Source organism: Lepisosteus platostomus, chromosome 14, assembly GCF_059453375.1.
Source record: "Lepisosteus platostomus isolate fLepPlt1 chromosome 14, fLepPlt1.hap1, whole genome shotgun sequence".
NCBI lineage: Eukaryota > Metazoa > Chordata > Actinopteri > Semionotiformes > Lepisosteidae > Lepisosteus > Lepisosteus platostomus.
The window spans coordinates 15,417,726-15,631,760 of record NC_142624.1 but is presented as its reverse complement, the minus strand read 5'-3'; the positions used below and the strand labels follow the sequence as shown (position 1 = coordinate 15,631,760).

The 214,035-nt window shown below is 39.5% G+C and overlaps 2 protein-coding genes and 1 long non-coding RNA gene across 12 annotated transcripts; all 3 read right to left on the bottom strand.

The window, feature by feature from the left end:
• Positions 1-4,572: 4,572 nt before the first annotated feature.
• On the bottom strand, positions 4,573-66,176 carry LOC148648882 (fibronectin-like). 3 transcript variants are annotated; one of them, XM_088607211.1, is made up of 47 exons: positions 65,851-66,176; positions 65,224-65,349; positions 64,908-65,045; positions 63,357-63,488; positions 62,869-63,006; positions 55,675-55,833; positions 55,392-55,589; positions 53,991-54,173; positions 53,440-53,616; positions 51,906-52,061; positions 51,613-51,741; positions 49,079-49,222; positions 46,868-46,977; positions 45,240-45,408; positions 44,449-44,625; positions 43,779-43,907; positions 43,607-43,696; positions 43,165-43,359; positions 39,836-40,114; positions 38,759-39,022; positions 38,256-38,350; positions 34,583-34,751; positions 34,108-34,194; positions 33,115-33,306; positions 30,246-30,518; positions 29,217-29,399; positions 28,809-28,898; positions 28,408-28,674; positions 27,601-27,717; positions 26,356-26,520; positions 24,954-25,109; positions 24,283-24,396; positions 23,133-23,402; positions 18,916-19,103; positions 18,532-18,619; positions 18,106-18,282; positions 16,318-16,407; positions 15,745-15,933; positions 14,358-14,447; positions 13,425-13,619; positions 13,179-13,303; positions 11,630-11,768; positions 10,954-11,106; positions 6,912-7,037; positions 6,347-6,453; positions 5,651-5,761; positions 4,573-5,346 (listed from the first exon to the last, which is right to left on the bottom strand). In XM_088607211.1, the coding sequence occupies exons 1-47, from the start codon at positions 65,987-65,989 to the stop codon at positions 5,278-5,280; spliced, it is 7,257 nt and encodes a 2,418-aa protein (XP_088463337.1). In that variant the 5' UTR covers positions 65,990-66,176; the 3' UTR covers positions 4,573-5,277. The 3 variants fall into 3 exon arrangements, with proteins under 3 accessions (XP_088463337.1, XP_088463338.1, XP_088463339.1); XM_088607212.1 differs by lacking the exon at positions 13,425-13,619; XM_088607213.1 differs by lacking the exon at positions 30,246-30,518.
• Positions 66,177-78,567: 12,391 nt separating this feature from the next.
• LOC148648881 (uncharacterized) lies at positions 78,568-185,548 on the bottom strand. 2 transcript variants are annotated; one of them, XR_015926559.1, is made up of 6 exons: positions 185,435-185,548; positions 184,365-184,469; positions 183,627-183,703; positions 182,708-182,777; positions 157,242-157,311; positions 78,568-79,066 (listed from the first exon to the last, which is right to left on the bottom strand). It is a non-coding gene; the product is annotated as an uncharacterized LOC148648881 (long non-coding RNA). The 2 variants fall into 2 exon arrangements; XR_015926558.1 differs by lacking the exon at positions 185,435-185,548 and adding an exon at positions 184,887-185,415.
• Positions 185,549-194,545: 8,997 nt separating this feature from the next.
• On the bottom strand, positions 194,546-199,559 carry LOC148648880 (ubiquitin carboxyl-terminal hydrolase 37-like). Of its 7 annotated transcripts, XR_015926557.1 has the most exons (10): positions 199,471-199,559; positions 199,084-199,207; positions 198,392-198,592; positions 198,193-198,292; positions 197,588-197,635; positions 197,138-197,302; positions 196,515-196,633; positions 195,906-195,970; positions 195,585-195,654; positions 194,546-194,653 (listed from the first exon to the last, which is right to left on the bottom strand). XR_015926557.1 is itself a non-coding variant. In XM_088607210.1 (9 exons), exons 1-5 carry the CDS (start codon positions 199,491-199,493, stop codon positions 197,295-197,297), a joined length of 303 nt encoding a protein of 100 aa, XP_088463336.1. In that variant the 5' UTR covers positions 199,494-199,559; the 3' UTR covers positions 194,546-194,653; positions 195,585-195,654; positions 195,906-195,970; positions 196,515-196,633; positions 197,138-197,294. The 7 variants fall into 7 exon arrangements, 6 of the variants coding, with proteins under 6 accessions (XP_088463336.1, XP_088463330.1, XP_088463335.1 ...); XM_088607210.1 differs by lacking the exon at positions 198,392-198,592; XM_088607204.1 differs by lacking the exon at positions 199,471-199,559 and having other exon boundaries at positions 198,382-198,592; positions 199,084-199,436.
• Between the last annotated feature and the right edge of the window lie 14,476 nt (positions 199,560-214,035).

The following is a 214,035-nucleotide window of genomic DNA, read 5'->3' as shown; positions in this document are numbered from 1 at the left end:
TCCCCAAGTACTAAAGGCTGTGGAGCTAGTATTGTTCTAATTTATAGTGTTTATAGACTTAATTTGTAGTATTGTTCTACTAGTTCCACTGAATTTCCCCCAATGTAGGTTAGGGTGAGGTTTTTTCCCGAAGCCAATTATCATGTCTTTGCCAACTGGTGTGAACAAAGCTTCCTCAAGCTAAATGTGTCCAAAACCAGCGATGAGTCTGTGGCTCTAATCCTTTGATTGCAGGAGTAACGATGACAGCCGTCTGCAAATTTGATTGTGTCTTGAGTTGTGATAGCTCTTGCAGTCATTTGTGTATAGGACAAAGAGTAAGGGAGACAATACTCATCCCTGGAGGGACCCAGTAGAAAAGTGATGTTTATTAGATAAAACATTAAGTCTCACCTTCTGAGTTCTGTCTGTTAGGAAATCAGTAACCCAGTTGAAGAGATTGAGATTGAGATCAAGTTTGACAATAGTTTAGTTGCCAGTAGGTGAGATTGAATACAATTCACCAATAGCACTCTAGCATGGATCTCGTTTCCCTTAAGGTTGTTGGAGGATGAGATTGAGAAGGCATTCTGTAGCATCTTCCACCCCCATACCTGCCCTGTAAGAAAACTGGAATGGATCTAGCTGATCCTGTACTTAAGCCACAATCTCATTTTTCACAATCTGTTCAAAACTTTTCATAACCAAAGAGGTGAGGGCTACTGGTCTGTAATCATTGAGTGAACTGGGAGATTTGACTTTTGCCACTGGGACAACAACTGATTCTTTCCACACCTAAGGAACCTTTTCTTGGGTTAATGACAACTGAAAAATAAAAGATGCCACACAGCTGTCTAGCACACCTTTTCAGTACACTGCCCCAAACAGAATCGGGACCCGGACTCTTCCTCTCCTTAATCTGACTGAACCGTTTGCTCTCCATGAGACACACAGACAGGGAAAGAAGGTTGGGGTCAGAGCGCAGGGTCACCCATTTATATGGCGCTCCTGGAGAAGTTGGAGTTAAGGGCCTTGCTCAGGGGCCCAACGAAGTAGGATTCCTCTACCAGCTTTGGGATAAGAACTGGCAACTTTCCAGCCACAGGTGGAAACCGGCCCTAAGGTAAAAAAATGGTCATTTTCACTGAATTAATTCTACCCAAACTGAGAATGGTGGAACATTGGATGAGATATTGTTTTGTGCATTCTATAAAGTGGATATAGAGTGGCAGCCTTTAATGGGAGAATATAATTAATGTGATTAAGTTCACTCATCAAAATTTAATTTATACTCAGAAATGTGACTGGATTTAAAAGGCATTGTCTATTTTATTGTGGAATAAAGCCAGTAGGATCAGAAATATGAAGTAATTAATCTGTATACTATGATTATATAGGAAATAGATAGTATATAAGAAAACTTTTATGTTCTTGTTCTACACACTTCAAATGAATTCAATAAACAGTGATGAAAGTGGATATCCCTACCTTGTTCCATGACAAGGCATACAGTGTAAAGTATTGTCCTGAGTTAAACTAGATGCTAAAGGCAATGTATTGACCTAGGTGATGAAAACGACCAAAGCCAAATTGAATGGTAGTATTAAATAAGTATCTCTACTCATTTCACTACTCAACAAGAGAAAACAAGGACTTCAAGGAGTGTCCATGTTGATGGAGTGTAAATAATATTTCAAACTAGAACAGAAATTATCCATAAATCTTTTGTGATTTGTTAAGGGAGGGCAGACTGGATGCTAGATTTTTGGCAAGGATTCTAGTCAACATACTAGGACTTGACTAGATCTGGCAAGGATCTTAACCAGTTAAGGTCAGAAATAAGAGATGCAAAAATGGGGGGGGGTTATCTTTCTTCAGCAACAACAGTGTAGTATCTTGAGAAGGGGTAAAACATGTTAGTGTTAAGTACAAGCAGAAGTTGCTGAGCGAACCGTTTGAAAAACTGTAGAAAAACTGGAGATTTGCCACTTTGCTTGAACTGATTGCCATTGGGGGTGGTAATAGGGGAACTCTTCACTCTTTTGGGGAATATTCAAATAGTTTTAAAAAAAATTGACTGAGTGATTCAGAGTTGTTCAGAACAGAAGCAGTGGCCAGGCAGAAGTGATAAGCAATTACTTTGGTTCCATAGTCATAAGAAATGTGTGTTTTATACAGCAAGTGCTATGCATACCGTGTTGCAAAAATATTAAATTCACTTTAAAGGGGTAGGAGCTTTTTATAAATGTAAGGAGTTTTCAGCACTTGCCTGGTCTGTTTATAAACTATAAGTGGTCAATTCAGCATCTGCAAGTTCTTGGTCTTATGGGCAATAAAGTTATTTGTCCTTAAAGATACTATAAGCCTTAAGTGTTTCCCATTATGCACCAGAGGAAATGTCTATAGTGGTATTTGTCTCTCGAAAAAATGGGAATTAATAAAATAAAATGCGAGTCAGAGAGCAGCAGTGGATTTTCAACTTATCCACATTAAGAGGGGATGTTTAGAAATTACTATCTTCTCATAGTTGCAGTTATTATATATATATATTATGTATGGTACACATTTGAAAAGTACTGTAAGGCTCTTGAAAAGGATGTAAGAAAACACCGTCAGAGACAGCATAAGAATTAAGGATGTAATGGCTGATGCAGTCTTACATAGAGGAAGAATAGTCTAAAGGAGGGATTCCCAAACTTTTTCATGCCTCCCTTGACCTGTGAAATTTTCCACGTCACCCGTGTCCAAAATAAGGCAGTGTGATATTTTGCATATGAAAAGGAAATGATAGGTCAAAATAAAAACATTGATTCAATTTTAATTATATTATAATATTTTTAATCATTTTCAAAACCAAAATACTTGTAAAAGCTCAATCAAAATGGTTAAAATACTTGAAAAACATTTTATTGAAATTGTTTGAATGTGAAAACAATTTGAAAAAAAGTCAACATCTTTGTAATATGAAAATAAATCCTGCTTTACTAGGCTCCAAAATTCCAAACACCAAAACTTACCAATTTCTGTGAACAGTTTCCAAATGACATTTCAATTTACTGGGTAGCATGCTCTCAGCAGCCAACGCTTTTAGGCAGACGACACACTGAGGAAGTTGTCCAGTTATGCATGTGAAACAAAAATCCAAGTAACTCTCGTCATATTTCCTGTATTTGCATTTGTTTCTCTTTAGAACAAGGCTCCGTGTTCTTCACTTCACATTTTTTACTCATGTTTAAAAACCACTCCATTGCGATCGTGTAACAAAAAACACACAAAATAACCACTCCTAGAAACATTGTGAAACACCAAAGCCGTACAGGGAGCTACGGTCAACTTGTATGCTGCTTACCAACTGCCGACTCTTGTGCCCAGTGTCATGCGACAACGTTGTACAGTACCTTAAAATCGGCTAGGTTGCATGCGACTCATACATTCTCTGTACACGAACAGCAGGTTTTGTTTGTAATAGAAAAAAAATCTTCGATTGGCGATACCTGCAACACCCCTGACGGATAATGACGCTTTGCTAAGGTGGAACGACGCACAGTTTGGGGTGTGACATCACTCCACCCCCTACAACAGCACAAAAGAACCAAACCAGTCTCATTCATTAGTGCTATGTTTGTACCCATAATCCCAGTGTAAAGAGCAAAGGGGGGGAAACTTTGCCTAATGTTGCCAAGTATACAGTAGCTCTTCAAGGAAGTTGGCATCATACAGGAACTTAGGTCTTCAAAACAGTCTATGCAGTCATCTGCTTGGGTGGGAGACACTTGGGTTCATCCCAGCTATAACTTTTTACTGATCATGCTGGAATATTCAATATCTCAACAAAGTCTTGTTTAATTGCATTGATGAAGCAAAAAATAATTGGTTCACAAAACACATCGGAAGAAATCTTGGGCAGAATTGTTTATGAACTCTCTCAGCCTGTCATATTGGGATAAAAAGTCCTGATTTAGACTGCTTGCAGTCCCATAGTTGGGAATGTCAGTGCCAGGTTAGTTGAAGAGAAATTGAGTTAAACAAAATTAATACTACTTTTATAAAGTCAGAAAGCACAGATGCATTGTGCAGATAACTCATTGGCTGATCATCCTGTGAGTGAAGGACAGTGACCTCTGACCCACTGCATTGGGCTGAAGGTGACACAGGGGAGACGGACTGCACCACATTTAATTAATGTGCTTCATAATGAACACAGCTTTATGATGTCCTGGTCTGTGTTCCAGACCCAGACGATGTTTATCATCAGATGGGACCCTTCTACCTGCATCCCTATGCTTACACAGAGGCCCAAGCAACTTTCTCAAAGCTACAGAAAAATCTTTAAGAACACTTAATTCTAAGCAAGGCATATTATTAAACTGTTACACTTGACTGTAGCGATGGTCCTGACAGAATGATGTTGTTAAGAGTGATAATTGTTGTTCGACAATGAACCCAAGAACAACTATGCAGTACTCAGTATTCCCTGACTTGAGGGTGTGATGTTTTTTATCTTTATTGCTTGCACATCCAAGATAGTGCCAGGACTGGATTCTAATAAAATACTCAATTGTACATGGTAGTCAAAGAGATGAAGACCAACACTGAGGTTCTTGTAAAACTTTACTAATAAGGGGTTTCTGTCCACAGAAGTAATGGCTTTGGCAACTACAATATAAAAATAATAAAAAAAATCTTGTTTACATCTTGGTGTGCACTTGTATCCCTCTTTTATCCAAGCAAAGTAAGATTACAGGATGAAAAAAAACACTTAAGAGAACTGTTAACTACTACATTAAAAACAGTCCTGCACCAGTAAAATGAAGAAACAGGTGCTGAAGGAGAAAAAGAACAAATTAAAACGAGTAATGACCCATTAAGATGCTTTGCATTTTATAAAATGGAACACTACAAACAGAATGTAAGGAAGTAAATGGGGTCCAGCATTTTAGAATTGTAACGGTAGATTTAACTACAGTCTTGGATGACACTGTTGGGGAGTTTTGTGTCCCTATCAGGAGGTTTTGGGAGTAGTGTGTATTTAAAAATCTAAAAGACCATAGGGCTATCGTGCTTTAGAGAATACTATATTGGTTTACAAATGCTATGCAGGGAATGCTTTTAAAGTGTCTTAAAAAGGAAAAAAAAATACTTTTCAAGTATTGAACACTTCATGATACTCTGAAAAGCTGTGATTTGGAATGGTAGCAGTGTTATGTTTAAATAAGGCACAGAGGTGTTATTACAGTTTTCAGATAAGAACTCAATGGCACCACTGGCTTTGGATGTAGTTCAAGAAGGCTTCTCTTCTTATTTTCCAGGAACATGTGCATCCGCAAGCAGCTCTGGCCTTGTGCACTCAATGGGACACTTGATGTGCTGCCGGGAAAAAAAAAACATTACTAAACTTTTGGAAAAAATGCAGAAAACTAAAACTTCAATCAAACGTTACATTTAGATTATTGGGGAAAAATGTCAATACAAACATGGAAAGCATTAGATTTTCAAAATGCTGAGTTCAAATCTTTGATGGGAGAAATGGCTTCCAGAGATTCTCAGAAAACAAGGGTTTAAATGGTTATTTCCAATTTAAAAATGAAAATAAAACATCTTGCGCTGTAGATCTTTAGTGATTTGTTAGCACTGGTGGGATACATGATATAGAAATAATAATTACACTTACAACTTTCCTCAGAGTGTTGTCCCTGTATCTGTCAGAAAAGTGCGTCTGTGTGGATGGTAGGGAGACATCTACTTCAGCAGAGGGCCTGCGACAGTTTTCACAACGCCATCCCTACAGGAAAAAAAATAGCACTTACTGTAAAACCCTATACGCAGTATTGACAAATTGTGCAAGGCACTGTAAATGGCTGTATACGTGCTTGGTGAAGTTTTGCTATTTCAGACCTGATCTGATGGTATTGCATTACATACAAAATTAAAAATGTGTGCATTTAACTTCTCTGAATACCTGAAGAATATTTACATTAAATATCTGCAAAAAGAAAAAACTACATAAGCATTCGGATTCATAAAGAAAAACCTTGCAAGAGAAGCCACTGCATTACCTCCAACTATATATCCGGGAGCACGTATATAAAGCATTACCAAAAGTATTCATATCCTTTTTATGTTAGCCCATTTTGTGAAATTAGAAAATGATACATAAATATTTCTAAAACCTTAATTTTATTACCAATTTGAATGAATAAACAAAAGCCTTAAGGGTAAGCTATTACAGTAAATATGAAATATGTTGTTTGCATAAGTATGTGGACTTGTGAACTCAAATTATTGGTACAAGCAAATGATTGAAAAACCTAATAAACAATGCCCAAATACCAGTTTCACTATACTAAGTGCAGAGGAACAAATTTACCTGCTGTCCACCAAAGCATGTGCAGGTGCAGATAGCTCCAAGATATTCCTTCTGCCACTGCTGTCCAACCTGGTACATTTTACCTTCATCATAGCAGGTGGCTTCATCTTTGCAAATATATAAAATTCAAAACACATACAACATTAGAGGGAGGAAACTTTAGAAAATCTAAAATTTTTGCCCCGGTGACTTTGTCTACTTGTCTAAATGTATTAAAAATCCATAAAAAACAAGTAAAAATTGAACATTAACTTAACCCCCCTACCAAGTCTATAGGGTCTCCTACTAGAATTTCTCCTTGAAACAGTTCAGAAAAAAGGTGCATAAAACAGGCTTTGAAAACCACCCTGTTGGTGCCATTAAGCAAAAAGTACAATTTACAGGCATCTAACAACCAAAACATAATACATTTGTTGAATTGGACAGTTTTTTAAAATGCTTACCTAGTAACGTTGAGATTTTAACTTTAAAACTAACAGCAAAGAAGCTAGATTTCCCAATCAAATAGGACACAAAATATAATGCCAAGTTAAGGTTACATTTTTAGTAATTACATAACACTTACGAGGCTCACACTTGAACTCTCCTTTGCCATTACCCAAGCATGTACAGCTCATCATATGACCATTCTCTGTCTGGCGGTTCCATTTCTCACCAATTCGATAGTTGTTCCCATTGTCATGGCACCACTCTAAAAAAATAAAAAAATAGCACATTCCAATACCTACTTCAGATTTCTATGCATACTTAGTATTGAAGAGATAAGGGAGACACCTGGGTATTGAGATATTTTTTTGTTTTTGTATTTCTGCAAACTATGAAGTCTAGTGGTTTGAAGTTTGCTTTGTGCAAAGATACTGCCTGTCCTTGGTCAGTAAGATAATGGGCATGTATTTGGTAAGCTGGGTATATGCCCAGAACATGAAAAGAACATGAAAAGTCTGCAACTTAGATATAATTAATAATATTGGCATGTATTGCTATCTTATCTGTTTAGAATGTGTCGTAGTAACTTGGTTGCTCAGTATAAAAGAGCATCTTTAGCTACTTTTTTTTTTTTTTAAGTCTGGTGGTTGCAAGCCGGACTTTCATACAGTATGCACTTCAAAGGAAAATACATTTTCACTGTCAGATTCTAGCCAACATCTATCATACACCTTAATTCTGTAATTGAATTACAATATGCAAAGATTTCTACACAAAGATTTCTACCAGGACATCTAAACTGATATTCAAAAGAAAATCAGAACTATGCATGTACAGTTTTGGAAAACGTTAGTGGAATTTTTATAAACTGACTACCACAGTCGTCTTGAATGACGCAAGTTGCTGGAAAATTGCATAAGCATTAAATCATTAATTCTCTAAGACTTTGTACAATACAAGATTTTGTCTTGGTGTTTGTGGTATGGAATAACTTTATTTGCAAATTCAACTTGTTTAACTGTAAGAGAATCCAAGTCATTGACATAGATCAGGAAGTCCAAAAGGTCAAAAGCAGACCCCTGCAGTACACCACCGCTCACATGACTATTAGGGATGATGTTCCTTTATATGATACATTGTTTTCCCTTTTCCAGTCCACATGCATACATACCTAGAAGAACCCTGGGATTTAATTTTAGAATAAGTTTAAATCGAAAGCTTTCAGGAATATAAATATTGTGGATATACAGTGCAATCCATAAGTATTTGGACAGTGACAATTTTTGCTGTTTTCGCTCTGTAGTCCAGCACATTGGATTTGAAATTAAACAATGGTTACAACGTTAACACGAGGGTATTTACATCTATATTGGGAGGACCACATAGGAATCGCGGCCCTTTTTATACATAGTCCTCCCATTTTAGGGGACCAAAAGTAATTAGACAATTGGCTGCTCAGTTGTTTCTTGGCCAGCTGTATGTTGTTGCATCATTAGTTCATGCACAAGAGAGCTAACAAAAGGTCTAGAGTCGATTCTAGAAGTGGTATTTGCATCTGGAGTCTGTTGCTGTTGTCTCTCAACATGAGGACCAAAGAAGTATTAATGCCATTAAAGCGGGCCACCATAAGGCTGAAAAATCAGAATAAATCAGAGAAATAGCCAAAACATTAGGTGTGTCAACATCAACTGTTTAGTACATTAAGAAGCCAGAACACACAGGTGAGCTTAGCAATTGCAAACGACCTGGTATACCATGGAAGACCACAGTAGTGGATGACCGAAGAATACTTTCAATCGTGAAGCAAAACCCCTTTTCAACTATTGAACAGATCATGAACGCTCTCCAGGGTGTAGGCATAGATGTGTCAAAGACTACCATAAAGAGAAGATTAAACCAGCATAATCTCAGAGGGTTCACCACAAGATGCAAACCACTAATAAAATGGCCAGGTTACAGTTTGCTAAAAAGTACATAAAAAAGCAGAGTTCTGGGACAAAGGCTTATGGACAGATGAGACAAAGATTAACCTGTACCAGAGTGATGGAACAAGAAGAGTATGGAGAAAAAAAATGGAACTGCTAATGATCCAAAGCATACCACCTCATCTGTGAAACACGGCAAAGGAAGAGTGTCATGGCTTGGGCATGTATGGCTGCCAGTGGAACTGGCTCACTTGTCTTTATTGATGATGTGACTGCAGATGGCAGCAGCAGGATGAATTCTGAAGTTTACAGAAGCATATCTGCTCTGATCCAAATGCTTCATTGGATGGCAATTCACCCTGTAGCAGGACAATGACCCTAAGCATACTGCTAAAGCAACGATGGGAATTTTTCTGGGGCAAAAAGTGGAATGTTTTTAACTGGCCAAGTCAATCACCCACCCTGAATTCCATTGAGCATGCATTTCACTTACTGAAGACAAGACTGAAAGCAAAAGCCCCCCAAAACAAGCATGAACTGAAAATAGCTGAATTACAGACCTGGCAGAGCATCACCAGGAAAGATACCAAACATCTGGTGATGCAATGGGTTGCAGACTTCAGGCAGTCATCAATTGCAAAGGATTTGCAAACATGCCACATTTTATTTAAGATTATGTTAATGTCTCCAGTTACTTTTGGTCCCATGGGGGGACTATTTAGAAAAAGGGCTGTGATTCCTAAATGGTTCACCCAGTACAGAATAAAATACCCTCAAATTAAAGCTGACATTCTGCACTTTAACCTCATAGTCATTGTTTTATTTCAAATCCAATGTGCTGAAGTACAGAGCCAAAACAGCAAAAATTGTGTCACTGTCCAAATACTTACAGACTGCACTGTAGTTATATCTCATTACACACATTTCTAATTTTTAGGGCGAGACCATATGCACTCTCAAAAGCAAGAGCTAGTAAAATTGGAGCCCTATAGCTGCCCCCTTATTTTATCAGTTGAGACAGCCACAACGGCCATGGTCCAAATAGCCAGATTCAGAAATCCTCAGAAATGACAGCACTAGAAGGATCCATGGAAGGCTGAATTCTTAGGATGTCAGCAACCCAACCCATTTTTAAAGTGGCAGAGGAAAGGAGGTATAGTATAAAGATGATTTCACATCCTCTGATGAAGAAATGGCACTTTGAATGAGTTCCCACCTTTCATAGGCCAGACTGGAGTTTCTTAGATGAATAAAAAAAAAACAGCTGGTAATTTGAGCTCTGTACAAGACCAATCTTAATATTCAATGCCAGAAGAACCCCAAATGACCCACAAAACAAACCCCCCTTGTGGTTAAAATATTTGTGCATACATCTTACAATTGATTTTTTTTTGTTTCCTTGGGATTTAATATGGCACCAGTCAAATTCTGGTATTCTGTCCATTCTTTTAAACTAGATAATAAAATCAATTTTAACCTGCTGTTATAGCATTGTCTAAATTAAAACAAATTGAGATTCCCTATAAAACATGTAGGGCCATGACTATAGGGCCATCCTCACACCAGATGTGAGGATGAAGTCCATACTTCAGAAATCAGGAAACCTGCTCAGAATTGCATCCTAAAGCAAATTGTAGAAACCCTTAGGTTTTGTCACTTGATAAAGAAAAAGTGAGCAAACTAGGCATGATGCAGTGATGTAATTCCAGAAATGATTCTAAAAGTATAATGGGTTTCCTCATCTACTAAATTTACTTAAAACTGATCAAATTTACCACTTTTCAGTCTTCAAAATGCTACTCTAACTCAAGTGTAAATAGCAAAACGTCTAATATAATAGAAGGTTGGGGAAAAATTTTCAGAACACTGAATTTTGACACACCTGCTATATGACATAAATGCATATCAATTCTTAAATTAGACAAAATGCATGAAAAACCTGAAGTTAGGTAAAACTTGTCCATGACCGGTAAAAGAAATCAAGAAGACTGAATTTGCATAAAATACTCAAAACCTTTTCACAGCACACTGCTTTAATAATTAGGGCATATTTTCCTGCTTCCTAAAAACCATGAATACACTCAACTACACTCAAATTTAAAAATTGTGATCTATTATGTGGTTTGCTTTCCACCGGAACTCAGTTTCATACTCTTTACAATTACAATCGGAAATTAAACCTATAACCTTAGCACAGTTGTGTTCACTTAACATAAGTTACCAGCATATCAAGGGAAAAAAGGGATGATTACTCACTGGATGAGTCACACCTGAAATGGCCACTGCCAAAGCCTAAGCAAGTACACCACAGCTTAAAACCAGTTTCAGACATGCGCTCCCACTCAGCTCCAACTTCATGGTATGTTGCGGTGAAAGTATCATAGCACATATCTTTTGTAGGAACCCCTTCTGAAATTGCAAGAGAAGAAAATTTGTTAAACACTAAGGTGCTTTAATTGCATGAACTGACTTCAATGAAAAGCGTGGCATTATGTGGGGCTGTGTTCAGTGTGGAGGCTGAGCCTCCAAGGGGAGAATCATTCCAGCGTCAGAATTGTGATGTGAGCGTAAGGCTGTCTGCTAACCTCACACCTTAGACGGGGCGTTAACTTTACGGGACTCACCAGAGCTCCTCCCACTCCCGCATTATTACATAAGACGTCAATCAAATTTTGCGTTACATCAACCTAAAACATAACACTGAGTTTCTCCCAACTTGCATTAACTTCATCTTGCAAAAGTTGTCCCCTTCCACTATTAGAAAAAATACCATTTAAAAATGTTTTGCCAATTAGAAAAACAATGTACAATATCACTCATTCTTCAGTAAACCCTGCAATGTAAGCATCTCCAAATATACCTTTTTTAAGTAGGAAATAGGAACTCAATCCACTTCTGCATTGAAGATTATCGACAAGAAACTAATCCTTACCAGCATTTCCTACTGTAATGATTTCCTCCAAAACCTTATGCTTCAGCCCTCCTTTCAGGGCCTCAACAATGACGTTATATGAAGCTCCAGATGTGAGGCCATTAAGGGTTGCACTAGTGGAAGTTCCTGGCACACGAAACTATTAACAAAAAAAATAACCATTTGATTTTAAAATGCTGAAATCTCTTAAGATGGTATTTCTCTGTAAAGCATAAAATTGATTAAAACTGCACAAAGAAGGATAGTTTTGTTCAGTTTTAGTGTTAACATTTCCCTTCTCTTTACAGTAAGCCCCATCTGGTTCCTGCAGAGGGGCAGGCTTCTTACAAGCTCAGTTGAGAAATCTGAACGGCTTCCCAGTGACTCCCAGTCAGTTGGCAAGATTTCAGGACATGCTGTAATTTCCTGTCTCTTCCGGCTAAAGGTCAGCAAGCCAAATACATTCTCATGGAAATCAGAACAAACCTCAAACATGATACAACTAACATTCTTACTGGCACAGTACCTAAAATAAGAATGATCCAAGTTGTCTAAATGACGCATATGGACTGAAAAGGGAGGTAAGGGTTGTAATTGTAATTCTGGAGATCTACAGATTTTTATTTACTTTTATTTTATAATGTAATTTATTTTTATTGATCAGATTAGTGCAACTCTACCAGAATTTTAAATTGATAACTAATGCACCACATCTGAAGGATCTCCAAGCCACCTTTCTGTGAAACCTACTTTGGAAAAACAATTCAGCATTACAATGCAAGCATACTTGTAACCAAAGGTTCCAAAAGTTCTATGACAAATTTATATTCCTGTTCAGATTAAAGATATCTAACATCTGCAGTCCTCTCTATAAAAACCAGAGACATGGTTAAAGTGATAGTGAGAAACCAAATGAGCCAGAGCAAACCCACAGAGGAAAGCAGCTTAAGAGAGCTGACAAGAGGAGATCAGAAGGAACAAAAGTCTAAGGAAGCCTTCTGCTGAAGCAGAAGAACTGAAACCAAGGGTTTTCTCTAGTTTTGGTGTCAGTGATGAAAAAACTGCCATGCTAATTCTTGCTTAAGGATGTACTCTTGGCATTGCTTTTCTATTCAGCCAGCAAACAAAACAAAAACATTCTGATGCCCCTCATTCCCATAAGTCTCCATAACCAAAAGAGTTTCTTCTGCTTTCATGCCATCACTTACTAGCATGCATTTAACCTGATTGATCAATATCACAGTAATGTTCTAGCTAAAACAGATAAACATTGGCTACCAAAATACATTTAGAATTACCTATTACATCAGTGGACACATATGGCCACTGATGTAATATGTAATATGTAATATGGCTGGGCTGTAGCAATCAATGCTGTCAAGCCACAGCAGCCAGGAAGTGGTAAGAGCATTTGCTCTTACCCACTGATGTTGCTAAATCAGTCACACTGTAATATTAATTCCCATCTTCAAGTCTGTTTCAAAGACATTTAAGTAGTACAGGTCTTCTTTTATAGCCAAATGTAGTTTGTGTGACAGTCTCAAACTTTAAATGGTTTCATGAACCTTACCTGGAACACCTGCTCATTGGGGGCCAAAGGGTGGCAAGAAATTAGGTATTCAGAGGTTTGCTGCAGAGGATTCCAAGAAATAGTAGTCTGTGACTGGGCCTCCTGGGTGGTATCCGTCTCATTGTCTAGAATATGAAATGGAGAGCCATGTACAGGAGGTTCATTTAACACAGGGCGACTGAATACCTATCCCCTATTTGCCCTGTGAAGGAAAATATTGTATGGGCCCAGTGCTATGGGACCCACCTTGATCATGATGCCCAGAGTTTCCCAGACTCTGGTTCTCAATGTATACGTGCTGGCCCTGCTGTCCTAGCCCATGCCCATTGGTACCCACAAGCTGGATGCCATTGTCGTCATCAAACCTGATGGGAATCACCTCTGGAACATCCAGGATATCAGGCACTGGTCGCTGGGGATTTGGCAGCTGAGGTTCATGTTCTAGCAGAGAGATGGGTGTTAGAAGCAAGCATGTCGGGATCTATGGTTAGCTGCTACAGCAAGTATGTTGGAAATAAACAGTATATTATTGCCATATTTATAGCATATGCATTGCATTGCATATAGCATTGTTTATGCAAGCAAAAGAGCAATTATATAGCTACAGCAAAAGCCTTCTTATCTCTTTTGCCATCCAACTAATTACTTGAAAATAATTTAAATTAAACCACCAACTTAGGCAGTTATCCAAAAATATCCTGTGGTTCTCACTTCATGAATCAATGTAACACAAAATAGCAGCCTGGGAAACCCCGTAGTGTATGATTTAACAAAGGAAGAATTCATCCTTCTTCCCATGAACTAGCAATATTTGATATTTTTATATGGTCTACCACTCAACTCCATGCATAAGCAGTCATAGTAAAGCAGTAAAGATTTCAGCTGCATCTTCTGTAAACTTTCTTTCTGAAGAACCTGTAGTAAAAAAACCTCTTGCATCGAACAGTTCTACTTAAAGGTATCTTCAATTTCTATGTATTTCATGGCTCTAGTTATCACTGAAAACCCCAACTTATATATTTAACCATGAAACTATACATTCAGCAGGTTCTTTCTTTTGGTATTTATAGAACAAACAATGGAATCTGAAAAATTCCAAACAAGCTTTATACTATAAAATGGTTCATGAAAACTAACACCAGAAGAGTTTGTGGAATTATTTATATTATTTCTACTCACGTGTTCGGGCAATCCCAACAAGTGGAGCACTTCTCAAAGCATTCTGTAAAGCAATGATCTTGATGATGTACTCTGTGCCTGGTCTCAGACCTAATGAAAGCAGAAAAAAAATTAAGAACATCTAGGAACAAAAAATATTCCATGTTTGAGGGTTAGCTAAAATGTTTGTACTTCCCACCTAAGTTTTCCTATTCTGTATTTTCAATTCAATGGGTATTGTCTTAAGTGTTTAAGTAGCCATCATAAATCCTCGAGATGGTCAGAACTGTCAAACATCCAAAGGAGTAAAATCAAAAGAGTGCTACCTAAATGCTGACTTTGACTAAGTATTTTTATACTATAACTGACTTAATTCAACATGTAACAGGACAATTTCTAGTCTTTAAGCCAGCTTTTATGGAGATGAGAAATACATTACAGTTGTACAGTTGTCAACAGTAAGCATAAACTCTTTCATCAGACTGCATAATTCTTCCATAATAAATGACAATTTTTTTTTTTATCCAACGAACACTGGAAGAGAACTGTATCTTTCATGAAAGGGTGCATAATCTTATTTGTGGAAATTTTGACTTCTTATATTGTGGAATTCACAGGCTGCAATCTCTCCTTAATGGTTTATGATGCATTGTTTAGAACAGGTAAATCACTTCATATTTGTTTATTAACCTCTGTTTTAAGAGTATGTAGTCCTTGGAAGAATCCTTTTGTTTATCAAGACATTAGCACATCAGCACAAACTCTGGAAATAATTCTGATTTTTTTCTATCTCTGTAGAAGTGACGACTGATAAGCCTGACTTATCTGATCTTACCTTTTTCTATTTTATCTGTAAATGCTTTTATATAGCTTTATCTGTCGAGTGTATTGGTGTTCCTTGTAATACATCTCTTGTTAAGCCTGCTGTTTGGTCATTACTCGAGGCACCAAGCTGTGCTCAAGAACAAATTACATGCAGCAATATACTTGGATTTTCTTAATTTGGGAGGTAAAATGATCAATAATTTTGTATCACTTGTTTGCACAACAATCCAATTTCAAGACAGTTCTTTATTTTTTATATACATCATACTTGAAATTGAAGGTCCCCATTTTTATAACTGTAGTCTTTTTGAGCACTCCTAGTTTGAAATATCACATTGATAAAAGCACTATCCAATCAATCCCAAAGGTTTTTATATTTTAATGTAAACAAATCTCCATCATAGTTTTAAATATTTGGGATTCTACCCCCTGCCTCACTGGTAAATACCCTAAAGAAAGGTTTCTTCCAGAGTATACCACTGTAGTTTGCAGAAGAAATAGTTCAGTACTAGAAGAGTTACCCATATGGATGAGCAACAGTAGCGAACATGTAAACAGAAGATTCCAAATTCTGCCTAAGTACCAGATATTGTAGCTTGACTGATGCCAGCATGGGGCTGTGGAGTGATTTCCTTGCGGCTTCCACCAGCCTCTTCATAGGTGATGAAGTAGCCAGTCACCCTGGCACGTGGGGGCTCCCAAGTGAAGGAAATGGAGCTTGGAGTGATGGAGATGAACCTGATATTTGATGGAGACTCAACTGCTGGCTTATCTAAAAAAAGAAAAGAAAACTTTTACAATCCTATTAATGTAATAAACTCTTGCTCTCCAGAAAATATCCCTGACTTCTGGATTAACTATATGTAACTTTTAAAAATCTGAATTATGCCTAGTATTCAGTCCAAATGGCATACTTTTTGGATGCTAGCTTTTATATATTTCTCTTTAAAGAATAAACTTAATAGCATACAAACAAATACAAAACGTATAAAAAACAAAAACACAAAACTATTTTCTTGCTCTTCCAAGAGACATTATGTTTTGAAGCAATGTGACAACAGACTATTAACAAAAAAGATGTTTCAATGGTAAATAAAAGTCCCTTTGAATTGCATAATATTAAACAATCTTTGTCCTTTGTTAGAAGAATACTTACTTGTGGTGGCAGTCAAAGTGAATGGAGCACTGCGAGCTTCACCGTTCATGGCATAAATGTGAATGGTGTACATAGTGCCTGGCTGGAGGCCTGAAAATTTTAAAGATGCATCTTAATCTCTCATGTCCAAACATTCATATTGTAGTTTGTCTACTTTGTGTCCTTTCCTATAAAAATAATCTTTCATAAATAATGGTGCTGCTGTCTTCTTGGGTGAAAAAGCATTTAGGGACCATCAAGCTCTCAAGAGTAGTCGTTTTCCCAATTAAACAAAAAGATAAGTTTCCCATCTTGTTGAACACATTCAATTGCTTACTTTCTCTCCAGAAGATGTTATGCTGAAAACCAAATATGATTTTGATCTGGTGTGAAAGACTTTCTACTGTTTAGGTGTCTGGGGAGCATGGATACAAATTATTTAAAAAAAAAACTTGATGTTGGAATGTATGTGGTGCTTAAGTGTTTGCATTTGCAAATGGGTGTAGTAGAACATTAGTGTGCATATGGTTATGATTTAGAATCATCTTTAAATAAGTTGAAGGAGGCTCCTGGCAAGAGGCACACAGTTAAGGTATTTTAAATGTAAGATCTGGTAAGACTTGCCTCCTAGCACAGCTTCTTTTATAGGGGAAAGGTTTTTAGTTATGTTTTGCTAGGGCAACAGGTGTGTGTGGGAAGAAGCACAGTGGCTGTACTGGAAGTATCTAGCCATGACCCAGCAGGCACTTTCTAAAAAAACATGGTTTTGGAAGGGAAGACCAGGAGGGGTGGCCCACTGTCAATTTTCCCCAGAGGTTTACTATGAAGTTAAAATTGAGATGGAGCTCTCAGGTAGAAATGGTGTCTGTTGTCAAAGGTTAAGCAGAGGAATTCACTTTAAATATAAGTGGACTAGAGCAATGAAGACAGTCAGGACCTTAGTTGTACATCTCATCTGAAGGAAAGCACTTTTTGTTTTACAGTATAGTGTCCCCATCACTATGCTGGGGCATTAGGACCCACAAAGACCACAGGGCGATTCCCCCTGCTGGTCCCACTTATACCTCTTCCAATAGCAACCTTAGCTTTCCCAGGAGGTCTCCCATCCAGGTACTGGCTAGGCTTAGTCGGTTGCCAGTTGTGAGTTGCAGGGCGACATACCTGGTGCAATCTATAATTAAGTACAAGGGACTAAAGGCAGTTATCCATATACTGTTCAACTAACACTGGAGAGAGTCTGGATATCAGGGCTCCTAGAACCCTTGGATGGCCATAAAAGGGAGAATGCAGCTGTGTGCTCTGCTTATTGTAATAAAGTCAGCTGTAAGGCATTCTTGTAATTTCCTAGTTAAAAGAGAAGCAGCACATGAGGAACCCTGCAGTGTAAGTCCTCAGGTTAATAGTGGCCCAAAAATACTCCTGGAAATCACTTGCCTAGAGAAAAGAAGTTACTGAGTTTTCCCTGGGAGAGGAAAATATGGTTATCTATTCTGGAGAAGATTAAACTGATAACCTGTGTTCTTTTTACTTGGCTATCATGACAGAGAAAACTTCCACAAGGACCAGCTGAAGCTCATAGTATCAGCTAAGGATGCATGTCTAGTCCTGGAGTTAGTGAGGCTTTGGTCGAGTCTATTTTAGGTTACAGTCTAATGAACCAGTGAAACCCCTGGACCATAAAAGAAAAACCCTGCAGCAGATCAACTAAAACACAACACTTAAAAGGGAAACTGCAAGCTGCAGGCTGTAAGGGACAGGTCGAAGATTAATATGGTGCTCATGCTGACAAGTGAAGACCCTGTGGCCTACCTGTAATGGTGTAGGTCCTGGCATCTGGGCGGACAGAGTTCTGAATAGGGGTCTGGCTTCCAGCTGGAGTAGCTTCAATATAGAAACCACTAATGGTTTCTGTTTTAGAACGCCAAGTGAGAGTGATGGAGGAATCTGACAAATCTGAAATCCTAACACGCCGAGGTGGACTTATATCTGTATAAACAAAAGGTCAGAATTATAGACTTCTTAGCCACACAAGTCTGAACTGTCACTTTAAACACACTAATATAAGACATGAACAGAGGTGAATAGTATTGTGTTTGAAGTTATTGTATAGACACTGGAAACATCACTTATTTTAATTCACAGGCTTAAAATTTACAATCTCAAATTAATTATATTTATATTAACTCGATTAAATTATATTTTAATTGCTGAAACTATTTTAGGAACACTGCTCACTGTCCAGTGTGATAACTTCTCCACGAGCAGGTCGGCTTGTCAGAGAGCTCTTCAGGGCATAGACATTTACTTCATATTTAGTAGCAACCTGGAAAACATTCAAAAATGGAATTCAGAATCCCAAACAAACACTTTGGGTTAAGTATGAACTTGATATACTGTTAATCTAAATGTTTCACATTTCCACTATTCTTCCATTTAATGTTACAAAAGTGTTTTACATTATGTGTTGTACATGAACCATTGTACTGTACTAATATAATATGCTTATTATAATATAGTATACTAAAAATAAGGCCTGCATAGTAGAAAATAACTGGGAATTTTACAAACAGTCACATGTCTGGTTTATTAAAATACCCCAGTAATGAAAAACACTTTTACCATTAATCCTGAGACAAAAACAGAGGTTGTATCAGGTGCCAGGTTGATCTCTTTGGTTGGACCAGTCTTATCCTTGGGATTGACCACCACACGGTAACCAGTGAGTCTGGCTTTAGGTGCTTGCCATGATATCGTCAGGCTGGATGGGGCAACTTGCGAGAACTTTAAATCAGTGGGAGCAGGTATTGCTAGAATGGGAAGACATGGAAAATAATCAATCATGAATATTTTATCAATATCAAGCAATGCAACAGAAGACAGGATTCTGTATAGCTCAACCTACACACAAATCCATGCATAATTTCCTGCATCTGCAGCTGAGAAGCACCCATGCAATATGTATGTGGAGCACGTCATTACATTTCACAACAGGCATGCAAATTAACAGTCCAATTGATGACTTTGGCAAAAAAAAAAAATCTTTCCACTGTTTGCATTACCTACCTCCTTTATTGTAGTATCATTAACAAATCTGACTAGTTAAACAACTATACTAGAAACTAGATTGATACAGATCAGGAAGAGCAATGGGTTTAATATTGATATATGTAGCACACCACTATTCACATATGCTTACATAGTGGTTATTCCCTTCCTTTTCTAAACCCATGTTAGCAGCCTCCTAAAATATCAAAGCATTCCAATTGATTAGAATTATTTCAATAACTATCTAAAATCAGTAAGAGATGCAAGACTGATTTCTCTGTAGTTTTCATGTTCATGTCTGTCCCCATTTTTTTTGGTTTTAGATTTGAGATTTTTTAAAATCTATGGGTAATGAGTTGAAATATTCCAGATACTGCTCTGTGAATAACATCCCTCATTTCCTCATGACTTGTTTTTAACTTGTCTTCTAATCTTGTATCTCCTGTCGAACTGGTATCAAGAAGCTCAGTATCAGTTATACTGAAATTACTCAATACTGCTGGAGCTTGATCCATAACAGGCGTCTCCAACCTATGGCCCGAGAACAGAGGACAGCACCACTGCACTGCACTTTGCTTATGGAAGCTCGCCGTTCTTATGGATTTGACTGCACATAAGTGAACTGAATGTGAAACCTCATTTCAGATTTGTTTTCACATAAAATCCTTCAGACAAAAATTTATGATTTTTGAAAAACAGGTGGCAGCTAACAATTTTGTTCATTTTGCAACTTGTGAAAAGTACAGAAATTAATGTACCAAAACTCTTCTGATTTCACATTCGAAATAGCAATTTTAGGACCGTTTTCAAGATTCTGACAGTATCTCAGAGAACATAAGATTGTTCCAGAACCCTTTTGCAAGTGATACTGGAAGATCTTCAGCCCGAGTTGCAGTTTGAAGAAATTGACATTGCTGTGAATGACTTGCATAGGAATCTATATAAGGAAAAGGATTCGTTAAACTTCTATAAATTACTGCCAGAAGAAAGTTAAGAACATTAGAAAATTTGCTTGTGGAAGGTTTTCTGTCTTTGTCTCCACATATATGTGTGAACAAACTTTTAAAGATGAAATATGTAAAATCTAAATATCAAACATCACTCTGATGAGCACCCCAAGCAGATTTTGATTTGGGGGGGGACTACAGAATGTCCTCAAATTCTGGTTCAAACTTTGTCACAGAAGGAATTCCAAATATCACATTAAATTTGTACACATGTACATGGATTTTTCTTTTAGTCCCATTTGTTCATTTGAACATTACAATATATACATTTATTAAGTGTAAATTGTGTTGTTTATTACATATTCCTCCATCATAAAATCTCCCTGTCTACCTACCCTCCCACTCTCTGGCCCTCCAGCCTTTCTGCTGAAGCAAATGTGGCCCTGAAGGAAAAAAGGTTGGAGACCCCTGATCTGGAATATGGGGAATATTATCAATGCTTTCTATTGCAGACATTTCAGTGAAAAAATAACATTTTTATTGAACTCTAATGTTGTACTACTAGAAAGGGTGCTTTGAAATATTTTCTGAACCATTACAATATTCTTTTTGGCCTTCCCATAGGCAATTTTACCATAGTTTTTCAGCTGTGCCAGTAGTTCTATATATTCTTTTGAACTCAGGATCATGGACCCTTTTATGTAGTCTGGGTCCATGCAGCCTGTTAAGTGTTCTTTTCTTCCTTTTTTTTTCTTAATATCACCACTAAACCATTTAGGCCATTTTTCCCTGAAATTAAACTAATTTTGGAATAAATTCACTTTGAGCCTTTAACTGTTTCAACTATCATGGTTTCCCCTACAGCTGTATACAGATGGCAAGCTACCAGGCAAAAAATCAGTAATAACACCGCAAGATCATTTGCCAGCTAGCAGCCGCAATAGTACATAACTACATAGCTAAAAAACGTATAACGTATTAAAGTATCAGGACAATTTATGGTCTCATGTCTTGGTCTGAAAATCTCATATATTTGCATCAAGACTATGTTGACATAAAAAAAATGAAGAATGTAAAACTCCGAATTTGTTACAGAGACTCACAATTCAGTTAACCAATTAAAAGAATCAGTGTTTTTTGCACTGTCCGTTTGTCACTTGCCTTAAATTTAAATAATAAACAGCACCTCAACAGCAATTAAAAGAATCAGTGTTTTTTGCACTGTCCGTTTGTCACTTGCCTTAAATTTAAATAATAAACAGCACCTCAACAGCAAAACACAACAATGGCTTGATTCATACATTAAATAGCAAATAGCGAAGCGTTTTAAGCACAAAGCTCTTTCTTGGGAAGCATCATGAACAGCCTACATTTTTGATGGATCCTAATTTATAATTATTTATAACTAGTTGCGGTAAAAAAACTGCTTGTTCAGAATTATATTAATTTATAAGACAGTTAGTTTGCTAGTACATTAATCTATCCATTTGATAGCTAGAAGCAAAGAGCACAGAAAGGTTATCACCTAGCCTAAACTTTTTCCTGCAGGGAAACCCTTTCTATCTTCCTGGTCCATTTCACAGGCCATAAGCTCTGCTCATTCCTTCATAGTTTACAAAAATTATAGACCCTAATTTTAGATTAAAATTTTCTTAAACTATACACCAAAAGTTGCCATATTATGAGCACAATTTCCCAGTGGCAATATCATGTCTTTCCTTAATTATATGGTGGTTATTAAAGTCAATAAGCACATCTTGCCATTTCTCTACAAAACGTAACTTAAGCCATTTCAGCCATTAATCCCCTAACAATAGTCACCTTTGCTACATACCTTCTTGATCCGATCATATAGTAAGCTACTTGTACAAATATCTTTATCAGGTGGTCTATATCATACACCCCCTGATAAGCCTTTTGAATTTCTATTTTCCAGTTTAACTCACATCTTACATATTCTAAGCTAAGATAAGACTATTGGCCATATACAATTTCTTGTATTCGGAATTTGTCTTTTCGCATACCCCAACTAGCTCTCCACGAGAAACAGACAGGGAGAGAGGCTTGGGGTCAGAGCACAGGGTCAGCCATTTATATGGTGCCCCTGGTGCAGTTGGGGTTAATGGCTTTGCTCAGGGGCCCAATGGAGTAGGATTCCTCTGCTGGCCGCGGGATACTAACAGGCAACCTTCCAGCCACAGGTGCAGATCCTTAGTCACAGAGCCATCGCAACGCCCCAAGCTGTAGCCTACAGTCACATAATTCTTTCTCAATTGTGCCGATTCCTCTAATGATTGATCTCCCCCAATATGGGATGTAAACTAATTCCTGTAATATTAAATGCAACCTGCAGTGTAGTTCCACAGATCATGTACCCAATATGCAGCAGAGGCCTCATGTTGATGCTGCTTTTTGCCTTGATACTAAATACAAAAATTAATAAATGTTTGTTATATAACTTGTAATTATATCAAACTACACCTGAATACCCGCTTCCCACAAAAACTGTTGCTCCTAAGGAGGCAAAACAAGCCTGGAAGAAAATTTCCAAAAAACACTTAGGTAAAAAGTACTCCATTGCCTAAGGGCAACCAGAAACATTGCAGGAGCAACAGCAAAATTATTTTTCCCTAAAATTGAGAAATTGCAAAACTGAACAAAGAAAAAGACAAACTAAGAATAAGCTATAATGCTTTTGCCAGATACTTCCTGTTCCTTGCATCTGTGCTATAGCATTGTGCATCCCAGCTACAACAGAATGAAGACTCATCCCAGCAGTCATTATGAATACATACATCGTCCCTGATATTTAAAACAAAATGTTATCCAGAAAAAATGCATTACCCGTAGCCTGAGTTCCAACAAGAGGCTGACTTTCCAAGTCATTGTGCAGAGCAATGATTTTAATAGTGTATTCAGTGCCTGGCCTCAGCCCATGCAGCTCTGCAGTATCATCCTCCCCATGGGGGGCTGGCCTCAGCTCACGTTCCCCATCTTCTGGGCTGGAATATGTCACTCTGTATGAAGTCACCTGGCCCTCAGGGCTCTCCCAGGCTATTTTGATGGAGGTTGTGTCAATGTCCGTAAAAGTAAGGGCTTTGGGACGGTCAACACCTGCAAGTGGAGAATGTTAAGTCAAACTGTAGTGCACAGTATTGAGTTTCAGAACCCAATGAATGGAACTGGAGGACTTTTGTAAAAAAAAAAAGTTAGCAACTGTTTAAAATGTCCTGAACAACAAAAGCCCAGGAAATAAAATAAAATATGACCTTGACAGATCTACTTAAAGGGGAACTGCAGTCCCAATTTTAGACTGGTTATTAAATCTTGGTAACAAATAAATTGATTGACTTCACAATAAAAAGTTAAAAATTAAGCACAAAATCACGAACTTTGTGAAAGTACATCCCCATGAACTGCAACATGATACAGCCCTTCCTCCTTATTAGTCTCCATAATGGCTAATGTAATGTGCGAGCAAATAAAAACAGGATTTGCAGCAGAAATGTAATCACTGCAGAAATATTTCATGATATGCATGCAGAGCAAACAAGTCAGTAGTATTTGCTGGCAAATACGTATTGAAATAAAAAAACATTTCTACTGGATTTAAAAGAGACTTATTCACAAGCCTGTTTTGTCTACAATGTCTTGGGCTCACACATCACCAGAAGTTTCGTTGCTTAGTTCTGAATCGCAGAACATGGCACTGTACATACCTGGAAATTTAGCTTATTCTGTGGTGGAAATTGGAGGTTTACAAGTTTATATATATATAGTTTACTTTTATTGCGGTTAGAAATGCTGATTCTTTATAACCCTGAAATATGAAAACTGTATTGCTGTTCCCCTTGAATAGCATAATTAAAATTTTCCAATACGAGTACAATTTACATTTTGTCAAGACAAAAACTATAAAACAAATTACAAGAGATGCTATGAAGGATATTAATTTGGAACGACTGCATTTATACCGTGAAAAAAATACACTTACCTGTTACAGCGCTTTCTATAAGAGGGGCACTCTCTCCATTCTGCCCTTGGGCATACACACTAAGCACATACTCCACTGTTGGCATCAGACCCGAAAAGGTCATTTCTGTTTGGTCTGCAGTACAATAATCAACATTACCATTTTGGGGTATCAACTTTTATCCTACAGTGGCATGGTAAGTAGCAATATGCTAAAAGCACTTCTATTCACAGTTACAATAGCTTAGAGCTTCACGTAGTCTTAAGATCGGTGTGTGCTTGCCACCTGTTCATGCTACTAGTGTTTTTGATCCTCACTATCCAGTTGTTTGACTATAACTTATGGAGCATGCACTTTTTTATAGGCAGAAACCCAATCTCCCAAACTTCTTAATTTAAATATCAAGCAAAGGTTTGGAAGCACTTAGAAGCAGAAGGAAAGAAAAGAAGGTGTTAGGGAATGAAGCATCTGTTCTGTAATAATAATAATAATAATAATAATAATAAATAGTAATACTCATTACAATTTTGGTGTCCCAAAAGGAAGGGAAAAATCACTTGCTGTACTTATGACTAGCTACTGTACTTTATCACTTATTTGTTCTTATGACTATTGTAACTATTACAATGTACTCTTTATGAACTATTCTTTTTTGTTTGTCTTTCCTTAAAAGTGGGGGGAAAAAGTCTTACCAGGAGAAACAACCTCAGAGAATGAAGGCCCCATGCCATTTTTGGGAATGCCTGTAACTCTGTACCCAGTAACTGATCCAGATGAAGGGGTCCACCTCACTGTAATGGCATTGTCTTTTACATCTCTCACTTCCATTCCAGAAGGAGACTCAATCTCTAAAAAATATTAGGAAGGTTTTACACTCTTAAAATCTTTTTAAAAATAATCCGCATCCTTTAAATTTAAAAAAATGCCTACCGAGAAAATAGTAGTAAATAGTAAAAAGTAGTACTATATAGTATGCAAAACTTGGGAATGTTTTGTAATCTTTTATATGTAAAGAAAGAGGCATTTTCATTATATTAAATTTCATATTGCAGTTTCACCAGAAACATTACCTTGGAAAACTAGACAAGGGTATTAATCAACAGGCAAACTGCAGTACTGAAACAATTAAAGGGACTCTGCAAGTAAACAGCAACACTGGCAAAAACGTCCTTGAGTGCTGATACTTTGCCAATTACAAAACAAGGCAAACTGCTTTTAACTTATAGATACAGAGTTTTAGCTAAACAATTGACAAAAGCAAGCTTAAAGTGGCAAACACTGAAAAGTAGAACACTGCAAGGTAGCAGCGATATAAAAACAACAATAAATGTATACCATTATTCCTATTGCCCTTTGACAAAAGCTACTTGAACAAATCAACATCTTTCCATTACGTCTATGAAAAAAGTCTCCACTTCATTAAGTATGTGGCTTAAGATAATTACAAAGCCCTTATTACTATATATAAAATATCCTTGAGATCATAATTTTAGTGAGATCAACAAAGGTTCAGGCTCTATGTATGTTTTTCCTCCACTAATTTTGTGAAAAGACAACTGTCAATCTAGAGATGTAACGTTAAATGGGGACAATGCAACTGGATTAAGGTAGAGAACTAGAGACCACTATGCGTACGAGACTAAAAGTAACAAAAATCACCAGATCTGTGTAGTCTGTTAAGGTTTTTTGGACCACAGACAAAGAATGATCTTGGTGGTCTGGATATGGACCACTAGCCATGTTTGTCACCTCTACTCTAGTACTTCACACATGAAAGCAGATAGTGATATCAGGAAACTGTTTTTGTAGGTTTACACTGCAAAACAAAGCTAATTTAAAATATATAAGCTTTATAGTATTTATAGATAGTATATAATAAAAACAAATCACCTAAATACCACATTTAAATTTTCAAATTGGAGAGGACTTTTAGTCTGTCAAGAATCAGTACTAATTTAAATTGGGTTTTGCTCCAAAAACATTGCTCATCCTTTATTTACAGCTTGCAAACCAAGATGACTTAATATTTCAATAAACTTAAATCCCAGTTCCCTACCACAAAAAGAACTACTTGGTTCTGGGCTTTCCCTGTACCTGTTTTGTGAGTGACCGCGATTGGAGTGCTGGAAGCTGGGCTGTCGCCTCGCCCAGTGACAGCATACACAGTCACAGTATAATCGGTGCCAGGCTGCAGGTTTCCAATGGTGGCAGTTGACTGGGACCCAGGGACAGTGAAATCTTTAACAGGGCTGCGACCTCCTGCAGGCAGCCAGAAAAGGACTTTGAGGAAAAGAAAATGTCTCTCCAGAAATTCATAAATATGGGGGAATAATTTTGTCAATATTTTTATTTCTGACTTACAGTAGTACTTACAGCAACTAATAAACAAGTTACAAATCAGCTTCATTATGATTCTCAATTTAACAGTACCTATTTTTAAACTATTCAAAAATAAAAAGGGAAAGAGCTATTTAAATCAATTTTGGAAGTAAACCCCTGTATGGGTAAATCTAGGTTTCTCAAAGAACACATTTTAGCTGCATCTCTTCATGAAATAATTCTGAAAAACAGAGATTTTAAACTCCACAGAATAAATATTAGCTGTTGTAAGCAACATCAATTAAAGACCATAACTGAAAACCAATTTTAATTTGAGAATCATTTAATAAAAGGGGCCTGAGGCTCAGGTTTCCTTTTACTGTGTTTTGATTTAAGGACACATGCAAAAAAAGTAACTTTCTTTACAGGCAGTTTTACCTCTCACCCAAAGAACAGCACCTCTTTTTACAGTAGAGTTCCCATCACTACACTGGGGAATTAGGACTCGCATACTTCCTGCTCTCTACTTGTCCCACTAACAGCTCTTCCAGCTTTTCATATTTCTCCACCGGTAAAACACATCCGATAATTCAAATTCTTTAAGCAAAAGGGGGGATGTTCAGGTCACCATCAAATCCCATTAAGTTCTAGGAATTATATAATATGTATAGCTGAAGCCATCAGCAGCCAGTGGTATTTCTATACATATTAGTTAGGATACTTCATTCACAACCATGAAAGTATGCCACAATTCAAATTTAAATTTACCATTACTCAGGAGTGACTAAGATTACTTTTTAAAACGAATACCTTGGGAGTTTCCTTTAAAATGAACGGATCAATGTTGTGTTTGTATTGTTTCCATTAACTCCTTGAAGGACTTTTTAAAGTAAGCTCTTATAATGAACTTATAACCATATCAAGCACTCCATCTTGAAAGTATTGAGGAATAGATGTGGAGAAGGGAGGTCCATTTCATTCAAAAAACATTTTACAGGTTACCGCAAAGACTCCACCTACCCGTCTCTCCATACGTGATTCTGTAGTACCTCACAGTGACAGGAGGAGCCTCCCAGCTGATGGTTATACTTGTGGGAGAGGAAGAATCCACTTTCAAATCAGTTGGAGCATCAGAAACTTGAGTAAAAAAAACAAAATCACTGAGTGTCACTGAAAACAAAATCACTTCATTATGTATAAAAATGTTCTTTGGACAATTCCAAACATCAAATGTTTAGCATCCAAAATTTGCATTGCCCTTAAACCTGATCAATAATTCTAATTACCTTAAATGTTAAAAATAATTCACAAAAGACATTTAGATAAACAGCTATGTGATTTTTTTCCTGGCAATATCTAGCTTAGGTTCTGTAGTGCAGCGCACATCTTTCTGATATTTTCTAACTCATTCCACTAACTTGAGACCATGTGTTGAGAACTTAATGCAAGCCTAAGACTTTATACATTTGGCATTAAGCAGCCTTACTACAATAGCATTCTCTAGTGTCACTCTCCATAGCTTATAGACAACGCAAAAGGATAATTAAAAAGAAAGTAAACAAATCCATAACAAAGACAAGAGAAAGACTGAGGTGCCTCTACAGAACTCTATTTCCTTTTGTACATGTCAAGAGAGCTTGTTCACTTAAAATGGTGTAAAACCTATTGTTTTAAAACAAACAATGCAAACAGAACATTTTCCATTAATGTTACCCCCTTCAGAATTGCCTAAGGACCTCAAAAGTGAAATTGCCAAAATACTAATGTAGTTAGTTTTCCTTTAGGAATGAACTTTTATATAAATACAGAAGATTAACAAAACCTTACTTGTTGATTGACGGCCAGTCAAAGGCAGGCTCTCATCCGTACCACTGATTGCAAAGATGTGGATGATGTACTCAGTCTGTGGGACCAGGCCAGTAAGGGTGAAATGATTGCGTGAAGGGGGCAGTCTTTCATCCTTGGAACGCCCACCACTTGCCATCTGGTACCGGATCCTGTAACCGGTAATGACTGCACGGGGTGCCAACCAGTGCACAGTGAAGGAATTTGGGTAAACCTCTGAGAAGTCAATGCCAGTGGGAGAGTCTAGGGCTAGAGAATTGCAAAAAACAAACAAACAGCTAAATTAGAAGTATTTACAAATTGCTAACGGGAGAAAAAAATAAGTAATTTTTTAGACAAGTATGTAACAGGTGACCCCATCAAACAGATTCCTTTTAACAAACCTGTTTTCTGAGTCCCAGTGACCGGCGTACTCTCTTGTTCTTCATAAACACAGACCACACTGACCAAATACTCTGTATGAGGCAGAAGACCTGTGTCACAGAGCAGAGAGACCGTCAAGACTGATGGAACATATGGAAAAAGACACATCACTTTACAACAGAACAGCAAAGGATTTGCTTCTTTACCCCCACCTTCACTTTCTGAAATTCTAGTTCTTCTGCCCATTTTAATGTGCATTCCCCACATTTTTAATCTGCCTACATTATTGCTCAATTCTTACAGCCTTTTTTAAATTTCCCAAGAAACAGTCAAAATAAGATAAACAAATCAAACACTAAAAAAGAAGCAGCTGTTCCGTGCTAACATCCGACTGTAAAACATTCATTGTGATTTACTTTGCGACTGACCTCGGAGCACAATATTGTTGCTTGTGCCAGGAACATTACGTTCATTGATGTCATACTCATTCTTCACAGGAGAGTAACGCACCATGAACCTGGAAATTTTAACAGATGTGGGTGCAGTCCAGGTCACTTTCATGCTATCCGGACCAATGTCAAAGAACTGAAGGTTGGTTGGTGTTGGAACAGCTGAGGAGAGAAATTTTAATCTTTAAAATAATTATGAAGTAAATAAGACATCACATCTCACTAATCCAGAAAGAAAGTTTAAACATTATTAATGGGAATCCAATGTTTCATAAAATCCTTTTAATCATAAATGAATACCATTAAATAAGTGGAAAGTCTACACAGGAATTCCATGTATTCAGGCTTTTGGAGAACAAACAAGGAATAGCTCCAGCTAGATACACAATTACATTTATCTGAACACTGAGCCAATTAGGTTTTTACAAAATAAAACCACATAGCTTTCCAAGACTACAGACTAGCTCAAGTGAATTGAGCTCATACTATTCAATTAACATGGGAGGATAATTTTATTCAAAGTTCATCCAACTGCTGTTGGAAGCTTACATATAAGCATCGATAATGAATAATACTGAGCTTATTACTTGAAAAATCCCTCCCAAAAAAATACAGGACAAATGTTTAAAAATGTAACAATAACTCTGGTCCTGGACTGTAACTGAACAGAAGTTGTACAAATTAAGCAAACTGATTCATTCAGATTTCTTCTACAATTAAAAACCAATGTATTCAGCTCACCAAGGTTTGATGATTCACACTCAACAAGCACTAGTTTTTTTTTATCAATATACTCTTACAATATCAAAAGCAGAATTGGTGTGGTTCAAAAGTTGATGTTAAGGGACAATTTTAATGTTTTCACATTCAAGTACAACTGAACTAAGCCATAAAATAGAAAAGTTAAGAGCTCATCAAAAAGGAAAGTTGGTGCTTGAATAATATCATTGAGTCCCTCCCAGACTGGCAGAACTAAGAAAAATCATGCAACAAGAATGTGAAATTCACCAGTTTGCTGTGTCAAGGTTGTGGGCTGACTCTCGCCGCCCTCAGTGAGAGTGATCACGCTGATGTCATAGTCAATTCCAGGTTCCAGGCCCATTACAGTGTAATATCCTGTTGTGGGCTCCACAAAGTCTTCAAAAATAGGGACGCTTTCTCCAGCGGCAACCACCGTAATGCGGTAGCCAGTAATAGCAGTATAGTTATGCGGGGTCCACCTCAGTCCGATAGTCGTATCGGTGACATCGACAAAACTGAGGTCAGTAAGCTTAGGGACATCTAGCAATTTAAAATAGCACAGAAAGGCAAAAAGAAATAAGGCCATGATGAATTAAAAAGCAAGACATTAAACATGCTTTAAGCTTTTTAAAAGTGATATGAAGTATTTTTACCATACCACATTATAATAAACAGTTTAGTAATTCTTTATATACTATACATGTCCTACATACTGATGTTATAACAAGGTTTAATCACAGCTGCTTAAACTATAAACTGAGAAATTAGACAATTGCATTTTACTACATCCTCAGATAAAAAACCTACACTACTGAAAAGTTTTAAATACACTCATCCGTTGCCATATGAAAGCATAATACAAATGCAGCCATTCAAAACGAGTGGGGTACGCTGCGGTAAAACACAGTGGGCATGTCGCATCACGTATCATATCGCGTCATACCGTATAATACTGCAGTTATGATAATAGTATCTGGAATCACTGCCAAGTGGAGCTAATAAAGCTTAAAGTCTCAAATACAGCATTTGAGCTGTTGCCAGAAAACGCATGGTTTTAAATCCCAGTCACTGCTGAAGGACAATCTTTTTCCAATTAAGAATTTAAGTTGTATACTCTCTAGACTTTTAATAATTTTAAACTGTATTACAGATTGTTCATCATTAAACATTAAAAAGCCGGTATATTTTATAAAAGCAAGATTGCTCAGTTGGACAAGAGTACACAACCTACCACCTTTATCATAAATATTTTAATTATGCATCAAAGTCTTTACGGAAGATATTACTAATGGTATTAATAATGAATTACCTTGGACAGGCTGTAAGCTCAAAGTATTACCGTGGTCCACTTTCTTTGTAACCGTCTTTGTAAACTAAAATACTTTTTTCTGCGAATACGCTCGTTATTGGAGTAAACAAAAGCATACTTTTAGAACTCGATTAATAGGGAATATAATATGGAATCGCGCATCTAAAAAATTAATAACGATAATTATATTCATGTACTGTAGCTCAAATAGTAGTATAATACACTTTCTATGGATATGTGTGCATGATTCCATCTGTGGCATGAAGGCTTAAGTGTGTGCCTTATAAGCCTGAGGTCTGCAGTTCAAGCCCTGCTGTCGCCATCAGTTTTCTTTTTAACAAACATTATTTTGTAAAACTAAAATAACAAATATTTTGGACACTATATTGACATTTGTTATATTTCTAAATATCACATGTTCAAAGCGAAGTCATTTATTAATAACAACGAATAATTTCAAACTGCTACAGATATTATTACTGACAATAAATATTATTGACACTATATTGTCATTACAAAATAGCCCCACTGTCACCAATTACTCTGTGAACTACTATTACCCACTCAGTCAACGTTTTCCAGGAGCACAATCTTTTGTTTCAAACTCATCTTAAGAGAAGTACATTTCAGGTCAGGTGAATGGTGAACCAGCTGGCAGCCATATCACTCTGCAACTCACAATAGGCAACCCACTGAAGCTAAGCAGGTGTGAGCATGGTCAGTACCTGGATGGGAGACCTCCTGGGAAAAACTAAGGTTGCTGCTAACCCTGTGGTCCATGTGGGTCCTAATGCCCCAGTATACTGACAGGGATACTATACTGTAAAAATGTGCCGTCCTTTGGATGAGACAAAACTGAGGTCCTGACTCTGTTGTCATGAAAAATTCCAGGGCATTTCTCAAAAAGAGTAGGGGAGTAACCTCAGCATCCTGGCTAATTTTCCCCGTTGCCCCTTACCAATAATGGCCACCTAATAATCCCCATCTATGAATTGGTTTCATTACCGTGTTCTCCTCCCCACTAATAGCTGATGTGTGGTGAGGGTTCTAGAGCACTATGGCTGCCGCCTATTCATGGGGCAGCACACTGGTGGTGGAGGGGAGTCCCCATTACCTGTAAAGCGCTTTGAGTGGAGTGTCCAGAAAAGCGCTATATAAGCGTGAGCAATTATTATTATAAACCTGGTTCTGGAGAGCACCAAATCAAATTAGAGTTTAGAAACTAAAGACTATACATTGAGGAAGTTAAGAAGTATAATAGGTAAATATTTGCATTAAGTAATGATAACATTATGAAACTATTAGTGTATTGATTAGAACTGGTGTAATAGTTGTATACATTTGATTTTTATAGTAGGTTTGCATGGCAACTTCATATCACTTTTGTAATAGCACAGAGTTTAAAATTTTAGTAAATGAGAAAATGTTAGTAAGGTGGTGAGCAATTGCTGCAAACCGAAAACCTACAAATACATTACATTGCTAAGGGTACAGCATATAACATTGGACTTGCAGACTGTTCCAAAAGCAAAGCAGCTACTTAGTTATTCAAATATCAAAATTAACAAAAGTTCTGTGTTGAAAGCCTCACTGATGTAATAAGTAATAAGTATACATGTAATTGAATCAGAGAAGATTCAAAGGGTTTAAAATAAGGATTTTGTTCGACTGATACAAATTGAAGATTTTCCAGCACTATACAATACAAAGATATTATTTTGTTGTTGTCAATAATGGAAATATTGGTAACTAGCTCTTAAAGATCTGCTTCTTTATCCCCAAGTATCCCAAAGTGTCTCTGCTAGAGTACTTATTTTAGTTTTTTACCTTGAGTGACAATCTTGGAGACTGGTTCACTCTCCATGTTGTCTTTGACAGTGTACACACTGACATTGTATTCAACACCTGGACTCAGGTTGTCCAATGTGCAGGAGTTCTGCCCGGCCCTGACAAATTCTTCCAGGGAGTTGCCTCGCTGACCTCCATTTGGAGTGCAGGTAACTCTGTACCCAGTGATATCTAATTGAGAGTGTAAAGAAATAATTAATCGTTAAGGCCTGAAAAATAGATAAAAATTAAAAGTAAGGTCACATTTCTTATGAGTCAAATCACCAGCTGATACATAGTTGAATGCACAAGGATAAGCAAGGAAAAAATAGACTACTATGAAAAGGAAAAAAATAGTTAACATTTGTCCAAACTGAAGCAGGAGTTTGCTTAAACATTTATTGGTTTTGTTTGAGGAACAGACATTAAGAGAAATGTGTAAATAAAGTTTATACTATATTTTGATGGATTGTAAAGTTGTTACTAAAACAGCACATATACAAAATAAGAAAAGTATTAGAGCTTCGATGGCACAGTAGTGGAAACTGTCAGTTGGTCAGGTTCCCTGGTCTGCAGATCTACACCAACTTGGGTGGATCTAAACACGGTCTTTTTCAGACAGACTACAAGAGCACCTGCACTTTCTGTGGGGCTTAAAGAAATGCAGTATGGTAGAACAGCCCCTCGAACTTTTACCATAGCACTTTTACCAGTGTCCTCACTAGTGTTAGAGCAATAATATCATACATGACATGGATGCACTACAAAGGGTTGTGGCAACAGCAGAGGATTAAAGGATGCAATTGTCTGTTGTACCCTCAGATCATGTCCCAAGACATCAGTATGAATAAGAATTCCAATGTACATATGACAACAAACCTCTCTACTACTACCGATTACCTTTTAATAGAAGAAGTCCCAATCAGGATGTGACAAAATGTTTTAAGCTATTAAAAACATTTGAGCCTGTGGTATAAGAGCATTCATATTTACCAGCTGTTTTGGTACCCTCCCACGAAACTATGAGCTCTCCAGTGTGAGGATTTGAATCCAGTTTCAGGTCAGTAGGTGGAGAGAGTGCTGACAGAGAGAAAGAACTGGATGAGTATACAGCCATGAAAGAAGTTTTAAGAAAAAAAAACAGACCCAAATAAAATAACTGATTACCAGTGAAGCAACCACTCAGAAAAACAGCATGAATTGCATCAAAGCAATCAAATCTAATTTGGAAACAATTCACTACAATATAAAAAAAAAAACAAGAACTGCAATTCTAGTTTTGTAAATATTCTTCAAAGCAACAGAAATAATTTTTGCACCCATTCAAAATTAAAACATTAAATATCATAAATAAGATAACCAATTAAGCTTTCTTTATCCAAATTTCAAAATTATAAAGTAAACGATTTTGTTCTCATCCTCGGGCAGCTGTAATCAGCTCATCACCATAAATGATAGAATTTCTTACGCGTGATGACTTTTTTGGTGATGGGGGTACCATGCTCCTGCTCATCAACCAGGGGCTGGATACTGTAGGTATATTCTACTCCAGGAGTCAATCCAGAGATGACGATGCTGCCCGAGCCAGAGGTCACCTCCCTGGGAGCCTCACCACCCTGGCTTGGCCTAACTGTCAACTAATTCAAAGCAGAAATAAAACAGGAAATACTTTAAGCTCAGCATGTTACACTGTATTTACAATTCTTAAATGGACTTTCCAATCAGCTGAAAAAGCTCCATCATATATTAAAAAACATCAATAATTTCACAACTACAAGTACAGCAGATTGCCATTTTCCTGATTAATTGTCACTTTCTGTAGATGTACAGTGGTGTGAAAAAGTGATTGCCCCCTTCCTGATTTCTTATTTTTTTGCATGTTTGTCACACTGAAATGTTTCAGATCATCAAACAAATTGAAATATTAGACAAAGATAACACAAGTAAACACAAAATGCAGTTTTTAAATGAAGGTTTTTATTATTAAGGGGAAAAAAAATCCAAACCTACATGGCCCTGTGTGAAAAAGTGATTACCCCCCGTGTTAAAACATAAATCAACTGTGGTTTATCACATCTTTGGAAAGCTGAGTTCAATTTCTCTAGCCACACCCAGGCCTGATTACTGCCACACCTGTTCTCAATCAAGAAATCACTTAAATAGGACATGCCTGACAAAGTGAAGTAGACCAAAAGATCCTGGAAAGCTAGACATCATGCTGTGATCCAAAGAAATTCAGGAACAAATGAGAAACAGAGTAATTGAGATTTATCAGTCTGGAAAAGGTTATAAAGCCATTTCTAAAGTTTTGGGACTCCAGTGAACCACACTGAGAGCCATTATCCACAAATGGCAAAAACATGGAACGGTGGTGAACCTTCCCAGGAGTGGCTGGCTGACCAAAATTACCCCAAGAGCGCAGCGACGACTCATCCAAGAGGTCACAAAAAAACCCACAACAATATCCAAAGAACTGCAGGCTTCACTTGCCTCAGTTAAGGTCAGTGTTCATGACTCCACCATAAGAAAGAGACTGGGCAAAAATGGCCTGCATGGCAGAGTTCCAAGATGAAAACCACTGCTAAGCAAAAAGAACATAAAGGCTCGTCTCAGTTTTGCCAGAAAACATCTTGATGATCCCCAAGACTTTTGGGAAAATACTCTGTGGACTGACGAGACAAAAGTTGAACTTTTTGGAAGGTGTGTGTCCCATTACATCTGGTGTAAAAGTAACACAGCATTTCAGAAAAGGAACATCATACCAACAGTAAAATATGGTGGTGGTAGTGTGATGGTCTGGAGCTGTTTTGCTGCTTCAGGACCTGGAAGACTTGCTGTGGTAAATGGAACCATGAATTCTGCTGTCTACCAAAAAAACCTGAAGGAGAATGTCCGGCCATCTGTTCGTGACCTCAAGCTGAAGCACACTTGGGTTCTGCAGCAGGACAATGATCCAAAACACATCAGCAAGTCCACCTCTGAATAGCTTAAGAAAAACAAAATGAAGACTTTGGAGTGGCCTAGTCAAAGTCCTGACCTGAATCCGACTGAGATGTTGTGGCATGACCTTAAAAAAGCGGTTAAGGCTCAAAAACCCTCCAATGTGGCTGAATTGCAACAATCCTGCAAAGATTGATTGGCCAAAATTCCTCCACAGCGCTGTAAAAGACTCATTGCCAGTTATCGCAAACGCTTGATTGCAGTTGTTGCTGCTAAGGTTGGCCCAACCAGCTATTAGGTTTAGGGGGCAATCACTTTTTCACACAGGGCCATGTAGGTTTGGATTTTTTTTCCCTTAATAAAAACCTTCATTTAAAAACTAGTTTGTGTTGACTTGTTATCTTTGTCTAATATTTCAATTTGTTTGATGATCTGAAACATTTCAGTGTGACAAACATGCAAAAAAATAAGAAATCAGGAAGGGGGCAAACACTTTTTCACACCACTGTATATGGACATTTTAATGGGTATATCAACTGGAAGTCAACTGAGAAAGGCACCATCCTTCTGATGCTACATAAAACGGAGGTCCAAACACTGGTTGTTACAAATCCCTATGCGTTTCTCGAAAAGAGTAGAGTTGTTACCCTGGTGTCCTTGCCAAATGCCCCATTGGCCTTTACCAATCATGGCCTCCTAAAAATCCTATCTATGAATTAGTTTCATTACTCTGTTTTCCTTCTCACTGATAGCTGATGTGTGGTGAGTATTATGGCTGCTGTTCCATCATTCAGATGGATGCCACACAATTTGTGGTGGTGGAGGGGAGTCCCCATTACCTGTAAACTGCTTTGAGTGGAGTGCTCAGAAAAGCGTTTAAAAAAGTGTATGAAATTATTAAGTAACAAGCCATTGCTGAAAGCTGTACAATTAACATGTCTCACACCAGGATGAAAATACAATCTTGTAGGATTTTGTCCCATTCTACCCTGACCCTCTATAATATCTCAGATCACCCCCATCTCAACCCATAAATGTTAAGCAATGCTCGAGTTTGGCACATATACCATGAATTCTCCAACACATTCTCTTGTAAGAAAAGCGTTATGACCAGGATGACTTATCTTGAAAATCCTGCAGTTAAGTCAATAAAAGAAGTCTAAGGATCATCATTCATCAAAAAAACTTGAACTAAAAATGCCAATGCATTTACAACACACAGACAATTCCAGCCTGTAAGCTTCTTATGTTATGATGTCCCCACCATATTGTCATATTGGCTGAAAGCTGAAAATGTGAAAAATACTCATACATATTTAATATCAAATATCAAACCAACAAAACAAACCTAATGCAATGCCTTCCTGAGAAAGTGAATGCAAGACACTGAATATGGCCTTGATCACATTTTGCTTCTACTCATCTAGCTAATATCTAGCTAATTCTAGATCCAGTAACTGCACCATGATACCATGTGGCTAAGGATCTGCGCCTGTGGCTGGAAGGCTGCTGGTTTGTATTCCATGGCTGGCCGAGGAATCCCACTCAGTTGGGCCCCTGAGCAAGGCCCTTAACCCCAACTGCTCCAGGGGTGCCTTATAAATGGCTGACCCAGCGCTCTGACCCCAAGCTTCTCTCCCCATCTGTGTGTTTCATGGAGAGCAAGTTGAGGTATGCAAAATTCAATTCCTAATACAAGAAATTGTATATGGCCAATAAAGTGATCTTATATAATACAAAGATATGTCCAGCAGCTGTACTATGAGTCTAACAATAGGCATATTAGCATAAATCACCATCACTGCTAAACAAGGCCATTATTTTTGTACATGAAGCAGTGTTAGCCTCCAGAGACTTTAGCCTCTTCTCCAAATTTCTCGGCATCCACTTTTTACCTTTATCTGGGAATCATACAGAAATGGTAATGTTTGCAACTTCACTTCAAATCACTGCACATGGAGTTCTGTACTGACTACAGACTTCTGTACACTTCGGTATTGTATCATGGCTTTTCTGAGGGTAATTCTTTCGTGATTTAATGACCCCCCCCCATAAAGAAGAGGATCATGCCACAAACAGAAAATATTAAATGTTTAAATTAATTTAAATAATAATTAAAAATATTAAATACATTGTCAGGCATTTAAACAACTAATATTTTTCAGGATTATTCAAGATTTTAAATCCTTTTAAGATAATACCTTGTATCCAATTCTTGGTGCAGGGGTCCAAGCGATGATAATTGAAGTATCTGTTACATCTGTGCTGAAACGTGGAGCACTTCCCATAGACTCCACTGAAAAAATAGATTTTAGTCTCAATACAAAAATCAAAACTGTACTTGTTTTTAATTCAATGATCCCCATTATTTTACTTACAAATTAACAAGTCTAACATTTCAAAACCCCTCCTAGCAGCTAGATCTTAAACATCTCCAAGCATTTTCTTCATTTTCCAAAGTGACTAACATTCCTTATGCTGCCAAACATTATGCAAAAATTCTACGATTTTACAGTTTCTTTTGTTAGCACCTTTAAACATATAAAAATACATTCTGAATTACTTTTGTACTACATGAGTACGTTGTGCAGTGAAATTTTCATTACAACTATTATAAGTGCTTCACTACCTAGCCCGGGGGAATCACAGGAGCGCTTGTAATTTTAAACCATATCTGGTAAAGTAGAAGAATGTGAAAACTTACAAGTAGTAAGCAATCTGGTGATAGCCTCACTTAGCACGCCGTCCTTCTCTGCATAAAGAGTAACCGTATATTTGGTGTTGGGTCGAAGGTTTATGAGAGAATACTGAGTCAGCCTTGGTGGTATCTTCTTCTGTTCAGGGCGCTCCCCACTAATGCTCAACAACAGACGGTACCCTGAAATTTTGGACATTGGTGCACTCCAAACAACAACAGCACCGTCCTCTGTCACATTTGTGAACTGAAGATTAGTAGGAGCATCAATTTCTAGAAAAACAAAATTTTAGAATATTCACTTTAAAGTTTGAAGTAAATTTTAACATTTATTTTTTATAGTAATGTGTTTCTCTAACTCCAAACACACACTACTCCGGCATAGTTAATGAAACTGAAAATTGACTTTACAGTGTCTAAATAATAGTTTATCACAAAAAATAGGCAACCTGAAGGGTAATACTGCCCTAAAGGACTTGCAAATTACAGAGTCTCTGCAATATAGAAAATGCAGCACTACTACATTTGTTTTCTCTATTCGTTTTCAAGATGCTAGATTACATACATATAGGAGTGTTATGTCCTTGAAAAAGCCAGATATTGCTTACACATGCTAGCTCACCAGGTCTTCTATGACATCCATAATGTTGCAGTATATGAATAACTTTGCAACACAACTGCTCCCATGAAAACAACATCATGGAAGCAAGTACAGTTATGTATTTAAGCATTAACCATTATTTGAACAACTAAAAAAATGTTAATTGTACTGTTATTAGATCGTAACAATGTTCATATTCAAATGAGAATAAAGTTTGTTTTGTATTTGGCAGTAACAATGAGAAACTAGAAACGAACATGAGCTTGCAGGAAAATCCAAGAAGGACTCAAGCTGAAATAATGACTCTCAGTAATCGAGAATAAAAATTCAGTAGAGATATTGGTAACCCTGTAAAATATAACATGTAATTCAGGGTCAGTAGGGAGACTTTTGACAAGTGGTGTTTTCTAGAAAGTAAAACAAAAAACTATGGTACAACATTACTGATAAAACAGCATTAAGCTTCACTTTGATTATACACTTACTGGTGCTCTGTTCTCCCACTAATGGCTCACTCTGCACACCTCCATGGACAGCATAGATGTAAAAGCGGTAGGTGGTGCCTGGTTGGAGTGAAGTTATTTCAGCATAGGTGTTCCTAGTCATTGGCAACTGACGCCCCTCATTGTCACTGCCTGGAAGACCAACTGGTGTGACTGTTACACGATACCCAGACACTTCGCTTGAAGGAGGTGTCCATGTAAGGGTGATCTTCACATCAGTAACTTCCATAAACTGCAACTTTGTGGGTGATGGGACTTGTGCTGTGAAAAGAAAGGTTTACCTTTAGAAAGGCAATTTAGAATACAAATACAGACAAAAGCCTTAATTTAAAACTCATTCACCTTATTAAATCATATTATCCAACTTAAGTATTTGCAGCATGAAACATCACAGACTACTATAATTGTTAGAATGCTTATTGAAATCCATTGTAAAGTAACAATCTCTCTTCATATTTATTCTGGCTGCAAGCCTCCACTCCTCCAGCTCTAGCAAACATCTTTCAATGCAACAGTTTAGGTCAAAGTACTGGCAGGCCCAGGGGATCGATGGTAAAACCCGCAAAATTTCCTTTCTCATTTTGGTTTAAGTCTTTCTGTAAGCTTAGGGCAATACTAGCGAACTCTTCAGCAACAAATGTAGGGTGGAGGACTCTGTATTGGGAGCCTGTGGCATGCCTTCAGAGCTGGTGTCTACCACGAGGCAGAACAGTACTCCCCATGCTTTATTCCCCCCCTCAAGGCCCTTGAGTTTGTCTCTCAGTTTACATTTTTTATAACTTTACTTATTTAATTTCTTTTAATCAATCAATGAATGGTAAAAATTGATTTCTAGTTATCTAAATATGATTCTGCTCAATCTACTGTATGCACCTTAAGCACATGGCGTGGAGTACAATGTGGTTGTTGTCCACTGCAGTGAAGCTTCATATCAGTTTGTATTAGCAGTGATTGCTTTTTCTTTTTTATTATGCGATGTATGAACGGTTGTTTTATCTGATGTAATCTGCGTATTGAAGCAGTTAATTTAGTTGGTGATGGAAATGATTTCCATGTGTGGTTCTAAGGAGAAATCCCTGTGCGTTTTCCAAGAACCACCAGTGACTTGTAGAACTATTGACTGTTGGACTGCTTAAAAAATAGTATAAATTAATTCACCCGCAATGAATTAGAATAACTGTTAGCTAACCCGCAAAAGGCTAGTGTCAGAACTTTGAAAGAACAGTCATCATAAAATACACAACACAACAAAAACTGTGAAATGGTGTTCTGTATGATTTAAAATAAAAAATGGTAAACTGTGTAGAGAAAAGCAGTGGTTATGTATACATTTTGTTTTCAATCCAGTTTTGTATTTTGTCCATGTCATTATTTTTTTTTAATCAGTCGGTTAGACTGGCTCGTATACACATTCGAAACATCTGCTGTGTCACATTACCCTAAACAGAACACCAAGCACAGATGTCAACATACGGTGCTGGGAAAGTTTTAAAATCTCCAAAGACAAATATGGAAAGTTCTTAGGTTTTACCATGACGGCCTACTTAAATCAAAACAATACATTTATGTACATATCCAATAAGGTTTATAGTATCATATTAGTTTATAACATAGGGTTAAAATAATTTTCTCTCTTGAAAAAATGTTACAGGGGATGTGAAACAGTAAGTGAATAATAACAATCAAGTATTTATGTGGCCCCACCCTATATAAGAATCAGAAACCTTTTTATTTCCACACACCTGTATGTTGAAGACAAGGTATACTAAAATTTAAGAATTTTTGAGACCCCTGGAAAAAGTATTATTGATGCTTATCAGTCTGGAAAGGATTAACAAACCTAGTACTAAGGATTTAGGTCTCAAGACCACAGTTATGCGACCCAGGAGTGGTCATCCTACTAAGATCTCTCCAAGAACTGGAAAAAAAAAAAAATCAAGGAAACTACAATGAATCCCAGAGTAATGTCCAAGTGACTGTAAGCCACTCTTGCCTTGGCTAATTAGACCACCCATAATACAACTGTCAGAAAACAACTAAACAAGAATGGTATAAAACCACTGGTCTCCAAAAGGAACACTGCTGCCAACCCAAAAGTCTACCAAAGAGCACATAAATAATCCACAAGGATTCAGTGAACAATTCAAGTAGGTAGCTGTATCAGCATGTGTAGGCTGCAAAGGAACAAGTACATGTTTCCTTTGCAGCCTACACATGCTGATACAGCTACCTACTTGAAACACTATGTTTCAATGCTCTTTGGACAAGCAAGTCAATAGTAGAACTCAATGAGAAATGCTTGGAGAAAACCAAAAACTGCTGTCAAACAGAAGAACATCATTCCAATCATCACACATCATGGTGGAAGTTTGGAACTGCTTGCCATCTGTGACAACTGTGAATTCTGCATTGTATCACAAGATCTTAGAGAATGGCATTGATCAGAAGTGAAAGTGGGACTTGCAGCAAGACAATGTTCTTAAACGCACAAAAGAATGGCAGCAGAAGAAGAAATGTTGTGTTTTACAATGCCCTGGTCAAAGACTGAACCAAAACCCCACTGCAATGTTATGGCTGTACTTGAAACAAGCTGTCCATGAGAGGCAGCCCTGAAATGTCACAGATGTGAATGAGTTATACAAGGCAGAATGAGCCAAATCCACAAAACCCAATGTGAGACTGATCAACAGTTACAGAAAATGTTTAATTGCATTTTAATTTGAAAATTCAGCTTATTCTATCATTTGGATAAAGCTTTCTATTATTACCTCTTAGATTAAGATCCAACAACATTTTAGGTTTTAAATATGCAAAGATCAAGTGTTTGCAAACTTTCCCAGCACTGTATACCGACACAAGATCGTTTGGTATTTTCCAAAATACAGTTTTCATTCTAAATTATTAAAAATTTAAGTTCCTTTGTGTGCTGAATTGCAATGTTTATTACAGATGTTTTTCAAAACAGCATACATCAAGATGTTATATGAAACATTTCTGAAAATGTAGCACCACTATTAGTGCAATGTTAAATATCTAAGCTGTTTTGAGGCCAATATTAAAAAAAATAAACTTTTATAGCCTTTAAACATGGCTTCTCAAAGCACATAAAAATGGTAGAGATGTCTGTACAAGTTTACCCCCACCACCACCTCAGTATGAAATCATAAAAATTATGACAAGCTTCTGATAAGTTTCCACATACAATAAGTTGAATAAAAGGCACACAACTTCAGTCTATAGCAAAATCAACATCATGCTCCAGGGAAAGAGTAAATTTTCTGTAGAAAAATTTCCTTTTTCTGCAATGTTACCTGGCAATGGATCCCCCGCAGTGTTAACCTGAATAAAGACCGGCTCACTCTCTAGGTTCTCTTCAACTGCATAGATGCTGATGTTATAGAGCAGACCAGGACGCAGGTCACTCAAGGTTACTGAGGTGGCTGTTTCAGGTAGTGTAAGCTCAGTACTGCTCCCTTCGATTGAAGGGGTGTAGACCACACGATATCCTTAAAAAATAAAGACAATCTTTTAAGATCTGAACAATAGATTGAAGTGCTTATCACAGTCCAAATTATGTTTCTTAGAGGCTTAAAGGTTAATTACAACTTATTAGAATTTGTTTTGTAATATTTTAGCACAAGATGTACATGGATACATAGTATTGACTTCTCTGCAGTGTATAATGCCAATATGCTATTTTTTAAACTTACACCTAAATGCAGACAGTGCAACAAAAGCCAATAACTCTGGTACCTGTGATAGGAGCCAGGGGCTTGGACCATCTGATGACAATCGAGGTTTCTCCCACATCATCGATAAGGTGTTCAGATGGTGCATCAGGAGCTGAAGAAAAAAAACTACATCTTCACACTCAATCTAAAAGGCATGTAATTTAATTATTAAGGAATCTCAAAATTCTGCTTACCCGTTGTCTGGGTGGTAGAAAGAATGAGATTGGGTTCCCCTTCCTCTGTGACTTCAAACACATTCACAATGTACTTACGACCAGGCAGCAGGTCATTAATGTTGACAGAAGTAGCAGTATGAGGCAGGTCTGAGAGAAAAGTTAAATTGGTTATTTAACAAGTTAATCAATAAGTCAATAATCGATAAGTTAATCAACAGAATAAAATGGACTAAAAGGGATAATGTCAGTTCTATTGAACTGATATGATTTGACATTATCATGTTAACTGAACAAAAACATTCAAATGGAATAAACCAATTAATTCACAAAACTACCCGTTTTCCCAAAAAGTAACCTTGTTTTCCAGATCTCTGAGTGCCACTTTTAAACTGAATAAGTTGTAATTTAAATAGCATTTATAAGCGTTTCTGGATGCAAAACTCATTTTAAAAAGCCAAATGATCTTTTGTCACTTAAATAGTTAAGGAGGTTATCTCAAGTGAATAACAGAATATTTCTATTTGAAAATTAAATAAAAAATAATAAATAATAGCTTGGTATGTATAATGTGACAGTAAACACACTGGTTTGCAAACATGAAAGAGCAGACAAAATCCCACTGGAGCTCAAACATTAACAAGACCTATTCCCATTTCTGAAGTAGTAATGCAAATTTAAAATTTCTTACCAAGGATTTTCGGCTGAGCCCCTTCTTCACTGAGCTCATATTCCACCCTGAAACCTGACACAGTGTCTGAAGCAGACACCCAGGACACCACAAAACTGCTTGAAGTGATCTCAGTCACAGACTCTGAAGTATCTACCACGGGGGGGGGAGGTGTAGTCTCACCCTCCGATGTGGACACTACAGAGGAATGTAAAACAAAAACATGAAATATTAAATCATAAAAACAAATAGAATCAGTAGCAGAAAATCTGATACAAATAAATGACCCATTTTTAGTTTAAAAAAAACATAAAGGGTCCCCTTACCTACAGTACAGCTTTCTTTTCAAATTGCAGCTAAAGCAGCAAAATATGTATATTCAGTATGATAGGTATATTTAATAGCACAAATGTTAAAATGAACAATTTTCACTCAGTTGCTTTTCATTTACTTGTATTTCATGATTTTCTTCCTTTTGGTATAAACAGTCCAATATTGCTTTGCTTTTAAAAAAAAAAACACACCCAAACAATACTGCCCATAGCATAAGCGCAAGCAAAATAAGTAGACATTCCAAATGGACATATGGCATGGCACTGAAGATAGTCAAATTAAATTTGAATGATTTATTGCCACATACACTTTAAGTTAAATCTGTAAATCAGTTGGAGTTTGCTTAAAATGAAATCCAAACTTTATCATGGTAACATTTTAGAAAGCATTTTTAATGTCCAATCCAACAAATATCTTAAATCTTATTCTCTCTTCTGTAAATCAGCAGAAGTTTATAGATTGTATCGGCATCAACGTACAAGATCCATATGTTGTGGTGAAGTCAAATCGTGTGACCTCTCTCCGTCCATAACGCAGGATACTGATCAGCTGACCCTCGTAAGTGATGCCAGGCTTTAGGCCTTCAATGGTGTAGGAGGTGAGGTGTCCAGGAATAACCACCTCCTTCCACAGAACACGTCCATTTTTCTGTTTTTAGGAGATATCGTGAACTTTAAAAATGATTCAGAGTTCTTTTGTGAATTTAAAGCAAAAAAACTGTAAAGCCATTTCTTCTGACTCTTTGAGGATTGAAGTGTTTTACTATTCAGTAATGCAGCACAAATGACTTGGGAGCCAGACAGTTTTGAAACAGTCCTGTGTTGCAGTAGTACAGTACATGTTCTTACAAAAAAGGTGATGACCGATGTTGTTGCACAAAATTGCCTACATCAAAAGTTCTGACTGCTTAACCACACACACACACACAACATGAACAAACAGTAATACTTTCCAAAATATACGGAGGTCAATGTTTTGTAAAAAATGAGAATATTTTTCATTGCCTTCTCTGTTCTACACTGAAGATATTTACTTCCCTTAATCCATTCATACACACTAGTCTTTTGAGATCAGCAATCATATTTTGTTACTCTTCTCACTATGGCTTCTCCATAGTGTCTTGAAGACATCAAGACAGTGTAACATCCTGCAGCTTATAAATGAAACCTCTTATGATAACAGCAGTTTCCTATTTGTTGACCAGTTCCTTGATCCATTTAAATATATTACCTTGGATTACTATGACACTTAACCTTTCATGAGGGGCACCTTCATAAACACTTTTTAGAAATATAAATGCATATGCTTTAATTTTATGTAATCTCCTGGTTGCTTTCTTGGAGAATTATAGTTCCCTTTCTAAACTAATGTTCGCTATTTTTTAAATTCTCCTTGTTTTCTATGTATTCATCTAATTTAGCTCTAATATTTTCATAAATTTACCAGAAACGGAAATGAGACTGGTCAGTTGCTTCCTGTTTCAGTTTTGCCACCATTTCTGTATAATGGGTACCACTCCCATTGAGAGAACGGAAATTTCTTAACTAGGAGTCTACTGAATATTACTCTTACTAGAAAAATGCCATCAAGCCTCTGTGATTTGTTTTTAAGGTTCTTAGCCCTTCTAGAACCTCCTATAAGTTATACTAAAATCACCCAGTACTGCTGGAGCTTGCTTTACAGCATGAAACATTTTATTCTTACATGAATATTAATATTCATTTAGTGTTAAGTATATGTTTCTCATTCATTAAATTCCTATTAGCTCAAACAATTCATTGACATTTTCACTAGCAGTAAAATAACTTTAGATGCTAATATTTAGATGCTAATTCAAGTAAAAAAAAGTGGTTTGTGTTTTTATTTACTTTTAATAAATAAAATGTTCCAGCAACTGTCTGGGCTTTTGGTGTAAGGTTTAACTTTTCACAAAAGAGCCATCTTTTGGTTATTAAATCAAAATCAGAGATTTAAAACGCTTACAAAAACTAAAAATTATATGATCGTTTTTAATCCTTGAAGTTCTGAAGTTGAAATATAAACGGAAAAGAAAGATTAACAAGGCAATAGGCAATGCAGGCTTATTTTTAAATTTTGCATTCTGTACCGGTCTCCACTTAAGGATGTACTGGACGATGTGAGCAGACTGCGGCGAGTTCCACTGGAGAGGACGTGTATTGGGATTACCAGCTTCAGCAATGGAAATCACAGAGGTGCCTAAACGAAAGAAAAAAAAATAGACTCAAGTGATGAATCTTGTCTTAAATATTTAAAGTGAAATGTTTACAATCCATAAACTATTCTCCATGTGTTAACTGAATTAAGTATATACGAATAGCTTTCAAAGGGCAACATTACCTTAACATTAAGATGGGAATGCCTCTACTTGAATACAAACATTCATGAGGTAAACTAGTTTTAAATATTTTCACAAAGCTTTATCAAGTTTCCTTAAGCCAAGAAATAGCAACAGTAAGAAACTTTCACAATTTTCTTTCAACACAACTGGAATGCAGTAAAGGTATATTGCTACTTTGCCATTCCACTACACATTAAATACCTCTACATTAACAGTAATCTCTTCGCTCATATTGAGCATATTTGATCCCCATCTGCATGTACTGAACCACTGAATGTGTTATTCAAATACACATCTAGGAAGCATAAAGGTGAAATTAACTGCAATCTTTTGTTTGTAGATGTACAACAATGATCTTACACAATATTAAACATTCTAGAATTCAAGATACCTTTGCCTATGAAATAGATGGAGCCCAATTATTCATATTTTCCTAATACTCTCAAAAGGATGAATGGTTGTTCACCCCCCCCACCAAGCTACCTACAACGTATCACAATCACAAGCTTTTCTTTTCAACTGGTACCTCTTTTAAACTTCTGGGATCAACATATGACCGAAATGAAGATTTGTTAATGGGGCCAGCAGGGGACGCTCACCCTGCAGTCTATGTGGGTCCTAATGCCCCCGTAAAGTGATGGGGATACTATACTGTAAAAAAGCGCCGTCCTTCGGCTGAGATGTAAATCCAAGGTCCTGACTCTCTGTGGTCATTAAAAATCCCAGGGCGTTTCTCGAAAAGAGTGAGGATGTAACCCAAGCATCCTGGCCAAATTGCCCATTGGTCCTTACCAATCATGGCATCCTAATAATCCCCATCTATAAATTGGCTACATTACTCCTCCCCACTAATAGCTGATGTGTGGTGAGCGTTCTGCCAATGCATAATCCAGGTGGATGCTGCACATATTGTGGTGGTGGAGGGGAATCCCCATTACCTGTAAAGTGCTTAGAGTGGAGTGTCCAGAAAAGGGCTATATAAGTGTAAGAGATTATTATAATAACCAACCACTTTAACAGAAATGATCAGTTTTAACATCTGATTAAAAGTTTATGGAAATATTTATTTTGTCAAGGACATATGAATTGCATTAAACCTAAAGGTGGTTCACCGTCCCTGAATTACAAGTTAAATGAAGGTTTTCTTCTGTACCTTAGTGGAATCTGGACTCAATTTATCCTAATTACATAGGTTGCAACCTATAGGCCAAATTCGCTGTATGCAGTATTTAAATATCACTTAGAAGTGCATAACATTCCACTATTAACCACCACTTAGTTGGAACTAATTTTCAGTAATTTACCAGCACTAGTAATTTTGGAAATGTATCCACTTTTTGTTTATCCTCAGCAATATGACATGATCAAAGACATGTAAATAGGCTTCATGAATGTTTAAAATTTTAGCTTAAAACGTTTGATTGTAAATCAGGATCAGAATTCATTGTGAAAACTATTGTTCTTAAGAAAAGCAAATGTTTAAGATATAAGCACAATCCAGGGAGAAAGAAGTCAACATGGGTAATAAAGTAACTCCCTGCTGTGACCTCCTATTATGGCAATCAGACTAATGGCAACATCTGAGATCCCTAGGGGTAAACAAATAAAAGGAAGGAGGGTGGAGCAAACAAAGCCCTTCCTCCAATATAACACTTTAAAGTAATACAGCTCTCAACTGATCATTTGAGAATAGTAATAAAAGTATTCTAGTGGATTTTATTCAGTATTTGAAATAAAGTGACTAAATACTGTTGGATGTTACTGAAAATCTTGTAATGTTACTGTAAAAATTAATCATAAATCTCCTCCCTGGTAGGCACTTGTTTTTATACTTGGAAAGTTCCATGTTTAAAAAAATATTTGTATTTGGTGAAGGCTTGATGGTAACAAAAGTAAAACCAAACACTTATTTTTAAGTTTTCCCAAAAGGTGACATAGAAGGTATAGGAGCTTCCTTACCACTGTGAGGCTGAGAAGGTAGGCAGCTAAGCTCTCCAATTCCATTCCCATAGCAGTAACACTTATATTGGATGCCATGGATAACCTTATCCCAGGATTCGCCAACTTGGTAAAATACTCGAGTCTCTGGTTCTTGGCACTGGTCTACAATGATAAATAAAAAGCTGTTTATATACATGTATAACTTTTTTTTATAGTCTACTATCCTGAAATAAATTTGATGGCTGTACCAGCAGCTACCCATTTTACCGCTCTCCTCAGTAAATCCTAGGTGATGAAATTTGTTCCCAGACCAAAGAAACTCTAATGGTATTCACACTACAATGTTTTGCTTTCCTGCTGTTCTGTGCAAACGAGATCTCCCATTTCATTTCAACTGCAAAGAGATACTATCTGCCCCAGAAATTGCCATTTGAGCAGTGTAATTGAAACCCTATAATTGAAATATTGCAAACTTGTTCCAATGGTTGTAATTAACATGTTCAGTAGCAAAACATCTTATTTCAATGAAAACCTTCACAAGTCCCAGAGATTGAGTTCCTGTATTTGGTTAAACTTAAAAAAAATGAAACTGTTTCAATTAAGGAATAAATACAGGTTTTACTGCCAGTTTACAAAGTATAGTTCTAGAAAACATATCCATGATGTTGTTGATTTCCACAATGTGCAGGAGCAGCTGTGGAACACATACCAATAATCTGGCTGCATAAAAAATTCTCCCATTGCAAGATTTTTCCTGTTTTTATACAAGTAAAACGAATTTTAAGGCTACTATTATCAATATGAGCTAGTTTTAAGTATATGCTGGATATAGTGTACTAAAAATATAGTATAACAGAAGTTTATAGTGCTTTTAAAAGTAAATTCTCAAAGCGCTTTAAGTAGTTAACTTTTGTCAGTACAGTCCCTACATCCCTACAACACAAATTTGTGATTCAGTCTGACAAATGCGGTCTCACATGGAAGAAGTGTGGGATGAAACCCACCAAAGGCCATGCAACTGTCTAGGACTGCGGGATAAATCTAGCAAGTGAGTGAGCCTATCCGTGCCCAAGTACCCATTACTTTTCAATGTTTTTGTGTTGTAACAAATGTTCCTGGTTCTGTTCCTGGTTCTGTTCTGGTGAACGATTGGCTGGAGATGACTTTATAGACTCATTGTCAGTTTTACGGCCTTTTAAATTACAGTGGGGTGTGCTAATCATGAATCAGAATAATAGCTGTAAGCAGAGAGATACTGGAAGCAACCACCCATCAGAAAGGCTGATGTTTGTTTACTGTTATTTTAATCAATGTTTTTATTAACAAAGCTAAAGCTAATCACTATAGGGAGGGTTACCTGAGTCTTTTAACCATACAGTATATCATATGTAGTACATTTGACACAGAAAGGGTGAACATGGTTATATGCAAGTTTGGCTGTTATAGACCCTACTGTGTAAAGAAGGATGTATTTCAAGAGGTTTCTAAAATGTATAGTTCTATAACATTTAAATAAACTAATTTTGTAAAAATTTAAGGATTATACAAACTGCTTGCTATTGGTCATTTATCATTTTAAAAAGGTGGTTAACTGTGAATTAAATGTAGGTCTACCTGGGATACCTTTTCATTTTGGGAATATTCACAGAAAAAAAAAGAGCTTTGGGGCAGCCCAGGGGTCATCTTAAAACATAATAGGGATCTGAATGCTGACAATTACTTTTGAGATGCATTTGCAACAATGTATAGTGTTACCATAATGAAAACATAAAAGCATATGTTAAATTAGAAGCCAGATTGGATCAATACCTTTAAGGTCAACCAAGCAAAAAGGGGATTCCTTGTTTCAGCAGCATTGCTGTTCTTAAATATTGAATTTTATGAATTGACATCTTCTAAAATTAGTTCAAATAGGTAGCTGCATCAGCATGCATAAGGCTGCAAAGGAACAAGTAAAGGTTTATTTGAAGTTGAAAAGAGAAGAACCACAATGTTTCGGCTGTCACCCGAAGAACGCTCCACAGCTGAAAAGTTGTGGTTCTTTTTTCCCCCTCTTTCCAGAATAAACCTTTACTTATCTTCTAAAATTAACCTTAAATTTTGGTATAAAATGAATCTGGAAATGGCATTCCCAGCATACTTAATAGGCGTTACTGGAAAATGTATTTCAATTGCAGTGCTTGCTCGAATCCTGTTTGATCTTTGATGTACAAAAAATACTTCCCAGTCCTCTGTACCTGGGGAAAATGCAGGCAGCCATTAAGTTAACACACCTCAACCAGTGACTGTACACCTCAGCTATGACTGCACATGGTCAATACAAATGAGGTATTAAATTTAATTTCTAGTGCTTATCCTTTTTGATTTGGGACAAGTTGTTTTTCCACTATTTTTTGTGCTGTAGCACTACAAATCCTCACAGACATGGGACAAACAAAATTGTTGACAGTGACCAAGACTTTACAAGGATCATGAAGTGGTTTATCAGATAAAAGCCTTAAAATGTATCCAAATGGAAAAAAAAAATAATCTTACACATAAAAATAACCTACCAATAGCATCACATTTCCATCTGCCACGGCCTTGTCCATAACATGTACAGTTCATCATATAGCCTTCATCGTGACGTTTAGTAAAGGTCTGGTTCACCTCATATGTCAGGCCATCAACAATGCACTGATCTATTTAAAGCACAGAAAAAATAGAGAAATATTCTGATAGGTATAATTTAAATAGGATTAAAACAACCTTATAACCTAATAATGCATCAGATAATGAAAACAGATTTATTGCCTTTTACATTACATCTTTGTTTAAAAAAAAGTAATCCAATCTTAAGACAGACCTCTCAGCTGTGAATACGCAATGCAGCTCCATTCACCACGTCCATTTCCAACACATGTACACCTCATCATGTGTCCTAGGACATCATGTCGCTTGTCCCATTGGTCACCAACACGGTACATAACTCCCTCACTAGTGGTACACACCTCCTCATGAGCTGCAAATAAATGAAACTCAGCATTCAATAAATCTGACATGCCACTTAAGAACTGCAGAAATGTTCATCTTTCATACAAATGAAAACAAATGTATGTAATGGTGGTCCATGCAGTTTAGAATTGTATTATAAAATGCATACTGAAATTAGTAAAAGCAGAAAACACTGGTCTACTGAATACAACTTAACTATTCCAATCAGAACATTTGAACAAACAATACAGAAGAAGTAAATTGTTTCAGGATATTTGGACATGACTGTTAAAGGACAGGATGTTCCAAGAAGGGTGGTAGGGAAAGCAAGGATGTGACTCAGAAGCCCTAGGGGGAGCAGTGGGGAATCAAGTATGTCAAAGAGTAAAGTGAAATCTGGACACTGTTATTCATGGACAAAAGCCAGATTGTGAACATGCCAGGCAGACTTCAGCTTTGGAGAAATCAGTTTAGTAATGTCGGTTTAGTAACCTCTTGCTAGACTCTTACAAAGCCATACAGTAATGGTTTTATAAAAACTCCTAATGGGCAAGCACCACTAAGAAATTTCTTGTTATATACACAATTACCAGTGTTTCACATTACAATTAGGACTATTTGTCATAACTATGTGAAAGCTGTACTTTAGTTTTTGCCAAAACATTCAATTTTACTGTGAATCTTCTACATGTTGCAGCACAAACATTTCTATAAACAGCAGAATGTAGTCTAATACCATCATTAATTACATCAATAAGGATGAGTCAGGCAGTTACAGAGATGGCCATGCATGCCCAGGAAAACATTACCTTCACTATGCTTCAGAACTTTTTTTTAAGGGGTGTGCTTAAGAACACCACCTCATTTGTCAAGCATGAGCTCCAATGTTTTTACTGACATTTTAACTCATGATACCAATAGAATAATAAATTCTGGTATTAACAGAAAAGGCTACATGCAAGAAAATGCCTCAAAGTACTGGGTAGCGATTCATTATGCAGCAAGAAAATAACCCAAAACAAACAGCCAACACAACCAAGGAGTTCATCAGGAGAACAAAAAAATCAGACCACCACAAAAACACTAGCTACAGCAAAACACCATTACAAATACAAACTGCTTGAACACACTGAAAAAACAGTGTTGATTTTACTGACCTACTACATTGAGGGCTATGTATATAACTCTGAAAATATTCATAATGAATTACCCTCCCACCCCCCACCCTCTTAGTGAACATTGTCATGAAAATCAATAAAGTGTGGGAACACAAAGGTTTTGTCTTAAAAGTATGTGGTTTCAATTGGTATCCTACTAGTGTCTCAAAAGTAAACATTTACATTTCAAAAAGAGCTCCACACCTCTTTTAAAAGACTATTTTAACAGTCTCCTGCTAGCTGCTTTACCTGCCATTGGGCAGAACCCAAACTTCTGGTCACCATCATAATTGCTGGTGGTGCCACACCATTTCATCCCATCCCTTCTTCCGTCCGCAGTGCAGTCTGTGTAATTGCGGCCATTGTACAAGAAAGGGAAGTGACACAAAGCTCCATTGGAGTTGCCGCCTCTTGTTGTTACCAACACTGTCATGAAAATTAGAAAAAAAAGTCATTCTCCAGGAAATCTAAATTTTATTAAAGATTAAACTTACTTTCTAGTTCTTATAGCTTCTGATCTCTAATTTATGTTTAAGAAGGTTTATTTTATCCACTGTGGTCAGCCTTAAGTCTACCTCGACTGGGATAGTGGAGCAAGAGCAGGAAAACAAAAGGATTCATTATATTCTGTGAAAATAAATATACCATATATAAACCAAAGATGATCTTCTTTCCATATATCATTTTAAAATTCCAATAAAAAGTATGCTTCGTAAATAAGTCTCCTTCTGGACATTAACCCTCACTCTAATGCAGAGGAAAAATACCACACCATTGTAATAGTGTCTTTTGACACTCACCATTCTTCTGTGTGCAGAAGGAGTACATACGGTCCTGTTCATAGTTGGAGGAGGTGCTGCACCACAGCTGTCCATCACTGCGTCCCTCAGAAGTACAGGAGTAGTAGGACTTACCCATAAATACAAATGGGAAAACACAAGGCTGCCCATCTGAGTTGCCACCATAAACCTGTGACTGACCATCTAAAACAAAAAAAATAATCTTTAAAATAATCTGTGGATACAAGAACATCAGTGTGCATGAGAGGACAATTTGGCCCATCTTGCTTGGTACTCTAGCAGCCAAGTAAATCCATAATTTTGTCTTGCTGTTTCATTGGTGACCACAGTTTGTGTCTCAACCAGCTAGCCAAGAAGCCTTTTCCAACTATTCTCTGAGTTTCCTATTCTGTCATAAAATTAATTTCCCTGAAGTTTCCAATTGTGAACCAACGTCCTTATTTCACTAACAAGTGAAAAACAGTACACTAGGTTGAATCTGGCGATACCCCTTGGGATTTTCTTTACTTCTGATCTAATTTACTCTATATCATCTCTCTTCTAAAGACATTAAGAAGCTCCCCCAACCTGTTCATATAAAATAGTATTTTTTTCTATAGTATGGTGATCATAACTGTACAAATATTCTCTATATGTTGTTGTAATAGTGAATTGTAGAACTTAAGCAGAAAAATAATTTACTTACAACAATCCCATACTTTTTGCTGCTATGCATCCAAAAAAAGGTGGCTTTTTATTGTTTCTCCACATTGCCATCATGAGAATATAGAAAAAGCAAAACACCCAGATCTCTTCCTGAAGCTCAGAGGCACCATTTCAAGAGGAAAATATCAAACTAAACCCTTTTAAAGAACTATAGATCCTTAACCTGAAAGCCAAAGGTTTACTTTTCTATTACAGGCCAGTCAAATAAGTTTGCAACTGTAGAGTGGTATTTCTCAATCTTTTCCATCCCACAGCACACTTACATAAATTACGAAATAACTGTGGCATAGCTCCCCCACTCCCCCCTCACATTATTTTCAAGTGTAATCCAAATGTGCTTTGAAGTACATATATTCCTTATCCTGGCAGGAACTTATGACTGTGAAACAGAGCTCTTGCTTATATATCCATCAAACCTAAGAAAATGTCACCACGTATAAGCCCCATGTAAACATCCTTCTGTCTCCCACGTTTTGTGGTATATACAAAACGTTTGGTTTGGTTATTGCATAAAGGCTAAGTATGAACAATATTTATTCACCTTTTTCCTTATATGCAGCTCTTCCAAACTTTTTGGCAAACTAACATCTGAAGATGCATCTATGTGCCACAATACACAGGCTGACAAACACTGCCCTTCAGCAAACACTGTTCTGAATCTATGGCAAATTAACACCGATTATGCTTGCAACTCACCCCATTCCACACAGCTCACTCCATTACCCAAGCATGTACAAAGCATTTGTTTGCTTCCTTGTGTCTTTATCCATTGCATCCCCTCGAAATAAGAAACACCTGAATCAGTCAGACAGGTTCCCTCTGTCGGAGGCTCTGGCTGGGGCAGGGGCTGATGTACAGTGGTCTGAACACTAGTAACCACTTGAGAACCCGTGCCTTATAAAAACATTAACAATTTAAATTAGTTTAAAAAAATTTCACAAATGTATTACTTTAAAAATTGAATGTGAAACTAGTTTACCAAGGCTTGAAGTGTGCAGTGAAGCATGTCTTTCACATTTCCATTCCCCTCGACCATTTCCTGTACAGATGCATTGAAGAATGTGGCCTCTAGCGTCTGTCTTGGTCCAGGTGTCTCCAATTCTGTAAGAAGTCCTAGTATCCTGGTCATTGCATCTGTCTATCAAAAAGATAAAAATATGCCTTTTGAAATAGTATGCTCATTTGAGATTTAATTTATATTAAAAAAAATGTTAGTCTGCAGCAAGCATTATTCTTTTGTCATAAGTAGAGAATGAGTTAAGTTTATACAATATACATTCCAATTACTTATGCTGGTTAAATATTCATATTTATAAACTTTGCAAAAGATGTATTGTGAGCAGAGCAAAAACAAACCCCAGTAGCATTCATATTAACAATAATCCATGTGAAAATGGATAAACCTGTACAAATGAACACCTGAAAACCTAACAAATTCTATATCACGCTGCTTCTCAAATAGTTTATTTTTAACATGCCATTTTGCTCTATGTCTTAAGTATACTGCATAAAAATGTATCGCAAAGATGAGTTACTCCAAATAGATTAATTAGACCGATGTTCCTGACAATTTAAATAAGATTGCCCTTTTAATTTGAAATAATAATCATTGCTTACACTTATATAGTGCTTTTCTGGATACTCCACTCAAATTGCTTTACAGGTAATGGGGACTACCCTCCACCACCACTAATGTGCAGCCCCACCTGGATGATGCGACGGCAGCCATAGTGCGCCAGAACGCTCACTACACACCAGCTATCAGTGGGGAGGAGAGCAGAGTAATGAAGCCAATTCATAGATGGGGATTATTAGGAGGCCATAATTGGTAAAGGCCAATGGGAAATTTGGCCAGGACGCCGGGGTTACACCCCTACTCTTTTCAAGAAAGGCCCTGGGATTTTTAATGACCACAGAGTCAGGACCTCGGTTTTACATCTCATCCAAAGGATGGCGCCCGTTTACATGAGTGTCCCCATCATTATACTGGGGCATTAGGACCCACATGGGTCCGCAGGGTGAGCGCCCCCTGCTGGCCACACTAACACCTCTTCCAGCAGCAACCTTAGTTTTTCCAGGTCTCTCCTTCAGGTACTGACCAGGCTCACACCTGCTTAGCTTCAGTGAAATGGCACTGGTGTGTCTTATCTCAAAACCACTTAATTCAAAGTAAGTTTCAACCTTTTACATTTTTACATAATCTTAAAGGTTTGAAGGAAACTATCCAAAGTTGACTAACCTGTTAAACGCAGAGTGGTTCAACAGAGAAATAAGAGACCTGAATGTCTTAAAAGCATATCCCTCTTTGAAATATGGTCAACATCTGTTTTTGGATCAGCCCTAGGTAATTTTTATTGGATTGTCACATGAAATACGTTTATTAACTCTATGTAATTCAGATTTATAATGGGTACTAATCCTCAAATAAGACCTTAAAATGATGAAAAAGCACTCACATTTATTACAAGTACAGATACATTTCAGCATTCAGTATTCTTCAGCGTGCAAATGTAACAAGCTTACAAACTTGCATGCCCACATACAATTGTACAAAACACTTGACCCAAAAAAAAACAACCATGCAAATTAAAGTTTAAACAGGATAACCATATAAATCATTAAATCCTTGAAATAACACAAATTAAATATTAATGATTGCAATAAAGATATTAAAATGACTTAAATTCTATCCCTGGCATAATTTTCAATATTTCATGTAGCAGGCTATAACCTAAAGCTGGTTATTGCTCAATGGAGACGCATGCATTAGTTGTGTTTATAGCAAGCCTTATTGGGTTTTAACTTGGTAACTAGTAGTTTACATACCACACAAAAAAACAGTTTTTAGACTTGTCCAAAATGGACAGTGAGTATAATTTAATTAAGGAAAATACGTTTATGTTCATTGGAAATGAACTTGCAACAGAGGCATACAGAAAGTGTTATTTTTACTGAGCATAAAGCTTTATCATTAAAGAGACGGAGAGAATTCTTGGGTCAGTAAGCTAAAAAAAATTAGGATGTGCTGAATGGCTTCCTCTAGATTTCCTTAGTCTTTTTAGAACTTCTATCATTTCCTACCCCACACAGCTTTAAACACAAAGTAATATAGAGTTACAATATGAAAGATTACTAATATAGTAGAGGATAATTCCAGACTCCCCACCAGGTTTTAAAGTGCACAGAGCAGACAGGTCAGTCAACAAAAATCAAAAGGTGGAGGCACTTGTTTTATGATAAATAAGCAATGGTGTAACATCTCTTCAGTATTACAGCAGTTTTGCTCCCAGGATCTTGATTTTATTTCCATTAATGCAGACCATTTTAATTACCTAGAGAATTTGCAACAATCGTGCTAATTGGCATTTAAATTCCACCTCAAGCGAACGCTAGCAGAGCTGTATTTGAACTAGCAACATATTGCTACTGTGGAAAGGTCCAATCCAGGCTGCACAGTTATTGTACTGGGTGACTTTAACCACACTAACCTGACGCAGGAACTGCCACATTACAAACAGCAAGTTAACTGCCCTAGCAGAGCTAACAGAATACTAGATCACTGCTACTGCATGTTGGACCCCGCCTATCGTGCCTATTTTAAAGCACCGCTTGGAAGCTAGGATCACACAATAATTCTGCTTATCCCGATTTATAAGCAACAATTTTAAAAAATACCAAATCAAAAGTTAAATCAGTCAAGGTCTGGTCCACAAGAAGCTACAGAAAGCCTGAGAGGGTGTTTTGAATGTACAAATTGGAATGTATTTAGCTCTGCTTGTGCCTTCTTGGATGAATACACTGACACTGTTACATCCTATATAAGTTTCTGTGAAGAGGTATGCACTCCTATAAAAACTTTCAAGACATATGGTAACAAGAAGCCATGGGTCTCAAAAGAACCGCAAGACCTACGCCGCAGGAAGAAGGCGGCTTTTATTAAGGGTGACCAGACTGAATATATCTCTGCCAAATATGAACTGCGCTCTGCAGTGAGGAAAGCTAAGAGCAGCTACAGCAAACAACTAGAGGAACAATTCAGGCAATTACCAACAGTGACCCCAGTCTCCCAGATAAGCTCAACCAGTTTTATGCTCCCTTTGAAAAACCTGATGTGAAGGCCTCCTCATTACCTTAATTTTCACCTACCCCTTTTTCATCCTCCTTTCTCCATCCATACCAAGGAAGTAAGAGCAATCTTCAAAAAACAAAATAAAAGAAATGCCACAGGCCCAGACAATTTGTCAGCTGCAGCCCTGAGCTATTGTGCTGATCAACTGACTCCTGTGTTTACCAACATTTATAATACTTCACTTCATCAGCAGAAAGTCCCTCACAATTTAAAATATCCACTATATTACCTTTTTTCTAAATCTTCAAAAATATCCTGCCTCAACGAATACAGACCAGGTGCTCTGACTTCGGTGGCCATGGAAGCCTTTGACCGTCTAGTGTTTAAGCACCTCAAGCACTGTACGTCTTTCCTGCTGGATCCTCACCAGTTTGCCTACAGGGCCAAAAGGTCTGTTGAAGATGCCGTCAGCCATTGTATACTCAGGAATTGGGCTTCTCCAAATGCTGATGCCCACATCCTTTTTTTGGATTTCAGATCAGCATTCAATACCACTAATCCACAAATTATTCAGCAAACTGAGGGACTTGAACATCAACCCTGCTATGTGTCGTTGGATTATGGATGTTTTAACATATCGTCAACAGACTGTCAGGGTGAATAACAGGAAATCTTGCCCTCCGACTCTCAGTGCAGGTGCTCCCAAAGCTCTGTCCTATCTCCATGGCACTTTTCCCTTTTCACAAACAACCTCACATCTCAGGATGACCCTGTCAAGATTTTCAAATATGCAGATGACACTACCAGTGTTGGCTTCATCTCAAATGATGAGACTTATCGAAAGCAGATTAACTTGGGAACAATGACCTTCTACTCCATGCTTCTAAAACCAGCAAAAACTGACTTCCAACGCACCCAGAACACAAAACGTCCAATCTTTATTAATGATCTTCCTATAAAGACTACAAACCCCTTAAAATGTCTGGGTACATTTATAAACAGTGATCTTAAATGGAATACTAACACTGACCACATATTCAAGAAAGCACAGGAGCAGCAGAGGATGTTTTTTCTTGGTCAACTCAAAAAACAGGAGTGAACCAGCAACTCCTCCTTCAATTCGACAGCCAGAATCCAAAGTGTTCTGACAACCTCTATTAGAGTCTGGTATGGGAGCTCGGATAACTACTCAAAAGGCAAACTGGAAATTAGAAGTATTAATAGGCAGCAGAGCACTTTTAGTAACAGACTGCTCCAGCTACGGTGTTCAAGGGAATGTTTCCGCTGGTCCTTCCTCCAGCGGCTGTCAGGGTGTATAACACTGCCCTAGGCTAGAACTGTTAGCCCTTCACCTGCTCATCTATGGACAGCATGTTGCACTATTGTACTTTTTGGACACTGCATTAATATATCATTTATACTGTGGTACTTTCAATCTGTTATATCTTTGTGCATTTTGCACATTTTATTGTTTTACAGTGACTCTTGGCATATTTTGCAAATACCTAACTATTATATTTTGTATTGCTGTACTTTTTTAATTTTTAGTCTATTCTGATGTCTGTTTTTGCTTGTCTTGGGCTGGGCTGCTGTAACACCTCAATTTCCCTTTTGGGGATCAATAAAGTCTTATCTAAAGGATTGTGTCCAAAGCTGCAAAAATTGTTGGCTGTGAACTCTCTTCTATCTCATCTCTCTACTTAAGATCCACCTCCAATCGTGCCAAGAAAATAATCTCAGACCCCTCTCACCCAGCTCATAATCTCCTCCCTTCTGGAATACATTTCAAATCTTCCTCTCAAGGACTGCCCGCTTCAACCCCAGCTCCTTTCCCACCTCCACACAAACTCTGAATTCACATTGAACTCTGAATTCTATTGTATAATTCATGCTGCCACATGGAAAGTTGTTTATAAATGTATGTAACAATGTTTGTCTGTCTTCTGTCTCATTTAAATTTGTACCGCATATATTGTATGTCTCATCTGTGTTCTTGCTGTACCGATAGCAAATTCCACCAACTAGTGTTGTGTGGCAATAAAGAATAAATCTAAATAACAGTTTTCTAAATAAAACATTTTAAATATTCAAAACCATTCACCTCATTGTGTACATTTACTGAAATGTATTGAAGATGGTATTTCATCTGTATTCATTGAGTGCTTATTTTGACATTTAACAAAAAATATGCAATATAAACTTCAGATAAAACTTAAGCTTATTTTAAAAAATCCACTGAAAAAGGCATATAGTTACAACAATCCAGAAATCATTAGGATTCTGTTTTTGGGTTTCAGAAGAACTAAAACCCACCAATTATGTGGAGCTCTATCATAAGTGACAAATGAGGAGTCCACGCAACCTAGTCTTTTTGGCAGTAGCTCATTGATCCAAGGATCTCATCTTTTTCTGGCTTCCTTTAAATGCGGCTAGTATCTTTCTAGACTCGCACAACCATTTGCACCAACAATCAAAATAGCACAAAGGAATACACCAAAATTCTCAAAGACAAAAAGGCCTGAAAACTCAATATTTTTCTATATAGAAACCATTTATCATTCTCAGAAACAGATGTCACCACCTCTGCTGTTTGTGCAATAGTGTGACAAACATAACCCACTCTAAAGGTGAAAAAAAATAAAGACATGGTGTTCGATTCCAAAGTTGTTGGTGAAAATTCATATGTAGCAATTCACAACAGACTTATCACCCAGGTTAATTTAAGTAATTAGGATAACACAGACAATAACCTGATGCTGGACTACTCATGTTGAGAGTGTTTGCTACAGAGTTCACCACAATCTATATTTTTTTAAGAGTGTTTGAAGTTGGAGAGAAAATAATGCTTCACTTTTAACATTTTATAATTGAAAGCATTATTAGATATGCTATAACAGTGGTTTGGCATTTTATCTGTTTAAGTTAAAAAATCACCCGTCTTATCCAAACAGCAATGAAGGTGTTGGGACTAAAACAGCACTCATCCTTGCAGAAATTAATAATAATAATAATTGCTTACACTTATATAGCGCTTTTCTGGACACTCCACTCAAAGCGCTTTACAGGTAATGGGGACTCCCCTCCACCACCACCACTGTGCAGCACCCACCTGGATGATGCGACGGCAGCCATAGTGCGCCAGAACGCTCACCACACATCAGCTATCAGGGGAGGAGAGCAGAGTAATGTAGCCAATTCATATCATAGATGGGGATTATTAGGAGGCCATGAATGGTAAGGGCCAATGGGAAATTTGGCCAGGATGCCGGGGTTACACCCCTACTCTTTTCGAGAAACGCCCTGGGATTTTTAATGACCACAGAGAGTCAGGACCTCGGTTTTACGTCTCATCCGAAGGACGGCGCCTGTTTACAGTATAGTGTCCCCGTCACTATACTGGGGCATTAGGACCCACATGGACCGCAGGGTGAGCGCCCCCTGCTGGCCCCACTAACACCTCTTCCAGCAGCAACCTTAGTTTTTCCCAGGAGGTCTCCCATCCAGGTACTGACCAGGCTCACACCTGCTTAGCTTCAGTGGGTTACCAGTTGTGAGTTGCAGAGTGATTTGAAAAATCCATTAAAATTAGACACGCTACTATCAGCAGACCCAATATATATTTTGAATTCTGAATACCAACTTCTTCCCCTTGGTAAATATTTAAGGGTTCCTTAACATAGATCAAACATACAAATATTTATTTTGTTCTAGTTCAGGTGGGTAGCTGCGTCAGCATGCATAGGCTGCAAAGGAACAAGTAATAGGTTTATTCCATGCTGAAAAAAAGAAGAAAGAAAACAATGTTTCGGTCGTGGAGCCTTCTTCCTGTTGTTTTCTTTCTTCTTTTTTTCAGCATGGAATAAACCTATTACTTGTTCCTTTATTTTGTTCTATATTACTACAAATAAATAGCAAGGTTAATGCAATTCTCAGCATAAACCAAATACGTGATGACTATGTTGTAAGGTTTTATGCATGTGTAATGATACGCGTTATGTTTTTGCGATATATTTAGATGTATCAAAGTGGTGTGTGTCCAAAAGAAATCCCCTAAAAGAAAGACGTAAGAAATGAGCATTTATTCAAATTGCTCTAACTGCTTACTTCTAGAAGTGCAGGTGATATGTCCATTTCCTTCTCCCAAACAGGTGCAGTCTACCATCATCCAGCCTTGGTAGGGTTTCTCCCATATCTCACCAACCACATAAGATGTGCCAGCAGTGTTGTCATAGCATCCCTCAGCTAAAGAAGTAAGGACAAATAAACTGGACAACGGCCGAAAGAACGAGCTTTGAGGAATAACCATACTGAGAAAAACAGGACAAACTGACTAAAATACTGTACCTGACACTTGAAGAATCCTTAGGTATTTCTGTTCATGTCTCCCCCCCTACCATTTTAATGTTAAATTAGATTAAGTACCTAACTGAGTAATATCCACAACTTCTGAACAGTCTCTAGTGGATACTATGAGTAACTTAATACTAGTTAATAAAAGACTAAACATGACTGGATTGGAAACTTCAGATATCTACATCTACATTATAATTATGTTACAAACCACCAGAAATGTTTATTTTCCTGCTGCTTACCAACAGGTTTGCAGGTCCATTCTCCCTTTCCATTTCCCAGACAAACACACTCCAGCATGTAGCCGCCTGTCTCATGTGGCCTCCTCCAGGTATCTCCAATCTTGTAAGATTGTCCTCCCTCATGACACCGGTCTGTCAGAAACAAGACATTTGCCATAGGCTCCTCTTTTGCTATGTACAGTATATATGTACACACTGAAGCATTAAAAGCACAAAAAATGAGCATCAGAACTAATGCTTCTCAGTAAATATACACATAAAGGTTAGAGAGGGAAGCTCTCAGACGTATGTTCTGTAAACATACATGTATAAAGAAAACTAATGTAAAACATCTATATATGGTGACAAAACTGAACCAACTTAAGACCATAAAACATGCTCCTATTACAAGTAAAGCTTTAGACACCATCATTGCAACAAAGGATTATTTTCAATTATTAAATTGCTGTTGGGAGGCACTCAAGTTAATGCATGTTGCTGGGCAGAAAACAGTACAGGAAAGGGGTGAATTATTGCTCAAATTACAGTGGTATAATTAGTGGAGTACTAGAGGGGTCTGTAGTCAGATTATAGCTATAGTAAAAAACCAAAATCCAGATTAAAAATAGGAGAGTTAGTTACTGTGTAAGCTACAGAAGAAATTAATGAGGAATGAGAAATCAGGTGACATGACATTTAAAGCAGATGTGCAATTTCACATCCACAACAAAATATAATCTAAGACATTAAACACTGACATTTAAGATACTTATGAAACTGTAAAAGTACACACACATATCTAAATATAGGGAAGCAGTAAGTGAAGCCAAGAGTGTAAGAGAGCTAAATGTTCGAGTTGAATTCATCAGCTGTTATAAGCTTACTTAATTTTAAGACTTCATTTAAGATAGTATTACAGTTTTCTAAAGCTAATCAGTCCAGAACTGCATGTTTTCAGTCTTAAACATAAAAGACCACCAAAGCACACATTCAACCCAATGCACTTTGGGTTCACAATCAGTAGTAAATCATGAAACATGGGAAAACAGAAACAACAACAAAGAAAAAAACACATTTCAAATTGAAAAGGGGAACCACTTTTTTTCTTTATACAAAGGCTTGTTGGAGTCTGATTAAAGTAACCCATCCATGATGTCGAACCCAAGTCTTTTTTACAAGAAATTACTGAGAAATTCTGAATTTTGCTACTAACAGCAAGCTAGGTGGGCCAAACAGCTTCATCTAGTAATATTTATGTTTTCAAAGACATTACAGATGTGGTTCTAGTGTGTAGTACAAAGTATCTTTGTTTTTTTAATACATTCAACTTCACAATGACTAGCAAGACTAAACACCTTGATACAGAAATAAAATTATTACAGGGTATAAAAGGGACAAATACAGTTAAGGTTTGTAATCTAATGTCTATTATAAAGTATATTTTACTACAAATTTAATAATTTAATTTAAAATCAAGCCCTTAAGGAGTAGTCCATGTTATTTCAGTTAAACGTTTTAGAGTCAACAACATGCCCAAAAAACCTTTAACACCGTGGTCCACATGAAACTCACTAGCAATTGTGCAGCTAATCTTTCCTCTGCCAGAACCAATGCAAGTACAGTCCCAGATCATGCCATCCTTTGGACGCTCATATGTTTCTCCCACGCGATAGGTCCGTCCATTGATTTTATCATAGCAAGTTTCTTCAGCTACAGGAAAGCAAGCATTGAACAGTTAGGAGTTTAGTTACAATGCACCATCTGATGATATTTATTCTTTCCTTGTATCCGTGTGTTGATGTACGCAAAAAATATCCTATTCTAATTCCAGTTTTACAGAAGTGTACTGTAATTATATTATGGAAAAAGTTACTTCCTGCAAACTCACCTTCTGGTTTAGTTTTGCATTTAATTCCTCTACTTCCATGACAAGTGCAAACCAATGTACTGCCCAGGTACGGACGCTCCCATTGTTCGTTAATTCTAAAAAAACGTTCGCCCTCAAGGCAGCCGTCTAAGAAGATAAAGAAAAATCAATTTCACAATGCGTTAAAATATCCCCCTCATCAATTATACCATAAAGATAGGCGCAGTGTTCCTTTCATATTATTGTTAAATAACACCCTCGAGCTCAGTCGACCTATGGGCAAGATTCTGGAAACAGGGCAATACGTAGTTTTGAGGTACTTCAACTTGTACGCCTACTTTTCTGAAAAAAAACAGAAAAGTAAAAGTAACACCGTAAAATTAACACTAACAAGCTTTCTTACTGTAAAGTTGTACGTTACTAGAAAAGAGATGCTATTACTTTATAAACTGCTCTTCGAATAGAAAAACTGCAAAAACAGCAACTGCCCAATTACACAGCAATTGCAACGCATTAAACATAAATCGTCATATAAAACTCAGGTCAATCACCTCTCCTTTAAATTTTAAACTGCGAACTAAATGGTATACAATAATAAAAAGCGAGAACCCAAATTCCAGTTTTGGTAGAGATAAACGGTATGCTTACCCTGAGAAAGCGATGCTTCGTCGAAAGGGATTACTTGCTGAGCCTGCCTTTTGCTTTTAGTTGCATGTTTGGGCATACAATGGACAACACTGCTGAAACATAACGCAACTATTAAGCCTATCATAGGGCTACAAGTCATTCTATAGTTTTGAAACCTTTTGCACGAACACGAATACTGTTATTTGTAGGGCTATCACTAGCAAAAGTAACCTCAAAAAGATCAGCACTCTGCCAATCTAATTCCTAAGGTTAAACTTCCAAGACAAATGGCCTGAACCCTTTCCCTTGCAATCACCAAACCCCAGCTCTTCGGAATGGGAGAAGGGCTGCTCCAGGGAGGGTTTTTATTTAACGGGAATCTGTTTTCCAGAAGAGGAGGGTCTTAGGTTCTTCAGACCACTTCGGACACTTACGTCATCGAAAAGAGTAACCATTTTCTTTCCAAACAACTTTAAGTGGGATAATGTTATTTTTTGTATGTTATCCATAAATTAGTATATATTATTTCGGGAAAAGACTGGAAATTTATAGTTAGATTTATTTTCGTTGGTTTTACTGTAAAACGTGATCTACAATGATTTCGAATCATTGCAAAGCGAGGTTTTTACAACACTAGATTTGATTAGATATGAACATTTTCTTCACGTCTTCGCATCGTAAGTCGTCCATGTATTAGCGTGATTTTTATTTTCGTTTTTATGTGGGTCGGTGCCTTAATAAAATTGTCTACATTACTGCTTTGTTCTTAGTTTCTGTACTGGTTAACCGTGTTTTTTTTACATCATTTTATTGTAACACGCATAAAGGTATTTAGGGATATTTTAACGCCAGCCAACTACGTTATAAAAAACGTAGTCACGTCCCAATCTGTTGAGATTTACAAAAAAAATGAAGTACCCGTATTTTAAAAATATTTCAAGCCTTAGACACAAAGGGGCATACGACTGTGAAGTAACTGGTTAATTCTATGGAATACATTTTAAATTTAATTTAATTTATTTAAAATAATGAACCACGCTCATATAAGATCAAATCCTGAAATGACCGTTACAAGATAATGGGAATAATTGAAACCACCGGGAAAATTGTAACTCGGTTTCGAGAAAAAAACTTTCCAGAAACATAAATTAAATTCCTCCATTTAAACAATACTGGAAATTGCCTCCACCTTTTAGTATAAGCAGTGCCAATCAAGTAAGCGCACTATGTAAGGCTATCACTGTATAAGGGTGTATCTACTGAGAACATTTGAAAATCCACACAAATTTGCACTTAACCAAACGCAACAACAATTACATATTTTTCGCGTTTATGGTTATACTGTTACAAAAGCAGGAGCAATACCTATGCGGGAAAAGAGGCTAAATATTTGTGTTTTAAGACGATTAACTGGCGAAAATTGTTATTAATGAATTAGGTTATCAATTGAAGGGTTATTTTTAATCAAAACTCCTGTTGTCTTAGTAATTAATTTGTAACATTTATAAATATTGTTTACAGAATTAAACAAACTGAAACTACAAACGCTATTTTCTTCAGTTCAGGCCATGACAAAATATTCATATGTAAGAACGAAACAAGGCCCTGCTTTGCCTTAACATGTGTTATCAATTACACTGAATTACATTATACTCCAGTGGTGCTTCTGTGGAGGAGTGCACAAATCCTTTAGGAAACCAAATGACTTCTGGCATAAGTATTGAATATTCCCATTAAATATCAGCGGGAAACGCTTCAGTTTCATTTCATAGTTAAGCATTGACACAACATAAATAATTTAGCCTAAATATAATCTCTTGATTATATTTTATATTAGCAGAAAGAAGCAATAAGGAACACACTTAACATCAGTATCTTTGGCCAGAGTAAATCAATGCATGTGTGTTCTACTGATAACCTTCTTTAAAGAGGTTAAAGTGTTTGTAAACGTATTTCTGTCATTTAAACCTGAAACAGAGTTTTAGAGATTCTTTCATTTAACACCATTATGTTAGTATTTCATTTTAAATGTAATTATATTGCAACATTTAATAAATATTTTTTAAAGACTTGAATCAGACAAATTGGAATTACAAATGCTAATTTCTTCAGTACAGGCCATGACAAAATATTAATAACGAAGGGCTACAACATACAGTAGCTACTCATTCCACAGGCCTGAAAACAGAACAAAACAAGGCCCTGCTTGCATGAACACATACATAAAAATATAAGTCTTAAAACAGAAGGCATATATCTGGTGTCCTTTATTGTTATCTGTTTGGTGATCCTTTCTGACGAATTATTGTTCACATAAATATTTTTTTTGTGTAAATAGATGGTTGTGAAACATGCTTGTGCAAATGTGTTGAAATCAAATAATCTTAACCAAACATATGTCTGGCATCAATTTAATGTTGATCTATAGAAAATCTGCTGTTTTAAGTAATGCACATTTCTAATATGTTTTTGTATTTTAAAACATTTGCTTATTTTTTCACATTCTTATGTTTTCGTCTTATGGTAGATTTATTTCAGCCTTTAAAATCTTTTTATTTCATTTAGTTTAATATACTATTCACTACATTTAATTAATTACTTATTCTAAAAAGTTTATGGTTAAGAGTGGTTTGGAACTGTCCAGTCTGTGCTAATTCATGAAGAGAAAAAATACCTTGGAATTTTACATCCTTGATTTGTATTTGATTGTTTATTTGCTTAGGCATCTATGTCTACATGTGAATACAGTAGAATAATATAAACACCCTGTTCGTAAGGTTTCCATGCAATTTCCAAATTACATTGAGAGTCTGGGTAAAACATTAGTACCACTAATGTTAAAGGTTTTATTTGAGAACTGAGAGATCACAGGTTCTGCCTAAACAGTTGTGTCTTGACAAGCCACAAAGGTGGTCAGAAACTGAGCAATTCTGATTTCAGGGGGCAATTTGTTAAACCACGGGGGTGTGAGGGTGTATAAGTCTGGTTGAAGAGTAGGAACAGCAGAGAGGGTGAGGGGTGTGCAGGGAACGTTAAACGAAAGATAATCAGTAGCAAAGTAATTGAGAATACAAAGCAAGAACTGGAACCTTGAATTAGATACATGTAGAAATTATGAGCCATTGTAGAGACTGGAATAATGAAGCAGCATGAGGAAAATGAGAAAGAGAGAAGTCAAAGTAAACATCTTAAATTCTGAAAGATTGGAATAGGTAAATAGCAATGGCAGTTACAATTTTCTAGGCAGGAGCCAAAGAGAGAAGAAAAAAGGGAAAAGGGTCAGCTTTTAAAAAGCTGAGTTTAAGGTGAAGGGAATGCATACAAGCAGTATTTATAATCCTACAAGTATTTATGGGTACACCTGGATGATAAGCTGGAATGGACTGTTAACGCTGACACCCTGTACAAGAAAGGTCAGAGCCGACTCTATTTACTTAGGAGGCTCAGGTCCTTTGGTGTGTGTGGAACACTGCTACACATTTTTTATGAATCAGTGGTGGCAGTGGCCATCTTCTACGCTGTTGTGTGCTGGGGCAGCAGCATCGTGGCAAGAGATGTAAATAGACTCAATACACTCATCAAGAAGGCTGGCTCTGTGTTGGGGCTGAGCCTTGACCCCCTGGAGGTGGTGGCTGAGAGGAGATTGCTGACCAAGCTCACAGCCATCATGAACAACTCCTCTCATCCACTACATGGGACTGTTATTAGGCAGTGGAGCACTTTTAGCAACAGACTGCTCCAGCTACGGTGTTCAAGGGAACGTTTCTGCAGGTCCTTCCTCCTGTCAGCTGTCAGGGTGTATAACACTGCCTTAGGCTAGGACTGTTAGCCCTTCATCTGCTCATCTATAGACAGCATGTTGCACTATTGTACTTTTTGTACACTGCATTAATATACTATTTATAGTGTGGTACTTTCAATGTGTATATACCTATTCGCATTTTGCACATACTTTATTGTTTTACAGTGAATATGAGCATATTTTGCAAACACCTAACTCTCTCTATTTTATTTCATATTGCTGTATTTATTTAATTTTAATTTTTATTCTACTCTGATGTCTGTTTTTGCTTGTCTTCGGCTGGGCCACTGTAACACCTCAATTTCCTTTCAGAATCAATAAAGTCTTATCTATCTATACAAAATCCAAGCAGATAGCACCCTGAAACTTGAACCTGTGTGCTATGAAGCATCAATGCAAACCACTATGCCACCATTCTGCCCATAATATTTTATAATCCATGAAAATACATAATGTGATTCAGTATTAATAAAGATAATTCACTTTTAGTATATCTACAGGATTATTTTTCTGCAAATCATTGAAGCCTATGTAGCAATCAAATGTAGCAATCAAATGAGCAAGAAAGGCCAAGTGGTCTATGTACATTGTAATCTTTCTTCTATTTTTATTTGTGACAATATGTTTTCCCATGCTCTCCCATTCGTGACTCTTCCAAGAATATATTTGTGATAATTTAGTATGCATAAGCAGAAAAAACAGAGAACCATGAAGCCTATATATTGTAGAATGTGCAACTTGAAAATAGGTGGGGAATGGCAAAACATTACTCCATTACTTTTTGCTTTCATATTAACACACTTATTGTGTTGTATTGAAGACTTTCCTTCCTTTATGTCTAAAGGGAAAGGTAATGATTCAAGTATACAGTAGGCCAGCCAGCAAGAGAGCAAGAGAGCCACACAGTTTAAGCCTCAACTACTTGGCTGGGAAGCTCACAACTTGTTATTTAAAAGTGTTTTCTATTCTTCTTCACATAATAAATCCACTTTTAGTTTCTGGCTATAACTATGTGTCCTTGTTTCACTACTAAGTGTGAAGAAGCCCCTTGGGTTAATCCTATTTATAAAATCTGTGGGTATGTACCCCTTAGAATCCTGTATACTTCAGTCTGCTCTTCTTTTCAAATCTAGACTGAGAAGATTTAGTTCTGTTTGTCTGTGTATATTCTGAGACCTTGAATATTTCTTGTTTCTGTTTCTTACATTTTTTTATAAACTATAAGATTCTTTTTATGGTATTGTAAAAATCTGACTGTGGCCTGGTCATTACACTTAACGTGGCTTAAGTGCATTTTAAATAAACAACAACTGTTGTATGTGACATCTCAGGAATAGCTGAAGGAAGGGATAATGTTATCAGGAATAGCCACTGTGCCATAAGTGGAACCATTTTCTATGAGTCCAATATAATTGGTAATGGTTACTCATAAACTTCATAAACACCAACTCATAGTAATAATATAGGGTGACCATAGCTGGACTTAGAATGTGTAACACTGCTGGAATTTGGGACACTCTGGGGGAAGCATCTTGTGTGTGTCTTCTTTCAGTGTTCTCTGGAAATAGATGTTTATTTTACAAATTAAACTCATCTCAACTCACACTGAACAGCTCTGTAACTCCTTGCATCCCTATAATATGGTGATCAAAATGGAACACAATATTATAGGTGAACCCATGTCTGCAATCTGAACCTCATGTCCCAAATATTGTGAATGTGTATTATTCATATTTACTGAAGCTAAGATGTTAATGCATGCCTTGTCTTTTCCAGATGGCCATTACAACGAAGCTTGGAGTTTAGTTGTCAAATAGTTGGTGACTCATTGTAGTGTACAAACAGTTGCTTCTTGGGACTTTGAAGACTATTTTGGTATATGACAACTGCCATATTTCAAGTCATTTGGTCTAGCAGTTCCTAAGACAGTAGTAGAAAAATAGCTTCCTCCATGTTTAAACTGTAGGTGGAAACTGGAGCACCCAGCAAAAGCCCACATATACATAGGGCCAACATACAAACACCACACAGAGAGCAGCCCAGAAATTGAACCAAGGGCCCCAACACCAGGAAGCAGCAATGCTAACCATTATGCTACCTGATTGTTCCACTCTATAGTCTTGAAATAAAAAAAAATATTTTGTATTTGTGATGACATTTTTGTGATAAACATGACAAAAAAGTGTAAATGGTAAATTCACACAAATTAGTCCTACCGATTCTGGCAGTAGGCTAATGACTACAGTTACCTTTTAATTTGCCAATTTTAACAAATTTCAGTGTCAGTCCAGTGTAATTTTGATGTGCAAAATATTAAGTTCTGGCACCCATTACTTGCTGGGAAATATCTTGCTGTCAGAACTTATCAAAAAGATCTTGAGGTCCCCAAACACATTGAAATCATTCTAATGTTCAAGTATAATTTTTACAAAGACCCCCTCTCTCCCCTACCTCTAGATTTGCTTTGATCTACATTTTTTATTTCCTTGCATGCACATAATGTGTATACAGCATGGTTTTTTTGGCAAAGACAACATGCAAATGTAAATATTTACTCTGCTAATGCTTACATTTACAGTACGATGATAAATAAAAATGCTCAAACATTCTAACAGACAAGGACTTCTTGCTTTCTGTAACAAATCCTGAGACTAAATATTAAAAAGGATTATTCAATGGAATTATTAAATAAACATTTAGATTAAGTTAAATTATTAAAAATACAAATGACCAGACTCTTCCCCATTTTCTGAGGGGTGAATGTTTTGCTTGTATTTAAAAAAAAACCACAAGACACATTTAAGCACATGGCTATAAAAAAGAAATCTATTAAATGTGAAATTGAGATTCTTACAGTATACCATAACTTAATTTATTGGTTAATTTCTTGGTAGAAAAGAGCTGACTTCAAATATGAGCTGTATTAAGGAAACCACACAATTTTTACCTTCTGCATCCTGTAAACTTCAGATCAGTAGAATAATTACACTTTAACAGTACTCTAAGGAAATAAATTACATTCATGTTTTTTTTATATTTTAAAATTATTTTAATTTCTCTAATATTTTCACTCATCCAGTTAGAGTTGCCTATAACAAACAGGCTTGTATCTGAGAATTTGCACTAGACAGAAATGACTTACAGTATACACATATAAAGATCCTTAGATGATAAAAAGAGCAAGATTTCCCTTACAGGATGTTAACATTTTACTCTCCTTGACATCAAGAATGGGTGGGCCTGATGTTATCTATTCAGTTAACCTTTGATGCTCAAATTAAGACTATTTTTTTCATTCTTTTCTTCTTTCACATGTTCCCTTCTTGTTGCAGCTATGCAATCAGTGCCACGCTACTTTTGTGGGTTTGACTTGGGTATCCTGAGGTACATTTCAATTTGATAGACAAAATATAATTGTAAGTAGAAAAAAACATAAACCATGAAAGTGCAAATATAGCTATGTTTTCAAGTAGTGAAGTTGTTTCTAATCAAAGCAGAAAGCATTTTTGTTATATTGCGATGCAAATGATATATTTGATTAAAAAATGCTACACAACAACTGTTTTTAGAATTTTATTTAAATCAAATCCTCTGGCTCTAGAACTTAAAGGTAACATCTTATAAATGTTAATTTGTTCTTATACATAACACATTGTATTCTAAATGTATTTAAATTAATCATCTTAATAATGTTTTTTCCTTTTTTAAAATGACAGAGGAAGTAGACCCCTCATTTAAGCACATGGCAGATTGCTTTCCTGCCCTTGAGATTTTTTTTTGTGTGAAATCTTTCTGTTTTTTGTTCTTCTCTCCAGGACATTTGGCTGGAGAATTGCTAGTGATGTAATGCAAGACTCCCAAACTACCCAAGGAGTCCTCTGTGGGAGGCCAGTGAGTGGGTTGTTATACAGTTCAGTCAGCAAAGTCTGTACCTTTTCCACAATATCCATACATGGTAAACATAGGGATCCAATGAGGAAGAAGGAAGAAGTTCCTGGTAGACAAAGTGCAGTCTTGCATTTTTTCACTCTGAGTTACTTTGTGGAGGGGACTCACTTCATCTGCCTCTGACCTGTCTAACAAACAAGCCTGTTTTTTTGAAGTACACAGAAGATAAGGCAGTGAATTGAGTAATTGTTTAGTCATTTAAACCAAAGGGAGGAGTGGGGTTCAGAAATGAATCACACAGTCCCAATGCTGAATTAAATTCAATTAATAGAAGGACTAGGGTTTGTATATCTACTTTTTAAAATCTAGCTGTGTCTTCAAGTCATGAAGACTTTGGTTTATTGTATCATCCACAAAATTGAAACTACAATTTCCACCAATATAGCGGATGCATTTTTCAAATATACAACTATGAAACTCTTTTTTAATCAAAAAATGAGATGACCTAACTATTGGAAAAAATGTTGGAATTTTACTAAGGATGTATTACTACCTATAACATATATTATCTGGTACAAATATGCTGTACAAAAAAGTACAGCTTTTAGGAAACAACAAACTGGAAAACTGAAATGATTTGATTACAGTTGCTTTATAGAACTGAATAACTTGCTGCAGTGCCATTGGATGAACAGATACCATATTTGGATTATTTAGGATCTAAGGGATATTTTAAATTTATTGAGGTCTGGTTATGACGAACTGAAGTTCATCCATTCAGTTATTCATAGTTTTCAAAAAAAGTTTTAAAGTGTATTAACATACAGTATCTAATGTTTATGAATATCATAAATAATAAGATTGCAGATATTTAAACTGTAAAAACAAAGGGTGGCATAGTGATGCAGTGGTTAGCATTGCTGTTTTGCAGTGTGGGAACCTTGGGTTCAATCTCTGTGGAGTTTATATAGGCTTTTGCTGGATGCTTCAGTTAAGATAAATGTATAGATTCTTTATATCTTTGTGGAGCATATAGTTCTTAATGCATACCACTAAGAAACTTGTGGTCTATATAGGGACAACGTTTGTTCTGAAGCATGAAGCAAAACTGTTGCAGAAATTGTGAGATTTATATGTTTTGATTTGAGAATCTTCAAAATTATAAAGTTGCATTGGAATCCGAGTGTAGAACCAGTTAATTGACAATAGCATTACTTGCTACAAACCAGTAACATTTCCGTTTTCCATTTCCATTTTTTTAGACTTCACGTTTGCTGGTGTAAGTGTTTTTTGTGGACCAGCAGATGTCATTCTTCCCTATGGACAAGAATTCCATACCAAATAGGAGCAGTGTTATCTAATGGAGGGAACATCATAGTGCTGTGTGTAGTTTTGCATCAAAAGAGCAGTAGACAGTCATGCGCAGTTTCAGTCTTTATTGAGCTCATGTACATTTGGCAACACAGCATGGTTCCCAACTCTTATACAGTATAGATACAGTACATCTGATAATGTGAGGTTAATTTAACACCATAGGTGTTTTTGTACTGTTTTTTTAAATGTGACTGAGGTTTGTTTCACACTTCAGGTCTTTGTCATGTTCTTTGAGGTTTATGACTTCTACTCTTAACACTTTGTAGGAGGAAATTAGTTGCTGCAGGTGTTAATACAAATAAGCTTTCTTTAACATACCTTTTATAGTACTGACTTTACAAGGCTATGTTAACAGATTCCGGCAATTATTCTAATACCTTCTGTAGTGTAATTATACTGTTTACATTGTAACCTTGAAATGTAAGATGTATATATGCCCCATTTCAATACCAAAAATTATCCCTTTAAACAACTTATCACAGTGGGAGTTTGTAACTGTATTTGCCAGAAAGATTGGGCTTAGTTGTGAACTAATGAGTCACTGGGACAAATGCATTTCAAATAATTTAAACAAAGCACCCATTTTTCAGCAACCAGTTGTGCCTTTGCAAGTCAGTGCTAAACCACAGAAGTGGAATGCAGCTGACCACTCATAAGAACATAAAAGCATAAGAATGGTCACAAATAAGAGGCCATTTGGCCTTTTCTAGCTTATTTGGCTTTTTGTTTCTGATTGAACCAAACTAGTCATTCCTTAAAAGAAGCCAGAATATCAGTTTAGAGAATCTGAGAATGCCCCCCAGCTTTTTATGCACTCTTCCTAAACATTGCTCAAGATGAGGCAGTTACCCCACCCTGTGTGATCCAGTTACAGCTGTGCTGCCTACACTTGTGGTTTTCCTTATAAACTACCCTAAACATACCTTGACTCATGCCCACAAGTAATACATTGCTGTAATAACTGAAATAAAAAATGCAGTTTCATTCTGAGAATTTAAAATCATGAAAACTAAGTTTGTTCTCAGAATCAAAACCTCCCATCAGTAACAAATTACGATATTTTATATGTTAACTTTTTTATTTCAGCATTATTTTACATCAATCAACAGTTTTCCAGTTTTTAAGTTTAATTTATAAACGATATGTACATATTTGTTTATATTTGATTTGTTTATAAATGTCTATCAATATGCATTCACTAGTAGAGTATGTGAATCACAACATTACATTATTTTAATTAATCAAAATAGTGTAAAAACCAGGTAGAATAATTATATTTTAAGATAATAAAATTTATTCTGTTGGAAACTTTTTTAAATCAAAATTATGAAACAAGGGTCATGTGTGGGGTATTTTAGTTATGACAAAAAATGGCCAGGAGAATTATCACCATAGACTATTATATAGATTCATCTAAAATGCATTACACACACAATACTTATTTTACCCAGCTTCATGTAATATATGAATCTGCTTAAGTCTGATGTTGACCTTTTTTAAAAAAGAAAACAACATACAGCAAACATACAGATACAGCTCAGAGATAAAACTATACAAGTATCCCCAAATTTATCCAAAAGCATTGCCCTCATTGGGATCCTTGGTAAAGATAAGCAAGAAAGGCTATGAAAAAATGTATTTGTTGTTTATCAGCTTGATATTACACATAAAATATTAGAGAAATCTCACCTTTCAGTGAGGTAAAATTACTCAAAGAAAAACAAAATCCTTATAAAAAATAAACATTTTTCTCAAAAACACGTGTCACAATTATTGACACCCCTAGAAAGTGTATTTGGCCCCCATACACAGTGAGGAGGATGGTTTAAGATGGTTTAAAACTTTCTCTGAGGATCAAAGTTGGACAATTGCAGTTGGTTGCATCCTGGGGTCACCAAAACTACGATTAGACACAACCTCCATGCCAACAAACTATTTGGAAGGCTTGCCAGAAGAAAGCCTCTGTTGTCGTTAAACCACAAATGTAAGTGCCTGGTGTTCACTAAACATCACTGGAACTTTGATTGGAACTGGGTTCTATGGTCAGATGAGACAAAAATAGAGCTTTTTTGCAACAAACAGCAGAGGTGGGTTTGGCATAAAAAGAGTCAAGGTCAAGCAGAAAATAACCTAATCCCCACTGTGAAGAATTGTGGCGAATCTGTTGTAGGGCTGTTTTTCTTCCAAAGCCCTGGGGAATCTTGTTAGGATACTGTACATGGCATTATGGACTCCATCAAAATACCAGGAGATTCTAGATCAAGATCTGGCTGCCTCTGCCAGGAAGCGAAGACTGGGTCTTGGTTGGATCTCCCAGCAGGACAATGATCCAAATCATACCTCCAGATGCACACAAAAATGGTTCAGTGACCACATAATCAAGCTTTTGCATTGGCTATCCCAGTTCACTGACCTAAACCTCATTGAATACCTGTGGGTTAAGCTGAAGAGGAGAGTCCACAAATGAGGACCAAGGACTCTGAAAGATCTGGAGAGATTATTTATGGAGGACTGTTCTCAGATCCCTTTATATGTGTTCTCCCACCTCATACAGCATTATAAGAGAAGACTCAGTGCTGTTATCTTGGTCAATAAATGTGAATGGTTTGGAGCTGACAATGCCGTTGTCAATGGATCAGCTCCATACCTCAGATGCAATAGATAATGTGTCATTTTGAAAGTGTGCGTTTCTGGTCATTCTCAAATAAAAGTGCAAACATCTTAATTTCTGAAGAATAGCTCTGCCCCACTGTTTCATAAAACAAATTAATTTAATTTGTGCAGGTAACTTAATTAATTGGACACAATGTCTTGGTATAAGCCTTAGATGCCATAAATTGAACAAAAATATAGAACAAATGTATTCCTTCAATAGCTCAGATAATCTCAAAATAATCTAATTACAGCTAAACACATTGTGGACAATTTAACCTAATCAAGTCAGGGCACCTTTCTGTGTAATCAAGATACTTTTAAGACATAATGTTACCAAATTCTATAACATTTGCAATTCACATCTTATTGCACTACTCAAAGCCTAAACAGACAATCTGAGAACAATGAATAAAATCTGAAATGTTTGCCTAGCTGCAGACAGCTAGGCAAGCCAAAAGCAGATAAAACAAATGATCAAAGGTTTTTTTTTGGGGTTATTTACTCTGGTTAATTAACTTTTTGGTATGTTATTCTTCATCATTATGTCCTAAAATACAACACAAAGCACAAAGACAGAATAAAGGACAGAAAGTAATCAGAAGGAAGCTTGTAACATATGAGAGGACTAGGTTCTGATTAGTCTTGGAGACAAGATTCTGGCTAAGAAATCTGAATTTAGTTTTAGAAAGTTTGCTGTCTTATTTATTTTAGGAAATTATTATTTCCTTTATTGTGGAATCCCACTAAAAATGACCTCTCTTAATTTGTTAATACATTTGTCTAAGTTTTATTACTATTTCACAAGAGCCAAAGCAAGCAATCAGCCAGCAATGTTCCAGAGAATATAAAGAACTGGTGCCATTTCTCACATGCTTTAAATTGTTACCCACTGCGTGGGTACATTTTAACATTTTAGTTTCCCATTCCCCCTATTTTGTAACAATATACTAGTTTTCTGTATGATAGAAAATGTAATGGCTCTCAAGGATCTTAGATATAATGTAACATACCTCCTTGAGTATATTTCATCCATATGTACAAAAAGATAGGCAGTGAAGCTTCATATGTGGAACGCAGACAAAAGAAAAAACAGATAAAAATTATTGGCTGGGTTTCTAGTGTTAAAAATAAAAAGCAAACTGTGAAGGAATTCAGTTTGAGAATTGCATACTAAAGTGCTAACATTTGTCACTTGAAAATCAACCCTCAGTGAGAGACATTTTTTTTTATAGTGGCAAATGAACAGCCATGGAAAAACAGGAATAGTATCACTGGACCAGAGACGCCAAGTACAAAAACAAAATCCATATCAATAGGCTAGTGTGGTGACAAGGGTAACTGCTCTCTAGGAGTTCTGACTCACAGAGAAGATATCCACAATTGAAGTATTGTACACAGTGTTTGCACAAATGATCAAATCAAGATTAAATCAAAGCAAACAATCAACCAGCAATTTCACATTTTAAACCTTTACTAACCTATTACTTGAAGGTTTCCCTTTGCGTAGATGCAAAAAACCTGTAGAAAACAGTTGTATTTTTATTAATGTTTCTCTTGATCTAAGCTCCTGTATCAAATTATTTTAATATTTGGGGTAGTGCCAAATCTAATGTTAAATATAAAATGGGTCTTTCCTATATTTTTTTCTGAAGTAATTAAAATACTTTTTTTCAGTAAGATCCTAGCAAACAAACAAGCAAGATGGACCCTATGATCTACTAGATATGGAACCAGTCAGGAAACAGAAGTTGATTAATTCTGCTTGATGTTTAATTAAGTTCTAGCCTACACTGCTTTTCATGTTCATGTTTTCTAACCACTACCTATGAAAATTTGATATTTGCATTAACACAATAACTAGTTTTAGTTTATTAATTATTATAAGTTTAGTTTAATAATTATTGATACATTTTCTGTTCATTTAAGAGGTTCACAAGATGCATGTCCCAATATTCAAAACCTTTGTATGTCTTTTGTTTTTTTCTTTACATCAACCTTCTTTCCCATACCACTGTACAATGATGAAATGTCCTGGTTTACGATTTTGCTACTCCTTTACTGCCCTCTAGAATGGTTTTCCAGAGAAAGAAATATAAATAAATTGAAAAAACAGAAAATTACTCTAGTCTTGGAGAGGGAAGAAATCAAATAAGAAATTAAGCAGTTCTCACATGACATTGCAGTTACTGAAAATCCACGGTGAAGTAGTCACATCAGTGGTAGTGAGGTAAAACCAACTACCAAACAAGCTACAAGAATTAAGTAGTCTCCTTCATCTGTATCTCTTCTTATACTCTTAAAAATGGGACAGGGTTGACCCTGCCATCTCAGATTAGGACCATCCCAACAGACCCCTTGGGTTAATGTGGCTAGGTTCCCCTGGAACTAATCTGATACAAGGTATTGGTGTCATGTTGGTGACCATAGCTGTCCATAGCTGTCCATAGACACTTGTCCATAGCTGATGACTGCATTCCTTATTGTTAGAACTTGCTTTACAATTTTTTTTCTCGACTGAAGCCATTCCTTGGTGCTTGTTTAATTAACTAGCCATTTGTTTTTTTTATTTTTGCATATAAGATACTGTATATACTGTACATATCTCACTGTGAATGTGAAACAGCCAAACAAACTGATCCCAGACTTTAAAAGTTATGATATTTAAAACACATATTAATTTACAAGAATTGGACAAATGGAGTTAATATATAACAGACCAATTTTTAAATTGTACATGGTTAAATAGAGGACCTCCACTTGTTATTGAATACATAGTGAGATCACATGCCTTCTTTAATTTTCTGTGAGCAATCTGGTGGTTGAGAAATAATTGAACAAGCATTTAATACACATGGATTTGTTAAATACACACAAGGCACAAACTTTTATTTAATGTAACATATTAGTATCCACAAGTACCATTGGAGTGAGCTACAGAGCCCATAAGAACAATGTTCAACTTATACTCACTGAATTAGTGACACTAATAAAACCCTAATGTACTCATAGACTTAAATCTTTATAAAGGAAAAACATGTTTATTTTGAATTCAGTAATGCTTTCGTACTGCTGCTGGATATTTTGAACTACACGCCAAACATTGAACCCCATACAAAATTCATGTTAATACATAAAAGTGGCATACTTTGATAGGATACTTTGTCAGGAATGGCATTAAATAACTTGACATATATGAAAAGTACTCCTTTTCTAAATTTATTATGAGCACATTTGGAGGAAGCTATCTGTAAGCCCTAAGTCCAATTTCTTTACCTCCTGCTCCTTATTTCTTCTAAACTGCCTATCCTTTGGGTCTCTTTTTATGTAAACTACTGGGTACATGAGCTGGCTGGTCTGCACTGGATAATTCCAGTTCCCAAGGATATGGAGTCATCTAGTCTCCTCTCAGCTGGGACTGCTATCTGATAAGATTACTGTTGTTGTGCAAACACACATCAACCAATATCTTCCCACTCCCAGCTAGCAATTCTGATTACTCCTAAATGCCAGAGCAGCTCAATCAAAGAATCAACCAATCAATTTGGTACAGTGCCCTTTGCAAAACTTTGCTACAGAGCACTTTATAAATTTACAGCAACTGCAAGGCAATAAAATAATCAATGAAGATCCAATATTAGGAGCAAATGACCTGTACATCCAATATCTTTATACCTAGAGCATAGCAGTAGTAAAATGATAATAAAGTAATATATTTAATACACCTGTCCTAGAAAGCCTGTATTTACTATAATACCCTGTATTTGAATAGCAGTTTTCATTGCGTGGCCTCACAAAGTACTCTGTTAACCTACTTTATCAACTTGTGAGGGGCACCACCCATTTTACATCAGCAGCCCCTTAGAAAGCAGACCAAACCATAATAAAAGTTACAAATAAAATGAACTTATTCCACCCATGAGTATCTCTCGCCAGTAGCAAACTCATCCAAGGATTTCTTCCAATCATTGCAAATGCTTAGAAAAATATGGTAATTTAACTTGTTCCTGACTCCCACAACACATACAATGTGCTGCATTGTTTCAGAAATAATGGGGGCAAAAATAGTAGTTTTCATTTCCATTATTTCTGTTTTTCATTCTACCTTCTGAAAATAAAAGGTGTTCCTACACCATTCTACAGGAAAGTGTACAGTGGTAACAGATTAATGTAGCACTAATGGCAAATGTGTCTTTTTGCCCAAAGTTGAAGTGTAATTCTGAAATATCTAACTCTATAACTTCATATCATTCAGTTTGCTAGAATCATCAGGATACCAAAATCTCAGCAGAATCATAAGACAAAATACACAATGGTATAAGGCACAAATAAAGGTTACAGAATTCTAAAGCAGATGTTCTAAGATGGATGAATATATTAGTTTATTTTTACACTCCTGTATTCTCCGGAGCCAGTTGCACAGCATTGCAGATATCTTGAGGTACATTAAATCTGTTTGGGTTAGTATTTCCATTCTTACATATAGTGCCTTTGGGTTTAATAATCACAAGCAAACGTAGTTAGGACACCAGTTCTGTGCCTCATGTGAACAACTGCACCCACTACAGCACAGTGCCCTCTGTGACCATGCTGGGGTTTTGGTTTGTAATTTCTAATCTGGTGGGAATTGTGCCACATACTGGTTCACTGACAATACTTCAAACAGTTACCTTATTTTCCTTAAATCACTTTCACAAACAAGAAATACAATGATACAGTGCTCTCCTAAATCAGGGTTGTGTGCTGTCTGTATTTGTGACCATTTGAATAGTTCATATCCATCCATCCATTTTCTAACCACTTTATCACTATAGTGTCAAGGGGGAGCCTATCCTGGCAAGCAACAGAAGCAAGTCAGGATACACACTGGACGGGATGTCCAATGCACAGCACACACAGACAAAAACACACATACTCACACTATGGCCAATGTTCCCAGAAGCCAATTAACCGATGAGTTTGAGCCTACCATATGGCCCATCTCAGGCTCTCTATTGTGTATTTTTATGAATGACAATTTTTATTTGATTCATTTAACATATTTGCAGGTTTTAACAATTTGTAGCATCTAATGAAGGAATTATTGAATGTTGTAGCAAGTGTCATAGTCTGACACACAGGCAACATTAATTTCCAGAAACAGTCATTAAACCTCCTGCAGCAAGGAACATACTTGGTATAGTTGGTTTGGTATTTCTTGCCAACAAAGATGGGGAGCTCAGAGGATGCATCTAAATGTGTGTATATCATACTACATAACTAAACCTGTGCTCATATACTTTATTTTCTCTTTCACAAAAAATGATATTTAAAAAAAATATTTTTATAATCACAGTTTTTTTAATATTTATGTTGCTATTCCTATTCCAGCATACACACAAATATGTTTTTCTTCAGCAAGAAGGACAACAAGCCATACAGTTTTGATAATTTATTCTTTAGTTCATTTTATTCTCCCAACATCTGCAGTTTGTCATACACCACTAGAACTTGGCTTTTTCCTGGAAAAAGCATTTTCCAGATGTTGAAAAACTCAAACCACGAGGAGCATTTGTGGGAAGCTGCCTTATAATTCCATTAAGAACTATAGGGATGAATTGAAATAAAAATGCTTTTAATTTTTACCTCTGTAATGTGTCAATAAATAGTTGAAATAATTAAATAAATTACATAAAACAAATAAAATGTCCAATAACCTTATATAGCTGACCTCCATATGCATCAAAGAATGAAGTGATACAACTATTTTTTAATTTCAGTTATAAAATTGCTCTTTATTGATTAAGGATTTTAGTTGATTAATAGGTTATATACACAAATTACTATACACATTCAAACCAAATAAACAAAAACAAAGCAGTAAATAGATTATTACTAAAAGAAATGTAAAAGTCCGTCAGTCAGGTAGTGAATTTCAAACCATATTAAAAAACTAGACCAATAAACTTTCAAAACGACTCAGGAATAAAGCTGTATAAATGCAAAGATCCGGAGAAAGGTGTAGGGTGGTGATTTGTCAGAATCCAAGTGCAAGAGCCCTGAGAGTGAAAAGTGAAAGGTGAGAATGAAATAATTGATTACTGAGCAGCAGGGCTAATCAGGCCAAGCTGGTCAGTAATGGGGAGGACAATCCCAGGAGAAGATAACTGCATCCCTGGTGAAAAAACGCTGCTAAAACACAGCCTGTTGTAAAAAGCAAGACTCCTAAAAAAGAAACAGAAAGGGATAAAAGGTCAGCCCTCAGAAGTGTGGGATGTAGAACATTAGAGTCGACGAGGTGGCCAGTGAAAAGAGAATGCGTAAAATAAAGTTCTGGCTAGAATCTAAGACTGCTGTGTCAGGCGATGCGCAGTGCGCCGTCCAAGCCGTGCCTCGGCTTTATATAGAAAAGTGGAAATTGAATAATAAGCTAATAAACGAAAAGATGATCCGGTCAGAGCAGCAAACCTTGGAAAACCATGAGCCCTTATGAGAATTTGATGGTTTCCCATGTCATAAAATAAAAAAATAAATAAAGATCCATTATATATCTTTAAGCATGGTAAAGCTGATTGTTAAAAAGTGCCCAAAAACTGAGTGGCCAGGTAAGGAGGAAACTGTTTAGGGAAGCCACTGTGAGGCCAGCATTGATTTTGAAAGAATTTCAGAGTTCAATTGCTTAGATGGGAGAAAATGAACCTGGTTCAACAATATCTTGGTCACTCCACAATGGAAGCTTGTATAGAACTGTAATGAAACATCTCAAATTCTGCATGAGTTTTGCAAAAAAGCATTTGATTGATACTAAAAATGTGCCAAAAAGTTTATGTTCTAAATGGAAAAAAGGAAAAATGTGTGGTCTAAATGGAAAATGTTACACCTGTTTTATATCCCATGTAGTGCCTAACCCAATCCAAATAAAAGAATGTAACAGATATGAAAGAACACAAGATACTGATAGGTAGGTGGATGCTGCACACTGGTGGTAGTGGAGGTGATCCCCATTACCTATAAAAAAGCTTTGAGTGGAGTGTTCAGAAAAGCGCTTTATAAGTGAAAGCAATTATTAATTATTATTAGTAGAAGTATTATTATTATGATGATTATACACCATCCCTACTGTCAAACATCGTATTGTCCTTCAGGAAAATTTACAGTTGCAGATTGTCTTGCATTTGCAGTAGCTCACCTGCCATTATGTTTAAAGGCTAAATTGGCACTGAGAACACAAATCATTTTCATCCATTTATCAAACATTTATGCAGATCATCATGTGCCAATGTGATGACCTTTGGCCTTCCAGTACATGGCCTATTCCTCACAGAGGCAGTTTCCTGGTTTCTCTGGTCTGCTGATTGTTGAAGCAGAGCATCACAGCTTCTCTCACACATAGGCTGCCACACTTAAAGAAAGCAACCACGTGATCTTCATTGTTTCATTGCTCAGGTAAAGTATAGTTATACTTTTTAAATTATTACTTAATGTTCATGCTTTATTTATGGCTATTTATTCAAATGGTTAACTAATTAATTTACATCAATCAAATTCCAGGCACCTGGTGTTTTAATGAGAATGCATCACAAGCGTGGTATTTTGTTATTTCAAATAACAATACTTGGAACACTTCTAATCATAAATCAACACCTGTACATTAATATTAAAATAAAGCTAACATAACATTATGTATGTGCCCATGGATTTTTTTATTGTAAATATAGATAGTTGCACTTTCATTGTTTAGTACATATTTTCTACATTTTGTTTGAATGAAAAATTCAAACTTGCTCTACTAAAATGATCATTTTATCTCTCGCACACACTTTATAACATTTATTATTTTATTCTTATTATGTTCTTGTATAACTAAATATAACATTTGTGTGTACTGGATGTTTGTACTTATTGCACTTTAAAGGAATTGAGACAGCAGCTTTTTCACTGGGGTAAAGTCTGTCCTCATAATCATTGTTCTCACATGGAATAAATGCTGGAGGCTGTGAAATTAATTACAGGAATTTTTTAATATGTTCATGCATAGTAGATTTGGCAGTAAAAGAGAGTCACAAATGGCAATTACTAATCTAAAAATATTTTCTTGGTGAAACATTTTTAAAGTCTTCTTGTAAAGTCTGATGTATGGCAGGATTACTCATTTATTCCTGTCTAGACTGTCTGTAATTATGTAATGTTCATGTTTGGCTGTGCAGAGGTAAGAAGGACACATTTTGTTTCTCCTCTCTGTTTGAATATCCTATTGCAGCTGGTGGTAATTTTAATCATTGGCGTAATGTTGAGTTTCAGTTTGTTGTGAAAGAGAAATAAATACAACAAGGGTTCTTTGATTAAAAAGCAAAGCATTTCATTAACCTCACCACAAAGGTGAATTTGAATGGTGTCTGAAAGTTTTTCTGAGGTTTTGGAAAACAAATCTTCATATTAAGAAAAAAGAAAATAAAAGTCTCAGTAGGAAAATAAATGTCAGAATTATTGTAACTGTTTGCTAAGAAGTCTACCTAAGCAGGTTTGTTTATACAGCAGGTCTTTTTTTGAGACTTCCAGAACTTTCAAGTTAATTGAATCAAGAGAGTTTTCGGTTATTTAAAATACAGTTCTGCTTTCATTGGTAAGAAAAGGTACAGTTACCACTTTGAGGAATTAAATTAGAATATACATTGACCACTTATCCTTTTCTAAACTGGCATTGCTTCTGAATATCATAATGCTAATTTTCAATATTTTTAAAAGAGATTTAAAAATTCTTGACAATTTTGTCATTATTATTTATATGTTAATTGTATTTGATTATTTTTTCATTACCCAAATTATTAACTATTCATATTATTATTTATTAAAAGAGGAAACACAAAGGACAAAAGAAGGTAGGACACCCTGACACCTGGTCACCTACAGTATATACAATCAGTTCAATGGGTATCAGCAACTTATTTATATCTACCCTTCCTCTGTGAGTAACTGGACATTCCCAACCCTTATTCAAGTCATGGAGTTCTGGGCACAGGGAGGCATGAGCAAAGAGTAAAAAATAATATAATAAAAAGGGTGAGCTTAGGAGTGGAACACTTGGATGTTATCTTCTTCCTCCCTATCCTGTATTTGTTTCATAAAGCAGGGTAGGGGAAGTGTAATGGAAAATATTATTTGGGACTGTCTGTGCTAAAAAGCAATACTCCCCATGTTCACATAAGTTTCCTGCCACAGTCTATAGACATACTGGTAGTTTAACCTGCTCTGGAAAAATTGACCCTGGTGTCAGTGTGCATGTGTTTTTTGTGTGTGTGCAAAGTAGCATCCCATCCAGGGGGTATCCTGACTTGTGGATAAAACAGAATATGAATGGAGGGATTTCTTTTGCACGTTCCTTGTGGATCACTTTGTTTTTTCTTTTATGTTTTGATAAATAATTGTGGTGGCTCCAGGGCCACTGCTAGCCCATATGGCGTCTTTCTGCAAATTAGAAAAAGGCGCCCCTTCCTCAAGTATTTTTTTTTAGTTAGTATATTATTTATTTCTCAATAATAACAATTATAACAAACATAAAGCCATTCTGTATAAATTATACAAATCAAATTATCAGAATAATTAGGAACTCAAAGTCACTAGGATATAATAATTTGTTATAAAATACACATCTTGCTTTGACGGAAATGAAATGCTTTATGACGGTTTAAATGCTTACTTGCTCCAATATCTCATTTCTATAGAAACGGGCACTAGATTTGACAGTCTTTCATATGATCTTGAGTCGTTTTTTATACATTTTAATTTGGAGAAGCTACGTTCTCCACTGGCGACTGATATTTGCAAAGTTAAATATATTCTGAGATCTACAAAAGTATTCGGAAATGTGTCTGGTAAGTTACTGCTGCATACTGTATATTGCAATACTTCAACAGGAGTCATGCTAGATTTTAAAAAACAACTAAAGGTTTTTAGTTCCTCGTACTTCGATGTTCCATCAATATCACATTCCTTACAATGATCATCAGTGAATTTCATATGTAAATTTTTACATCGCTGCAGTAGTTCATATTCATTATAATTCTTCAAATTACATATGTCACCCAGAACACTGAAAAGGCCATGATATTCTTTCAGTATGGTAAACCTTTCTTTTAAAGATGACATTGTTGTATACAATACGGAAAAAAAGAAATTGCTTTTAAAATTTAGTTTTAATAATATAAACTTTATTTTATATAGCGCCTTTAAAGGTGGCTTCTCAAAGCACAATACAGAATGACAACAACAATAAATAAACATAATACACAAGATAAAACACAATTACAATATACAGAGGAGACCGTGGATGGTGGTACTAAGAAAAGCAGGGGGGTGAAGAATAAAACCAGTTAAGTAAAGGCTTTTCTAAAGAAGAAGGTTTTGAGTGTGGATTTGAAGGAGTTTAGAGAAGGTGACTCTCTGATATCCTTGGGCAGAGAGTTCCAGAGCTTGGGGGCATAACAGGAGAAGACCCCGTCACCCATACAATGTAGACGGGCTTGGGGGGACAGTAAGGAGACCAGAATTAGAAGAGTGAAGGTTGCGAGGTGGGGAGTAGGGTGATAATAGTTCACAGGTACTGAGGTGCCAGACCATGCAGAGCCTTATAGGTGAGCATGAGGATTTTAAAGTCCACACGGAATTTGAAAGGAAGCCAGTGCAAGGACACGAGGATAGGAGTAATGTGATCACTTGCACTAGACCTGGTCAGGATTCTGGCTGCTGAATTTTGGACATACTGCAGTTTGTTCAAAGTAGATTTAGATACCCCCAGCGAGTAGAGCATTACAGTAACAAGTAATAGGTTTATTCCATGCTGAAAAAAAGAAGAAAGAGAAGACAACGTTTTGGCCGTGGAGCCTTCTTCAGGTGTATTCTCTTTCTTCTTTTTTTCAGCATGGAATAAACCTATTACTTGTTCCTTTGCAGCCTACGCATGCTGACACAGCTACCCACCTGAGCATTACAGTAGTCAATTTGAGAGAACACATGTGTGTTGATCAGCTTTTCAGCCTCAGTTAGTGATAGCATAGGGCTATCATAACATAGGGTAGTCTAGCAATATTTCTGAGGTGAAAAAAAGATGTTTTGACAATATGCTGCACATGTGGGTCGAATGTTAAGCCAGAATCGAATATAACCCCAAGGTTTTTCAATTTAGACTGAAGCTCAAGTACAGAACCATCTACAGATAGGCTTTGATTGGCTTGGATTGGCGTTACGAAGTTGATGGGAGGTGCCAATAAGCATGAATTCAGTCTTGTCACAGTTAAGATGAAGGAAATTTTGAGTCATCCAAATTTTTGTGTCAGAGATGCAATTAGATAGAATAGAGACAGCCACATCAGTGTCAGGTTTGGTATGGATGTATATTTGAGTATCATCAGCGTAGAAATTATAGCTGAGGCCATGTGATCTTAAAAGCTGACCAAGTGGAAACATGTAAATGCTGAAGAGCAAGGGGCCCCGTATTGAACCCTGAGGAACACCAGACTTAACAAGACCAATTTCAGACCTATACCCATTAAGAGAGACAAAGTGACAGCGATCAGTGAGCTAAGACTTGAACCATTTGAGAGCAGTGTCAGACACTCCAAACCCAGTCTCAAGATGAGAAAGTAAGATGTTATGGTCAACAGTGTCAAAAGCAGCACTGAGATCAAGAAGGATGAGTATAGAAAGAGAACCAGAATCAGAACCTATTGTATAAGTTGGAGATGGGGCGAAAATTGTTAAGATTGTCAAGAGCCATGTTAGGCTTTTTTGGCACAAACCAGAAAAGTTGGATAAGGAGGAAGGAGGTATGGAAATAATATGCGTAGTGGAGAGAATGTGATGCTGGATATTGTTGATCTTGGAGCTAAAAAAATCTAACAATGTGTTGCAAAGTTCCGATGAGGCAGGTAATGTGGTGGGGCAGTTTGGCTTTAGCAAGCTGTTGATTCTGAAGAAAAGATGTCCGGAGTTGTTATGGTGCTTTTCAATGATGTGAGAGAAGTAAGTGGATCTAGCAGACTCTTGTAACCTTATATTCAGAGAAGTAATCTCTCCAAGCCCGATAATGTACATTTAGGCCAGAAAGATGCCACCTACACTCAAGAGGCTGCCTTAATAGATTGCAGATGGTCGTTGTACCAGGGGGCAGGTCGATGGAGATAGTTCAAGTTTTTAAAGGAGCAAAGGTGTCAAGGGTAGATAAAATTGCACTGTCAAGTAACTTTATTTTGTCCTCTAGAGGGTCAGAGGAAGAGAAACAAGATAAGGAGGACAGAACAGAATTTGCAAACCTTGGGTGATCAATTGATCGCCAGTTGCAGAAATGTACAGAGCATGAGTGGGAAGTGTTAGAAACATGTAATTCATAGATGGTTTTGGTTCATAGATGGGCTGATTGTGGGATTTGTAGTTGAAATGAGTCTTCTTCCTCCCTTTTCGAGTATTTTCTACATTGGAGAAGTTGGTGTCAATGTCAAGAGACTCTGCAATTTGTTTAGCATCAATAATATATTTTTTGTAAACATCATCTCTTTGTTTTTCTTCAAAGAATTTCTTAATCACTTCGATGCTTTCAAGGGCATTATGTACATTGAATTTTGGTTCCTGCATCATTTTGCTTACAACAATAATTTTACTAAAAAAACCATGCTAAATTAGTGCAGAGCAAATAAATTTAAAAGTGGATATTTTCGAAAGTATACCAATTGGCTTGCGTTTTTCTAGAATCTATATCTTTATTAATTTCACCAACAATTTATAAAAGAGCATTGCATACTGCCTCTAATTGAGTTTTTAGTGGAATGATGGCATAAACTCAACTTTCTCATCACTTATTCGACAATAGTTTCAAATTTATGTTTGGTAAATGTGTTTTCAATATATAGATGTTGTTAAATCAGCAAGGTCTTTTGATTATCGAACTTGTTCCTTCCGCGTAAGTCTAAGGGGAATGATATATATCGGCCCTGTTAGTGTCACAGATGTCGGAAAGGACAAACCGTGGAGAGGCAGGAGAGCGAAAAAGACCCTATGCGAGGTGGCGGAACGGGGAGTTAGCCCGGGCTCGGTAGTGCAAAGAGTTCTGGAGTGCCGTATAGAAACCTATGCCCTCAGGTAGCGGACGTGGGGCGACCTGGTGCTAGGCGGGTCTCAGGACATCCGAACGTCAATGCCGAGCCAGGCAGAATAAGTGACCTGGAAATATATAGCCCAAGGAAAGAGGAAAACCGGCAGGACAGCAAAGCAGGAAACTAGGGACAGGACAGAGTAGGAGCGCCCTCTGGCTGCAGAGGGCGTGACAGTTAGAACAAGACACTTTAATTCTATCTGTTGGAAAAATGTCATAATATACTGATTTTGTTAGAACAAGACACTTTACTGCCATCTGCCCGAAAATTGTCATAATAAATAAATATACAAATCGCCCATCTTTGGAGTCAACAAAGGAAAATAGGAAAATGTTCTAAATAATAAAGACATCTATGATATGAATGGCATCCCCTTGGATGTGGTGCCCTTGTGCAGTGCACAACCTGAACCGGCCTTGGGTGGCTCAATGGAATAAATACTGTAATTATGTACCATACCTATTTTGTACTGCTCGGTGTCTTAGTGGATCTGAAGGATCAAATGAATCTGTAAGGGGAGTAGAGTCCTGGCGACTTGTCATATTGTTATATGGCATAGCTGGCTATAGAACATGCATATGGTTGTTACTGCTATTACACTATGACAGTTGTAAACCCAATCTCAGCTTATTCTTCATTATTGTGTGTACAGTCTTTCACAATGATACATAATAACAAAAAATAACCCTAAAATAGGATCCTTGTGAAAGTTCAGGACTAACAGCAAGAGTTACAAAATGTTCCATTAAAAAATATTTTAATCCCAAACTACAAAATGTCCCCTGCTGACGTTTATCCCTATCTGAATTTTGTTGTGGGGGAGGATACATCATCGATGGGAGGCCAGTGTACATATAATACAGAATTGTTACATTTAAACAGGCTTGCCAGGGGTATGTATGATTGGATACTTTAATAAACCTGGATAGATTATAGGTCTTCCTCAAAATTATTCCGTTTTACTCTGTTAAAGAATGCCTGTGTTGAATACATTAGCTGTATTTTCAGTACTTCTTTCCTGATCCAGTCTTCATTGATTAAAGGGTAAAGTATGAACATTACGGCAACCTCGGATATGGCATTCTGTAGTTGGTGCATATATCAAATTAAAACTGAAAATAACTTTTAATTTTGACCTGCACAGGTGGAGTCATAGTGTCTATTTGGGTGTGGATGTTATCTGCTGAATTTGAATTTGCTGGTGTGGGGGATGGAAAGAAGAAACCACTGAGTAACGTTGGACACCTAGGGGCAAGGAGATGAGAGAAGTAGGGGTTGAAGGGGAAGAGCACTAGGGCCGAAGGTGCCAAAAGTGATTATTTTTTATGTATAGGGGGACAGAGGTTAAAAAAGAGTGGAAATAAGATGAACATTTAGAAAAGAATAAACCTGACATCTGAGGCTAGTGGATTGAGGTTTGGAAAGGTAGTCACCAGAGGGCAAAAGAGTCTGGTTATAGTTGAAAACATTTTGTTTTAGATGATAAGGAAAAACAGACAAGCATAAGGCAATGGAAATAGATGGTCAAGACATTAGGAGGTCCAGCAGGTGGAGGCATGGGCACTCCAGTGGACTCCATGCCCACACAGTTCACAGTCTATGCAGAAGATGAATGTGAAGTACAAAATGGGGCTAACATATATTTTTTTTAAATATAGGAAATGATGTCTGGGATCACAACAACTGGGGAGAATTGAACTTACAACTTTCATTGTAAACTCCATAAGTACCATAATTTCAGCATTTCTCTCCCTCCTCCCTTTGGTCATTGGGCCAAAATTGAATCTTTAATTAGGAGGTTTTTGTGAGCAGTTTCACATCAGGTTTAACTCTCTATGTACAAAAAATCTATGGTTTCTATACCAAAATTAAATTGCGACCTGTCAGAGTCTGGCTAAACCAGTGTCTTTTGCATCATGAGAACATAATGAAGAAAACAATCACAACACCGCAAGGGGCTTCAGACAGCTGCTGGGAAATAAAGGCTGAATCCATAGCTTAAGGCTGTAGCATGGCTGTGTGCTTAAGGCAGCTGTGCGGAGGGTTAGTGGCCAGAATCCAAGCTTGTGAGCATGTGTGTCTTCAGGCATTTTCAGTGAATTAAAGGGGAGGCTAAGCCAGAACTTCAGATTGATAGTCACCCGGCCCGAGTTTTCCACTTCATGGGTGAGCAGTTATGTCTCATGGGAATGTTGCAGTCTCCTGGGGCAACCAAGGGCTGTGAGCCACCACCTGCCCAGGAGTAACACTGTGACTGAGGGAAGTTTTATTTACAGACCTCGAAAACATGTTCTGAGCTCCTCATTATAACTATCAATGCATATCAAGTAGAAAACTGCAGGATATTGGAAAAACGCATCATGCATGGCATGAAATTCTATTGCAACAAAACATAGCAATTTGGTAATAATGCTCTATGGCTAAGTATTTGTCGTCTAACAAAGGCATTAACAGTCTTAAAGATGTTTACTGTAGATTAAGGATGGGTTTATTAATTTCAAAGAGTTTATGTCACATTTGAATGGACCAGGATCTATATATCTTACATTCTGTTGTGCCTTATGTGGTAATTTGAGTCCTTATGAAGCAGTCTAATTGATTAGAATGCATTCTAGTGTTATATATTTAAGTAGGTTGCTGTGTCAGCATGTTCAGGCTGCAAAGGAACAAGTAAAGGTTTATTCCATGCTGAAAAGAGAAGAAAAGAAGAACATGTTTCAGCTGTGGAGCCTCCTTCTGGAGCACAACTGTCAAACATAGAGAATATAAGATTCCTTCTCGTACTTATTCCTTACCTTACCTACATACTATTCCCACTGAAATACAATCACACTTTTACCTATAACCACCCCAATTGCAAATCCCCATATTTCAGTCACTTTCAAAATTTATTTCAGACATTTTATCAGACATTTTCACAACATTCAAACACATAATTTACCACAGATATATACTTTTTCCTTGTGAGATTATAACTGTAAATGTTTTGTTTGTACATGAAACAAGACAGCTGTAATGCAGTACATTCGTAGCACATAGCTCATCCATTTCATCTGCATATATATGCATGTACAGTATAACCCATTTTGTATTTTATGTTCAACTGGGGAGAATCAAGGATATTATTTTCACTTTCTTTGTAATGTTTCTGTTTTAGCTAGATTTAAATGTTTAAAGTACAATTGTCAGTGTAATAAATGCTCAGTATTTATTATACTGACAAATACTGACATTATGTAATGTTATTCTCACTTGAAAATATCAGGAACTTTGATGTTCTGCTAACACCCAAATAACAGTCACAGTCATTCGCAAGACCTTGTGGTGCAACGGTAGCATGTTTGACTCCAGATCGGAAGGTTGTGTGTTCAAATCATGGTGGGGTCAGCCTCCTTTGGGCAGAGTGGTGGCTTTGCGGCTGCAGGTTCAAATCCAGCAGCTGGCAGAGGAGTCCTATTCTGTTGGTCTCCTGAGTAAGGCCCTTAACCCCAGCTGCTCCAGGGGTGCCATACAATGGCAGACCCTGTGCTCTGACCCCAGGCTCTCTCCCTGTCTGTGTGTCTCATGGAGAGCAAGCTGGGGTATGTGAAAAAACATTTCCTAATGCAAGAAATTTTAAAGGGTTAATAAAGTGATGTTATTATTTCACAAAATCTTCAGTATATAATTGCTTTTAAAAACAACTTTAATAGTGTAAGTTTACATAAGTGTCCAATTTACTTGTTTGATATTCCCACTTTTGACTTTGCATTTCCTCCTGTTTCTGATTGAGGCAACAAACTACATTTGTTATGTACTGAATAATTCATGTGTTTACCACTGTTATATGGAAGCCTCCATCAGTAGAATTTCCAGAATGTAGATCATACATTCATAAGTTCAAAACCAAATGTAACTATATATAATTGTGAAGCTTAAAAATTCTAAATTTTAAAAGAAATTAAATGAGAAAGTTCTACATTATGAGCATACTGTTTTTTATATATGCTTGTATGCTATTTTCCTATGGTGCTACTGATCACTTTTGTTCACTCAATATTTGTTTGCTTTCCTTCCCTGTACTGTTTACAGGGAAGACATTGATAGTCTTTAGAGATTCCAAGTGTGCACTAGTTTTGAATTCACTGAAGATATTATCAAGTGACTTTTAGTCTGTCAATGATACACAGTCTGCTGTTATTTTAACCATTTCTCAGTGCAGTGTTTAGAGCATTCATTAAATGTTAAGTATAGAGAAATATTTAATATTTAGTTAAAGTATAAGGTCATAAATCAACTGTCTTCAAATTATTTTTTTCTTCACTTCCCTTATAGTGAATTGTGGATCTCAAACAATTAATTATTAATGCCTTTTGGAAGACTCAGTGCATTTATCTTACAAAGGGTGGTTTTTCTGAAGAGAGAAGAGAACTGTACAAAAAATCAATGTATTACCTGGAGAAAGCTATCAAACTGGCAAAACAGGAATACAAAGAAAAACAACTCAAAGCAAATGTGGCAAGGCTTGCAGGCTGTCAAGAACTATAAAGCTATAGTTATTGACTAGCTATATATAAGCTATATATTATATATATGATAGTGGAATTTCCTGTCGATGTATCACTACCAGATGAACTGAACACCTTCTACACTCACTATGAAGCTCAGAGCACTGAGCCCGCTGTCAAGGCTCTCAGTGAACCAGGAGTGTTTGTGCTACAGCTTTCAAAATAGGAGGTGTGGAGAGCCTTTATGAGAGTGAAAACCCACAAAGCAGCCAGCCCAGATGATGTTTCACCTCATGTCCTTAAGGCTTGTCCAGGTCAGTTATCTCCTGTATACTTGTACAGTATATAGATAGACATTATTTCTATAATATAATATTATTTCTATAATAATGTATATAGACATTTTTACCTCTCTCTGTCCCTGTCAGTTGTACCAAAGTGCTTTAAGATAATCACAACTGTTCCACTGCCCAAGAAGATCAAGTGAACGTGTTTGAATGATTACCACCCAGTGGCAGTCACTTCTATGGTTATGACAAGTTTTATTATATATAAATTGCAGTATCCCACACTCCTTCGACCCACTTCATTTTAATGCTCAAATAGGTCAGATGATGATGCTATATCTCTAGCAGTATGTACAGCCTTTAAATATCTAGACAGGCAGGGCAGCTCTGTTAGAATGCTATTTATAGCTTACAGCTTGGCCTTCAACACAATTGTTTAGACCAAGCTGGTTTCCAAAACTCTGGAATATGGGCTTATACAACTCCATCTTCATCTGGACACTGGATTTCCTGACAGGCAGACCTCAGGTGGTTAAAATTGGCAACAGTACAGTACAATACAGAAGTGTTTCTATAAATCTAGGTACAATTGACTTGTATCAACATTTGTTGTGTCAACTTTTCCAACTTCAAAGCAAAGGGATGTTTGGCTGAGATGCAGGGTGTCCAAACTGAGTTCAGTTTATTGTCATATGCACAAGTGAAGTGAAGTTCACATTGCCATGTATGCTCAAATACAAAGACATTAAAGGAATCACCAAAAACATAAACAGTATAGAGCAGCAACAAGTTAAATAACATACAAGTTAAAAAACTTGGACAAGCAATTTGAGAAAAAAAACATCAATGTGTTCCCTTGGTAGGGGTAGAGTTCAGTAATGTTAAGAAAAGTGAGAAACCAGGATGACTACATTAAACAATTAGTGATGAAGGTACCCAGGAGCTTGAAGCTGCTAACCATCTCTACAGCCACCCCATTGATATGAATAGGGAATAGTGGTCCCCACCCTGCTTTCTAAAAGTGTTTACCAGCTCTTTAGTTTTTGCTGACATTAAGGGAGAGATTCAGTGATCAAAGCAATTGTAAACTTTACCCTGGGTTACCTTAGTTGACACAGTTCAGGGTAAATGATTAAGTGTCAATCGACAGTCCAGAAAACACCATATAAAAGGATGGTGAAGCAGAGGAAAGGGGGAAAAAGGAAGAAGAGACAGAAAGACAAAAAGCGAGAGGGCCTTGTTCCAGATCACCTGGAAAGACCAGATTGGAGCTAAGTATTTGAACCTTAAGAGAACTTGCTATTCTGTGTTTTTAGGGAACTCTTATTTCCTGTGTAAAGAATCCTTGGTTAAAAAAGGCTATATTCTATTTAGTTTAGAAGGCAGTTTATGTCTTCTTTTGGTCTTATTAAGGCATTATTTAAGAGTTGAAAACTTGGTAGCAGTTTTTCTTGGTGGTTGGGATGTTAGGCTTCCGGGAAGCCATATTTGTAAATTTGTACTTAAAGTAACCTGTGTGTTTGTGTGCATGGAATTGACTGTGTGTATTGTCATTAATAAATATTGGTTTAATGCATGCCCGAAATATTACTCTTTTCACCAAAGCTGTGCAGAGACCAAAGAATCCAGGTACCTCTAATTATACCACCAGTTTGGGTATATTCTTTTCAAAATCATTTACAAGTTGGAGGTTATAATTATTAAATTTACATGTTGATTAATCCACTCAGTCATTCATTTTCTGATTTTCTCCATTTTTGTAACCCCCAAATTTGTAACAATATCACCTGTACAGTGATCCTAGATACTGGAGATCCCCAAGGCTGCTGTCTCAGTCCAAGGCTGTCCCAGTCCTTGTTCACCTATGACTTTACAGCATTTACACAGCAACCACATTATTAAGCTCACTGATGACACCACAGTTATTTTGTTGATAAGCAACAAGGATGTGTGTACATACTGTATAGGAGTAAGGTGGAGCATCTGAAAAGGTGGTGCCATGACAACAACCTGGCCATGAACGCCAACAAGACAAAAAAAGTCATTGTCTTCTCCCTGTTGTATATACTTCCCAGAAGGAGTCATGCCCCAATCTGTATCGAAGGCACAACAGAAAACTGTCAGCTGCTTCAGATTCTGCCAACTTGGCTTGGTCTCAAAACATGTAAAGCAGTCTGAAAAAGGAACAATAGCACCTCCACTCTCTGCAGTGGAACATTCCTAAAGAAATGTGGTATGGGAAAGCAGCTTTGAAGCAGCATGAACTTTTACAGAAGTACCATAGAAAGTGTCTTAACCAGTGGTATAACTGTATGGTATGGTATCCTACCATACAGATGCAGCCATTCAAAACGAGCGAGGTACACTGCGGTAAAACATGGTGTGCATGTCGTTCACTATGTTTCATATCACGTCATACCGTATCATACCGCGGTTATGATAATGGTATCCGGAATCGGCACCAGGTGGAGCTAATAAAGCTTAACTTCTCATGTACAGCATTTGGGCTGTCGCCAGAAAACGCCCGGTTTCGAATGCCGATCACTGCAGAGGGACAATCTTTTTCCAATTAAGAATTTAAGCTGTATACTCTTTAGACTTAATAATTTTAAACTGTGTATTACAGCATGTTAATCATTAAACATTAAAAAGTCGGTATATTTAATAAAAGCAAGATTGCTCAGCTGGACAAAAGTACACAACCTTCCACCTTCATCATAAATAATCGAATTACTCATTAATATTTTAAGTCAAATTAAGTGATGGTACTGTGATTAAGGATTTCTTCGTGAAACAAAGGAGTTATTTTTACAATTGCCACTCCGAGATTCTGACTTATTTAATTCCTCTCATTTAGCTGAAACGGTTAAAGAAATCATGCAGTAGTTATATTTTTTGGAAGGAGTTTGTTTTATTAACAGACACTCCGACTCACACCTGTGTTGTACAATGATATAGACATGGGTAATGTGATCCCCATTAAACAATGTGCTTATCACACAAATCCTGCTAAACTAGAAATTAGACACTGCGGCTTCAGCAGAATTTCACTGTAAACTGACAAGTTATAGAGGAGACACATTGTGTATCGCCTCATTTTAAACTTGTAAGAACATTACAATTGTAACACAACCAGGGCTCAGGCAGGCACCCTTGCCACATTAGGTCAGCCCCCCACCATAAGGGGCTCGAACCCAGGACTCCCATGTCACTCTGCAGTGACCCAGCCCAGTGAGCCAAAGAGAGATCTCGCTACAGCCCCCTAGCTGTAGTCCTGCTATCACAGGGAAGGGCGGTGACATCACCTGCTCTGGTACGCCGGCTCTTACACAGTGCCTGTTGGCCGTAAGCGGGCTCCCTTGCCGTATTAGGTCGGCCCCGCACCGTCGGGGGCTCAAACCCGGGACTCCTGCGTCCCTCAGCAGAGACCCAGCCCGGTGAGCCAAAGAGAGATCTCTCTTTGGCTCACCAGGCTGGGTCCCTGCTGAGCAATGTGGGAGTCCCAGGTTTGAGCCCCCAATGATGGGGGGCCGACCTAATGCGGCAAGGGCGCCCGCCTGAGCCCCTGTTGTGTTACACAATGTTAATGCAACATGGAACATATTATTAATAAGCTTTAAAATCTGACGCTGTTAACCCTACTTCACACCTGTATGTCAAGATCATGGTTTCAAAACAAAAAAACATCAAACCTTTGATTGGATGAGAACATCACGATTGTTTCGTAAGGATGTGAAATGTGACAATTTGTTAGTTAACATCAGGAGAAAAAAAGTGTTTTTTTATTTATTTGTGGCTACTGCAGTGGCTTGCATTGGCTGGATAGTTAACACTCACCAATTCTCTAAAAGTTCTCTAAAGCTTTCTCAGTCAAGTACGAGAATTCACCTAGGGCAGTGGTTCTCAAACTTTTTGGACCAAGTACCACCCCTGATCAAACCAAAGCATCCAAGTACCACCTACAAATCATTTTCTCATAGGAACCCCAAAAATTCTCAATGACCAACATGAGCGCGTGCACACACACACTCACATACACATATAATAAATATTATAATAATAAACTTTATTTGATATAGTGCCTTTAAAGGTGGCTTCTCAAAGCGTTTTACAGAAAAAAAAAACAGGAACAACAACAAATAAAAACAAACAATAAAAAAGCACCATTTCAGTGAGAGGGGTTTACCTGTTTAGTCGAGCAAAGCAGATGTGAATTCATTTTTCGAGCCTTGATACAATTCACAACAGAGTCTAACAGATTTTAAATCATCAGGCATTTTCTTGACGGCAAAGCTCTCGCCGTGGATGTTGCAACCTCTCTAATTCGTGCAACTACACCGCTGTGTCGGCTTGTCATTGCTCTAGCACCATCTGTACAAACTCCGACGCATTTTATTCAGTCGATGCCATTCTCTTCGATAAATTCATTCTGAAGCTGAAATATGTGCTCTCCTGTAGCTCCTGTTGGTAGCAGCTTACAGAACAGAAAGTCCTCGTGGGATGTACCCTCAAACTTGTATCTAACGTAAATGAGCAAACTGGCCAAATCGACTACAGACTCATCTAATTGCAGTGAAAAGCATCTGCTCATCTTAACGCGCTCTATCAGTGTACTTTTGATATCATCCGCCATTTTAATAATTCTATGAGTGACTGTGTCTTTCAGAGGGGGGTAGCAGGTCGAGCTGTTTAGCAGCTTTTTCTCCACACATAATACGTGTCAGCTCCTTTGCCAACGGTAAATAAGGTTCTTCAAAAATAGTGTGGGGCTTACCTGGTTTAGCAATCCTCAAGCTTGCATTTTTCCCCGTTTCCCTTTCAGGAGTCTGTTTCAGAAGTTAAAATAAGTTTTTATTTTATGTGCATGGGAGCGAAACACAGGGATGCTTGGTGTATTTTTCTGAAATTAACCTAAAACAGTTCTTAAATATTTTTTCTGTTATCTATCACAATATTACCAGCGTTCGTAGCACGCATTTCTATGCATTCCTGTGTTTACAACATTGGCATTGTTCCTAAATCACGCACATTCTCCTACCTCTCTATTTTTTGGAGATACGTTTTTTAAATACAATTGGTCACTTACAGCACACATTCCTATAGAGTGGTATAGAATTACATTGTAGCTCTGTGTCCACTCAAGTATTAGCACGCGCTGTATCCTAGTAAGTAAGCTGCGTATTCGACACGTATTAAAATAGAAAATATGAAAACCAGTCCCGATTTTTCAGGGCACACAACAAAGTTCCAGGGTCATATGGCGCACCAGTTGGCGGCGTACCACAGTTTGAGAACCACTGACCTAGGGAACTGTGTAAGCATGCTTAGGCAGCAAAAGATCAGCTAAAGAGGGAAGAAAACGCTTTCAGAGAAAACAATGTTTCAGGTGTGAAGAATACAGATTCCCAGTTCAATTGCACCCTAAACCTTTCCCCACACACGCTGCCCCCACTGCGATTAGAATATACACAAACAGGCACTGTGTAAGATCCGGCTTACCAGAGCAGTGACGTCACCCTGTAATAGCAGGACCATAGCCACTGGGCTAGGGAGAGATCTCTTTAGCTCACCAGGCTGGATCCCTGTTGAGTGATGCCGGAGGCCTGGGTTTGCATCCCTGATGGTGTAGGGCTGACCTGTGTAGGCAGCAGGCAAGGATGCCCACGTGAACCCTGTTGCGTAACATTGGTTTCAGAAGTGGGATGGGATAGCCCTTCGCCAAGGATGGCAAGTTAAGCGGGGGAGAGTGTAACGCATATGGCCGACAGGCACTGTGTAAGAGCTGGCTTACCAGAGTGGTGATGTCACCGCCCTTCCATGTAATAGTTGGACCATAGCCGCTGGGCTGGGGAAAGATCTCTCTTTAGCTCACCAGGCTGGGTCCCTGTTGAGTGATACCGGACTCCTGGGTTCGAGCCCCCGACAGTGGGGGGCCGACCTGATGCGGCAAGGGCGCCCACCTGAACCCTGTTGCGTTACAGTATGTAATTCTGGCTATATGAACTCACACCTGGGATCTGATTAATTTAAAATAAGTTTTTTTTAAACTGCAACAAGTACTAGATCTTGTTTATATTGAAGTTATATCATTGGGCAGTGGTGGACGGTGCACTATTTTGTCGGCAACCTGCTAATCTGCTTAACACAATTTTATTTCTATACAGAACATGTGTTGCATTTACAAAAGTGTTTCAAATATTTAAGAAGTAAAAAGAACTTACAGCTTACCCAACCTACAGTATGGAAAAACAAATGTTAAGAAAAACAGGACATTTTATTGCTGTTTGCCTTATATTTATTCTAAAAAATGAAATAAAAAATAAGATACAATGACCAGTTCCTGTTTAACTCAAACATTGTGTGACTTTAAAATCTGTAAAAAATGGTTTAGATAGCAGAAAGTCACCTTGCTCTTACAAGCAGCTCTGTTAAGCACGGTTAGTGTTAACACAACACAACTTTGTCTGTCAAGTGAAAAAAAATACTGTGGGCACTTTTCCTTCCCTCCATATTCTTATGTGAAAGTAAAATAGGCGAATCTTTCAATGAAACATGTTCCTTACTCCCAAGACTGGTAGAAAACAGTCGAAACTCGCCACACCCAGACTGATAACTCGATCAACCTTTTTTAATAGCCTTGCAAATACGTTCACACTGTAGGATATACACTCAACCTGCCACATTTACTGTACATGTCAGTAAAGCAAAGCTTATGAAAACTAAAAAAAATTACTGAAAAAGATACAAGAAGATTGACATTATTCTTATTAAATTAATACTGTTAATAATGACCAGACACATTATTATAGTTTCAGTGATATTTTTAATACCGCTTTGTTATTCTCGATTCTAATTACAATAAATACGATTTCATTTTAAGGCTTGACGGGTCTGTTAAATTGCCCCACTGAATAAAGTGTTTTGAATTAAACCGGTTGAGCAGTTGACAGTATTTACGTTAGCTTATTCACGTTTTTATTTCATTATTAATATAACTTAACATTGAATATGTTATACTATATATACAAAAAACATGTTCATATAGTGTACATAATACTTCATCATGCGTGAATGAGTCAAATTAAAAATAAAACGTGTTTACAAAGTGGATTACAGTAATACTAATAGCTATATAAGTACATATATTTAGATCCTTAAATTAATATTGTTATTAATTTCTTTAGATACGCAATTCCACATTATATTCCCTATTAATCAAATTCTAAAAAGTATGAGTTTTTTACTGCGATAACGAGCGCAAATATTCATATATTCAACTTTTACAACTTTTAAAAAATAAGCACAGATGGAACCGAATGAAAGACTTTGATGCTTAAAATGTTTAGGAAGAAAGTGGAATACTGGTGTGTATTTTTCTATGTAAACTACCAATACCAGGCATATACAGTTTACTGTAAACACGTAAAACTCCTAATAATCCCCGTCTATGAATTGGCTTCATTTCTCTGCTCTCCTCCCCACTGATAGCTGATGTGTGGTGAGCGTTCTGGCGCACTATGGCTGCCGTCGCATCATCCAGGTAGATGCTGCACATTGTTGGTGGCTGAGGGGATCCCCATTACCTGTAAAGCGCTTTGAGTGGAGTGTCCAGAAAAGCGCTATATAAGTGTAAGCAATTATTATTATTACATAATATGTTTATGTTCTAAATTAATACTGTTTATGATCTTCAGACAAGTTATGCTCCTCTTCTTTTTATGCTCAGCTACTAAAATTTTCCTTTAGTTGTAAAATTCCATATAAATATTCAATATTAAGCAGATTGAAACATGCACAGTAAAGAAATTAAATGATTAAATCGTTTCACTAACAACCAATGCACCACTAGTGCCCCTTTCGGTCATTTTGGCCAGCCAATCACGTATTGCGGTACAACGCGGTGAACTATAATTTTGCGTGATACGGGGTAGTACCGTGCATTTTGAGTGGCTGTATCTGTGGATGTGTGCTGAATCCGAAAATGTGTTGCAATTGACCCGTAGTGACCAGGCTTGGTCTTACTAAACTGCCTGGATATATTGAAATCAAGCTACACGTGTTATGCTTGTGCAGGGACTGACTCATGTCCTATAGTCGTGTCCTGTTAATCAGTCCCATGTTTTTCCAATCAAACAGCCAATCTATCTCTCAGTCAGTTTAACAAGCTGCCTGTCTAAGGCAGCTAGCTCCGCTGTGTCAATGCTCTGTTGTTGAGCTTTACAGCATTCAATCACTCAAACGCGTTGCCCTATTTTCCTTTTTCTAATGTTTTTTTATTATTAAACAAATTATCTCTGTTTTTTTCATCAGAACAGTGTCAAAGTGGAAAATCTTTTAGCCAGTGCAATTACAATTCACTGCTAGCTGTGATCTTTTTGCCTAGTGGCAATTTCAGCTTTCAAACTGTCTTTTCAATTTCTAGCTAAGAGTCTGTATCATTTTTACTTCAAAATTTCTTAATTAATTTAATTCTTCCCTTCAGCTCCCTTACTGTATCCCTGGCAGTTATTTCTAGAACTCATCCTTCTCATTTTCAGCTGCCTGCACCCTCTCTCTCCATAACTGAATAAGCTCCCTGAATCTGCACTTGGGCTCCAACCTTTCTCCACACTGAATCTTCATTTAAACTTCAGCCACAGCATAACAATATGTTGGTAAAGTTGCTGCTAAGGAATTAGGACTAGCTTTGATTTGTGCTGAGGATTTACTCATAAAAGCTTTCTTTCAAGATTTAATCAATAGTACACCACCCTCATCAGGCGTGGATGGGGTACTGAGTGGACAAGCAATGGGGCTGGTGATGTCAGCCTCAGGAGTGCATGATGGGATAGATGAGAACCTGTCTGGTATAGTGGGGAGATATCAGGGGCATTAACTCCTGGGACTTGAGGGGGAAGGACAGAGGTTTCTGTTCATCCCTCACACCTGAAGAAGCCCCATGGCCAAAACGTTGTTTTCTTTCTTCTCTTTTTTTCAGCATGGAATAAACATATTATGTTCATGTCGTGCTTGTGTGACTGTTCTATTTTTCCCCATCCTGATTTGTGATCTCAGGTTCCTACCCTGACCTGCCTGGCCTGTATTAGTGAGGACTCTGCACCTTAACGCCATATTGCAGTCATTTTATTCTTATTGGCTAGGGAGAGCAGTCCTTTTAAAGATATTTGTTTTATGCTTTTTTGATTAATCAAAGAGTATAGGTGTGTTCCTATTAAACCTTGCAAAAACAAACAATAAAAATAACAGGCCTTTTGGGGAACAATAGGGTTGGGGCACACCACTCAAAACCTAACCAAAGCTTTACCAAATTTAATAATTTCCGAATATAAATGTTAGCACGGTTTAAAAACCTCTCCATTTGAATCATATAATGAAAAACTCACAAAATAACCACACATAGCAAGATGAAACACAGAAGCCGTGGTCAACTGGCACACTGCTTGCAGACTCTCTTGCCTAGTGTCATCTGACACAATCTAGATAGGTATCGCGCAACTCATACATGCTGTGTGCATGAACAGCTGGTTTTGCTTGTAATAAATTGACTAATAATAATAATAATAATAATAATAATAATAAAAACAACAACAACAACAACAATAATAATAATTTGGCTGGCAATACCTGTGACACCCCTGACTGACAATGGCACCTCCCCAAGGCAGCGTGATGCACAGTTTGGAACCACTGTGGTAAAATGGTTGTGCGCCATGTAATGGCAAGAATAATGAAATGTTAGAAAAAATAGCACCAAACAAGTGCAATATGGCAAATATTGACTCATTTATATTTTATCTGAAGGGCCGGTTAAAACTGGCAACCAATATCGAATGCCTGTATGAGCTGCATACCCGAGTTTTCCCACTTCAGTCCAAAAAGCCAGCCTTGTTACAGCAGGCCTTGGACATTGAAATGGAGGCCCTGCTTATGGAGGTGGGCATGGACAGGCAGAAGTGCATGCCCAGGGAAGGGTTGATAGCCAAGGAAACACTGAAATGGAGACATACCAGTAGCAGAGGTGGAGAAGGAATTGTGAGCATATTCCGCCCAGGGGAGTAGGGAAACTCAGTTGTCCTGCATGGTAGAGATGTAATCTCTTAGAAAAGTCTGAAGTTCTTGATTGGTACGTTCTGTTTGCCCATTAGCTTGTGGGTGGTATGTGGAGGTCAAGGAAACTAAGGCTCCAAGAGATTTACAGAAAGCATGCCAGAACGGAAACAAACTGAGGACCCCGATCCGAGACTATGTCCTCGGGAATTCCATGGAGTCTGAATACATGCTGAATGAAAAGGCTTGCCAGTTCCTGGGTGGTGGGCAAAGATGGCAGGGGAACAAAATTAGCAGATTTCAAGAACCGGTCGATGATGACTAGGATGGTGGTGCAACCCTGGCTGATGGGGAGGTCATTGACAAAGTCCACCGAGAGGTGGTTCCAGGGGTGCTCCGGATTGGGTATAGGCTAAAGCAATCCAGGGGTCTTAGTGCGAGGAGTCTTGATTCGGGCACAGATAGTGCATGCATGGACGTAGCCACCAATGTCCTTCTGAATTGTAGACCACCAGAAGTCTCTAGAAACCACCTCAAGAGTGCGTTTGATGTTGGGGTGTCCCGCAAAGCAGGAGTCATGTGCCCATTGAAGGACTGCGGACCTGACTGAGTTGACCACATAAAGTTTGTCCAGGGGACACTGCTTGGGGTACAGTGTGGCTCTCCAGGGCGCGTCTTACTGTCTGTTCAATACCCCATCTATAAGGGATAAGAGTGTTGTGCCCCCATTGTGCCTCCAACCAGTGTCTCCATTGTTCAAGTGCCAACTTGATGGCTAGGAGTTCACGATCTCTGACATCGTAGTTCATCTCAGCCGCGGTCAACTTTTTAGAGAAAAAAGCACAAGGGTGTAGGATGCCTTTGTCCCCGTGGTGCTGAGAGAGAACGGCCCCGACACCATGGCCCAAGGCGTCAACTTCAACAACAAAAGGAAGGGTGGGATCTGGGTATTTCAGAAGAGGGGCAGAGGTAAAAAGGTCCTTTAAGCATCCGAAGGCGTCATCGGCTTGAGGGGTCCATTTACCCTGTTACGGGCCCTTCCGTGTGAGCGCCGTAACGGAACTAAAGTTACGAATAAACCTCCTATAAAAGCTTGTGAAACCCAGAAAACGTTGTACCTGTCTTAGGGTTTTTGGAGTTGGCCAATCTGTAATTGCAGCAATCTTGCTTTGGTCCATCGTGACCCCTTGTGGTGACAGGATATAGCCCAGGAATTGGATTTTGGATACATGAAAAATGCATTTTTCCTTCTTAACATAGAGCTTGTGATGAATCAAGATACACAAGGAGGCATTTCTGAATGAGATCTCGAAAAATATTGTTCATAAAAGACTGGAAGATCGCAAGTGCATTCACAAAACCAAAAGGCGTGACGGGATACTCATAATGTCCATGAGTTGTTAGAAAGGCAATCTTCCAATCATCCCCCTCCATTATTCTAATTAGATTGTATGCCCCTGTAAAACCAGCTTGGTAAAAATTGTAGCACCCCGAACAGATTCTAAAGCTGAAGGAATGACGGGGAGGGGATAGCGGTTCTTGACTGTGATGGCATTAAGGCATCGATAATCAATGCAGGGACGGAGGAGTTAAACACTGAGGACCCGTAGCTAGCAACTCACCCCCACGAAAACTGAGGTTTGTGTTTTTGTAACCATGGGAACCCCAAGACCAGAGGGAGGTGTGGTGTTTCCAGGAGGTCAAATTGTATAAGTTCCTGATGAAGGGCACCGACCTGAAAAGACAATGATGAGGTCTGTTAACTAATGACACCCAGGGAAACAGGGGATCCATCGAGGGTCTGCACACGAAGAGGGGGTCGAATGGGGATAAAGGGAATATTCCAGGAACGAGCCAAGGAGACATCTAGGAAATTTCCGGTGGCCTCTGAATCGATAAAAGCTAGAAGGTCAAGTTTAGATGAGCCCCAAGGGAGGGAAGTGGGAACAGACAAGGCATTAAAAGACGTAGGGAAATGTTGACTGCGTCCCACCTGTGAACTGGGATCAAGACCTCATCATCCCAGGACAGCTCCGCCGCAATGACCCAGAATTCTAGTGCATAGTCCGCCACCGACCTCTTGCCCTGCCTCAAAGCCATCAGTCTGGAAGGTGCATCCTGAGACGGGGAGGGGTGGTGAAATACAGTTCTCAAGGTCTCTTGAAAAAGATTAAAATCTGAAATTTCAGGAGCTTGTCGCTCTAAGAGCACAGTTGCCCATTCCAGAGCTCTTCCAGAACAAAGGGAGACAATAAAAGCTACCTTAGCCAAGGGAGAAAAAAATTCTTCTGGATGTAAGCGAAAAACCATGAAGCACTGAGCTAAAAAGCCCCTACACTTGCTAGGATTTCTGTCAGACTTTTCCGTGGTGATAAACGGTACTACTCAAGAAGAATGGGAAGCTGCAGGGGGGGGTGGGAATGTCCTTCGGTAGCACTAGTGGGACTGCTGCTGCTTCTGCCTCTGCAGGGGCAGGTGCCGCTGCTGCGGCTGGCTGTGTTGACATATTAGGCAGGTGAGCAGTAACGCCGTGAATCTCAACACTTTCTGTGGGGTCCATATTAAGGGCTCAGTATTCTGTTAAGAATTAGTAGTGAGGACCCTATGCAAAAAACCAGGGTGATCTCCAGAGGCGTAGTCAATAGAACAATCCGAGGTCCTAATGCCGAAGATAGACAAGCCGGTGCAAAAGTACAAACCAGAAGCAAAGCCGTAAACCATGAGGAAGCTGAGAGTCGGAACCAGAAAGAGAATCAAAATACCAAAACCAAAAAACCAAGAGACGTAGTCAAAAAACAAGCCGGGATCAGGAAGCCAAAAACCATGTAGTAAATAATTGCGAGAATCGAGGTAACTCTAGCCAGGAAGAACCCTAATACTGAGCACAGTGGAGAGTGTGAGGCAGCATTAAATAGGCAGGGGTAAATGGGCTAATTGGGAACAGTGCTGGAATGAGAGGTGGCGTGGCGTAACAACTGGCCTACCATTTGTCATTTGGGGAGCATCACTGTGTGTCCCAAGGATGATTCCCTCCTCCAGAGTCTGCTTGGCAGCTGGTCAGTCACCGGAAGAAGCGCCATCAGGGGTGCAGTGCTCACGCCCCCAGAATCAACCAACAGCCTGCCAGATCGGCAGCACTGGGAGCGATGTCAGGGGGCCCAGCAGCAAAGACAGCACCATCCCCAACCCTCACTGGTTTCTGCAGGGTTCCCTGGGGACATGAGCAGCCCACATTGGAAGGCTCTCTATACCCCAGCTCTTGGGGAAACCCCCAGTGGAGCCTCTATAGAAAAGGGGGCAGGGCTGGGGCTTTCAGCAGACAAGATAGGCAGTGCAGGAGCTTTTTCAATGCAGCTGTCTGGGACTGAATAAGCTACAACAGCAGCAGCTGCAGGAGTTGTTGGCTGAAAATGTGGACTTGTTTGCAGCAAGGGATGAGGACTGCACTCAAATGGGCCTGGTGCCTTCATGACTTCTACACTGGGGAAGCCCATCCGTATTCTACACCAAGCCTATCCGTATTCCCCCCCGTCGCATGCCCTTTGCAAAGAGAGCTGTAGCAGATCAAAGAGATGGCAACTGCTGTGGTTATTGGACCATCAAACAGCCCATGGTTCTTCCCAGTTGTCCTCATCAAGAAGAAGGATGGGACGTGACGGTTTTGTGTGAATTACAAGAAGCTGAACAGCATCACCCGGAAGGACCCCTACCCTCTTCCCTGGATCAATGACACCCTGGATTGCCTTGCATCTCCGTAGCAGTTATTGGCAGGTGGAGCTCACTTTGGAAGCTCGTGCCAGGACTGCTTTCTCACTGGACAGGGACTGTGGCAGTTCACAGTAATGCCCTTTGAATTGTACAATGCCCCTGCCAACATCTAGTGCCTGCTGGAGATGCTAGCATCTGTTCCCCTGTCCCTTATAATATTTAAATATTGTTAAGAGTTGATGTAGTCATACTTTTTACTAAAGTAGTTCTAGATGTTAACTTTTGCTTTTACTTAATTACAGTTTTTTCATAGTACAGTATTTTGACTAACATAACACATTTGAATACTTTACACACTCTGTCTTCTACAACAGAGTTTATAACAGATGCATAGGGACAGAAGCCTCATGATTAAATCCCAGCAGGAGCAGGGCATCATATTACTAACATGGCTAACAAACATATTTTCATTCCTGTTACACTGGCACATTGTAGTTTTGGAGCCAAATAAACAGGTAACAAATTAGAAGAAACAAACATATATTCCATCCCTCCATCCCTCCCCTCCAGGGAGCCTAGCCATTTGTCTTGTATATGACTGCGCCATTTGTATTGCTAGATGGCATAGTCATATACAAGGCAGTAAATAATTCTTGTTTGAGGGGTCACCTCACTGTGACAGGTATTCTCTTTAATCTTTTCAGAAGAATGTGTGTGAAGTGAACATGCTGTGTCAGACCTGAAACACAGGCATATTGGCACAATGCTGGCAGGATTACTTACTTAGAAATTAGTGCTTAGACTACATTTAGTCTATGGTGATTTTTGACTGAAATGATATGTCAAACCTCACTGTGACAGTTATATTGTATAAGAAAAAAATAATTATCATGTAAAAGTAATAATTCAATGACATGATCGTAGAATGTGTCTGTAAAACCTAATGTTTAACAGAACGACTGAATTTAACCTGAGAAGTACCACTATCTTTTTAGAAGCACTGAAAAGAGCTATAAAAAGACAATGAAAGTTTGAAAATTTACAGACTTCCAACAGGTTTTCTTTTCACTTCAAGAGCAACGTTCTTTTAAGAACATTGCTTTTGAACTGAAAAGACTGTCATACAATTTCACCCTACAGTGCAGTAAGAAATACCAGTCATTATGTTGTGTAACATAAATTCAACTGATTTCAGAATGTTTGTGTAATTGTGCACTTCTCACCAAAAAATCTTTATCCTGCGAAGTAAATCTCTTTTTAGAGCCATTGCTTCAACCTGAGAAGAATTTCTGTTGCACAATAACACCCAAATCAGTGTTTTATGAAAAAAGGTAATTATATTTTGTAAGCAACTACAAGAAAGTGATATCATTGTGGAAGATGTATAAGTGCATAACTGAAGCAGAAAAATTGCTTTTATCCTGTTGAGAAGGTCTTTACGAACTTTGTACATACTTTTTCTGCTGACCCTGCAGTATTTTATAAGGTAGACATGAAAACCTGTTTTGAACTGGAATGGAGGAATGTTGGAAAAAAAGGGCTACTATGTAATTCTATACTGTGTTGTATAGGGATGCATTCTACAAAAGTAACCAATCGTACTAAAAGACTCTTTGGCAAATACGGAAGGGAAAGATGAGCATGATTCTGGAATGCTGCCAATCTGAAAAGCACAGGGAAGCATGATAAATAACAGAAAAAATACTTAAGAACTGTTTTAGTTTAATTGCATTGAGAAAAATACATCTCTGTGTGTTTCACTCCAATACGCATTAAATAAATAATTATTTTAAGTTCTGAGATGGACTCCTAACTGTCTTTTAAGGGGAAGAAGAAAAAATTATCCAACAATTTGCATCACAAACTGGATTCTTAATTAGGGTAAGTACCTTGGATTTATTAGTCGTCTTTGTTTCATCCCATTACAGGAGAAATCTTTTAAGAGATGAAAAAAGTGCTCCAGGCAGTATAAGGAAACCAAGGTTTCTGGCCGAGGCCAGATTGTTTGGGTCTGAGGGGGGACCAGATCAGTTCTCAAAGGTAGTGGCTCAAGACACCGCCAGGTTTTCTGGTAGTAGGATTTTTTTGAAAGGGCACTATGTACTAAGTTGACCCAGGTAGTTCATAACATAGCTGCAAAGCAATTTTGGAAACTCTACCATCTCACACGTGCAGACCGCAGAAATATTGGAAAAACACAATGGGATACTAAAAAAATCCTGTTTCTTTTCGCATTTACGAATTTGCTTTGCATAAAAAAGAAAAATAATGGTCTTACAATTATTGGTCAACACAATTTTTAAATTAATATTTCTAACCTTTTTAAATACGTGGCTTGAAAGACAGGTTGAATCTTTAAATGTCCCTTGATTTGCATATTTATTTAAGAAGGATGCAATGAGAAACTGATTACTTCTTCAGATTTAAAAAAGGACACAGCTACAAAATATTAAGATGTGTTTATTAAAGCCTTTTTAAGAACATGCAATTGTTTTCTAATGTTCGCTTTTTTAGGCTAAACCCGCAACTCTTCTGTTTAATGTATAACATTGGAGACAAATTAAATTGTCCTGTTCACACAAACACACAGAGGACAATGGTATTAACTGCAAAATCAATTTCGGAGTGCCAAATGTTAAAATAACCCTTCTTCCCTCCTTTGTTTAACTTAAAGAATTTAGCAAATAATTAATCAGAAAACCATCACTTAATTTATCCAGATACACAAATTCACACTAGAGCAAACAGCAGGCTATAATAGTGGACTATTTTTATGTATTCCCTATATAAGAAACAAACGAAAAAGTAATACTCTGATCATGCTTTGAATCATTGGGTGCAGTGCTTTGTCCATTACCACTACAAGGACAATACGTTTTTTAAAAGAAACGGATGTCAAAATGTTTCCGAAATATCCACCTGTGATATTTTAGCTGCTTAGTTATGTCACCGCTCAGAATCGGTGTGGGCCTTAATTGCGCCCGGGATTCTAGAGCAAGTGGTGCATTAAATGCACGTAGTTCAGGACTGGTGTGGGCCTTAATTGCGCCCGGAGTTCTGTGGCTCGGGATCGGTGTGGGCCTTAATTGCGCCCGGGGTTCTGGAGCTGAGTGGTGCATTAAATGCACGTATAATCCAGGATTGGTGTGGGCCTTAATTGCGCCCGGGGTCCTGAGATTAGCTACGCCTTGATCGTGCACAGATTGGCGTGGCGTGGTTTTTTTTGTTTTAAAGGAAACAGGAGTAGAAGAGATATATGTATGTATGTTTTTGGTGTTTTCCTTGTTTGTGAAATACATATACACACGCACGACACTAACATAAACACACCTCATAATAAAAGAGCAAAGCATTAAGTAGCAGGATTTAAAGGACGTTGAGACCCGAGAATCGCCCTGATTGAGCACAGTGCGTAAGTCCACCCCGGGGCAAAAGCAGCGATGCTGGCGTTCTGGGGATGGTGAATTACTGATCAAGAAAGGGGGTTTTCGAGGTCTCGTTTCTTACCTGTGAACAGTGCGGTGTAAGTCCTCTCTAAAGTCTCGGAGAGGCATTTAGATCTGGAGGTAACAGACGCCCTTAGCTGAATGAGTGCAGTAATGCACAGGTTTTTCCAAGTGAAAACATCCCCCTACTGAATGAGCTGTTACCTCACACACGACAAAAGTAAATCTTAAAGAAACCAAACATGTGTGCTAATTGGGTGTTTGAGAAAGTGGTGGAAGTATCTGATTACATATCGGAAAAGTGTAAATTGACTGAAAGGGAAGAGAAATATAGGAAGAAGCTGAGTCTGTCAGAAGGAGTTTGGGGCAAAGATGCCTGTAAAAAAGCGTATGAACATTGGTACAAAAACAAAGATTTAGCTGCAGCCCTGGTGATCGGCCGACACCTGAGGGGGCAGATTAGCATGAAGGAGAAATCAGAATGGGATAAAAAAGAGAAGGAGTTCACAGAAAAAATAAAAGCGTTAAATGAGAGGAAAGATAATTTATTCGCGGCAAAAGAGGTACTAGAAGAAAAGCTAAAAGAGGCAGTACAGGAGAATGAGAAACTAAAGAAGGGATTAACTCCTGGTCACGCTGCACTGGTTAATGTGCTACAGCCGGCGACTAAGTTATATCCTGCTCTCCCACAGGGGAACAAACAGGCAGGAAACGAAAATAATTGGGATAAATTCCCACAGTGGCCATATGGAGATGGGGGGTCTGATTGGGATAACACTTGGTATGAGTGTGATAAAGACGGATCAGGGTCTCCCCTATTAGAGGGAGGGCGCCCGCAGGTCTGTACTCTCACTCGAAGTGGGAAAGGACTTGATGTAGCAGGGGCTGGCGCCGTTGATGACAGCGCCACTCTAACTCGGTCTCGCACCCCGCCGAGGGGGTCCGTTCTCGCACCTACCTTCCCTGAACCCCCAATACGATCAAATCCAAAACCGGAGGATATTGACCGGTGGGCTAGAGAAGTACCACACCCAAAATTAGGGATGCAGCGAACCTGGAGTGCGCTTCAGGAATTAAAAGATACTTATGGTATCTCCCCCCTGACTGCCGCTATGATCCTCAGAAGGACAGGGGAAAAGCGTGTCGGAGAACTTAAACAATTGTGTGAGGATAACGGCAGGGGAGGGCGATGGGAATGGGTTTGGCGATGGCTTAAACAAAATTATCCACCAAAGACAGATTGGAAAAAGATATCTGCGTGTCAGCAAAAAGAAAGCGAGGATGTGGCTGACTTCACTGACCGCTTCGTCACACTCTGGCTGGAATGCTCAGGACTAAGTGATGAAGATGATGTGAATAGCGACGCCTCTGCTGTAATTAAACAAATTTATTTGGGCGGTCTTAAGCCTGATATAGCCAAAGCCCTTCAGTTAAAAGAGCCGAGATAGGGCAAGATACGACCAAACAATTTGAGGAAATAGTTAAAATGGCACGGCAAATCGAGAGAAATATGTATGCCAAGGTGCGGGCAATACAAACAGGGTGGACACCCCCCATACTGAAGGGTGGAGCTGGCCCTGACACCCGACTAAATCCAAAAGGCGAAATTACAACTTGGTGCCATTATTGTAATATTTCGGACATTGGCAAAAGAATTGCAAAAAGCGATTAGCCAGTGAGGGCAGGATTGGAAGATACCGAGATCCCCCTTTCAATCCCTCGAATCGAGAGGGGCAAAAAAACCTGTTGTCACAATTACAGGATTTGAGCGAAGCAGACAAACGCGCTATCAGGGAGCTTTTAAACTAGGACTCCCCCTAGTGGCCTCCCTACGCCTATCTCAGGAACTGAGTGAAAAAGAGCTCAAATTACAATGCACGATTAATGGGATTCAAATGTCACTTTTATGGGACACTGGGGCTCAATTATCGTGTTTATCTGAACAGTCAGCCAAACGGTGTGGTGTCATGTTCACAGGGAGGGAGCTGGAGGCCACTGGTGTAGGGGGTAATCGAATAACACTCAGAGAAACTCAAAAACTCAAGATTAGACTAGGAGATGGGGAGGTAACATTTAATGCTGTCATGTGGGTAGGATCTACCCCAGATCTGTTGGGATGGGATGCTCTGAAATACCTACAAGGGGTTACATTAACCGTACATGAGGAGAGGGTGGAGGTAAACATCTGGTCCCTCCAAAAAGACGAACTAAAAGGGCATTCAATTTGGACTATGGATAAGGATGAATGCGGGCTTCTGGATATGGAACCCGCCACATTTACTGGGAAATCCCCGCCATACACAAAGCCATATAAAATCAACAAAGAGGCGGAGGAAGGGGTTCGACCAGTAATACAAAAACTATTGACTCAAGGCATTGTACGAAAAACACATAGTACAAGCAACAGTCCAATATGGCCTGTAAAGAAAGCCAGCGGAGCATGGCGATTCACAGTTGATTACTCAAAAGCTAATCAACACATCAACCGTCTCACCCCCTTAGTAGCAGACCCCTCTGCTATTTTTCAACTACTGACCCCTGAGCACCAGGTGTTTTCAGTAATTGACATGGCTAATGGGTTCTGGTCTGTTCCTCTACACCCAGAGGTACAAGATTGGTTCGCTTTTGTTGTAGATGGAGAACAATATACTTGGACCAGGTTACCACAGGGGTTTCATAACAGCCCCACCGTGTATCACATGGCACTTCGGAGGCATCTCCGGGACCTGCCTCAAGTGTCCTCCGTCGTTATCCAATATGTGGATGATATTTTAATCGCGTCTCCTGACGAGGAAACCCACAAGAAGGACCTCCAAATTATTCTCAACCATTTGGTTAAAAAAGGACACAAGGCTAGTTATAGCAAAGCACAGTTATGCCTAGACACCGTAAGTTACTTGGGACAAAAGATTAGTCAGGGAAAAAGGGAATTGACAGAAGATCGGGCCCAGGCAATCCGAACACACCCTAGTCCCAATACGGTGAGAGAGCTCCGATCATTTCTGGGTCTGTGCAATTTCAATAGAAATTGGGTTGATGCTTTTTCTGAAAGGGCCAAACCACTTACAGACCTATTAAAGGGGGGAGGGAGGTCCCTTGATCCTATTGCTTGGAGTCCTGAAGCTGAACATGCTTTTAATGATTTAAAACAAGCTCTGTTACAGGCTCCTGCATTGGGGTTTCCTCAGACAGATCAACCATTCTACCTCTACGTAAGTGAAAAGAATGGATTTTGGACAGCTGTACTAACACAGGAACATGGGGGTAGGTACCGCCCGGTAGGGTATTACTCTGGATCCTTGGACGAGGTAGCCAGGGGCTGGGGACCATGTCTACGAGCCGTTCAGGCCGTCTGTCTAGCAGTACAGGCAGTCAATAACATAGTGCTAGATCAACAACTGATTGTTCGATGCCCACATGCGGTACACACCCTCATGTCCCTGAATCGGGTCAGTCAGGTTAATGCGATACGATGGAGCAAGTGGCAGGTCTTGTTAGAGGCTCCAAATATTACCATTGAACGTGAAGGAGCTCTAAATCCAGCCACATTGTTACCTGACCCATCAGAAGCCTACATGTTAGAACACAGCTGTGATGTTTGGGCAATGGGAGAAGATGAGGGCATCAAAATAGCCGAGCAACCACTAAGGAATGAAGACCTCATCCTCTTCACTGATGGAACTTCATTCATAAATTCTAGTGGGGAGAGGAAAGCGGGTTGGGCTGTGACTACAGAACATGATATCCAATGTGGGGGAAGATTTGAGGTACCCACGTCAGCACAGCGAGCTGAACTGAAAGCTTTGGTGGAAGCCTGTAAATTAGCAAAAGGCAATACCACCACAATATACACAGACTCACGATACGCATTTCATGAAGGCAGCCTCTCGCAAACTTGAGCGTAGGTGGCGTCTTTCCGGCCTAAATGTACATTATCAGGCCTGGAGAGATTACTTATCTGATTATAAGGTTACTATAGAGTCTGCTAGATCCACCTACTTCTCTCACATCATTGAAAATCACCAAAACAATCCCAGACATCTTTTCTCCACCATCAACAGACTGCTCAAGCCAAACTGCCCCACCACATTACCTGCCTCATCACAACTTTGCAACACATTCTTAGATTTCTTTAGTTCTAAGATTGACAACATCCGGCATCACATTCTCTCCACTACGGATATAATTTCCACACCTCCTCCCTCCTCATCCAACTTCTCTGGTTCCCGTCTCTCCAGCTTCTCTCTTCTTGACTCAGCATCCCTAAACAAACTCGTTACGCGCATGAAACCCACCACATCTATTTTAGATCCCATTCCCACCACTTTATTCCAGTCCTGTTTCTCTTCTCTCTGTCCCATTGTCCTCAATATACTACAGGAATCCTTGAGAACCGGCATTGTACCAACGGTCCTCAAAACTGCTGCTATTACCCCAGTGCCAAAGAAGCCTAACATGGCTCTCGACAATCTTAACAACTTTCGCCCCATCTCCAACTTACCCTTTCTCTCTAAAATTCTAGAACGTGCTGTCACACTTCAGTTACATGACCACCTCATGACAAACAACCTTTTCGAACCCCTCCAATCTGGCTTCCGTCAACTTCACAGCACAGAAACCGCCCTAGTCAAAGTCACCAACGATCTCCTAATAGCTTCTGATTCTGGTTCTCTTTCCATACTCATCCTTCTTGATCTCAGTGCTGCCTTTGACACTGTTGACCATAACATCTTGCTTTCTCGTCTCGAGACTGTGTTTGGAGTCTCTGACACTGCCCTCAAATGGTTTAAGTCTTACCTCACTGATCGCTGTCACTTTGTCTCTCTCAATGGGTACAGGTCTGAAATTGGTCTTGTCAAGTCTGGTGTCCCCCAGGGCTCAATACTGGGCCCCTTGCTCTTCAGCATTTACATGTTCCCACTTGGTCAGCTTTTAAGATCACATGGCCTCAGCTTTCATTTTTACGCTGACGATACTCAAATATACATCCATACCAAACATGACACTGATGTGGCTGTCTCTATTCTATCTAATTGCATATCTGACATAAAAATTTGGATGACTCAAAACTTCCTTCATCTTAACTGTGACAAGACTGAAGTCATGCTTATTGGTACCTCCCATCAACTTCGTAAAGCCAGTCCTGTAACCCTGTCTGTAGATGGCTCTGTACTTGAGCTTCAATCAAAATTGAAAAACCTTGGGGTTATATTCGATTCTGGCTTAACATTCGACCCACATGTACAGCATACTGTCAAAACATCTTTTTTTCACCTTAGAAATATCGCAAGACTACGCCCTATGCTATCATTAACTGTGGCTGAAAAGCTGATCAACATATTTGTATTCTCTCGAATTGACTACTGCAATGCTCTGCTCCCTGGGGTATCTAAATCTACTCTGAACAAGCTGCAGTATGTCCAAAATTCAGCAGCCAGAATCCTGACCAGGTCTAGTGCAAGTGTTCACATTACTCCTATCCTGGAGTCCTTGCACTGGCTTCCTGTCAAATTCCGCATAGACTTTAAAATCCTCATGCTCACCTACAAGGCTTTACATGGCTTGGCACCTCAATACCTGTCTGAACTTTTATCGCCCTACTCCCCACCTCGCAACCTCCGCTCTTCAAATTCTGCCCTCCTTACTGTCCCCCAAGCCCGTCTACATTGTATGGGCGACAGGGCCTTCTCCTGCTATGCCCCCAAGCTCTGGAACTCTTTGCCCAAGGATATTAGAGAGTCACCTTCTCTAAACTCCTTCAAATCCAGACTCAAAACCTTCTTCTTCAGAAAAGCCTTTACTTAACTGGTTCCATTCTTCACCCCTCTGCTCTTCTTAATACCATCTTCCACGGTCTCCTCTATTGTTATTGTTGTATTGTTGTAACTGTAATTGTGTCCTGTCTTGTGAAATTTTCTTATTTATTGTTGTAGTCTTCTTATTTATTGTTATTGTCATCCTGTAAAGCGCTTTGAGAAGCCACCTTTAAAGGCGCTATATAAAATAAAGTTTATTATTATTATTATTTGGAGTATGCCATGACTTTGGAAGGTTCTGGAGTAATAGGGATTTTTTAACCTCTGCTGGCACTCCGGTAAAGAATGCAGATCTGGTGTCTGAGCTGCTTGCGGCTCTCCAACTCCCAAAGCAGGTAGCTGTAGTCAAATGTAAGGGCCACAGCAGAGAGGACACTCCCGAGGCCAGGGGCAATAAGCTGGCAGACTGGACAGCACGTCAAGCTGCCCTGGGGCAATGGGAGGAGTGGGCTATAGAAAAACCTCTTCAGATTATTTCAGTTTGCACAGTGAACATACAGGCACTCCGGACGGAACAGCTCAGCGAGCTCCAGGCCCAGGCTCCAAGGATTGAGAAATGGACCTGGATGGAACGCAATGTGGGGCTGCAGAAGGATGGGACCTGGAGGTGCCAGCGTACAGGCAGACCCGCCTGTCCCAAGCAACTAATGCCCTACCTGGCACAGCAAATACACTCCACAGGGCACCCAGGTGTTAGCCAAATGACTCGACGCTTTGCTCAGAGCTGGGTGGGCACAGGCTTCACACCCTTCGCAGCTGATGTGGTACAACGCTGTGGAGAGTGCCAAAAAGCCTCTGGAGCACCGCCGGTTCGGGCTCCTAATCTTCGACGTCCTGCACCCGAGGGGCCCTTTAGACACTGGCAAATAGACTATTGTTCACTGCCACCCTGTAAAGGGAAAACAGGCCTCCTAGTGATGGTGGACCAGTTTTCTAGATGGGTGGAGGCTGTCCCTGTCAAACGAGAGACTGCGCAGACAACTGCCAAATATCTCGTGACAGAAGTAATTCCCTGATGGGGACTCCCGTGTCGCATAGACTCAGACCAGGGCACACATTTTACTGGAAAAGTGTGTCAGGTGGTGGCAGACCTACTAGGGATCAAATGGGACCTGCATTGCCCTCATCACCCGCAGTCCTCCGGCATGGTGGAACGGGTGAACCGGACTTTGAAAGCTAAATTGACAAAGTACCACCTGGGAGGGATCCCCTGGGTGGATGCATTGCCCGCCGTACTGTGCAGCATCCGGGCTGGGACAAATCGAATAGTGGGGCTGAGCCCGTTTGAGGTGATCACGGGGCGTCCCATGAGACTGAATGACTCTCCAGGACATGACAGAGTAGGCTTGAGTATGCTAACTGATTCTCTGTTACAGTATTGCAAGTTGCTGACAGAGGCCACCCAAGGAGCCCGCGAGCAGGTCCTGGAGGCGTGGGGACCACCACCTGAAGGAGGGCACGACCTCATCCCAGGAGAGTGGGTGTGGATCAGGAAATTTCCTTCACAGGTTCTCCAGCCCAGGTGGGACGGACCCTACCAGATCCTGTTGACAACCGAGTCTGCGGTTCGAGTGGAAGGAAAAGATCGCTGGATCCACGCGTCACACTGCCGACGAGCCTCATCCCCAGATCCAGAATGAAATCATTTCTGTCAATAATGATAATTGCTACTGTAGGACTATGTTCCGCAGGGATTAATGATCATCTCTCCCACAAAGGAGAACATGGAATTAATTCCTTTTTAGGCCTCTCCTATCTGACAGCTAAGAAAACCAACCAAAGTGCCTGCTGGGTGTGTGCCGCATTACCCAAATATGTACAGGGAGGACTTCCTATGGGGGCCATTCCTTGGCGTCTCGAGGAAGTCATAGGCATGATCATTTGGAGGGATAATTTAGGAGATTTTAATATGACAAACTATGGGGGTTGCCATAACACGACTTTAACCTGCACAACATTACAATATCTACAGGAGCGAGGCTTAGAGCCCACGAGTTTCACAGGCTCTTACGCTCCTAAATATAACAGAAGCCATACACCACCATACCTGACTCTAAATAAGGAACGTGAGGGAAACATATGTTTTCAGCACACTTATGGTCTGCACTTGGTTGGATGGAGTCGTTGCAACCTTACCATCGCTGCAAATATATCCACCTCTACCTTCCAAATTCCAGGATGGGATCGGCACACCCCACAATTCGGTATAAGTTTATTTTCAGAGGCATGGGGAGCGCCAAACGGAACATATTTCATTTGTGGAAAACGAGCCTACCCATGGTTGCCAGCCCAGTGGTCTGGCTCATGTTATTTAGGATATGTGGTTCCTCATATCCGTGTTCAAACCCACAGCCCCTTCGGACCTAACCACAGACCACAAAGAAAATTGGCTGATTGGGAATATTATTTAGGTATAATATTTCCACAAGCCGGCATGAACTTTCTGAGTCGAGAGTTAATTCAAATGGCCTCGACTTTAGAAGAATTAGCAAATTCTACCTCATCTAGTCTGAAGGCTGTTAATGATGAGATGGTAGCCCTCAGAACAGTGGCCATGCAGAACCGACTAGCTTTAGATTATGTACTGGCGGCCCAAGGAGAAACTTGTGCAGTAATTGGCACTGAATGCTGCACATATATCCCTGATAATTCTGAGCACATCTCAGATCTGGCCCAACACATTTACAATGAGGGACAGAAATATCAGGACTATTATACTGAAAATTGGGGAATTGGATCTTGGGTAAAGTCTGTGTTTGGGGCCTGGGGCGGAACTTTTTTACAGTGTTTATTTGTAGGAATAGTATTGTTTATATGTATAATTGTAATCATCACGTGCACAAAAACATGTATCACATCTTGCTATAACCGTGGAACGTACAATGTCATGGCAATACATACCTGTTCGCCAAGAAAGGAAAGATCTGCCCTGACATTGTATGTATAAAAATAGGCTACACTGACGTATGCCATATTTTATAAGGGGGGAATGAAGAAAGATGTGAAGACGGGGGTTTGAATTTAATCTTTTCTGTAGGGGGTTTAGACTTCTAAGTCACAAGCTGGGGTTTATGGCAGGAAAGGGGGTTAACTGATAAGGATTGCAGATGCAAGCTAGGAACCCCCCTGGGTCTAATGTTAAACTGACCATTTGCCCAGAACATCGTAAACTGGCCAAATACCATGAACCCCTTCTTTACCATCAGACCGAGTGACGTCAGAAACAGAGAAGAAAACAGTATATAACCCAAAAGTTTGTAACAGTACGGGGAACAATACTTCGGTTTTGTTGTTTCTTGCGGGAAACAAGACTTCGGCTTTATTGTTCCTTGCATGCAATAAACTCATCTGTTTTACTTCATCTCGGGATCAAGAACCTTATTTCTTCTGTTACAACATGGCGACAGCTCAAATGCTGTATATGAGACGTTAAGCTTTATTAGCTCCACCTGGCGGTTTTACAAGGTGATTCAGGATATTAACACGTGGTTATGACGCAGCATACTTCATGCATTTTGAATGGCTGGATCTGTACAATTGTAATTAGAAAGTTTAATTATCACTCAAATAAAAAAAATCACAAATCTGATAACATTCTATTAACAAGCATCAGTCTTAATTGCATAATCTAATGTATATTGACAACCAGAGAGGTCAAAAATCAAATATAAGAAATGATTGTGCAATAAAGGGTAAATAATAAATTATCTTATACAGAGACAACTTATCAGGGTAACACTTTATAATAACTTTCATTAATAAGTCATTAGAAAACATTATAAAATGCTTAATAGATCATTAGTTCATGTACATTCATATAGTTATAAATTTCATTAAATGATCATTCATATATCATGTGTTTTTAAACATTTACAAATGATTTAACAAATGGCTAATACATTTTTTTTTCAGTTACACATTATTCACGTTGACAAATCATTTTGTTAATGTCTAGCTGATTAGTAATGTTTTTAAAGACCAATTACACCTGTTTTATTTATCATATACAAGTTTGTTGTTCATGAGTTGTACAGTCTGTAAAACTAGCTATTTCATGTTTCTGCCTACTTTGTAACATGAAAGAATTTATGCAGGCTTTTGCACTTTACATCATAACATGCCATTTATTCATTAGTTGTAGATCTTTTCTGCAGTACCCGATCTAAAGTTTAAACTATTCATCCATTGTAAAGGTTTGTAAAGGTTTTCTATCAAGTACATTTATAGGCACTGGGCTTTGAGCTGACAAACTTTGTGCCTTGGTGAAGACAGCAATGTGTCCTAAGAAGTCGTTGGTTAATAAGTTTAGTTGTATGCTTGCAACAGACATTAATGACAAAAATAACCCATATTAAACAAAAAACATCAGGTTTATTGCCTCAATGACAGATTTATGATAAAACATGACTGTACTGTGTGTTACCAACAAAGCATAGTTTTTTTAGCAAAAATATTTTACAGCTTTTCCTTGATCTTAAATAATTTTATCAACATATCACAATTGCAAGGAACACCAAAATATATATCTGTAAAATGTATTTTTCCCTAAAAATATTTAACAGAATATATGCTGACACACATACAGACACTCAAAACACAAAATAAATATTATGAATTAATAATGAACAGTCTTTATCAGCTGATGTTAGATGTAGTGAACCTAATCAAACTTTCCTAGTGTATGCAACAATATTATTTTGGTGAAATTAGACTAAATTAGTTTAGTGCAGGTAAATGTGTGTGTTTAAGAATTAATAAACTAGACCAGTGGTTTTAAACCTGTGGGCCGCGTTCTCCCAGTGGGGGGTGTGACTGACATGACTGTCATTTAGCACAATTATAGTCCAAAGTAAAATAGAAGCCACAATAAAGAAACTGGAAATGTGGGTCAAACTTATAGACCAGTAAAACCTACGACTCGTTTGAAAATTCTGTCAGATTTTCTAACAAACGAACAAATGCAACTACCAGCGTCTGTCACGAAGTTAATTACAGAGCACATGCAAAGATTGAGGACCCAACTACGTGACTACTTCCCGGCTTCAGATGTTCGGTTAAGCTAGATTGAAAATCCTTTTGTAAACCTATGCGAAGATCCTCTCTTAAGTTTGAGCACACAGGAGCAGATAGCCCTGTGGACCTATCCTGTGACAGTGCTTTAAAATTGTTTTGTTTTTTTCACATAAATTCTTAACAAATTTTTGGCTTTATGTTACTTTGGAGTAACCTGATTTTTCGGCCAAAACAGTGAGATATTTGATGACGTTTCCGACAACATATCCTTGTAAAAACGGGATTTTCTGCGCTGGTGGCACTAAAGACCAAATACAGGAGTAAGCTTAATGTTGAGCCAGACCTCTGCTGCAGCTTTCCTCTCTGCAGCCCGACATTCAGCATTTGGTATCTGTCGTCAACAGCATGGTGCGCGTGTTTACTGCCAGGTTAGATGTAGGCTATTGAGCCTGAATGTGTGTCCCTCTTGGTTTGTAACTCTTCGTGATTAATATATACCTTTTTTATTCTGCTAACCCTCACGATAAGATCTGTTATGTTTATATGCACATTTTATGTATTAATAAATATATTGTTGTGTATTAGTGTCCGTGTGTGTGCCTTGCTGAGTATCCCACTGGGTTGGTCTTCTAATAGCCATCAAAAAATCATTTTGGGACCTACTACAACAATTAATAATTGTCCCAGTAAATGCACAAAACCCCTACATTTATTGGTGCCTCGTGAAAGGATGCCTACAACATCCATCTGTAACAGGTGTTACCAGAACTGCATATAAAGTCAGCTATTATCAGCAAAGTTCAAAATGCTACAAAACGTAATTTTCAGCTCAAATAAACGCTTCTCTTCACCATTTTTCATCCATATGTAACTAATGTTACCAGAACTGTATACAGAGTCAGCTATTACCAACAATGTTCAGAATGCTCCAAAACGTCAATTTCAGCTCAAATAAATACTTTTCTGCACCCTTTTACATCTACCTGTAACAGGTGTAACCAGAACTGCATATAGAGTAAGTTATTAACAACAATGCAGAGAATACTACAAAAGGTCATTTTCAGCTTAAATAAACGCTTTTCTGCACCAGTAACAGGTGTTACCACAACTCCATACAGATTCAGCTATTATCATTAATGTTCATAATGCTACAAAACATCATTTTCGGCTCAAATAAACACTTTTCTGCACCCGTTTACATCTACCTCTAACATGAGTTACCACAACTCCATAGAGTCAGTCATTATCAACTATGTTCATATTGCTACAAAACGTCATTTTCAGCTAAAATAAACGCTTCTCTGCACCGTTTTATATCCCAATGTAACAGGTGTTAACAGAACTGTATACAGAGTCAGCTATTACCAACAATGTTCAGAATGCTACAAATGGTCATTTTCAGCTCAAATTAACACTTTTCTGCACCATTTTTCATCCATATGTAACTAGTGTTTCCAGAACTGTATACAGAGTCAGCTATTACCAACAATGTTCAGAATGCTAGAAAACGTCATTTTCAGCTCAAAGAAACGCTTTTCTGCACCGTTTTATATCCAAATGTAACTATCATTACCAGAACTGCATACAGAGTCAGCTATTATCAACTATGTTCATAATGCTACAAAACGTCATTTTGAGTTCAAATAAACGCTTTTCTGCACCGTTTTATATCCCAATGTAACCAGTGTTTCCAGAACTGTATACAGAGTCAGCTATTATCAACAATGTTCATAATGCTTAAAAACGTCATTTTCAGCTTAAATAAACAATTTTCTGCACAGTTTTACATCTGCCTGTAACAGGAGTTACCAGAACTGCATATACTGTAGAGTCAGCTATTATCAACAATGTTCAGAATGCTACAAAACGTAAGTTTCAGCTCAAATAAACGCTTTCCTGCACCGTTTTATATCCAAATTTAACTAGTGTTACAGGAACTGTATACAGAGTCAGCTATTATCAACAATGTTCAAAATGGTACAAAACGTCATTTTAAGATCAAATAAACGCTTTTCTGCACCGTTTTACATCCCAATGTAACAGGAGTTAACAGAACTGTATACAGAGTTAGCTATTACCAACGATGTTCAGAATGCTACAAAATGTCATTTTCAGGAAAAAAAAACGCTTTTCTGCACCTTTTTACATCCACCTGTAAGATGTGTTACCAGAACTGCATACAGAGTCAGCTATTATCAACAATCTTCACAATGGTACAAAACGTCATCTACAGCTGAAAAAAACGCTTTTCTGCACCATTTTACATCCACCTCCAACATGTGTTTCCAGAACTGTATACAGAGACAGCTATTATCAACAATGTTCAGAATGGTACAAAACGTCATTTTCAGCTCAAATAAAGACTTTTCGGCACCGTTTTATATCCCAATGTAACTAGTGTTTCCAGAACTGTATACAGAGATAGCTATTATCAACAATGTTCACAATGGTACAAAATGTCATTTTCAGTTCAAATAAACGCTTTTCTGCACCGGTTTACATCTACCTCTAACATGAGTTACTACAACTCCATACAGAGTCAGCTATTATCAACAATGGATATAATTCTCCAAAATGTCATTTTCAGCTCAAATAAATGCTTTTCTGCACCATTTTACTTCTTCCTGTAACATTTGTTACCACAACTCCATACAGATTCAGCTATTAACAACAATGTTCAGAATGGTCCAAAACGTCATTTTGAGCTCAAATAAACACTTTTCTGCACCGGTTTACATCCACCAGTAACAGGTGTTACCAGAACTGCATACAGAGTCAGTTATTATCAACAATGTTCAGAATGCTACAAAATGTCACTTTCAGCTCAAATAAATGCTTTTCTGCACCGTTGTACATCCACCAGTAACAGGTGTTACCAGAACTGCATACAGAGTCAGCTATTATCAACAATGTTCCGAATGATATAAAACATTATTTTCAGCTCAAATAAATGCTTCTCTGCACCATTTTTCCTCTATACAGATGGAGCTATTCAAAGTACACGGCACAGACACGTACCGTGGGTAACTAGCTACGGCCTCGCGCATTGTGACGCGCGATGGCGCAAAATACCGCGGTACGTGATTGGTTGACCAACAGGGGCAGTCGTAAAATGATTTAAATGTCTTTACTGTGCCCGTTTTAGTATTGAATATATATATGGAATTTTACCACTGAAGGGAAATCTTAGTAGCTGAGCATAAAAAGAATAGGAGCATACTGCAACGCGTGTGAAGGCCATAAACGATATTAATTTTGGAACATAAACATACAGTATACTGTATAGCTGGTCTCGGTACTTTAAAGAACAAATACACACCAGTATTCCATTTCTCCCTAAACATTTTAAGCATCGAAGTCTTTAACTAATATGTGAAATAGCGTGTAAGAAAGTGGTAGTTTTAAGCTTTTCTGCTAGTATAATATGGAATCGTGTATCTAAGGAAATTAATAACGATATAATTATATTCATATACTGCAACACAGTAGTACACGCTGTACAATGTCTGTTGATACTGTTTGTGTAGGGCTTTTTCACAGGTCCTCATGTGACCTTGTGTGTAGCACTATGGTCTAGGTGCTGCACTTGCAAACCAGAGATTGTGTGTTCAAATACAGCCAGCACCATGACTTTTCTTTTAACAAACAATTCTTTGAAAAAATAAAATAGCAATATTATGGATAATTAATTAACTTTTTATATTTCTAAATATCACATGTTCGAATCCAAGTCATTTTTAATAACAATGGGTAAAATGGGTAAACTATCACAAAGTTTTAGAGAACTTAACAATAGCAATATTATGGACAATCAATTGACAATAAATATAGAAAAGCACATATTAAATTTGGGAAATAGTTTTAATATGTAAATAGTTCCCTGGTTCTGCACCCCTGGGTGTTTCTCTCTCTGGTCAGGGTGCGCGAGAGCTTGCTGGCAAGTGATGACGGAGAGGAAAAATAAAGGCAGCTTTTAACTCCGCAAGTCTGAGTTTTTGGTTCCGTCCTATCCGAACCCGAAATTGTTACACTATCATTCTGTCCATCGAAAACCCGTTTATATGTGTTCTGAAAGGTCACCTATCTGTTTTCTTCCTAGCACAATTTATGAGCACTCTGTGATTAAATTAATTCTCATTACATTATCATTCTCACTGTGCATAACAAGGAAGATTAATAAACATAAGGTTGTTTAATGACAATATAATGTTTACAATATAAACATTTACTGTCAAACTTTAAATCAACAATTGATTTAAAGACAATCTGTCAAAGTGCAATGAAATACAATATTGTTGTTGTTGTTCTTATTGTTGTTTTTATCCTGTAAAGCGTTTTGAGAAGCCACTTTATAAAGGCACTATATAAAGGTATTGATTCTTATGGAATGTGTTTTCTTTCTTCTTTTTTTCAGCATGGAATAAATCTATTACAGTAGTTGATTCTTATGGATGCCCGCTTCCGCCAGGGATTAAAAAAAAAACATGGAATCGCGTATCCAAGGAAATAGCAGTATAACTATATTCATGCACAAACAGTAGCATGTTACATTATTAATTTGGGTCTCTCCTCTTGCCAGAAAGCTCTAAATTGCATTCCGAGTGCGGTTTTTGTCTTTTTTTAAATTACAACCCAAAAGTCTTAATTCCGTCTTAATTAAACATTTAAAATACACGTTTTGAATAGAAATAATCCTCTTCCTGGTATGTAGAACAGATCAGCAGGTCTTTTTTCCCCAATCAGAGGGGTTTCAGATGGTGCCAGCCAATCACCATTCTGAAGCCTACCATAATCTCTGGTATAGGGACAACCCAGAATGCTGGTCTTGGTACCGTGTTTCACAGAAAAAATACACACCAGTATTCCATTTCTCCCGTGTCATTTCTCTCCTGTCACAGTGCAGTAGGAAGTGCACCTCTGTCTCTATTTCTCCCTGCTTGCTGGCAGTGGGAGCACAGCCTGTCCTCTCTTGGTAACCAGGTATTTCACGCATGAAAGGTGGTTATTAACAATCGAAAACTTTCATTTATTTTATTTTTATTTTGATTAAGAGTTCCCGTCACCCCCATATCCCCCGGGAGGGGGATCAGAATACCTCCTGGGTATCCCTCCCTGTCGTAAGAGGCGACTAAAAGGGTTGTGTCAGGAAGGGCATCCGACGTAAAACCATCTTGCCAAAACCATGGTTGCAAAGAACACAAAGCACATACCGGATCAGCCGGGGCCCGGGTTAACAACGTCCGCCATTAGTGCTGTGTCCCAACAGGGTACTAATGGAAATTATGCTACTGTGGGGAAAACTGTAGAGTGGGGGCTACAGAAAAGAAACAAGGTGAAGGGGCCTGGAAGGAATGTTAAGTCAATGAGAGTGGGGAGTTGGAATGTTGGTACCATGACAGGGAGAGGGAGAGAATTGGTTGAAACTATGGCAAGGAGAAAAGTGGAGATCTTGTGTGTGCAAGAAACCAAGTGGAAAGGAAACAGCTCGACACCTAGGAGAGGGATACAAGATTCTATACGCTGGAAAGAGTACAAAAATGAATGGAGTGGGTGTGATAGTGTGCAAAGACCTAGCAGACAAGATAGTGAGGGTGGTTAGACACTCAGACAGGATTATCAATGTACAGGTGGCTTTTGAGAGTGGGTTATGGAATATCATCTTTGTATATGCACCACAGGTAGGAAGACCACAGGAGGAAAAGGATAGCTTTTTGGAAGATCTCGAAGAAGTGGTTAGCAGAATCCCAGGAAATGAAATGGTGGTAATTGGAGGAGACTTCAATGCACATTTAGGAGAGAAATGCCCAGATTATCCAGATGAACATGGTCAGAGAGGGCTAGGAGAGAGAAATGAAGAAGGAGGAAGGCTACTAGAAACACTCCAGGCTCTTGAATTGTTTGCAGTGAACACAGGGTTCACGAAGAATTATGAGCAAAAGGTGACATACAGGAGTGGAGGCCAAGATACCCAAATAGATTACATATTAGTGAGAAGAATTGATAGAGCGAAAGTCCAAGATGCTAAAGTCCTGCCCTATGAGGCTGTTACCAGACAACACAGGCTACTGGTGATGGACATCACAATATTGAAGGAGCGAAGAATAAGGCAGGGGAAACACCCAGCACGAACAAAAGTGTGGAAACTGAGAGAAAACAAAGTAGATTTCAACAGGCTGGTGAAAGAAATGAAAAACAACACAGAGGAAACAGAGGAGCCTTCAGTTGAAGAAGAGTGGACTGAGATGAGCCACATCCTAGAAGAGGCTGCTACCAGGGTTTGTGAAAGACAAGAGGAGGCAGACCGAGGGAAAATGAAGAGCGGTGGTGGGATATGGAAGTTCAGGAAACACTGAAGGAAAAGAAAAAAGCATACAAGGCACTGAAAGATGGCACTGGAGAATTACAAGAATATAAGAGACTAAAGAAGGTAGCAAAAAGAAGTGTAGCACGAGCAAAGGAAAGAGCCTGGAAAGAATGGTATGAGAAACTTGAAACAAAGGAAGGAGAGGACCAAATCTACAAGATTGCTAAACATAGAACGAGATGGAAAAAAAGATATTATCCGGGTGGCAGTACTCAAGGATGGAGAAGGCAGAGTCTTGATTAAAGAAGAACAGATCAAGCAAAGATGGCTGGAGTACTTCAAAAATCTGTTAAATGTAGAAAATGAGAGGGAGAACCTAGTGGAGGCAGACGTAGTGTGTGGACCAATCCAAGAAATTTCAGTAAAGGAAGTGACAGAAGCTATCAAAGAGATGAAAGTGGGCAAAGCAACTGGACCATCAGAAATAGCAGCAGAACACTTTAAGAACCTCGATGAAGAGGGGATTCAGTGGCTGACGAGATTGCTAAACAATATTGCAAAGGAAGAGAGAATTCCAGAACAATGGACAAAAAGCAGTATGGTTACCATCTACAAGGAGAAAGGAGACCCAATGGAGTGTAAAAACTATAGAGGAATAAAACTTCTGGAACATGGATTGAAAATCCTGGAAAAAATTCTGGACAAGAGACTCAGGAAGATAATCAGGATCCACAACTCACAATTTGGATTCTCAGCGGGGAAAAGCACAACAGATGCCATTTTTGTGATGAGACAGTTACAGGAGAAGACACTAGAGAAAGGGAAAAAGCTGTATGTGGCCTTTCTGGACTTGGAGAAGGCAAATGACCGTGTGCCCAGAGAGGTGGTGTATTGGTGCTTGAGGAAGAAAGGAGTACCAGAAAGCATGGTGAAGTTAGTTCAAGCAACCTATAGAGATGCAACTACGAAGATGATAACACAACAGGGAGAGACAAAAGAGTTTGAAATCACAGTTGGAGTACACCAAGGATCAGCACTAAGTCCTTTCCTTTTCATAAACATTATTGACACACTGACAGAGGAGGTAAGAACAGAAGTGCCTTGGGAACTCTTTGCTGATGATGTGGCACTGATGGCAGATTCAGAAGTAGAACTACAGGAGAAAATGTTCAAATGGCAGAGGAGTCTGGAAAAAGGTGGACTGAAAATGAATGCAGAAAAATCTGAAATAATGGTAATGGAGAGAAAAGGAGATACTATGACCAATGTTGAGGAGACAAATGGAGGAAAACTGAAACAAGTTGATGACTTTAAATACCTTGAATCAAAACTGGTAAAGGGAGGAGAAACACTGGAGGCAGTAAAACAAAGAGTGAAAGCTGGATGGAACAAGTGGAGAGAAATAACTGGAATAATCTGTGACAGGAATATTCCCAGAAAGTTAAAGTGCAAAATGTACAAGACTGTGATTAGACCTGTACTACTATATGGAGCTGAATGCTTGGCAGTTGGAAAGAGGGAAGAGAACTTGATGAGAAGAACTGAAATGAGGATGTTGAGATGGATTCTGCAGATTTCAATGAAGGATAAGATCAGAAATGAAGAAATCCGTAGACGATGTAGGGTGGTGGATGTGGTTGAGAAGATGCGAGAGGCGAGGTTACGGTGGTATGGACATATCATGAGGAGGGACGTAGAGGAAGTAACACAGAGGGTAATGGAATTTGAGGTGGAAGGTAACAGAGGAAGAGGCAGGCCTAGAAAGAGATGGATAGATTGTGTGAGAAAAGATATGGAGGTATGTGAAGTGAGTGAGGAAGATGTGCTCAACAGAGACAAATGGAGAAGAGCAACCAAAGCAGCTGACCCCAGGACAGTCTGGGACTAAGGCTGTGAAAAAGAAGAAGAAGAAGTTCCCGTCACCCCCATTTCCATTTAAATCGCAAACCCGTGTTTAATTAAATGTCTTTATTGATTCACAATCTGGCAAGACAACGTTGTCGCTGTTGTGAATGTCTGTAGAGTGTATCTTATTTTTAGTTTTGGAGCCAAAGCAGATCATAATATCAAGGAACGAAGCAATTACCATTCTTTTTCAATGAAAGACGGGTTCCTTTCGCCGTAGTCGGGAGACATTAGAAGCTTGCCACACCCGGACTGTTACACCAACGCATTAGCATGTTAAAGCGATTCCATTGAGGAGCCGGGCACAATAATAAAAGCCATTTGGCTGCAGCGAATGTGAATTCTGTCTGGCATTGCGAAAAAAAAAAAGTATTTAAATCCAGATGGGGGGTAAGGGAGTCATCTCTATGACACTCTCCCTTACAAAATTAACGTGAAACAAAACTAAAACTAAAAATAAGATACAATCTACAGACATTCACATCGTAGACATATCTTAAAACATTTACATATATTGTTAAATTATTACTTTAAATATATACTTTAAGTTATGGAACACATCATTATATCTCATTTTTTATTTCTTTTTTTGCCCAGCATAACGGTATTGTTGTTATTGTTGTTTTTATCCTGTACAGCGCATTGAGAAGCCACTTTTAAAGGTGCTATATAAAATAAAGTTTATTATTAATTTGCTGGACAGAGAGGTGAACATTATTATGCAGAAGACAAAGATAAGGATTTACGTTGCCTTTACAGATTGTGAATCAATAAAGACATTTAATTAAACACGGGTTTGCGATTTAAATGGAAATGGGGGTGACGGGAACTCTTAATCTAAATAAAAATAAAATAAATAAAACAGGTTTCGATTGTTAATAACCACTTTTTAGGCGCGAAACACCTGGCTGCCCAGAGAGGACAGGCTGTGCTCCCACTGCCAGCAGGGAGAAATAGAGACAGAGGTGCACTTCCTACTGCACTGTGACAAGACACAGGAGAAAATGAATACTGGTGTGTATTTTTTCTTTAAAATACAGTGCCAAGACCAGCCATACACGCCTTTATATAGAGCCTTTAAAGCTGTCCCACCGTGAAACGGACGTACATTCTGGGGAGATTGCCCATTTTCCATGTAAATAGTTCCCTGGCTCCGCACCCCTCTCCCTCTCCAGACACAGCTGTATGAGTTCCACCAGTCAGGACAGGAGGCTCTACTGTACACAGGAGGAGGGGCAGGAGGGGGGAACAAGCTGTCCAGCCATGTGGAATGCTACAGAACCCCAAACAGACAATACAGAGGGGGGAGGGCAAGCGAGAGAGAGAGATGGTGGACGAGCGAGAGAGAGAGAGTTTTTTGCCCTCTGTCAAAAAACCCCAAATCACTCGGGGCAGAGACTCTGGGGGGATCATTGTGTGGTACAGAGCGCAGCTCAGTCACTCCATACAATTAGTAAAGAGAGAACAGTCACGAGTTTGGCTTAAAATCAAAAGAAATATAATCTGTACAGAAAATGAGGTTTTCCTGTGTGCTGTCTACATCCCACCCTCAGAATCCAGAATACAGTGAGGGACTTCTCCCCAGTCTCCACACTGGAGATCGGTCACTTCCAGGGCCAGGGAAACGTGCTGCTCTGTGGTGACCTCAATGCACGAACAGACACAGGCAGACTACACCAGCACACAGGGAAACACTCCCGTATTTGTCTACATCATGCCTACAGTATATGTACAGTGGTGTGAAAAAGTGTTTGCCCCCTTCCTGATTTCTAGTCTTTCACACTGAAAATGTTTCAGATCATCAAACAAATTGAAATATTAGACAAAGATAACACAAGTAAACACAAAATGCAGTTTTTAAATGAAGGTTTTTATTATTAAGGGAAAAAAAATCCAAACCTACATGGCCCTGTGTGAAAAAGTGATTGCCCCCCCTGTTAAAACATAAATCAACTGTGGTTTATCACATCTTTGGAAAGCTGAGCTCAATTTCTCTAGCCACACCCAGGCCTGATTACTGCCACACCTGTTCTCAATCAAGAAATCACTTAAATAGGACCTGCCTGACAAAGTGAAGTAGACCAAAAGATCCTGAAAAGCTAGACATCATGCTGCGATCCAAAGAAATTCAGGAACAAATGAGAAACAGAGTAATTGATATTTATCAGTCTGGAAAAGGTTATAAAGCCATTTCTAAAGCTTTGGGACTCCAGCGAACCACAGTGAGAGCCATTATCCACAAATGGCGAAAACATGGAAGTGGTGAACCTTCCCAGGAGTGGCCGGGTCGACCAAAATTACCCCAAGAGCGCAGTGACGACTCATCCAAGAGGTCACGAAAAACCCCACAACAACATCCAAAGAACTGCAGGCTTCACTTGCCTCAGTTAAGGTCAGTGTTCATGACTCCACCATAAGAAAGAGACTGGGCAAAAATGGCCTGCATGGCACAGTTCCAAGACAAAAACCACTGCTAAGCAAAAATAACATAAAGGCTCGTCTCAGTTTTGCCAGAAAACATCTTGATGATCCCCAAGGCTTTTGGGAAAATACTCTGTGGACTGACGAGACAAAAGTTGAACTTTTTGGAAGGTGTGTGTCCCATTACATCTGGTGTAAAAGTAACACAGCATTTCAGAAAAGGAACATCATACCAACAGTAAAATATGGTGGTGGTAGTGTGATGGTCTGGGGCTGTTTTGCTGCTTCAGGACCTGGAAGACTTGCTGTGGTAAATAGAACCATGAATTCTGCTATCTACCAAAAAATCCTGAAGGAGAATGTCCGGCCATCTGTTCGTGAGCTCAAGCTGAAGCGCACTTGGGTTCTGCAGCAGGACAATGATCCAAAACACACTAGCAAGTCCACCTCTGAATGGCTTAAGAAAAACAAAATTAAGACTTTGGAGTGGCCTAGTCAAAGTCCAACCAGTTATTAGGTTTAGGGGGCAATCACTTTTTCACACAGGGCCATGTAGGTTTGGATTTTTTTCCCCCTTAATAATAAAAACCTTCATTTAAAAACTGCATTTTGTGTTTACTTGTGTTATCTTTGTCTAATATTTCAATTTGTTTGATGATCTGAAACATTTCAGTGTGACAAACATGCAAAAAAAAAAGAAGTCAGGAAGGGGGCAAACACTTTTTCACACCACTGTAAATATCACAACAGGTCCCAATCCTACTGGGAGAGGGAAGAGGGAACTCGGTGGAACTGGCAGCCCAGTATGTGATCTCCCTTCACAGCCTAAAGGAACAGTGAGCCTGTCTCCCAATAATGCTCCTTCTGTCTATAGTATATGTCAATATTTTATAATATGTCTCTGTTGTAAATATCTGTAATAGGTCTGTAGATTTTATTTTACTTTTATTTTGTGTTTTGTTCCATGATTATTTTATTATTTTATTTGCTTTGGCAACACTGATTGTACCCATCTGTCATGCTAATAAAGCACCTTGAATTGAATTGAACTGGGGAGGGGGAGCGAGAGACAACAGACAATAGATTAGCATACTGTAGAGGAAAACAGTATAGGCATCGTTGATATAAGGACTTTTGAAACCAAATTTCCCAAATATAATATGTGCTTTTCTATATTTATTTTCAATTTATTGTCCATAATATTGCTATTCTACGCAAGAAGGAGCGCTTCACCCTGCCTTCTGTGGGAAGAGTTGGCTTATTCTTTCCCTGCCTCACCAAGGGCAGACCCTGCCAGGCCCTCGTCGACACCGGTTCAACCGTCACCCTGCTAGGCCTGGTGTCCTGCCGGGCACCGAGGCAGCCAGACCCCCAGGGTGCTCACCGTGCACTTTGGAGCTGCGAGGATGAAACACCCCTTCTACCTTGCCCCAGTCTATGAGGACTGTATCCTGGGGTTGGACTGGTTGCAGCAGGTGGGTGGTTGCCTTGACTTGGGCGTGAGGGACGGGGTGCTGCGCTGGGGGTGGCAGGTGCCCTCTAGCGGCGAGGTCAGGTGGCAGTTTGTGGTGGGGTAGTTCTCCAAGGGGTGCACGGCCAGCCGGAGGCCGCTAAGCAGTGACCTCGCCGCTGGAGGGCACCTGCCACCCCCGGCGCAGCACCCCGTCCCTCACCTCCAAGGCCTCCCACAGTGCACAGAGTGTCTTACAGACTTCGGGTAGGGGCAAGCGTATCTCACCATACTATATTTTTATATTATATTCCCTATTACTCAAACTCTAAGAGTATGTATCGGCTTGTCCCCCCCTCCCGCCCCTCTCTGTGTACAGTAGAGCCTCCTGTCCTGGATGGTGGAGCCCATACAGCTATGTCTGGAGAGAATCCAGGGTATCAGCTTCAACCACACAGCTGTGCAGCTTGTACAGGAGGCTCTACTGTACACAGAGAGGGGCGGGAGGGGGGAACAAGCTGTCCAGCTGTGTGGAATGCTACAGAACCCTAAACAGACAATACACACTAGCCGAATATTTGACCGAGATATCCAGACACAGCTGGATGAGCTCCACCAGCCATGACAGGCCAATAAGATACACTCCACAGACATTCACAACAGCGACATATCATATAACTTTTGCACATATTGTTAACTTATTACTTGTTTTTCAGGAAGTTAAAAAAACACTTGAATTACTTATCCAGTCTCTCGAAATAAAATTATTTTTCAAGCAATGCAATGTGTTTTTTTTAATCCAACATTGACATTCACATCTTAAATCTTGTCAGTCAGCTTTTTTCTCTATTTGAATTGTGGCGATTCAAACAACTTGGGATAACAAGTGGTCTCAAAGTCACTGAGCTCACAGAGCTTCAACAACAGATGACAACTTCCTTAGTCATTCCTTAGTCTTCCTGAAATTGTCAGATTATGAGTGAATAAAAGCAATTTATTAAAAACACGTTTGCGTTTGTTTGGGAGCTATATTATGTATTTTTCATATGTAAGATATAATGATGTGTTCCTGCTTACACATCGCACGACTAGAAAAGGCTAGAAAAGCTAGAAGAAGCTAGAAAAACAGGTTTCGATTCGTGTCTTTTTCACATTATCTGGCGAGCCTTGTTTTGTCAAAGGACAGCACATACTTTGAAAAGACCGCAAATCTATTAGCAAGGGTTAATTGCACTATGGACCGCACAAAGAAATTTAAAATAGGCTTCTTTAGGTGTGAGGGCAGGAGTGGATCGCAGCAGGCATAATCAACAAATAACTAGAAAATAAAGAACAGGGCATGTGAGACGAGTATCCAGAGAGCGAGTGATAAGAAAAAGGAAACAATTGTTATGCCCAGGTTTTCGACGCAATTTTTTAAAACTTGCTAATGCATCAGACACATTTCCTGGCGTATTGTGTTTTAAATAAAATAGGAGTGTCTTTCCCTGGTATTAGCTCATCGGTACGGTGTAAGTTTTATCTGTACCATACTGTATACAGGTACAGACTTCAAGCTGCACCACTGTATCGCTTTGGTAAGGAGACGGACTATGGCCAAAATCACGAAGACTCTCTCACACCAAATAATGAAGATGAAAAGAAACGGGAAGTCAACACGAGACATTGTACAGCATTTGGCTTCGATGGACATCTTCGTTTGTGAAAGCACAGTGAGACGACATTATAAAGGGGAGAGGATGCAAAGAGAATCTAAACCGAGGATGATTCAAAGGTAAATAACTTTCTAAAAATACTTTTCTTGCATGTAAATACAACTACGCACATTATTTTTAAAACTGTTGATCTCTTTTTTTTCAAGTCCTATTGTGCGAGCCATCGACAGACTGTCGGATGAAAATGATGAGCTACCGGCGATGCAAGTCCAAAGACGGCTATGGGCTGACCTCGGTGTGATCTTAGTCTGACATCAATAAGAAGTGTGTGCAGAAGGTTTGGATGGATATACAGAAAAACCAACACATGCCCCATGATAAGGGTAAAAAACAAAGAGGAAAGACTCAAACAAGAGCTCCAATAGATTGAACAGGGGGAGGCATTTCATTATTTACTTTTCACCGACGAAACAACAGTGGCTCTGGAACAGTTTTCAACAATGTCATTTTGTAAAAAGGGGAGATATGTGGACAAGCCAAAGCCCAAACCTCCACTGAAGGTTCACGTCTGGGGGGGTATATCTAGAAGAGGCCCGGGACCACTTCTTATTTTCGAAGGAATTACGGATCGTGAATTCTTCGAGGAAGTCGTGGTGAAACAGCATGCCGCCCCATATATCAGGGAGCACTTTGGATCAAGGCACAGTCTCTTTCAAGACAACGAACCGAAACACACAGCAGCAAGGGCGAGGCTTGTAGCAGAAGGAATGAACTGCGTGAAAACTCCAGCCGAATCCCCAGATCTAAATCCGATAGAGATGGTTTGGCATTCGCTGAAAGACTATGGTTGGAAAACTGCTAAACCTGTCACAAAGCAGGAACTGATCGATCCTATCTATAAATTCTGGGAGGAAGAACTGACCGAACAAAATTGCAACAATTTTAATAACAGGCTGTTTCGTGTTCTTCCTAGGATTGTTGACCGGGGCGGGGGACATTCAGGAATGTGAGTCTGATAAAGACAGTCTCACGTTTGTGGACAGTCTGTCCACAAACAAAACATTCCTGTTAGACAAGAGGAATGTAAAAAAAAAAACAATAACTTTTTGCCAATGAAAACCGGTGTGTGTCTCTCTCTCTCTCTCTCTCTCTCTCTCTCTCTCTCTCTTGTTTGCGTTTGTCTGGGTATTTACTTTATAATCTGTGATCCATTTAACTGTTTTTACATCTACTGTATTGCTTTGAGATGCCACTTTTAAAGGTGATATATAAAATAAAGTTTTTTATTATTGTTATAGAGAACCATGATCAGATTTTCCCTGGTTCAGAAAAAAAGATCTAAAGTATACTAGTTTGTCACTCTTCTCATTCCCTCTTTGCTAAATGGCTTTTAATACTAATCTGATCAATCTAACTGCCTGTTTCCTGTGCTTTCTCTATCCTTTAAAATAAACTATTATTTCACAATGCAGGGTATTACATAGCCAGTATCACAGGCCAGTCCACAGGTTTGCATGCATAATTTAATTTTGAAAGCCACTGAGGCATCAGGTACTACTGTTTATTTGGTTTTGTATTTAACTTATTATATGATAGTCAGATTTAATGTATATTTGAACAATGAAAATATTTTTTTACAAGATGTGGGGGAAAGTGCAACAACTTATTACAGTGCTAAATTCAATATTATTGATTACTAATAGTTTATGCTAACACCTAACTTTCTTAATTAGATGTATTCAAAACAGTGAACTACTGTAAGTGTAACAACATTCAGAAATACAATCGAGAATAGTTTTGTGGTGTTTGTATAGTTTAAATGTTTCTAAAATGTATAACATAACAAAATTAAAGATGATTAAAATCTGTAATCTTTCCACTTGTATGTCATCAGAAAATACAACAAGTTTCTGCTTTGTCTAAGGATGGTATCAAAAATTAGTCTAAGTGGTGAGAAAGCTGTGCTTAATGATAATTAAGGGACTTAAAAGTAAAAAGAGATGCTTTATATTGCTTGACTAATTTTAAAAACTAAGTTATAAATGCAGACGCTCTCTCGGTGCCGTGCGGGTCTAAATATCTAAACATATTGCAGCGTATTCGCCCCGGGCAGAGTCCGAAGGGCGCCCGGCTGGGGAGCGCGGGGAAGAGCAGGACAGGAGGTGGCAGGTGGTGATGGAGAAGAAAAATAAAGGCTTTAACTTGCTTTAACTCCGCAAGTCTGAGTTCTTGTGTCCGTCCTATCCGAACCTGAAAGTATTACAATATGTATCTATATAGCAGGTGGTATGCAGCTTTTTAGTATAGATTACACTTTTCTAAAATGTATTTAAAAAATAAAAACCATTACAATCTAATCTTTCCACGTTTGATCCCAAAATCCCAAGAACAATAAATCTAAACGGGGAGAAAGCTATGCTGAAAGTTTATTGAGATACTTAGAAGACAAAGATAACAATTTATGTTGCATTTGTCTGATTGTAAATCGAAAAATACATATAATTAAACACTTTGTGATTTAAATCAATATAAATGTTTATATTGTAACGCATACTGTACAGCCTCTATAAAAATTTAAAAGATCGTTTGCGCAGCCTTAGAGGGGGGGGGGGGGGGTCTACTCTCAGTGACAGCTGACAATCCTCCATTCACCCAAGTGAAAAATTAATAATGCCAATGTAAATGTCGTATTTACAATTTGTTGATAATAGAAATGTTAAGTTCTCTAAAGCTTTGTGATAGTTTACCCAGGCAGCAAAAGATCAGCTACACTGGTAAGATGCGACACCGAACATATGATTAACAACCTTTTAAACCTGAAGGGAGATCTAAAGGGATCCCCCCCACACACACACACGATAGAAGCAGGAAGCAGAAGCAGGGACAGTTGTCAGAAGGAAAGAAGGTGACTATTCATTGTTATTAAAAATGACTTAAATTCGATCATGTTGTGATATTTAGAAATATAAAGTCAATTAATTGTCCATAATATTGCTATTCTATTTTTTCAAAGAAATGTTTGTTAAAAGAAAAGTCAAGGCCTTTAGCTGGATTTGAACACATAACCTGTGAGTTAATAGTGCGGCATGTAAACCAGCACGCTACTGGTGAAGTCGCACGAAGTGAGGCGAAACAGCCCTACACAGCCCTGTCGCAGTACACGAATATAATTACATCGTTATTAATTTCTTTAGATATGCAATTCCATATTATATTAGCAGAAAAGCTTAAAACTACCACTTTTTTACACGCTATTTCACATGTTAGTTAAAGACTTCGATGCTTAAAATGTTTAGGGGGAAATGGAATACTGGTGTGTATTTTTTCTTTAAAGTACCGATTCCTGGAATCTGACTGGCTGACACCCTTCTGAAGTGGTACCATAATATCTGGTATGCGGAAAAGAAAGCGTAGATAAAAAAGCTTGGATTCTCATGTATCTGATACAAGTATCTTTTAATACAGTCTTTGTTGTGCTCTTGAGGATCCTTGTGATATTTTGAGCTCTGATAAGTGATAAGTGTCGCAGTTTAAATACTTTTCGTAGTTAGAAATTATGAATCGCTCTGTTAAAAGCAAGGGAGTTTTTATGTTCGTTACAGTAAAGGAAAATGCCTGACAAAGTAGGGCTTGGACAGATTCCAAGTGCTTGTACAAATGTACTTAAGAAATTAGCAAAAAAAGTCATTCCTTTATCGTATTGGCTAGCTAATGTCCTGTCCTCGTTAGTTAGATCAACGAAATGCTGCGGTGTTTGTCAAAGAAAAAAATAAAAGTATTTTCATTTAAAATGATGGTTAGAAAGAATGTGGACCAGTGTAATACTTTGAGTTTACAGCTTGTCCAAAGTCATTCATTATTAATACTATTAGTAATATCTTCGGTAAAGGGTTTGATGCATAAAATATTTCTGCATAATTAAAATATTTATGATAAAGGTAGGTTGTGTACTTTGGTCCAACTGATTTTATGAATCTTGCTTTCATAAAATATACCAACTTTTTAATGACTGATGATTACCAACAGTAATTACCAACAGTATTCAGAATGCTACAAAACGTCATTTTCGGCTTAAATAAACGCTTTTTTGCATCGTTTCACATCCACCAGTAACTAGTGTTAACTGAACTGCATACAGAGTCAGCTATTACCAACAATGTTCAGAATGCTACAAAACGTCACTTTCAGCTCAAATAAACGCTTTTCTGCACCGTTGTACATCCACCAGTAACAGGTGTTACCAGAACTGCATACAGAGTCAGCTATTATCAACAAATTTCATAATACTACAAAAACTCATTTTCAGCTCAAATAAACGCTATTCTGCTCTGTTTTAAATCCCAGTGTAACTAGTTTTTCCAGAACGGTATACAGAGACAGCTATTATCAACAATGGATATAATGCTCTAAAACGTCATTTTCAGCTCAAATAAATGCTTTTCTTCACCATTTTACTTCTATCTGTAACATTTGTTACCACAACTCCATACAGATTCAGCTATTATCATTAATGTTCATAATGCTACAAAACGTCACTTTCAGCTCAAATAAACGCTTTTCTGCACTGTTTAATGTACCAATGTAACGTGTGTAAACAGAACTGCATACAGAGTCAGCTATTATCAACAATGTTCAAAATGCTACAATACGTCATTTTCAGCTCAAATAAACACTATTCTGCACCATTTTCATCCATATGTAACTGTTACTAGAACTGTATACAGAGTCAGACATTACCAACAATATTCAGAATGCGACAAAACGTCATTTTCAGCTTTAATAAATGCTTTATTGCACCGTTTCATACCACCAGTAACTAGTGTTACCAGAACTGCATACAGAGTCAGCTATTACCAACTATGTTCATAATGGTACAAAACGTCATTTTCAGTTCAAATAAACACTTTTCTGCACTGTTTTATATCCCAATTTAACTATTGTAACCAGAACTGTATACAGAGTCAGCTATTATCAACAATGTACAGAATGCTTAAAAACGTCATTTTCAGCTTAAATAAATGCTTTTCTGCACCATTTTACATCTGCCTGTAACAGGAGTTACCAGAGCTGCATATAGTGTCAGCTATTATCAACAATGTTCAGAATGCTACAAAACGTCATTTTCAGCTCAAATAAAGGCTATGACCCAATGTAACTAGTGTTTCCAGAACTGTATACAGAGTCAGCTATTATCAACAATGTTCAGAATGCTAGAAAACGTCATTTTCAGCTCAAAGAAATGCTTTTCTGCAACGTTTTACATCCACTTGTGACAGGTGTTAACAAAAGTGCATAATGAGTCAGCTATGATCAACAATGTTCAGAAAGCTACAAAACGTCTTTTTCAGCTCAAATTAACGTTTTTCAGCACTGTATTATATCCGAATGTAACCGCTGGGGTCAGAAGAGCACACTTTTCAAAACGTGTTTTTCAGCCGAGATAAGCGCGTTTTTGCAAAGTTTGGCATCCCAATGTAATGGTTGGGCTCAGAAGAGCACACTGAGTCAGCTCTTAGCCCCACTGTGCAGAAGTTGTCAAAACGTGTTTTTCAGCCGAGATAAACGTGTTCTTGCAAATTTAGGCATCCCAATATATCTGCTGGGGCCTGAAGAGCACACTGAGTCAGCTCTTAGCCCCACTGTGTAGAAGTTGTCAAAATGTGTTTTTATGCCAAGATAAATGCGTTTTTGCAAACATTGGCACCCCAATGTAACCGCTGGGGCCAGAAGAGCACACTTTTCAAAACGTGTTTTTCAGCCAAGATAAACGTGTTTTTGCAAACTTTGGCATCCCAATGTAACTGCTTGGGCCAGAAGAGCACACTGAGTCAGCTCTAAGCCCCACTGTGCAGAAGTTGTCAAAACGTGTTTTTCAGCCGAGATAAACACGTTTTTGCAAACTTTGGCATCCCAATGTAACTGCTTGGGCCAGAAGAGCACACTGAATCAGCTCTAAGCCCCACTGTGCAGAAGTTGTCAAAACGTGTTTTTCAGCCGAGATAAACACGTTTTTGCAAACTTGGGCATCCCAATGTAACTGCTGGGGCCAGAAGAGCACACTGAGTCAGCTCTAAGCCCCACTGTTCAGAAGTTGTCAAAATGTGTCATATTCTTTCTATCACTGGTCATAACACTCATGTGCGACCAGGGCACAGTGAACCAAGCATTATTACCTACCCAATCTGAATGTGTATCAGCTCAAACCCACTCCCAACTTATACGACACTCACAAGCCCAATTGTAAAATTTAAGATTAGGTAGAGACAAACCACCATTAGAATAAGCCAACTGTAACCTAGACAATCTAACCCTTGGCCACTGTTTTGCAAATAAAACCTGATATATTATTGTCAAAATCTTTGATCATTTGATAAATAAAGCGGGATCATTTGCAATATACAGATGCAGCCATTCAAAATGCGCGGTACAAACCCACGGTACGGTAATCTACCCACAAGCCATTGGCTGGCCAAAATGACCAACAGGGGCACTCGTGGTGCATTGGTTGGTAGTGAAAAGATTTAATAATTTAATGTCTTTACTGTGCACATTTTAATCCACTTAGTTTTGAATATTTATATGGAATTTTACCACTAAAGGGAAATTTTAGTAGCTGAGCATAAAAAGAAGAGGAGCATAACACATCTGAAGGTCATAAACGATATTACTTTAGGAACATAAACATTACTGTATGTACATAAACTGTACTGTGTATGGCTGGTCTTGGTAGTTTAAAGAAAAAATACACACCAGTCTTCCATTTCTCCCAAAACATTTTAAGCATGAAAGTTTTATGAAACGGTACCCAAATATGCGATTGCTGTGTAGTGTGCTCTCTGAAGGCACCAGTTCTGTAGGGTTTGGGCATTTACTGGGACAATTATTAATTGTAGCAGTAAATCACAAAATGATTCTTTTGATGGCCTTAGAATCCAACCATGCGATATAACTCAAACAACGCACACACACAGGTACTAATACACGAGGATACATGTATTAATACATAGAATATGCATGTAAACCTAACAGATCTTATCGAGAGGGTTATCAGAATACAAAAGGTATATATTCAGTCAGTTACAAAGAGTTACACATATCAAGAGGACATACGTTCAGTATATCATTCATTTAGACTGTTTCGTAAATGCACTTGGTTATAACTTCTACATTAGATACTCAAAACAAGTACATAACTCTTAGGAATTAAATTGATATCAACTGGTTGGGATAACAATTGAATTCTCGAGCTGTAATGCATTGAAGTTGAATACTCATCCAATCTCTGGGGATTCAGATCTCCTGCGGGCACAAAGAAACAGTTGCAGGCTGTTGCTGTCCAATCCACGCTCTCTGGCTGCGTGCCAGGCTGTGCTGTGCGGCTTGCGACGGTGCGCTGCTGATGCTCACTGACCGGCTAGTTAGTGTTGGCTTTAACTAGCAAAGTTTGTGCACAGGAGAAAAGATGACTGTGGGTCCCAGCAAGTCAGGAAGAGGACCGGTTCATTCCTGATGAAGAGCTAGTTCTGAATAGTGATTCAGCCGTCCACAGTTCCCACCTGTTCACGAGGCTTGCTGCTGGTGCTAACCTTGGGTGGATCCTCTGGTTACTCTCTGGCAACCTCCGCTCTCGACTCTTAGAACAAAGGAAAGTTCTGGCACTCGGACACACTGGCCATTCCGTGGTTGTCCGGGCTGAGTCTCAGGATGGTCAGGAGGCGCGCTGCGAGAATGTCCTGCCCTTGGGAGCCTTCTGCTCCTGGGCCGTCCTGCCGTGGAATTCTCCTTTGAATTCCCTTTAGAAAAGTCCACAGAATAATTTCCAGAATTCACAGAATTCTCTCAGGCCCTCTGTGTTGCATGTTTTTACCTGGAGGAACTTCAGCTCATTCACTGGCTGAAAGTTCCATGGGCATCAGAGTCCCACGTGGGTTACTCGGCCCTACCAGTCCCTGATTGGTTGATCAAGGTGAGATATGAGTCACTTACTTCTGACACTTAGGAATGCAGTCCAGATGTCCATCTGGCACTCCCTAGACAGATAGGCGCCAATGGATGACCATTGATCATGATAGCCAGGCTTAGCTAAATGCATCCCCCTTTGGGAGCTGTCCCTTATCAAAAGAAAACATCTTTAAATCAGCCTCCATGAATAGTTTCTCTGTGGCTGCACCACAGAGATGAACAGAGAGATGAGGCCTCATTTGGGAAAGCACCGCAACACTTAATTCTGTCTTATTAACAAGCATTGCCGCTACAGCTGTATAGAATTAATTTTAATTTAAAAAAATTATTTAACCCGAAAATTAAGCTGTTTACATCTTCCGCCTGAGAACAGTCACCCGTTGCTACCCAACGCAGAAACACAGCCACTAGCAAAGAGAGGACATTAGCTAGCCAATATGATAAAGAAATTAATGATTATTTTGTTTATTTCTTTTGCACATTTATTTGAACATTTCCATCGATTGTACAAGCACTTGGAACAAGCCTAGTTCATCAGGCATTTTCTTTTACGCTGCGGGCATTCTCCCGGTCTGGCGCCGGTCTGTGTCTTCTAGGATATAATGCCAGTGAACTCTTGTTTTTATGTCCACTATAACAGACAATCTCCTTTGCTTTTAACCGAGCGTCTAACCCCTCTGATTGGAGAAAAAAGACGTGCTGGTTTGCTATACATACTGTACCAGGAAGATCATTTCTTTCTATTCGAAACGTGTATTTTAAAAGTTTAAGAAGTAAAAACCTTACAGCGTACACAGATTTCTAAAGTGATCAGGATCGCTATCTTTGTCTTATCCATAATAATGTTCACCGCTCTGTCCAGCAAATTAATAATAAACTTGATTTTATATAGCGTTTTAAACAAATAAGTAATTAGATTGCTCATAAACCTAATCACTTTTTCTACATAAACACAGCGTAATTGCTCTCTGAAAATGCTTTTTCTTTTTATTTAGGCTCAGATTTCAACTATAGATCGTATTATTATAAACTTTATTGGAAAAATGTATTTTATGTAAACCATGTTTGCTATTCATTCATTTAGGGCTAGAATCTGTTCATTGTCTTCCAATCGAGTTGAGTTGACATTAGAAGCCACGCCCGGAATGTTACACCAACGCATTAGCATGTTAAAGCGATTTCATTGAGGAACCTAGCTTTCTTAACTAGTAAGTACTGTACTTCCTTGTTTTTGGAGGGGGGAGGTGTCTTTTGCTGGAAATATCGCCCCCTTCTACTTTGAAAATATCTGTGAAACCGGTTTAATTCACCACAGCCAGCACTCCCGCAGAGAGGGGGGTTGTACTCGTTAATGTCTTAGCCGGAACACAGCATTATATCTCATTTTATATTTCTATAAAAAAATCGTTTGCCCAGCTTAACACTATTGTTGTTATTGTTTTTATCCTGTAAAGCGCTTTGAGGAGCACAGCTTTCTCACCACTTAGATTACTTTTTGATACCATCCTTACACAAAGCAGAAAATTCTTGTATTTTCTGATGACATACAAGTAGAAAGATTACAGATTTTAATAATCTTTTTTCTGAACCAGGGAAAATCTGATCATGTTTCTCTATAACAATAATAAAAAACTTTATTTTACATATCACCTTTAAAAGTGGCATCTCAAAGCAATACAGTAGATCTAAACCACAGATTACAAAGTAAATACCCAGACAAACGCAAACGTGTTTTTAATAAAATGCTTTTATTCATTCAGCAGAGAGAAAGCGTAAAACCTGGGCGTAACAGCTGTTCCTTTTTCTGATCACTCGCTCTCTGGATAAACATCTCACCTGTCCTGTTCTTTGTTTTCCTAATTTGCTGATTATGCGTTCTGCGATCCACTCCTGCCCTCACACCTAAAGAAGACTATTTTTTCTTTGCGCGGTCCATTGTGCAATTAACCCTTGTATGTGGTGTCCTTAAGGTGATATCACATAAAGGTAATATGTAAAGTAATGTTTTTTATTATTGTTATAGAGAAACATAATCAGATTTTCCCCGGTTCAGAAAAAAAGATCTAAAGTATACTAGTTTATCACTCTTCTCATCCCCTCTTTGCTAAATGGCTTTTGAATACAGTCACATGAAGAGAAAGGTGAAACAGCATTACACAGCCCTGTCGCAGTACACAAATATAATTATGTCTTATTAATTTCTTTAGATACGCGATTATTTTAATACAGTCTTTGCTGCGCTCTTGGGGATCCTTGTGATATTTCGAGCTCTGGTTGAATGATAAGTGTCGCAGTTTAAATAATTTTCGTAGTTAGAAATTATGGAACGCTCTGTTAAAAGCAAGGGAGTTTTTTATGTCCGTTGCAGTTTTTTTGCAACATGAATATAATTATATCGTTATTAATTTCTTTAGATACGCGATTCCATATTACATTTCCTTTTAAACAAATCTAAAAGACTTCAATGCTTTAAATGTTTAGGGAGAAATGGAATACTGGTGTTTATGTTTTCTTTAAAGTACCGAGACCAACCATATACTGTATGTTTATGTTCCAAAATTAATATTGTTTATGGCCTTCACACGCGTTACAGTATGCTCCTATTCTTTTTATGCTCAGGTACTTAGATTTCCCTTCAGTGGTAAAATTCCATATAAATATTCAATACTTAAACGGGCACAGTTAAGACATTAAATATACATATACATACTGTTTACAGTACAGTTTGCATACAGTAATATGTTTATGTTCCTAAATCAATCTCTTTTATGGGCATGTGAAAGGCATGGTGAATCGATTCTCAAAAATTACTGTACTTTGCATGATTGGAAACAAATGCGTGATTGCGAAATGCTGTGGTGTTACTTTTACAAAGACGGTCAATGAAAAAAATAATGTGGACCAGGCCAATACTTTGAGTTTACAGCTTGTCCAAGGTCATTCATTATTAATACTATTAGTAATATCTTTGTTAAAGACTTTGATGGCGACAGCTCAAACATGAGAGGTTGAGCTTTATTAGCTCCACCTTGCGGAAATTCCGGATACTATTATTTTGCTTGCGGTATTATAGGAGAATTTACGGTAACTCGCGGTAGACTGGGTAAAGCGCACCGCAAAATAATGCGGTATCGCCCGCACATTTTGAATGGCTGCATCTGTATACAAAAGCATAGGAAGTATATTGATTTAAATAAGATTTATCTGCCCCTATCAAAAAAACGCAAATGACAGCCATTTTCCATGTCTCACTGATAAAATTCAAGCTAAATAAATAATGTAACCTAGAATAAACATCGATATATATCCCTAGATAAGAGAATTTATCTGTTACTCTTAATGGAGAATAATCAATATTTCCACACTTACCCAGAAGCACTGCTTCTGATTTACTGTAATTAATTTTACAATGTGGGAAAGTGCCAAATTTATTTATCAAACCTATAACAGGAATTCAACTTTCTGGGTTAGAGACAAAAACCAGAATGTCATCTGCATAAAGGGAAATAAAATGATCCACATTACCAATTCTGTTTTCAGGTTTTGACTTTAGAAATATGCATCACATGTACAGTATGATTCATTTTTTTACTTTTTTTTCTATCAAATATTGCAGTCTTGTTAAACCGGTTAATGTAAGTTATAGAAATTAAACAGAAGTGAACAAAGTGAATTTTAAAATGTCTGACAGAAAAATAGATCTAAAAGACACTGCCCCAATACTTTATCAATGCATTGATGCATTAATTAAATAGAAAAGTAAGTGAATAGTACTGTGTTTACAGCAACTGTCTATATCATAAAACAGATTAATGTGCACTATTCCCTTTCAACAGGATCCATGTGTGTAACATAATAGCATTTGATTAAACCAAAAGCTTTGCGCTATAACCGGTGCACAAATCTACAGTATTTGTGCCAAACAGTGGATGTACACATCTGCCAGGCTGGGTCATGAAGGTACCTGACAGTAGGATCCTGATCAAGCCTCTTAGACCTCTATACTTGTATACAGAAACACTATAGATCAAATAGGTAGAAATTGCACATTCTCACTTGTGTGAGAAGACCTTGCTACAGTAAAGACTCCTTTACTGTACATCTTAAGATCATTGTGAATTTTTAATATGTCTAGGCTTGTTAGGTTGGGGCCTGTCACAACTGTCTCTCTCCCCCAGATGTCTCGGTACTAACTCCTGTGGTCTTAATCGAGAGAACTATATTAAAGTTGATTGCTGCGTCAGCATGCGTAGGCTGCAAAGGAACAAGTAAAGGTTTATTCCATGCTGAAAAGAGAAGAAAGGAAAAACAACATTTCGGCTGTGGAGCCTTCTTTGGGTGTGAGAAAGACAGGGAAATCGGCGGAGATTATATACCATACGAGGACAAAAGCCGTGGGTGTGGAGGAGGTGGGAGCAGGGGGGAGGCAGAGTGGGCACTCTGGTGGTGCAAAATCGAGAGAGGTGAAGAGAGGTGTGAAGTTGAAACCTGCAAATGAATAGAGAGGATTAGAAGAAAACGAGTCTGTCGTTGAGAGAAGGGGGAAGGTGTGAACCAATCTCAGGATAATTTTGGTTTCGGGTGTCTTTCTGCTATAGGAGTTAAGAAATCCTTCTTTGAGAACAGAGACGGAGAGATCAGTGTGATCATAGCCATCAGAGGTTGAATGAGAACTCTGGGCTTGGAGAATAACAGCCCTAACATTCTCTCTGAAGTGGTCTCCAAGTCTCCCCACACCCAAAGAAGGCTCCACAGCTGAAACATTGTGTTTCCTTTCTTCCCTTTTCAGCATGAACTATATTAAATGCTCACACGTCTGCTCAGCTGTTCGTCCCAGAACCACGCCAAGAGTCCTGAGCTCAGCTCAGGCACACCCTTATTCTCCACAAGAGAGGATAAATCTTTCAGAGAGTCTTCTCTCAACCTTAAACTTGGATAACACAATAACCTACAAGGAGCGCTCTATATCCTTCGGATGTAACGCCAGCGAACAGCGCAGCCCAGTAACCAACGCACTGTTGCAATATCTATGGATCAATTCGCTATTAGAACTAATCAAGGGAAATGGGCTGATTGAAAACCTTTCTTCTGGTTTTTTGAGAAATTTTCCCGTTGTCAATCGCTGAGTGTTAAAGGTCTGAAGACGCAGCTCAAGGTTTACATCCAGAAGAGCTCGCTGTGCATGGCTGTGCAGACTTGCCTGGTGGTGGATGAGGCAGACCAGCCTCCTGTAATAGCCGATGGGCTGGCTGGGCTGGAATCGGAGGTGGTGGGCGAGCGAGCTCTCTCCAGGGAGAACACCCCAGGGTCTGTCAATGCCGAAGATGCTGTGGCTGCTGTTGATGCAGAAATGGTAGTGCGCGGGCACATCTGAGGTGTTGGTCATTTCCAGAGTTTGGACTGCAGATCCTCCTAGCTCCATACAGCCAAAATTCACCACTGAATTCGTTAATGACACCAGAGGACCTGGAGGAAGACAAAACAAAGGACAGCGGCATCTTCAGGAGAAAGTATAACTGATTTTCTACCATTAGAAAGTGTTTTACCTTTCCTATATTAAAAATCTACACTGCAAATCCATAATGCTGTATATTAAAAATAGAATTACAACATGGGGAACTGACACCAGATTTATCCATAGTAACAAGGTCATTGTAACATAACAGATTAAAATCGCTTACTGCGTTAAGCAATTTGACTCATTTTTAGCTCTGTTTGGTCTCCAAATTTGGTTTGGTGTCATACAGTAAGTAGGGAAAAAATAAAAGGTATTCTTCAAGCCTAGGGAGCAAAAATTAGCGGGTGATTTTAAAACCCCAAAAGTTCCATTTAAAATAGAAAGAAAGCTAGAAGTTATACAAGCTATCCTATTGGAGGTACTCAATGTGAGGACCCCAGGCCTTGTGCTGTTCTTTACCTTTACAGCTTCCAGTCACCTTCAGAAGGGCCTTGCTGATGTAGCGGCAATGCTTTCTAATAAGACAGAATTAAGTGCTGTGCTTTCCCAAATGAGGCCTCATCTCTCTGTTCATCTCTGTGGTGCAGCCACAGAGAAACTATTCATGCAGGCTGATTTAAAGATGTTTTCTTTTGATAAGGGACAGCTCCCAAATGGGGATGCACTTAGCTAAGCCTGGCTATCATGATCAGTGGTCATCTATTGGCTAGGGAGTGCCAGATGGACATTTGGACTGCATTCCTAGGTGTCAGGAGTAAGTGACTCACATCTCACCTTGATCAACCAATCAGGGACTGGTAAGGCCGAGTAACCTACGTGGGACTCTGATGCCCATGGAACTTTCAGCCAATGAATGAGCTGAAGTTCCTCCAGGTAAAAACATGCAACACAGAGGGCCTGAGAGAATTCTGTGAATTCTGGAGACTATTCTGTGGACTTTTCTAAAGGGAATTCAAAGGAGAATTCCACGGCAGGACGGCCCAGGAGCAGAAGGCTCCCAAGGGCAGGACATTCTCGCAGCGCGCCTCCTGACCATCCTGAGACTCAGCCCAGACAACCACGGAACGGCCAGTGTGTCCGAGTGCCAGAACTTTCCTTTGTTCTAAGAGTCGAGAGCGGAGGTTGCCAGAGAGTAACCAGAGTATCCACCCAAGGTTAGCACTAGCAGCAAGCCTCGTGAACAGGTGGGAACTGTGGACAGCTGAATCACTATTCAGAACTAGCTCTTCATTAGGAATGAACTGGTCCTCTTCCTGACTTGCTGGGACCCACAGTCATCTTTTCTCCTGTGCACAAACTTTGCTAGTTAAAGCCAATACTAACTAGCCGGTCAGTGAGCATCAGCAGCGCACCGTCGCAAGCCGCACAGCACAGCCTGGCACACAGCCAGAGAGCGTGGATTGGACAGCAATAGCCTGCAACTGTTTCTTTGTGCCCGCAGGAGATCTGAATCCCCAGAGATTGGATGAGTATTCAACTTCAATGCATTACAGCTCGAGAATTCAATTGTTAGAAGTTATAACCAAGTGCATTTACGAAACGGTCTAAATGAATGATATACTGAACGTATGTCCTCTTGATATGTGTAACTCTTTGTAACTGACTGAATATATACCTTTTGTATTCTGATAACCCTCTCGATAAGATCTGTTAGGTTTACATGCATATTCTATGTATTAATACATGTATCCTCGTGTATTAGTACCTGTGTGTGTGCGTTGTTTGAGTTATATCGCATGGTTGGATTCTAAGGCCATCAAAAGAATCATTTTGTGATTTACTGCTACAATTAATAATTGTCCCAGTAAATGCCCAAACCCTACAGAACTGGTGCCTTCAGAGAGCACACTACACTGACATCGCCGGCGGTGGTGATGTAGAAGTAGTCCACACTGGAGCTGCCTACTGTCTGAGGACTGAACCGCAGTGGTATCCTCAGTGGGCTGCCTGATGGCACACAGCCCTGCCTGGTCTCACAGGAAAACACATCCTCTAGCAGTGCAGGACGGGAAGCCTTGGTAACTCTGAATGAAGCTTTCACCTGCCAACCGTCACAAATGCAGACCGACAGTGAATGAATATTAAAGTACCGTACATGTGTGTTTTATGAAAAAGAGAGAACATTCAATAAATTGTCTTTGACGTGTTGAGTAGCATGTTCCAGACTCCCATAACCCTTTGTGTAAAGAAGTGCCCCCTTTTCTCCTTTTAAAATGCACTTCCCCTATGCTTTCATTTGTGTCCTTTGGTTTATAATAAATAATAAAAATAATAAACTTAATTTTATATAGCACCTTTCAAGGCGGCTTCTCAAAGTGCTTTAAATAATGACAACAACAATAAATAAAAGGAATACACAAGATGAAACACAATTATAATTACAGAGGAGACTGTGGATGGTGGTACTAAGAAAAGTAGAAGCAGAGGGGTAAAGAATGATATCTCTGATATCCTTGGGCAGAGAGTTCCAGAGCTTGGGGGCATAACAGGAGAAGGCCCTGTCACCCATACAATGTAGATGGGCTTGGGGGACAGTTAGGAGACTAGAATTAGAAGAGCGAAGGCTGCAAGTTGGGGAGTAGGGCAATAATAGTTTATACAGGTACTGAGGTGCCAAGCAATGCAGAGGCTTATAGGTGAGCATGAGGATTTTAAAGTCCACACGGAATTTGACAGGAAGCCAGTGCAAGGACTCCAGGATAGGAGTAATGTGATCACTTGCACTAGACCTGGTCAGGATTCTGGCTGCCGAATTTTGGACATACTGCAGTTTGTTCAAAGCAGATTTAGATACCCCAGCAAGTCGAGAAAAGGTTTATGTTTCATTGTTGATTCTGAAGTCCAGAGGGTGAACTTTGTCAGTGCATTTGAGCATTCTGAATACTTCAATGATTCACCCAATGTGAAAAGGTCCCTCTCACCCCTTCATCAATTATCAAATTAATTAAATTATTAATTAATGCACCACAAGTGAAACTATTACAAACAATAGTGGCCTCAATTAATTCTAGTGGTACAGTAGGTCATCTGAAATCACTATTTTCATTACTGCTGGCCTGCCACAACCCCCTTGTAGTCTGTTCAAAACTTAAAAGATTCAGTTCTGTACAGGACATTCCTTTGAACTTAAGGACGTACTGGTTGCTCCCTTCTGGTCTGATTCCAAAGCAGCGATACCTATTTTTGTATCGCGGTGACCACAGATGTATACAATGTTCTAAATGAGAGCATCGTAAAATTTTAACATGGCATCCCTGGAATGAAATACAGTACTTTTACTACATATCTTCATATTTGCTTTGCATATTTTATTTTTAAAATGATGTCTCTACTTTAAAACTTGTCTTTCATTCAAGCTCAGTGCTACACAATTTGTATTTGTAGCTGTATGTTGTATTGAATGGGAAAGGTATATTACACTAAAATGAAGGATATGAATGCATAAGGATACACTAGGTGAAGGAAATTATTGCTGTATTTGAACTAAGCATATGAGGGCATTTTTAAAAATCGTTTGTCGTCTTGATTTGCACGTCTTACCACAGACAAGTTGTGAACCTCAAAATGCTTCTCCACGGTGCTCCCCACAGCCACACTACCAAAGCCCAGAATGCTCTGGGTGTCTTCCTGCCCTGACGTCTGAGAGAAATGCCCTGGCACGCTCACCAGGAGCTGGGAATATTTTGCTGTGTAGACACAGACAATGGTGCGTAGCACAGTACAGCCAGTGATAACTATTTCAACGATAATATCTTACTTCACCAATTCAGAAGGTTGTGGCTTATAAGTTCATCCGTACTACAATGGATACCATGCATCATTCTTTACACCAACGTCACTCAGTGAAGACTTAATTGTATTTTTTCAGCCGATTTCAAATCATTTAGCTTTCAGACTAAATTCATTTTAGAATGTGGCTTTCGCAGGAAAACAATACAAGCAGATTTTACAAAAGAGAATCATGCAAAACATACAATGTAGGGCAGACAAAAATCATTTCTGAAAGAAAATACTACCTGCAAAAAGTAGTAATCTCTGTTATTATAAACTTTTGTCACAACAGGATGTTCCAAAGCCAGTTAGGCAGTTGTTTTGTTTGTTGGTTAAGGAATATGTTACGACCCCAAGTGTCTAGGGGTAAAGGGGTGTAACAGTTAGGATAATTCTTTTGGAAGCAGGTGGGTTCTGGTGAGGGACTAGGAAGCGTGATAACAAGGGTAAGGAACTAGAGTGGTGCCAAAGAAAAGAAAATAACAAACAAAATGGAGCTGGCTAGGACAGTGAGGGAAAGCTAATCTGACTACAAAAGAAAGCCCAAAACACACAGTCTTTGGCGTCTTCAACACCCTAACTAACCTCCCCTGACTACCCAAACCATACAAGACAAACGGCACTCACCCGTACTAGACTAGTGTTACTAATACAAAGTCAGCTAAGTGTGTACCCAACAAGCTAAACTAACCTTATACACAAAAGTTCACACAAAAACGCAAGTGAACCAGGAATACAAATAAGGGAAAACGAGAGTAAGCAACAGGAACAGAGTACAAAAGAACACAAAGGTTGAACATGTAACACGTTAGGGCAAGGTAATGGAAACAAGGATAAACACACAAACAAACGAAAGTACAAAGAAACTAACAGAAAACCAACAAAACAACAAAGCAGAAGCAATAACCAAAAGCGAAGCGATAACCAAAACCAAACAGGACCGAAGTCAAACGAAAGGCCTCTTCTTCCTGAAAACCTCCATGTTATGTGCTGAATAAGATGCACTCTGATTAACTGATAAGCTAATTGATCATGATGTCATACAGAAAGTGTGGTGTAATAGTGGGCCAATGGGGAAGGGAGAACAATCAAGGGTCAGCAGTGTGGAACATAAAAAAAAACACACAGAGATCACAGACTGGGACGTAACATAACAATTATGGCTGCAAGCAGCCATAATCACTCTGTATCTCACAACTGGCAACCCACTTAAGCTCAGCAGGTGTGAGTCTGGTCAGTACCTTGATGGGAGACCTCCTGGGAAAAACTAAGGTTGCTGCTGGAAGAGGTGTTAGTGGGCCCAGCAGGGGGTGCTCACCATGTTGTCCCTATTACCCCAGTATAGTGACCAGGACACTATACTGTAAACAGGCGCTGTCCTTTGGATGAGACGTAAAACCGAGGTCCTGACTCTCTGTGGTCATTAAAAATCCCAGGGCGTTTCTTGAAAAGAGTAGAGGTGTAGCCCCAGTGTCCTGCCCAAATTTCCCATTGGCCCTTACCAATCATGGCCTCATAATAATCCCCATATATGAATTGGCTTTATTTCTCTGCTCTCCTCCCCACTGATAGCTGATGTGTGGTGAGTGTTCTGGCACACTATGGCTGCCGTCGCATCATCCAGGTGGGGGCTGCACATTGGGGGTGGAGGTGGAAGAGAGTCCCCATTACTTGTAAAATGCTTTGAGTGGAGTGTCCAGAAAAGCGCCATATAAGTGTAAGAAATTAATTATTATTACAGCAAGTGGTGTTCTTGCTACCTATTCTTCCTAAAGGATAACATTTTATAATTTTTAATGAAGTACAGAATATAAGCTTAATAATGTTAGAACAAGCACATTAAAACCAGAACCCAATGTAAGTTACCAAGACTTTTAAAAAAGATTTATGCATAATTAAATTATTTATGATGAAGGTGGAAGCTTGTGTACTTTTGTCCAACAGAACAATCTTGCTTTTATAAAATATACCACCTTTTAAATGTTTAATGATAAACATGCTGTAATACACAGTTAAAAATTACTAAAAGACTAAAAACTAAACTACTTAAATTCTTAATTGAAAAAAGATTGTCCTTCAGCAGTGACTGGGATTCGAACCCGAGCATTTTCTGGCGACAGCTCAAATGCTGTACATGGGACGGTTTTACAAGGTGCTCTGGATACTATTATCCTTTTCCAGAAAAACATGCAGTATGATGCAGTATATTGTGCCAGGCACACCGTGTTATAACACAGCATACCTCGTTCATTTTGAATGGCTGGATCTGTACCTCATGCTATGTTTCCTAATTGACTTTCACTCTTCTAGGACAAACAATTCTCTCTGTTAAGTTCTTTATAATATACTAAGCAAATTATAAATTACTTTCTTACGTATACCCATATGTTATGAACGTTATGAACATACATTTCACCAATACCCCTCAACAGGTTTTTGGACTCTACAGTGAATTAGTAATATCACAACCTTACAATAAGTGAAATGATAGAGTAAGAACAATCACTGAACCTCATGAACGTTACAACAATACTTTTTTAATGAGTTAGAAATTTCATAGATGTGCTCTAGAGAATGTTCCTTCCTTAAAACATATTACTAATCAACCTGAATTTAAAACAGAAAACACACAAGGTGTAAAACTCTCAGCATTTTCCCTCATTCAATGTTCATGAAGTGGTTAGAAAATAAAGGGAGTTCATCCTTTACAATCCCTTGGATCCTACATGCTGACAACAGTTGAGTCTGAAAGGAAACAAACTTGCAAACAAACTAAAACAACTCAATTTAATAATCTGAATGGACTCAGACATCATACATCATGATGAAGCTGCTGGCTTACCCGTCCAAGAACAAACTGCCTGAAGACTGACGCTCTCGGGCTGGGTGAAAAGCAGAAGAGTTTGCGCCCCCTGTAGGGAGAAAAATAAATCAGCCACTTTACTGAGAAAAAGGTTCAGCAGATTCCTGGAAACAGAACACTTTTTGAAATATAAATGCATTCTGGATGTGTGTGGCACACTGACATTAGAGAAGAGCAGAGAGAAAACAGTAGGGAGCCCAGGACAGAGGCCTAAGGGACTCCAGTGGAGAGAGAGTAAGGAGATGTCTTTCCAGGAGACCTGGTGTGTGTATGAAGTGAGGGAAGAGGAGAACTGGGCGAGAGCAGTACCACAAATACTAAGATCTAAAGTACTGTATATAAATTACAAAAAGTCACCAAAGGCATATTTATGTATATCTGGTGGTGGTATATTGATGGTAGTGGAGGGGAGTCCCCATTACCTGTGAAGCTCTTTGAGTGGAATGTCCAGAAAAGCGCTATATAAGTGTAAGCAATTATTATTATTATTATTATTATTATTATTATTATTATTATTATTATTATAATTATATCTATTATGTAATTTACAACAAACTTTCAGATCAAAGGCTTCCTATTAACAGTCGGAATTACAGCACTGTCAGATTTATTGCTAAATAATAGCTCCATCTCCACAATACCAAACTACTGGACAAAATATAATACCACAACTAAAGAAACATACACATATTCTAAAATGCACAGAAATGTGTTTACATTAAGGAAAAGGGGGAAAAACTAAAATAAGGCATAAGGGAAAGTTTAACAAAATCATTACAATCTCTCCATTAAATGTTTCATCAAGATTTCTAAGCGTGTGACATCATAAAAGACCCCGTAGAAGACCGTGTTACCATGGTGCCGATGATGTCACTCAAAGAGTCTTGAAGACGACAGATGTATTTATCTGCTTCTCAGTCTGAACATGGAGCTGCAATGGGAAACACACTGAGCTGTCTGCAGTGTTCCCCTTCTCAATGTACAACATGGGACTGTCAGAGAAAAACAAACAAGAAGGCTGATCTGCTAGATGACATCAGACAGAGGAGCAAGCTTGAGAGGAGGAGGAGAGAAAGAGAAGAAAGGAGAGGAAGGGCGAAAGCCACCAAAAGCCTGAAACAGAACAGAAACAAAAGGGCAGGAGGAGCCTGGGTCAAGAGGACTCCTGAAACAACACAGGGAGACAAAGGAGACTCTGCTGCCAACAGCCCAGCTTGGCTGAGTCACTGCCGAGCCTCAGAAATTAAGCCTGCCTGTGGTGGAGTGTATAACACAAATAAGATCCAGCAACAGGAGAAAGACAAAAACAATGACCAAGAACTTTCACCAATTAAGGAACAGGAACAAGAGATGCCAAACCTCACTGTGCCAGCAAAGGAGAACTCAGACCCTCCAGAATCTCTGACGGAACTAACGCCTGATAATGCAGCACAGCAGGAGTCCGGCTAAAACACGGTTGTGATGAACTTTTCCTCCTTCCCCTGAGCCCATTAAGCACCGTAGGAGGAAAAGAATCAGGGGCAGAAAGAAAAAGAAAAATATGGAGGCAGAAGGGGATGAACCTCCCCCAGCAGAGACAACGCAAAATAACTCCAAGGAGATGCAGTTCGATTACCGTGCCAAGACAGAGGGAGAAAGGAAAAGACAGACAACCCAGACTGTCAATGAGGAGAAAGTGTCACCTGAGCCCCTCATACAGACAACTGGCGTCCACACTGGGGCCCGACAGGTCCAGCCTCAGATCTCACAGTCAGGTCCGCAGCCTGGCATGAGGAACAGGTGTAACACAGAGCACATGTCTTCCTCCTCAGAAAGCCACTCCAATGGATCAGCTCATGAGGGAATATCAATGAACAGGAACACAATCACATTCAGAAACAAGAGAGAGTTCACATCTAGTACCAGGCAGGGGTGTGGACCTCCACAACCATTCTCAACTCGGGGGCAGACGCAAAGTTCAGACACAAAGTTGGGCCCCCATGGTTTCTATTGGACTTTAGTTTTCTGGAACAGTCAGATGAAGGACAGACAAGTGAAGAGATGGTCCACCTGCCCTGAAAGGATTACACCCTGCCCCCAGACACGCTCCTCCACCCACACAGACAGTGAACAAACAAAAAGACAGTCAGACACTGACAGTGCACCACAGAAACTCAGACGAGGTGAACGGAGCTCTAGTGCAGCATTTGCACGCACACAAGGAGGAAAATGTAGAGCTAAAAACATACAGAAACAGACAAGCGGACCCAACACCTGTCAAGTCTTTAAACACAAGAGGACCGAAGCCCACCTGGCCTACTCTGAGGTAGTGAGAAGACAGTCTGGGCCTGGTGGGAAGAGCAATCCCGAGTCAAACCCCCCCACAGATTATAATGGGGGGAATCACTGAGGACCTGGACAACAGCCTGTGACCAAGAACACTGACTAAGCACCTAAAAAACTCTCAACTTCATTTCTTTAAAAAGAAATTTACAATATGCAATAATAGCTGTGTTTCTCTTCTTTCTACACTAAAAACCTAAGTGCATTTTGTTTCAGAAATGTAGTAGATTCCAGCACAGTTAGGAATGATGGAGAGACATGTCCAGTCTGGTGTGACACATGAATTTTGTGTCTGTAAATAAATAAAGAAAGACTTTATTTATTCAATGCTTCAACAAGCTTTTGAAATAACTTATTTGTAATATATTAAGAAACTATAAAGAACATTATTGGAATTACTTTCCTACGTATAACCATACGTTATGGTTTGGTTTCACCAATACCCCTCAACAGCTTTTTGGACTCTAATTTACAGTCTATCAGTAATATTACAGCCCTACAATAAGTGAAATGATACAATAAGAACAATCACTGAACCTGATGAACGTCACATCAATACTTTTTTAATGTGATAGAAATGTCATAGATGTGCTCTAGAGAATGTTCGTTCCTTAAAACACATTACTAATCAACTAATCTTTACTGAGAAAAAGATTCAAAATGTTCAACAGATTCCTGGAAACTGAATGCTTTTTGAAATAAAAATTGACTTTGGATGTGTGTGGCACACCAACATACAGTGAATACATTTTGTCCTCAAATCCACCACCACTTGTATGAATCATAGCCCTGCCAAATGATGCAAATTCTGCTGCAATGGTTGTGTGCAGGAATTATTCAGCATGGCATCTCCACGTTCAAGTAGACACTGCTCTGTGTGCAAATGCAAATGTATTTAAAAAAGTTTTTTATTTAAAAACGCCACCTTTAAAGGCGCTATATAAAATAAAGTTTATTATTATTAATAATATTGATGATATTCTTCTTCCCAGGACTTGTAAGATTGTTGTTGTTGTTGTTATCCTGTAAAGCGCTGTGAGAAGCATGCTGTGCAGCATATTGTATTTCATTGCACTTTGATAGATCGTTTTATAATCACTTGTTGTTAGAATATCCCCCAAGAGGATATCCCCCAAGAGGTATCCAGGTAACAGTGAAACGGGCGTACAGTCTGGGGAGATCGCCTGTTTTCCATGTAACTAGTTTCCTGGTTCCACACCCCTCGGTCTCGGTCTCGGTCTTTCGGGCCCGCGCTCTTGGAGGGCTTGTCTTGTGACTCTCTCTCGTCTGGGCGTGGGAGTGTCTGCTGGCGGGTGGTGACGGAGAAGGAATGAAGCGCAGTTTTTAACTCCACAAGTTTGAGTTTCTGTGTTCGTCCTCAACGAACCAAAATTCATTACATTAGTGTCAGAAGCGGGAGGATGGACAGTGAACGGCCGATAATGTCGGTCTCAGAGAAGCGCCGGTTTCCCCAGCAGCCGAGTGACCCCCTAAAGCGCCTTCTGAAGGCGAGCAGCAGCCGCCAGGCGCCGGGACGACCCCTCAGCACCGACAGTGGCCACAGCCCTTATCAGGGCTACCCCACGGTGACCTACTCAGCGGAAGGGGGCCCTTTCCCGGGTCGCCTCAGGCCGTGTGGCAGGAAGGAGACGCCAGACCAGCGGAGTCCAGCCAGCCACCCCTGCATCAGCCTGCACCAGTGAGGCCGAGCCGTTATAATGGGGAGGTCCCACGGCAGATGTTTGAGGCCCAGTTCCAGATGGTGGCCTGGCCAAACGGCTGGTCTCAGGTGGAGATGGCAGGCCACCTCGCCGCGGTCCTGGAGGGGAAGGCCTGCTAGGCATTGCTGGATGTACCCGGGGACCAGCAGTACAACTACGTGGCGTTGGCGTTGGTCGTTCGCTGCTGCCTAGCGGGAGGGCCACTGGGTCCGGTTGCCACAGATGTGGCTTACTTAGCCCACCAGGGTTACCCTACTCTCCCGGAGGAGGCCCACCGGGAGATAACGCTCTAGGCATTCCTCTGGGCCCTGGCGCCAACTGAGGTCCAGCGCCACGTGATGCTGGTGGCGCCGGTCCTCTTGGAGCAGGCCCTGGCTCTGGCTGAGCAGGCTGATGCTGTATTCGAGGAGACCGGTGGGCACCAACGGAGGGGCACATAGGGAATCAGATGGGGAGGAGGAGATGGCCAGAGCGGAGATGCTGGGGGAGCGACGACGGCGGGTCATCTGCAACCGCTGTGGGGGGAGGGGACACATCACCCAGGATAGCCGGGTGCTGGAGCCCCGGGGACTCCGGAGACCGTTGGGAAATGGGAGCGGGGCGGCCTAAAGGGGGGAAGGCTGTCCTTGAGTGACGCTACCCACGCTCCGGAAAGCCAGGGTTGGCCACAGTTGGTGCTTATTTCTTCCCTGCCTCATCGCGGGCAAACCCTGCCAGGCCCTCGTCGACACCGGTTTGACCATCACCCTGCTGCCGTCTGGTGTCCTGCCGGGCACCAAGGCAACCGGACCTCCAGGGCGCTCACCGTGCAGTTTGGGGCTGCGAGGGTGAAACACCCCTTCTACCTTGCCCCAGTCCGCGAGGACTGTATCCTGGGGTTGGACTGGTAGAGTGTTTCACCCTCACAGCCCCAAAGTGCACGGTGAGTGCCCTGGGGGTCCAGCTGCCTCGGTGCCAGGCAGATCACCAGGCTACAGAAGGGTAATGGTCGAACCGGTGTCAACGAGGGCCTGGCAGGGTTTGCCCTCGGTGAGGCAAGGAAGGAATAAGCCCCGGCTGTGGCCAACCCTTCCCACGGCAGCAGGTGGGGTGAAGCTCCTTCTGGCTTTCCGGAGCAGGGGTAGCGTCAATCAAGGGCGGCCTTCCCCCCTTTAGGCCATCCTGCTCCTGTTTCCCGACGGGCTCTAGAGTCCTCGGGGCTGGGGGAACCGGTGGTTCTCTGAGTCCGACATCATCGGCCGTTCACCGTCCATCCTCCCGCTTCTGACACCAATGTAATGAATTTGGGTTGCTGAGGACGAACACAGAGACTCAAACTTGTGGAGCTAAAAACTGTGCTTTATTTCTTCTCCGTCACCACCTGCCAGCAGCACTCCCGCGCCCAGACGAGAGAGAGACACAAGACAAGCCCTCCAAGAGCGCGGGACCGAAAGAGAGAGAGAGAGAGAGAGAGAGAGAGAGAGAGAGAGAGAGAGAGAGAGAGAGAGAGAGAGAGAGAGAGAGAGAGAGAGAGAGAGAGAGAGACCAAGGGGTGCAGAACCAAGGAACTATTTACATGGAAAACGGGCGATCTCCCCAGACTGTATGCCCGTTTCACTGTTACCTGGATACCTCTTGGGGAATATCCTCTATATCCTCTTGGGGGGGATAACCTCTTGGGGGATATTCTACCCTACCAACAAGTGATTATAAGACGATCTGTCAAAGTGCAATGGAATACAATATGCTGGACAGTATGCTTCTCAAAGCGCTTTACAGGATAACAACAATAACAACAACAATTTTACAGTCCTGGGAGGAAGAATATCATCAATATTAATAATAATAATAAACATTATTTTATATAGCACCTTTAAAGGTGGCAATTACTGTAAATAGCAAAATAGCAATATACTGGACACACAATTGACTTAAAAAAAAAAACTTTTTTTTGACAACTGGTTTTTGTTGACAGCTTGACAGAAGTTTATCAGTGAAAAGACCACGGGCATTCTTCCTCCCCCCTACATTCTCAGAGTAGAATAGAATTTATTATTAGCACAATTTATTACAGTGCTAAATTTAATATTATTGATTACTAATAATTCATGCTAACACCTAGCTTTCTTAACGCGAGAAGTACTACCGTACTACTGCACTGGACTTTACTGTACTTAAGTACTACTGTAAGCAAACAAAAGGGGCTTTGGGGGTGTCTTTCGCTGGAAGACTCGCCCCCTTCTACTTTTAAAATACCTGTGAAACCGGTTTAATTCGTCACAGCCAGAACTCCCACAGAGAGTGATGAAAACCGCGCAGCGCCAGGTGAATGCACATAATGTTGGGCTTTTGGGCTCAGGTGGATTTGCGCCTTACAGTTCAACCTGCGGTACCGCTGTGTACTGTACAAAGAAGTGTTGCTGTTAGAAGAAAACTCATAGCTACTCCTGGATTTGAACACCCGACCTCAAGCTTATACTGTAAATCAGTCACTTAAGCCGTGACGGCACTGAGGCAAGTCATGTGACACACTGAAACAGCAATACAGATACAGATGCAGCCATTCAAAACAAGCATTATTTACCGGTGCGCTTGACGCAGTTTACCATATTAATACCATAAATTCTCGCATAGTGCCACATGATACCACGTGGTACCGCAAGTAAAATAATAGTATCCGCAATTTCCGCAAGGTGGAGCTAATAAAGCTCAACCTCTCATGTTTGAGCTGTCGCCATCAAAGTCTTTAACGAAGATATTACTAATAGTATTAATAATGAATGAACTTAGATAATCTGTATACTCAAAGTATTGTCCTGGTCCACATTCTTTTTTTCATTGACCGTCTTTGTAAAAGTAACACCACAGCATTTCGCAATCAAAAGCATTTGTTTCCAATCATGCAAAGTACAGTAATTTTTGAGAGTCTCCAATTCACCATGCCTTTCACATGCTCCTAAAAGATATTGATTTAGGAACATAAACATATTACTGTATGCAAACTGTACTGTATACAGTATGTATATGTATATTTAATGACTTTACTGTGCCCGTTTAAGTATTGAATACTTATATGGAACTTTACCACTGAAGGGAAATCTTAGTAGCTGAGCATAAAAAGAATAAGAGCATACTGTAATGCGTGTGAAGGCCATAAACCATATTAATTTTGTAACATAAACATACAGTATATGGCTGGTCTTGGTACTTTAAAGAAAAAATACACACCAGTATTCCATTTCTCCCTAAACATTTTAAGCATCGAAGTCTTTAACTAACATGTGAAATAGCGTGTATAAAAAGTGGTAGTTTTAAGCTTTTCTGCTAATATAATATGGAATCGTGTATCTAAAGAAATTAATAACGATATAATTATATTCGTGTACTGCAACACAGTAATACACGCCGTACAATGTTTGTTAATTCTGTATTCACGTCTGCTCATGTGACCTTGCTGGTAGCCTGGTGGTCTATGTACCGGATTAATAACCCACAGGTTGTGTGCTCAAATCCAGCCGGCGCCATGACTTTTCTTTTAACAAACATTTCTTTGAAAAACTAGAATAGCAATATTATGGACAATTAATTGACTTTTTATATTTCTAAATATCACAACATGATTGAATTTAAGTCATTTTTAATAACAAAGAATAGTCACCTTCTTTCCTTCTGACAACTTTCCTTGCTTCTGCTTCCTGCTTCTATCGTGTGTGTGTGTGTGTGTGTGTGTGTGTTTGGGGGGATCCCTTTAGATCTCCCTTCAGATTTAAAAGGTTATTAATCATATCTTTGGTGTCACATCTTCCCAGTGTAGCTGATCTTTTGCTACCTGGGTAAACTATCACAAAACTTTAGAGATAGCTTTAGAGCTTAACATTTCTATTATCAACCAATTGTAAATAAATTACACTGGCATTATTAATTTTTCACTTGAGTGAATGGAGGATTGTCAGCTGTCACTGAGAGTAGACCCCCCCTCTTAGGCTGCGCAAACGATATTTTAAATTTTTATAGAGGCTGAACAGTATGCGTTACAATATATACATTTATATTGATTTAAATCGCAAACACGTGTTTAATTATATGTATTTTTCGATTTACAATCAGACAAATGCAACATAAATTGTTATCTTTGTCTTCTAAGTATCTCAATAAACTTTCAGCATAGCTTTCTCCCCGTTTAGATTTATTGTTCTTGGGATTTTGGGATCAAACGTGGAAAGATTAGATTGTAATGGTTTTTATTTTTTAAATACATTTTAGAAAAGTGTAATCTATACTAAAAAGCTGCATACCACCTGCTATATAGATACATATTGTAATACTTTCAGGTTCGGATAGGACGGACACAAGAACTCAGACTTGCGGAGTTAAAGCAAGTTAAAGCCTTTATTTTTCTTCTCCATCACCACCTGCCACCTCCTGTCCCGCTCTTCCCCGCGCTCCCCAGCCGGGCGCCCTTCGGACTCTGCCCGGGGCGAATGCGCTGCAATATGTTTAGATATTTAGACCCGCATGGCACCGAGAGAGCGTCTGCATTTATAACTTTTAAAATTAGTCAAGCAATATGAAGCATCTCTTTTTACTTTTAAGTCCCTTAATTATCATTAAGCACAGCTTTCTCACCACTTAGACTACTTTTTTATACCATCATTAGACAAAGCAGAAACTTGTTGTATTTTCTGATGACCTACAAATGGAAAGATTACAGATTTTAATCATCTTTAATTTTATGTTATACATTTTAGAAACGTTTCATCTATACAAACACCACAAAACTATTCTCGATTGTATTTCTGAATGTTGTTACACTTACAGTAGTTCACTGTTTTGAATACATCTAATTAAGAAAGTTAGGTGTTAGCATAAACTATTAGTAATCAATAATATTGAATTTAGCACTGTAATAAGTACTTATGCACTTTCCCCCACATCTAGTAAAAATATATTTTCATTGTTCAAATATACATTAAATCTGACTATCATATAATAAGTAAAATACAAAACCAAATAAAAAACAGGGTAAAATATAATTCAAAATATTTTGCTAACAATGTTATCTGTTTATAAATAATGAAATGTATCAACTAAGGAGTAGGATGGCACAGTTGTTAGTATGCTTTTTGTTTTGTTTCTTTTTCATAAATACAACAGTAGTACCTGATGTCTCAGTAGCTTTCAAAATTAAATTATGCATGCAAACCTGTGGACTGGCCTGTGATACTGGCTATGTAATACCCTGCATTGTGGAATAATAGTTTATTTTAAAGCAGTGGTTCTTAAACTGTGGTAAGTGTTCTGGCAGTGGTACGTGGAGTGCCGCCAGGTGGTACGCCAAATGACCCTGGAACTGTGTCATGTGCGTTGAAAAATCGGGACGGGTTTTCATATTTTGTATTTTAATACGTCTCAAATACGCAGCCTACGTACTACGATACAGTGCGCGCTAATACTTCAGTGGACACAAGAGATACTCTGTAATTCTATACCACTCTATAGGAATGCGTGCTACGGATGCAAGTGACCAATTGTATTTAAAAAAAGCTCCTGTATCTCCAGCACATAGGGAGAAAGGAGAATGTGCGTGATTTTGGAACAATGCCAACGTTGTAAACACAGGAATGCATAGAAATACGTGCTACGAACGCAGGTAATCTTGTGAGCACACGAAAGCGTGATAACAGAAAAATATTTAAGAACTGTTCTTATTTGAGAAACATACACCGAGTGTCTCTGTGTTTCGCTCCCATGCGCATGAAATAAAAACTTGAAATAAATACGGAAATAACGGAAACGGGGAAAAATGCAAGCTTGCGGATTGCTAAAGCAGGTAAGCTACACTATTTTTGAAGAACCTTATTTACCGTTGGCAAAAGAGCTGACACGTATTATGTGTAAAGAAAAGGCTGCTAAACAACTCGACCTGCTGCCCCCCTCCCCCTGAAAGATACAGTCATTCATAGAATTATTGAAATGAAGGATTATATCAAAAGTACACTGATAGAGCGCGTTAAGATGAGCAGATGTTTTTCACTGAAATTAGATTAGTCTGTAGTCGATTTGGCCAATTTGCTCGTTTACGTTAGATACGAGTTTGAGGGCATATCCCATGAGGACTTTCTGTTCTTTAAACCGCTACCAACAGGAATTACAGGAGAGCAAATATTTCAGCTTCTGAATGAATTTATCGAAGAGAATGGCATCGACTGGATAAAATGCGTCGGAGTTTGTACAGACGGTGCTAGAGCGATGACAAGCCGAAACAGTGGTGTAGTTGCACGAATTAGAGAGGTTGCTGCAGAAATGAATGGGCGCATTGCAACATGCACTGTGAGACCTTTGCTGTCAAGAAAATGCCTGACGATTTAAAATCTGTTAGACTCTGTTGTGAATTGTATCAAGGCTCAAAAAATGAATTTACATCTGCTTTGCTCAACTAAACAGGCTCACCCCTCTCACTGAAATGGTGCTTTTTTATTGTTTATTTTTATTTGCTGTTGTTCCTGTTTTTTTTTTCTGTAAAGGGCTATGAGAAGCCACCTTTAAAGGCGCTATATCAAATACATTTTATTATTATAATAGGTATTATATATGTGTGTGAGTGTGTGCGCACACGCACGCTCATGTTGGTCATTGAGAATTTCTGGGGTTCCTATGAGAAGATGACTTGTAGGTGGTACTTGGATGCTTTGGTTTGATCAGGGGTGGTACTTGGTCCAAAAAGTTTGAGAACCACTGGACTAGGAGATGGGGAGGTAATATTTAACGCCGTCATGTGGGTAGCACCTACCCCAGATCTGTTGGGATGGGATGCTCTGAAATACCTACAAGGGATTACATTAACCGTACATGAGGAGAGGGTGGAGGTAAACATCTGGTCCCTCCAAAAAGACAAACTAAAAGGGCATTCAATTTGGACTATGGATATGGAACCCGCCACATTTAATGGGAATTCCCCGCCATACACAAAGCCATATAAAGAGGCGGAGGAAGGGGTTCAACCAGTAATACAAAAACTATTGGCTCAAGGCATTGTACAAAAAACACATAGTACAAGCAACAGTCCAATATGGCCCGTAAAGAAAGCCAGCGGAGCATGGCGATTCACAGTTGATTACTCAAAAGCTAATCAACACATCAACCGTCTCACCCCCTTGGTAGCAGATCCCTCTGCTATTTTTCAACTGCTGACCCCTGAGCACCAGGTGTTTTCAGTAATTGACATGGCTAATGGGTTCTGGTCCGTTCCTCTACATCCAGAAGTACAAGATTGGTTCGCTTTTGTTGTGGATGGAGATCAATATATACTTGGACCAGGTAACCACAGGGGTTTCATAATAGCCCCACCGTGTATCAGATGGCACTTTGGAGGCATCTCCGGGAGTTGCCTCCGGTGTCCTCTATTGTTATCCAATATGTGGATGATATTTTAATCGCGTCTCCCGATGAGGAAACCCACAAGAAGGACCTCCAAATTATTCTCAACCATTTGGTTAAAAAAGGACACCAGGCTAGTTATAGCAAATCACAGTTATGCCTAGACACCGTAATTTACTTGGGACAGAAGATTAGTCAGGGATAGAGGGAATTGACAGAAGATTGGGCCCAGGCAATCCGAACACACCCTAGTCCCAATATGGTGAGAGAGCTCCGATCATTTCTGGGTCTGTGCAATTTCAATAGAAATTGGGTTGATGCTTTTTCTGAAAGGGCCAAACCACTTACAGACCTATTAAAGGGGGGAGGGAGGTCCCTTGATCCTATTGCTTGGAGTTCTGATGCTGAACACGCTTTAAATTATTTAAAACAAGCTCTGTTACAGGCTCCTGCATTGGGGTTTCCTCAGACAGATCAACCATTCCACCTCTAAGTAAGTGAAAAGAATGGATTTTGGACAGCTGTACTAACACAGGACCATGGGGGTAGGTACCGCCCGGTAGGGTATTACTCTGGAAACTTGGACGAGGTAGCCCGGGGCTGGGGACCATGTCTACGTGCCGTTCAGGCCGTCTGTCTAGAAGTGCAGGCAGTTAATAACATAGTGCTAGATCAACAACTGATTGTTCGATGCCCACATGCAGTACACACCCTCATGTCCCTGAATCGAGTCAGTGAGGTTAATGCGATACGATGGAGAAAGTGACAGGTCTTGTTAGAGGCTCCAAATATTACTATTGAATGTGAAGGAGCTCTAAATCCAGCCACATTGTTACCTGACTCCTCAGAAGCCTATCTGTTAGAACATAGCTGTGATGTTTGGGCAATGGGAGAAGATGAGGGCATCAAAATAGCCGAGCAACCACTAGAGAATGAAGACCTCATCCTCTTCACTGATGGAACCTCATTCATAAATTCTAGTGGGGAAAGGAAAGCGGGTTGGTCTGTGACTACAGAACATGATATCCAATGTGGGGGAAGATTTGAGGTACCCACGTCAGCACAGCAAGGTGAACTGAAAGCTTTGGTGGAAGCCTGTAAATTAGCAAAAGGCAAGACCACCACAATATACACAGATTCATGATATGCGTTCGGAGTATGCCATGACTTTGGAAGGTTATGGAGTAATGGGGATTTTTTTACCTCTGCTGACACTCCGGTAAAGGACGCTGATTTGGTGTCTGAGCTGCTTGCTGCTCTCCAACTCCCAAAGCAGGTAGCTGTGGTCAAATGTAAGGGCCACAGCAGAGAGAACATTCCCGAAGCCCGGGGCAATAAGCTGGCAGACTGGACAGCACGTCAAGCTGCCCTGGGGCAATGGGAGGAGTGGTCTATAGAAAGACCTCTTCAGATTGTTTCAGTTTGCACAGTGAACATACAGGCACTCCGTACGGAACAGCTCAGCGAGCTCCAGGCCCAGGCCCCAAGGACTGAGAAATGGACCTGGATGGAACGCAATGTGGGGCTGCAGAAGGATGGGACCTTGAGGTGCCAGAGAACAGGCAGACCCGCCTGCCCCAAGCAGCTACTGCTCTACCTGGCACAACAAATACACTCCACTGGACACCCAGGAGTTAGCCAAATGACTCAATGCTTTGCTCAGAGCTGGGTGGTCACAGGCTTCACACCCTTCGCGGCGGAGAGTGCCAAAAAGCCTCTGGAGCGCCGCCGGTTCGGGCTCCTAATCTACGACGTCCTGCACCCGAGGGACCCTTTAGACACTGGCAAATAGACTATTGTTCACTGCTATCCTGTAAAGGGAAAACAGGCCTCCTGATGATGGTGGACCAGTTTTCTAGATGGGTGGAGGCTGTCCCTGTCAAACGAGAGACTGCACAGACAACTGCCAAATATCTTGTGACTGAAGTAATTCCCCGATGGGGACTCCCGTGTCGCATAGACTCAGACCAGGGCACACATTTTACTGGAAAAGTGTGTCAGGTGGTGGCAGACCTACTGGGGATCAAATGGGACCTGCATTGCCCTCATCACCCGCAGTCCTCCGGCATAGTGGAATGGGTGAGCCGAACTTTGAAAGTTAAATTGACAAAGTACCACCTGGGAGGGATCCCCTGGGTAGATGCACTGCCCGCCGTACTGTGTAGCATCCGTGCGGGGACAAATCTAACTGTGGGGCTGAGCCCGTTTGAGGTGATCACGGGGCGCCCCATGAGACTGAGTGACTCCCCAGGACATGACAGAGTAGACTTGTGTGTACTAACTGATTCTCTGTTACAGTATTGCAAGTTGCTGACAGAGGCCATCCAAGGTGCCCGCGAGCAGGTCCTGGAGGCGTGGGGACCACCACCTGAAGGAGGACACGACTTCATCCTAGGAGAGTGGGTGTGGATCAGGAAATTTCCCTCACAGGTTCTCCAGCCCAGGTGGGACGGACCCTACCAGATCCTGTTGACAACCGAGTCTGCAGCTCGAGTGGAAGGAAAAAATCGCTGGATCCACGCTTCACACTGCCGATGAGCCTCATCCCCAGTTGCAAACTCAGAATGAAATCATTACTGTTAATAACGTTAATGGTTGCTGTAGGACTATGTTTCACAGGGATTAATGAACATCATTCCCAATAAGGAGAACATGGAGTTAATTCATTTTTAGGCCTCTCCTATCTGACAGCCAAGAAAACCAACCAAAGTGCCTGCTGGGTGTGTGCCGCATTACCCAAATATTTACAGGGAGGACTTCCTATGGGGGCCATTCCTTGGCGTCTCAAGGAGGTCATAGGCATGATCATTTGGAGAGATGATATAGGGGATTTTAATATGAAAAACTATGGGGGTTGAAATAACACAACTTTAACCTGCACAACATTGTAATATCTACAGGAGTGAGGCTTAGAGCCCACGAATTTCACAGGCTCTTACGCTCCTGAATATAAGAGAAGCTATACACCACCATACCTGACTCTAAATAAGGAACATGAGGGAAACATATGTTTTCAGCACACTAATGGCCTGCACTTGGTGGGATGGAGTCTTTGCAACCTTACCATCGCTGTAGATATATCCACCTCTACCTTTCAAATTCCAGAATGGGATCAGCACACCCCATAGTTCGGTATAAGCTTCTTATTTTCAGAGGCATGGGGAGTGCCAAATGGAACATACTTCATTTGTGGAAAACAAGCCTACCCATGGTTGCCAGCCCAGTGATCTGGCTCATGTTATTTAGGATATGTGGTTCCTCATATCCGGGTTCAATCCCACAGCCCCTTCGGACCTAACCACAGACCACAAAGGAAACTGGCTGATTGGGAGTATTATTTAGGTAAAATATTTCCACAAGCCGGCATGAACTTTCTAAGTCGAGAATTAATTCAAATGGCTTCGACTTTAGAGGAATAAGCAAATTCTACCTCATCTAGTCTGAAGGCTGTTAATGATGAGATGGTAGCCCTCAGAACAGTGGCCATGCAGAACCGACTAGCCTTAGATTATGTACTGGCGGCCCAAGGAGGAACTTGTGCAGTAATTGGCACTGAATGCTGCACATATATTCCTGATAATTCTGAGCACATCTCAGATCTGGCCCAACATATTTACAATGAGGGACAGAAATATCAGGACTATTAAACCGAAAATTGGGGAATTGGGTCATGGGTAAAGTCTGTGTTTGGGGCCTGGGGTGGAACTTTATTACAGTGTTTAGCTGTAGGAATAGTATTGCTTATATGTATAATTGTAGCCATCACGAGTACAAAAACAATGTCATGACAAAAACAATGTACAATGTCATGGCAATACATACCTGTTCACCTAGGAAGGAAAGATCTGCCCTGACATTGTATGTTTAAAAAATAGGCTACACTGACGTATGCCATATTTTATAAGGGGGGAATGAAGAAAGATGTGAAGACGGGGGTCTAAATTAAATCCTTTCTGTATGAGGTTTAGACTTCTAAATCACAAGCTGGAGTTTATGGCAGGAAAGGGGGGTTAACTGATAAAGATTCCAGATGCAAGCTAGGAACCCCCCTGGGTGTAATCTTAAACTGACCATTTGGCCAGGAACTCTTAACTGGCCAAATACCATGACCCCCCCCCTCTTTACTATCAGACCGAGTGATGTCAGAAACGGAAAAGAAGATACTATATAACCCAAAAGTTTGTACCGGCACATCGAACAATACTTCGGTTTTGTTGTTTCTTGTGGGAAACAAGACTTTGGCTTTATTGTTCCTTGCATGCAATAAACTCATCTGTTTTACTTCATCTCGGGATCCAGAACCTTATTCTTTCTGTTACATTACAGTCTTTGTTGTTCTCTTGAGGATCCTTGTGTTATTTTGAGCTCTGGTTGAATGATAAGTGTCGCAGTTTAAATAATTTTCATTGTTAGAAATTATGAAACGCTCTGTTAAAAGCAAGGGAGTTTTTATGTCTGTTATACTAAAAGAAAATGCCCGACGAACTAGGGATTGGACAGTTTTTCAGTGCTTGTACAATTGATGGAAATGCTCAAATAAATGTGCTAAAGAAATAAACAAAAAAAGTAATTTATATCTTTATCCTATTGGCTAGCTAATGTCCCGTCCTTGTTAGTTAGATCAAGGAAATGCTGTGGTGTAACTTTTTGTCAATGAAACAAATAAAGTCTTTTCATTTAAAATGATGCTTACAAATAATGTGGACCAGCGTAATACTTTGAGTTTACAGCTTGTCCAAGGTCATTCATTATTAATACTATTAGTAATATCTTCGGTAAAGGCTTTGATGCATAAAATATTTCTGCATAATTAAAATATTTATGATAAAGGTAGGTTGTGTACTTTTGCCCAACTGAGCAATCTTGCTTTCATAAAATATACCAACCTTATGACTGATGAGTAACATGCTGTAATACACAGTTTAAATTTAAAAGCTCAAATGTACATGAGAGGTTAAGCTTTACTGGCTCCTCCTGGCAGTTTTACAAGGTGATTCTGGATACTTTCCGATATGACGTCATATGACGTTGCACTGCATCATACCGCGTTAGGATGCGACATGCCCACCGCATGGTACCGTGGTGTACCTCGCTCGTTTTGAATGGCTGCATCTCTAAATGAATATAAATGTTGTATTGATTGTATATCTTTTGGCAGTACTGCAATTTACCGGTCATCCCAGGAAAGCTGTTTGAATTTGAGAGGAGACATAGAAATCGGCGATACAGAATGAGTTCTAGTCTTGAATACGTATGGTAAACAATGTCTGAAGACACAACTGAGTTTTTAAAACTCATCAAGCAACGTACATCATTTCTATTGACTTCTAAGCCCTTTATCATTAAATAAACTGAGCTTTATCACGAGTTAGATTAATCATTTGATACCATCATTAAACAAAGCAGGTGTTTATTGTACTTCTTATGATATCTGGCCTAATGATCAATCTCTAATTGGGCTTTGAACCGCCTGGGTGCAGCACATTATATGACAGTCCATTGCCGATTATCACTATAAAGACATTAATATTTTTTTTAAAAGAAACAAATGTCAAAATGTTTCCAAAACGCCCACTTGTGATACTTTAGCTGCTTAGTTACACAATTCCATATTATCACTTCAACATTTATTATTTAGATACTTATTTACACGATTCCATATTAATATACAGTGGTGTGGAAAAGTGTTTGTCCCCTTCCTGATTTCTTATATTTTTGCATGTTTGTCACACTGAAATGTTTCAGATCATCAAACAAATTGAAATATTAGACAAAGATAACACAAGTAAACACAAAATGCAGTTTTTAAATGAAGGTTTTTATTATTAAGGGAAAAAAAAAATCCAAACCTACATGGCCCTGTGTGAAAAAGTGATTGCCCCCTAGACCTAATAACTGGTTGGGCCACCCTTAGCAGCAACAACTGCAATCAAGCGTTTGCGATAACTGGCAATGAGTCTTTTACAGCGCTCTGGAGGAATTTTGGCCCACTCATCTTTGCAGAATTGTTGTAATTCAGCCACATTGGAGGGCTTTCGAGCCTTAACTGCTTTTTTAAGGTCATGCCACAACATCTCAATCGGATTCAGGTCAGGACTTTGACTAGGCCACTCCAAAGTCTTCATTTGGTTTTTCTTAAACCATTCAGAGGTGGACTTGCTGGTGTGTTTTGGATCATTGTCCTGCTCCAGAACCCAAGTGCGCTTCAGCTTGAGGTCACGAACAGATGGCCGGACATTCTCCTTCAGGATTTTTTGGTAGACAGCAGAATTCATGGTTCCATTTACCACAGCAAGTCTTCCAGGTCCTGAAGCAGCAAAACAGCCCCAGACCATCACACTACCACCACCATATTTTACTGTTGGTATGATGTTCCTTTTCTGAAATGCTGTGTTACTTTTACGCCAGATGTAATGGGACACACCGCTTCCAAAAAGTTCAACTTTTGTCTCATCAGTCCACAGAGTATTTTCCCAAAAGACTTGGGGATCATCAAGATGTTTTCTGGCAAAACTGAGACGAGCCTTTATGTTATTTTTGCTTAGCAGTGGTTTTCATCTTGGAACTGTGCCATCCAGGCCATTTTTGCCCAGTCTCTTTCTTATGGTGGAGTCATGAACACTGACCTTAACTGAGGCAAGTGAAGCCTGCAGTTCTTTGGATGTTGCTGTGGGTTTTTTGTGACCTCTTGGATGAGTCGTCGCTGCGCTCTTGGGTCAATTTTGGTTGGCCGGCCACTCCTGGGAAGGTTCACCACTGTTCCATGTTTTCGCCATTTGTGGATTATGGCTCTCACTGTGGTTCGCTGGAGTCCCAAAGCTTTAGAAATGGCTTTATAACCTTTTCCAGACTGATAAATATCAATTACTCTGTTTCTCATTTGTTCCTGAATTTGTTTGGATCGCAGCATGAAGTCTAGCTTTTGAGGATCTTTTGGTCTACTTCACTTTGTCAGGAAGGTCCTATTTAAATGATTTCTTGATTGAGAACAGGTGTGGCAGTAATCAGGCCTGGGTGTGGCTAGAGAAATTGAACTCAGCTTTCCAAAGATGTGATAAAGGGGCAATCACTTTTTCACACAGGGCCATGTAGGTTTGGATTTTTTTTCCCTTAATAATAAAAACCTTCATTTAAAAACTGCATTTTGTGTTTACTTGTGTTATCTTTGTCTAATATTTCAATTTGTTTGATGATCTGAAACATTTCAGTGTGACAAACACGCAAAAAAATAAGAAATCAGGAAGGGGGCAAACACTTTTCACACCACTGTAACTATCAAGTGATGTTAAATCACCACAACATTTATCTTTTAATAATTATGGCTGCCAGCACATATCACTCTGCAACTCACAACTGGCAACCCACTGAACCTAAGCAAGTGTGAGCCTGGTCAGTACCTGGATGGGAAACCTCCTGGGAAAAACTAAGGTTGCTGCTGGAAGAGGTGTTAGTGGGGCCAACAGGGGGCACTCACCCTGTAGTGCATGTGGGTCCTAATACCTCAGTATAGTGAGTGGGACACTATACTGAAACAGGTGCCGTGCTTCGGATGAGACGTAAAACCGAGGTCCTGACTCTTTGTGGTCATTAAAAATATCAGGGCGTTTCTTGAAAAGAATAAGGGTGTAGCCCCGGCGTCCTGGACAAATTTCCCACTAGCCCTTACGAATCATGGCCTCATAATAATATCCATCTATAAATTGGCTTCAATACTCTGCTCTCCTCCCCACTGATAGCTGATGTGCGGTGAGCGTTCTGGCGCACTATGGCTGCTGTTGCATCATCCAGGTGGGGCTGCACATTGGTGATGGTTGCGGAAGAGAGTCCCCATTACTTGTAAAGCGCTTTGAGTGGAGTGTCCAGAAAAGTGCTATATAAAAGTGTAAGAAATTATTAATTATAATTACAGCAAGTGGTTTTCTTACTACCTATTCTTCCAAAAGGATAACATTTTATAACTTTTATGAAGTACAGAATATAAGCTTAGTAATGTTAGAACAAGCACATTAGAACCAGAACCCACTGTAAGTTACCACGTTAAAGACTTTTAAAAAATATGTATGCATAATTAAATTATTTATGATGAAGGTGAAAGGTTCTGTACTTTTGTCCAACAGAATAATCTTGCTTTTATAAAATATACCACCTTTTTAATGTTTAATAATGAACATGCTATAATATACAGTTAAAAATTACTAAAAGTCTAAAAACTATACTACTTAAATTCTTAATTGAAAAAAGATTGTCCTTTTTTGGACAATTGAAATTACTTTCCTACATTTAACCATACGTTATGGTTTGGTTTCACCAATACCCCTCAACAGCTTTTTGGACTCTAATTTACAGTGTATCAGTAATATTACCACCTTACAATAAGTGAAATAATAGAGTAAGAACAATTACTCAACCTGAAGAACATCACATCAATACTTCTTTAATGTGATAGAAATGTCATAGATATGCCCTAGAGATTTTCCTTCCTTAAAACATAATACCAATAAACCTGAATTTAAAACAGAAAACATACAAGGTGTAATACTCTCAGCATTTTCCCTCATTCAATGTTCATGAAGTGGTTAGAAAATAAAGAGAGTTCATCCTTTACAATCCCTAGGATCCTACATGCTGACAACAGTTGAGTCTGAAAGGAAACAAACTTGCAAACAAACTAAAACAACTCAATATAATAATCTGAATGGACTCAGACATCATACATCATGATGAAGCCGCTGGCTTACCCGTCCAAGAACAAACACTGGTTGAAGACTGACGCTCTCGGGCTGGGTGAAAAGCAGAACAGTTTGCGCCCCCTGTAGGGAGAAAAATAAATCAGCCGCTTTACTGAGAAACAGATTCCTGGAAACAGAACACTTTTTTACATATAAATGCATTCTGGATGTGTGTGGCACACTGACATTAGAGAAGAGCAGAGAGAAAACAGTAGGGAGCCCAGGACAGAGGCCTAAGGGGCTCCAGTGGAGAGAGAGAAAGGAGACGTCTTTCCAGGAGACCTGGTGTGTGTTTGAAGTGAGGGAAGAGGAGAACTGGGTGAGAGCAGTACCACAAATACTAAGATCTAAAGTACTGTATATAAATTACAAAACGTCACCGATGGCATACTTATGTAAATATATTATGCAATTTACAATAAACCTTTCCGATCAAAGGCTTCCTATATACAGTCAGAATTACAGCACTGTCAAATTCATTGCCAAATAATATCTCCATCTCCATCTCCACAATACCAAACTACTGGACAGAATATAAAACCACCACAACAAAAACATACACATGTTCCAAATATACAGAAATGTGTTTACATTTACATTTAAAAACCCAAATAAGTCATAAGGGAAAGTTTGAAAAAATCATTACAATCTCTCCATTAAATGTTGGATCAAGATTTCTAAGCGTGTGACATCATAGAAGACCCTGTTAGAAGACTGTGTTACCATGGCGCCAATGATGTCACTCAAAGAGTGTTGAAGATGACAGTTGTATTAATCTGCTTCTCAGTCTGAACATGGAGCTGCAATGGGAAACACACTGAGCTGCTTGCAGTGTTCCCCTTGTCAATGTACATGGGACTGTCAGAGAAAAACAAACAAGAAGGCTGATCTGCTAGATGACATCAGACAGAGGAGCAAGCCTGAGGGGAGGAGGAGAGAAAGAGAAGAAAGGAGAGGAAGGCCAAAAGCCACCAAAAGCCTGAAACAGAACAGAAACAGGAGGGCAGGAGGAGCCTGGGTCAAGAGGACTCCTGAAACAACACAGGGGGACAAAAAAGAGTCTGCTGACAAAAGCCCAGCTTTTCTGAGTAACTGCCAAGCCTCAGAAATTAAGCCCGCCTGTGGTGGAATGTATAACACAAATAAGATCCAGCAACAGGAGAAAGACAAAAACAATGACCAAGAACTTTCACCAACTAATGAATAGGAACAAGAGATGCCGAACCTCACTGTGCCTCCAGAATCTCTGACGGAACTGAAGGACAGGCCTGGGCCTCTACAGGAACCTGGGCTAGAGGAAAACTCCACCCCCTCTCAACTCTCACTGAACAGACTGCTCCGAGAATGACAGCCCAGGAACCAAACTGAGGACACAAAAGACAATCAGCAGGAAAATGAGCAACAAGTCATGGCTGACAATGACAGTAAATTAGAAGAAGAACGAACGATGAAGACTGAGAATAGGGACGAGGAAGAAACTCCTAAAGAAAATCTGGACAAGGGAATCAAAGCACTAAAGAAGGTAAAAGAGAAAGAGCTGGAAACTACGCATAACAATGAAACACAAAAAGAACAAGATAGGCTACAACCTGAAAATGCTTCCAGGGATGAGAATGATATCAAAAAGGACATAGTAATACCCTGTCCAGCCAAGGACAATTCAAAGTCTGAAGCTGAAGACGAGTTTAGCCTAATTCCTGTGCTAGAGTACAATCTTGAAAGCAGAAGACAAATGAATGACTGGACACCTGAGTGCTTTTACCTATCGCCCACACAAACACATGGTACAGGGACAACAGTTGACAACTTGAGAGGGGACTGTGAAAAGACAACACAAAGACTGCCAGAGCAAAACACAGAACACCCTAGAGACAGCTCTGAGGATGACATGAAGAGACACAAGACTGGAATGGAGAAGGAGGTGGAGAGAAGTGAGGCAGAACTAACTGTCATCAACCAAGAAAAAAAAGTAATAGACTCTGGAAAAAGAATTGCAATGCCAAACACAGAAGAGGACATAATTCAGGACAGGATTCAACAAGAAACGTGTGAAGAATACACAAATTCACCTTTGTGTGGAACAGACACTGAAAGAACAACATCAAGTCCATTTGAAGCCCACCAAGTAGACGAAAAACTGTGGATGGAAGATGCACAAAGTCCACTAGACACGCAACTTGAAGACATTAAAGAGGACAAAGACATAGAAAACAACAATGAAGAACACTTAAACTCTAAGATACAAGAGAAACCCTTAGTGACACAAGACAACAATATAAGAAATATGCCACCTTATTCCCCAATGGCTCAATCCAAGTCTCCAGCTGAACACAGGATCAGCCCACTTGCTGTCTCAGACTACAGTCTCGGAAGGAGAAGCCTCATCTGTTGCAGAAGGCAAAGGAATGACTGGAGAGCTGTGGGCTTTTTCCTATTGCCTACAGAGACAGAAGGCAGTGAACTGACAGTGGAGTACACGACACAGGACTCTGAAATAAAGGACAGCTCTGAGGATGACATGAAGAAACACAAGACAGGAATGGAGAAGGAGGTGGGGAGAAGTGGGTCAGGACGAACTGGCATCAGCCAAAAGAAAACAGTAATAGTTCTAATTCTAATGCAAAACATGGTGGAGGACATAGTAAAGGATGGGTTTCAGGAAGAAAATTCTGAAGACAACACAAATTCTGCTTTGTGTGGAACAGACACTGAAAGAACAACATCAAGTCCATCTGAAGCCCCACCTGTGCAGCAGCAATTCCTGACCACCGCAGAACCTCACAGCTCTGCACCTGACACAAAGGACCAAGCTCACCTGAGAGGACAGGAGGGCCACACAAATGGAGCCCCCAGCACACCTCCCACCTCCTGAGAGACGAAGGGCTAAGAAATACAGAAACACAAAACGAACATGAGCTTGAAAAGGAAGAGGAGAAAAGGGAGACAGAGGAGGGAGAAGTGGAAGCCTTACACAACACTGAAACAGAAAGGGAAGAAAATAAGCAACATGATGGAAATGGTACCAGCGGAGTGGAGGAGACAGAAAAAACAAAGAGCCAGTCAACAGGAAAATATGATGGCTGTGACAAAAACGACAAAGGTGAGGAGAGTGTGTTAGCAGAATGTAAGGAAGTGACACTCAACAGAACTGAGTCCACGATGTTGCCTGGAACACAGATAGAGCGAACAGTCTGCACTCCTGGAACTTCACAGAGCCCCGTTCCTGCCACACTGCACTTTCACCCACGAGAAATACAGAGCGGGAAGAAAACTGAGGACGACAGGATGTTCCAAACCCACCAAGTAGACGACAAACTGTGGATGGAAGATGCACAAAGTGCAGCAGGCAGTGAACACCAAGACAAGAAAGAAGACAAAGACACAGACAACAAGAATGAAGAAAACTTAAATGTAAAGATAAAAAAGAAACCATTAGCTATACAGGACAACAATCTGAAGGAGAAATCGCAGCACGAAGAGAAGAGAGATTTAATGGCAGAAATACCAACTAATCTTCCCCCTGTCAAAACACCTCATGATGCAGCACAGGAGTCTGGCTTAAACACAGTTGTGATGAACTTTCCTCCTTCTCCTGAGCCCATTAAGCATCGCAGGAGGAGAAGAATCAGGGGAAGAAAGAAAAAGAAAAATATGGAGGCAGGAGGGGATGAACCTGCCCCAGCAGACACGACGCAAAATAACTCCAAGGAGATGCAGTTCGATTACCCTGCCAAGACAGAGGGAGAAAGGAAAAGACAGACAACCCAGACTGTCAAGGAGGAGAAAGTGTCACCTGAGCCCCTCATACAGACAACCGGCGTCCACACTGGGGCCCGACAGGTCCAGCCTCAGATCTCACAGTCAGGTCCGCAGCCTGGCATGAGGAACAGGTGTAACACAGAGCACATGTCTTCCTCCTCAGAAAGCCACTCCAATGGATCAGCTCACGGGGGAAAATCAATGAACAGGAACACAGTCACATTCCGAAACAAGAGAGAGCTCATATCCAGTGCCAGGCAGGGGTGTGGACCTGCAAAACAATTCTCAACCCGGGGGCAGATGCAAACTTCAGACACAAAGTTGGGGCCCCCTGGCTTCTATCGGACTTTAGTTTTCTGGAACAGTCAGATGAGGGACAGACGAGTGAAGAGATGGTCCAACTGCACTGAAAGGATTACACCCTGCCCCTAGGCACGCCCTTCCACCCACACAGACAGTGAACAAAAAAAAAAGACAGTCAGACAGTGACAGTGCACCACAGAAAGTCAGACAAGCTGAACGGAGCTCTAGTGCCACATTTGCACGTACACAAGGAGGAAAATGTAAAGCTCAAAACATACAGGACCAGACAAGCGGACCCAACACCTGTCAAGTCTTTAAACACAAGAGGACCGAAGCGCACCTGACCTACTCTGAGGTAGTGAGAAGACAGTCTGGGCCTGGTGGGAAGAGCACTACCGAGTCAGACCCCCCCACAGATTACAACGGGGGGAATCACTGAGGACCTGGACAACAGCCTGTGACCAAGAACACTGACTAAGCACCTAAAAAACTCTCAACTTCATTTCTTCAAAAAGAAATTTACAATATGCAATAATAGCTGTGTTTCTCTTCTTTCTACACTAAAAACCTAAGTGCATTTTGTTTCAGAAATGTAGTAGATTCCAGCACAGGTATGGAATGATGGAGAGACATGTCCAGTCTGGTGTGACACATGAATTTTGTGTCTGTAAATAAATAAAGAAAGACTTTATTTATTCAATGCTTCAACAAGCTTTTGAAATAACTTATTTGTAATATATTAAGAAACTATAAAGAACATTATTGGAATTACTTTCCTACGTATAACCATACGTTATGGTTTGGTTTCACCAATACCCCTCAACAGCTTTTTGGACTCTAATTTACAGTCTATCAGTAATATTACAGCCCTACAATAAGTGAAATGATACAATAAGAACAATCACTGAACCTGATGAACGTCACATCAATACTTTTTTAATGTGATAGAAATTGCATAAATGTGCTCTAGAGAACGTTCCTTCCTTAAAACATATTACTAATCAACCTAAATTTAAAACAGAAAACACGCAAGATTTATTAAAGTTGTAAAACTCTCAACATTTTCCCTCATTCAATGTTCATGCAATGGATAGAAAGATATAAAGAGAGTTCATCCTTTACAATCCCTTGGATCCTAAATGCTGACAACAGTTGAGTCTGCAAGGAAACAAACTTGCAAACAAACTAAAACAACTCAATGTAATAATTCGAATGGACTCAGACATCATACATCACGATGAAGCCGCTGGCTTACCTGTCCAAGAACAAACTGCCTGAAGACTTACGCTCTCGGGCTGGGTGAAAAGCAGAAGAGTTTGCGCCCCCTGTAGGGAGAAAAATAAATCAGCCGCTTTACTGAGAAAAAGGTTCAACAGATTCCTGGAAACTGAATGCTTTTTGAAATATAAATTGACTTTGGATGTGTGTGGCACACCAACAAAAGACAATGAGCTCTCTCAGCTGTATCCTTCTGCATTCATTGTCAAGTATTCTTGTACTCATACTCTTCATTTTAACCTTTCTTTCCAAACATTTTAACATTATCCAGTTATACTCCCTATTTAAGTCTTAAAACTGATAAGCCAAAAAATTAAACTTTGATAACATCTTGTTTCCGAAGAAACATGCTAATGAATCTCATGCAACAGCATTCAGATGAAAAAAAGTCCACAAACCTGCCGACAACATATCCAACATTCACAACTCTAATGACAAAGAGGTTGACTGATATTCATCCAGAACAATAGAAAAAGCCAAAAGTTAAGACTAAACTCTTTGAGGGCAACCATGAGCTACTCTGTATGGCCGAAATGAGACAAATATCTAGTATGTGTTGACAGAAATGGATTCTATCCAAAATATACTTGAGACTTTACTATATACAGTAGGAAAGGACTTTCAGAAATTTAGAGAATATGAAAAGGTCTCTGTAAGCTCTCCTGAATTCAGTCCTCCTCTGCTTCATGCAAAGACATTTTTTGGCTCAAAGCGACCATGGAGTATTACTGCATTAACACTGGTGGTGATGGGTATAATTCTTACCATGTGATTCATTGCAGCTTAACATTTCCTGAGGAGAGTGTGTCAGGGTAAAACAGAAACACCCTTTACACATGTTTTGAACAATATAAGAAGGACAGGGCTGACAAGGAACAGAGAATGGTTGGCCATACCTTCTCTCCCTGTGGACAAGACGCTAAAGTCCAGGTGCAAAAGGGGCTGTTGGCTTTAATTCTGAAGAATCCTCTATCTGGGGAGGTGAGAGTCAATTAATTTAAAGAAAAAAACATTACCCATTGCAAAACAGGTTTAAAAACAAACATGAAAAAATATTTTTCAATAAAAACATTAAAATATGATGTTGTTTTTTCATACTTGAGTTTATGACTGTCAATAGTATGTGAATTTGCCAACCTAGTTTAGTTGTTAGTACCACATTGATGTAAGAATCTCATCAAGCAGCACACTGGAGAGCCATAACCCGAATTCTGTATAGTGTTGCTAATGTGGCAGAGCAAAGGTAGCGATGCACTGTGCACAGTATGATATCGCATTAAACACTGAAATTGGCCCCGTGGATGAACCAGGGTGAAAAAAAAACGTACCTCTTCAAAACGAAAATTGAACAGGTCAGCAAACTAGACAAGTCTAGGATTCTAATCAACACAATATTTCTCTCGGATGATCAATATTCTTAATTCCAAGAACCGTTTCAATTGGAAAACCTCTGAGGCAAAAAAATAAGGGGGAAATGCTGGAAGTTTTAAGATATTTAAGAATACCTCCAGGATGGAGATTTAAGGACCAAACAGGAGGAACAACGTGCATGTGGTAACCCTATAACGTAAACAGAAGTGCTGTATGTGTAGAGTACACACCCTATATAAATACAGCAAATACTCTATCCTCACCTTGTACCCTGGTCATGTTTTCACATCCACTGCTGCTTCTTAGGATTTCAACAGCTTCATTATTGCTTGAGTGGTCAGGATGCACACTGACTCACTGACCTGTCGCTGGAAACACAGCACATACTGAAATGCAGGGGGACCCCGCTTTTACGCCATTGACCACACCCTTAAAGGGAGTCCAACAGTAACTTTCTAGTTAAATCATTGCAAAAAGGGTTTTGTATTATATAAAAATAATGTGCTATATACGTAACTGTCTTGTTTTACACCTATGGGTGACTGAGATGTTTATGTGATTTTTACATCTTTTCCATGCCCCGACATTACGGCCTCTGAACACAAAGCCCCCAACAAGGGTCAGAGAACCGTCGAGAAGCACAAGCAGACTACGTCGCCTTAGAAGTTAAATGTCATTTTCCTCAATACAGTACAGGGTGTCCTTATTTATCACATATACAGTTTTCAATGTAACTTTATGTAGTACTGTACTGTACATAATAGTTTAATTTAAAAGTATTTTACTGTGTGTTGTTTCATCTTCTGCAGCACCGCACGTTCGCGGTACACGACGCCATCTTGTGCGGAAACAGCCTCCCTGTCTCTCTCCGCCTTCTCTCATCAGAGTCGTGCGTGGAGAGTCACACGCACGATTTCTCTCTCGCTCACACAGTCTGTCTCTTTTACTGTTTATTTTTCATTTCCAAGTGTTTCCAGAACGTATAAAAGCTGTTTTAATTACATTTAAGTGCTCAACTTAAGAAGTACTATATTACAGTAACCATTCTGTTAATAAACAGAAAACGTGAATGGACATTACTACTGTCGACTTGCAGTACATCATGCCCTGGTTCCTATTATATTTTTAACACATTGGTACTTGAGGAGATGTCGCACATAAAGCCCTCCGTAGACTATTGACTAACCACTGTTTCCCTTATTTCTTGTTGGAAATCATTCCCCGCTTATCGTCGCTGTTTTACGGTGCCCGTCGAAGACATTAAGTCAAATACCGGCACTTCAGATTTTACTACAGTATGTCTGTGCCCGGGGTACCGCTACACTGGACTCACGCAAATTCTGTGGTTCCCATGATAATGTTTTCTCGGTGAGGAGAGTTTCCATTACTCAGGCGGCGAGCTCCTCCCGCTGGTGAGGACCGCGTCTCCACCAGGGCTGCTTCCCACGCCTGCGGGAGCTTCTGCATATTATCTCACGATTCTTCACGGACATTTTCAACTATCCGTATTTTAACGAAGTCAGGAAAAGTTTATTTATTTACTGATTAGTATAGTAGTATAATGTATAGTGACGTCCTGCCTGCTTTCTATTACAGTTTAAAACTTGGAATTTTAAGTACTTCATAAATTACTAAAATGTTAAAAGCAGCTCATATCCTGTCAGATTTTGCTAACGTTAGCTTTTTACAGGTACTGTACATAATTCTGCTAAGTGTGAAAGTTATACTGTACATTTGTTTTAGGAAGCGAACGTCAAACATAAATGGCATTTTTCACAAGACTTTCTAAGTCTCTCCTTAATTAAAGGATATATAACCACCTTTCATAAATAAGATTTGTCCTTTGTAAAAGTTGTTCTCTGTGCCCCATTGTATCCAGTACAGATGGTGTGGATTGAAATAATCCAATCCGTTTAGTCTTAAATGATTTATATCACTTACATGGACAGTGGCCTCGCAGCTATCGTCAGTATAATGTACGCAGGCGAACATCTCTCTCTGTCAGTCCGACAGTTAACGGCATCAACCAGGGGTTTGTGTGCGAGTCTGTTGTTTAATTCGTGTCAGTGTGTACAAGACGATGAATTCCCACACTTTTTATCAATTATTACTTAATATAATTATTTTCATTCCAATATATTGTAGCGTTTACAGGTTCTTTTCAGAACAAAGGACGAGTGGAGACGCGATTAACAAACAAGCATTAGCTTTATTCGTTAACTACCACACAAAACCAAACACAGGATATACACGCACATGAGGAGACTGACGGAACACGTACACATCGTTAGGGTTGTAATTACCTAACAACACACTATACGTTTACAAGACTACACAGGGCACTCGAACTACTAGGACATTATTTACACAGGTAGGGTCAGCCGCTGGTCATCGTGCTGACCCTCAGACTCTCCCCGGCTACCACTCCCAGCATGCCCAGCGGTACTACGAGCGCCTAGGGGCGCTTCCTCCTCACCACCAGGCGAGGGCGTTACACTGCCCCCACCTGAAGCATCTGGCGTCTCGCCGACGTCGAACACCCCCCTCAGGCTGTACTCGTACTCGGCTAACTGCTGTGGAACCCTGCGTGAGTGGCCGCTGCGCCGTGGTGATGGCTGGCAACCCACGGACGCCCCACTATCGGCCGGCTCCAGCCCCGGCTGCTCCTCTAGAGCCTCCCCACACGGCTCCTCCTCCCGGGCCCGGTAGGGGGCCAGGCGGTCTCGGTGCAGGACCACCACTCTCCCCCGTGTTCGCAACCGGACACGGTAGCAGACCTCGCCCACCACCCCGAGTACCTCAGCGGGCCCCTCCCACGACGGCGCCAGCTTAGGGCTGAGGCCTTTGCGGCGGCGCGGGTTGTACACCCAAACCGAGTCCCCGGGCTGGAAGGCAGGTCCCCTGCAGCGCAGGTCGTAGTGCCGCTTCTGCTGGACCCCCGCCTCTGTCAGGTGGGTCCGTGCAAAGCTGTGCACCCGCTGCATTCGCTGCCGCAGGTCCCACTCGTAGTCCGGTCCAGCCGGCGGTGCCAACCAGTGGATTCCTGGACCGCGGTCCTATACGCCCAGAGCGCAAGGGGGAGGTGGCGGTCCCAGTACCGTTGGTGCCGGGACACCAGGGTGGCCAGCTGGGTGGCAAGCGTCTGATTAAACCGCTCCACCAACCCGTCGCTCTAGGGATGCAGCGGTGTGGTCCGCGTTTTAGTGATCCCCAGGCGCTGGCAAACTCTGGGGAAGACCTGGGACTCGAAGTTACGCCCCTGGTCACTGTGTAACTCTTCCGGCACCCCCAGCCTGGCAAACATCCCCTCCAGCAGTGCATCGGCCACCACAGGGGCACTCTGGTCCGGGAGGGCGTAGGCCACTTCGTGAAATAATCCATGGCCACCAAGACGTAGCGGTTCCCGGCCTTGGTGCGCGGAAACGGGCCTAAAACGTCCACCCCCACCCGCTACATAGGAGCCCCCACCTGGTGTTGTTGGAGGGGGGCCCAAAAGCGCTCGGGGGGACCCTTCTGCGCCACGCACACCGCACACGTTCGGCAGTACCGCTCCACGTCCTGGTGGCAAAGACCCCAATAAAAATGGCCTCGGAGACGCTGCAGGATTTTTTTACCACCGAACTGCCCCACGCCCGGCTGGCCATGCACTGCTCGGAGCACCGCCCTGCGGAGCGACCGAGGCACCACCAGCTGCCACCATACCTCGCCACTGGAGGGTACCCACCACCCCCGGCGCAGCACCCCGTCCTTTACCTCCAAGGCCTCCCACAGGGCGCAGAGGGCCTTGACGGACTTTGGGTGCGGGGCGAGCTCCTCTCGCGTAGGCCGCACTCCTACTGCCCTCCAGCTGAGCACCGGCCCCACGTCAGGATCAGCTGCCTGACGCTGCGCCAGGTCTGGCAGGCCCACCCCCAGCAGCCCCTCCCGGGCCGTGGCCGCGGTGCTCACCTCCGACACGGTGCGGACAGCCTCCTCACGCTGCTCCCGCTGGGCGCAGTGGTGGCAGTCCGCGGCCTCGCAGGGGCGCCGCGAGAGAGCGTCGGCATTGAGATAGCGAGACCCCACACGGTGCACGACAGTGAAGTCGTACTCCTGCAGGATCTCTATCCATTGTGCCATCTGCCCCTCCGGCTCCTTAAAGTGGAGCAGCCAGGTGAGGGACGCATGGTCGGTCCTCAGCCGGAACCAGGTCCCAAACAGGTAAGGCCTGAAGTGGTGGACCGCTGCCATCACCGCCAGCAGCTCGCGACGGGTCACGCAGTAGTTCCGTTCAGCCCTAGTCAAAGCCCGACTATAGTAGGCCACTACGCGTTCCCCATCCGGCCCCTCCTGCGCCAACACCGCACCCACCCCCGAGTTACTCGCGTCGGTATCGAGAACATACGGCAACCGCGGGTCGGGGTAGGCCAGCACGGGGGCCCCCACCAGAGCTTCACGCAACCGGCCGAAGGCAGTCTCACAGCCCGAGTCCCAGTCGAAATGATGGCCCTTGTCGGTGAGGTGGTGCAGCGGGGCAGCGATGCTGGCAAAGTCCCGGACGATCCTCCGGTAGTACGAGGCCAACCCCAGAAAGCTGCGGAGCTCCGCGATGGTGCGTGGAGTCGGCCAGCTTCTCACTACGGCGACCTTACCTGGGTCCGTAGCCACCCCTCGCGGTCCAACAACATGTCCCAGGAAGGTCACCTCCCGCCGCAGGAGCTCGCACTTGCGGGGGTTGAGCCTCAGGCCAGCACGGTGGATGCAGGCCAGCACCGCCTGGAGGTTCGTCAAGGCCTGGTCGAAACCCCGGGCATGAACCAGCAGATCGTCCAGATACAGCACACACTGGTTCCGCGGGACAGATGCCAGCACCCTTTCCATCAGCCTCTCGAACGTCACCGGGGCATTGCACAGGCCAAAAGGCATGACAGTAAACTGCCAGAGGCCCTGGCCGATGGAAAAGGCCATCTTCGGACGAGCATCGGGAGCAAGCGGTACCTGCCAGTAGCCGCAGCGGAGGTCCAGGGAGCTAAACCAGGTCGACCCGGTGATGTAGTCCAGGGCGTCATCTATCCTCGGCAGGGGGTAGGAATCTTTCCGGGTGTCCTTGTTCAGCTTGCGGTAGTTGACGCAGAACCTCCACGAGCCGTCTTTTTTTTTTACCAGTACAGCTGGCGCTGACCACGGGCTCGCGGAGGGCTCAATCACCCCCGCTGTGGCCATCTCCCGGATCTTTTCCTCGGCGGCGGTCCGCTTGGCGTGAATCATGCGTCCCGGTGGGATGCGGATGGGCCGAGCGTCGCCGGTGTCGATCTCGTGTTGGACCAGGGCAGTGCGGGTGCAGTCCTCATCTCTCGCCGCAAAGAGATCCTCGTTCTGGGCGAGTAGCTCCTGGAGCCGCTGCCGCTGGTCCTGATCGAGGCCCTCGCAGCTCCGCTGGTAGAGATCCTCAACGGCGCGCCTCGCTTCCACGCAACGCTCGGCCCCCGCTGCCGCCGCCTTGTCTGGCCCCCCGGCTGACTCGGGGGCAGGATCCGGCACGCTCGCTCCCCGGCTCACAGGCCTGGTCTTTTTATGCTGACCCTCAGACTCTCCCCGGCTACCACTCCCAGCATCCCCAGCGGTACTACCAGCGCCTAGGGGCGCTTCCTCCTCACCACCAGGCGAGGGCGTTACAATATTATGTATTTGTGTCAACTTAAATAAAGGAAGAGTTTGTAATTTAGTTTATAGTTAACATATTAATAATAAAGGTATATATTAGTGATTATGATAAAACCTCAGACCGGGGTAAAGTTAGCTTGAAGTTCGAAAACGATTTTGGCACGCCTGTAGCGCTTTCGTGAAACCTCTTAGAGTTGCGAGAACACTTGCTTTGTGTATAAAGTACATTGTGAATGCTTTCTCAGCCTTCAGTTTGTCGTTTGTATTACATTTTTTTGACCAAGCACGAATATTCATTTGTCCATACCTTCTCAATGGAAGCACAGAACGCCTTCAAACCAAATGCATTTTAAAGACCACAACTTGTGGAAATTTCCACAGCCTCTACATCAAACCATCAGTGAGCTAATTATCTTTTTTTAAACCTCCGGTTTTTCATCGATGCGTAATAACGCACTAAGTGGAACCCGGGGGACCGCTGTGTACACACGTTCACAACGCGAGAGATATTGTTCAATACGGCTTCGTGCGAAAAACCCATATATAACCATAGGAGGCAGAACAGCGCAGTCTCCAATAACCCACACTGTAAGCATGGGAATAAAGCTTTCTTTGATTTCTGAAACCCTTCCTTTACGTCCTGTTTTCATTCAGGTAAGGGTCAACTATATTCACAATACTACTGACAGCAGGAAGATTAAAATATTCTTTACTCAGCAGCTTATTAAAAACTGCACCCATGATGTTTGAACCGATTTTTTGAAGATAACACTACAGGTAATACACTGAGATAGGGGGTCTTCTTCATGACTCAACAGCTTTTTAAGTACAACAGCCACAGTGCTGCAACCAGGTGTTTTACACACCAGACAGCCCCCCTAACCTTATACAACCTTGCTTTGGGTTGTGAACTTTTGTTTTGTGATTTTTTGACTGTAATCAAGTGTTGTGCACACAAGGCAGGCCTCCTGACCTTTCACAGTCATGCTGTGTTGTGTGAAACTTTAATTCTCTTTTTAGGATTTTTTGAACATGGCAACTTCCACCGAGATGGGTGGGGTGCTCAGAATCAACCTGAACTCATAGAAAAACAAGGATGCCCCCAAGACACCTGCACCCCCCTCCTGGACCACTCTGGTATCAACACCCCCAAACCCATCCATACCAGCTAACAAGACTCAGAATCGGTGCAACCCTCCAACCTGGACCAAGAGCAGGATGGGACAAGAACCTGCACTACACTATGTACCCCTCATCCAGACCAGCAGGACAGCCGGACCACAGACAGCAATTTCATGTAACTCCCCTGTTGACTCCAACAGAAAAGCTGAACTGACCCCCACCAGCATGGCTACGCTGCAGCTCTGGTCACACCAGCAGGCCCAATGGGCTCGGAGCTGGGGGACATGAGGCACCTCATGAGCTTGATCTGCACCAAGCCCACGAGCTGAACCAACAGTTTTTTACAACACACAGGTTTGTATTTTTGGGCTGAAGATGAAAATGTCAAACATAGATTTGTTTTGGTTCTAGCAAACAATAATAATAGTTGTTAAAATCCAGACACACATAATGAGATCACTCTCTGTCAGTATGTGTAACATTCTGGGCCTGGGCTCCTCTGTATTTGGACTGAAGGGAGTTCAACAACATTATTAAATGGACTGACATCATAATCTGACAAGATACATTGCTTAGGGGAGACTTGACCACCCACTGTCCCCCTGGTATCGTGAAGCTCATTGTCCCTTGGCTTACCAAAACCAGAATCACTTGGGGCTCCGGGGATTTGTATGGTACAAAGTCTTAAAACAGAACATTTTTGAATTGTCTATAAAAAACAACCAATATCCCTTGGATTTCCCAAACACAAAGTTGGAGCAAGTATACTAACTTCATACCCTCAAACTACAAAAGGCCTGTGGCGTAGACAGGGTAAACAACAGCATCATGTGACATAGCAGCTCGGAGGTCTGACAAGCCCTGTTTAAATTACTCAACCCCATCCTGAAGTAAGGATGTTTTCCTTTGGCCTGGAATCCAGGACTGATCACATCCGTCTATAAGGGTACAGACACACCTGACCTAACAACTACCAGGGCATGTGTGTGAACAGTAACCTGGGCTAGCTATTCACCAGTATCTTCAATACCCTATTACTGGCACCTTACCAAACTCAGTGTCCTGAATAGGAGTCAGATCAACTTCATATGAAGCTGGCACATATCTGACCACATATGCACTCAACACACACTTTTAAATGAACATGTCTGTGAAAACAGAAAAATAGTGACCTGTGTCTTTGATTTCTAAAAATCAATAGGCTCTATTTTGAACAAACGATAAATATACAAACTTTCAAAGTGGGGTAAGAGGTACAGTCCACAACTGAATTTTTTAAGTGTACTCGGAAAGTACAGGCGGTTTGAAAATACTTACATAAATCATTTTAGGAAGACGGTGTTGGTTTTTGTATCATTTGGGGTTTGTGTTGTCTCTTATTGAGATCTCCAGTCACCTGCCCTTATAGATGCCTCTTTTGCTTATGTGTTGTTAGAAATTCAGCTCGCCTGTGTGCCTGCTACTAGGGTTTTTTTTAAAGAGGAATAGGTTGGTTTTCTATTTGTTTTGTCCCCTTGCCCAGTAACAGTTTACTATAGGGGGGATTCTGGGTCCTCTCTCCATACAGTATGTCTCCTTTTGCATTGTTTCCAGACCTGGGCTGATTTGAGTTCTTCATGGTACTGGGGAGGTCTAACAGAAGTGATTGGTGGTGGATCTGCCGTCTGCCCAGGCAGGAAGGTACTGTAGATATATGTAAACAGGTTTTAGCATTAATGTTTTACATACAATCACCCTTTCCAAATGGTGAGAAAACAGGACACAGCCTTTCAAGGGACTTTTGTTTTTCCTACAGTATTAATGCTTACGGTGGGTTTTAACTCTATGTGGAGATAAGCTATTTTTATCTTCTTTTCTTTGGTGTAGGTTCAGGAATGCATGGGCTTTCTTTTCTTCCATGTCTTGTTTCTTTGTTCAGTTGTTTTGTATTATTTCTGTTTTGTCCCCTTGTTTTTATGCTGGTGCTGGAATTTCTGCTGGCTTTTCCATGTTTTTCCTTTTTGCTCTTTGATTTAATTTTTTCCTCTCACCCATTTTTCCTTATTTATCTCAATGTGATATTTTGCACTTCTTCTCAGCTGTTGAGTCTCTTGCACTTTCTTCCCTGTTATCAGCATTGTCTGATGTTGGATTGCATTTCAAGGTCCTTATTTTTTAGTAATCCTGTTATTTTTCCCATTGTTATTCTCCTCTTTTATTGTACTATTGCTGTTATTGCTATGTCTGCCCACATAGTTTATTTTATTCTTAAACAACATACTAAATAATATAAGAATACATGTTGTGCTCCTCTCTTTCCTGCTACTTGCACTCCTGATACTGTCTTCAAATAATTCCAACATTTTAGAGCTCTATATATTCAAGCCTTGAAGGCCTAAGGTTGTTTTTTAAAGTCTTTGAATGTGGTGTACTAACTGCTGTCTACAATAACAATAACATACATAAATTACCAATAACATGTATATAAAAAATAGCCCAGAAATCAAGTATGAACTAAAGAAATGGCTGCAGCTATGAATCAGAATTTTAATCTATTGGTTTTGTAGTTGGGGGTTGGATTTGGATGGTAGTACTTGGAACTTGTTAGACAAGGGGTGTGAAGATTCGTTACAGATGGATTTTGCTGTACGCAAAACAAGTGAACAATAGACGGACAGAATTTCACAAGACAGCCCAGTTTGTGCTTGCCCTTGCCAAACCAGCACATCAGAGTGAAAATTAAAACAAATTGAAGGAAGGACCAATAGGAGAAGATCAACAATGAATCATTAACCTTACAATGCTTAAGTTGCCTTTATAATAAAAATAATTTTGTCCTTTTGTGAGGATCATGTCCACATTTTTTTTAAAGTTTTTTTGAAATTTCACTTAGGGTTCAGAACATTTCACAAATAATATTTTTTTTTCTACCACCTCAGCTGAATCTACCCCCATTTAGGTTAGGGTGGTGGTATAGGTTTTTTCCAGAAACCTGTTATCATTTCTTTGATGTTGTGCACATTTGTCTTCAGGAAGTTTTCTTCACACCTCTTATCATACTATTATTATCTTCAAAAAATCATAAAAAAATAAAGAAAGGTTCCACAACCCAATGCAAGGTTGTAAAAGGTTGGGGAGGCTGTCTGGTGTGTAAATCACTTGGTTGCAGCACTGTGGCTGTTGTGCTTAAAAGCTATTGAGTCATGAAGACAACCCCCTATCCCACTGTTTTACCTGTAGTGTTATCTTAAAAAAAATCATTAAAAAATAAGGAAAAGTTACACAGTACTGTGGCTGTTGTGCTTAAAAAGCTATTGAGTCATGAAGAAGACCCACCTAAACACTAAACTAAACACTATGAAATTAAACCTAACAAAACATTATTCTCTGAATACTGGATACTGGGTGAGCATTGGGAATTCCATAATTGACATATTACAGATATCATCTAATTAGTGAAGATAATATTCACTGCCGGGAAAAGATATATTAAAGCAGACTTCAATATACCTGTGTAATTTCATACAGTTCAATGTAAGGGTATATAAATGAAAACACTCTTAAGGGGTCTTTTCAGAAGATATTGATGTGATCTAATTAATAGGAATAATGTTCATTGCAATAAAAGTAATACAAAAGTTAATTCTGATATTTGCATACGTTAATTTTACTGGTTGGATAAAAAATGAACAGCACAAAGTTTGGGTTAAAGAGGAAACAGGCACTTCAGTGCGCTTTTATTAGTCCCAGTCCCAGTCCGAGTCCCAGTCCCAGGTGTGGATCTCTTCCTCTTCACCTCACACACCTGCTGATGAGACACAGTGCATTTAAATAGGAGGAGCTCAGCTGTCACGTGTCAGAACAACAACCCACAACTGGCTTCTCTTAGGCCATGACAGACACTGACTGCCTGTCACAGTTCAGTACCGATCCTACACTAACAAGTCATAAACATTTCGTTAGAGCAATGAATCTGCTTGTAAAACCAATCAGTCTGTACCTGTGCATGTAGAAGAGGATATACGCATTCCTCTCTCTAGCCTTCATCACAGACAGCTCGTCTGTCCTCCTCACCCTCTGGTCATTACATTGGAGCCATGTCTGCTCTGTGATGTTAAAAACGTCACTAATGTAATGACCTGCAGAGACACAAAGAGATGAGGCTTCTCTCATCATTGAGACATTATTACACATCACAGTGACAAACCACCAAGGGACTTCATTGACTCTACAGGCAGTGTCAGTAGATTTCTCTACATCCAAATAGCATTGCATTGTTTTATGTACTGTATTTAGCTGGTGTGGTTGTTCTCTGTTGTGTTTGTAACATTTGTAAAGATTTAAAAATATATGCTTTTCCTGTATGATCTAAAATATATAGCATGTAGTTGGGAAGCACAGAGTCTTTTGTTCACAAAAACCACCCATGGATTAATCTGGCTCACTGCTCCTTCCTCCTGTTCCCCTTTGTTCTCCTGGTTCACATTCTGTCTGACCTGAGCCACAACCGTAAAAGGTCAGAACTATGTCTGTCTCCAAATCCAGGGTCCCTGAAGACGCTGAGCTCCCTATACATTGTGCAAGGATGGGTCATTGCAGGACCACACTGTCCTCACCGATATTGTGTCCCTAACATCTCTGTCTGATGTTCTTGTACACACAACAGCAGGAAGCTCCTCAGATAACTGCACTGCTCATAAATGCTGTGATAACAGGTCGGGTTTTTGAATTTGTCTTACTAGAGGTGGAAGTTCTCCCAACATGGCTGAGGACACCAACAAGCTGATAATTTGTTGATGGTTCCCTGTTCTGAAACAAACACAGTAAGCAGGGTGAGTGACATTTCACCACTGCCTAACTTGGGCTGCATTCTACAATCTCTTCAATCCTCTTTTCTTCTCTTCATAAACCTAAACTCTCACTCAGCTCTCTGTTCTCTTTCAAAGACCCCATCTCTCACTGACTCCAACACAAACTCTTGTCACTCTCTCTGATCTTCTGTCTGAGTCTGCCCTCATGTTCTCTCTGCTGCCTCTATCTCTCTCCCTCCCCTTCCTCACCAGCTGCTGTCTGTGCTGAGCTACTGCCTCTGTCTCACAGTGAGGCTCCACTGGGCTCTGTTTCTCTGTTTTCAAGGACATTCAGGAAACCAGAAATAAAAAGTGTGAACACACATGTCTCTGAAAGTGCAACTTAAGAAATATATAAGGCTATAATGACCATGTCAGAAAACTTGAAGCAGATATTATAAATATTATATTATAAATATCAGCAACTATTTTAAGATTTTATCATTTCATGTGTCTGGACATCTTAAGAGGACACATTATTGTCCTTAATAATAAATTAAAGAGATATTCTGAGGATAATCCTCTTAGAATGCGCCACATACTGTAGATTTGAACTAATGGCAGGTAATTCAGGAGTCTGTAATTCCAAGTGGAGTGAATTGATCACAAGGAAGCAGATCACTGAATGGACACTCTTCAGAGAAAGGAACAAATGATCTGATGATCAGTTTAGGACTAAGAAAAGGACCTGAGGATTAGGAAGAATGTGATCTGACTGGAATGAGATTCTGCTCATCTATTGCTGTGGGTGTTTTCGGATTTGTGTGGAGGTGTCAGTACTGTTAAGGAGATGTGGGCCAGAGGTGAATGGGGGGTTACCTGGTGATTCTCCCTGCTTGTCCTGAGGGGCTGTGGAAGGTCCTGACTGCAGGCTCTCCTGCAAACTCATCTGCAGGGCTGCAGCCAGGAGCTCTTCTTCACTGAGCCCCTCTAACAACCTGTAGAGACAGCATTGAGAGTGTGAGCTCTGCTCTCAAGCAGACCGACAGGTCAGGTGCTTTCTCCCCAGAGTGACAGCACACAAAGCTCTCCTTGATTACCTGCTCTCTGTCACTTGCCAGTAGTAATATTTGGCTAGTCTTCATGTACTCAATCTGGAGTTTATGTACTGGATTATAAATTTACTATAATTATATCAAGTTCCATAACCCAATAATGGGTATATTGGCAACTGTGAAGAAAGTGCAGGATACAAAATTCAATACAGTGCACTACACTACTACCACTACAATAAAAACTAAAAGATTAAAGTATACACTGTTGAAGTGTGAGCATGCAGTGGAAGAAACAGTGCAAGACTTGTGTTATTCTGCAACATAATATCTAACAGTATATCTTTGAGTCTCATAATGTTTTAGAGCTGGATTTTACACTCCACTGACACAGCTGCTCTGTGCTGCAGTGTGACACTGTGACTGTTTCTGGGCCGAAGAGGGACTCACACTGTGGGCTCTGCTCTACAGTCCAGAGCACGGGGAAGCTAGATACCACTGCTGCACTGGGCTTGAGTGGTCAAGCCGCTGGGGACGACCACTGGCTCCTCCAGCTTGGTGTTGTACTGCAGCGTGGTGTCGTACCTAAACCTCTTCAAGTGCAGGATCAGCACTCTGCTCAGCAGAGGAAGAGGAAGAATGAAGAAGCACAATTCCCTCCAGTTATATGAGACACTCTCATGAATGCAACAGTGCAGCAATTTACTCTTTATTCAAATTCTTTCAGTCCAGAATGACCACTAGAGAGTCTCAGCTGTCATTTCCTATGAGCCTAGTGTACTGTAGATGGGAAACTGGCTTCCATGCTGCTGCACATAAAGATTAGTCGATGAAGAGTGAATCAGTTATACAGTAACTTCTCTGACACTGGTGTGGCTTGTGAGCTGCACGAAGACCTACCTGGGCAGTGTCCTGAAGCTTGAGGTGACAGAGGCCAGCTGTGCTGTCCTGGGCGAAGGAAGAGACATTGCCTGTGATCAACTGAGACAACCTAGTCGAGGTCACAATTTCGAGAGACCCACTTATGTTTAGACTGAATAACATGTTGAAGCTCGGATTAGGACTGATTCACATGATAGCTTTAAAAGCTAGGAATTAAACATGGGGAAAGCAAAAAAGGCTACATTTTCAGTGATACAATCAGGATGTGACACCAGCCAGACTTGAAAAAAACATATTAATAAATAACTGTACAACCCGTATACCCATATAGTATCAACAGCATCATTAAGTTTAGATTTAAGAAAAAAAAAATCTTTGCAGAAATCAGGATGTAGGATAAAAATGCAACATTAGAGCCTGAGGCTTTAACATTGCTTAGAGTTTTCACACACATATTCTATGAAGATACAGTGAACTTCAATTGTGCTGAATTAACCTTATTTTTTCTCTCTCTGACACAAAACCCATGTTCTCCTCTGATCCTGCCCCTAAACCATGATGCCTGTCTCATGAGGCACATGTTAAAAAGCCCCATGTTCGTCCCGTCGAGCGTCGAGACTGACCTTGAAGTAGAGCTCCAGGCAGTCCTGGATGGAGTCCAGCGGGAGGAGGTCCAGAGACAGGTGGTGAAACACCTCTGTCCTGGTGGCTTGAGTTCCACAGCTTACAGAGAACAGAGAGGCAGACATGTGACCACCCATTACTTCAAACACTTCCAATTTCCTTTCAAGGCCAAAATCAACTCTAATTACCAAGACTGACTTGTAGCACTTTTCCTGAGAAACTGAACTCATGCTGGAGCTGGAATTTGCCACCACAGGACAGGTGTAAAATGGGAGGCATTTCACCCCCCTCCGGCTGGGCGCCCTGGGCACTGAGCAGCCATCAGGCCCAGGCCAGATTCAGCCCCTGTCCCTCCTCCTTCAGCTGAGACAGGCAATGGCTCAGGAACTCATGAGCATCCTGCAGTTAGAGAGCTGTGTGTTAGGGAGACACCAGCTCTGCTGCGAAGGAGACCTACAGCCTACCTGAGCAGACAGAGGTCTTTCCTGTCATGTGTTCGTCAACTGTGTGTGCCAGCCCTCCACTACAGGATCCATTTCTGGAGAAGCCTAACAGTATAAAAGGGTTTTGGGAAATGAATTACCCACACAGGCAAACTACACAGACTGGTTAATCTGGCCAGCATATCTGTTGGAAGTGAACTGAAACCAGATCACACTGGAGCCACCAGCTGCACAACAACACTGCCCAGTAGAGCACTGTGTTTTCTTCAAAGCCTTGCCTGAAACTAGTATCAGGAACCATTTCCTGATACTAGTTTCAGGAAATGAAAATTTCCTGAAATTGTTTGAGGTTTTAGTAGTGGAATACATTCTGTGGATTCTTCAGGTGGGTTTCAATGTCTAATATATGTGACAGAGTGAAAAATGTCTTAGTTTCGCAGTTCTCACTTGTTGCCTGTCTCCACTGAACTCCTCATGAGTAGCTGAGATGACTGTTTTAATGCATCTCAGCTGCTCCTCCTTCTGACTCAGGCTGCTCTGGTTCCTCCCTGCAAGCAGGTGAGCAAAAGACCTCCAAGGAAGAGAACATGGCAGTCTGGACACTCCTCAACACAGCAGAACAGAGGCAAGTCAGTGGACTAGAGGAGCACATCTCAGTATTGGCGAACAGAAGGAAAACTAAGACACATGATCTAAACAACAGGTTCAATTTACATCTTTGTTTTCCACTGGAAGTTATAATTTTCATGGTTAGAAGGACTTGTGTGACCTCACAAGTTTATTTTGTTCTCCAGTACATCTCGGTCTTTTTAAGCTGCTTAAAAGCTCCAGTACCTGAGCAGCCGAGTCTGGGGCATCGTGTCCCAGCTGTGCCCCTCCCTCAGGATGTCGCTGGAGAAGGACGGTAGGCCAGAGAGACACTGCAGGGTTCATATAGCAGCTGTTTCCCAGTTGAGAGGAGGCGCTGTCTTATCCGAGGGGAGCAGCACAGGAGCTGGAAAGGAACAGCATCAGGAAACAGCTCAAAGTGTAAACAGACATCATGAAATATTATTTCTTACAATGATTGGAAAGGAATCACTGAGACCTTCTGACTTTCTCATGAGTGTGGCACCAAGAGCTCAGTCAGCTCTTTTGGTTGAAACGAACGTTTTGTACCTGTCCAGTGAGGAAGAGGGCTGCTGGTCTCTGCCCCCTCCTAAAAAAAAGAAAGCAAAACAGAAATTGTGCAACCTGAAGTAGAATTTAAAGACATGAAAGACATTCTTCACACATTCTGCCAGGCTGCACAGTGTGCAGACAGAAGGACAGGACATACAGACCTAGACCTGAGCTACTCTTCTTCTCAGTGTGCTGCTGCTCACCACCTGGGGGCGCCCTGTCAGCACTCCTGCTACTGACACAACACAGGAAACACAGCAGTTAGAGCTCAGGCTGTGGCTATTGAGGAAGAATTTTAGCATTTGCCTTTTTATTAAGTATATAAATAGTGACTTTTTATTAGCTCATATGCCTTTTGCTTAGCAACAGTATAAAAGGATAATTCAAGCATATTATTTGACCTTCTGACATTGATATTACAAACCGCAGAATGTCTAGCTCATTTTCACACCTTTTATTTTTATACTTCCTTTTGTCTGTATGCAAGGTAGAATTGTCTGTATGTAAGGTAGAACTGCTTCTTAAGAAGAACGTGGTCAATTACAAAGAAATGTTTGTAGAGAGAAAAACATCTCCTAATATGGAAACTTGGAGTGAGCTTTCCTGTGTGTGTCTACTGTATAAAACTCATTGCATTTATCATCTCGGGGAATTAGATGTTTGTAGATCTGTATGAAAGATTGCTCTCAGATCTGCATGATCTATCCTCCTCATGCGCATGAATAAAGGACTCGGCCTGGCCACACCTAACCTGAGTGAAGACTTTTCTTCGACACTATCAGTCTGACACACTGGTACTGCATGAGGATCAGGGCATTAATTACCTTTCTCAACATATCAAATATTTTAAAAGTCTGTAAAACATGGTTTAGCTGGAAATGGAGATTACTTTCGAGTTTACTTAAGTCCTCCAGGAGCTATGACTTAAGATTTTCAGGTTTTTGCATTTATTATGCAGCATTTATTTATACCTATGATTGTTCTTATACAGAGGAGTATAACAGTAGAAGACATGCCTGTTGTGAGCTGCGAGAGTGTCTCACCCAGAAAGCTCTGTGTCAGCCAGGCAAGGAGAAGAGGTCCTGGGGCTGATCTTCTCCTGGACCTGACGCCCATCAGCAGCTCCTCCAGCAGCTGCTGGGGCTGTTTGAGAACAGAGTGGAGACACTGGGGTCAGTAAAGGGTAGGGGAAGATGATCTGGGAATGATGCTCTTCCCATCATCACTAACAGGAGATAGAAAGTCTAGAATAAAGCACTTCAGGTAAGATGATGAGGGTCATTGATAATAAAACCCACTTTTCTTTGCAAGGACAACAAAAAATATACAGTAGCAGTCAGCTAAATGTTGACATTACAGTTGGACTTGGCTGTAATATAACAACAGAAATAAACCTTCTAGACTATGACAATGGTTGGTGATACAGTTAGGACTGACGACATGATCTTGCAACAGTGATTAATTGACACTTGAATAAATCTGGACAATTGGCTTCAGTAAGTAGAGGGGTTTGACTCCATTCCCACTGAGATCATGGAGCTGTTATCTGTGAGCTGCTCAGTACTTGTGTTGGGGGAGCTCAGTTTGGACCACACAGGAGAACTCCTCTCCCTGGCTGTAAGGTAGTGTGTCCAGCTGTCCCTTCTGCTGGGCCCCAGGGTCCCCAGTGCTGTCTGGGGTCCCAGCTGTGGACACTGGCTCCACCTTTCCTGACCTTACAGCCCCTCTGCCTTTCTTCCTGTGTGCTGTTTTGCTCCCCTCACAGGCTTTCTGGGGTCGAGTCTGAAAAGACCATGAACACACTTCAGACAGAATAACCCTCCTCTTACCCACTCCAGCTCACTCTCCACTTTGTGTTGACCCTTCATACTCAGAGGACAGAGCAGAGAGGAGCTCTACAGAGAGCTGCAGAGGAAGGCTCAGGCATCATCTTCCTCCCCCTACCCTGGATTTATTGACAGTACTGGGCTATACGTTCCAACAGTAATTTATTCGGGACACCTCTAATCTGCAGGTTACCTCTTACATGACATTATAGTATACAGCAGTTTACCATGGCCACTAAACATTGTAACTCTGAGAAATCTTGCACTGTACTGTATGTCGGCCATTTCTTTAATATTCTAATACATTTCAACATTAACCATACAAATATCCAGCGTTAACAAGAAGTAATACTTCAAACAGAATGAAACACAATTATTTATGAGTAGGAAACACATGGCATATATCTGAAACTTTTATAAGTGCAGTCCTTGAAACTGTATATTTCAGTTACTACAGCATATTTCAGTTACAAAAAAAAAGAAATCTACAGTTTTTCAGTTTCATATAGCAATGTAACAGAAAAGTAGATATCAAACCCACTGTTATTCAATTTTAGTATCCATAGTAGATTAAATCATGTCATTTGTATGTTCTGACTCATAAAAAGAAGTATATAATAATTAGATCAAAATCGAAAAACTGAAAACATACCTTTCGAAAGCTCCAAGAAAAACATCCACAACATGGCATTTTGTTCTTGCAGTTAATGAGCTTTGATGCTTTAATGGGCAGAATTTTGAAACTAGTGGGCAGGTATTATGACATCATCAGGGTGATGTCAACATTGATTGCTGTGAGTAAACCTGGAGTCGCCCAACATTTAAAAACAATATTCTGTAGTGATCTGAAATTAATGCAAATTTAGAAACACTGATAGCAAATGTCGAGTATTTCAAGGCTATTAGGACATTTTCACATACACCCCTAGTCTGTAGGTTGCCTCTTGCATGACAGTTTTTAAGTGCAGTCTTTGAACCAGTATACAGTATGTGTCAGTTACTACAATAATATGAAATCCAGCTTTTCAGTTTCGTATATCAACATAACAGAAATGTATTTGTATTCAACACGCGTACGAGATTTAAAAAGTGATATTAGTGTTTTCCGAGATTCATAATAAGAATTACATAATCATTCAATTGTCCAAAAATCGAAAACCCGACATTTAATAAATCTCAACTAATAATAAATGTGATTATTTTAAAAGATTATCAGTATAACGTGTTTAAATATTGTCCTTTGAATACTTTTTCTCTGAATTCAATTTAATCTTTAGAGAGTAGATAAAGGATACGAAAAGCAGTGAACTGATTATACAGATGCAGCCATTCAAAGTGAGCGGTACAGACACGTACCACAGGTAATTGGCTGCGGTGTCGCGTATCATGACGTAAGATGACGCGGGGTACCGCGGTGCGTGATTGGTTGACCAACAGGGGCACTCGTGGTCCGTTGGTCTGTCGTAGAAAGACTTGCTGTAAACGTCTTTACTGTGCCCGTTGTAGATATTGAATTTTACCACTGAATGGAAATCTTAGTAGCTGAGCATAAAAAGAATAGGAGCATACTGTAACGCGTGTGAAGGCCATAAACGATATTAATTTTGGAACATAAACATACAGTATATAGCTGGTCTTGGTACTTTAAAGAAAAAAATACACACCAGTATTCCATTTCTCCCTAAACATTTTAAGCTTCGAAGTCTTTAACTAACGTGATACCGGAGTCAACAAGCATACTTTTAGAATTTCATTAAAAGGGAATATAATATGGAATCGCGTATCTCAAGAATTTAATAATGGTATGATTATATTCATGTACTGCGACAGGGCTGTGTAGGGCTGTTTCGCCTCCCTGTTCATGCGAGTTGTCTTGTAGCCTACTGGTCTAGGTGTGTGACTACCAACTAGCAGGTTGTGTGTTCAAATCCAGCTGGTGCTAGACTTTTCTTTTAACAAACATTTCTTCGAAAAAATAGAATAGCGATATTATGGACAATCAATTGACTTTTATATTTCAAAATATCGCAGCATGATCGATATTTGCGATATTTTGAACATATCTTCCCTTCTGACAGCGGTTCCTGCTTCTATTGTGTGTGTGTGTGCAACAGAGTAAATTTTGTATAGAGAAATGGAGGCTGGACAGTATGCGTTACAATATAAACATTTATATTGATTTAAATCGTGTTCTGATTTAAATCGCAAACGCGTGTTTAATTATGTGTTTTTTAATCATAATCAGGCTAATGCATTTCTACATTTTCTGTATGAACCAACTTAGAGGTTCATACAGAAAGACAGCTTGTGTTTAAATTGAGTGTAAGGTAATTTATGCTTCTAAAGTCATGGTCAGCATTTATTATTGTACTGTGCTGTAAACTTTTTCTGTGCCTAGTCACATTATTTTATAGCGTTTTTATTGCGTTATTAAATCCGGTGGCGCTGTGTGTTAGTTTCCTGACTCCCATGTCACATGGTCTGTGATTGAATCCCATGGAACTATGACTTTATTTTTTAACAAGCATTTCTTTGAAAAAATGAAACGTTTCCCTTGGTCAGAGATTAAATAAAACCTCACTCGCACCAAACAAATTTATATTTCTAAATATCACGACATGATCGAATTTAAGTCTTTTTAATAACAATGAATAGTCACCTATGCGTTACAAAATATACATTTATATTGATTTGAATCGCGTTTTGATTTAAATCGTAAACGCGTGTTTAAATATATGTGTTTAAAGGCGATATACTGTATAAAAACGCTGATTCCTATGGAGTGTGTCCCGCCGGGGATTCAAAAAAATTATTTTAAATAGGCTGATAAAGCTTAGACTACTGTAACTGTATTCTAGCCTGTATTACAACAGAACATTGGACAATGCAACGTAAATTGCAAAAATGCACTTGGAATCTGTACAAGCCCTCCTACAAAAATTATTTAAACTGCGACACTGATCACTCATCTCTAAATAAACGTTATTTTATATAGCGTTTTAAGCGAATAGGTAATTAGATTGCTCATAAACCTAATCGCTTTTTCTACATAAACACAGCGTGATTGCTCTCTGAAAATGCTTTTCCTTTATTTTTAAAGTAGGCTCAGATTTCAACTATAGATCGTATTATTATAAACTTTCTTGGAAAAATGTATTTTATGTAAACCATGTTTGCTATTAATTCATTTAGGGCTCAAATACGTTCATTGTCTTCCAATCGAGTCGAGTTGACATTGGAAGCCTGCCACACCCGGACTGTTAAACCAACGCATTAGCACGTCAAAGCCCATTGAGGGTATTGAGCCAGTATTGGCTTTAGTATTCCCCCCCTCTCCCCTCAATTCAATTCAATTCAAGGTGTTTTATTTGCATGACAGATGGGTACAAGCAGTGTTGGGTATGTATATTGTAACGCTTACGGCAGACAGGCACTGTGTAAGAGCCGGCGCACCAGAGCAGCGCACCGAGGGAGTGTCTGGATTTATAACTTAGTTTTTAAAATTAGTCAAGCAATATGAAGCATCTCCTTTTACTTTTAAGTCCCTTAAATACATTGAGCACAGCTTTCTCACCACTTAAGATTGCTTTTGATACCATCCTTACACAAAGCAGAAGGGAGATCTTAGTGCCTGAGCATAAAAAGAATAGGAGCATACTGCAACGCGTGTGAAGTCCATAAACGATATTAATTTTGGAATTTAAACATACAGTATATGGCTGGTCTCGGTACTTTAAAGAAAACATACACACCAGTATTCCATTTCTCCCTAAACATTTTAAGCATCGAAGTCTTTAACTAACGCGATACCGGAGTCAACAAGCATACTTTTAGAATTTGATTAAAAGGGAATATAATATAGAATCGCGTATCTCAAGAAATTAATAACGATATAATTATATTAATGTTGCAAAAGAACTGCAACGGACATAAAAACTCCCTTGCTTTTAACAGAGCGTTCCATAATTTCTAACTACGAAAATGCCAGGTGAAAGGATTTGTAAACATATTTTGTTAAAGCAAGTCAGTTTTTTCCGCAACACATAAAAGACATTTTTCCAAGAAAGTTTAGCCTTTGTCACTAATGAAACCACTAAATAAAGACATAAATATTGAAATCTTAAGATTTGTTTTATTTAATGTTGGTAGCAGGATGAACTGTCAGAGTGTATATTTTGTCGCAGAGTTGCTGCAAGATGTTAACAGTGAAAAAGGTATTTAGAAATGAGTTATTTCAAGATGAAAATTTTCAGAATAATTGCAAATCTAGCAGGATAGAGAAAACACAGAAAACTGGCAGTTAGATTGATCAGATTAGTATGAAAAGTCATTTAGCAAAGGGAATGAGAAGAGTGACAAACTAGTATACTTTAGATCTTTTTTTCTGAACCAGGGAAAATCTGATCATGTTTCCCTATAACAATAATAAAAAACTTTATTTGATATATCACCATTAAAGGTGGCATCTCAAAGCAATACAGTAGATGTAAAAACAGATAAAAGGACCACAGATTACAAAGTAAATGCATATAAGAAAGACAAGCAGTTAGAGGTGCTACCAAAATTAGAAAATGAAGCAGATACAGACACTAAGTCTTCTGAAAAGAAAGGTTCTGAGGTTAGATTTAAACTGGCCCTGGTGTGTGTGTGTTTGTGTCTGTCTGTCCTGTGATGGACTGGCGCTATGTCCAGGGTGTATTCTGCCTTGTGTCCGTCGCTTACTGGGATAGGCTCCAAATCCTCTGTACTGGATAAAGAGATTAGAAATGGATGGAAGTAAAGGCACTGTGTGGATGGAACTATACACAGTGTTAGAAACCACACTATGAAATGGCAGCATCTCACTGAGAATAAAACATTTTGTAGTGCTGGCTTAAGGAAACAGCCTTTCCACCTCTCTTGCACATCAGTATCCATACCTAGTTATTTAAACAAATTGCCTCTAATTATAAACATCTTAATATGCTGGCTCTGTGGATCCGCATCAGCTATGTTTGCCCATTCCTTCAATTCATGTGCATCCAACACACAGTTCAACGCTAGCAACTACACAAAATCTAAAATATGAGCTCTACTTGCCACTTACAATACCAACAGTACCAGCTAACTTTAGTAGTGACATTTTCATGGATCTTTTTAACAATAAAATTTACAACATCAGACTTCAGACACAATTAAACAGGCCTCAAAAAAGTCTGGTACAAACATTTTCAGCATGGAATAAACCTTTACTTTAATGGTATAAACCTTAAATGGATTCATATTCTCAATAAGATTTGGTGCTCAGTAACATGACTTAGAAAATGACAGAAGACATACGTATCATGCTTATCCTTCTATTTTTCATAATCGTAAACTCCTTAAGGCAGTTACATTTTCTCTGTTCTGACCTGGAGTTACAGAGAAATTTAAATTCTAATAAGAGATTTGTAATGAGGAAAGTCATACCAATCACTCATACCAGGATTTGCAAGTACAATACAAATACTTTCTTTCTGTATGTGTTTATTTTGCAGTTTGAGTCTATGGCATTCCTTTGGGGGTCTATACTCCAAGGCATGACTTTTTTATGGGAACATGACATTTTTTTAAAGTCTTTTAATGCAAGCTTCATATAAACCCTTAGCAGTGGTTACTGTCTGGAGCAGGTACTTGAATGGCACAGATTCATTGAAATGATTCAATTTCTTTTGAAAATATTTGGGATAATACATATTCCAGAAATCACAGCCGTTGAATTATCCAGAAATTAATTTCTCTCAGGGTGTATTTAACCCCTCATGGATGGCATTGTATGAAATGAGTTTGTAGTTCCCCATTTGCCTCTATAATGAGATGCTGTGGACACTATTTTATACATTTTAGGAGTGTCCATAGGAAGGTATGTTCTAGAAAGAGTGAACTTCTGTTTTGCCATTATTTTTAATAGGGACGTTACATGTTTACACTTGGTGCTCCTACTAGAGGAGAGGATATGATTAATCTAGGCTTATCACAGAAACTGAAACACATCTGGTTGGTGAGTCTACTGTGGGTAAAATGTTACTGGTACCGCATGTTGTAAAGCTCGGTATTTTCTCTCTTGGCCTGACTTTTTTTAATGTCTGAGTGTTAGAATCCATGTTGTTGCTGGTAAGGGAACGGTAGGTGCTGTGATTGACACAGTCAAAGCCTTGTACAGAGATACCATTGTAGCTGTTTGACAGTATTTTAGATGCATGGGAGGAAGTACTGCCAAGGGGAGGGGGGGGAGCAAGGATTTTTTCTTTGAGTTTGTGAGGTTATTTTTTGTTATATTGTGTTTCAGAAAGCAAGAAAATAAAATTTACTGTATGATAAAAAGAGAAAGAGCTGGAGTAGATCCTCAGATCAGTTTGCTACCAGCAATCAAACAAAAAAAATGGAAAGAATTGTCTCCTCCTGATTGGAACCTTTCTTACTGTCTTATAATTTATCAGGCTACCTTTTAATTTCCACTGAGAGAAGGAAGTCACTTGTCATGCAGCTATTTTATTTTTCATTGCACAATATGCTCTAAGTTAGCAAATGAAACATGAACACTTATTGAAATAAATCAAGAATACGATTAACATGAATTGATAAACATCCAAACTATACTTTATCACATTTAATTATTGGGTTAGCTTTTTATTGAGCCGAAATGTTATAAATGTGTGAACGTCTGTAAAATGGAAATATTTATATTTTTCTCTTTTCTGTTACCTGCCTGACAGCATTTTGTATCCCATTCTGTATATTACTGGAAAATATTAGACCCAACCTAAAGAATTCATGGGGGTAGTGGGACACAGTACTGCAAAGAGACTCCTAAAGGGACAGAGCTATTAGTACTTATGTGTTTGAGTCTGGAGAATATAGTAAACTCTAAACATTAAGGGAATGCATGGAATCGGAAAATATAAATTGCATAGTACACAAGACTTAACTGGTTTTATTCTAGGAAAGCAGACAAGACTGAGTCATGGGACTCAGAGGATCCAAGGCTAGACTGAGTATAATAGGCTTCGGGCTTCTATTGTGACATCTTCTGTAAATTACAGAAATGTTAAAAGTAAACAAAATAAAGTAACTAAAATGTGGTCTGAAATCACCCCTTTAGACACCCCTTTTACTTCACTGGTGTCAGATATGAAAGGCAATAGTCTCCCGTTCTGTCTGCTGTGTGTTGCAGCATAGGGACTCCCTGCAGCTGAAAGGGGCAGAGTAACTTGCATGCCCTCTAGTACAGTTTACACATGCACGACTTTAAAAGCTAGCAAGACAGGTTTCGATTCACAATAGCTGGCGAGCCTTGTTAAAAAAACTAATGATAATGTAACATGCCACTGTTTGTTCATGAACAAAGTTATACTGAGATTTCCTTAGATACGCGATTAAAAAATAAATAAATAAAAATTTGAATCTCCTGCGGAACACATTCCAAAAGAATCAGCGGTTTTACAGTATATATCGCCTTTAAAGGTGGCTTCTCAAAACGCTTTACGGGATAAAAACAACCAGAACAGCAGCAACAACAATATTGTATTTCATTGCACTTTGAAAACCAAGTAATAACTTAACTATACAGTACGTGCAAACGTTTCGTATGTTGCTGTCGTGAATGCCTGCGTACCCATAAGTATCTTATTTGCCTTGAGTCCTGTCTACAGTATCTGTCCCCCTACCCCCTCTCTCCCTCAATTCAATTCAAGGTGTTTTATTTGCATGACAGATGGGTACAATTCTTGTTGGGAATGTATACTTTGATATTTACACCCGGCGCGGCACCAAGGGAGCGTCTGCATTTATAACTTAGTTTTTAAAATTAGTCAAGCAATATGAAGCATCTCCTTTTACTTTTAAGTCCCTTAAATACATTGAGCACAGCTTTCTCACCATCCTTACACAAAGCAGAAACTTTCCGATGACTCACAGTACAAGTGGAAAGATTACAGATTTTAATCGTCTTTAATTTTGTCTTTAATTTTGCCTGTGGAGTGTATCTTATTAAGCTCTAAATTGCATTTTGAGCGCGGTTTTTGACTTTTTTTAAATTGCATTTTGGGCGCGGACAGCACATACAAGGGTTAATGAACTGCGCCAAGAAATTTAAAATAGTATTCTTTAGGTGTGAGGGTAGGAGTGGACCGCAGCAGGCATAATCAGCAAACCAGGAAAACAAAGAACAGGACAGGTGAGATGTGTATCCAGAAAGCGAGTGATCAGAAAAAGGAAATGGAAAACGCAGAAAAAGGAAACGCTTTACAGGATAAAAACAATAACAACAGTAGTGGCTGGGCAAACGATTTTTTTTTATCGAAATACAAATTGAGATACTGTACTGTATAATGATGTGCATGAACAAAGGTATACTGCAATTTTCCTTAGATACTGTACGCAATTAATGCTTCGTAGGAGGAGGCGGTCTTTTCCTCTTGTCTAACAGTCTGTCCACAAACAAAACATTCCTGTTAGACAAGAGGAATTGAAAAAAAACAATTTTGTCAATGAAAACCGGTGTGTGTGTCTTCTCTGCTGGATGTCCCTCTCACAAACTGCTGAATGAATAAAATAATTTTATTGAAAACGCGTTTGCGATTGTCTGGTATTTAATTTCGTCCCTTTTAACTGTTTTTCGATCTACTGTATTGCTTTGAGATGCCACTTTTAAAGGCGATATGTAAAATAAAGTTTTTTTTTATTGTTATAGAGAAACATGATCAGATTTTCCCTGGTTCAGAAAAAAGATCTAAAGTGCTACACATAACTTTCTTAATTCGATGTATTTAAAGCAGTGAACTACTGTAGGTGTCACATAACATTCAGAAATACAATCACGTATTTGACAAATAAAAACGATTATATTATCTTATATTATCTAATCCTTCCACGTTTGATCCCAAAATCCCAAGAAATATAAATCTTGACGGGTAGAAAGCTATGCTGAAAGTTTATTAAGATACTTAGAAGACAAAGATACTGTATCAATTTATGTTGCATTAGCCTGATTATGATTATAAAACACATATAATTAAACACGCGTTTGCGTTTTAAATCAGAACACGATTTAAATCAATATAAATGTTTATATTGTAACGCATACTGTCCAGCCTCCATTTCTCTATAAAAATTTACTCTGTTGCACACACACACACAATAGAAGCAGGAACCGAAGCAGGGACCATTGTCAAAAATGACTTAGAATCGATCATGTTGCGATATTTTGAAATATAAAAGTCAATTGATTGTCCACAATATCGCTATTCTATTTTTTCGAAGAAATGTTTGTTAAAAGAAAAGTCCAGCACCTGCTGGATTCAAACACACAACCTGCCAGTTGGTAGTTACACACGTAGACCAGTAGGCTACAAGACAGCTCGCATGAACAGGCAGGCGAAACAGCCCTACACAGCCCTGTCGCAGCACACGAATACCGTTATTAAATTCTTTAGATACGCGATTCCATATTATATTAGCAGAAAAGCTTAAAACTACCACTTTTTCACACGCTATTTCACAAGCTATTTAAATACTTCGATGCTTAAAATCGTTAGGGAGAAATGGAATACCGGTGTGTATTTTTCCTTTAAAGTGCCGATTCCTGGAATCTGACTGGCTGATACCCCTCTGAAGTGGTTCCATAAAATCTGGTATACGGAAAAGAAAACGTTGATAAATACAAGTGTCTTTTAATACACTCTTTGCTGTGCTCTTGAGGATCCTTGTGATATTTTAAGCTCTAGTTGAATGATAAGTGTCGCATTTTAAATCATTTTCGTAGTTAGAAATTATGAAACGCCCTGTTAAAAGCAAGGAAGTTTTTATGCCCGTTGAAGTAAAACAAAATGCCTGACAAAGTATGGCTTGGACAGATTCCAAGTGCTTGTACAAATGTGCTAAAGAAATTATACTTTGAGTATACAGCTTGTCCAAAGTAATCCATTATTAATACTATTAGTAATATCTTCAGTAAAGGCTTTGATGCATAAATATTTCTGATAAAGGTAGGTTGTGTACTTTTGTCCAACTGAGCAATCTTGCTTTCATAAAATATACCAACATTTTAATGACTGATGATTAACATGCTGTAATACACAGTTCAAAATTAAAGGCTCAAATTCTGTACATGAGAGGTTAAGCTCCCCCTGGCAGTTTTACAAGGCGACGCCGGATAGTTAACCACGTGACACCACGTTAACTGCGTGATACCGCGACACGCCCACCGGGGTATGCCGCGAAATACCTCACCCATTTTGAATGGCTGCATCTGTATATCCTCCCTTGGTTTGTATGCTGCTCCGTCACTTACGTTAATACCAACCGGCACGATCTTGCCTGCTGAAACAAGTCCTCTCTGTACAAAAAATATTCTCGATTTCTCACAATAGGCCTACAGTATGTCTCATGCTCTAATTTTGAAGAAACGTTTCGTCATTAGTACACCTAATGTGCTAACACACTTTGGGTTCTGAGAGATCCATATTATTATAGTAAGCTGAAACTGAAAAATCAAGGCGTATATGTAAAGTGAGCGGAATTTGAGTCTTGCGTGTGTTCGGTCGCATTTGGGTGGCACTTTAACATTAGTTCTGATACTGTGAGGGGCCCCTGCACTGGTGACTCTCGGAGGATAGCGGGGATATTGAAGGAGCAGGGATATACTGTACTGTAGTGGCTAGAGGAGCTCAATCTTCAGAAAAACAGGGTCGTTGTCAAAGATGTAAAACCCAGCTGCTGCGAACGGTCATGATCCACAAACCTGCATCGGAAAACACTCTCAGAAGACAAATCGTAACTCCTGAAAATGCACAAGGTTTACTTTTACAGCACTCCGTACACATGAATGTTGCGACAGCCTGTTGTAATAAAGCGAATTACTCCAAATTGACAGAATTGTTGGAACGACCTGTAGAAATAACGTAAACGAATCGCACAATACAAATTAGGTTCTAAAAGTTGAATTTTTAAGTTTTATTTTTAAAATACATACACATAAAGAATAATGCTCGACCAGCCTCTCGAACTGTACACTTTTCTGACAGGGTGTTAAGAAAAGATTTATTTAATAATCCGTAGTGTGTCTTTGATTAAATAGTTGCATTTAGTCTTAATCATGAAGAGGAAGGAAATAGTTTGTGGTTTTCTACGCTAATGATTTTGATGTTGTGTTGTTTGGATAGACAGTTCCCCTTTTTAAGGTAAAATAAAATCTGTAGGCAGTAATTAAATATTCAATACAAATCACTGCACCTATGCTCAGCAAAAATGCACAGTTTTCCAGGATTTATTGATTTCTGTGTTTTATTTAATAAAATAAAAGTGCGCCGGAAAGACACATTAAGGTGATGCCCCGCCCTCAGCTTCAGGTCTACAGCGTGCACTCGGGAATGTGACTCCAGTCTTGTAGCAGGGTGGTACGCGGGGGCTCAGACCACAGGCTCTGCCACCGGTCTCTCCAGACTCTGGGCCTTCCGTCCCCCTCCTCTCTCTCCCGACGTCACTGCGCTGAGTGCCTGGGACCGAGATGACCTTTTGGAAGAACTGCCCTGTGATGACCTCCTACATTTCAAACAAAAAGAATGATATTGAGTCTTAAGCACTTTTATGTAGCCTGATTAGATACATATTTGGAGGAAGTATGCTGATTTTAGCATATGAGACCCATGAGAACATACAAACTACACACAGACAGCACCCCAGGTCCAGAACTGAACCCAGAGCCCCAGCGCTGTGAGGCAGCAATCCTAACCACTGTGTCACCGTGCTGCCCATGACCAACATTTACTCCTTTTTTCACATGAGGCCAGGGAAACGCTTACCTAGATATGGATGGGGGCAGCGCTATGACCCGTGGCCTTGCTGTCAGAACCACCTCTCCAACACAAGCTTCAATTAGAATGTTTTGAAGTGTGTTCACGAGAATCTCCTCAGCCAGATCACAGAACTCTGGGAGCCTGAAGACAAGGAAACCCAAAAAGCATTCTTTTTAACCACTTTTGCTGACTTTTCATGAGTGACACCTAGGAGATCAGACCTAGATGATAACACAACGGGGAGAGACAAAAGAGTTTGAAATCACAGTTGGAGTACACCAAGGATCAGCACTAAGTCCTTTCCTTTTCATAAACATTATTGACACACTGACAGAGGAGGTAAGAACAGAAGTGCCTTGGGAACTCATCTTTGCTGATGATGTGGCACTGATGGCAGATTCAGAAGTAGAACTACAGGAGAAAGTGTTCAAATGGCAGAGGAGTCTGGAAAAGGGTGGACTGAAAATGAATGCAGAAAAATCTGAAATAATGGTAATGGAGAGAAGAGGCGATACTATGACCAATGTTGAGGAGACAAATGGAGGAAAACTGAAACAAGTTGATGGCTTTAAATACCTTGGATCAAAACTGGTAAATAA

What these genes read in the sequence shown, in the direction of transcription:
- LOC148648882 (XM_088607211.1), bottom strand. Translation starts at nt 65,989, where the DNA reads ATGACTTGTAGCCCTATGATAGGCTTAATAGTTGCGTTATGTTTCAGC. An exon ending in ATGGACCTGCAAACCTGTTG is followed by an intron (nt 63,007 to 63,356) that starts GTAAGCAGCAGG and finishes TTACTTCTTTAG; the next exon opens with CTGAGGGATGCTATGACAAC. An exon ending in ATGGAAATGTGATGCTATTG is followed by an intron (nt 49,223 to 51,612) that starts GTAGGTTATTTT and finishes TTATCATTGTAG; the next exon opens with ACCAGTGCCAAGAACCAGAG.
- LOC148648880 (XM_088607204.1), bottom strand. Translation starts at nt 198,472, where the DNA reads ATGCCTCCCATTTTACACCTGTCCTGTGGTGGCAAATTCCAGCTCCAG. An exon ending in GCCTGGAGCTCTACTTCAAG is followed by an intron (nt 197,636 to 198,192) that starts GTCAGTCTCGAC and finishes TCCTTCGCCCAG; the next exon opens with GACAGCACAGCTGGCCTCTG. An exon ending in AGCTTCAGGACACTGCCCAG is followed by an intron (nt 197,303 to 197,587) that starts GTAGGTCTTCGT and finishes TCTGCTGAGCAG; the next exon opens with AGTGCTGATCCTGCACTTGA.